The sequence below is a fragment of the Pavona decussata genome, unplaced genomic scaffold (genome assembly GCF_977016875.1).
Source record: "Pavona decussata unplaced genomic scaffold, jaPavDecu1.1 SCAFFOLD_202, whole genome shotgun sequence".
Lineage (NCBI taxonomy): Eukaryota > Metazoa > Cnidaria > Anthozoa > Scleractinia > Agariciidae > Pavona > Pavona decussata.
The window spans coordinates 626,862-907,500 of record NW_028145610.1 but is presented as its reverse complement, the minus strand read 5'-3'; the positions used below and the strand labels follow the sequence as shown (position 1 = coordinate 907,500).

General features: G+C 38.8%; 15 protein-coding genes, 1 long non-coding RNA gene and 2 pseudogenes across 20 annotated transcripts; 10 read left to right on the top strand and 8 right to left on the bottom strand.

Moving 5' to 3' along the window:
- Positions 1 to 3,229: 3,229 nt before the first annotated feature.
- On the bottom strand, positions 3,230 to 31,125 carry LOC146461007 (ubiquitin carboxyl-terminal hydrolase 22-like). The gene is made up of 16 exons (XM_085087461.1): positions 30,884 to 31,125; positions 30,649 to 30,784; positions 30,446 to 30,559; positions 26,933 to 27,037; positions 26,143 to 26,309; positions 14,926 to 15,073; positions 14,683 to 14,797; positions 13,471 to 13,601; positions 11,965 to 12,052; positions 10,850 to 10,916; positions 9,996 to 10,055; positions 8,931 to 9,019; positions 6,430 to 6,483; positions 5,658 to 5,739; positions 4,522 to 4,586; positions 3,230 to 3,731 (listed from the first exon to the last, which is right to left on the bottom strand). The coding sequence occupies exons 1-16, from the start codon at positions 31,034 to 31,036 to the stop codon at positions 3,689 to 3,691; spliced, it is 1,617 nt and encodes a 538-aa protein (XP_084943587.1). The 5' UTR covers positions 31,037 to 31,125; the 3' UTR covers positions 3,230 to 3,688.
- On the top strand, positions 17,044 to 18,894 carry LOC146461008 (uncharacterized; annotated as a pseudogene).
- A 6,599-nt stretch (positions 31,126 to 37,724) lies between the features above and the next one.
- LOC146461006 (target of Myb1 membrane trafficking protein-like) lies at positions 37,725 to 60,528 on the bottom strand. 2 transcript variants are annotated; one of them, XM_085087459.1, is made up of 18 exons: positions 60,430 to 60,528; positions 60,144 to 60,228; positions 59,881 to 59,959; positions 59,127 to 59,225; positions 57,979 to 58,102; positions 51,434 to 51,492; positions 50,256 to 50,306; positions 49,635 to 49,835; positions 49,107 to 49,185; positions 48,743 to 48,939; positions 46,727 to 46,818; positions 45,811 to 45,905; positions 44,393 to 44,486; positions 44,040 to 44,121; positions 43,241 to 43,257; positions 42,593 to 42,644; positions 41,437 to 41,494; positions 37,725 to 40,166 (listed from the first exon to the last, which is right to left on the bottom strand). In XM_085087459.1, exons 1-18 carry the CDS (start codon positions 60,482 to 60,484, stop codon positions 40,030 to 40,032), a joined length of 1,656 nt encoding a protein of 551 aa, XP_084943585.1. In that variant the 5' UTR covers positions 60,485 to 60,528; the 3' UTR covers positions 37,725 to 40,029. The 2 variants fall into 2 exon arrangements, with proteins under 2 accessions (XP_084943585.1, XP_084943586.1); XM_085087460.1 differs by having other exon boundaries at positions 42,593 to 42,641.
- Positions 60,487 to 63,838, top strand: LOC146461005 (transmembrane protein 11, mitochondrial-like). The gene is made up of 2 exons (XM_085087482.1): positions 60,487 to 60,616; positions 62,351 to 63,838. Exons 1-2 carry the CDS (start codon positions 60,504 to 60,506, stop codon positions 62,865 to 62,867), a joined length of 630 nt encoding a protein of 209 aa, XP_084943608.1. The 5' UTR covers positions 60,487 to 60,503; the 3' UTR covers positions 62,868 to 63,838.
- Positions 63,839 to 66,964: 3,126 nt separating this feature from the next.
- On the bottom strand, positions 66,965 to 72,989 carry LOC146461004 (uncharacterized). The gene is made up of 3 exons (XM_085087393.1): positions 71,111 to 72,989; positions 68,596 to 70,133; positions 66,965 to 67,523 (listed from the first exon to the last, which is right to left on the bottom strand). Exons 1-3 carry the CDS (start codon positions 72,343 to 72,345, stop codon positions 67,231 to 67,233), a joined length of 3,066 nt encoding a protein of 1,021 aa, XP_084943519.1. The 5' UTR covers positions 72,346 to 72,989; the 3' UTR covers positions 66,965 to 67,230.
- Positions 72,990 to 80,517: 7,528 nt separating this feature from the next.
- On the bottom strand, positions 80,518 to 99,754 carry LOC146461003 (3-phosphoinositide-dependent protein kinase 1-like). The gene is made up of 17 exons (XM_085087462.1): positions 99,610 to 99,754; positions 97,294 to 97,431; positions 96,973 to 97,015; positions 95,606 to 95,743; positions 94,776 to 94,828; positions 93,955 to 94,046; positions 93,261 to 93,364; positions 93,087 to 93,159; positions 91,416 to 91,484; positions 90,109 to 90,205; positions 89,506 to 89,584; positions 87,782 to 87,882; positions 84,770 to 84,939; positions 82,978 to 83,035; positions 82,787 to 82,884; positions 81,662 to 81,716; positions 80,518 to 80,957 (listed from the first exon to the last, which is right to left on the bottom strand). Exons 1-17 carry the CDS (start codon positions 99,634 to 99,636, stop codon positions 80,850 to 80,852), a joined length of 1,503 nt encoding a protein of 500 aa, XP_084943588.1. The 5' UTR covers positions 99,637 to 99,754; the 3' UTR covers positions 80,518 to 80,849.
- A 55-nt stretch (positions 99,755 to 99,809) lies between these two features.
- LOC146461002 (SUMO-conjugating enzyme UBC9) lies at positions 99,810 to 113,178 on the top strand. Its single transcript, XM_085087483.1, has 7 exons — positions 99,810 to 100,013; positions 100,113 to 100,176; positions 100,340 to 100,359; positions 100,699 to 100,771; positions 107,225 to 107,334; positions 108,199 to 108,278; positions 108,376 to 113,178. Exons 1-7 carry the CDS (start codon positions 99,948 to 99,950, stop codon positions 108,440 to 108,442), a joined length of 480 nt encoding a protein of 159 aa, XP_084943609.1. The 5' UTR covers positions 99,810 to 99,947; the 3' UTR covers positions 108,443 to 113,178.
- A 2,148-nt stretch (positions 113,179 to 115,326) lies between these two features.
- Positions 115,327 to 122,065, top strand: LOC146461001 (uncharacterized). 2 transcript variants are annotated; one of them, XR_014857508.1, is made up of 4 exons: positions 115,327 to 115,583; positions 116,623 to 117,578; positions 119,470 to 120,761; positions 122,021 to 122,065. XR_014857508.1 is itself a non-coding variant. In XM_085087447.1 (3 exons), the coding sequence occupies exons 1-3, from the start codon at positions 115,436 to 115,438 to the stop codon at positions 120,676 to 120,678; spliced, it is 2,313 nt and encodes a 770-aa protein (XP_084943573.1). In that variant the 5' UTR covers positions 115,327 to 115,435; the 3' UTR covers positions 120,679 to 122,065. The 2 variants fall into 2 exon arrangements, 1 of the variants encoding a protein (XP_084943573.1); XM_085087447.1 differs by having other exon boundaries at positions 119,470 to 122,065.
- A 373-nt stretch (positions 122,066 to 122,438) lies between these two features.
- On the top strand, positions 122,439 to 128,663 carry LOC146461000 (galanin receptor type 1-like). The gene has a single exon (XM_085087435.1). It carries the CDS (start codon positions 125,790 to 125,792, stop codon positions 127,188 to 127,190), a length of 1,401 nt encoding a protein of 466 aa, XP_084943561.1. The 5' UTR covers positions 122,439 to 125,789; the 3' UTR covers positions 127,191 to 128,663.
- Positions 128,664 to 133,523: 4,860 nt separating this feature from the next.
- On the bottom strand, positions 133,524 to 143,408 carry LOC146460999 (zinc metalloproteinase nas-13-like). Its single transcript, XM_085087467.1, has 8 exons — positions 142,826 to 143,408; positions 141,632 to 141,721; positions 140,551 to 140,742; positions 139,137 to 139,251; positions 136,867 to 137,051; positions 135,874 to 136,092; positions 135,152 to 135,322; positions 133,524 to 133,855 (listed from the first exon to the last, which is right to left on the bottom strand). Exons 1-8 carry the CDS (start codon positions 142,920 to 142,922, stop codon positions 133,677 to 133,679), a joined length of 1,248 nt encoding a protein of 415 aa, XP_084943593.1. The 5' UTR covers positions 142,923 to 143,408; the 3' UTR covers positions 133,524 to 133,676.
- A 752-nt stretch (positions 143,409 to 144,160) lies between these two features.
- On the bottom strand, positions 144,161 to 158,461 carry LOC146460998 (blastula protease 10-like). Of its 3 annotated transcripts, none has more exons than XM_085087463.1 (11): positions 158,085 to 158,461; positions 157,232 to 157,457; positions 153,908 to 154,069; positions 153,619 to 153,714; positions 152,389 to 152,598; positions 151,394 to 151,511; positions 150,271 to 150,455; positions 148,424 to 148,639; positions 146,199 to 146,366; positions 145,312 to 145,519; positions 144,161 to 144,298 (listed from the first exon to the last, which is right to left on the bottom strand). In XM_085087463.1, exons 2-11 carry the CDS (start codon positions 157,239 to 157,241, stop codon positions 144,238 to 144,240), a joined length of 1,434 nt encoding a protein of 477 aa, XP_084943589.1. In that variant the 5' UTR covers positions 157,242 to 157,457; positions 158,085 to 158,461; the 3' UTR covers positions 144,161 to 144,237. The 3 variants fall into 3 exon arrangements, with proteins under 3 accessions (XP_084943589.1, XP_084943591.1, XP_084943590.1); XM_085087465.1 differs by having other exon boundaries at positions 153,908 to 153,977; positions 158,085 to 158,460; XM_085087464.1 differs by lacking the exon at positions 158,085 to 158,461 and having other exon boundaries at positions 157,232 to 157,689.
- Positions 158,462 to 161,414: 2,953 nt separating this feature from the next.
- On the bottom strand, positions 161,415 to 183,696 carry LOC146460997 (uncharacterized). Its single transcript, XM_085087450.1, has 20 exons — positions 183,420 to 183,696; positions 182,801 to 182,955; positions 181,889 to 181,957; positions 181,035 to 181,195; positions 180,370 to 180,510; positions 179,471 to 179,548; positions 177,639 to 177,743; positions 176,351 to 176,504; positions 175,641 to 175,729; positions 175,471 to 175,512; positions 172,777 to 172,831; positions 171,614 to 171,680; positions 170,323 to 170,406; positions 168,392 to 168,513; positions 167,342 to 167,422; positions 165,788 to 165,911; positions 165,124 to 165,199; positions 163,118 to 163,265; positions 162,509 to 162,588; positions 161,415 to 161,833 (listed from the first exon to the last, which is right to left on the bottom strand). The coding sequence occupies exons 1-20, from the start codon at positions 183,679 to 183,681 to the stop codon at positions 161,716 to 161,718; spliced, it is 2,211 nt and encodes a 736-aa protein (XP_084943576.1). The 5' UTR covers positions 183,682 to 183,696; the 3' UTR covers positions 161,415 to 161,715.
- Positions 183,697 to 197,476: 13,780 nt separating this feature from the next.
- On the top strand, positions 197,477 to 198,430 carry LOC146460996 (glucose-dependent insulinotropic receptor-like). Its single transcript, XM_085087285.1, has one exon. The coding sequence runs from the start codon at positions 197,477 to 197,479 to the stop codon at positions 198,428 to 198,430; it is 954 nt and encodes a 317-aa protein (XP_084943411.1).
- Positions 198,431 to 207,835: 9,405 nt separating this feature from the next.
- On the top strand, positions 207,836 to 208,783 carry LOC146460995 (histamine H2 receptor-like). The gene has a single exon (XM_085087284.1). It carries the CDS (start codon positions 207,836 to 207,838, stop codon positions 208,781 to 208,783), a length of 948 nt encoding a protein of 315 aa, XP_084943410.1.
- Positions 208,784 to 237,602: 28,819 nt separating this feature from the next.
- LOC146460994 (uncharacterized) lies at positions 237,603 to 238,886 on the top strand. Its single transcript, XM_085087283.1, has 2 exons — positions 237,603 to 238,289; positions 238,440 to 238,886. The coding sequence occupies exons 1-2, from the start codon at positions 237,603 to 237,605 to the stop codon at positions 238,884 to 238,886; spliced, it is 1,134 nt and encodes a 377-aa protein (XP_084943409.1).
- Positions 238,887 to 243,105: 4,219 nt separating this feature from the next.
- Positions 243,106 to 246,068, top strand: LOC146460993 (uncharacterized; annotated as a pseudogene).
- A 16,370-nt stretch (positions 246,069 to 262,438) lies between these two features.
- Positions 262,439 to 263,392, top strand: LOC146460992 (alpha-1B adrenergic receptor-like). Its single transcript, XM_085087282.1, has one exon. The coding sequence runs from the start codon at positions 262,439 to 262,441 to the stop codon at positions 263,390 to 263,392; it is 954 nt and encodes a 317-aa protein (XP_084943408.1).
- Positions 263,393 to 275,901: 12,509 nt separating this feature from the next.
- Positions 275,902 to 279,170, bottom strand: LOC146460991 (uncharacterized). Its single transcript, XR_014857493.1, has 2 exons — positions 278,707 to 279,170; positions 275,902 to 276,097 (listed from the first exon to the last, which is right to left on the bottom strand). It is a non-coding gene; the product is annotated as an uncharacterized LOC146460991 (long non-coding RNA).
- Between the last annotated feature and the right edge of the window lie 1,469 nt (positions 279,171 to 280,639).

Genomic DNA, 280,639 nt, shown 5'->3' with positions numbered 1-280,639 from the left:
CAACATACAAACCACTCAACTGTCTCCGTTTAAAGCCTTCCTCCCTTTGATGTACCATTCTTGTAACAACAACAAATAGCTTTTATTGTCTTTATTCTGTTTATTTGACCGTATAAACTCACACCAGAGGCACCCAACCTGCCCAACGAGAGTACCGCAAAGCAAAATAGTTAAAAACGTTGTCAAAGTTCCTGGCTGATTACATATGCGATTTCGAAAAGGCAAATTTGTTTAAGCTAACACAGTTTGATCTGTGGAAAATTTAAATTGTTGAAGACGTTAGGGAAAGAAATCTTATTTCTGGAATTTACGAGCTATTGGTGGTATTCCGAAAATGCTAGCTAGGCCTTGTCAGTTCGCGCTGCGAAAGTTTGAGGTGACCTTTCGGTACTTTTTCTTCACAATTTCATCCGAATTTCCGAGGTGAGTAATGCCTTTGCGAACAGATATTCCACCCAAACGAACCATTGGCTCTTAACCTATGAAGCTAAATTAAATTCCATCAATGACGATTAATATTGGATTATTCTAATCAAAACATGATGCCGGAAATACGAACTTGATCACCTGCATATTTGCCGGTATATAATAGTAGCCTGCGAACAGGCTCCCAAGTGCTCGCTCTGCTCCCCGTTCTCTCCCCATATGTCCCACTTGGAGAGCCTGTTAACAGGCCAATAATAGTTGCTAGATCTTTAGAAGTTTTCGTGATTGATATAATTCTTTAATATTCGGTAAGAGCACCTGTATTTCATTATAAAACTTACCCTTAAGATGGAGTAACCTCTTACAGTTGAAAAGAATTCAATTTATTTGCATCTCATGACATCTGCAAGTTGGGCAGAGACGGCCCTTGATCTTGAGAGTTGGTTGTATCAGTACTGAGTTCAATTTCCAAGTCTAATTTTCACTAATAATGCTCTTTGCCCATTTGCTTTTCTTGCAAGATCCAGGTAGCTAGAAAGGGTATATTCTTCCTTGAAGGTTTTCATCAAAATTTTAGCTTTTTGGAATTGTCGAGAATATGTTTCCAGTAAGATACATACCTTTGCTTGATGAATTAAAATAATGTATTTAATGTTATCTAAGAGACTAAGATCAAAACCTGTCAAACTAAAGTGTTCTCGATAAGAATAGAATTAAAACTTTGTATACCATTGTAATAGCGGTCCATAGACAAGTAACCTAACTGACAAAGAAAATAAAGAACGTTTTGAATTTGGCCCGACGCGTTCTGACTGCACGGACTCCCTTGAAAATGGGAGCTGGTGTTTAAGTGGATTTGAGCCGAGAGCAAGGTTATATATTTTTTTGGCATCACTTCTTGAAGAGACGTTTAGACGGTGTCCGTAACCGCCCTGTCCGCCAAGATTCGCCTGTAATGATACACGACTCTATTTAAACCAGCCTATGCTGAATTGGATACTCCCTGTATAAATATTTGCTTAAATAACTAAAATTAAATCCAAAGTGAAAGCAAAACGAAATGGTGGGGGCGGAGGTTAAATTCTCGTCTACTGGAGATAAAATTACCGTTGTATTTTCCTCTCCCAAGCCTAATTTAACTAGCAGAGCTCTTCAACCAGTATTATAAATTCTACTTCCTCCTATTTTATTTAACTGCACTGAAGTAGTGGCCAACACGAAAACCGTGCTCCTTTGGCCACTACGCACTTCTTCCGTAGAATGTAAAATCACTAAATAAATTGCTCTGCACGTTTAATTTTTTTTCTTCCTATAAAATATATTGTATTTCGTTGTAATAAGTGTGAATAAAATTGAATTGAATTGAATTGAAATGTACATATTTTTCGATGCTGGAAGCCTTTATTCTGGGCGCTGTAGCAGCTCTCTTATGCTCTCACGTAATTGGTTTGCAAGGCTTCAAGAAAACAATAAAACAAACAACAGAACAATACCCCCCCCCCCCCCCACCAACCCTAAAAACAATAACAGCTGCTACAGTACACACAGTCTTACGAGAGCTGCTACACTACTGTTTTTTTCTTCCTTCAAGTTCCTTTCAAATTCAAGGAACAAACGGTCGCACAAATGGTTTGCAACCCCGTTCACAAGGCCATTTCCGAGTAGCTTCGAACCTCATTATGACAGCGAGGCTAAGTGCAAAGTTTTTCATACGAAAATTAGTTTTGTTTGCATGAGTGAAAATTAATTTTCAAATGAAAAGCTTTTCACTTAGCCTCGCTTTTTATAATGAGGTTCAATGCAACTCGTAAATGGCCTATTTACAAGGGAAAAGCCCTGGGGACGAGGTTGGCAAGCTCGTGTTGTGGCTTACATTTGTTTTGGTTAAAAATTTTCAAACCATGATGATGAATCTAAAGCAAACGAAATTGAAGATTAAACTAAAATCAAATTTACACAACACAAACAACAAACCAAACACAACAGCATTTTGGAAATGAGTAGTTTATTGTTATTATTTAACAACAGGGTGTAACTAAGATTAGCTCTACAGCGAAAGAATTATAAATAAATACTGTTGCACATATTTATAGCAAATAGCATTATAAATCTTTGATTCAATAACAGCTTTGTATTGTGTACGAAATTAAATTACAAAACTAACACTCTTGAAAACATGCTTCGAGAGAAACAAAATAACTAGTCAGTCAAAAATACCCCTTACCTCTCCCAAATTATTTTTCTCCCCTCCCTACTTCCCTTCTGCCGTCCTTCCCTCCCCCCTTCCCCCAAAATTGTCAGAATTGTGGAGTGTTTGGGAGTATTCAATCAATCACCAGAAGCTAGTGTGTGTTTGTTGCTTTGGATGTTTTTGTTGTTGAATTCTACTGATGACCTATTTGTAAAAAAAATTAGAAAAATGTGTTCTACCTACCAGAGAAAACATTTGTTTGTCTGTTCACCCAATGGTGAACTTGGTCCATGCACGTTTGAGCTTTGCATTGGCTACATTATTTAGCTTATTTTGCGTCGAGTTCTGATGGGTTGAATAAGATAATTGCATGTTGTTGTAATAATTGCGTTTGAAACGGAGGTGTCCTTTTCGAGTCTCGAGCTAAATTTCGGATCAATGAAAAAGAAAAAACATCTATAAATAATTAATCGAGTGACTGAACACCAATTTTCGTTCACTTTTTCAAAAGTGATGATGCTTATGCTAGGAACAGAAAGCTCATTTGTCGCGCCATTTTTGCGCGCACTTTCTCAACACAAATGTCTGCTGCACTGAGAATGTTATACTTTCTCAACACAAATGTCTGCTGCACTGAGAATGTTATCTCGCCGGCGTGTATTAAAGTTTCATTAAAAAAAACGGGAAAATAAATACAAAACGGACTCACTAAATTAGGGTGAACGTTTCTTTTTTTCATTTAATTGCATATAAATTATTGTCATAGGGCGATTCTTGATTGACTGTCGAGGTCATTATATATTTTCTTTAGTTTTGCGCTCAGCTATTGGTCAAAAGCAGTAACCAATCAGAGAAATCACAGTGGGTTTCTTCAAACAATCAGAGCAAAACCCAACTTAAAGTGTTCTGGCATACGCGCGATTTTCCCGCGCTTTGATAGATTTTGCGACAGTCGCTACAAAGCCGCTCTATTAACTTTATTCCATTTTTTGCCCTATATACCTTAACTTAATGTTATTTTCATTAGAACATCTAATTTATTTTGTTGTATCACAAACAGTATTCTTCACATTACTCATACTCGAGGACTTTCTTGTGATAAAAAAGTAGATATCTGAAACGAGAGTAAAAAATAATGTTACTAACTATAGGATAGGGATGCCCTGTAGTTCAGGCGTTTCTAAATTTTTCTTTCTCGTTGAAAAGCATGTACGACAAGAATGTGTCCTAAGATAGATACCACTGTCCCGGTTATTTACTTGTTTTTTAGCGTACAAGAAATATCCTCGAAAGAAGCCAATTTTGCCTTTCTAACTCCCACAAGTCTCCTATAGCTCAGTGGTAGAGCATCCAAACTAGTTATCGGAAGGTCTTTGGTTCGACTCCTGATAGGAGCACTCGGATTTCTTCTTTCCGAGTATGCCTATGTTACTCACAGAATAATACATCATTCTCGTGAATTCTCTTGATATTTAAATTTCTCTTTACTGCTGTTATACAAAATGTATGGGGACAAGAAAGACGAATTTGTATATTAATATCAGGGATTAAAGGGTTCATCCAAATTCTTTTGTGAAGATCGATCATCTGATTGGAGTTTGAGATCAGCCGCCGCAAAACCTAGACAAGATGAGACAAGATCACGTGCGATGTTCATTTGGTTTCCTGTTCCCAGTAGTTCAAAGAGCGGATATCTCTATCCAGTGGATAAATCGCTATCCGGCGGATTAAATGTACTCCAAGCAATACAATTTAACCGCTGGATAGCGACGTATCCGCTGGATAAAATTATCCGCTCTTTGGACCACTGGGCCCTGAGCTGGTCTGGGTGTTGAAGCTCTTCAGAGGAAATACACTAAAAGAAACGACTTCCGGATAAAATTTAAGAAAAAAGCCAAGCTCACCCTTCACTTTGAAGTACATCATCCAAAGTAGCTTTAGTTATCCACGCATCATCACATTTGAACCACTGTGGAACAACATGAAAAACAAACTTCAAGGACCTGTTTCCAAGGAGCTGGGGTAACCTTAGGCCCCGTTCAGACTAGGTGCCCGTTCCCGGTTTTCGGGCACGGGCACTAGTCTGAACAGAGCTTTTTGTCGGTGCCCGAGCAAAAATCTGGGCACCGTGCCCGGGCACGGGCACTGGTGTGAACAGGAGTTTGTCAGTTCCCACGTTTTTTCCTCATGCCTCCTTACGATACAGCAAACATTATGGCGGGCGCTAAATTGACGAAGGAGAACACAATTGCTCCTTGGGCACCAAGGAGTCTGAACAACGTCCTTTTTAGTGCCCGGGGAAAAGAGCTCTGGCACGGGCACCTAGTCTGAACAGGGCCTAAGAGTTTGGGTTACCGTTACGGCTGGTACTCTCATGTATGTTCTCTTTTTTCCTTTTCCTTGTTTCTTCATCTTCTCAATTTCTTTTTGCGCTGTCGTGTTTTTAACAGCAGGGACATTCAGATCAGAGTACGAGAACGACTTTAAAATTTCAAATCAGTCACATCCCCAGAACTCTGGCTCCTCAGAAACAAGACTGATGTAACAAGCGGTTATCTAAACCACGCAAACTACATTTGAAAAGTCGTACTCGTACTCAATGTCGTATTTGTAGTCAAATCTAAAGGTCCCTAGCTAGGGGTAGACTCCCTAGCCGGCATGTGGGACAAACTTTCCCTTGTAAAAACTTTAAGCCGGGGATAGCTCGCCAAGATCGGATAACTTCCATGCCGACAAAATGGGTAAATCTTGACGTTTAATACTTAAATAAATCGAAATTAAATTTACTTCTTCCACAGGAAAGGATTTGTTAAAAAAAAAAGAAAAAAACAGCTAGCGAGGGAGACGATGACGACAAGCTCAAATATAAACGTTTTGAGGCTGTATTTGGTGGATTTCGCTCAAACAATTTGTTTTAATTTTTCAATGGAAGGTGTGCCGACCGAAAAGGGTCAGTATTCGTTCCTAGTCTGTGATAGGGAAGGAATAGCTCATCAAACGACAGAACACAGAAATACAGATGAGACGATAAGTCACAAACCTGCTGTTGCTGACGAATGAAACACGTGTAATGACCAACTTCTAACGTACCACTGTGATTCACAACGGCAAATAACGTATACCTGAAACAACAGTCAGCCATTTGATTGGTGCACGATGTCTTGTAAGTTTCTTTGCAAGAACTGATGGTTTGTTTCTCACCATACAGGGCTTTTTTTTCTTTCGCTCTTAAAGGAGAAGTGTTACGGGGCTTTTAAGTTCTTTTGTGAAAAATGGTGAGATAAGATCTTCACTTAGCTACAAAATACTTCTAGAACAAGAGGAAAGAAATCAACTCAATTCTTAAAAGGAACAACTCGTGATCTGTTCTAGCGCATTTTGGAAACAAAAATGCGAAAACTTGAAAACCCGAGCCTATCATTTTTCAAGCTCCAATCCATACTGACCTACTCTGTCGCTGGCCGGCGGCACTATCGACAGTTTTACATAATGCACTGGAGAGATAAATTAAAACAAAACTAGACAATAACTTTTGTTTGTTTCTGTTGACAGACAAACATTTTTGGGTTTTGAAATGACATCAAATTCGCGTGATACTTCCCCTTTAATTATAACTCTTGATTTAACTTGATTTATTTTGTAATTGTAATTATTGTAATTTAACAGGGAAGAGCCACTCAGTGGATCTGTTAATAAACCATTATTATTATTATTATTATTATTATTATTATTATTATTATTATTATTATTATTATTATTATTATTATTATTATTATTATTATTGACTCTTGAAAACCTGAGAGAAAACTTACTTTGAGTCACAAGAGAGGCTGGATTGATTGTGTTCACCATTGTTACCGTTCAATCTAAAAAACAAGAAAAAAAGGTCACACTCCAATGCCAATAGTTAACAATAGCGAACTGGTCATAAGAAGTTTGTTTGAAGAGGACCCACCTTGTCTGGGGTGGGGTTTTTTTTTTGGGGGGGGGGGGGTATCCACGACAGCACCTATCTCATGAACATTACCGACAAAATTTTATTAGCTTTAAAATTTGAATTGACACAGAAATATTCAGCTATCAAGAGTCAGCATTGCTACATAAACAAGAAAAGTGAGGTTTGAATCTCACTGTCATTTTTTTACTACTGGGTAGAGGGGTGGTTATGCAATAAAGACACCATTTTTGAGGTTGAGGGAGGGGATGCAGGCAGAGACCACCATCTATTTTGTGGTTTGGTGGGCCTTGTTCGAGTACAGTTTTGACCACTTCCGTTATTTTTAACTATTGGAATAATATTCCAAAAAATCGATTCGTATACTGATGAACTGAGAGCTGCCTAGTAGGATAAATATGATCGAAACAAACACAAGAAAAGTGCAGTTTTCCTGTTTATCGTGAAAACCTGGGCTTTCCAAATAAGGTAGTGGTGGTATATATATAACCCACCGATTACTTTCCGCGCGCTCTCATTGGACAAAACACGTCACGTGGTACAAAATCGGACGGCGAATATCAGGGCCGGGTTGTTCGAAAGCGGATTAACGCTAATCCACAATTAAAAGTTAATCGAGGCTTTCATCGTCAAAATGGGTTTAAAGGCTAATTTCAAGCTAAAGGTAAAGAAAAGTCTAAGTCAAAACTGAGGGCCGAAAATCGTTTGGAAGAATCTTTGTTGATTAGCAATTAAACTCGAGTCAAAGTTTGCGTTAATCCTGGATTAGCTTAATCGGGCTTTGAACAACTGGGCCCAGACGATAACAGTCGCCCGATTTGATAACAGCCGCTTTTTTTTTTTTTTTGACGAGAAAAACAAAGAAACGTCACAGTTTTAGGTCTTGGCTGCTGTAATTCAATCACAGTTTAATAAAATCTAGTAAACTAGTTAGCTTGTATTTATTTGGCATGTATCCGGCATGCTGCGGCCATCATTGACTGTTTTGACTTTTCCACAGTAAAGCACGCGCGTTTCAGACAGTAGACCTGCACTTTTCAAAAGATCTTTTTTCTCTGGACCCTTATAACCTGCACCTACACTGTTTTTTTAGGGTTGGGAGCATTGTTCTATTAATTTTGTCTGTTCGTTTTTTGCCCTCTCGACCAACGCTGTAAGACGTTGCAAACGGGGCAGGTCCCCCCAAGTTGACAGTAATTGGCGAGTTATAAAATTACTAAACAAACCTCTTTCTGGCTTGCTGGTTTATCGGATGATAATGCCCTCGGCTAAAAGATTGTTCCCTTGAAATTTCGCAGTTGCCCTTGAAGGGAAACTGTTCCCTTTAGGGATAGCCTTTCAGCCTTGGGCATTATCCTACGACAAACCAGCCGCCTGAAGGGGTTTATTCACTAATTATAATGCCTGATACGCCTTGAGGAGGGATTTGAACCACTCAGATTACCTAAGACCCCCATCGAAAACCTTAGCTTTGTGGAGTTTTAGTTTTTGAGGCGTTTTAGGTCTTAACCCTCTCACTCCCAAGAGTGCCATATGGCACAAGAAGTCATTATGTGCTCAATATTGGGTCAATTTGTATACAATTTGGACACCAAACAGATCTTGGAGAGATCTGCACAATGGAAGCATACAATCGTACCTCCCTCCTACATAAGACATGATTAACCACCCCTCCATTTTTTGTAACTTTTTCCTCTTACACCTTTAAGACCAAATCACCATTTGACAAGAAACTATGTGCTGAGATCTGTAAATTAAGCTATAGTTTAGGGATATACCCATTGTATACGTGAAGTGAGATGTATTTTAAGGTTTGTATTTTCCCGTTTTTTAAAAACACTTTTCATTCTTTTCTGTTACTTCCTTTGTCTCAGCTGGAATGATTTATACAATGCCCCTGATAAAACCTTTTAACTGGTGTATTACAGTTGGTGTAGGGGTTCACGGTTGCCATTTTACAAAAATACGACATTTCCCATGGGAGTGAAAGGGTTAAGGTCTTAGATCTAAGAGGTCTTAGCTTTCCTGACAAGTTTTCGAGGGATCTAAGGTCTCCGGGGTCTTAGCTTTCGAGATACCCCCTAACACTGCAATATCCTTTGGTGGGAATGTAATGATATTAACAATTTCCAATATGAGAACTATGCCTGACCATATACAAGGTAACAACAAAGGGTCAAAATCTGCGATGTTTTAAGCAACTGACGAGGGTGGACTTTTCAAAACCTTCCTACTCAAAACAGGACAATTTCCAGTCTTACGGATAATGTTTTTTCTCGTAAGGACAAAATCTTCTGATGAATGACAATTGTATTTACTTAACATGATACTATGACTATTTTTGGAATTCTTCCGTACCTTGACGCCGTAAAAGGGGCCATGTCCAGGTTCTGAGGAAAAGGAATATACGTTGATATTTTCTTCGATTTCTTTGAATGCTCAAAACGCTGAAAGAAAACCAAGGAAAATTAGAAACCAAATACTTAAAGCAATTTTTAGGAACTGAAATGCGAGGCGCTAAAACATGCCACGTTACCAGGGATTAACTGAAGGACATAAAGAAGCTTCGTGTAGTACGATACTGAAAAATTTATCAAACAACGTAATAACTTTTGTAACATCGAATAGGGTGACTAAAATTCGTGACAGAAGTTACCCCGAATTCTGCAAAAACTATTATTTAAAAAAATCCCAAATCTTTCAGTTAGCAGTAACACAATCACTGATCCAATGATATCTTAAGCAGTTGTTGTTGTTTAAAAATCTTCAGACACTTTGACACGAGAATTTTCCTAGGTGATTGCGCTAGATAATATGGCTGTTTTGTGAATCGTCCAAAACGGTGTTTTTTCTTAGCTTTTTTCTTTATCAAAGAGTCATTTGGAAAACCGAATAATCCAGTGGTGTATATCAATATACTTCCGCATTTATGTATCCAAAATCTTGTGTACAAGGGAAGAACTTCTTGGAGCAAGGCCGGTAGGGGTTAAGGTAGGGGTTGGGAGGGCAGGAAAAGAAAAAGGAAGACAGAGAATAGGGAGCTTTAGCAAGAACGACGGCAACGAGAACGTCAAAAAACAATAGTTTTAATAACCAAAACAACAACTCTTCTTGTGCATTACACTTTTTGGTACATTTTTTGCCGTCACTGCACGACTAGGACGTGAAATTTCCTGATCGGACGTTTTATGGAGGACTTAAACACACGACGACGAATTTTTCTTTCTCTTTTTAAACGTGGGTGTACTCTCCAAGAATTCAACTCCAGGAAATTTCACCTGCATTTGACATTTAAAGTGAGTTGGAATAATCGCGACGACGTTTGAAAAAATGCGAATTCATTTTAATAGTGACGTTTGCGCTACCGTCGCCGTCGTCGTTACTAAAGCTCTATAATTATTCGAGGTAAGTAACGTGATTTACCTTGAAATGGAAACATACTACTATCGGTAACTTCTTCATCGTTAATTGCTTGGTAGATTCCTGTGTTAAAATAAAGAGACTGAGTACACAACACAAGGACATGCGAAGTCAAGAGCCACAAGCCAAAGATTACGAACGAAATTTAATATGCAAATGCTTCGCACGTATCAAAAGGAAATTTTCCGGAACAAATGGACGACCTTCGGAGTACCCCACTTTTTCCGTTCCAAGGCGGAAATTACCGTTCCATGTACACAAAGTTTCCATTTCCAATATGTTATCTTCTTGCGGCATAATGGACCCTTATCACTTGGCGGCCACGTTGAGTCTCGAGGGAATAAAAAGCTTTGTTTTTCGCATGACAAGCCTCGGCCAGACGCGAATTCAGTGCGAGGCTTGCCGTGCAAAAACAAAGCTTTTTATTCTTCTGAGACTCAACGTGGCCGCCGAGTGATAAGGGTCCATTGTTCCATCACGTACTTTTTATGATCTACCAATGAAATTGCAAGTTTGGATCGAATGGAATAAAGCCTTACCATTTGACAAGGAAATTTTCCCAAAAGTTTCCCTTTTAAGAACAGTTTCTTGCCGGCCACGTTATTTAGATTTGATATTTAGAGTTTTTATGCCCAGCTGTAAACACACTATTGTAACTCAGTCCCCAGTAAGTGACATGTACTTTTGAGCATTTGTAAATTTACCGCAATTCACTTTTTAGTGCAATGGTATTTCTCGCTGATAAACCATTATTATAAGGAAATTTACAACCGAACATTTTGGCTAAATGAAGAGCGCCGCAGTTCTTGTCGGATTATTAAACTCAGGTTTATTATTATGAAAACCATTATGTTTACCTGATATGTCTGACACTGGCTACATTTTATTTTTGCTTCGCTTCCTAGTCGCTCGGGTCTTGTAAATCTACAGAACATGCAAAATGACGAAATTGTCTGAAAATACATGGCATTGTTAAGTAACTCTGATATCACCATCACCTCATAATTGAAGAGCTCAGTGCTTAAAGGGGAAGTGTCATGGTGTTTTTGACCTCTTGAAAAAAGACCTTAACTTAGCTACAAAATAATTCTAGAACAACGAGAGGAAAGAAATCAATTCAATTCTTGAAAGGAACATCTCTTGATCTATTCTAGCGCATTTTGGAGACAAAAATGCGAGAACTTGAAAAAAATTAGCCTAATTTCTGTCTCTGAATAGAGGGACTAATCGACAGTTTTGTTTCACTGGGGTGATAATTTATAACAAAACTAGACAATTATTTTCTTGTTTCTGTTTACAGGCAAACGTTTGGGTTTTCAAATGACATCAAATTCTCGTGATACTTCCCCTTTAACCGACTTAGATCGCATTTCAAATCGCTTTTTGTTGTTTACCTCAGATTCACCGGAGTTTTTGCATGTGGCCTTGAATTCCTTCAAGAAACGTTTGTTCCAATGTTTTATCCGCTGCTTTGCGCTTCGTTTTGTGATACAAACGGAAATCTTACCCACAATCATGGGTTTTTATTCCAAACGACACGTAAAGCAACGTTTCCTGAAGGAATCCATGGCTGAGCTAAAACAACAAAAACCGATTTGAAATGCATTAAGGTCGGTTATGCACTGAGCTCTCCAATCAATTAAATCCTTTGAAGTAATGACATCTTTTCACAAAATTTTCGCTGCCTGTGAAAAAGATGATGCGTATCCAACAACAAGACAAGTTGCATGAAAAATTGCCTAGTATAATAATGTAACATAAGCTGTAAATTTGCTTTGATGACAGAGCGGACAAGAGGAATTAAAACAGTCGAAATGATATTGTGAATTTGGAATTTGGTGTTCCATGTCTTCGACCTTTGTCGGAGCAAATCAAAGCAATTACGTTGAAAACTGTAAACTTTTTACAGCATAACTCAAACGACGTGGACTTTTTTTTAAAAAACAATAATAAATATGACTTAAAGTTGTACCTTCTTAAGCAGTCTACAAGTGATTTGGGAACAAAACTTTCATCATGATGGCTGCTGTCTTCTCCAGGTTGAGATTGGCCATTTTCGTCTGCACAATAAAAGAAACAACCAACTTGGGGACGGTGCCTACTTTTGTTACTGCGCATACGTTCTGCGTATCTCGAGATACTCGGGTTTCCTATGGGTGGTGCTTACTAATACAGGGATATTTTTGCGCGGTTTAAAACCATACTGAGAAAGCAGAACTTGTTAGTGCTCTTCGTATACAAAAAGAAAATTTGGGGTACCCATGAATTTTGCATAGATAATAAAGCTGCAATTTGAAAAAAATTTCGAATATTGTCCCCCAATTTTGTTTTTTGATTCCGGTAACCCATACTAAGATCTTCTTTTCCCACATAGTCATAAACTGTGCAAAAATACTTCAGTACTAGGATATAGTCCGTGCTGGGTTTTGGACATAAAATTCAAGGAGTATTCAAGCAGTAAAAACTGAGTTTTCAAGGAGTACTCAAACCAAGGTTACTTTGTCTTGCACTGTTTCAAAATGTTTTCATTGGTCATGAGTATCAACTTTAAAATAGCTTCCCCGGATTTTGAAATCTGCGCCCAATCCCTGAATTACTTTGTTACCATCTCACATTATTTCCCATCCGAACAAAAATTCAAGGAGTTTTCATTATTTTGAAGCAGTTTCAGCAAAATATTCTTCTTTCAAGGGCTTTTCAAGCGCCCTTGAAATCTAAAATTAAATTCCAGAGCTTTTCAAGGACTTCAAGGAGTAGCACGAACCCTGTAGGAGGCACCGTCTTTTAGCAAGCTCACGTTACGAGCATTGGCCCTTCGTCAGAGCAAAGGGCTAACTCTCAAAACGCCAGCTTTCGAATTTCTTTACGGTGGCCAAATTACGTTATCAACTCTGTTGATAAACCAAACATTCTTTTCCACTCCCCACCCATGCACCGACGCAACACCACAGTTTCTTTAGGAACTAACCATCTTGGGGATTGCAAACCCACCTCCCACCCCTCTCCAATGGGAAGTTGAAAAGACAAAGAAATTCCCAAATTTGCAACCTTCACATTAAAGGACAGCAGAGGTGAGGGGACTGCCGACACGTCTCCCAAACAGATAGAAAAAGATGGTCCAAACAATGTCTCTTTCGAATTTAGGGTCTCTAAGATATGACAATTAGGAACTTTCCATGGTCACAACATGGTAGTTACGTTAGGCCCCCTCTTAAGTGTCATAAAAAAGTCAATCACAATGCAAAAAATGAGCCAAGGGAAGATACACCTAACAGAGACACAGTTTTGGTTTCACTGTTAATCATTTCAAGAAGTGACACTTTATGGGCTGATCACTGTGAGTGCGTAGTTGGGGTGGAGGGACGGGGAGGGGGAGGGGGGGGGGGCTGGCATTTGCCTAGTAAAGCAAAACCAAAGAAGAAAGGAATAAATTATTTAATATTACTCTTATCTTTCATCTTGGAATAACCATGATTACCTGGAGGTATTGGGTCAGGAGTTGATGCAGCTGAAGCCCCAGAACTGCTTCTACCATTACCATTACTATGATCAATGTTTCCGAGATCCAAAGAGATGTCCCAGAAAGGATCAATGGTTGTAGAAACACATCTAAAAAATAGATGGAAAATTAGTGGAAAATTTCCAGGGTCTGTTACAAATCTAATTGGCTCTATAATTTTTGACAAAATGTTTAAATTAAGGGCTCAATTGAAGACTTTTGATTGACTCAAAGAACCGTGAGTGAAGTACAGACAAGATGGGCAATAGCAAGAACAACAATGTCTTCACTGTGGGTGAGTTTATAGCCAGCAGCAGCAGCAGCATGTGGTGTGTGGCACCCTGTGGGTGAGATATTGGCTGGCAGCAAATTTTGAACTGGTTATTTTGTAGAGATTGACAAATGGCTAGCATGGTTTACATGGACTGTTTATTTTGTCTTAAGGGCAATTTACATGGTACGACTTTGACGCATGTGACAAGCTTACGGCAGGCCTACCACACGAATTATTTTGTGTAAATCAAACCTACAATTCGCTTACGACTGTCATGTACATCACAAAAAATGTTGTAGGATTTTGAAACATAAAATCCTACGACAATCGTAGGTAAAGGCAATGTTGAATGACGAGAGTTGTGTGCGATTTTTTGCATGACACGAGCAGCGTGCGCTCAAAAAATCACATGCGACCGTCATAAGCAAAGGGTCTAAATTGGACTTTTGGGTGCATTCTTTTGGGGCTATTCCAGAATAGGAATATATGGAACAGATGGCATTCAAGTTCTTTTGCAACCTATTCTGCTTTCATAGTGAACACAATAGTATTTTCAGCTTAATGGGAATAGACTGTACAAAAATGATATTTGCATAAAAACAACATTATCATGATTTTCCTTTGGGAAATAAATTTTATTTCCCAAAGGAAAATCATTCTATTGTTTCACTCCTCCAATGTGGCTGCCATGAACACACTCTATAGGCAGAATTTCGTTCTTTTGGAAACTCACATTCTATGTATTCTGTTATTCCTGAACTGGCATAAGAACTGCAAGAATTGTCCAAAAAGAATGCACCCTTAGATCACTTGAGAAAACCATTAGACTGCTGAGGGTGAGAAGGATGGTGGTATTGGGGAGACAAGAATTAACCTGCATTGTTTATCTTTAGCATATCAATAAAGCACCAGCTTACTTGCAAGCCTGACAGGTAACGTCGGACTGGAGGCCACCGGTAAATATCCTATCAATTATACAATTACACCTGTTGGGATTATTAGGAACTAAAATTTCCTTGTTTGGTGCATCCTCTGAAAATAAGAAAAAGAAAAAAAATTTTGTCACAAGCCATTCCATCAAAGAATGATACAACTTTGTATGGGCATTAGCGTGTTGAATTTTTCAAAGTCATCATAATTATTATTCTGGTTTTACTCACCTTTGCAGTACTGATGTAGGACATCAAGAGCAGCTATAAAGAACTCATGGGCATCTTGCTGTTCGTACCCTGCTAAATGGCGAGCATGCGTCCACACAAGATGCAGCAGTTTGAAAGGCGTATGTGGAACCTTTTGCCCTGAGTAGAACTGGAAAAGGATAAGAGGTTAATTTTGAACTCCATTAAACACAACTTAGTGCACATTTTGTGGGGGGGGGGGGGGGGGGATTCTAGAATGAGAATTAATACTTGAAATAGAATTTTAGTACATTTTAACAGATTTCTTATTCAGGAATCATTAGACTAGTACTCTATCACATTCCAGACATTCCACAATTTGGGGCAGAAAAAACGGAATGAACAAGTTTTCATTTTGCTTATCTAATAGGCATTTTTGTCTTGTTGTTCATCTCTCTAATCATTCCTACTTTGTTCAGTCTCATTCCAGAAGATACCAAAAAATTATGTAACCTAACTTTCGCATCCTCCAAAGGTGACAAACAGAGGGAGACTGACAGCTCTCCAAGAAAGACTAATTATTTTCCTAGTTGAAAGAAAGATTCTGGAAAACAGAGGAAAGACAACCTGAAGGCAAACCTACAAAAGGGCCACATTAATGGCACCAACAAGAACCCTAACTGAAAACCACTCCAGAAGAAGTATGTATCTTGAAGGTGAAATTCACTTTGGGCCTTCAAAATTACAAGATATGAAGCAGAAAAGAGGGAAAAGGGAGAATCAATAGAAAACCAGCACTTCAATGAGGAAACATCAGCACTGATTGTACAAAAGGCATGGACCAGAGACTGGGTTTTTCAACAACAATTTAAGCACAAAATGTATCCAAATAAATCAATACCTTTTGATTTACATTGTCTTGTACTTTCTTGTGAGTGATCAGTGATAAAAAAGATCATGATTATGATGATGATGACAATGGTGACGATGATGATGGTGCAGATTACTGGAGGTGGTGCAGATGATAATGGTGACGATAATGATGGCAATTACAATGGTGATGATGAGATGTTGATGTTGTTGATAATGGTGACAATGACTATGATGATGGTGATGATGATGGTCAAGATAATGGTGATGATGATATACATTCCCCAAAAGTGATGATCCCTTTATTTTGTACCTAAATTAACTTAGATTTTAGTCATTTGTTGTATTAACCTCGAAAGTGGACCGCTTTTGTGATTCAGAGTCGAAAAAAATAATTTTGGTTGATGCGACACGAGAGCCAACCTTGTTTTTATAGCGCGAGTGTTCCGCGCATTTTTGTTTTTAGTCCCTTTAGCTGCAAAGAGACCTCAAACACTTTGCATGGAATGGAACTGTTTAGGTGTTAAAGTGAACAAATTGGTCAACAATAGGAACGCGATGTTCCTGTCGTTGTAATTAGGAACTATTTGTTCCTATTCGATGTGTTCCTTTCTACTTGATTTGTTCCCTTAAGAAGTGAAAGGGAACTCAAGTTCCGAATTAATTTCTGCGATCAGGAAATTAGGACCAAGTGTTCCTAGTTCCCTTTACTAAAAGAGAACGGGAGTTCCGATAACTTTATTTTTTGGTCCTTTTTTGCAAAAATAAGTTCCGATCTATCCTGCAAAGGAACTTATCACTCCATCATTATTCCTATTAATTGAAAGTTCCTTTCTTACTAAATAGGAACTTTTGTTCCAGATTTGAAAAGTAATTAGGTATAGCATAACTGAGGGTCAGTGAATGCAGAAATTAGTTTTTATAGATAAAGTCACAGGATGAATAAGTTAGGGGAGGGGTCGGGATGATTGGTGTCGGATAATTGATGGTGCAAACGCGCAATGTATTATTAACGTGCCAACCATTTTTTTTTATTTATAAACAAAAATCAGGTTCAGCCTGCTTGTCTGTTTATTGGGACATGCACAAGCTTGTCGTGTGCAAGCATGAACTTGCCAGGACTTGTCCAATTGTCTCGAGTCTAACCAAAAGAACACGTTCGGGCAAATATCTTGCATAGACGATTGTGATTGGCTAGTCAAATTGATTGGTCTCGAGAGAGCAAAGCTGTATACTGAAGGTAAACCCGTTGGAGTTTACGCGCATTTGCAGTCTTAGCTTTGACGAAAAATGAGCAAGAGCCAAGAGTTAGTCAACTGGTCAAAATTGCCAAATGCTTTGCCCAAGCCGAAGAGACTTCACTTGGAAGAAGATGAAACAGACGGCCTTTTCTACTGCCCAGTTCAAAATTGTAGTCACGATGGATTCGCAACCCAGCGAGGATGCAGAAAACATGTAAAGAAAAAGCATGCATGGTTCTATTTTTTCGATGAAAAGCCCGACACCAAAGATGCCAAGGAGATCGAGTCGACTGTCTCTGTTAAACAAGAGCCCCGTGAAAACATTTTGCGCACATCAAAAGACATTCCATCTTTTGATAATTCTAGCGTAATTGCCAAGCAACTCTACACCTGGCTAAGTGGTACTGGAGGAGGATGCAAAAGCGAGCGTCAATCCAAGCAAATAGTCAGCAGGTGTTTAAAGTTTTTGAAGTTTTGCTGCGAAGACGACAAAGAGCTCACATTTGACATAATCGACTTTGGTTTGTGCTCACCGAATCTCCTTTTCAAATTTGTTGACATGCTGCAGGACGAATGGAAGCTTGGTCACGCAGGACGACTGGGTTACATCGACGCAATTGGGGAAATGGTGGACTTCAGAAAAGTAAACGGCGCGTCGAAATCGGTGATAAGCAGTCTTTGTACCACAGAGATCTACTTGAAAAAGGTGCGTCGAACAGTTTCAAAAACTCGACATAGACACGTTAGAGGCTAAGGGGCATTGGGCATCGTTAGAACAACTCTTGGAAGCGGTCGGGCGTTACTTGCCGCGCTACGAAAACGTGCTTAAAACGTGTAAAGAAAAACCGCGCGCGGTGTCGCCTTTGGATTTATCGTTTGCCACTAAATTTCTTGCCCTGTATTTGTTTATCAAGGTGAAAGGCTCCCGGCCAATGACCTATCAGTATTTGACTGTGGAGATGGTAAACAATGCCAAGACCAACGGTGGATATATCGACCAGAAAATGTTCAAAACCGTGGGAAAATACGGCTTCGACTCGCTGTTTCTTATGGACACGAGCATGCAAGTGCTTGAAGGTTTCATCAACCACGTTCGTCCTCTTCTAAAGCCCACATGCGATTATGTTTTTGTAACAAGAAATGGAAGGCAGCACAGCAAACTCGGAGAATCAATGAGCAAATTGGTTTTTGACGCAACAGGCAAGTACGTTCACCCCACGCGCTATCGGCAAATAGTAGAGACCGCCAGCTCGTTAAAACTGGGCAGTTCTGCGCAAAATGCAATCTCCGAAGATCAGAAACACACTTCTGTAGTTGCTAGGGTACACTACCAAAAGCAAAGATCTCGCGACGTCGCAACGAAGGCGCACGCGTTTCTCGAGGAACTGCAAGGCGACAAGGGCACGGAACTTGACAAAGATGTTCGCGCCCGTCTCTCTGACAAATCTACATCTTTGCAAGAACATGACAAAATATCAGACGGCTCTAATTCTACCGACGAAGTGGAAACAGTTCAAAAAGCCCCACCCCCTGATCGCCAAGCCGACAAACCACTAGAGAAAACCTGTGAGAGTGCTGTAAAAGTTAAAGGAAAGAGCTCCTCGAGGAGAACAAGTTTACTGTTCACGGAGGAGAAGGACAAGTATCTTAAAGCCGGGATCAAAAGGTATGGTTTTGGACAATGGAAAGCTATCCTTAGAGATGTCGATTTTCATTTTCAAGAACAGCCAACTCGTTGCTATGTCGAGCGACGCGGCGATTCTATAAATATTCAAAAAAGTAAATGGTCCAATCAAAGCAATTTGCTGCTTTAAATAACGAGCAACTCTAGCATTCGATCTCTTTTGCTCCTGGACGCCGACGCGCTAGCATGGACAGCCTTGTCGATAAGCACCCCGAACTAACTTTACAAGATATCAAGTTGGCAGGCGAGTTTTTGCAAGGGATGTGTGCCGCCAATTTCCCCGAAAGTACTGCTTTGTTGGCGGAAAGTCTTCTATGGCGTCACCTGAACAGTTCCAAGGACAGGAAAAAGTCATCTCTAAGACGACTTATATTGGCGTGTCTGTTTCTTGCGATCAAATTGGAGGACAGCGACTTTGCCAGAAATGATTTGTTTATGGACATGGTATGCACGCCAGTGAAAAGGGAGGACATTATAGAAGAAGAGCTCAAGGTGCTAGAATCCGTCAATTGGAGACCCTTGTTAAATCTCGACATGGTTTGACTTTGACTCTTCCATTGTTGGCGCTTCAAACATATGACACACAAGTGAAAAAACGATAAATAGATAATTTCATTTATTATCATTAGGAAAATTATTACGGTGTACGCTTAATTATTATCAATTACAATTTGGGAGTGACACGTCAATTGACATTATTCGGTTGCCATGGTAACAATCAACAACAGAATATTATTATATTATTGTACAGAATATTTGTAATCTATTTATTGTACACACATTCGAAGTCTTGAACGCTACTTATGCCTTTAGTCAACACTTTGCTCGCCGTTTTGGAAAGGAAGAGAAATGTTGAAATTGATGTAAGGAATTGAAATAGCTTACTTTATTTCTTGTGTTTTTCTTCCTTCCTTAGCCTCGAGCTTTTAGGCACACAGTAAATATTTCCAATGCTCATTTTATTTCGCTCAAACAGCTATCATAACAGAACTGTATTTATATCCATGGTGACGGGTTAAGCCCTACTTTACACAGATAGCATATTTCATTTTATATAGTAACAAAAGGTGTCCACACACACACTTGTGATTTCCAATAATATTCTATTTATTCTTGTAATGCAACGTGAACTCAATACTCTTAATGAACGTTTAATCACTAGTTACGCACTTAAATGGATTCTACTGACTAGAAAAAAAAATCTGTTATTGTTTTCTGACCCGACAGACATTTTCCACGCTTGCCAGCCCTCTGCATTCCCGGTGACTTTCTTTTCGTTGGTCGTTTGGGGCTGTTCACCGGGATTCCTCCCCATGTGCTGGGAAGGCTGTAATCTTCAATTGGTCTTACAACCCAGCTAGGAGTTGGGGGTACAAAGTCGGGGTCGAAAGGTGGGCTCCTTCTAGGTGTCGCTGCTCCGCTGGGTGAGAGAGGATTTAACTCTTCCACAGTTTCTCTGTAGCCACTGTCTTGGGAAGGCGCCTGCGTTATAAACATGTCCTCTTCGTCTGTCTCTTCGTCACGTCGCGGCAACGCCTCGCACAGGTAAGGGAGTGACTGCCAGATGGTGCATATCCATTGCATCTGCTGAGTGGACGTCCATCCCATTTCTACGCACTTGCGTCTCCGTTCCTTCAGCACAAGCTTTGCCAGACCTGGGACCTCTACTTTCTTGAAATTTAACTTAAGGGCCTCCTCGGCGACACCGATCATATATTGTAGGGCTTTTTTTACGTCTTGGTCAGTGGCAGAGTCTTCTTGCTTCTGGAGATCTATCAGCTCTTGTTCTTTCTGAAGAACCCACTCGTCTTCGTAGAATTTTCTCGCTTTTTCTTCGGGCTCTTGCATCTCTTCTTCCCGTTTCCTCAGAAAATACTCCTCACATGTTCTCTCTATGTTAGGATGGTATGGTCCGCCGACCTTGTCTAGAAGATGGGCATCTTCCTCCCTTATCATTCCCAAACTCACCCATCGACGCCTTGTTTCCTCTAGGAATCTGCTCTCTCTATCGTGTAGATCTCTCTCTGCTTCCTCCATTACGTTTCGAACTTCCGCTCCGATAAGGGCCAGTTGTCTTTCCTTTAGGCTCTGCTTGGGCACTTTTCCTCTCTCCTTCGATATTCGTGATAGGTTTCTATCCCAGAACTCAGATGCTCGTAGTGGCACATCCTCTGCATCTGAATCTCCGTCAGATTCTTCTTCTCCTTCTCCTTCTTCTTCTTCTTGGGAGCCATCGACATTATCTTCGTTTTCCCCAGTCTCGCTATCGTCAAGCAAGGCAGAACGAATGCGCTCCTTTTCGTCCTCGTCTAGTGGTCCGTCGTGCGCTCTTGAGGTGTTAAGAGGCACTTCGTCTTCTGGAGTCACTGCTTTGGTAGAGGCCCACACGATGCAGTCCATTGCATGGCTTTTCAAGTACTCCTGGACACCAGCAGCGTTGGTCGAGTTTAACCTTCAAAATAAGTAGGGACAAAACTTTAAAAAATACCAATAAGTCTTCCGAGCCATGCATCTCCTTTCCGTTTTTGTCAACGTTCGACACCATGTGAAGGTGTTTCTTGATGGCTGTATCGAGCAATAACTAGTTTGGGACGAGACCGAGAGTGCTTTTTAAGCTTTCTTACCTTTTGAAATGAAATTTCTGCAGGCGAACCTCCATAGCATCGTTGTGGTCGGCGCCGAAGTCCATCTCAGTCTGACATGTAATGAAAATGGGACACCGTATCTCAAGGGGGACCGCAGATTTGTATTTCTTGTCGTATGCTGAAATGCCGCCTTGCGTCAGCATCTGTATGAAAAGAGAGATGCAATTATCTCAGTTAACAAAAACGATAGTTTAACAATATCGTAAATTTTTAACTTAGCTTTATAATAATATTGTAATGCGCTTTTGATTATTTTTATAGAAAAAAGCGCAATATAAATAATAAATATTATTATTAATTATTATTATTATTTACTTTCCAATCATCTGGATCGAGCATCTTTGCATAGGCCTCGTCAAGGAATATGATCTGCGTGTCTGTGTCGATCATGCTCTTGTTGAATGCACGCTGTTTAGAAATCATCGCGATGTACCTGAAACGACACAAATAAACAAACACAAAACAAGTTTTATGAATAAATGAGCTCTTACTAGTTGCTGTATTTCATAAAAAGCTGACACTGTACATGCTACTTGCTTTTCAGTGTTGGGGTATTACCTCCCCGGAATGATTGCCGTAAGTGGAGTAAAAAGAGACGTCTTGCCACTGTTCGGCTCCCCAATAAGACAGAGGACCCTCTCTTTGTGCTGCTTTCCTCCGTGGTTTAGAAGCCGTAGGAAGTACTCGCAAAAATGCGAAATTTCTACTTCGTCAACGCTGTTCTCGAGGATGGCCTGGAAATAGCCGGGTTCAGAATTCTTTGTGTGATCATAATCGACAAACGCCCTTGGTGTTATTTTGCCTATGCTTGGGTCTTGAATGGCGTCTTTGATAAACTTTCGATTTGGGATTGAGTAACACCAGCCGTCCCGCACTTCTACAAGGTCATAATTTATCGTTAACTGGTCACACATCTCGCTTTCGCGGTCTCCCATGATTTGAACGAGTTGGCTGGTATGGTGTAAAACAGTCTCTCGTAGTTTGGGGTTGCGGCCAAGGATGCTCAGGAATTTCTTCACTGAGCTACAGTGCTCGTATGTGTATTTGGCCGCTGTTAGCTTTTTATACACCTCGCCGTGAAAAAGGGCGTAGCCAAGTTTTCTCATCGCCCTTTCTACGTCGTTCAGGGCGATGCCAATTGGTGAAGCAAGATCTTGACTTGGTTCTGGAGTGATTTCGGCGTTTTGAGACTCTTCTATCCCGAAGACATCGAAAACCATTCCGGCTTGGGCCAACGCCGGTATGGCCTTCTTCGTCAATATTGCCCTGAATTCCAGCGAGATCACTTGAAGGCGCACAACGCGTTCACTGCCCGTGGGCGACCCAATAGGTTCTTCGCACAGCTGGCTTTGAAGTAGTTCTATTCCATATCGAAAGGAGGCGTCTACCTTTCTTTGTGTGAAGGAGTTGTTGTGATCTTTCACTATTTGGCATAAAGGCGAAGCACAGCTTTCCTCTTTCCCTGGAACGCACGACGGTAAAGATTTGGGGTCAGCTTCCACTCCGATTTCCAGCAAACCCTTGTGTATGGGGACTGTAGAAACTTGCATGCCGTTCACTGATTTGAGTGCGAGCCAATAACTAATGGCGGGGTGGTAGGTTTTTTCTTCAACGGGACCTTGTTGTGAATTATTCCCTTGATCTTTTTGTCGGGGTCTCACTCCTTTCGAACCGATGGCCGAGAAAAAAAATGCCATCCCCTGTACTTTCTTCAGTGCCTGGTCACACTCGTCTCGCTTCTTTGTAATTTCTTTCCAAGTCTTCTCAAGCGATTCGCGTTCTCCGGTACTGAATGAAATTTTCGTGCTGATCAAGGAGCATCCTTTCACGGTTGTCAAAATGGTACTGATTAAAGCACTTCTTATTTTCTGTGGAAATAATATATCTTGGTTAGAATTTAGCTGCAAGGGAAAAAACTAAGCTGCAAGAAGCGGCAAAGAAGTCCAACGTACCTTACTGTTGAGCTGCTTCGCAGGTCCGCTCGCCATGGCTGCTAGTGTTGAACTGATGACAGCGTCGTTTTGCAACCGGTATTTATGCCCAAATACTTGGGAAATTTTTGTTTCAGCAAAGGCTTGTTGTTCCTTTAAAGTTTTTTCTTTTGGACCGAATATCTTGTACACTGACAATGCATGGTTATGTAATACATGAAAAGAGGTGTAGCATTCCTTTGACCACAAAAGGAGAACAGACTCTTTCATACTTTCAAGAAACGTGATAGTACATACCGGGTTTGCCAAAAATTGCGCTGATAGAAATCTTTTTGTTGACTTAAAGGAGAGTCAACATGGTTATGTAAATTATACATGAAAAGATGTGCAGCATTCCTTTGACAAGAATGTGTTTGTCAAGAAGCCGAAGCCCTCGCATAGTTTTCCATAGGCATGTTGTTAATTCTACATTCAGGATTTCAAAAATAGCACTCATATGCAGAAAGGAATCTGTTAGTTGATTTCAATAGTGTCATCAACAACATGCAATAAGTGCCCTGGAGAATTGTGTAGCATTCCAATACCAAACATGATATTAAGATTAAATTGAAATGGCATACCACTGAACTGGAAGTTGTTCCCCGCTTTCCCGTCAAATCCGTCATCCCCGTCATATCCAGACACTTTTAACCACGGAGAATGGATTCCCGTGAAAAAAAAAGCTCAGATTGAGCGGGTATACTGGGTTTACCGGGAACGACGGGGACAAACTTACAGTTACTCAGAATATAAATTCACTATTATTGATATACTTTTAATCTATTTAATATAACATATTTTATAACCGTAAGTATCTAACAGTATATTATAAATAATAATTAAATTATATTAAGATAACATGCAGTTAAACTGGAAGTTGTTCCCCGCTTTCCCGTCAAATCCGCCATCCCCGTCATGTCCAGACACTTTTAACCACGGTGAATGGATTCCCGTGAAAAGAAATGCTCAGATTGAGCGGGTATACTGGGTTTAACGGGAACAATGGGGACAAACTTACAGTTACTCAGAATATCAAGTCACTATTTTCGATATATTTTATGTAACACATTTTATAACTAGAAATTGTTCATCGCTTTTCCGTCGAGCCCATCCTCCCAACAACATCCAAGTATTGACAACAACGGGAATGGTAAAAAAGGCTGTACTTGCAGTAGCAATATTGGAACTGATGGTCTAAAGTGTTCCTAATGACTTCGGGGGCACGGTTGTTTTAATTAACAGGACAAGCTGTGCCAAATGACCAAAACAGGAACACAGTTCCCTTTAAGACTGTTCCTCCGGTTTAGCGCCATTGCTTAGAAATAAGACCATTGGCGAAAAACAGAGCGCTTGTTTCGAGCAACGTAATGTTCTGAGTGTCAGATAAGAGTGTAAAGAATTTACTTCAGCTGTGGTTTCGAATTCTGTCGACTTTGAAAACCGATCACAACCGTTTTAAGAAAAAGGAACAAAATTTTTGGGGAATGGTGAGAATCATGATGGTGATGATGATGATGATGATGGTGATTTTAGTGGTGATGATGAGAATCATGATGGTGATGATTATGCTGGTGATAATGATGGTGATGATGATAACTGTGACAATGATGACGGTGATTATAATGGTGATGATGAGGATAATGGTGACGATTGCATTACACCATGAGGGTCTGGACACTAGTAAAGACCACATGCTCTGCTCTTTGGACCAAATAATGATAATAGCGATGGTGACGGTAACGATGATGACAATGATGATGGTGGTGAGGATGGTGATGATAATGATGATGATGGTGGTAATGATGGCGATAATGATGGTGGTGCAGTCGTGGTGGGGAGGAGGAGTTGGAGAAGGAGGAGCAGGAGTAGAACAGAAATTCAATCTGGGAGGGGTCACCTTTTCATTGGTGGAGAAGTGAGTTACAATTGACTGGCTCCGTAGAAAAAGGGCGTAAGTGACGATTTTCCCTTTAGAATTCAAGTTTATCCAAAAAACGGTCTACTTTGGCATACAGTTCTGTTATCTTGTTAGAAGGTTTTGTATTCAAATATGGAACTCTGTTTCTGACACAATAAAAAGTCTGTACGCCAAATAACTGTGAGTTTAGAGAAACTGGGATTGGTAAGGCCACATTGTTTACACCTTAGTGCACATGATGCTCCTGAGGGATTTCATATTATTGAAATGAAAAATTCGCAAATGCACAGTCATCACTACCAAGGAGGCATTCTTCAGACAACGTTTCGACCGGTTCTTCTGCACTGCATTCGTCACTTTCATAACTGTTCAAAAGACCAATAGATGTTGTGTGCTTACACACTTCACTGAACAAAAGCGAAACCAATTGGCCAGTATGATACGCAAGTTGTTTATCACCGATGCCTTGATCTGTTTTGGGCTTGTTACAACCCGCGAAATAAAACCATGATGTCATCACAAACATTACTTATGAAACAACGACAGGTGCGACAAAACACATCTCGTGGAAAGTGGAAACTTCTGTGGTAGAATTAAGAAGGGAGAAACAGGAAGTGAGTGGCTTTTTTGGCTGTCCGTGTTCGGTTGTCATTGCATATGGGGAGGGGGTGGGAGGGAGAAGTAACTGGGGTGGAACTAAGAAGGGAGAAATAGTAAGCAAATGGTGTCTGTACTGTTCGTGTTTGATTTTCTCAAGGAGAAATCAGAGTGATTTAAATTGTAAAGGTGAAATCGTCACTTATGCCCTTTTTCCACCGAGCCCTTCAATTATTAAGAAATGCCTACAGACTGTATCTAATAAACCCCAAGACAAACAATTATTGCTCTTGAAAATAACTTATTTTTAAATTGTTTCTGTTAAATTATTTACCTCCTGGAACACTGAACCAACTTCACAAACAATACATTGGTCCTTTTCTCCAGTACAGACATGTTGATCAGATAAGAAATAGTCCCTGAGTAATGGTGTGTGAGTCAAAGCCTGAACAATGCAGTTCATAAAACATGTATTCCCCAGGTTGGTGAGACCTCTAAGACCTGCAATCAATAGATTATACATTCAGTTACAGCCAATGCCCTATAATTTATTTAATAATAAACCCTTTCAGGTGGCAGGTTTCAGAGGATAATGCCCAAGGCTGAACAATTGTCTGAAAAATGAACAGATGGTCAAAAAGTGAAACTTTGAAGGCAACTACGAAATTTTGAGAATAATCGTTCCGCTTAGGGAATTATCATCTTTTATACCAGCAAGCTGGATAGGGGTTTGTTAATTTTATAAACTACTGATTAATTTCTGAAATTCACGCATTTTATTGTGGAAAAGACAAAATGGCCAGTGATAGGGTGATGGTCATGGCATCATCGACAGTAAAAAACTCCAAGCTGACCAGTTTGCTTTATTTTGTTACACTATAATATTTATTAGATTAAAACAGTTTAGACCTAAAGACCTGACGTTCTTTCATTGTTTTCTCTGTCAGAAAATTGGCAATGGATATCACATCAGATGACTGTTATCGTTAATTGACCACCGTCCAATTTTGTACCATGTGATGTGTTCAGTCCAATAAGAGCACATGGAAATTATTAATCAGTGAGTTATTGTCCTTTCTTAATGCCAGATTAAAACAAACAACAGGCACACTCAGTTAACTTACCTATAAAAGAATTCTTTTCTAACTTGACGCTCTTTTTATTTTCTTTAAGAAGTTGGAGTTCAGCTCTACTTGGCTCCCAAGGAATGAACCTAACTCGTCCGTTACCTGCATAAATGAATGTACAATATAATACAAACAAATAAATGCATCATTCAAAATGTTATAAAGATAAATTATACTCTAGTGAAACACATAATCTAGCATTGAAGGCCATTTATCCAAAAGGGGTAACAACAATGCAGTACAATAAATTAATGCCTATAAAGATCTTCCTATGATTGTTAACAAAACATTTCAGGCAAGACTAATATCCACTAAGGCCACGTAAATGAATGCATAATTTTAAAAAATCTATTACAAAAATTTTCCATGGGAAAGAACTTGGCAAGCAAGGCTAATTAACAAGAAGGGTAAGTGACAAGCAAATGAATTCATAATTTTTTTAATGATCTTCCAATTAAAAAACCTTGGAAAATTTTATAGAAAATCTTTGAACATTTTTAGGAAAATAACGATGATGATCACAATGATAATGATGATCTATCTATTATTATAAGGATTAAATAGATAAATAATTGGACACTATGTTAAAAAATCAATTAACTACTGAAAAAAAATCCATAATGACAGCCTTGTACTTGTTGCAATTGAGTACCGTCGATTGCATCTACCTGTGAACGCACATGCACAAAACTTGTTTTCACATGACATCAAACGTCTGCATTTCAGGTGTCAAACTTTGAAGTTTTCCTGCCCAAATGTGAAGTTTTACTACTCGAAGAGATATGTTTTCAGTCAACAAGAAAGGAAGAAATTATTAGAAAGGCGTTCTACTTTCAAGTGATTTACAGAATCAAGTGATAGAACTTGCACAGGATTATTCTTTTGCAGAAGTTGGGCCAAGATTACGCATAGCAAGAGTGCAGTTTCAAATATTGTTAAGCACTACAACTTGACTGGAAGCACGGCTCCCAAAAAGTTAAATTAAACATAATTCACTCCAGGGCACATATTAATAAATCTTCATCCACTTCTCTGTGGAAGTCCTCTATGCTTTTTCCGCTCTCCAAGTAAGTGAAAGGATTTTCGCAGATTTTCCTCACATCTCTTGACTGCGCAGACAGTGAACTGAATGAACCACAAAAACACGGATTGTCAAGAGAACTTCACATTTGGGCGAGAAAATTTCAATGTTTGACAACTGAAATGCAGACGTTGGACGTCAACAAAAACATGTTTTGCGTGTGTGCATTCACATGTAGATGCAATCGATGGTATTTCTCTGGAAGATTGTTCCATTCCTTGATGGTTCTTGGGAAGAAGCTATTTTTTGTAGCAGTCAGTGCTAGTCATGTCTTCCTAGAGATTCACATTAAGTCAGCTGGGAGGGGACCAGTATTGCAACTACTCCGTAAATGGTTTTGGGCAGAACTATGCACCTGTTGATTTTCCCGCGCATATCTGGGCTTACCCATCCAAGCTCCTTTATTAATTTTATGACACTAGTAATAATGACAGAAACCATAGTTGTTATGGATAAAGCATGCTGCTTGACGTTGAACATTCTCAAGTTTCTTTGTGTTTTGAGCTGTGTAAGGCTCCCGAACAGTGCAGCTATATTCCAGTTGAGGTCTCACCAAGGTCTTAATAAATGCCTTGGACTTTGACTCCTTTGAGCACATTGACAGGTTTCTTTGTAAAAATGTAAGCATGCTGTTTGCTTTGCAGGTGATCTTATTAATGTGAAATGATTCCACCATAGGTCACTTGAGAAGTGGGCCTCTAGATATAGGAGGCTAGTTAGGGACTTCCAGTGCGACTACTGTTACCTGGGTCACTTAAACAAAACTGGCCAATCAGATTGCAGGACAAGAACAATAAATTTCAACCAAAGCCGATAATTGAACCAATCACGAGTAGACAAAAAGCAACAGTTAAAACCCAAAATTTTGGAATTATTCAATGTTCGTATCCTACTGTGATCTGATTGGCCAGTTTTAAGTGATCCCGGTAATAATACACTGTAGTTGCATTGTAAGGGATACTTCATCTATGTTTTAATAATGTTCTGAATTTAGCCTTAATATTGTTCTGAATTTAGCCTCTGTTTTTCCATGATACTCTAAGCATAATGATGTTCAAAGTGTATATGACAGAATTTTTTACTTGCTTGATCAAATGTTAATCTTGTTCTCAATGAAAATAAAAAAAAAAATCCCTTATCAATTTTTCTTCTCAGTATTTGAGGCATATAAAAGGGTCAAATTCCACGTCCAGTTGGATACAATACCATGCAAGATGGGAGACTGGGTATAGTAGTGCTGTGATGCCAATACAGGAACGCTCAGTCTCGCGATTTCTCTATTCCTCACTTGTTTCATTCTGAGTATTCAACAATCCCATTCATATTTTGGTCCACACAGTTTTCTCCCTCTGCACATGAAAAACAACTGAAGAATTGAGAAATCTTGCAACTAGCACTCTTGTATTGACATCACAGCCCTACTATTCCTTTTGATATGATAGAACTGCAGTAGATTCAAAGCGGTATCAGAGCCTCTTCACCATGCTAATACAACGAGGTTTATTTTATGCGAGGTATACAGACTACTGTCAATTCTGACACAACACTTGGTCAAGCAAATGTGCGATTACAATACAGGGGTTTCATTAAGATTATGAACAGTTGGGCAAGGGGGTAGTGCACCTTGGCAGAATAGGTAACTTGAGTGTGGTCATTGATTTAAAAACTTGCTTGAGGTGTCAAAAGCAGCCGGTAGAATTTGTGGCTACAGACAGTTAATTTGCCTGGTGCCCGGCCGGCCCTTAATGAAACCCCTGACAACAATATGCAATAGTTGAATGATTGTAGCAAAGCGGCCCAGTTAAAAAGCGTTCACGGCTATTTATACAATTTTCAGCGTTAGTGGTATTTCAGAAGAATTCATAAATATGCTATCTTCAGTCTGTTTGGATTTGAGTCTAGGCAAGTTTAAAACCGATGGAGAGGCTTATCAACACTGCACAATTCTGGCCCTGTTTCAGCTGAAACCCGATTAAAGCGATTCGGTTGTTTATAAATTAAAATGAATAGAAATGGAAACCGTAAGCTTGTAATCAATAATCCAGACGTCTATAAACATTCAAAGCTGATTATCTCACATCAAAGAGACGGATATTTAAAGCGCAAAAATGGACTCCCTTTATCTGCGCGAAACATTACAAGCAGGCTATTAGAGGAATTAAAATAAAACAATGAGTCATCATGATTATTCCCTCCGTATATCTTGACGATGTTAAGTAGCGGCATGCAAATTACAATGTCAAAGTAAGAAGTGCACCTTACTGATGTGTCAAAATGTACAAATCAACTCTCAATTCTGTACAGCCGTACAAACCTTCTTAAGGAAAATTTACGATTAATAACGCTTTACCAAACACTTATACGCTTCACTATACACGTATGAAAAACACCTTTAACGTTGAAGCGACATGCACGAAGCTTGAGCTTACCGAGGGTCTTCCAAGCCTTTAAGCTCTGCTCCACACCAATTTTCTCCAAATCCAGATCGTATACATTGTCTCTGCACACGAAGCAATAAACGACTCCATGCGTCAAATCCAAAGCTAAAATATCAGAGGGAAACAACATTTATTACGAACGGCACAGGTGACCACAGGAACCTACGAGAAATGAAAGGAGTTGGTTTCCGTACCTAGAGAATGACCAGTTGATTCCGCGTGATGATGAATGTGCCGGTTTCCGGTGTAGCAACCAAAATAGACGCAAAAAAGACATGAGTGAAGACGACTTGAGTACGTTCCACATTCGTGACAATAACATGAGTTAGCCTTGAATCAAGAAAAATAAATAACATGAACAAAAAATCGCAGTGGAGCACTTAAACGCCGGCGGACCTTCATCAAGGAAATTTACAACCGATGTTGTACCTTTCGTTTCCTTGCTTCACGCGAACCGCAACAGACGAAGTGCGCGTGAACTTTGCGAAAGACTTTCAAGCCATCGGCCTTTTTAAAGTCCTTCAGGTGAGGGCAGGAACACATCCTGCGTCTTCTCGTCGAATAAATTCGCAGATCAATCATAGACACGAGGAAAAATGGCCAAATCTCAAATCAAAAACATCCCAGATACAAAGAAACATGTGCGAGATATGCGCAGAAAACAAACCAACAGCGCATATGTAAGAAGCAGGACTAAAATCCGAAAACATGATTGGAGAAATTAGACAATGGCCCACCATATTTGGAGAACATATTGACCGCGAATTTTGAACTGACAGGCGCGAAATTTTTCTTGTTTTCAACAAATATTTATTTCAATTTTTAGATACTTTGAGAAATAATTTAAAACGGGTGAACCACTGATTAATTAACAACCAAGAATTTTAGTATTCGCTTGCAAGTCTCCGTCCTGAACGAGCCGGTAACCGCCGGTAACTTGTTTAGGGGGCAATGTCGTCAATATGTGGCAGGTTGCCTAGAAACACTAGACCAAACTATTTGTGGTTGAAAAAAGGTGTATCAAGTAATCAAAAGACGGCAAAAGACTTGAGGATTCGTTTTCCTTGTGTCTGCCAAAATGAAGAGCCTGCAGGCAAAAAATGGTTTGTAGCCTGGCGTTCTCTGTTGCTCTGCAATCGAACTAATCTTCTTTCGATCTTCTTAGCTGGATTTGTTTACCGCGACTACTGAATAAGTCTAAAGTCTTCATCTTTTTTTCCGGATTTCAGGAGCTAATACAATATTCCTGCCCTGGTCTATAGATATTTTGATTTTCTATGGTTCAGAAAACTTTTAAGGTTTAACTAAACATGACACATCTTGTGTGCACTGATATTTTGCGTCATCAAAATTTGACGGTAACTGAAAGACTTGGCAAAGGATCGAAAACTGAAACACTATGTCCGGCTAACTCACATCTTTATTAATAACATATTTAAAATGAGTTAGCCGGCTACGTAGACTGTTCGAGTGGCAGGGTATTCTGCAGTTTAAGCCAAAGCGGCGGTTTTTCATTCGGCAATGTTTTTTTTTCTTTAACCAGGCCCATAGCAAGGCTAAAACAACTGAGGGGGCTCAGCAAAATGGTTAAACAAAACTACTCTCCCCCATCACCACAAAAAAACAAGACTGATTAAGGAGTTTAAGATGCAACGAGAACATAAAAAAAAGTAGATTTGGTAAGTAAAACAATTAACTTTGCACCTGCATCACACTTTTTGGTACATTTTTTGCCGTTTCTTTTACGTGGACTACCATGTGAAGTTTCCTAATTTCACGTTTGAAGGAGGACGTAAACAAACGACGACAAATTTTCGTTTCTCTTTTAAAATTTGACTTTAACCGGGCAGTAAGAATCCGACCTGGGGAGAATTTTTTTCTCTGGCTCTTGAGAGGACATATTTGTGTGTCTTTCGACAACGCGCGAACACTAAATTGTTATACACTAAGGAGGTCTAAGGACGTTTGTATGCTATAAATGAGCAGATGCATTAGAAAACAAGTAGTTTATTTTCACAGCTTTTAGGGCTTAAGATTTGTTGATTTCGATCCATTTTGGTTCTTATTTATTTTCGATTTACAAGGTAGGAGTACCTTTGTTAAAGTTGTATATGAAAACAAACTGTTCGCGAAGGAAACTGAAAGGTAGTAAACACATTTTTAAACGGCTGTGAAAAGGCATTTGCAGCGTCAGAGTTTAAGACTGATTGCTACACATTAATTTGGTTTAATTATTTATTTTTTGGCAAACTGTTTTGTAACTTCCAAAAATTCTGGGGGGGCTCAAGCCCCCCCTGCCCCTCCCCCTGCTACGGGCCTGTTAACTGTTCACTGCTGTTTTATGGCTATCCTAAAAACCTCTGCAGACACAAATGCGGGAGAAAGGCGCAGCTTATCTCATTGCATAAAAAACTACATCGTTTAAAGAACTAGAAATACATATTAATTAGTTAGCCGGCTACGTAGAATGTTGCTCGAGTGGCAGGATATTCTGCAATTTAAGCCAAAGCGGTTTTTCATTCGACAGTGTTTATTTCTTTCACTATTCACTGCGGGACAAAGCCGCAGCTTGACTCATTGTATAAAAAATCTACATCGTTTATATACAATCTATAAAAATAATTAATATTTAAGCACTCTCACTTTTGATGACCTTTTTTTGTAAGCTTTTTTTGTAATGCTGTATCTCTTCCTTCAAACTCTTCCATCTCGTCCAAACACGTGTTTATAGCTGTTAGCGACTTCGGCGCCCCCCAAAAAAGCGATTTGAAACCTGACACTTCCGGTTCAATTTTCCCCACCCCACCCAGGCAAGGTCAAATTCCCCACCCCCGGGAAGGCCGTACCCGTCAAATTCCCCACTCCCGGGCACAGAAAATAGTCAAATGCCCGGGGTTTGCCCGGGGGGGGGGGGGGATGTTGAAGTTTCGATTTGATCGGCGCATTACACAAGGAACAAAGGTTGCGTGAGATGAGGAGAAAAATGGAAAATTACATTTTTTTTTTTTCAGTTGTTAAAGCCCATTTAAACGGTTTTGACTAATATTCGTTCAACAAAAGTTGAACAAATGTTGGGAAATGTTGGGCAAATATTGAGCGGCCCAAACGGCTTCAACGCCATTCAGAACATTTTCAGAACAATTAAGTGCAGTTTTGAATCGATGTTGAATGAAAGTTTAAACCAATTTAAATTTGATTCAACTCGCTTTCAACAAGCTTTCAATATTGTTTACACTTTCAACAAAGTTGAACGACTACAGTGTTGAAGTGTTCAAACGCCGCCGATCCGCATGACATTTAGTTCAACCCCCTCTCTTGGTCCAACAAAGTGTTGAACGCATGTTCATCATCACCATCATCATCATCATCATCATCATCATTTTATTTGCCTTGCTAAAAAAAATCACTCAATTAACAACACAATGTAATGGCAAGGAGACCTCAAGAAACCACCAAGCTTATAAGAGAGCCCACCTTGGCTGTCATTAATAAATAGACTGAAATATTGTGCTGCGTAAGTGCGGCTTGGTCAATTCATGATTTTACAGTTAAAAACTGTAACATTTTTTCCTCAAAGGTGAAAAAAACTAGATGAAGAAGTAATTGATATTGGGAGAGAGTTCCAGATTTTGGGACCTTGGTAAAGGACTGTAAATTGCTTAACAAGTTGTGCGACAAGAATGCGATCGATAGTGGTTGGCTGTTCTGGTGCAAATGTTGAAACCGTTTAAATGGGCCTTAATATTGCATGCATATGATTTCCCAACAAAATGGAAGCCAGAGAACTGGAAAAATCGGATATTTAAAGTGTTGCCCAGTTCTAACGATAACCAGGAAATGTCACAGTATTTTGTTCGATCGGTGGACATTGAGATTCGCATGACACTACACTAATTTACTATACGAGTTGAACTTTTCACCAGTCTTACAGGAGAATTTATAATCAACAGAGAAGGAGAATCTTGACTTGCTTAGTTGATTTAAGGGGCAAATAATAACAGGCCTACGAAGATATCGATGACAAAGACCACGAGTCAGACTGGAAACATAGAGTCAAGAAACTAGAATGGGAGTGCTCCTCTCAACGCTCTGGAAGTTAAACTAACATCACTTGCCTAACGACTCAGTCTCAATCTCATGAGAATGATGTATTATTCAGTAAATGACACAGGCCTGCATACTCGGAAAAAGAAATCCGAGTGCTCCTATCAGGAGTCGAACTCAAGACCTTCCGATTGCTAGTTCGGATGCTCTACCACTGAGCTACAGCAGACTCGTGGGAGCTAAGGCGGCCCATAAATAATCAGCACTCCCTAAAATAAGTCCATGGGACAAACTGATCCTGCATACTGCTAGGATTAGAATGTCAATGTGTGGCATATGCGCAATGGGATAAACTTGATGGAATACTTCTCAATAATATGCACGGTGACTTATATGGTAAGAATCCGGACTCGACTTACACTGACGCAGTCACACAAATAAGAAAGCAGGAGACTCCACCATACCCCCGATGGAAACGCCCAGTCTGATCGATACTGAATCGGTTCCAGAGGCCAAATTCACGAAGTCCTCCTAAGTTAAGATAATAATAATAATAATAATAATAATAATAATAATAATAATAATAATAATAATAATAATAATAATAATAATAATAATAATGTTTATTTCTTATATTGCGCAGTCTAACATGCTATAAAGATATGATCGAATGTGCATTACAAAATCTTAATATAAAGTAATGAATGGGTAATCTAAATAATAACAACAATAATAATTTACAATCTCCGGAAAAACAATAAAATTGAAATATGAGTTAATAAGAGAACTAATAAAAAGCTAATTTAAAAAGATGTGTCTTTAGTAAAACTTTAAAAGTATTCAATGATTGGCATTGTCTGATTTCCAAAGGGAGTCGGTTCCATACTTTGGGCGCGACATTTTCAAACGCCCTATCCCCTAGTGTCTTTTTTGTTCTATAGGTAGGGGGTATTATCCATTAGAAGTATGCCCCGGTGTGATCTCAACTGGTACCCCGAGCTGTCATTGATTTTTATCAAGTCTAAAAGATACCATAGATACATTTTTGAACTAACATTGCTGTCTTGAATTCTATTCTATGGGTAACCGGAAGCCAGTGCAGGTTGTGTGATATGATGATACCTGGATACAGTACATACCAGCCGAGCTGCCGGGTTCTGTAGGCGTTGCAACTTACCAAGATGAACAGCGGGCGTACCATATAATAGACCGTTACAATAGTCTAATCATGACAATATAATAGCCTGTACAATGGACTTCCTATTGTCATATGATAAGTACTTTCGAATGCGCCGGATGTTGTGTAGATGCAAGAGAGGATCAAGGGGTTGCCCCTTGATCCTCTCTTGGTAGATGGTAATAAATAGACTGACATATGCTGTTAATATGTGTGGTCATATTCATGTTTGCATCAAACCAAGCACCACAAGATTTCTAACAGAGTGGACAGCAGAAACCTTTACCTCACCAGTTGCAAGTAGATGCATCTTAAGTATCGTTTGTTGACAAAAATCTATCCTTAAGGTTTGACTTAGACTTTTCTTTGCAATTAGCTTTTGAAAACGCTTTGAAGAACGACATGAAAACCTTGGCTAACTTTTAATCGTGGATTAGCGTTAATCGGCTTTCGAACAACTGGGCCCCCGAGCTATAAGAAGTTACTGGTTGGGACTCTTCTCGATTTCCATCGTTCCTCCTTCTTCCAGGAAACCGTGAGTAACGCTTGCTTTTCCAAGGAAACAAGATCTTTCAAAGCAAAATGGTTTTGTTTCCCTTGCCGTGAAACGAGGCGTTATTGAAAACAGTAATAACTTGCGATCGGAAAACATAGATCGAAGAACCCGATTACATGGCTAATTTCAGCCCGCTTAGGGGGGCCGAGATTTCAGCCCAGCTCAGTGTTAAGAAATCCTCTAAGGGCCCAATTACATGGCAATTTTCAGCCGGAGGTGAAATTTCATCCCGGATTTGTTAACAAACTTCCAGCCCGGGGTTAAAGTTCCAGCGCCGTTAGCTCAAACCGGGCTGGAACTTTCAGCCCGCGGACAAACGGTTGAAAAGGTCATGTCACGTTAAATGTAATCATATTTCAGCCTCGGGCTAAAAAGTGAACTTGGCAGGCGAAGTCATAGTAATTTCACTTTATGTTATTTTGCCCAACATAATTCCAATTGCGCGTGGAAGAAATCTTAACCGACCAGGCTAAAATTTCAGCCCGGGATGAAATTCGCCAATGCAAGTAATCGGGCGGCTAAATAACAGGACATTAGAGCACTGCTAAAATCGGACTTGATCGCGCAGGTTAAAACAGTAGTTTTATCCAAAACAACTTGCTGTAAGACATTCCATTAATTTTATTTGATTACAAAATCAAACAGTCAAATGCTTTTCAAGCCTACTACTAAAACTACGTAGTTCATAAACAATTTGTGTGTTACTAAAAAGCAGAACTCACTGCATTTAGCGTCAATTCTCTACACTTTCTTAACCCTTTAACCCCTAATATCAAACAACAGTCTCCTGTCTTGTCTCCATACTTTTCTTATAAAAGTACTGGGGAGGAGTTGTTAAAATATCATGAAACTTCACCTTAGGTGATCATATCCATAATGCTTGGGGTTGAATAAGATTGATATTACAAGGAGAAAATTGATGCTGATCACTGTTAGGTCTTAAATTGAACACTTCCAATGCTCGGTTCAATGCTAACAGAAGACTTCTCTACGTATTAACGTTTTATATTACACGTATTCTGGTATCTTTAATCTGAACTTTTAAATCACAACTGATAAAGATCGAAAGCTTACGGTATATGACATCACCCATCTGTGATGCATCCCTCAGGTCTTTGCTTCATTAAATTATAACAAGTTCATAGTTCAATGGCTGGCAACAGAGCCTAGTCCTTTATTTTGAGCCGGATGATTAAGAAACAAATTTGTTAAATTATTTCCTCCTTTCTTTCTCGCCACGAGAACTCCTCGTTACCAGGAGCACAACTCGGCGCTCTTCTCTTAATAGGCCATTTCCGAGTTGCTTCGAACCTCATTGTGAGAGCGAGGCTAAGTGCAAAGGTTTTGTTATGAAGATTAGTTTTCATTCAAATGCAAACAAAACTAATTTTAATATGAAAAGTTTTGCACTTAGCCTCGCTTTCATAGTGAGGCTCACAGCAACTCGGAAATGGCCTATTAATTTCTCCCAAACGAGGCAGAAACGATTAACATTTTGAAATAAAACTGCTATTTTATTGCCTTCAGTTTCCTCTCAATAGTACAATTCTCAACCACGCCCATTAATAGGCTACTTCCAAGTTGCTGTAAACCTCACTGTGAAAGCGAGGCTACATGCAAAGCTTTTCATATGAAACTTGATCTGTTTGCATATGAATGAAAACTAACGTTTGCAATTAGCCTCGCTTTCATAATGAGGTTCAAAGCAACTTGGAAATGGCCCATTCCTTACTGAAGTGCTATGAATGTTAAGCCCAAGTCAGTTGTACCTCTTTTTTTATCAACCCATTTTTCGGTGTTTGGAAATCGGATAAAATACTCTTCTTCGCGTTAATACATTACATAAATCGCACAAAAGAGGAAATTTTATACCCTTGGGCTTACCATCAACACTACAGATAGTTTAACTTTTTTTTTGTACAATCTCATACCACCCGTGTCATCGATGTTTACCTGAGTTTTGGTGGAGGGTTACAGTACTATACTGCTTATAAATTGAGCAATAAATATATTGCGGCAACAAGTAGACGACTTTCGTCAGGGCAATTTCAGATTTACCGTGCTACTATGGTGATATGTTTGAGTACCTAGCCGTGAAAAACTCCTGCAAGTGAGTGAGTTTTTAACATTAACAAACACGCGCACAAAAAACCCGGTCAGAAGTAGGATATTGAAGGAACAACAAGAGAGTTTAAAGAGGCACTGTCACCGGCGGAGATTTTGCCGTATTTTGATCAAAGTTGATCAAATATTTAACATAGAACCTTTTCTGTAATACGAAATTGTTCGTAGACACCGGGAGGAAAATATTTAATAATTTCTCCAATGAAGAATAAACTATAAATCATTTTTTAGAAGAAGAACTTTGTAACCATCAACATCCAAGCCATCCGCAACAAAAGATAAAAAATAATAGCTCATCTATACTCGTAGGTTAATTGTTAACAATACTAAACCATTGTTTTAACTGATTTTTCCATCGATACAAATGTTTTTTCGCCATTCAAAGGCACACTGAAAATAGACCCGTCTCCAAAATGGCGGGCGCAAATTCAAATAAGTTAAAATTAAAAACGTATACAAGCATTAGAAAGAGCACTTTTACTTTAGTAACCCTGCAAAGTTTCAGCATATCAGGTGTGATATCAGCTGTTATATCAGCTTGGGAAATGTAAGTTGAAAAATGGAAAATTTACAGACGTTTGTATGACTGGGGGTATGACGTGTACCCCCAGTCATACAAACGTCTGTAAATTTGTCAAATTTCATCTTACATTTCCCAAGCTGATATAACACCTAATATGCTGAAACTTTGCAAGGTTACTAAAGTAAAGGTGCTCTTTCTAGTGCTGGTACCAGTTTTTCATTCAGTTCAATTTTAACTCATTCAAATCTGTTGCCGCCATTTTGGAGAAGGGTCTATTGGTGACACTGCCCCTTAAATCATCGTGTTCTTCGGCAGTTTACGGAAAACGTCAACCTGCAGCTTCCCGTTTAAAACGTAAAAATTTACTTGTAAGCTGTACGTTGACTCAAGAAAAGCTAATATGCAAAAGAAAGCAGTTTGAAACTACTTCAAAATTTTAGGACAATTTTCAGTTTATGACAGAAGGTTGGAGACAAACGACACTCCACTTTCTCGTATATTTTCTCCTATATTTGTGTAAAAGTTGTTTAGTAATCTGTTGTTTCACGAAAGCATGAAGTAACACAGAAATCACCATAAACTTAGGCTGGTAACTATGGCAGAACGATCCAAACTCTCCAAATATTAAAATACTCACGATCTTAACGAATGCGAGAACAGTCTTTCTCGCGTTAAAACGGGCGAACAACAGACGGCAAACGTAAAAAAATGACGGCCAAATCATGACCATGTGGTTGCTCGTGCCGTTCGCGTTTTCCGTAAACCTGACGTTTAATCTGTCTATTATAACACGAGGAAACACCATTTCACCTGACCCGTGGGACACCATCGAACTTGAACCCGATTTTCAGTCTTCTTCTTGGCGATATTTTCCACGGCAGATAACACGTTCTGCTTTTTTCCACAGCCGTTGTGAGGTCACGCAACTCTCATAGCAAAAGCATTGCGTGACGACGCTCGTGTGGTCACGCAATGCTTCTTCATATAGAGCGTTTCGCGACAATCTAGGTGGCGACTCTCATCTTAATCAGTAACTAAATTATTTTGGGTTTTTTTTTACAAAACGGGCTTCAGTAATCTGATTCCAGGACCTGTTTTATGACAGTGATAACCAAGGAGGTTAAAAATGTCACGCTGTTTTGACGGAAACATTACAAGCCGAACATTTCGTCATCCGCTTGGTTCTCCATCTGCATCTGTCTCTGTCTTGGTCGGTTGGCGCCTGGCTTCGCACTGCCAGACCGCTGACCTCCTGCTGCTGCACGCTCGGCGAGGAACTTGTCGAATTCTGAAATAATTATAACAACAAAAATAACAATCAAATTGTATCATGAAGACTTTTGTTCTCGGGCCATCGTGGCTTAATCAGAAATAAAACACAAACAGCGGTGATAAACATAATAAACTTGCACATTTTACATTTGATGATTTTACATAAACCTCGTGACGTTTCGTATCCTAGTCAACATACATTTTCAAAAGTGAATCAAATCATCATCATGCAGCCAAAATCGCCGTCATTATCTTATCACTTTCATCATCATCACCGTTATCATCGGCAACATGAACTTAAAGGGACTATGTCACCCCAGGCGCATGCACGCGTTGATGAGAAGCAATTTGAAATCGTTGACCGTCCAGCAACCTGTTTTCGTCTGTTTGAATCGCGTTCATCTTAGGAAAGTTAGCTGAATTTTTTATTTACAAACACTCTTTAGTAATTACAGAAGCTCTGTGTTGTGATATTTTTGAAAGCTTTTGCAATGGCGAAAAAACAAAAATCCTGCGACGAGTTGTATGCAAATTAGTCTCAACCAGACTCTATTGCGCATGTGCCCCAGCTGGCATAGTTAATAAATCTACCGTTTTGTCTTCTTAGATCATCATCATCATCATCATCACCACTATCATCATTGACATAGTCAAAGTCCTCGTTATCATTGTCATAGTGATCAATCATTATCAAGATCATCTGGGATTTGGTGTTGAAAGTTAATGCAAATCAGAAAATAGAAAATCTTTTTTTAAAATGAAGAAAAATCACTTTCCTTCCAGTAACTGTTATGTTTTTAGCGCATATTAGCGTTCCTTTATTGGTTTTGATTACTTTTCGTTCAATTTCGGCGCTTTTCTAAAGTTTTAGGAAAATCCGGAAATCCAAGATGGTGGATAAAGTACGTATGTATGTGTGTATGATCCAAGATGGCCGCCTTTTGACAATCGTGACGAAATTACCATGTCATATGTCGCCATCGCTACGCGTTGCGGCCCTCAAAGGAGACATCTTTGGACGTACTATCTATCCTGCAAGTCTCACTGTCATAGCTTTTAAACTTGCGAAGTTATGGGGGGGGGGGGGGGCGGAATTCCCCTCCCAATTCCCCGGCCCCAGAAGACTGGATAGGGTTAGTACTCATTTATACAAGAGCTAGGAAAGGAGGGAGAAGTCTCACAAAACACGAGTCTAGCTATACTCATCAGGACCATGACTGGCAAATCACTGGCCAGTACAGTAACACATTTTGAACCGCCACAAGTGACAACATTATCAGACAAACCTGAAGTGCTTAAGGTTTCTCCCTCTTGGGAAGTTGCAGCGGCGGCTTCGGCTTTGGCCTGTTGAATAAACCGCAACGTTTGTTGTGTATTGATATCGTAGAAGCAGTAAGCAAAGGTTTTTCTGTAATGCTTGGGTATGAGTGGTATGAGCCAGAGTTCCATGTTGGCGAAACAAACGAAATTTGTAGGTCATAAAGTTTTGACAAACGCCTAGCTAACCGACCACCATTGAACAATTGATTGAAAACCAGCAGAGTACTATGTTTTGTTCTCCTGATAATTAACTTAAAAATTTTTGCGTTTCACGCGTATATTTGCGTTGATCAAACCTCTACAACGTTTAAATGCACTTGCTTTGTATTTAAACTTCGTGAAGTCTGATGATGGCATAGATTTTGCTGAACTGTAACATGTTTCTCGTTTCTTGTTTCTTCGGTTTTTTGCATTTTGTCTACATTGGAGACAATGCAAATACTCGGTATCACCTTTATCTTTGACATGAATAAGCTACAACTGAATGTGTTTGAAAAGGCATTTGCGCAAAGGAACACGACAGAGTGCTCGTTAAAACGACAGGCTAGGTACGTCTGCGTTCGCAGGCTAGGCCAATGACGACTATTGTAGACCGGGCTGGCAGGACTCACGGCTATTGCTCAAAAGTTTCCTAGAGCACTAACAAGTAGACAGTCAACGAACAAACGTAACGCTAATAGACCCTTCTCCAAAATGGCGGCAACAGATTTGAATGAGTTAAAATTGGACCGAAAGAAAAACTGATACCAGCAATGAAAAGAGCACCTTTACTTTAGTAACCTTGCAAAGTTTCAGCATATTAGGTGTTATATCAGCTTAGGAAATGTAAGATGAAATTTGACAAATTTACAGACGTTTGTATGACTGCGGGTATACGTCATACCCCCAGTCATACAAACGCCTGTAAATTTTTCATTTTTCAACTTACATTTTCTCAGCTGATATTACACCTGATATGCTGAAACTTTGCAGGGTCACTAAAGTAAAAGTGCTCTTTCTAGTGCTGGTATACATTTTTAATTTTTAACTTATTTGAATTTTCGGCCGCCTTTTGGAGAAGGGTCTATTACAGTAACAGACTACTGAGCTTAAAGTGGAAAATCAAAAGTAAACTGTACTTACTACGTCACTTTCTGTCACGTGAAGCCACGATTCTACATCGTCCATCGGACTACTGAACAAGAACCAAAAAAGACACTAACTTCAATTTTGAAGTAATCAACTCTTTGGCCATAGAGAACGATGCTATGATGTGGAGTTTGCTCATAAATAAGTGGTCAGTATTCAGTTTCTTAGTTTATGATTAACAAAGGGCCATAAAGAGAAAATCTGAGTACCCAAAGGGAGTCAATGTGTTGTTACGTCATCACGGCCTGTGTGGCAGTAACAGGGAGGGGAGGTAGGGGAGATTTGCTCTTTCGCTTTGATGTCCCTGCATCTACCTTTTGGGGTATCCGGCCCCGTCACTACTCCGTCCCTTTACAAGACATTGGAGCGTTCTTTCAACCTAGTTGTAAATTATTTACAACTGATTTGACGTACCTTGGGCCCTTTTGGTGGGAAAAATGGACAAAAACATGACAGAGTTCAGTCTTACTTAGCCCCAGTTACACAATTCAACTTGTGACCCCCTGGCTACTCCAATAATTTATTGGACAATTTGCATTGCACTCCCCCCCCCCCCCCCCCACACACACACACACACACACACGCAGATATATATACACATTTGTAATCTGATATTGTTGTATAAACAGTTTTACTTCTTACCTCGTCGACTCTTCTGTCTGAAAATAACAAAACAAATCAGCCCTTAGTAACGTAACATGACATAAGTATCAAAATTACCTAAACGCAGCTTATTCTCACCCTTTCCCTCCTAAGTTTTTTGGCCCAATTTTCCAAAACGGTAAATAAAAACCAGCTTGCTTATGTGTAATATACCGCTTAAAAGGTCTTGTTGAGTGTAGTTCATTTCCGATATCCAGATAACTGAAGGAAGTCAGGTCTTTGACGGTAATGGTTTTAAAACATCAAAATTAAAAACTACAAAATTTCACTGATCGGTTGATGTGATAATCATTCCGACTGTACATGTAGCTTATTTTGCAGCTTTTAATGCACAGAACACCCTGAGATATGTCAGAGTCCGTAAATGCATCAAATAAAAAAAACAATTCCAAAAATCATAGGGTGGTAAACACATCATTGATACCAGAGTGTACCATTTTTCCATTTTAATGAAAATATCTTTCCAAGACTCATTTCCTGACAAGATTTCACTGTAATTGAGCAAATACTGATCAAGTTATGAGTTGAGGACCCACTATGGTGGGTCTCAGGAAGGAAAGGATTAACCTTAGTAAGAACATTCTAGAAAATGCATTGAATGTGTGTTACCCTTTAAGGTTACCACAGAAACCATTTTTATTTATGTATTATTCTTCTTTTTCATTTGACATAAAGTGTGGGAATAATAAGCAAAAGTGACAAAGTGTATTAACAATGAAGGAAAATTTAAATCTGCCTGTAGGTGATTGTCACCGTCACTGATGCACGTAATACAGACCTTTGGTTCTGTCTTATTAATAGCCATAGAAGTGGGAATGGAGCGATCAAGCGGTTGAAGATTATCAGCATAAGATGATCCACTGGAAAAGAGGAGATGAAAGAGCCTACATTAAAAATCATGTGAATAGTGATGAAAGATGAGGGCAAATCAGTGAGAAGCTCAGTTAATCTAGTAGTCAGACAAGTGCTTCTTTCTGGGCCCGGTTCTTCGAAAGCCGTTTGACACTAATTCACAACTAAAACTTAACTGAGGTTTTCATATTGCTCGTCCAAAATGTTTCTAAAAGCTAAAAGCAAATCAGAACTACCGGTCCATTTGACAGCAATAGTAACTTGTAGCTTTTAACTCACCCTTGTCTGCTTTCATCAAATGTACTTTTTCTTGACTGAGCAAACATGTCAAATTCATCATCTTGATCTGCAGCTGGAGGAGTGGGCCCAATATCTGGTTACAATGAATAAAATATGCTGATTCAAACCTTTATTCTGTATGCAGCAACCATTGGGGAATAAGCAAGTGAAAAATGATGACGTTGCAGAAGCAAATTGGCAGGGAATGGTGGACATCGACAGATTTGTGCTTCTGCAAGAGTACAGTCATTGTAGGAAGTTGGTATGTAGATGACATCCAAACTAGAGCAAGATGAGCATTCATGAGATTAAAAATGGTCTGGGCCAAGATGAAAATCACCAGGAAAACCAGCATCAGGCTGTACAAGGTAATGAGGTGGCAGCCTTGATGTACCTGGATGTGACACTTGGAAGATCAACAGAAGAGACAACCGCGTGACTGATGCTATTCAAAGCAGATGCCTCAGTGAAAACCTCCAAAGAGGTTTGTAGAAGGCCAAGATGGAAAACCTCACCAACACTGGAAGGAGATGACGGTTCATCTGTCGCATCAAGAACCAGACTATAACTGTACAGGATGGCATCAATGTAGAAACCAGAGTGGTGAAGAAAGTGTAGCCTTTTATTTTCAGTTATCAAACTCTTTCACATTGCACAGACTAGATATTACAATAAGATGCCGAAGTCAATGGCTTATATGACACAGGTGGACACGCGAAGACGTTACATTAAATAGAGCCTTAAGTAGAGCCTGTGTGGCAGGTTCTGAAGGGGGAGAAAAGAAGGGATTTGTGAGTGCAGAGGGTGAGACAACAGTTGACAAGGAGAGGGATGAATTTTCTGAAAAAAAAAATGTTCACCACAGCAGCTGATAGAATGGGTTGGTGAGGAGTACTGACACTCTATGCACCATTGGTACAAAGACGTTAGGTACAGCTGTAACATGGAAGAGGTTTATAGAGGTCAGCCAGAAATTAAATGTAGCACTAGGAGTGGTGGACATACTTTTATTCATGTATACATAAGAGCAAACACATACACTTTACTAGCATTGTAGACCATAATAACTACAGAAACTACAATTTACAAATATCTGCCTTTAAACAAAGAAATATAGAAACATTTATTGCTTTCTTTGGTTTAAAGAAGTGCAGGCAAAGAAAAGACCAGAAATTAAATGATGTTATTGTCTTACAAGTTGTCTCTCAAAACAGGTAATTCGCTATAACTTTATCATGATAAAGCACAAGAGGACAAGGAAAGGAAGACAGCAAGTTTGTGAGAAAAGGAACTAAGAATTAGTTTATTAACATTTTTTTCATTAGCAACAGCTCTTCTTTCACATAACTATTCTCAGTGCGCATTATAACACAACAAAAGAACGAAAGATGAGATTAAAAAAACCTCTCATTTCTTACTCAAAGCTTGCATCTTAGAAGTCATATCGTTGACTGAGGGGGCCTGGGAAGAAGCTGGCAGTTCATCATCAAAACTAATCAATGAATCTGATGCCCTGTGAAATAAAAATCAGAAAACTTAGACAAATCATGGAACAACAAGCTATGGTTTGGCCCTTTTCACGGAAAAATTGATGACCCCTGAAATGAATGCCTCCAAACACAACCTTTTTCATCACCCTTGAAAATTCTGTTTTCATGTAATTTTCATGGGCCAATAAGTACACTTTGATAAGTTTCATGGACTATTCATGGCCCATGAAATCAGTAACCTCGAAACCAACAATTTCATGGCCCATGAAAGTCTCTTATGACGGAATTCATGGGCCATGAAAGACAATGTAGCAATTCCTGTGGCCAATTCATGGACCATGAAATTTGATGCTACATTCTTCTGGGAAAATTCATGCCTTCAAACAAAGCTATGAAACTTCATTTTGCAGGGCTCATGGGCCATAAAAAGATTTTCACGGGGTTTTTTTAAGAGAAATTCATGGCATTTTCAGAAACTGTGGTTCATAGTGATTTTGTTCTTGTTGTTGTAAGTTGTTGTCAGTTATAATTATGTGCGTATTTGGTCAAATTATACATTCTGTTCAAGAGAGGGGTATGTTATTACCAGGAAGAAGTGGAATGGACTTATTTCGTCCTACAGAGTTTTACATTTGATCATGCAAGCAATTATGAAGTCAGGTCTAAGAATTTTATACAAGTAGATGAGAAATATTCAAACTGAAGTTTTGCCTGAGAAAAATATTGAGAACCCATAAGTTTCCTTCATTTTTGGAAATCTTTAGATAACGTTAGGATAGAAACCTCATGGATTTGACTCAAAATGAAGTTGGTGCTATAGGTATACAAATGGAACAAGCTTTACCCAGCTTCTGCTGTTGCGGGTGCAGCTGCCGGTGCTGCTGCTGCTGCAGGAGGGGTTGGTGCTGGTTGAGATGCTGGTACTGGGGGTGGAGGCTAAATTAACAGACAGCAAAAAGAAAACGATGATTATTATTGCGAAAATGCAATAAATGTGATGGTATATTTTAAGCCTGGTTAATAAGTGAGAGTGATGCATTATTCATTCAGTGACAAAGGAATACCTGGAAAAAGAAATCTGAGTTCTTCCAACAGGAGTCAAACCGAATCATGTGTACTATGGGTGGTCTCGGTCGATATGTCGACCGATATATTGACCGACTATTGGTCGACTATCGACCGATATATCGACCGATAGTCGACCGATAGTCCACCAATATATTGGTCGACAGTCGACTGATGTATCGGTCAACAAATCGATGGGTATTTAGCGATCGAATGTCAGTGAAGTATCGGTAGATTGTCGGTCAAATATCAGTCAAATATCGGTCCAGTATCGGTCAAGCATCAGCCGAGTATCGGTCAAGTATCGTTTAGCCAACGTACCTGAAACAGTTATTTAATCTTGTAGCCGGCCGCTATAAGATTCATTTTCAGTGCATTTTTGGATTACATGTAGCATGTAATCATGGAAAACAAGGAATCCTAAATTATCTTAAGGCTCTAACTTTATAATGGCTTAGAACCTACCTGAGAACGGCAAAGCCGCGATCGATCGGAAAATTGCGCGGGCGCCAGCACGAGCTGGCGCCTGTGCTAAAGGTCGATCGCGGTATCTAGTAATGGCAAAATTATTTTTGTTCTCTCGCCGGTAAATTTTGTGCGAAAGAGAGACAAGCAGTCTAGCTCATTGCAGGAGCTAGTGAAAAGTCTTGCGAGACAAGGTTCAAAGAGAAGAAATGACTTCTTTTTTATCCAACGCATTTTGGAAGATTTCAACTAGGCGTAATATATTTTGAGCGACATAATTTTGGGCCTCAAAATTATTAGCTGAGTATCAGTCAAGTATCGGTCGATGATCGGTCAAGTATCGGTCAAGCATCGGTCAAGTGTCTGTCAAGTGTCGGTCAAATGTCGGTGAAGTGTCGGTCCGTTGTCGGTCGAGTATCGATGATCTTAGTTTATATCGGTCGACGTATTTATTCGTCAACTATCGACCGATATATCGGTCGATAGTCGACCGATAGTCGGTCGATATATCGGTCGACATATCGACCGAGACCACCTATAGTACACATCATCCAATACGACCTTCCGCTCCCATGAGCCTCCTGTAGCTCAGTGGTAGAGCATTCGAACTAGTAATCGGAAGATCTGAGGTTCGACTCCTGTTGGGAGAACTTAGGTAGTGAAAAAACTGTCAAAATAAATATTGGGAAACAGTCGCAGGTCTAGGGGAAGGCCTGCTTTTAGCAAAGAAAATAAGACCTAGAGGACCAAAATATTTCAATAAATAATTGTGAAAATGTTTCTATCCACTCCCTTTTATTTGTTCTCTGGGTCCCCAGCGAACAAAAAGCTCTGGATGGAAATTTTCCTACACTTAGTCCTACTCCAAATCATTTTTGAAGACTGGTATAAATCCATCCTTATTGTTTGGGGACTACAAACTAAGGGTGCATTCAATTCCAGAATAGAAATACATACAATGATTACTATAAATAAAAATTTAAGATAGAAAGTGTACCACAGTTACTCGAGTTTCACGCACTAAGCGGTCCCTCATGAGAGGTTTTAGGAGTTACTGAAATGCAAAAATGTCTCTTAAATAAATTATTGTGTTTCACTGAAAGTTTGTATATGCATCTCCCCAAATTTACCTAAAAAGATAAATCTAGTAATTTAGTCTCTTAAAGAATAAGTGGGATAGCTGTTAGATTTCTCTTTTTAGGTAAATTTGGGAGAATGTATCTACAAATGTTTGGTGAAACACGGTAAGTTGAGAGACACGGAACATTGTCATTTGAACACAACCTAGACTGTTAGGAACTATTTAAAGGAAAAAAAAATCATTTCTTACTCTATTTGCCTCTTCTGGCCAGGCTGTTGAAACTCTTCCAGCATGCACTGGTAATGGTGCCACAGCAGCAGGGCGAGGTGGTTCTGGAGGAGCCTCTGACGGTGAAGCTTGCTGTGTTGTATTTTGTCTAAACCTCTCATATCGATCGTATCGAATAAACACGTTATTGAGATCATCATTAACACTTAGAAGCAAACCTGAGGAGAAAAGATAAATAAATGTGAAATATGTTAGATAATAAAAGAAAAGGACCTGCGATCACTTAACAATAAGAAAGCTTTAAGAGTTTTGAGGGTATCATGTCTAATGTGACAACTAATATTTAAATGAATGAAACTTCATATACAGGAACAACAGTACTAACCAATGACTTCCTCATTGGCTACTCTTTGAATCAGCTCTAACACTCTCTGCTGCATGGCGCGACATGTTCTATTTAATTCCTAGAGAACAAACACAAATTAATGAATAGTGACCAATAACAGCACAAATCTAAGGGAAGCCTACAATGTATAAGGCTCTGAGCTTTCCTCCCACTTCATGCACTCTTACTTCATTCTGGATCTTTCTGGTCTCAGGTTATTAGCCAAAAGGTTAGTTAGTTCTGTGCTGTTTTCTGTCATTTGGAAAGTGCTGCATTGTAGTTTTTGCTTTCCCATCTTGACCCACCTTATAATGTGGATGCCTTCCTTATGCCTATCTGCCTACATTGATTGATTGATTGATTGATTGATTGACTGATTGATTGATTGATTGATTGATTGATTGATTGATTGATTGATTGATTGGTTGGTTGGCTGACTGATTGATTGATTGAGGCATTCAGCAACACAAAAGACCATAAGATTTTCCCAAAAATGTTATCACACTTTTACACAACAATAAATTTTACCTGTAATAACTGCAAATCTCCTGGTTCCTCCTGTCCAGGCGTCATTTCTGTTAACATTTCTGACATGACATTAATGTTTCCATGAACAATATCAAGCTCTGAGCGTATCTTTCCCAGCTGTTCAGGGGTAGGTAATACAGGACCACTAGGTGCTTGCATCTGAGGAGCAGGTTGGGCTGGCTGTGGACGAACAACTGCGGTCTGGAAGAAAAAGGCAAACAGTGGTTACAAAAGCAAAGTGAACTTATCTGGGATCTAGAGCTATGCTGTGTTACATAACTTTCACAAATTTGCATTTTAACTAGACTTTAAAGAGAACTTGTATTGAGAAAGTAGGTATAAACAGGAGTTACAATATCACACTTCAAATGCAGAAAATCTCACATATTCCTTCCTTACAAATGTCTCCCCAACTGAATGGCAACTTTCATTCTGAATCACTCTTACTATTAAAGTACCAGCCTGAGTGAGAAGAACATGGCTCTATCAAGCCATTAGATTGGAGTACAGACTTGCACTTAAAAATTTTCCAATCTAGAAAAAAATTGTACAAAATTACTAGGGGGGGCCCCCTGTGGGTAAGGGGGAGGAAATGGCTGACATTTCAAACTACAAAACTACCTGGGTGGGAGGTGGCCTTGAAGGAGCAGGTGCAGGTCTCTCTGGCTGCGTCTAATATCAAATGCAAATACATTGTAAATCTTGACTAATAAAGTCCGCTCAGCTATTGGTAAATATTTATTGCACCTTCCATTACAATGCAGTCAGTTGACACTAACAATCATTGATTTTAACAAAATTAATGCAAAGACATGTCAGTATCTTTTAGTTGAAGGATTCAGTGCATGACCAACCTACAGCTGTGTAGTACAAATTGTAAGATGGTTATGCTCACAGCTGCCTTCAATTTTGGTAATGCTTGTTTTCTATTACATTTTCTGAGGTGAGTAGCTCTGAAATGGGAATTTAGTTCCCCCCACTGCTGTCTATCAAATGTAATGGGGTGATGCAGCAGCTGTGATAATGTCTCACATAATTGGCTTGCAACCCTTCTAGAAAACAACAGAACAATACCCAAAACCCTGAAAATAACAGCTGCAGCTGTTAGACAATTAAAACAATAACAAGCTTACAAGCTTACGAGGGTCACTACACTACTGACTTAAAGGCATTTGAACAAGAAATTGTAAAGAAAAAACAGGCAACTAATGATATCCTGTGTTAAAATTAATTTCATGCTTTCCCATCCTCAGAGACCCAGGGGCAGATAGTGGGGGGACGGGCAGGAAAAAATCGATGAGAAAAAGTTTTTCTCGTTGATTTTTTCCCGCTCGTTTTGACTTTGTCTTTGGCCCCTATATCTGCCCCTGGTTAGCCGAGGATGATGCTTTCCAAACAAATTTGAAATTACAGGATATTTCTGACAAATTATCATAAATGTCAATTCATTTCAAGCATGGAGGTTATAAGCCTCAACAGTGACAGACCTCTAATGTCTCCTCACAAGTTAGAAATCATCACGACTTGATCAAACATAATTATTATAAAGGTCAGGTGAATGACGGAAATGATCTCAAAGATCAATGTCATGATGTTTAAACAAATTCTCCCAATGAATTCGATATTGAGAAATATGGGGGGAAAGTGAGGAAAATACTTAATTTAATTATGTTGTTACTGAGGCTTAAAGGTTAACAGCCAAGAGTGGTTGTAAGGTGGGACACCTCCGCATACTTAAAAGAAATGCGAAATAAGAGCGCACAATAAAATTGATGAATTTACTAAATACCATTTCTTACCCTTTGTGGTGTGTAGATTGGAGACAAAGTATCTAAGTTCTTGGCGGGAAATTCTATACCTAAAAATTCGACAAGGACAACAGTTATTTACTACGTTACTGGATGGGATACCACATCATCACATGGTTACCCCCAACAGTATGTTGTCAGTACTCAATTATACACCTGGGCGAAAAGGGACAATGTGAAGCAATGTAAATAATTTCTAAGAAAATAATAGGTCGGATGGCAGAGGTTAGGCATTGAGCCACCAAAATTCAGATCTAAGACCAATGCATTAACAACTAGAGCAAGCAGGAATGGCGCAGTAGTGAGAGCACTCGCCTTCCACCTATGTAGCCAGGGTTTGATTCCCAGTTACAATTCAACCTGGAAACAGTGGATGAAAGAGCCACTCTGTGGAAGCCACTGAGATTACTTACTTACTTATCCTCTTTGGGCCCACGTGGACTCTTAAGGCCGGCGAGAAGATTGCGCCACCCATCCCGGTCTGCCGCCGAGGCGACAGCAGCCTCCCATGACTGCCAACCCAGCTGATTCCTTTCTTTCTCCACAGTTCGTCTCCACGTTTCCCTTGGCCGGCCTCGCTTCCTCTTACCTTCGGGTGCCCACGTTAGTGCAGTCCTTGAGATGTCGTTAGGACTTTTCCTCAAGATGTGGCCTATCCAACGCCACCTTCTCACTTGTATGAGGGTGGACACTGGCATGCTCCCTGATGCTTCATATAGCTCTTCGTTGCTCAGATGGTAGGGCCAAAATCTCCTTAATACTCTTCTTAGGCATGTGCGGTGGAATACATCAAGTTTGTTGAGATCAACTGTCGTTATTCTCCACATAGCGGCCCCATACAGTAACACAGACAGCACATTGGAGTTCAGGATACGCAGCTTGGTCTTGTTGCTGAATCTCTGTGACCTCCAGATGCTCTGTAGTCTGGTAAATGCATTTCTGGCTACTGCTAGTCGCCTCTTGATGTCTGCCTGTGTGCCACCATGTTTGTCTAGCACCGATCCTAGGTATACAAAGGATTTCACGTCGTCTACACCCTCTCCTTCTACCTTGATGTTGTCTGTGCATTTGTGGTTCATTCTAAGCGTCTTTGTTTTGTGTGGGTTGATCTTGAGTCCCACAATACCAGCAATGTCTACTAGCCTGTCAGTCTTATCCTGTAGATCACCAAATCTGCTTGAGAGAAGAGCAACATCATCAGCATAGTCCAGGTCTTCTAGAACCGATGTAAACTTCCATCTCAAGCCGCGTCTTCTATCGTTTGTGTGCCGCATGACCCAGTCCATGATCAGGACAAAGATGAAGCCAGACATCACACACCCTTGTCGCACGCCACTCTTCACTTCAAACCAGCTGGAGTACCTTCCGCCTTCTATAACACAGCTTGAGCTCTGATGGTAAAGTGCCTTGAAAGTCCTGATAAAGATGTCAGGTATGCCATACTGTCCCATAATGTCCCAAAGTCGCTCTCTGACGATGCAATCAAATGCCTTTGAAAAGTCAACAAAGTTAATGTACAGGGGTGCTTGCCATTCCTGGCACTGCTCTAGGATGTTCCGCAAAGCAAAGATCTGCTCAGAGGTTCCCCTTCCAGATCGAAATCCTGCCTGTTCCTGTCTAATCATTTCGTCCACACCACTCTTTACCCTGTCAATGAGGATCCTGCACAAGATTTTACTTGGTACGGAGAGTAAGGATATGCCGCGATAGTTATCACACTGAGTGAGATCCCCTTTCTTCGGCACTTTCACTATGAGTGACTTCTTCCAGTCTTCTGGTACACGTTGTTCTGTTGTTCTTTCCAGATGGAGTTGAAAAGTAAGTGGAGTTGTTTCACAGCATCATTCTCAGAGCACTTGAGCATCTCAGCACTGATGGCATCCATTCCCGGACTCTTGCCATTCTTCAAACGATGGATAGCTCTCCTGATCTCAGCAACTGATATGTCTCCAGTGTCTATGCTTGTGATGACTTCAGGTGCTTGGCCCATTTCTGGCAGTGGTATATCGGGCCGTGGTACATTCAGAACTCCCTCAAAGTGCTCCCTCCACCGCTCTAAGACTTCATCTTCATTTACAAGTCGCTTACCCTCCCTATCTTTGATGGTAGTCATGTTCCTTCCTTGTCCAGCTATCTTTCTAGTAAGCTGGTACAGGTCACCGCTGCAGTTGTTTCTGGCTGCTATTTCAGCTTCTTCTGCTAAGTTGTTAAGCCTTCTCCGCTTGTCTGCACGGGCGCTGGCCTTCACCTCTTTATCCTTCACTGCATAAGCAGTAGTAGCTCTTTCCTTTAGGCGGGCAGACCATGTACTTCCTATCTTTTCCTTTAATCGTCGTCGCTCTTCAATTTTCCTGTAGGTCTCTCCACTTATCCAGTCATTCTTCACTCTCCTCTTCTCACCCACCACCTTCCTGGCACTTTCGTTGTAGACCTTCTTGAATTGCCCCCACCTCTCCTCAATATCTTCTATGTCATCTGCTGCCAACACCTGGAATCGGTTGCTTATTTCCAGGCGAAATACCTCTTTAACACAGGGATCTCGAAGCTTTGTGGTGTCGAAGATGATCCTTTCCTTGCTCTTCTTCTTTGTGCTGCATAGCTTTAGCCTAACCTTTCCCACCACCATGTGATGGTCCGAGTTGGCATCAGCCCCTCTCATTGCTCGGGTATCCATCAGCGAACCTCTGTACCTACCATTGATGATGATATGGTCGATTTGATTCTGATCTCTTGCATTTGGGGAGGTCCATGTGATCTTATGAATGTCTCTATGCTTGAATAGAGAGCCTCCAATCACCAAGTCATTGTTGCCACAGAAAGTTGCCAACCTCTCTCCATTCTCGTTCATTGTTCCAAGTCCATGTTGACCCATCACCTTCTCCCATCCTTCATTGTCCCCTCCAATTTTGGCGTTCAGGTCTCCCATTATAATCAGTACATCATGTCTGGGTGTTGCTTCTACCTCCCGCTGCAGCAGGTCATAGAATTCTTCCTTAGATTCTTCTTCGGCATCATTGGTAGGCGCGTAAACTTGGATGACAGTGAGTTTTGCAAAGCGCGAGTTGAAGCGTGCGCTCATGATTCTCTCGTTGACAGGGTTCCACTTCAGCAGCGTTCTTCTTACATCCTTCTTCAGAATGAGTCCTACTCCTCTATGATGCACCTCTTCTGCTCCCGAGTACAAGATGCTCTCACCCGTTGCTGTTTTCAGTTCTCCAAAGCCAGTCCAACGAACTTCGCTTAGACCAAGTATGTCCAGATTGTAGGTCCTGAATTCCTTTGTGACATTGGCAGTTTTTCCTATTTGGTACAGTGTTCGTACATTCCAACACCCAAGTCTCAGGGTAGTTTTGGGTGTCAGAAGGGATGTCCCAGGCGACTTAATCATGTTGCGGGGGTCCTTGCGGCTTTGCCCCACATCTGTCATACATGCGATACCAGAATTCCAGCTCAGGAAGCCATCATCGGGTAGCTCACACGTCGCCCGACGACACCCCCGGATGAGTTCGTCAATCTTCTTTTCGGTTTCCGTAATCGGACATTTTTTATAAGGTGCGGGGATTAGCCGCACGCCCAACCCCCAACCTGGAGGACCAGTGACTACCCTTTAGTCTGGCCTCTACCCTTCGACCTGCCCGCCAAGGTTGAACCTGCTGGAGGAAGATCTCCGACGGTATAGCTCTCAGGGTCATCGAGGCACGCAAGCTCCCCCACCACAACAAGGCGGTAGTCAACGGGGGAGCCACTGAGATTGCCATTTATTTATTTTTATTTCATTTTTAACCATTTCACGGTGTAACTCCACACAGGTCTGGAGATCAATACCAAATGGGAACCAAAACTCAATCCCAATTTATAAATTTGTAATTACTGCTATTAATAATGACAGATATATTTTTATTTGCTTGATCAAATGTTAATGTTGGTCTTGTATGAAAATGAAGAAAAAATAATTTGCAATAATCAATTTTTCTTCCCCACGTTTGAGATGTTTAACGCCTATGTAGCAAATGGAGGTTGGGTGCCCAGGATCCACGGGGCTTTACCGCCAACCCAAACCCAGGTAGGTGGAACACCCCATAAGCCTGTCCTACCTGCAAACCAGCCCAAGCTCAAGCACCTGTCACACTGAGACTAGACGTTCAGTGGAAAAAAAATACTAATAATTAAAGTAAAAAAAAACATAGAACTTACCCTAACCCTATAAAAAGATAAAAGCTAAAGCAACAGGAAGGAAAACAAGGGAAAGAAAACCCCCTACAAATCGCGATATAACAAAGACGCCATAAACGCTGAGCACAGTAAAATTCTGAACACATGCAACAGGTGGAAAACATGACAACAGGTCTAAAAACAGTAATGCACCACGGCAAGTTTCAAAACACTAACGAACCGCCAGCACACCAAACTGCACACCAACTAATGCTAATTGCTACACCACGCCAACCACAGAACAATAAACTTTAAGTTGTCTGCTTCAGTTGCTTGTCGTATTTACTAGACACAAAGTCGACTGACTTTCGTAAAGCATTAAAAATTTCTCTTCAATGGGAAGCAAGTAGTTAACTAAGTTAAATTACATTTACCCTATATAAAAGCGTCAAATTTGACTTCTGGTTAGATACAATACTGCGCAAGATGGGAGACTGGAGATAGTATGGCTGTGACATCGATACAGGAATGCTTAGTCTCACACTAATAGGAAAAGAGAAATTGAAGGGTGCCTGAAAAAAAACCCTAAGTGACTACTGATAAATATTTAGATTCTCCTTCCAAATTTCGTTATATTTGCTTGTGAAACAAAAGGAGAATTTGACCTACATCAAAAGCCACGCAACCCTTCAATTGCGAGACTATGACTGTATTGACGTCACAGCACTACTATACCCAGTCTCCCATCTTGCATGGTATTGTACCAAACGGAATTGAAACTTAACACTTTTATACACCTCAAATGCGGGAAAGAAAGATTGATAAGGGATTTTTTTCATTTTTAATTTATTTTCATAAGAGAACAACATAAAGATTTGATCAAGCAAATAAAAAAAATTCTGTCATATACAGTTTAATATTAATTAGCCCATTGCAGCCCACATGTTTTCGACATTTTCACAAATTAGCATATTGTTAATAATTTACCTAATGTGCAGTAAAAATTGACAACTTACTGGGTCAAAGAAACAGCACTCCTTTGGTCTAGAATAGCTAGAATTTCTAATTGTCGAATAAAAAAACCCTAGCTGCGAATTAAAGATTACCCAAAAAACAAACCTGAAGGTAAAAATTCGAAAATTTGATGAAATTTGATCCTCGCGTCACATGGCAGTAATTTGATCCGCTCTCGAGAAGACGTGTTTGTTTACGCAAGATTAGGCAGTCATCACGTTTCATCAATGAAAATAGAAAGAAAAACAGGCAATAAAGCTTTCCTAAATAAAACATTTATTCAAATAAGTCTTTGTAAAGGTCTTAGAAGAAAACGTGTATAATTTTTGCCGCGAGGCGACCGACTCACAAGCGATTTGAAGCAATTGCGAGTCAATTTTGAAGCGAATTTATCGACCCATGCGGAGCACGTTTTTCAAAACTTTTGCGAAAACTGTTCGGAATACGAAGAATCGATCAATTAGAATGGTATTTCAGTACAAATCCACAATCAAACCTGTAATTCTTTGTGAGTTGTATTGCGAGAAACACTCTAACATCACCAAGAAAGTCCATGGCGAAGATAATGATTTGAGATGTCCGCCAGCTCGTCGCCTCGGTAAAACTACAAATTTTCCTCGAAGCATAATTTCTTCGCTGTTAATGCTTGGATTTCCGCTGTTGAAACTGTCGAGTATTCCCTAGAAGTTCCTCTTTCGATTTACCGTTTCGAAAAGGTGTCTTTTCCTTCGGAAAATGCGAAATTGGCGTCTTGAATATTTAAGCATAAAGCGCGTGGCCCGCCATTATCGATGAAATCTGATATTTTCGGAAGACAAAAACCTTTTTGTGTCAAGACCCCCCTAAGACCTAAAAATATATGCGCAGACGATAGATTCTGATTGGTCAGTCTTTTCTAAAGACAATTAGTATAAATCTACTAGTGTTCTACCACGAATGCCGTTCTCTGATTGGCTACGCTACTCGCTATCTATTCTGTGATAGATAGTGAGTAGAGGTTTTCAACAAAATGGCGGCCGCTTCGTCCCGTTTTCGAAGTGTCTGCGATGAGGATATAGATAATTTACTTGTTTAGTTTTGAACGACTACTAGATTTATACGAAAACAATTAGATTATTCGCTCTCACTTTCTATGCGTGATAGCTGATTCGGGCTGCGCCTTTATCAGCTATCACGTCATCAGCTATCACGCGATAGAAATCTCGAGCTCATAATCTAATTGTTAATTAGAACAATAGAGGACAAAATTATCCCTTCTAGGGGAGGCAGGAACCTAGCGCGGGCGTGCGGAATTTATCGGCCGGTTTTGGGCGCCTCGGCCGTTAATGGGTTTAACTATTTCATAGCATCTAGCTAAACAAACTTCCAACCTTGTGCTTTGAGAGATTCATATGTTTCCACCACATACAACAGGTCAGGTGAGCCACGGAAGGCATCTGCCCAGTCTTGGATAAGAGCAAGAATTTTATCCTGGACAACTTGCGGAGGATTATTCTGAAAATAATGATGAACTTGCCTATTTAATGATTTTCTTTGGAACAGTGGGAGGCAATAAACAGTCAAAAAAATCTGGAACAGTTACGCAGAAAGTCTGTGACCTGAATAATGATTGAGATGTCTGCTATCTGGTCGGCTGGATAAAACAACAAATTGTCCTCAAAGCACAATTTCTTCGCTGTTATTTCTCGGATTTCCGCTGTTGAAACTGTTGAGTATTCCTTAGCAGTTCTTCTTTCAATTTACCATTTCAAAAAAGTGTGTGTTTTCTTTGGAAAATGTGAAAATTGGTGAATAAACATTTAACGTGCTACCCGCGTGCACAACAAAAACTGAAATTTTAGATGGTCTTGCATAGACAAAAAGCTCTTTTGTCTAGTCCCCGCTAAGACCTATAACTATATGCGCAGAAAGTGGATTCTGATTGGTCAGTCCTTTCTGAAGACAATGAGAATAGGGGACAAAAAAATCCCTTCTGGGGGAGGAAGGAACTGAACATGAACCGAACATGATCGTGCGGATTTGGCAGGCTTGGTGATTAATGGGTTATTAAATATGTCATCCAGTTAGACCAACTCCCATCCACCACTGATCATGCCTTACTCTGTTTGTTCTCATTTCATTGGGCTTTATAACTTGGTTACCAAGATTAATGACATCTTTAAAACAATCCAGACAAGAACTTTACCTACACTTCCTATTCATGTTAACTTTATATACAACTGGTAAAAGCTTGACAAAATGTTGAGGGTTAAATTACTGTGATAAAACAATAAGCCATTTCCGAGTTGCTGTGAACCTCATTATGAAATTGAGGCTAAATGCAAAACTTTTCTAATGAAAATTAGTTTTGTTTGCAGATGAATGAAAACTCATTTTCATAATAAAAACTTTGCATTTTAGCCTCGCTTCCATAACAAGGATCAAAGCAACTTGGAAATGGCCTACTAAGCAGTGGAGAATACATACATATGAAGTTATTCTACTATATACACAATGAATGGTCTTGTGCCACACCTACCTTTGGATTTAAAATTTTTACAAGTTCATCGAGGAATTCTTTCTTGGCAAGAAGAACATGGAATCTATGACCACAATTCTTGACACAAGTCTCAAGCACCTGAAAAACAAGATTTGAATTTCAGACCAAAATAGGTTATTTTCTATATCAGTTTTCAGACCTGGTGTCTGAAACACATTTTCAGACCTGACCCGCATACTTTAAGCAGGTAACCAAACTTACTGTGGAAAAATTGGTTACTTCCGTTTTTTGTTTTCCTTTGGAATAATATTATGTACAGCGGTTACCAATAACACGGGTTGTACTATCTTCAAAAGAGTCAGATAAAGCTGTGTTCTGGTGGATGTGAATCAAAGTTAAGCCATTGAAATTAGCTACATATAGTTACAATCTTTGACTGCAAACTGATCCAAACAGAATTTTGCACGCATGGTCACTTACCAGAGTGGTCTCTTTGGCAGATTTTCAGTTTTAAGTTTCATTTTTGATAATTTTGCTAAATTAAAGCAACAGGTAAGGAGAAAATGAATATGAAGCTGAGGCAATTAAAGTCAGTGATAGAATGGAACTCTTGAGAGCAGACAAACACAACAATGACACATCCAAAATCTGAAAAAACCATTTGATTATCTACTTGTAGTCTGTCAATGTTTATAAAATATTTGTACATGGTATGAAAAGTGAAACTGAAAAGTAACTGCTAAGGATACACTCTATTTTTTAACATCGTGTGTTCCTTAGCGTAAGTACATACCGTCAAAGTCAAAAGCACACTTTTGAAATTCTTATTTCCTGTAAGTCTCTTCCTGATGGCTTTGGCTGCATCTTTTGGTCTGCATTTAAATCACATACCAAGATTTAAAACAGTGATACTTGTTATAAATTATTCATGATTCAGTCTGTAGAAAATCTAGTTCTGGAACGTACGGAACTAATAAATTATTAAACCAACAACACACAGATCATGATCAATTGCAATGTCAAATTTTGTGTGATGACAGCAGAATCGAAACTCACCCTTCGTCAGTTTCGTTGATGATATCACAAATTTCAATGTTCGCGGCCCAATCTTCCGACGGCAAGTTCCCATCAGTGGCTTTCTCTAAAAGAATAATTAATGACAAATTTGCAAATTGGTCGCCCAAAGCGTGCGCTTGCAAGTGAACTCGAGTCGTTCCAAGTCGATGCAAATCTCGATGCGGGCCAGAGGGAACAATTTTCAATGTTCAAACACAAGAGTCTTTCCAAGGATATAAACATGATGAAAACGGCCGTAAAAATGTAAATTATCATTACAAAGTACCTATCCTTTGTCCTACTTGTGTTGAGAAGGGGTTCGCTCCAAACAGGGAAGCCATCTTAGAATTGCTTGCAAGAATGACGTCATATACTATTTATAGTGAGCCTCGAACTGGATATTTCTTTCCCAGGATCTCCCATCCAAATTTGGCTCTTGTCCCAGTAGCATGCAAGATGGCGGACGAAATGAGGTAATATTTAGTCGTTGTTTTAACCTGTCTTCATTCTCCTATTACGCTGGTATTGCGGATCTTTCGCAATACTACACTCTTTATAAATTGAATGTTATTTCTTCTCTGTGTTTCGATTTCAAGTGCAATTGCCACGTGTACTTTTTGATTGACATCAATTTTCTTCGTCGTTGATATTCATTTGATGAAATCTGCTGTCAACTTCGTAATATCTTCCAATTTAAATTTCATCCTCGATTAGACTGAATAGACTGTGATTCTATATTTGGGTATTAAAATCTTACGAATTAACAAATTATTTATATCTATCCAGCCTTGATTTTTCAAAAATAACTTTATTGTAACGTAAAATGCTTTGGAGATCCTAACGGCTTTGATCTCCAAGGCAATTAGCAGTATTGTACTTAATATACATATATTATCTGAGTAAAAAGTACCTGATTGGTTCAGTGAAACGTTACCAGGACCCCCGAAAAAGTAATTAAATTAGCCAAATTACTCTCAACTGGTCAAAATTACACAATTGATTAAATAAATCTATCTATTATGTTCACTTACTAAAATTGTGGCTATACTGAATGCAGTGAAGAGTTCAAGTTTGGATGGATTATTTCTCCTCATTTGTTTCAACGTGATTTCAGAATTGTCACTTCAGTTACAGCAGTCACAGAGAGCAATTAGCATAATTTTGGGAATTCACTCACCAACTTGAATCAGGGGGTCATTTTAAGCCAAGAATATGATTATGCTATGGCTTAACCTTCTGCAAATGGTTAAACCATGTATTTCACTATTTGGTTTATATTGCACTTACAACATTTCTCTTCCAAAAGTGGTTTATAGACTGGACCATTGAGGACATAACAAGGCCTGTCAGTAGTGGCCACCCTTGTCACAAAGTGCCTTTCCAAAATAATGTTTTGCAAGAAAAAATTATTGTACAAGGTTGTTGCCAAATGTGATCCAGGTGTCATTTGACTGAGTCAGCAAGGGGCTTGTTGAAGTTGGGTGCCTAATTTCATCAACTTGTTGCCAATTTACATGCATCAGAGTATTGTTTTGTTTATGAAACTCACTTTTTCCTGAATACTTTCTGTCACAAAGTCAAACCTAGAATAAATTCAATGCTTTGTTAAACCCCAACAGATTAACTTCTAACATGTTCTTACAGTGTACAAGTATTACTGAGTACAGGTCATAAGAATATAGGAAATAATCACCAAAGATGAAATGTCTTCAGTTGATTTTCAAAAAGATTCTCCCAACTTGTATCATAAGAAATGTGAAAAGGACAGTGAAGAGAATATGCAGCGAGCAGGGATGATGCGGTGGTGAGAGCACTCGCCTCCCACCAATGTGGCTTAGGTTCGATTCCTGGACTTGGCGTCATATGTGGGTTGAGTTTTGTTGTTGGTTCTCGTCTTTGCTCCGAGAGGTTTTTCTTCAGGTACTCCGGTTTTCCCCTCTTCTCAAAAACCAACACTTCCAAATTCCAATTCGATTTGGAAAGTGTCCCCAATTAGTGCTCTGCGCTAAAAACATTGACACTGAAATAAAGTGATGCATGTTGATATTGGGATTTCAAGGGTTAATTAATGTTTGAGTCTGTCGATGGAAACCTAACCTGTGACCATTGAAATAAAAGCCCTTCAACAACTCAATGTTCGAAATTCGGACAATTCAAATAAAAGAAAATGGTGTGCAAATTAAGTCATATTTTTTATTTCCTTTTAGTGAGGATGTCTGCGAGGGAGGCTGTGTCATCATCCATGAAATTTATGATTCTGAGGATGCGCATGAACAGTTTGAAGCAGATTTGGAGCGAGCATTAGAATCACAATGTGGCATGATTGTTATTGAACCAACTGCGATCGGAGAGGAGACTGCCCGCTGGATTCAAGTAGGAAATTGTTTACACAAGACTGCGGTTATTGCAGGATTTGGTTGTTTTGTGAGCCCCTGGGTACTACCCAGATCTTTTAAGGAGCCCACCAGCTTGTTTTGCGGTGGAGTAAGCTTTTTGTGCGCAGCGTTGTATGGAGTATCATGGCAGTTTGATCCATGCTGTCAGTATCAAGTAGAATATGACACTAAAAAGTTGGCAAAGTTACCTCTTGGAAGCTTAACGTCATCATCACCGATTGTCCTTGTCAGAAAGGATGACAAGTATCGCAAAAGACTTCATAACCTGGTGGCGGGATCGGCTTTCATTTACTGCAGTTGGAAGGTTTATAAGTGGTATTTTGGTTGAGATGTCTTGGACATTATGGCGTGATTCTTCATGGCATGATACAACATGCAGCAAGTCTGACGTGTTGGTTGATATATGGTGTTTATTTGGACCATTATTTTGGGAGAAATGGTACAACAAAATGTTACAGGAAGCAATTGAGTTTGTCAACAGCTATAACATGGTGAATGGTGTGATTGTACGCACAGGACAAACTGGAATTTATTTAATCCTTATTGTGGTGTTGAGTTTGGGGGTATTAATATTATTCTGTCAGTACGAATTAACAATCCATTCAGTTGAAATATTCAACAATTACTTACATTAAGCAGACTTTGTCTTTAGGATCTGCCCTCTTCCAGACACTATAATAATTATTATTTTTATGTGGTACTCTTCTCGTTATACATGTATGTTGAAACCCTTAAGCCCCAAGTGATCACCATCTCTTTTCTCCTTACAATAACAATAATAAAGACAAACAGGTGATGACAATAAAGAAAGTAATCACCAAAGGAAAAAAGTCTTGATACTTAAATTCTCCCATTTGATGCCGTAATAAATATGTGGAACACAGTGAGAAGAAAATGGATGTCGATATAGGGGTTTAAAGGATAAAACCCCTATAAATCCACAATTATCCTAAAACAAAGGACTTTTTGTGATCTTGCTGTCCATTCTTATTCAGATCGCTTTGATGTAAAACGGAACCTATTAAAAAGTTTTTTAAGTGTCGGAGAAGTGCCAAAAAATTGAAGAAATTCCTGGTGTTTCGGGCTAAGCCCTTCATCAATGGAAGTCAAGTGTGGTTTTTGTTGGAAACGCACCATAAGACCCATGTTTGAAATTTGAAGATGTGAGCATGTGGAATTCAAATAAAACATAAGACAGTTAAAAAATTAGGCGCATTTCACGACACTTGCATTGTAGGTTCCCACTGCAGAGCATCATTCCACGGACTTGTCCATCATGGAGAGAGTGTCCACTTGAATTACAGTCAATCCAGGTCACGCGTAAACAGTAATTCCAAGAATGAAATGAACATACGAATTTCTCTTTGTAATGTCCGACGTGTGAATGAAATGTTGGACATCTCTCTGGAAATCGTTCAGAAAAAGACGCATTAACTGAAAAAAAGATTCAAAATACTTGGGAAACAATTGTTATTCTTGAAATATTCAATTTTGCAATGTAAAGAAAAATTCATAGCTTTATACTGTCAATAAGCTAGGGAAATTTATACGGGAACTCTGAAATCTCGTTGGCGATTTTGAAAACTGACATGTAAATTTCAAAACTCCGTTCAAATTTCAAAAATATCGTTCACGCGTGACCTGGGTTGACTGTAAAATGCTCTGGAAATTAAAATGGAAAGCTGGGAATGTATAATTGCTATTATACCAAAAAGGAGCATCTGAACAAACAATGAAGAACGACCAAAATTTTAAATAAGGTCTTGCGGCAGTTCAATTTCACATTCATTCAAATTACTACTAAGAGAATTCTTCAGTTAGGTTTCTTTCACCCTTCCATTTCATTAGAGTACATGTAAAACGTTCAAGTAATATATCAAACACGAGACACAGTGTTTCATCACATATCAAACACCGAGAAGAGAGTTGAAAATATGACACGTAGCGAAGTATTTTTGTCGAACTTCAAGGTTTTTTGATGTTGTGATGAAACACTGTGACGAGTGTTTGATATAACTTCTCAAACAAACTGATTTTGAAGGAGAAATTAAGGATGCAAAAACGAGGAGTTTTTCATCAGATATCCAAACACGTCACCGTGCATGATTTCCTTTCTCTTTGGCTTTTGAATTATTAATGAGTTTAAGAAGGTTGGTATCAAGATGAAGTTCTATAGCCAGCTCTTAGCAACATCTCTGTCCTTTAAAACACTGACATCTACTTACATATTCTCCATGCAATGTTGCATTTCATACAATCATTGGAAAAATTTCTTCAAAATAAAGAATTTTACCTCTGGTGATCTTTTTATATATTTTCATCACCTGTATGTTTGATCAAGATGATATATTGTAAGGAGAAATTGGATGCAGATCAGTATTGGGGCTTAAAGAGTTTTTGCACCACATAATATTCTTGGGAGTGAAGGGGTTGAAAAAGAAATTTTGTAAAACAATATCATGACTAGTCCACAAACTGTGTTACAGTCCCTTCATCGACTTTCTTAAATGTTTGTGGGCTGTAAGCTCAAGACTGTGTGCAGAAGTTGAATGCAATTGTGTTACACTGATTTCATTTTGTCACTTGCCTAAGAGTTTCCTAATGACAATATTTTATTAAGTGTAAATAAAATGCGAATTTGAGATGTCTGTCTAGTTTCTTTTTTAACAAAATGGCTAATAACTGGGTCAAGTGTAGATTACAAATTGACATCAGGGGCGTAGCGTGGGACTTTTGAAGATGTACGCACGAGAATAAATTTTGCGAAAGGCGCTTACAACTAGAGGGGTCTGGGGGCATGCTCCCCCAGAAAATTTTGAAATTTAGGGTCTCAGAAATGCCATCTCCAAGTTTTTCTTCAGGGCATTTTCAATAAGTAATGCGGCAAAAGTGCAGTAGAAAGTTGTTTATTTTTACCCTTTCCCAGGTGATTTCTGTAAGCTAGTGTCCCGAAAAGAAAAAAATACAAAAACAATGAAGACAGGTCACAACAAAGGGCGAGGCGTCGACCCTTACGATGGGCAAACTCCGTTACCAACCTGACAATATCCACTTTCTTATGTTTATGTATATGAAGGATTGCTAGGGAGCTCAGTCTTTCGTCCGTCATCGTACTTTGCAGAGGAGATTTTAGTCTCTTCATGCTACTGAAGCTACGTGCGCAGGGGTGCATGTAGACACAGAATAAGTTAAAAATGTTACGAGAGCAGCATATACACCGGGATAAAATTGGGAGTTTGTGTGGTCAAGAGTCTCAACCAAAGTCTGCGGCGTCGCATTCAGATCCACGCCACTCCATTTGTGCTTCCATCTTGTAAGGCGTTTTTCCTATTTTTGCTTACCACTCGAATACATTTTGCCATTATTAGTGGCCAGCACTGAATTATTAATGCTTGGATAATGGGAATAATTCTAATAAAAAACGCCAGTATAATGTGCAAATATGAAATTATTACCCAGCAAATTGAATGAGAATTTTTTTTTTTATCTCAGATCTCAACTGTACGCACGGGCGTACATGCGTATATGGACGCTACGCCCCTGGACATAAAGGGCAATTTTCATGTGCACTCCCTTACACTCCTCATTCAATTCAATTCAGGGATGATGCAGTATTGAGAACACTCGGCTCCTACAAATGTGGCCCAGGTGAGATTCCCAAACCAGGGATTTTATAAGCAGCTGAGCCCCAGGTACTGGAACCCATTTACTCTGAACATGGTACCTTTCTCTGGAGAGATTTAAAGTTAAGCCAGTTAAACAAGACAAGTTAATGAGTGGCACCTGTCTTTTCACCACTAACAGCCCTCCTACCACAAACATTAATGAAAACACTGGTCATATGTGAGTTGAGTTTGTTGTTGGTTCTTGTCCTTGCTCCGAAAGGCTTTTGTCTGCCATTAGTTTTCCAATTTTCTTAACTCTCCTCAAACACCATTTTACAAATAATAAGGGTGCATTCATCACAAGGAGAACGGCCCTGTAAAAAGTGAAATAAACAGAAATAATCTGCTGACTGTTCCCAATAGGCCATTATCATGATGGCGTCATTTTACTACAACTACCAGAATTCATTACGTTTTCCTTTTCAAATGCAAATTTTGTAATCCCAGTGGAGAGCAAAGAACAATAGTATGAGAAAAGAAAAACCAGGATTCTGGTAGTTGTAGTAAAATGACGCCATAGTGAAAATGTCCTATTAGTGCTCTCCACTAAAGACATCGACATCAAATTCTTGAGTCAGGACCAACTTGAAGAAAACTGTCCATAATTTATAAAAAAAGTTTTCACATTACAATGCAAGTGGGTGACTGTAAAGTAGGGTTCCACTGATGATCAATCCAGCAATGCAGGATGGAATGAGAAAAAATGGTAGAAAGTGGGGTTGGACCTTCCGTAACATATTTAAAAACAACTGGCAAAACATCTTTTAGACTCATTTATTGATCATTCGTTCAAGTTGATTTCACATGATATAATCATCGTTACACTGCATATGCCTGGGTAAAAATAAAATTTCCTTTCAATTAATACACATGACTTGTACAATTATTATTAATAAGTATTAATTTGTAATTTTAAAAAATTCAATAAATAGCCACAATCTTCTTTGTGATAAAATTCAAATTGATAAAAAATAATTGAAATTCAGCATTGCTAAGAAACAGGCACAGCCCGTCAATACTAATAAATTATTTCAGAATTCTTGGAAAACTAAAGGAATAATCATTTTCCCTTTTTGACTGATGTTTCACAGTGGTAAAGGAAGTTTTAAGGCCCTTCAGGCTTTCAAATACTTGGGACATGGTCATTTTTCTGACTTTTCCAACATGATGGGAATGATCGTCAGAAGCAAAGCTGACTGTATATATTAGATCCACTCCCTCCTCAGTATCTCTTAACACAGGCTCGGATATGAGACTGGGCACCAATCGCAGACAGGAAGTGGATTTGACATTGAACAAACTTTCATATTCGTCAGCATCTGAAACACAAAAACCACAATTTGCAGTTATCAAAAGCTTTCTATGGCTCTTGTACATATCACTCTCAGATCGCAGAATCATTATATTATTTTAAGTACAGTTATATTGTTTGATTTCCAGTCATGCTGAGGCAAGGTTTGTACTCTCTCTCAGGAACTGTAGTATTACATTTTTCAGGACTTAAGGACCACTATAGTTTTTTCAGGGCTCCAATTAACCCAAATTGGAATTTGCATGCAAATTTAAGCCATGCCACAGTATTGCCATTCCCAAAGAATTTTTTCTTTCTTTCTTTTTTTTTTTTTTTTTCTTTTCCTTTTTTTATGGGGGGGGGGGGGGGGTGCATTGGTTGATCACCTCCACTCTCCTGGAAATTACAATTCAACTTCATACTTTCCTTTAAAAACTATGACTTTTAAGACACCCCTCCCCTCAGAATTATTTCCTCCTGCAAATGACCTTCCATCAACTGGGGGGGGGGGGGGGGGGAAGGTAGGAGAGAGTATGGATATTTTCTGAAACCTCAAATACGGCCCACATAGAAGGAACTGGACTGCGGGACATTTTAAAAGGAGATTTCCAGGCCATGTCAGGACCTGCAACATTATTAAGTGAACTAAAGCTAGTTCAGTAAAATGCCATAACAAAATACCAGGACTTTCAGAGATCTCCAGGATGCACAATTATGAACCAGATCAACTGAAAGATATTCTTCAAGACCACACATTCAAAACCTAAAAGCTGGGCTGATACAGTCTGTTCCCACCCCCTCAAGAAAAAAATTGACAGTGCATAACTTTTTGTATTTTATACACGCATGTTTTTACAGATTTCTAGGATCTTTCAAGACCTACAATGTCTCAACTTGTTATGATTATCTAAGATACCAATGACAGCAAATTTCCAGGAATTTTTGCAGAATTACCAGGAACCTTCATACAATATATTTTTATTGGTATTAACCCAAATAATAATCCATAGTATGAAAATACTGCCTTCTAATAAACAAATCTTGTACTCATAATTTTGGAGGGCCAGAAGTTAACAGAAAGCTTTTCTTTAAGTCCTTACCTAAGTAAAGTGGTCTCTCCTCTGTTATCTCAGCAATGTGCTGTCTTCCATCAGCATCTTTCATCAATAGCACAGCTACATAAGAATCTGCATCATCATTTGAACTTCTGACGCACTGGGATCCCGATTGTGAGCTCTCCACAGATCTCTTATGGTAGGAAGGCTTCTTAGCTTCAGGTGCCAGATTTGAATTATCTTGTTTGCTGTTCTCTGTTAGAAACTGCTTGACCTGGGACATGTCACTCTTTGATGCTATTTGGAGGTTGCTCATGGCATCTCTTCTAGCTGGCTCTGGGAGGTACTGTTTCAAACCCTTTGGCTTAGGAAGAGGATGGTCACCAGGAACATCTGTAAGTCTTGCTGCCTTTTGACTGGTTATCAAGGTCTCATCTTTCTGATGCCTGGAAGCTAAAGCAGCCTGCTTGTGATGGGAAAGGAAGACTTCATCTTTCTGTGGACTTCTAAGTGAGTCTCCCTCCTCCTTTTGGCTGGTTATAGAGGTTGCTTCTTTCTTTTGACTGTTCACTAAGGTATCACCTTCCTCCTGTCTTCTCATTGATGCCTCAACTTTATTTTGAATCCTTATTGCAGTTTCATCTTTCTTCTGACTGCTAACAGAAGCTTTATCTTTCTTTTGACTGCTGATTGAGGCCTCATCCTTTCTGTGGTCTGTCAGATCTCTGAGTTCCTGCTCCAGATCATGCTTGTGTACAACCAAATTTGCTCTTTTATCAAACCTTTTTTTTTTTTGCTGTCTGATACCTTCATCAGAGTAAGGGAACTTCTGTATGGAGTTCTTTGCATGTGGGAACAAGTCCTTGTTAGAATGCCTCTTTTCCATAAACTGCATGTTTTCATCCTGCCATGCAGACAGCAAGCCACTGTCAGCTTCAATATTTTCATTAGGTGAGTCAAAGACCTGCTCCAGGGTGCGAGGAAAACCACTGACATCCTTTTTTTCAATTTCTTGTTCTGGGCCAAGTTCAAATTTATTTGACGCCATATCAGCATCCTCAACATCACTATCAATAAAACCATCATCATCATCATCATTACCATAGCTGTCACCATAATGATCATCAAAAGAAAGAATGTTGTAATCATCCAGCCATTCTGAAGGAGTGAAAGAATCAGAATCCAAATTCATACCAACCCCTTCATGGCGCCTATATCCTGGTACCTTTCTACCAGTAGAACGTGAATTAGTGGACAAAAGCTTTCTAGTTTTTTTATTTGCATATCCACTGACAATTCTGTCTTCAAAACTGCCTTGTTGGATTTGCCTGGATTGTCTGGGCCTAGGAATCAGTGTCAGGGCCTCTGATTTTGAAAGCCACATTACAAAAGCCTCCTTCATGCCGGATACTCCAAGTAAAGGTATTGGTGCCACAGGTAAACCTGTCTTGCTGTGAAATGACCAGATGATCTTTCCTGTTGGACCATCAATGACCAAAAGCGTGGAGGAATGGTTGGCATGTTCAGCAAACAAAACAACATCTGTAGAGTTTCCTTCAACAGAGCGTTGAGCTTGGAATAACCTGGAAATATAACAAGAAACTCAGTCTATGAGTTTGTTTAAGTTTTTTGTAAAATTTTAAGTACATAATGCGTTAGTATGGAGGTGTGGTGCTCTAGTGGTTAGTGTGTCAGACTTTTGATTGACAGTACGTCAGAACGAGCGGTCATTCGGCAAGAAACTAAATTGTTCACACTGTCTCTCTCCACCCATGCCCAGGTGTATTATGGGTACCGGCAACATACTGCTTGGGGTAACCATGTAATATAGATTAGCATCCCATCCAGTGGAGAGTAGCAGTTATAATAGTTGCTTCATGCTTAAGCTCCAGTCATATGTGCCAGTTAGGCTCTCTGATCTGATGATGGTGCAACAGTACCTTTTAATGCATTATTGCCTTCTTATTAGGTACACATAAGAAAACGTTCTGAGGTTTTTCTTCCAATTTCGCAGAGTTTCAAGTCTGTGCAAACTGTACAAATCCCGGCCATACAAATAATTATTATCAGTGTCTGATACAGGCTTATTGCCCCTTGAGTGGATGCTTTGCGATTTGATATTGATTTCAAGATCAATTTAAGAAAGTGGGATATTAATTATATAAAGACCCCTCTGGCTAACATCAGATGTCAGTATTCACACGGTACCAGTATCACTAGCAGTAATCAGAGAATATAGCTGTGCATTTCAAAGCCATAAGCTATCTAATGGTAATTAGGCATCTTGCCCTATTTTTCTTGTTCATTTCAAATTTGAATTTTTTCTAAAATAAATTTTAGTCAGTCATGTCATTATAACTGTTCATTATAGGAAGCGATCTAACAGGTCTCATCTGAAATTAAACACCATGGGTCTAAGTTTAGTTGTAGCTCTGTGTTTCAGTTAACGAAGTTACAGTGTTTAATGAGTAACCAGCTAGCTTTTTGGCTGACCAGTAATGACCTGACAGATACAACATAATAAATTTCACAAGCATTTAAAAACAGTCACTAAACTTACTTGTGAATAGAAACAGTTGATGGCACAACCCTCTTCCACATAACTGTTAAATCATTTCCATTCATGGCCATTAGGGAAATTCCATTTTCTTTGATTAAAAAGACAACATCTTTCACACCATCAGAATCAAGATCTGCCAGCAGAGGTTGTACCAGGATCACAGAATCTTTTAAAACTGATATGAAACCAGTAGCTGCATCTGGCTGATGTTTTCCCCAAGGTATGCCTGGAATCTCTTTTGTTGGATTTTTAATTTTCTCTAACAGATCATGCACTGATATAGCCCACAACGAGGTACTGTTCTCCTTGACTGATAGTGAACCAACAATTACAAATTGTTCTGTGTTCGACAGAGCATGAATAGCAAGGATACTATTACCTCTGTGACTTCCTGGTAACAGCAGGGATCCACCAATGGTTTTTCCACTTTTTCCAGATAACATGTTGATATTGCCTTCTTTGTCTGTATCCTTCTGCGTACCAACAAATACAATGTCTCTAACCCCATCTCCATCAACATCATTGATATATTTAAATGACAAAATTTTTTGGTTGGTTGGTGACTCAGTCTGCCATTTTGTCGTTCCGTTATCCACGTCCAAAAGAACAAGTTTCACCCTCTCCTCCAACAATAAACAGTGTTCATCATTTAGATCAGTCTTTCCAGCAATCCCTTCACAAGCCAATACACCAAAGGAGGAATTCCGACTAAAAACCCAGAGCCTGTTCCCACAGGAGCCATCAATGGCCAAAACACCACCCCCATGGCAATTTTTAGCCTTACAAATCTGCCTCAAGAAGGATGAATTCTTCACCTCTTTTTCCTCTATGTCAAATTCAACTAAAATGTCAGGTCTACCATACCCTGTCATGTCAACCAGAGAGATCATACCTGGAATGATACCACTAAAATTGGCAGTCCAGTTAACCGATGTCAAGTCCCCTTTGCCGGGACAAACAGGAATTTTTTCGCATCTTGGTTTGTGACAGGGTAGCAAGAACGCAAATGCAAAAACCGTAAACACACAGAGAAGCAGGGCGCCAACCAAAGCGATTCGTCGTTTCATCGACAGCGGCTCTTTTTCCTGTGATCCTGAATGCTCGCCGTCCAGTGCTGAATTTTCGTTAATGTTGTCAGCCGATCCGCTCCCCTCTGTATCTGCGTCGCTTTCGGGATCGTCGAAGGTTGGTCCGTCCTGTCCCATAAGAGGTCTTGAGCTGGTCGAAGCAGCCATTTGATTGAATAGTTTTAGAAAGCCAGCTCTCGATCCGATCAAGTGTTTGCAAATTAACCTGTCAAATAGAGATTGTCAAATCTACGGGAAAGCATTAACTCGATCAGTTCCTTGAACAGTGTTCTCGCCAATTAAATTCAAGTCAAATAGCTTTCTCGATAATTTTTACGTTTTTCAAGATCGCTGAATCGATGAAAATTGATATCGCTAGGATCTGATGAAATTTTTAGTCACAATAAATTTATCGGCCTCCCGCGAAGATCAGAACCACTGTTTGATGTATAACTGTTGCGATTAATACATTAAACAAATACTTGGAACACCTGTCTAGTTCCCCAGCACTCTGTTAATTGCTTCGCTGAACAGTGTACAAAACAATTGTGTTCGCTCAAGTCAATTTTCAATATGCCTTCAGAATGAGAAATTCTTTTCGTTACGAACTCGCTTTGTGATTGCTTCTTAGCATCAAAGAGGTCCGCCTCCATTGACGTCAGTTGGTGAGAATTCGCCTTTAGAACCACCAAGTTCTCATAATGTGTGGGAAGTTGAATTGTTATCGCCTTTATCAGCCTTTTGTGGCCCTTTCAAAATCAGCTGTTCGACCATCTGCTGTCATGCACTTGCAAATCCGCCATGGAAACAAAATTATTCCTGACTAGGGTATGGTAAGGGGGCTTGCCACCCACCCCTATTTGGAGTGACAAGAGCCTGGGCGGGGAGGGCCGGGGAGGTACTTGAATTTTTTTTTTTTTGGTGCAAGTTTATTTTGCAACTCTGTATTAGACTATCACCCTAGGCTGAAGACCAAAAATACTAACCCAATCCCAAACTCGCTATTTTCTAGAATCACAGTCAGTCCTCTAAGTGTAAAAAAAAACCCTTGTCTACACTAAATTAAATTCTTCAAACAATTGATCAGTTTCCTAGAAAATAAGACCTTATTCTAGACCAAAACTTCCTGATTTCTATACCCTATCCCAGACTAAACTGCTTGAAAAGCATATCCTTTATTGCGGTGCTATAGCTTATGTATTGGCGTACCCCTCCCCACCACCCTTCCCCCTCCTGGGCAAAAGCCCTCAACAAATCTTCAGTTTCAACGTTTATCCCGCATGCCCATGAGTTTCGACTATGTACCTTTATTTTCATCGTGACACACCATACCCCACCAGGGGATGCTATGATAAGCATTAACTTGCATCTTGAAATAAATCTTGCCCTTGCCTGCCCTTTGCCGTGGAATCTACCCTGCCCGGTTTAGGTTCATTTTTTTTACTTGGCACTCTCATAGAGAGGGTCTTGGAAATATTTTTCATAGAAATTTGCCCGACATTTTCTTCCTTCATTTGAACACGATTGTGAAGCCGGGTTCAGTATGCATGACTTTTGTGAGTTTAACTCCTGGTGCGGTGGTAAAGTTCGAAAATTTCGCCAGAGATAGGCTCCAGCCTGTTCTATGAGAGTTATCACGGACCGTGACCTTTGCATGAGTATTGTAATTTGAGCGTCACATATACATCACCATTGCGTAACGGCGAAATTATAACGATTTGTAAGGAAAAAACGATTCAAAGAGTTTTCAATAAAAATATCCCTACCTGCACTCCATCGTCTGTTGTTCTTTCTCCTATGTGGTTTTGGAGCTTTTTAGCGCGATTTCAGTGAGCTTTAACTAGTTCCATTACTTTTCTCTCTAAAGATACATCCCATGTAACCGAACTAACCTATATAATAAAGTCAACTTTATTTCAACTTTATTACGTGTTTTTTAAAAATTTCATTTACAATTTCTTGGCGTTCTTAGCAAAGCTAATCTAGGCGGGCCAGATTACAAAAAGATTACAAAAAGATAGCAAAAAGAAAGAATGACTTTAACTTCTAAGTAAGAAGGCAGACTGTCGTGAGCTATAATATCAAAAATATAAGAACAAGGAAAGGTGTTTGGGAGAACTAAAATAACGGAGAACGTTATTGAGCTTCTTTAAAGGCAGCACAGGAGAAATGACAAGGAAAACATGAAATAGGGCCGTAGGACGGAAAGGAATGACAAAACGGTAGTATACATAACATAACATAACATAGCTTATGGGGCCGTGCCAGTGTCATGCCATAAAACTATGTATAGCTATATGCCATACAAACTATGTATAGCTTATGGGGCCGTGCCAGTGCCATGCCATACAATTATGTATAGCTTATGGGGCCGTGCCAGTGCCATGCCATACAACTATGTATAGCTTATGGGGCCGTGTCAGTGCCATGCCATACAACTATGTATAGCTTATGGAGCCGTGCCAGTGCCATGCCATACAACTATGTATAGCTTATGGGGCCGTGCCAGTGCCATGCCATACAACTATGTATAGCTTATGGGGCCGTGTCAGTGCCATGCCATACAACTATGTATAGCTTATGGGGCCGTGCCAGTGCCATGCCATACAACTATGTATAGCTTATGGGGCCGTGCCAGTGCCATGCCATACAACTATGTATAGCTTATGGAGCCGTGCCAGTGCCATGCCATACAACTATGTATAGCTTATGGGGCCGTGCCAGTGCCATGCCATACAATTATGTATAGCTTATGGGGCCGTGCCAGTGCCATGCCATACAACTATGTATAGCTTATGGGGCCGTGCCAGTGCCATGCCATACAACTATGTATAGCTTATGGGGCCGTGCCAGTGCCATGCCATACAACTATGTATAGCTATATGCCATACAAACTATGTATAGCTTATGGGGCCGTGCCAGTGCCATGCCATACAACTATGTATAGCTTATGGGGCCGTGTCAGTGCCATGCCATACAACTATGTATAGCTATATGCCATACAAACTATGTATAGCTTATGGGGCCGTGCCATACAACTATGACTTTTGTTACTAGAGACTAGTTCAAAATCGTCATAAAAGTCTTCAGATTCTAGGATGTTAAATAGTACAATTTTGATTTTCTTTTTGAATAGCGATTTGTGTAATAAACTGTTCTGAAAACGAGTCAGGGGGTTTCATTGCCAGATCTCGGCTTATAGTAGAAATGCACGTTCCAGAAGTGCCGGCTTTACGTATAAAGGGCTAACTGCAGGGCTGATACTATAGGGGCAAAGGGCAATTTATTTGGGCCAATATTTCAGACATTTCTATTAGGCACTAGTCTTCTTCGGGGCCAGAGTTACCATGAGAGAAAATAACGGCTCTTAGAAAATTTAAATTTGAACGTAAACATTGCATGCATGTAAACTAAATGCTTTTCTCCGAAACCTCCTGAACTATCCATAACAGATAATTGTTTGAATTCGGATTATGGACGTGCCCGTAAGCCAACAGTGAAACTTGATATCAGGGTCGTAACGAGGTATATGGGATCAGGGAGCAAAGGGAAAAAATTGGGTGGGATCAGGGATCACAGGCGCGGGATCTGGGATCACAAGCCGTGGGATCGGGATCAGTAGTACTGCGAGGGGATCAGGGATCAAGTTTTCCGACAGAAAATCAAATATCATAAAATGACAAAATTCAGTTTAATTGGATGAAAAGAGCTGCCACCGTTTATAAATTCAAATGTATTTTTGCGGTCACATTTTGTTCCGGTTCTAAACTGTATGCAATACGATCTGCTGGCCTAGCTTGACAACAAAACGTGGATATTTTCCAGAATTCTTAAAAATATTTATACCATGTTGCTCTGCTATGATTGACTCAGTTTGTTGGAGCTATACATAACTGCAGTGACTGATCCGACCGAATTGGTCTGGGTCTATGACTGCTGAATAAGGACGTAGGAAAAAAAATCATACAATGGACATTGCCTTTCGCCCAACGTTTTCCCTCTGTCTAAATTTATCACACGAGGATGGCGCTTGGCACTCCCAACGATAAATTTAACAAAGACGTCTTCATTTTATAGAGACATATACATACCCTTTCGACAGTGAAAGACGAAGTCTTTTTTGAGACAAAATCCTGTTATCAAAGAACTCGTTATTGCCCTTGGTACTTTACACTACTGTTGTATTTTTTTTCTGACCTTGCTAGCCTTAAGGATAATTCCCTCCTTTAACAGCTTCTGATAATATCATACAAAGTTTCATTTCCAAACTCTCAACACAAATTACTGGCCGCAAAATTTCAGGTGGCAAGTGTTAAGAGGAGATAGAGCAAATAACGAAGCTTGCTCTGATTATGCTAGGGAGAAGGTACCTGAGACGTCCGAGTAACCAAACTTAATGCACAAAGCATACAAGGCGGCAAGGGAATCGTCCAAAATTTTGATAACAAATTTGCTCCTCACTAAATTTAAATTGATGCAAATCGAGAAAGATATAAAGTTCTTTTTCAAGTTTCCTTTCTCTAACCAAATTAAATTAGTATTTTCTCAGTCTGGTGCGGCAAGGACCATCCAATCATCTGGTTCTGTGAAATACTGTGATCGTTGGTCAAGCCTCGCGGTAGCCCGGCATTATCTTTTTCAAAAAGACCTCATTGTGATCTCGTTTTCCTACTTACAAGTGCGGACGGATAGTTCATGGCAAGATAATATCAGAAGACTTCGTTTTGAGAAACGTCTAGTCTTTCTGATAAAGAACCTAACGGGAAGCCGGATTCATAGTTCGATCGTGCGTTATGCGCACTAAAGACTTTTGCAGGCGCCTTTTTTTAGATTCAAGCTTATTCGATCTCACTGGAGCTGGTAACATCTTAAAATTATGTCACAGTCATTAAAATAAGGGGGCGTTTTTTGGGACATATTCCGAATATTCCAAAATCCGAATACCACGAAAAATTAAATATGTTATTCTTACTAAAACATTTATAATATTTCGATTCTTTTACTTTGGCCATTTGGTTATTTTTCGTTCCCGGGCATGCAACAGATACAACATAGATTTTTCATTGTATTCCTGTTCAGAATCAGAGATGCACACAATATGTTAAAAAAAAAACTGCGCCCAAAAACTGAACAAGCGAAAATGATTTAGATGATTCCGTTTTCCATGTTGTCTTGGTATGTTGGGTGCTTTGGTTCACAAGCCAGCAGGACCAACACTTGACTCCAACTCAAGAGATTTCAAGTTAAGGCTCTGGATTTATATACACTCTGTTTTTTTTATAAAAACCTTTCTTATAAGAACGTCGATGCTGAGATTAACCAAAATTTTAAGAACGTATTAAGAACATTCCTCAGGCTGAGTCGATTAAAAACGTTTTTATTTTACTAATCTGTATATAAAATCAAGGTAACAAATGTAAATTAACCAAAATGCTCAAGGGCATGTTTTGTATAACATTAACAGTGGTGACACACATCTTGGTTTGTCATAATCAGCAGTTCTTGATACCATATCTCAGCAGGCAATGTACTTTGATAGGTTTCCTGGTCAGGTCCGCATTGATTTACTGAAATACATATAGTGTATACCATGTAACTAAGAACATCTTAAGAACGTTTTCAGCCTCAAATCGCACAAAAAATATAAGAACGTCAGCCTCAGCTCCAAAATTAGACGTTCTTACAAAAAAAAAAAAAACAAAACAGAGTGTATCTTCGTTCGCTTTTGATTTACTACCAAGAGAGTTTTTAACAATGATACAACTTTGAATTACGGCCTTTCTGCCAAAAAAGGAATCGATGATACAAGAACAAGATGTGATCCACATCTTGGTAAACAGCGGAGCTCAGTACATTTAACGCTGTTTTAAAAAACACCAGATATTTATTATTGAATACACTGCAACACTTCCCAAATTTGGTCATGGTTCACTCGATATTTGTCGTCCGTCAACAACAGATATCCTACGATATACGTTACTTCGTGCGTTGGGAAGAAAAATAGAAAATAAAGATCCTCTACATTCTTCAAACAACTGACCCATAGCTTCGAACGCATAATAATCCCTAGGACTTTGCACTGGAGAAATGTCTTATTATTCATGATCATGTCGTTTGTTGATCTCGTTTTAGGTGATCTGATAATTTATTCAGTGCGAATGTATTTTGAATTCGGATAATATGAAATTAATTTGCACGTGTTAAGAGCCTATCAGCTCAGAAAGGCTCTCAGATAGGTAGATCAGATAGCAGATAGGCTGCTAAGTACTATGGTGTTATCTGTTGTTCAGATAAAAGGAAAGAGTTGTGTGGTATTGCACCATTCAACCCTCCTACCTTTGATTTCATCGCTTTTTTTTAAATCTAAAAATCATTTAGTCTCCGAATACTGGCGAATAAACTACTGAGTCTGTTGAGTCTATTTTCGTTTCGCTTGTTAAACCATGGCGTTAAATGCTCAAGTTGACAGAGAGAAAAATCACGACCGTCGTTTTGCAGAGGACGTCAAAGGAATGTACTCAAGCTTTTAACGCACTGGAAGAGCCATTGTTTTACCTTTTAAATCGTTTTTTCACGCTCTCGTTTTCGTCGCCGTCATGTTTGCGTAAGATCGCGACCGGTAAGCTTATCATTGTTATATTCGAACTAGGAAAATTTTTTTCGTCAATAGTATCGTTGAACTGATTCGAAATCAAGGAAATTATTCCCTTAGCCTCGTAAACAAACAACTGAGTCATGCGGAGTTGAAGGCTTTACAAGTTGATTGAACCTCATTATGAAAGCGAGGCTAAGTGCGAAGTTTTTATTTCATTTATATGCAAACAAAATTAATTTTCATATGAAGAGCGTCGCACTTAGCCTCGCTTTTATAATAAAGTTCACAGCAACTCGGAAATGGCCTATTTGCAGACCGAGAGGGGTCAACCTTATTCCCAGGGTTTCTCCTCTTCACGTCCCAAGGAGCGAGGTAAGGGTGGAGTGTAGCCCGAGTATCGGGCTTTTCGGCCCCTCCCCTCTCGCCTTAGGAAGGCCTAATACTCAGGTTAGGCGGAGTGAAGTGGTTTCGCGCTGGTTTGGCGGTGGAGAGGAGCAAATCAATTAATGTATTCAACAACCACAATGGATTCAGAAAATTTATTACTTAGTCGTTCCCTACCTTATCTACTTACATACCTGCATGTTTTATCATCAATTCCTCCTTAGTCGCCAGCCACAAAAAGCAACTTGAAACAATTGGAATGAACATCAAAGTATCTGGTTTTTCAAACACCACTTACATCAAATGAATAAAATCGTCCTTTAGTTACATCTTAACTATCATAAAGGGCTTTTCTGGAGAGGTTAACTCAAAACGATGCCGGCAAACAACCGGGATTAAATTAAATAAGATTTTATACATCATCTATTTGCCCTGGACTACTTAAAAATGAATGTACGAGGATTCCTTGACAAGCGTTTACGTAATTAAGAATGGTATGAAAGTACTCAAGAAACTATGTTTAAGTTGTCCACGATTGAGACGATCCATAAGATTTACGCGAAGAAGAATTGTTTGAAATTTTTTTCATATCATAAATGCTGGTTTACAGAGCGGATTTCCAATGACAAATGCACACACCTGACCAATCACAGCAAAGGAAAATAGTGCGATAAGCCAATCAGAACTTAAGGCAAAAAGAAAGCACTCACACACGAAGGAAAGCGCGGGAAAATTCGGGTAAGCGGTACCAAATGCAGGGAAAGTTGCGTAACACGCAACAATTGACTTGGTGCTTGCTGCTGATCTGAAGGAAAGTATATTCACTTTGTTCGCAAGAGGGCGACAGCATTACCTCTGACGCGTCTGTGACCCTCGTTTAAAGCAAAATGAAACGTTGGTGTTTGTGGCGGGAATTAAAGCGAAGTATCCTGGGTACAACAGATGACGAGCACCAACAACAAACTCAACCTCAGGCCACATGAGTGGGGGCGAATGCTCTCCACCTCATCCTTGTTACCTTGAAGCGCACATCATGATTTCTTGTGAGCCCGTAAGACAGCTTACTTGGACCTAGTTCACACAGTTGTTGAAAGCGCGATTCTGTTAACAGAGGGTAAGAGTATGTTTTCTGTTTTGTTCAGTTTCAAATTCTCCAACTAATACCGGTGTTAAACAAGTTGCACGAAACACTGCAGTGCCATAGAGCGGTTTTCGATTGACTGGCGAAAGTAATTTTGCGTTTGCGTTGGTTTTGCATTACTACGCTCTGTGATTGGTTAACAAAACTCGCGCCACTTTCTCAACCAATGGGAATCCAAACCAAAAGCAATCGTGTTTTGTCTGCACGCGTTAATTCCGTTTGTCTAAACTCCCGAAAAGTGTTCTGGCTTTCGAGCCCGAGCAATATTTCTCATTTATCTGTATAATTTTTTCGTACAAATTAACCCCTTGTGTTTCTTCATCTTGTAAAGTTGTTAACGCTTTAACTTTCAAAATTGTTAAAAATCGAATTTCTGACAACGTACCCGTAAAATAGTTTTTCGGGCCCGAAATACTTTAGGGATTTTTGAGAAACGCACGCCAGATCCGGGAGATTAGCAAAAGTTGCAACCAAAACAAACACGGCTAAAGATTCAGTCAGCATTCAGTCATTTGAAAAGCGCTCTGTGTGAAGGATAAAGTTGTTACTAAGTTACAAATGTGTCGAGTCTCCAAAGTAAGCTCGGTGAACTTCCTCGATCTTCTTCACCCACTCCATGGCATATCCTGTGTGATCCTCCAAGTAATAAATACGTTTTGGCTGAAAATGAAGATAAAAAAACTGAAGTGAAATGACAGATCAAAGTAGAGAGGGACGTAACAATTTAGACCAAGCCCGAGAAAAAGGACTCTCTCATTAGAGTCAAGGGGACGATCATCGGAACTTTTAAAGTACTCCCCGGAAGGAGCTATAAGGCTGTTTGTACACGAGGAAGCTTCCTTGAAAGTCTCCATTCAGTTGACTTTTTCTCCTATGTACGAAAAAAAATTGTCACGTTTTTCGTTACCTGTTCCAGGCTCTCAGAGTAGGGCCGCCAAAAGACTAAAATCAGAAAGCGTATGCTACTATCGAACTGCCGCCATCTTAGTTTGTAACGGCGAACGCAACCTGAGGAAAGTGTCTGAACTACCGAGGGGGGCCCTAGTAAGGGTACATTGTGTTGGGAAGGGGGGGGGGGGGGGGTATTTTTCCCACCTCTCTCTCCCCGGCACTCTAGACTCCCTCGCTATTTTAGACACTCTCCCAAGGTTGCACTCGCCAAACACAGAACCTCCTCTAGGTATGATGATCAGTTTTATTTAAACCAACAACGGTTCTTTAACAATATTTCCTTTAATTTCCTAATAAGCACCTGCTTCAATTTTTAGGCTACAGTGGGTTCTCGTTTGGAGGTTTTTAAAACTACAAATTTTTCCGTGCGCTGAGACACAAAATCAGCAAAGTTTAAAAGTTCCCTCACTCACCGTGTGAATGAAGAAAACTTCAAAGTTCTTGGCTTCCGGTCTGAGGTCTTTCGTCCTATAACAGAAGGAAGAGAAGTTTGAAGTCAGACTACGAAAGGTAAACATCCGCTTAGAAATGAATTTTTCCTCTACTTAGCACTACAGCGCAAGGTCTTATGTTTTTGTATGTTAACAGACCTTCAGCGTGTAATAAAATGGAATATTAAAAACTGGATCATTTCATAATGCAATTCCAGAAATTTGATTGGTTTAGTGGCCATCGTATATGAGCCATTATACCATGCCCGAGAAATAGTGACAATTAAATTGTCTTCTGGCTGTTCTTGCAACGCGAAATCAGCAAGATCTAGCAATATTTCCTGGTTGTCTATAATGAAACTTACGCGCCTCTGGCTATCTATCATCTCATCCAACAAGCGCAAGTGGAATAATTGTAAAGTATTCGTCTCTGTGGCAAATGTTGCATGTGATATTTCTTGATTTTCGAGGAAAGCACAATCACTGGGACTGTACAGAAAGCGAGCTTACATTGCTTACGCCTAAAACGCGAGGTAGAGTTCGTATTACTTCACCACGAATGAGTAAATCTTCGAAGTTAAGACAGTTGTCCGCTTAGAAAAAAAGAAGCTTGACTGCATCTGTCTATTTACGACCTCATTTGACTATACTTTCTCTTAGTCTTCTACGACGCTCGGAAACATGTCATAACACGTAGAGCGGTTTTCAAATAACTTTAAATCCAAAACCAACGTTTTACTGTTGGCTAATAAAAACGCACAAACGACAAAACACAATGAGCCAATCAAAACTCGATGCTAAAACAAGGAACCGGTGCCAAGCGCGGGAAAACGTGCAGCCGGCTCCAAGCGCGGGAAATCGTGTAATCGGTGCCAAGCGCGAGATAAGGTCGAAACCAAGCCTTCTCATTGGTCAAAAAAGCAGCATGTTTGCTCTGATTGGTCGGAGACATTGCAGGACAAATTACAAAGCTCAGTAACATTAGCTGCAAACAAAAATAACAAAGAAACAACAACAGCAAAATAACAAAAAAACAAAACAATACAAACAAACAAAAAAAGAAACCCGCTCTAATGTTTCCTAACATTAATTAGTAATAAACTTTACCAAGGAATCTCTCCCTTTAGAACCATCGCCGCTGCATCAACGTAATACAGGTGCGGGCCTTCCGTAAGAATCAGTTGTCTTCTGCGGGGAAACAGTCCCTGCATAAGGAAATATAAGGTAGTCAACTCAATAAAGAGCCGTATGTAACAAGATGGATAGGAACTAAGGTAAAAAATACGCAAAGTACTGACCTTTCTCTTATCGACTACACCAGTCTTGAGAATGAGATTATGTTCAACGAACTGATGCCTAAAGAAAAAAAAAAACGTGAAATCGTTAACTATGGAATCACTTTATGATTATGTCAAATGAAAACGATTCTAGTTTAAAGGGACTCATTTTTGCGGTACTGGGTAAGTGCAAAGATAGAAGAACATTTTGTTGTATCAACTCAGTTGATAACGGTAATTAAATCTGACGTTTCAAGCGCTACATAGGCCAATTTACCTGACCGACACAGCTGATGCAACCAAATTTTCGTGTGAAAGATTGGGACACCTTCCAAGTTTCCTTAAAAATATCTGATGGGTATCCCATCAATGTTTTGTGTTAATTTCCCAAACCAGTCTCTAACCCCATTGTCAAGCATCCAATAACCTGTGTGGCCCCCAGTTGTATTGTTTACCGCGAAAAGCAAAGTTTAAGTAGCGTAAATGATTCAGCTCTAGCGAGCTAACGTGCTATTTGGTTTTAAGGGCAATGCCTACTTTTGTTACTGCGCATACGTTCTGTGCATCTCAAGATACTCGGGTTTCCTATGGGTGATGCCTTCTAATACAGGGATATTTTTGCGCGGTTTAAAACTAAGCGGTGAAAGCAGAACTTAGCAAGTGCTCTGGGTATCCAAAAAGAAAATTGGGGGTAACCATGCATTTTTCAGAGATAATAAAGCTTTAATTTGATAAAAGTGCCATCCATTGCTTTGTATTTTAGCACTTTTTAGAATTATTGTTTCTTAATTATCTCTAAAAAATGCGTTGTTACCCCCAATTTTCTTTTTGGATTCCAACAGCCCTTGCTAAGATCTGCTTTACCCGCATAGTAATAAACTGAGCAAAAATACTTCGGTGTTAGTAGGCACCGTCCTTAATATAGGAATTATGTAAATTATCTCAATGCAGTGAAAACGAGCATCAACGTGGCAAAAGGCAGGCTTTCATTGGCTTATGAGGGTTTAGTGGCCCCTCCTCTCCCTGTGAGACTTAGAGGGTCAGTTTACCCGGAAGGAGGCCGGCCAAAATATTCGACTTTTTATACGTAACATTAGGTTTTACGGTAAACAGGCTTCGCTAAAAAAATAAAAGCAAAAAACACTTCTTTTAATATATCATATCGAAATTGCTATAACGATAGACTAAATTTGTCGTGGAACCACTTCGGATTGTAGCGAAACAACTTTACTGAAAATGATTTCAAATGATCATGTCTAAAAAAATACATTTAAGGACGGTGCCTACTAATACAAAAGTATTTTTGCGCGGTTTATGACTATACTGGAAAAGCAGATTTTAGCAAAGGCTATTAGAATCCAAAAGGAAAATTTAGGTCAACCACGCATTTTTCAGAGATAATTAAGCACCAATATTATCTCTGAAAAATGCATGGTTACCCCCCATTTTCTTTATGGATACCAAGAGCACTTGCTAAGTTATTCTTTCTCCGCATAGTTTTAAAACACGCAAAAATATCCCCGTATTAGTAGGCACCACCCATAGGAATCCCGACTATCTCGAGATGCGCAGAACATATGCGCATTAACAAAAGTAGGCACCGGCCTTAAATCACAAAATATCTTTGCAACACAACATGGACTTCTTAGACGAAATTTTTGTGCAACCACGTTTGACACAGTAAAACAAATTTTGTGCATCATATACTCTTTCAATCACTCTATAATAAACCGGTCTGAGTGGGATAGGAGAACACAAAAGAGAAAGATAACAGCAAGCTTAAAAGGTCTGCAAGAAAAGGACAAACTCTTACCACGGTGATTCTCTCTCCTGCTTCGCTAGTCTCTCTTCTCGCTCGCTATCCGTGAGTTGAAGAATAGTCTTCCTTCCAGTTGGCCTCGTGTCTTCATCGGACAAGCCGACTCTTTTTAAGAGTTGTTCATCAAACTCGTCAAAATCCTCGTCACTGTCGTGAAGACTGACCTAAAATTTGACAGGATTGCAGCTGATTTAGGATAATTCTGAAGTCCAAAATGGAGAGTGTACTCCAACCAATGCATTTTATCCGCTCTCTCCTGCGAAATCGCGCAGAATATCATCTGATGCTTAGCCGGCGAGCCGTTGGCCGAGTTGGCTAAAATCGCAAGATATTCTGCAAGATTGAGCAGTTTTATTGCAGAAAAGCTGGAGATGATCTTTATTTTTCCATTGTCTACCCGACACACGAAATTACGTATATCGCAAAATATCTGTTGACTACAGACGACGAATATTCAGTGCACCATGACCATATTTGGGCAGTGTTACAATGAGTTGAATGATAACTCTCATTATTAAAAACTTGATCATTCTATAATCCAATTCCAGGGACTTGATTGGCTTAGCGGCCATGGTATATGAGCCATTATAACATGCCCGAGAAATAGAAATTGTCTTCTAATTGTTGTTCTTGTAAAGCGAAATCAGCAAAATCTAGCAATATTTCTTGATTATGTTTAATAAAACAATTATTCCACTCACGCTTGTTGTATATGAGATTATTATAGCCAACTCTGCGCTTCGCGCCTCGTTGGCTATCTACCATCTCATATCCAACGCGCGCTCGTGGAATAATTGTTAACTATATGTAACAACTAACTCTGACCTCAACCTTAATTAGGCCCTATCTAATTTCCCGGCCTCATTTGTTCAAAAATGAATTCATGTCTTTCGTCATAGAGCGGTTTTTAATTGAGTGTCGAAAATAACTTCGCATTTGTTTTAGTTTTACTTAACTACGCTGTGACTGGTTAGAAAATCTCGCGCCACTTTTTCAACCAATGAGAAATAACACCAAAACCAATCGTGCCTCACTCGCACGCGTTTTCCCGCGCTTGGCGCCGGTTACATTCATTTGCTTCGAATTCTGATTGGTTCATTGCGCTGTCTACGTCTGTTGCGATTGGCCAGAATAATAAAACGCTTTTACTGCTACAATGAATACGCACTCGACAATTGAAATTCATTGATGGTTTGCATGTCACGTCGTGGCGGCCATGTTGGTGTACAGAAACAATAAGATATTTCTCCTTTGGGAGTTAACTTCCATTTTTAACTCGTGAATGCGCGCATGCGCAATGAACGAGTTATAGCGATAGCTGACTCTCGACTTGGTCGGTCGATCAGTCGATCAGTCGATCAGTCGGTTTTGTCGTTAACTTTCGGGCGTGCGCAGTGAATGAGTTTTAAATTCAATTAGTGGAAAAAAACACGCGAACATTTGTTGTTCATGGCGCATCAGGAAATTCTTATTCAATATGTAGAGAATAATTTGACGATCATTTAGTGCAAGAATGGCGATTTTTCGTTCAATCTGAGCAAAGTTTCAAGTTTTTTCAGTTTTTCAGAAAGTCCGGGGTCGTAAACTCAATTAGTGAAAAAAAAAAAAACGTGAAAATTTGTTTCACGACGCGTCAGAATTCTCTCATTCATTCTGTAGAGAATAATTTGACAATCATTTTAGTGTAAGAATGGGGATTTTTCGTTGAATCTGAGCAAAGTTATAGGATTTTTTCGTTTTTTTCTACGAAGTGCGGTTTCTTTCAAGAATTAAAAATAATTTAATTTAAAAATAATTTAATTAAAAAATAATTTAATTTGTCAGTTTTCACGCGAAAGCGGAACGTGCCATGTCACGCATCATTGACGTCGTAAACAAAATTATGCAAATTTCTGGTGAAATGAACACTTTTAAGATCTTGTCAGCTTTCATAGAGGTTTCAAAGGGAAAAAATGTTTCATTTTCGAAATTTACAACTGGTAATTTATGGGAAAGCAAAAGGACGCGGTCGATGAATAATTCTTATTTAGCAAGAGCTTGTCATAGTTCATTATTTTTACTTGAGGATTGCGTGGACTGAACTCCAAAGGAAAAATTTCACGCATTTATGTCGGGCATGAATCGTAATGCGATACTTTGTTGAACATATTTCCCTTTGTGAGATCGGCTTGCCCTACAGTAATTTTGTAATTTTAATTCCCAAAAAAACTTCACTTGCCCATCGGGCAAGTGATGGTTAGAATCCACTAGCCCGATCGCGAAATCCAGTAGCCGCGGACTATCACACGAATTTGCATGACGTGGCTGCACATGGCGTGCTCCTATAAACTTTGAATAAAAAAAACACGTGATATTTTTTAATCGGCGCATCAGAATAATCGGCTTATTCAATCTGTACAGAATAATTTGACAATCATTTTAATAGTACAAGAATGGTCATTTTTCGTTACATAATCGGGCAAAGATATAATTTCTTTTAGCTTTTGAGGAAGTTTCCGTAGCCGTCTAAATTGCAATTACTATGTGTCATCTGCATTCACGAGTTGGCTCACAGGAGCCTTTGATTATGCTTAGCTATGTGAACAAATTTTCTTTCGTTTTGTATACCCAGCAAGGCGGCAATGCAAACCACTTATTGGAGCACGTAAAATAGGGGAGTGTAGAAAGTCTATTAGAGCGGTTTCCAATTGAGTGTAGAAAAACTAAAAAAAAAAAAATATATCAAATGAGCCAATCAGAATTCGAAGCAAATACATGAAACTGGCGCCGAGCGCGGGAAAACGCGTGCGGCGAAAACACGATTGGTTTTGGTTTGGATTCCCATTGGTTGGGAAAGTGGCGCAAATTTTGGTAACCAATCACAGACCGCAGTAATGCAAAACCAAAGCAAACGCGAAATTTCTTTCGACACTCAATCGAAAACCGCTCTATCAGGGGCTGTTTCCGTTTTTGCCGTGATTAACCACGTTTAACTACGTTTTGCTTCTGTTTACTGTTTGTTTTTACCCTGTATTTGCTGCGCAGTCCTTCCTGGTCAGTGCATGTTGAAGGGAGATAAGGAAGCAGATCAGGTGGTTTTGTATTTGGAAGATTTTCCCACTCAGTTCCTATTAAACAAAACAAAATGTCGATTATATTGAGTGTACCACGACTCCATGAGAGCATTCGATGATTTTTACGTTATATTTCAAAACTGAATCTTGCAACACAATATTGTTTTATCACATTTAAAAATACTTGACTTAGAGACCGCAAAACAGTCGTCTCCTCTCTTTAAGGGGTACTGTCTTGGAGATTTTGCTGTATATTGGTTAAAACTGCTCAAATATCTGACAAAGAACCTCTTCTCCAACATGAAATTGCTTTTCGAGCACCACGGGGAAAATATGATATGATAGTCTTCAAACAAGAATGAACTATAATCACTTTTTAGCCATTTTTCCAAGATCGGCATAAGAGGAACTTGAAAAATTGGCCAATTTTTTCAAGTTGCAATCCATTTCCATCCTGGTCATCCGAAGCCAAAGATGAATGAAACCAGTTTCTGTGCACTAGTTGAGTTATTGTTAACAAAACTGAACCATTATTTTGATGTTTACATCCATACAAATGTTTTGTTTTGGCCTTTCAAAGTGACACTAAAAATAGGTGACACTGCCCCTTTAGAATTCGTGGAAGCAGACGCGAATTGCCGAAAGCGACGCGACGCCAGTGCAAAAAGCGTGGACGCTCGCTCGCCCGTAAGGCGTGTTACCATTTCCTCGCTCGCTCCAGAATCTTCGTTCGAAGAGTGCAAGGATTCGAACCACTGACCGACGTAAAAAATACGGGCTGTTTTGCGACTTTGTTCAGAGAATTGGAGAGTTTAAAAAGGAAAGCGTGGAGTCGCGGGAAACATGGAGAAGGACAGTAGAAAGGAAACTTAACAACAGAGGACTAAGAACGTGGGCGGAGGTAGCATCAACAGCAGACGATGGAAGAGCCTGGAAGGGAAGAGCGCACGGCCCTACTCTCTACTAGGAGAACATCAGTGGATGATGATGATGATGACAAATGATGATGATGATGATGATGATGATGATGATGATGATGACAAAAGAATTCTGGGCCCAGTTGTTCAAAACCCGATTAAGCTAATCCCGGATTAACGTGAACTTTGATTCAAGTTTAATTACTAATCGGTAAAGATTATTCCAAACGATTTTTGCCCCTCAGTTTTGAGTGAGACTTTTCTTTACCTTTAGCTTGAAATTAGGCTTTAAAACCACTTTTAAAAAGCGAGATGAAAACCTCGGTTAACTTTTAATTGAAGATTAGCGTTAATCGGCTTTCGAACAACCCGGCCCTGGTGCATCCGAGATTTCTTTACGGATTTCCTTTCACCGTTTTCTTTTTCTTTGAGGGGTTCATCCCAAAAAATATAACTTCCCGTGCACAAAGGAAATACTTGTAAATTCCATCTGCACTCCTCCCCTACAACCCTTCCTATCTCTTTCACTAGTCTAAACCAAAGAGTCTTTGGACTGCGGTTAAACACACCGATACAACAGGCGCTTTCCACCGAAACAAAAGTGCTTCCAGTTCTGGCTCTGGTTGTTCAAAGATTGGACAACTTTACCCAGTGGATACTTATTAGTTGGAGTACATTTTATCCGCTGCCAGATAGCGGTTTTATGCGCTGGATAACGTTATCCACTCTTTGAACAACCGGGGCCTCGCTAACAGAATACCTTCATAGAACTCATGGCTCTTCAGCGATGCAAATCCTCCGCATTCATCACAACCAAGTCTCTTTGTTGGGTCCAGCACCTAGAAGATTGGAAATAATTTTGACAGACAATGAAAATTACAACCAGGATGATAATGGTAGCCTGCATAGCAAGCATTTCCAAAGCACCCAAGGTTTTTTCAACCTTTTTGGAACAACATGTATTATAATACATATTGCGTTGATTGGCAAAAAGCAACAGAGATGGGTGTTCCAATATTATTCATTGTGCTTCACTTGTATTTAGTAATACAATCACCGTAGTGATATCTAAAAACTTGAACACGCAGCCATTGCTAATGACACATCAGTTTCTTCACTGTCCATTAACGCTTTAAGCCCTAACAGTGATCAGCATCAAATTTCTCCTTGTAATATCATGCTAATTTAACCACTGAGGTCACGAGAATTAAGGATATGATCACCCAAGGTGAATTTTCTTGATAGTATAATAACTTCTTCCCAGTACTTTTATAAGATAGTATGAGGACAAGACAGGAGAATTTGTTCTTTCATATTACGGGTTAAAAGGTTCATTACTGTAGTTGTAAAAAGAAATACTTACCAGTAATCCCTCGACAAGACCCTTTGGTACTTCTGGGAAACCACTGGGGAATTCATACTCTAAAGCGATTATCTTTTTAAATATTTGATATTCGTTACTGTTGACGAAAAACAAGAACATTTAGCCATAAAGTGAGACACTTGTTTTACAGGTAAAATAAGCTTAAATTAAGTGGAACGTTCCAAAACAGCCTTTTATTAGAAAAACAATGGCCCTGCACGTGTGTTATTACAGTGTTATTAGTTTGGTACATTTCTTCGCCGTCCTCGGCCAGGCAACAACGTGAAATTACTAAATTTAAGGATTTGTGGAAAAATCGTGAGCACATGACGGTATTTTTTTCATTCTCTGTCTGAACTTGAACTATGTTCCCACCTGTTCTGTTACTGGACAGTTGGAACATTGTACAAGTTGACCGTAATGGAATAATCTCGAGGGAGTGCAAGCGACGTGACCTTATGTTTCAAGTAAGGTTTTCGTTGGCTCTGCCGTCGTGGTTGCTTAAAGTCCCTAATGCTTAGAGAGTGCCAGCCCAGTTATATCAGCCAACGTGTACATAACACACACATCAGAACCTTGAGAAGGAGAAAACTTTTTCATCTCTTGGCCTGATAGAGTCACAAAGACAGGAGAATGAAAGGAGTAATATCCCTCCTTCTGGAGGCTCCAGGTGACGTCCCCCGAGACAACTTGGGTCGTGGGAAAAATATGCTGGTAATCTTTTGCCGGTTTAAGGAGATGTTGCCTCATGACAACAGCAAGTCCATTTCTTTAGCATTCGTTATGTTTCATTTGGCCCTTATGATAACGACTTTGTAGTTTTCAAACATTTTTTACCTAAAGGGGAAGTATCGCGCAAATTTCGTGTTACATCAAAAGCTCCAAAACGTTTTTTATCAACATCAACCTAGAAATATTGCTCAAATTCTTTGTTAATTATCACCCTGGCAGTGTACTAAGACTATCGATAAGTGTCTCTGGCCACAGATGGACTGGGTTAAAATGGACTGCAACTTGGAAAAAGTTAAGCTAACTGTTTTCAAGGTCTCGTATTTTCGTTTCCAAAATACACTAGAGCAGGTCATGAGTTGTTCCTTTCAAGAGTTCAGTTGATTTCTTTTTCTTGATGTTCTAGAATTATTTTGCAACCACGTGAAGGTGTTGTCGCACAAAAGGTCAAAATCCCTTTAATATTTCCTCTTTAACTTTGATTCATCTTAGAGAATCTTACATGTAACTAGTGACTTCAAGTATGCATGAAATTTTAAGATTTTGATACAGAGGGAAAACTGTACTTCAATAATTACCTGGCTCGAAATGGTGGAAGGCCAGAGAGCAGTTGATAAATAATACATCCTAAGGCCCAAAGGTCTGAGCTGCAAGAAAGAAAAGACAAATAGGGTTCATCAATGTATGCTCTTCTGTATGTGAAGTCAGAGGGATAACTGCTTCAAGACAGATCCTTACCAGATCCAGTTATGTCCTTTTTAGTTGCAACTTTCAATAGGCCATTTCCAAGTTGCTGAGCCTCACTATGAAAGCGAGGCTACGTTAAAAACTTTTCACAGGAAAGTTAATTTTGTTTTGCATATAAATGAAAACTAATTTTCATAACAAAAACTTTGCACTTAGAATCACTTTCATAACGAGGTTCAAAGCAACTCAGAAATGACCTATTCTAAAGATTTCCAAATGGCTGTCAATAAAAGATTCCATCTCACACTGTCAATATCTTTAGTGGATGTCCCAGTGTAACATATCTTATTTTACAGCTGTGTGCTTAGTGACCTGGCCTTTGAGTGGAAGTGAGGCTGGAGTTACTCCGTTTTGATACAAACTTCACTGCTTTTCATGTGTTTAAATGAAAACTCTTTACCGCATAAGAAAAACACGATTTCTATAATTATGAAAACTCAAAAGTAGAGGGATTTTCTTTATCAAAACACAGTCAACTCCAGGTTCGCTTCCATTCAAAGTCCAGGTTGCTAATGGTAACCTGGATGCATATATGGCATTCTCACATGAAGTATATACCCAACAGTAAAAATAGTTATGGAGGGCTCTGGGCATAGCCAACCTGTGGCGCTTTTTTAGATTGTTTTTTGTTGTAATCGTTTTAGCTCAGATTCGCTGGATTCTTCGCATGTGGTCTTCACTCCCTTCCGAAAACTTTAACCCAAAGTTTTACCTGCTGCTCTGTGCTTCGGTTTTGTGATCAAAATGGAAATCTTAGACATAACCATAGGTATTTACTGCAAATGTAGTGCAAAGCAACAGTTAATACACTGGGGCACTGAAGGAATTGAAGGCAACACGTAAAATATCCAGTGAATCTGAGCTGAACAACAAAAAGCACTAAGGTGGGTATGTGCTAAGCCCTTCATTTACATTTCTCAAACTCATTTAATTTATTAATTCAAAAGCCAAAGACAGAGGAAATCATGCAATGTGACGTGTTTGGATATCTGATGAAAAACTCCTTGCTTTTGCATCCTTAATTTCCCCTTCACAATCAGTTTGTTTGAGAAGTTATATCAAACACTTGTCACCGTGTTTCATCACAATATCAAAAACCTCGAAGTCCGTTAAAAATACTGCGCTACGCGTCGTATTTTCAACTCTCTTCTCGGTGTTTGATATGTGATAAAACACTGTGTCTTGTGTTTGATGTATTACTTGAAGGTCTCAGTGTATATAGAGCTCATGTCAAATTTTAGTTTTTTCTCTGTTTTCATCAGATTTCCTTCAATTTTGGTATATAACATACAACAGTTTGCCCAAGAAACACTGCCCAGAGTTTGGTTTTGCTAATTTTTACAAAAAAAAAACAAAACAAAACAGAAAAACCTTAAATATTTCAACATGGGTGCTTTACTCACTGAGCTTTTCAATTTTAGAGTTCTTGCATTTATTGAACTAAATACAGCTATTAAAAAAACCTATGCAATGGTAATAACAATAAATATTCATTATTATACCTCTTGGTTGCTCTTTTGTCTGTTAAAAGCTCTGGTGAAACATACTGAGCTGTTCCTACAAATGAATTTCTCCCTACAAAGATAAGTGTTGTCAAACAAACTGTTATAAATCATTATTTTCTTCAGTTGCATGAATATTGATTGACGTACAAAGCAATGTACTCGTGTACTTACCTTTTTGGTTAACATCAGTACTACTAAGGATCTTTGCTGTACCAAAGTCGGTTATCTTGATATGCATGTCTGCATCCAACAGAATATTTTCAGGTTTTAAGTCCCTACAACAAACAGTCAAGAATTACAATAAATTACAAATTTAGGAAACGTCAAAAGTCCCTTTAAACTCATCACCAATAGATGAGTGTGGAGAAGGTGCCTATAAGGTCCGTGGGGGAGCCGCAAGCATGCACGAAGGGTAACCATGACAACCCTGTGAGCGGCAACCACCCAGGCCCTGTCACACTGAATACTCAGTGGAATGTTGAATACTTACCAATTCTTACCCAGAGGGAGGGGAGGGACGGGAGTAAAGCTTTTTTCTGCAACTGTACACGTGGCACAACAGGAGCAAAATGGTTGACATCAACAGGGGAGCTGTAAATTTACTGAGGCCCTGCAAAACCCTTGGACCGCCCTGCCTAAATTAAGGGAGTAGACCCCTGGCCAGCATTGTCTTGAGTTTAACCTCGCCTAAATAACATTTAGCCCCAAAAAATGCCTCTTTAGAAGGGCTCATTTGATAACTGATGCTAGTGAAGTGAGTGAAACTGAAGAATGATGTTAATTAATATGAAGTTTTACATTTTACTTTTGTTCTATGTTGATCCTGATATTTTGCTAACTCGAAGACTGTTTAGAGTTTAATTACCTGTGAATTATTCCTAATCCATGAAGATGCTCTAACGCTGACACAACTTCAGCTGAATAAAATCTTGTACAATTGAGATCAAAGGAACCAAGCTGAAAAATAAAAAAAATCATGTATTAGATGAAATGACTTTTTTGTGGTATATATTGCTTAAATACATGCTAAAAAATAAATTGTCTGTGACCAACAAGACAGCAGTTCTAACAAAGAAGATGGAAAAAAAAAAGAATCTTGTAGGCTACTTTTGTCTAATAAAAAAAGAACATTCCAGAAACTGCACTTTCTGTTACTGACAATAAAAGCCCTTAAGATGACAAAGGATTAACATTAGACAGTGTATTTAATTTCATTAATAGCTTTCAGGCTGAAGGGTATTTTAGTCTGAGATCTTTCAATTTGGATGCCTAAAAAAGGATGCTAAAAAAAGGATGTTAAAACACCTCTGACAATTGTTTAGAGTTTGCAATATTATTGGTGGTTTCTTCAGCTGTTTTTAATTTTTCAAAGCTTTCAAAAGATGTTGTTTCCTTTCTAAGCTAGCGTGACAAGTACAAACGAGAGTTTCTGGAGAAAAGGAAAAAAACTGGGGCAGTGAGAAGGGAGAAAAAGGAAAGAAAACTCCTCCCCACTCCAATTTTATTTTGCTCCTTTTTTTGACTTCGCATGCCCCCAAATGAAATGCTCTCAGAAAGGAAACGACTGCTATGCAGTTTAAACCAGATGGGGTCAATATTTTGGAGTTATTTACCAGTTGACAGTATTCACCACAGTGTCAGAATGGAAAGGTTCTTGTAAAGAAAACAACTAATAAAAGCAGTTACCTTAATAATGTATGGAAGAAGTTCTCCTTTCTTGGCATAGCTTAATCCAAAGTCTGTATAAACCCAAGCTAAGGAAAACAGTCAATCTTTCATCCTTTTCACTGACTAAATTGCGGATAAGTCTATCCAGAAGTTTGTTTACTGTACTTAGTTCTTTGAAAATTTGAGTTAAACTAATAACTGCATCAGAGAGCATTTTGACCTTCCAATAATATCCGTGTGTACAGTATAGTAAAGATAGCCTTAGAACATGAATTAACTTCAAGGTGACTTCAACACTTCCCCAACCTAGGTAACATATTGGTTATATTGTGACAAGATGTAATGGTACACGAAACAAACACCTGGCTGAAGTTCAAAACAATTAATTACCAACAGACTCAAGAATCCCAACTAGTAAGGAAGCTGGCCAGCTGCCTATTGTTACAAAAATTGGACTACTGAAGACTGTCGCAGCTCATGGAAGAGAGAGGAGACTTGAACTTAAGGCCACCCAACTAAGCCAATAGACAACTCTGTCATGCGGAGCAGGGATGGCACAGTGGCGAGAGCACTCAACTCCCACCAATGTCAACTTGGCATCATATGCGTTGAGTTTGTTGTTGGTTTGCATCCTAATGCTCCCAGAGGTTTCTCACTGGGTACTCCAGTTTTCCCCTCTTCTCAAAGAAGCACTTTCCAAATCCAATTTGATCTCCAGAGTGTCCACAATTAGTGCTCTACGCTGCCTTATAACAAGCACATGTAAGAGTGAATTTTTACTCAGTGAAGGGGCAATATTTACCTATTTAATTTTGTATTTAATATTACTGAACTTGTGACAAGGATACAGAGCTTTTCTTTATCTTGGAATGTAAAATACAATCTAACAAAGAATGGATGGTTAAGTTTGCTCAGCACTTCCTTCTCTCGTGAAACATACTGGACTTTTTTCTCTCGTATCATGTGCCTCTTTTCCAACACTTTCACTGTGAAGATAAAATGGATGGATGGTAGTATAATTTATTAGTATTTATTCAATTAACCGCCCACCTTTGAATAAGCGCCTACCTCGAATAAGCGCCCACCCTGAAAGCCTAAAAAGTAAATAAGCGCCCACCCCCACTCCCACCCTCCTCCCAATAATAAACATTTTGATCTGTACTAGCTGGAAGTAAGAGGAGCATCAGTTGTGTTCCAAAATCGGTTTTGGATACGGTAGTTAGTGAACTTTTATATTGTTTATGGCTTGTTCATGTTAGCTTTTGCACTTTGTTTTGACTTGTTGAGGCGAAATAAACTTGTTATCCTTTGCTTTTTATTCTCTTAAAATGACCTTGCTTGCTGAAAGTTTTGGGAAAATAATAAGCATCCACCCTCGAATAAGCGCCCATCCTCATGGGCCCAAAAATTATAAATAAGCACCCAGGGCGGTTTATCAAATAAATACGGTACTAGTATTCTCAGTAGGTCTATTCACTCACAAAATTTGTGAGTGAATTTAATGCTCAAAAGTAAGTAAGGGGAGAAGCCTGAAGGTGTTGGAAGGTCATGAGCTAACTACAAGTTCACACAGAGACATTCATTGTGGCAGGGAGAATGAAGGGGTGCCAGATTGAACATCTGCCAACAAATAACGGAACAAATAGACAAAAACAACAAAAGAACCTATTTGTACCCAGATCATGCAAGGCCAAAAGAATGAACTTCCCCATGGGTATACAGGTCCATGGAAATATTATTTTACAATCCTGAAATTAAAGAAATCTATAAAGAAAATCTATAAAGAAAGCGAACATATTGTCTAACCAGTTTCCCAAAAATCCAACTCATGAATGTGAACAACAAGTATAAAACCAATTGAGTCATTCATTGCGAATCTCAAAACGTTTACACTACGAAAAGAAATTAGATAACTATAAATCTAATGCTAAAGGTACATGGAGAATACTCAATGAGGTACTTAATCAGAGGAAAAAAACTTCAGACCTTCCTTCTTCGTTTATTATCGGAAAGGCTGTGTGTGACGCTCCGATTGAAATTGTAGGTAACTTCTGTGAATATTTCTCTAATATTAGTCCTAAACTTGCTGAAAAAATACCTAATTCGAATGACACTTCTTCACCCTTTTTACCACCAAATAATAAAAAAAAAACGTTATTAGGGGATTGTGGCCTTCAGAAGACAACATAATTTTAAAACACTGACTACAACTTACTTGCATATTCTTTTCCTGTACTTATTTCACGAACAACATACACCTAACAGAAAAGAAAGGAACATCAGTAAACTTAACAATAATTATCATTTGAACAGATGACTTAAATAGACCTTAGCCTAGTTTCCATTTGAAAATCAACCTAATAGAAATATAGGAAGCAACAAAAATTTTGGTCTAAAAAGTCTGACAAAAATATTCCATGATGTTTCTAGCTGAACCAAACGAATCCCAGTATTAATGATCAACATTATTTTTACAAATTTTACACATAATTTCAAGGTTAGACAAAGTATAAAAGTGAAAACAATACAAACTTACAGTTGAAAATGAGCCTTCTCCCAGAATTTTCCCAAACTTAAAATCTTCTGGTCTCTTTTTCTTGATTGGTTGCGATGATGATGGTGATGGGGTTGTGGGTGACTCAGGGAGAGAGGAAGTAGAGTTTAAAGTTGACTGCTGTAAACGCAAAGCAAAGCACCTTAAAATTTTAGTTTGATGTTAGATGACTTTCACATAAAACTTGCTAGCTTTTGCATTCTAAGAGTAAAAACCTTATTTTTAATGGTCTTTCTTATTTTTTTATGTTTGACTGTGGTTAACCATGGCATAGCCCCATTAATGCTCTTTTGTCTGGCTTGTAATAGTGAGTTTTCCAACATGCCGTGATCCTTTAGAAACTATGTACCAACCACAGACCTACTGGCTGACTTAAAACATTTAGAACAGTTTTGTAATACATGGTATTTCATCTGGGCCAAGCGACTCTTCAGAGACCTTCAGAATTTATAGGCAAACTTGTTGAGCATTACCCCCAAAGTCCTGTTCACAAATTCAAGATGTTAGCAGTCTGGCCCTTTATCGCAGAAGGATTCCCACATTTATACAATAAAGAAATTGGAGCCGCACGTACACAAGTTAGAATTTATACAGTAAAGAAATTGAAAAATTGTCAAATACTTGTGAAATGTTCATGGCTAGTCTGAAGCAGGAATCCTTCTGCGATAGAGGGCCAGACTGCTAACATCTTGAATTTGTGAATGGGACTTTGGGTGTGATGCTCAACAAGTTGGCTACAAATTCTGAGGTCTCTGAAGAGTCTCTTGGCAGAGATGGAACACCACGTTAAACTAGCCACAAACATGTCACAAGTATTTGACAATTTTTCAATTTCTTTATTGCATAAATAATTTTGTAATAATAGTTCGCAAATTTGAAAACAGTATATATGGCATAAAAATGACCCTTTGTATTTTGCTGGCTGCACAAAGACTTCAATGGAAAAGTTGTCATTCATGTGATGCATATATGTTGTGGTTTTAAATTGATCTTTGTTTTGAAATTTACCACAAAAACAGTTTGATTTTTATGCTCTCCTGTTAGAGATTATGCTAATGAATCTGACACAAAGGAAAATAAAGATTTAACAAAATATGCCCATGTCACTGATCATTGAAGAATTAGTCATCTACCAATTGAAGGGGTGCCTGGAAAAAAGCCCGAAAAGACTTCTGATAAATTGCTAGATTCTTCTTCCAAATTTCCTTGTATTCGCTTGTGAAACAAAAGGAGAATTTGACCTTACATCAAAAGTCACTTACTAGGGCCTTAATTTCACACACCTCTTCATTTATTCACTAGGCTTAAAACGTAACACTACTTGAGAATTTTCAAACCAGAAAAAAATGAAACCACAAAAATAAAATAAAATAAAATAAATGCTGTACATAGTTTAATTAATATGAAAATTAGCTGGACGTTTCAGAAATTTATTTGGACTACACTGTATGTCTAATGAGTAAATTTCATTTTCAGCTTTGAACTGTAAAAACTATATCTTATTCTAGACAATTTTACAGGCCCATAATATTACCAGTCCCTGTTTAGGCTCTTTGAATGGATGGAGCCTGTAAGATCCCAACAGCAAAGGTTACGGAAGTATTTACTTGTTCTTCAAAGGCTAAAAAAAAAGCAGTCTACAAAATTTTTACAACAAAAAATTATTTGATGTCAACTTAACAGTGCCTACAGGACTGTCTTTTAGCATTATTTAGTAATTTATATCAGATTTTTCTTCGAGTTACTAGAAAAAAAGAGGAAAGGAGTACAGTTCAACCATCAGGAGATAATCTTATATTAAGCACTTTTAAATTAAACTCACTTACGATTAATCACTGTTAATCTGCTGATAAAAGTCATTTATGATTAAAATTTTCAGGATCAGGAAAATAAAAGTTTAAAAAAGGAGAGGAACAGAAAGAGAAAATCAAGATCAAGAACACGCAGGAAAAAATCTTGGTACATTCAAGTGGTTGTCAAAAATACACGAGATGGTATTTATGCCCAAACCAAATATATATATACTGGTCACAGATAATTAAAGCTGAACGAATGAAAAAGATAACGATGAAACAGAAATGAAACAGAAAGGTTCAGATATATTTACGAAACTGCGTTATTCCGTGCATCATAGGAACATGCATAAATGGAAAGAAATTACTTATATTAAGCTTATACAAATATAGGCTTAATTTACACAGAACGCCTGTCTTGACCGGCAAACAAACAAAGCATTTCCCAGAAATTATACCAAAGACTTCAGTTTACACCACGTCTTTACTAAAAGAATAAACTTACCTTTGTTTTCTCCCCGTTTTCCGCCATCGCAACGTTTTCTGGACTGATAAAACTAAAGAACAAACATTCTCAAAGGACAGAAACTATTTTACGGAAGGCTTTCTATTCTAAGACAGTAATCCGCTGACCGCACTGCTCTCTGAAAGAGGAAGCCTGGGCTCTAACTTGTGCTGCGCGTGCGCCTGCTAACGCGGGAAGTTAGTCACGTGATACATTGGAAAGAGAAAAAGTCGAAATTGACAGAGATTGCATGACTGAGTGAAAAGGATTCGAAGTGTTTGGCGATTTTCTCCTATTTTGCCAGAAATTAGATTCTGAAGAGTTGAATTGGTTTTGTTATGTCTGGTATTGCTCTTGGCCGATTAACGGAGGAGAGAAAAGCATGGCGGAAAGATCATCCATTCGTTAGTTTGCGCTACATTACTCGTTGTCGTCATTTCCCGTCGTTTTAGTAAATGATTCCAACTAGTCTCTTTCTAATTGAAAACTATTACTCCTTGCAGGGATTTGTGGCTAAACCAGTAAAAAATCCCGATGGTACGTTAAATCTGATGAACTGGGAGTGTGGTAAGTCAAAGCAAATTCAAGTTGATTGCTTTGTTGTTTAACATTTTATTCATTGCAAGGTTTATTTGGCCATGCCTGCATGTAAATGCATGTCTGTTGAGCTTGAATGGCATGAAATAGACCTTCGGTAAAATCATTTTCTTATATTTTTTCTTGCCTTTAGCGATCCCTGGAAAGAAAGCGGTATGTACAGAGGATGTTTTCCACGTTTTAACATGTAGATTTGTATTGTGGGCAATAAATTATAATTAAGTTTACTATAAATAAAATAAATTGCAGTCATGTTGTTCTTCCATTCATACTAGTACTTTTATTTTGTCGTAAGAATTAAGGTTAAGTGGCCGAAAATTAATGAAATATCCATGAACGTAAACCCAAAATGTTCCATTTTATTTTACCATTTTGCATATAAGCCAGCTTACGCCAGTATAGCACATATCTAAAAATGTAATGAAGATTGTGGAAACTGTTATGTTTTGACAGAACCATTTTCCTCAATCACATTTATTTGCTGTTTCTTAGACACCATGGGAAGGAGGATCTTTTAAGCTGCGGATGATTTTCAAGGATGATTATCCCTCATCTCCACCAAAATGTAAGAACTTTGATGAATGTGTTTGTTATTGTAACAAGATGTGATGGGGATAGTTGAAAATTCTTGTCATGAATGCATGGTCCCAGCCATAACAAAATTCTTGAATCTTATTGGCTGCTGTCACACCTTACGTGACAGCTTGTTAAAGCATGGGCAGATTGGGCGCCTAATTAAACTTGCTTTGTAATTATAACTGCAGTAGTCTCCTGCTAATCCATAAAATCTGGGGAAACCAAAGCTTGTTAAAAAATGGGAGTCCAAGATAACCAGGTCTAAATTACCATACAAAATAATTGTCAAAGGGAAACTTTCTCCCTTCTTATCCCCATACATTATTATAGCAGTATAGTACCATACTGGAAAACATATATCTTGCGCTGAAGATCTTCGGCATGGAACTAAGCAATTTACGCCAACTTCAGGTGTTTTTGGTGCGGTTCTTTTGGCGTTAATTTGAAACAGTCTTAACTTAAGGTTGGCGTAGCGATTTTTATGCTAAAATTGTGGCGTATTACTTTGACATATGAAATACAAACTTTCCAGTGTGGGTATAGTGGGGAGATGTTTAAAAGAACAAGAGAACTCATGTTGGATGGTCATATCCTTAATTCTCACAACATTCTCTGATTGGTTAAGCATTGGTATTATAAGGAGAAATTTGTTACTGATCACTATTGGGGCTTAAGAGGATCAAGGGCTTGGTCACTGGTGAAATTGCCCATCTGTGAACACAGGTTTGCCTGGCTGCTCTTAACATATTGTCCAACTTTTTCTACAAAAGAACTTATTAAAAACTGTATCATTATATACTGCAATTCCAGGGATTTGATTGGCTTAGCAGCAATGGTATATGAACCATTATACCATGCCCGAGAAATAACGATCATTAAATTGTCTTCTGGTTGTTCTTGCAAAGCAAAATCAGCAAGATCTAGCAATATTTCGTGATTTGTTTTTAATAAAGCAATGATTCCATGTACGCTTGTTGGATAGGAGATGATTATAGCCAACTCGGCGCTACGTGCCTCGTTGACTATCTATCAACTCATATCCAATGGGCACTCGTGGAATAATGTTGTTAAATATCCAAGTTTGCTATGCGGCTCAGGCACCCTTAACCTTTCACCGGACTATGTAAATTCTTAAAGGGAATTCCTCTGTTGGTCTACTGTATTGTTTGTTTATTTATTTAATTTTATTTATTTATTATTTTTATTACCGGTAGTGCTCTGTTATGCAATCTAAACATTAAACAATAAAATTAGCAAGAATTTACAACATTTCTGATCTGTATCATCCTAACACCATTTTTAAGTACTACTGCGAGTGGCAAATGAAGTAAACATAGTGACGTGGTCATCTCTGCCACCAAAACAAATGGATTAAATTTATTCCCCTTACAGTTTCAAGTCGCAAATCATTGCTTACTACATAACTGTTTTATCAACACATTGCCGCATTTAACGTGTCGCCCAACCAGACAACACCGTAGATTTTCAACTTCATCCACTAATAACTTGGTTGAATCACACCCAGCACCCGGCAGGAGCTCCTGTTGGACCACATTTAGCAATGACTGAAATTATTCTTTACTTTCCATAAAATTAACATGGCCACTCTGAAACACTTTCTTACATATCTGAAATATTACCTGCAGCGTTTATGAATATTACTACGCACCCATGCCATTTAACAGAACGACAACTTAAACTTTGTCACATTCGCGATCCATCGACAGATACAATAACAGCCCAGACTTGCCCAAGACTTAGCGCACGCGCATTAGAGCCCTATTGCACTTTTGAAGCCTACAAAGAAAGCCGAATTTATAACTTAGGCTCCACAGGATACCCAAGTAATAATGTAACAACATTGAAATGTAGTATACTTATGCTGATTTTTGTCTCAAATGTATTTCTACATGTACATGCAAAACCACACTTGAAAGACAGAATCAAACAGCTCTTTAACATTATTGTTTGACTGCATCCATTGTTGGATTCCATCTTTATAGACTTGTTTTTCCCCAACTAGGCAGTATTTATTAATAATAATAATAATAATAATAGTAATAATAATAATAATAATAATAGTAAGTTATATTGCACCTTTTAACATAGAATGATTAAAGGATTGCAGCATGAAAACTATATTTTTGACTGATTTTGAAATAAATTACCAATATTACCCTCTTAGTTGTATTTTACTACAGACAAAAATGACTCTTTAATTTAATTAAGCAATACATGTACCTTGAGCCGGACGTTGACATAATATCAGACTAGTGCTTTTATGTTGATCACAGAATGTAAGCAAGTGATTGAAAAGCTTTTCAAGTATTGTTCCTTTAAAGACAGCTGCCTAATACGAACATTAGCAACACTTTCTTTCAATGACACATCAAGCTTTTGAACACGGCTTTCCTTGTGCCAATATCCTGCCATATTAAAACCTAATGTCAAGTCATTTGTTTTATTTTCTGCCATGTATTCCATTTATATGTGTACATCTCTTTGAAGTGCCAGTTCTTGGCTTTGCCATTGTAACTGATTAATTTTGGATTTTCAACATGGCCTCTTTCCTCAATTAGCTCATCATTATTATCCAGGAAGAAGTCTCAAAAAATGTCACCCCAAATTTTGAGTCTGTTCGCAAAATCCTAAACAGTGAGAATTCAAATAATAGTTATAAAGTGGAATTTTCCTATCGAGCTGTTTATTTTTCTGCACAAGGTGGTTCCAACTTTGAGTCTGGGGATAAAAGCCAAAAGTCTGACCGTTCAAATTAAAGTTTCTAAACAAGTTTAAACATTCACAACTAAAAGCGTTTGAGCAGTAGTTTCACCTGCATAGTTCTGTTTGTTTTCTAAGTGCCGTACTAGACAAAACTTATGCTTTGTTATTTTATTTTGAGTGCTCTTATTTGGTCTTCCTGGCAACAGAGACTTGATTAATTTAAACTTCCTTGTTACCCTTAAACTTCCTGTGTTGCCAAAAATTCAATTTAACTAAATTTAGACTCATTGATTCAGTCAACATTTAACTTTGAAAAGCATGGAATAAAAAAAAAAACAGTACTGTTTTTATTGAGAGTATGAAGAGTAAGGTGCTTTAAAATTGTCTGATTTTGCAGTATGTAAAAGGAAAATCATTGAAGAAATATTATTCTCTTAATTTATATTCATGACTAAAACTTATTTGTTTTGGAAGTCATTTTTACTTTTGACTAAGCATGAAAATTGTGTAAAATAATGATATGCATATCTTATTTTCTGGTGTGTAAGTCAGCTCTACCTTTTGAGCCAATTGGTGTATAAATATTGAGTTCAAACATCTTAGCATTCTGTTGTAAAACAGTCATAAATGATAGGTGTATGCCTGTGTCACTTGGTGAAAAATACATCTATCATATATTCACCAGGCTTAATTTAAAACATAACATCACATTTCTTTCACATATACCACTCATCGACATTCAAATCCGAGCAGTATGCATGATGTTTGTCACAAATCTCCTGTAGCTTAGTGGTAGAACATCTGAACTAGTGATGGGAAGGTCATGGCTTCAACTCCTGCTGGGAGAACTCAGACTTTGTTTTTCTAAGTATGCCTGTGTCGCTGACTGAATAAATCTTTCTCAGCATCACATTTCTTTTACAACAGTCACAGAGTTAGTTTGTGCATGGCTTCCTAACATCAAACTGAATAAAGAGGGTAAAAAATGTTGCCAGACTTTGAAACTCTGTAAAAACTTTTGCGAGGAAAAACATTCCCATTTATTACTTTCCAGTGGATTTTTTCAGGAACCAACGGGAATTTCTGATAAGCCTCACACAAATTATCCAATTACATTTTATCTCCTGAGTGAAATATACAGCAGTACGATTTGTTTGGGTGTATGCAGTAAGAGAAAGGCTGTTAATTCAGTTGAGCAAACATTTTTGGCTTTACATTTGAAGGCTTGCTTGTGTCTACCAAAGAAAAAACATTTAAAAGTAGAAGTGTTGTTTTCAAATTTAACATTATTTTTATTAACTTTACAGCCCTGATACATAGTTTGTAAGGTTTCTTTTAAGGTTACTTCCATGTTTTGCGAGTGCCTTCAGGGAAATCTAGCGTACGCGCGCTGATTTGGATAAAACCGTGGAAAACTATATATCACTGTGAAGCTGATAAATTGAAGTTTGCGAAAATATCAATGTTTTTTTATTTTGTTGGATACATAAGCGCTCAGAGGCCTGCAAACTCAATACTAGCGACGTGTACTTAACTGAATTTCCCACTCTCACGTAAAGGCGCACAACCAAACAGACTGCACAATATCAATCAGGAGATAATAGGCTAACAAAGTGTGTCAGGCTTTTTCTTTATTCCTATTGGTTTGTGAGAAAACCCATCCTGAAGATGGACAATGGAAAATTTTTGTAGTTGCATCACATGTTAACACGTCACGGGAAAAATATTTTGAATTTCGTAAAAGCCTGACACACTTTGATGCATTAATATCTGATGATCATTTTGGCCAAATTTCGTTGAAATCTGGCAAATCTACATACCCTATTAATTCATTTGAAGATGGGGAATTCGCGCAAAAACAAAAGCCGTGTTTTCGGCCTTGAAACATTTTCAGTGTTTTCGCACCTCATACTTGTCAACGCGCTTAACCCGTGGGCCAATCAAACGCAAAGAAGCATTCCCTGGGGAGTTCTGTAGATATAAAAAAAACAATTGAAATTCCCCTCGGAAGCATTTAGTGTTACTGTAATATTGTAAAGTGATTTCTTTATGGGAAAAGTCTGGCGCAAGAAAGCCACCGGCGAAACCAAAACAAAGAAGAAAATGGCAGATAGACGCAGAACATGAAACTGGCAGCCCCAGCGGAGTTGACACGAGACATGCACTTTTCGCCGCTATCAGTACACGAGGCTGCGCGCTTTATTTTCAGCCAGTCAACAATGGCAAAAGTGGCTGGATTGTTGCCGGCATCTTCGATTTCGGACTCCGAACTGATGTCTGACTCTCTAGTATCCGATTTCTCCTCCTTGAATTTCTCTGCTGCCGAGGCAGTTATTTTATCCGGCTTGCCCCGATATATTTCGACGAGGATGGTTTTGAAAGAAAATCTGACTGGTTGTACTAAGAACCCTTGTGGCTCTCCGCCAGCTGAAGTTTTTTGGCTTCGTCAAATGATTTTTTGACCTTCTTTCCGATTTTTACTTAACTTTCACCCAAGGCGACTTTTCTAGTTTCGCTTTCTACACAACAACCGTTTATGCAATGTTTGAATCCAAAATGGAACGCTGTTTCACAGTATAAAAATTTTACATACAACGCCGTGACATGCGATGAACACGATGTAGACAAAATTATACAAATTTGCCAGTAATTAGAGATCGCGGGTAAATTCTGCCGCGTAATATGTCAACACAGTCCCGCATAAATTGGATTATGACACCTTCACTCGCTCACCGCTTTTCCTACAAAACTTTGTTTTTCAGATGACTCGCGTTCTTTGTAAGATTTCTAACTGCTGTTTTCACAAAACTTTGCATCCCTTTCTTGTTTCAACAATTATCTAAAAAAAATTATCTGAGAAAAATTCGACCTTTCTTCCCTATATTAACCTTAAGCTTATTTGCATGGGAATAATTTTTTTTGAAGGTTGAGTCAAAGGTTGAGAGTGTCTCTGATGAAATCATCATCAATACTTTCTGCCTCCCTTTTACAACTGTATTTAATTTTTCCCACGCACATGCTGTATTTCATACGCTGTTTGCCACCGTGAAATAGTTTAGGGTACGGCAATGTGCAGAACGTATGGGTGCACATTCTGTTGAAGCAGCCACAAAAATTTTCCAAGACGTGTTACAGACGGTGCCTCCTTCTGCTGCACTGCACATACTCCCTGTACCTGTATGTTCTGTGCATCTTGGGATGGTACGAGAACCCCTCATTTCTTACGGATGGTGCCCTACTGAACTGAACTGAACTTGATGACTTTATTTTAAGAGGGTAGCACATGACAGTAAGGAAACTAATAACCCAGTGGCCCTCTATAGCGCAAAGACCAGACCAGCACACCAGGAACTCCATGCCCTAGTCTTTGCGATTAGTGTCTGGGTTCTTTAACGTCTCACGGGGTTATGAACACTGAAGTGGTGTGAGACGGGGCCTACTAATTCAAAGGGCTATTGAAATCCAAAAAGAAAATTGGGGGTAACTCTCCTCCAGGTTATTTACTGGCCTAGGTGGGTCCGATACACTACACAAGAAAAACTGTGCCCTCTGTCCTATTCAGACCTCCCAGCTAGTAAATACCTACATATACATGCAGGTGGAAAAATTGCCGTGTGCCAGTAAATTTTGAGAGACCTGGCTACATTAATGGCATTTATCACAGTGGGCAACATTTTAGAAAGGTCATTTTGGAGGTAATGATTTATTTTGTCTTCAGGTAAATTTGAACCTCCAATCTTTCACCCAAATGTGTACCCATCAGGCACAGTTTGTTTGTCACTACTAGACGAAGATAAGGACTGGAGACCGGCTGTAACTATAAAACAGGTATGACAAGTTTGTAGCTGTGTGAAATCATATTCACCCTCATCATTTGACAGTGTGTCATCTCCTAACCTTGTTTTGAACAAGGATTTTTGATAGGAGCAGAAGTGAACAAGGAATGGGTGGGCACGAGCTTCTTGCATTACAAGAACATGCATGCTCTTTTAAGCATAATATTATGCTCTTGTGAAGGGACTGTAAAGGCTGCTGCTACTGTTAGGCTGCTGCCTAAAAGTAGCCTGCTCTGGGTACCTAATTTTTTTTGCAGAAGCACCTAACACTTCGCATGTTGGGTTCCTAACTTCTTGGCTTGTGGCCTTGTGGGCTCCTTTAAATTTCTCTCAGGCAACAGCCTTGGCTATGGTCATTTTTTCCAATTCCCTGTTGCATTCTCTCTAGCATTTCCACACCGACCCATCCCCTAGTTACCATGACTGGCAAAGTTCCAAGCAGTTTTTACTTCTCTCAATTGTGTGTTAAATATCACTATAAGATTTAACTCCAGGCAAAATTCTTGCTCTTGTTTAATCATCCCTGATTGCAGACTCATACTTGCCTCTGGTGGAACTCTGAGCAAGCAACTTTCAGGATAGTGTGCTACATTTATACATGTATACTGATTTAAGCGAGGCAATTTGTCACATACACGTAGTTTCTTTTAAAATGGTATATTGTGATGAATGCTGACAATCGATGTGATTTTGGAAAATCTTTTGCAGATTATTCCAAGTCAGCAATTTTAATGTTAACATATTGACGGTAAATCACAGTCAAAGTACACATATGATTCATATTCTGATAGTAACTTGCTGGGAAATCATAGTGTTTAATTAAATTTACCATTTTTCTCTTTAATGTGCTTGTTAGATTTTATTGGGAATCCAAGACTTACTGAATGATCCAAACATAAAAGATCCTGCTCAAGCAGAAGCCTATACTATCTACTGGTAAGTGCTATCGTAATTATTTACATTACCTACTGTTTTGAAAGAAATTGTTTTAAAATAACAATTTAATATAATAATTTTCTTGATTTTTTCCCAGCCAAAATAGGGCAGAATATGAAAAAAGAGTCAAAAGTCAAGCAATGAAAAACGCACCAACAGGATAAACATGTTTGCTTATGGACAACAAATCAAACAGTAGGACTAATATTTTATTCTGACTCTGTTTTCCACGAGACAATCCAAACGAAAAGGAAGATGCAACAAGAATTTGTTCCTCCTGGTTGTTAGCTTTGTTATGGAAGCTGGAAACATTTGTTGAAAATCATACGGTCTCTTTTGTGGAGGGTGTGGGTCATTTGCATGATGTACATGTACAGAGGAATTAATTTATACTGCCAGACAGGCAACAGCTGAAAACTCTGTGGCTTAATCTATGGTGAGACACAGTATGGCTCTAGAGCTTATTTTAATCCAATTTTCCCATGGCAAGAATGTCCAGGAGTGAGTTGTTCTCTGGATTCTTTCTAATGACATCTTTCTTTTTGAATTTTAAGATTATAGTGAATGGAAAATTAAGGATAACAATGAACAATGTTTCATGGTCATCATGATACCATTTTCAAGTTCAAAATGATTGAAAAAAACTAAAGTGTCAGAAATAGTTCACTGAAGACCAACATATTCAGAAATAATTATGTAATGTCACACAAATAGCTTGGCTCGAATTGAGTCTGATTGGACGTTAAGAGATGGTGTCAATCAATTCTCTAATTAGCAATATTTCATGCATCAAACAATCAAACTTGTTGTTGCACTTCTTAAGGATGGAAGTCTGTTTGTCAAGGTCTTTGTCAACTTGAAAATGGTGTCTTGATGAAATCCAAAACGACGTTCATTTTTATCACTAATTTTCACTTGCTTATGTATTACGTAACATTTACTTATAGTGAATGGCTTGGCATTAATGCTGTAATCCCCAATACTGATCAGCATCCAGTTTCTCCTCACAACATCACTACTTCATCAAAGATAAAGGTGATGAGAATGATCACCAAAAGTAACATGTTGTGGTGTGTATGCCAGGTCAACCAGTTAGCACCAGAACAAATATGGTATATGGAGATCAGTGGAGAGAATCTGTTTGTTGGTATTGGAACTTATAGGGTTAAGCATTACTGGTAAAATCAGTTCTTTTGTTCAAAATACCGAGGGCTGGTTGTTTACTCAAATTGGAGACTTTTTGTTAACCCTTTAACCCCTAACATCAAACAACAAATTCTCCTATCTTGTCCGCATACTTTTCTTATAAAAGTACTGGGGAGAAGTTATTATAATATTAAGAAAATTCACCTTTGGTGATCATATCCTTAATGTCTCATGATCTCATGGGTTGAATGAGCATTGGTATCACAAGGAGAAATTTGATGCTGATCACTGTTAGGCCTTGTTAGGCCCTGTTCAGGCTAGGTGCCCATGCTAGGTGTCTTGTGTCCAGGCACTGAAAAGGATGTTGTTCAGACTCGTTGTTGCACAAGGAGCAATCTTTTGTCAATTTCATGCTCGCCATCTTGTTTATTGTATCACAGGGGGACATCGGGAAAATTAAGTGCGGGAACTGTCAAAATCCTGTTCACACCAGTGCCTGTGCCAAGGAATGGTGTCCAAGTACTACCCTTTAAGGTAGTTCCTATGCCCGTGCACAGTACTGAGATTTTTGCTTGGACACCAACAAATGTTAATTTTAGGCTAGTGCCTAAGTCCAAAAACTGGATCCCAGGTGCTAAGTCTGAATGGGGCCTTAGTCTGTGTTACTGTTTATGTTTTCTGAATAGGCTTTGCAATATACAATGCTAGCCTGTGTTCCACTGCACATGGTTTTGTTAAAGTTCTCAGTTTTTCAAAAGCACTGTTTGAGCAGTCGGCCTCAACTGTTCTCTAAAAAATGGTCTGGGTCCCTACCTGGGCAAAGTAGGATATAATTATTTACACAAGGAACATGACTGTACTAATAATTTGTGCAGGAGGCCAGTTAGAAGAAGAAATGCTAGGTATACTAAAACATTCGTGGGTAATTTTTGTTCTGTTTTCCTCCTCTTTGTGTTGGCTTCTTTGGTTTCTGTGGCCAACTTCAAGCAAAATATTAATAGGAAACCTTACTTGAGTTGTTCCAGAATATTAATATGAGTAGTCCCTTGTTTTGCCCAGAGATAATCACCATTTTCGACAGATGACTTTTCATACTCAGGTCATACAAGTGTTATCCTCTGATAAAAAGTGTGAAAAACTAATCATGCAAAAAAGGTCTTTGTTTTCTTGTCTCGGAACTTGATGTGCTCAGCTTGATACTTGATGCACTCAACTCAAACCTTGATACTCAAAGCTTTTGAGTTTTGACTGAGGATCAAGGTTCGATTCTTGAAGGAATGTCAACTTACTTTTGCCATGATAACTGTATTTTGCTGTTGTGGTTCAGCTGTTCCCAAGCATGTGGGAGCTGCACTTTAAGTCAGCCAGGAATTCAACTATTTTTGCTTCATTTAATTTCTTTTTCACTGTATACATGTACATTTAGTATTGTTTTTAATTCTGTATCATGACAGTTTGCCTTGCAACTTTTGGATTCCCTTGTTTGTTTGAAACGTAGTTTTGGTTAGTGGAATCAATTGTCTTTCATGTGCAAAGATTTCTCTTTATTGAACCATGGCTGAAATTTTTACAAAGATTGTGATATTTTTGAGTGCATGCATGTGTTTTCATTATTGTTTTCTCGGTTGTGCTTCATAACAGAGTAATTTCACAAACCTATTCTTATTATGCTAAACTAGTAATAATCAAAGATTAGGGAGTGTGTTTGATGATCTCAGTCCCAGGCTCTCTCTCCTTTGCCAAGTTGGTGATGATGTCATCCGCCCCTGCAAAATCTGCAGGGGATGCCAGATACGCGTCCCAAGATCCAATAATTTGTTGATTGGTTGATTGCCGGTCCCATACAATGTCGACTCCAAACACAATTGGGAGTGTATTCTTTCTACATGGAACACAATAATTATGAATCATTGCATGCTTATCAAATGGATTGGTTGATGCCTTTTGCCAAAACCTGGACCACCTGAAGTGGAGCAAGGACGAGTTCTTTTTTTTTCTGTTAAAACAAAACAGAAGGAGTCAACTAGGCCTCATCTCTGTTTGTTTCAATTTCTTGAGTTTTTTAGCAGAAAGGGTTTGCTAGTTGTTGAAATCAAACCTTAAGGCAAAATGTTAATAAAAAAAATAATCTGTCTGTTTGCTAGTAAAACTTTTGCTGAAGAAATCTTGATCTTAAGACTGAAGAAGCACTTTCATCTCTTTTCCACCAAGCTTTTCATTTCTACACTCTGTGCTTGGTGTGTAATAAAACTATGCAATTTGCATACATGCTCTCTGTTATTCTTAACACTTCCATTTAGTTGTTTAATTGGCTTATAAGATCTAGAAATTATTGAGGTTTGTGAAATTACTTTAATTTAATATTTGTTCATATAAATGCAAGCAAATAGCAGAGGGAAGACAGTTCAATTTAACAAGATGTTAAGCAACAAGTTAAAAATCCTCTCTTTCCAGCAACAACTTGATCAGCCCTTATTTTCCCAGAGCTTCTTGTTGCAAAATGTGCTTCCAACGCCTTATTTTTTGAAGGAGATCTTGATGTGTGACTACCCAAATGAAAGCCGTTAAACAGTCCTCTTCTGTGTACTGTTCATTATGCGAACAAAATGGCCGCCTACACAGTTGTTTTTAGGGGATTTGCATTAGGAGGAGGGAAATACAACTTCCCTAACAACGACTGGTTGGGAGGCTACATGCAAGATAGTTCTAACTGACGAGTTTGTGGCTGAAATCCTGAAGTGTGACTATTCAAATGAAAGCTTCTGGGCGGTATCTTGCGAAATGAATCTGGTGAACATCTTACCTTGTTGCCAGGGTCTCTCCTCTTCCTGTCCCCTGGAGCTATAGGTCTGAGTCTTCCCAAGATTCAAAGGGTCAATAATATTATTAGTGTTGGTTAATAATAATATTGTTATTATAAGGACATCGCAAAGCATAATAATTAAAATTTGAAAAATTTATTGATATCATTAATATTCTTAGTTATTTTTTGAAACTTTAGCGTTTTGGTTCATAGGATTATGCTTGAAGTTCTTGCTTAACTGCCAAACAGTCTGTTGCCTGCAGGGAGTGCATGTGTCCTTAGCCTGCATAACAGGTGTAATCGGGAAGGGGGAGGGGAGTGAGAAAACCCCTTCCTTCCCTTGCTTTTTCTCGCTCCCTCGGCTCGTTCCCCTAATGTGTCGTATGTGTACATATCCACAATCCCTTCGAGGTTTGAAATGTGCTGAAATGTGTTGCTGACTTCTTTAAAAACTGGGAACTGTTTGGCAGTTGAGTAATTCTGCACGAAAACATTGGAACTGCTATTCTGATATCTGATTTCTAAAACAGCTTTTGGAGGTCACTTTTTCTGCTGGGTTTTCATCTTGTCCTCCTAGAGTAGTTGCCTTAAGTTTGTTTGTAATCTTTTGCCAGCTTTTTCCGATCTGGTGACATATAGTCTTAGATAATAATTATTAATAATGATAAATAAAGAGAATCCCTCTGTCGAGGCTAAGGCTTAGCAACTAAGCAGTGTTTGTTGTAGAGTATTGTTACTCAAACACCTTGTTGTTAAAAATAAACGATTATTTATATGCTGGAGATTTTAAACCGCGGGAAAACGTTCATGCAATAGTATCAAGGTTATCTTTCTGATCTTTTGGAGTATTTTGTAAGTACCCCTTAATGGGGTCATGTACTTTATTATTTTTTTTTTTCAGTTTTTTTATCAGGTGTGATTTAAGAAAGAAATAAAGAATTTTTTTCTTTACTCACCACCAGTTGGTCAACCACCCAGACGAGAGCAATGGAGCTTATCATGGTATTAAGAGCATCATGGGTAATCAGTGCAACATGGTAAAAAATATATATTTTTTTATCAAAACTGAAAGCCAAACAAATCTATATTCAAATGCATATTTTAAAAACATCCTCCATTCCAAACCTAAGATATCAGCTCAAAGAAATCATAGATTGAATTTCGACACCAAGAGCAATTGTATTTTTTTTCCCCAAACGTGTTTCTTCTCCCGTATTTTCCGTGTAAGTCTCATTAGAGAGAATGTATGGGGAAAACGTTTGAGAATAAAATTCAAAAACACGGCTACAGTCTTATTATTCGGCTGTTTTACCTGATGCTCTTAAGACCGTGATGAGGTGTTTTCATTGATGTTGATACTAAATTGTTTTGGTGTCCATCTATTTGGACGGTGCCTAATCCAGAAGTATTTTTGCGCAGGTTATGGCGATGTGGGAAAAGCAGATCTTAGCAAGGGCTCTTGGCATCGAAAAAGAAAATTGGCGGTAACCACGTATTTTTTTTTAGAGATAATAAAACAACAATAATTCTAAAAAGTTTTAAAATATATAAAATAATGTATGACATTTTTTTCTAAATGACGCTTAACTATCTCTGAAAATGCGTGGTACCCCAAGTTTTCTTTTTGAATTCCAGTAACCGTTTCTATAGTCTTCTTTCCCGCAAAGTGATCGACCGCACAAAATGCGTTTGTTTTAGTGGGCACCGTCCTCAAGAAAACAGTAGGGAGTTTAAGAAACGAGGACGGCAATGGTAACGAGAACGCCACAAAACAATGGGCTTAATGAGCAAAAACAATCGCTTTGCACGTGTGTTTTACATTTTGGTACATTTCTTTACCGTCCTCTGCAAAACAACAGCGCGAAATGACCAAATTTTAGGTCTTCTCGAGAACGGGAGCGTTTGACGCAAAATCATCTTTACTTTTCCTTACTTTGACGTCGTTCATACTAATTTAGTTCCTGGAGAGTTCGCCATCATTTTCCAAGTTAAACAAATTTTAATGATTGCGAAAGAGTTACAAAAACGAAAAGTTTTATTTTTAAATGACGTTCTCCGTACCGTTGCCGTTTCTCGAATCATCACGGGATGCGCGGAACGTATGCGCAGTAAGCAAAAGGAGGCAGCGTCCTTAATTTGTGATCATCTAAATCTATGTCACTGTTTCCTAACCTCGTCCCCCAGCCCTTATTTTTCATAAGCACTCTGACGAAAATCTTTCATTTATGAGTCTGCGCACTGAATTCGGTGAAACCTCCAGGATATGAAATCAGTGACATGAGTGAGATAAGGGTAAAAAGCACGAAAAACATAGGGCCAGGTATTTAAACAGAGTCTAACTTAGGCCGCGGCTTAAGACAATCAGTGGGCCTCCAAATCTGTTTATAAGTGTTTTATTTTAAGTAGATAAATAGTTTTCTAGTCTGGGATGCAAACCTTCTAGTTACCGTCAGCAGCAGGCAATGTTTTAATAGATATGACTGTTGGCAAAATTGAAAATGGCTTTATTAGAACATGGTTTTGTTAAACACCGTCTAGACTGACCCATACTTTTCAGGCACACTGTCTTCACTGCCAGATTCTCGTTTTGTGTCCCCTTCCCGATTACGTGTGCTACACAGGCTACAAAACGGGTATGAGACATAGCATTCCATTCGGCCTTCGTACGCCCCACGACCATTATGCATTCCATTAGGTTCAGTACCTGTCCTAGTATTTTCCTGAGGATCATGGTTCATGGTACTTCGGTTTTCAGTCGAAACCTTGCCATTCCCCTCTAAGGATGTTGCCTACACCCCTCTTGATCCTCTGTATCAGCCCTACCAAATAACTTTACTTGTGACTGACATATCTGAGAGGTCTCCAAAATTGGTATTAAAAATGAAAGGGACAAACACAGAAAGCAAGAAAAAAGTCTAAAAAATATCGGGGAAGAAAAGGGGGCTGTTTGGACTCAATTTTTCTCCCAAGGATCGCAGAACGACTTCCGGGATCATCCTCTCTGCATGCACAACGCACCTACTTTGGAAAGGCCGCGTGCGTAGTTGTATACAGGGACCTGGGAATAAAATTGGTTCCAATTTTCGCGCGGCCGTAGAAAATTGCACCATCGAGTGAAAGACTTTTTTGTTTCTTTCGCTATATACTTCACAATCTGTGCCCCTCTCGGCATTCCGATATTCCACAGCAGCAGATTTCATTTAAGAACATGGAGTGTTCTTCAGAAGAACGAGAAATGGAAGTTGAAGCCCTGCAGTCAATCTACGGAAAACAGTTTTCAACGGGCCGAGATGAGAACATCTTCTATGAAGTTAACCTCGAACAAAGCGGGACCAAAATAATTTTCACTATCCCAGGTGACACTTTAAATAATGTTGGAACTTGGAAGTTTGTCCTTTATCACCGTGTTTGATCCACAAGTGAAAAATATATATAGTCAAAAATATATATTTAGCACAGTGTCTTATGATAAGACTCTTGGAACAGTGTTAGTGGGCAAAATCTTAGCAGTATAATTTCTATTATTTTTTTTCTCAGAAAACATAATAAGTTTTGAATGTGGGTATGGATACCAAGTATATATGTCTTATTTTGTTAGGGGTGGGGTGGGTGGCATGTGGACCTACAATCTTGGACAGAGTGAAAAGAGAAATGAACCTCCCCCTCCCCCCTACCACATTTCCCCCCAAACCAATGATGAATTCACACTAAAGCCCAGGTCAAACGGCGCATGATAGTTGATGATAGTCGATGGTAGTCAAAACTGTCATCCATTATTATTAACTACCAAACGGCTCAAAGAAACTTGTGATAGCTGACGATAGTTTACCTTGAGCCTTTAGTGTCAGCCACTGCCAAGTGTCAACATCGCAAACAAAATTTCGCAGGGATGAAGTTTTCGTGGCGAAAGAAAGCAGCTGTCTGTTTCGTTTTCCTTCAGTTGTTGGAAGAAGTAACTGAAAATTAATCTTGAGAGCGCTGGTGGAGAAAACAGCTGACTGACCTATCATGTGCGTGGTCAAACGGGAAAAACTATCATCAACTATCATGAAGAATTTGAACACGCTCAAAGTGAATGATAGTTGATGATAGTCGATGATAGCGCATGATAGTTGGTGGTCAAACGAGCGGGCGCGCTTTAACTATCATCGACTATCATTGACTGTCATGCGCCGTTTCACCAGGGCTAAAAACCAAACATACCATTTGTTCCATCAATGATATTGGAGGAAGTTGGTCTTAATTTTCATGTAAAGTTTCCAAGGTTGTATCCACCTGTTAGATGTTCTGGACAGATTTCTAGAAGTTCTTGACTACAGAACAATCCTGAAACTAGACACAATGTTCTAAGACCTTCTAACACTTCATTAATAATGATTGCTACTTTTTATTTAGAGAAATACCCAGATGTTCCTCCTTCCCTCAGTGTAGTGACACAAGAAAACCAACCTGTATATACAGAACTTGAATCACTGCTGTACAGTAAAGCACATGAAAGCTGTGGGGAGGTGATGATTTACAATCTCATTGAAGAAGCAAAATCCTGGTTAGATAAACTCAACCTTGCTGAGCAAGTCTCTTTACCGAGGGAGGAAAAAGCATCAGAAGACGTAACCTCTGTCTGTAAATTCTTTCGGGAAGGAAAATGCAGATTTGGAAACAAGTGCCGCAATAAACATGAGGACATTGCAAGCTCTAAAAGTGGCAATAGTGATGAATCGTTGCACTCTAAACGTGCATGTAATGGCACTGAAAATGTCACAGCACCTGAGCACAAAGAAATGGCGGATGAGGCATCAAAGGTCAATAAAAACACAGCAGGGTACAAAAATAATAATGAAAAGGAGTCTGATGGTTCGAAAAAGAAACCTCCGATGAAAACAGCAAGTGATGTCATATCAAGAATTAAATGGGATGACGAGCTGTCACCAAAGGATTTCGCTGTTGGTTACTTAGATCGCTTCCTTGGAATAATGGAAAAATGTTTTGCAGATTTTTCATGGGAGGACCTTGCTTCAGTGGATCATTTTGTTGATCTTGCCATACCTCGGCACAGAATACAGTACTTCAAGTACCTGGGGGAGATAGTGTGGGACAAAAGGGAGAGGATTGATAAAGTCTTCGGTTCTACAGGAAGCAAAGAGACTATATTAGATGTGAAAAAGAGGATTGGAGAAGCGCATGGAAACAAAGATGCTGATCTCAATGATTCGAAAGACCAGTCAGGTATGGATGACACAAGCTGTGTTGCAGCAAGTGAGCTCCCCAAACAACTCAAAGAAAAGAGTGAACCAAATTACTTCATTGCTGTGCAGATTTCAGATGTAGAAATCATTGACAAGATCAGTAAGGTGAGTATCAGTAAGGTGAGTATAGAATCAGAAACAGAACTGATGTAAGTGTGAGAAATATGATGTTATTTTTGAACCCTGGTGAATAAATGATACTTTAGATGAATTTTTTAGTCACTCACTGACACTGAGGCAATTACCAGGAAAAAGAAAATCTGAGTTGTCCCGACAGGAAACATTGTTTGTCATCTAAAATCCGAGTTCTTCAACCCAGCAGGAGTCAAACCTACAACCTTCTGCTTATTAGTTTGGATGCTCTACCACTGAGCTACAGGAGACTGTTTGTCACATGAACCCTAGTTTAATGGCCTAGTTCCTATGAGTCTCCTGTATCTCAGTGGTAGAGCATTTGAACTCACCCTCTGGAGAACTCAGATTTTCTTTTCCGAATATGCCTGTGTCACTAACTGAAAAATTCATCTTGCGTTATTCCCACCCCCACACCACCCCACCTGGCCCACTGGATGTGGATGGAAGTCTGCTGCAATGCAGCTTGTTGATTTGTGCTGTTTCACAAGATGCAACAAGTAAGTATAAATCATATGAAAGGTTGATCAGTGTGTGTGTGGATGTGTGCATAATTGAGGGTGGGGGTGGGGGGTGTCATTACTTTCGGAATTCCACTTCCTGTATTGTTTTGCTATTTCCCTTGCCTTTCCCTTTTGCCCACCCTTATTAAAGATAGCCAGTCCATACCCCCAATCCTCTGCAACTTCTAATAACTATTTAGCTTTATAGTTTCCTTTAAAACTTGGCTTTTGAGGACTCCCCTCCCACCCCACAAAATACATGTATTATTTGTTTTTATTTATTTATTTCGCCATTAATAAATTGGAAGGAAAAAAAACAGAGCAAATACACATCAAATTAGAAAATATATGTAGTGGAACCCCAATTTTATGATCGTCGATCTAATGATATTCCCGATTTAACGATCAACATTCTGTGTCCTATAGGTGGTTTTCACCTCACTCATCGTCACGCAAGTGAAAAAATAAAATCTTCAACCAGTCAATAGATAAAGTCAAGAAATTGATATGTTGTAGAAGAGTGATATATAAACAACGTGTGAAAGCCACAGGGCTGTGCGATATCTCCTAATCGAGTTATTCGAGAAAATGTACCACGGAAAATTACAGAGTTTAGTATGGGACGCCATGTTGGTGCCCCGTCTGATGGGCACCAACATGGCGGCCGAAAACCAGCAAAAACATCTGGAGTTTACCTTGGCTATTTCAAAGCCTTTCTTCTCTCTGCTGAACTTTCACACATTGACATTAACGCTTCTATAACATGTTAGCTGATCAGACCTAAAAAAAACACAAGGCGAATCGATGTTTTCATCTACGTGACATGTTTAGAGCAGCAATCCTTCTGTCACCCACTGCGCAAAAATCTAAAATTCAAACTGCTCTATTTTTAAAACAAAGAATGCTTTCCTGCTGAAAACAAGCAAGCCGATGGAAATTTGGATTTTCTTACATGTGATGAAGATAAAAACCCAAAATTGTGTTTAGTTATGAATTTCAGTTTTTTATGACGTCATGTGAAAACCAAGAATCAAGTTATTTATAAATCGGGAGTTTGTTGACAACGATATCCCGATTAAACGACATGATTTTGTTTTTCCCTTGCCATGTCATATACAGAGGTTCCACTGTATGCACATAAAGTAGTTAAATGTAAATAGATGCTTTGTATTGCTGCCATGTTAGTGTACAAATCAAGAGAAAATTTGCTCACATAGTTTGCATAAAAGTGGAAGTTAACTCCCAGAGGAGAAAAATGTTATTGTTCCTGTACACCAACATGGCCAGCATGACATCACATGCACACCATCCATGTTTTTTCAATGGCTCGCAATGAAAATGAAATTGGGGATTTTTTGTAGATACAAAATGCTATCGAAGATGAGCTGGGTCCAGAAACAGAACACAAACTGATACAAAGCCAGAGACTTCACATCACCCTGCTCATGCTAACTCTACGCAATGAAGATGAGGTCACCACAGCCAAGAACATCCTCAAGTCAGTTCAGCCCGTGTTGATATCCATTTTTCCACTGAGCCACAAACTACGATTAAGTGGGCTTGGGCTGTTTCATAACAGAGTCATCTATGCCAGCATTGAATCTGATGCAAGACTGTCCAAACTTGTTCAGGTTTTAAAATACAAGTTTGGCAAAGCTGGAATATGTTTGGAAGCAAACAGAAATGTCTTTGTTCCACACGTGACCCTCATGAAAGGAAGCTATGAAAGGGTACAGAAAAAGGTTTCAAACTTGGTGAAAGCTGACCATGAAATCGGAGAACAAAGTGTCCAGTCCCTTGTGCTTTTCTCCAGGTTTCTTCCAAAAGATGTTGATGGCACTCACCACAAGATTTCAACAGTAGAAAACTCCCTGAAATCGTTGTCCTCTACCCTGCCTAAAAAACTTCTCCAACGTGTGGATTATCTTTTTGAGAGAGGGATACTTTCTGAAGGTGACAGAAATGAAGTCCAAGCCCTGTTACAATCTGGAGATGCTGTTGATCTTGAAAGCGGGATGACAAGATTAGCTGAGCTCAGCTGTTGCTTTGAGGATAAGACTGTGCTGATAATGAGAGGTATACCAGGCAGTGGCAAAACTCATCTTGTTGAGAACTCAGTGGAGGCACTTGAACAGAAAGGATACGCTTATTGCAGCGCAAAACAGTTGTTCCACAAGGCGGGTGGTTCTGCCCCAGACGTCGCCGAGTTGAACATTGCGGAAGCTTACTGTCGCTCTTGTTTCATGGATGCCTTGGCAACCGAGCAGTGCTTTATTGTTGTGGATGGTGTGCACGCCAAGTGCTGGGAGTATGAGGTGTACAAGTTTCTCTGTCGTGCATTTGGTTACACATGTCATGTGCTTGAGATCAGAGTAACAAAGCCTGAGGATATCAAGGTATGTCTACAAAGCAGCAAGTCAGGGGGACAATTGGAAGAACTTCTTGAAGCTGTAGAAGGTTGGGAGGATGATCCTGTGGCCAGTGTTATTGAGCCATGGTTCAAAAAGCCAGATGCATTGAAACACAAGTCAGTATCCCTAAAACAGTTATTGTTAAAAAGTCAATTTTGACGTTAGAGGCTGGTAGATGCACAATAATTGGCATCCTCAACACAATAAGTAGCATTTTAGCTTCAAATATTTAAGCCTCTTAGGCCCGGTTCATACGTCGAACTTTACATGAGCGGAACCTAATACCTATTAAAGTCGACCCAAATAATTAAGTTCGGCAGTTGATTCAGACGTCGAACCTAACTGTAGTCAGGCTTAAAGCTAAAGTGAGAAAGTAGATTTTCGTGGTCAGCGGCTGTTGTTTTTACTCAACAAGATTCAAAATGGCGGGAAAGATGAATTCTGACATGGAAGAGCTTGTTTGGTAAAATGGCATTGGGGGTGGTCAATTGTTTATTTTAGTATTAGTTTTTACTGATATTTCTTAGAATTCTTTATAGTTATTATATTTTTATATAAAATTTTTAAATTCATGTTATGCGCTTTTAATCATTTTAACGCTATATTAAGTGAATTAATTATTATTATCATTATTATTATTAAAATAATGAAGACAGGCCAAACATGGCTCCTATTGGTCAAGATAGGAAGAATATGACCTTCAATGCTAATTTGCTCTTACGAGTACGCCTTTCAAAGATCTCCCTTTTCTGTACGAAATTAGGGAAGGGTCTTTGTAGATCTCTCTTAGCAGAGGCTGATTTTCTATCAAATACCATTTACTCATCTGAGTGGTTTTAGGTTAGGCACAGAAGGGCGATATTCCGTAACAAACGGCAAAATGTTTTTGCGCTTGTTTTGTAGTGCCAACATTCTTTCGCTGAAATTGACTTCTGAAAAAGTTTTATCTTTAAGGTTATCGAGGTAACCTCTGTAGCGTAATCTCTGTTTGAATAGAGTAATCTTTTCTTCAAATGTTGTTTTTGAAGATTTTGTTCTGAGAAGACTTGAGGCTTCGCCTTTGATATAGCCTGTGTTGGAAAGTTTCTGTCGGTTTGAAGTGCGTGTGCACATCAAGAATATATTCTTTTTTTTTAAAATCTTTCACATCTCAGACAAGTATGTTTAGTTGTTTCGAAACAAGAAGAACAAGCACATTCCTCTTTTCCCGCCATCTTGTTCAGAATGAAGTCCTTTGCGCATGCCAAGTCGAAGGAACGCGCAGACCTCAGGGATAGATATAATTTATATAATGTATACGTAACGTATGCATTTGGTTCGGCACATGTTAAGTTCGACTTATGAATCTAAGTCGAACTTTTGCCGCTCTATTATAGAACGGCGGGTCGACCCAAATACAAATCTGTCGATCCTAACTGATTCATACGTCGATCTTTACATGCGCCGAACCAAATGATTAGGTTCGGCTCATGTAAAGTTCGACGTATGAACCGGGCCTTAGATCAGTACTAACATTGCCAAAACCCCCTATCTTTTTTTGTTATTTGTTAAGAAATTGCTAAATAAAAATACTTGAATTGCAGCTACTCACTGAACATTCATTATGAGATGGGGATCATTATCGCAAAATAGTTGATAAGGGGACAGCATCGACGTTTTTGAGCCGCGGACGGCAACCGGAAATTGAATTTTTCCCTTTTGGAGCATTTTTACACCATTGCGTTTGTAACGTCTAGCCACAGTCATCAACAAGAGCTTTTCCTGTCCGTGGTAAGGAGCAAAACCAAACCAAAAGAGGAAACATTCGACTTCCGGTTGCCGTCCATGGCTCACGAACGTCTGTGCTTAAGCTCTCTATAATCATGGCAAGAAATCGACGGCAATTATTATTAAACCAATTGCTTTCAGTAGTATAAATCTTAATCAATGTTTCTTTAAAATGAAAAGTTTGCTTCATCACTTTTTTGTTTGCTATCCACTATTACAGAATGGATAGTGAATAGCGTGGCCATTATAGAACGCTAAAAGACTTATACTAAAACTCTAAAGAAACACATTTTGCATTCACAAAACACTCCTATCTAAGCCGTTAAGAGAATTCAGAATAACAGCGGAAACGCTTCACCGTCCTCCACTCGAAGGTCGCGCGGTTCTCGATTCCCTTACTCGCGAACACTGATCGTTGAAGAAAAATAGCAACTGTTCACGAGGTCAGCTCGTAGTGTACGCGTAACTAACCGATCTCGTGCAACACATTTGCAGCGTAACTGCCGGATCCATCATTCTACTGAGCGCGCAATGTTACAACGTGATCCCACGTTGTAATTTAGAATTCTGCGTTATGATGCGTGCAATACGACGACCCGATGAAAGGCCTGTGCATTGCCCAACGCTGAAAACAGTTGCAGCGACCTTTTAGTAGAAGGTAGAACTCGATTCTAGTTTCCGGCTGCTTGTGGGGTATTGATTTGGTCCGTTACATGTAAACGATACGTTGCCCTAAGTACCGCTTTACAAGGTACTATATATGAGCATCTTCGTAACCCATAGGACCCATAATGAACACGTTTTTCAAGTACCGGTAACCCCTTGGTTATACCTTTGTTGAAAACTGTACCTGGCTTATGAAACTTGTTTAATGTTGCCCAGTCAAATGCGACTTATCAGGTGCAAAAGAAAAAAGAAAAAAATCGTGATTTGCTGCATGTGAGCTTTCCCGCGCTAAAACTACATGCACGTGGCACAGAAAACCTGTTTCTGCCTTGTGTATCTTGGAACCCTTAGAGCTACTCTGGCTGGGGCTTTAAGCTCTTAGTAGGCACATCCAAGCCAGGCAGGTCTAGAGGAGAGATGGTCCTTGTCCCCCACCCTGTAACAACTTGATAATGTGAGAGAAAATACAACAACTGCTGCTGAACAAACCACTTTAGCTGATCAACGAGCAAGATGACCTGCCTGGTGCGCAGGCTGTTGTGGGTTCACTTTAGCACTTTAACATACCCCTGGGCAGAGTTAATTCTCTGATCTATCATTTGTATCCTCAGTGCTAGCGGCACAACATTCATTTGCATCCTTCACATTCACATTACCGCAATTACCACTATAATCGCCCACGACTTGCTCCCGCCTGGCGTCGTGGCTCAGTCGATATATAGAGCAACGGGGATCGATCCGGAGGTCCTGGCTTCAATTTGCTCCGACAACAATGTTAGTTTTTCTTCTCAATTTAATCCTAATTTCCGAGGCAGGTGATGTCTTAACGAACAGATACTCCAGCAAAACGAACCACAGGGTGCTTGTTCCTTTTTTATCACTACAGTTAATTGTGGTTGTTCTGCAGTTTTATGGTCTCCAATCATAATTTACCAAGCAAGTAGCCTGCTGAGGTTATATTTTGAAGGTTTCGCGTGGTAACTAGAAAGCGAAATCTTGGTTACTCGCACAAGGTAAATTTCCGCAGTATAACTTTCTCCGAATTAAAAGATTGTCACGGTTATTTGCAGACAATCAGAGCTTTTCAAATAATAGATTTTGTTTTGCAGCGATATTGTCAGTACGCTTGCACCTGTTCAAAGCTCTATTTTCACTGGAGCCTGATAACCTTCAGCTCCATTGTTTTTATGTCGTGGAGCACTGTTTTGTGGTTCGTCCTTTTGATCTCTCAACCAATTACTGTGAGACGTTGCAAACGGTACAGGTCGGCCCCGGTATCTTGCCTAAATCCAAGACCATACGACCATAAGCGATGTAAATCCCGGAGACGACAGCGCTCGGTTTGATAGTATATACTTGGCCGTGGATTACCTGTAAACTAGCTGATTAAGCTAAGCGTAAAACCAACGTTACAGTAAAGTTTCGTATCGTAAAGTATATCGTATCGCATGTACGTATTTAGAGTAGAAAATAAACGTATCTGACAACGATCGGGTGAAATCCTGAAGGCGACCCCCCTCCCCTTTCCCCTTAGGAAGTGCTGATACTCAGGTTAGGGGGGGAAGTAAGATTCCGTTTGCTAAGACTTGTAGCTAAAGCAACGTAGCAGATCAAACTGATATGCCTTTAAAAGACCACGACGAATGAATGATCTTGGAACACAGGAGAACATTTGAAGCGTTTTGATTAAATGTTCTCTAATCAAAATACTTATTTCTCTCATAACGTAGTATTTTCCTTTTTAGTCCAATTTCCGATGCTTGAAAATGAAAGGTAATTTTAAAATGGCACCCAAATTAAACGAAGAATATTTTTAATGGTACTCGGCCGTCAGTTTCACGCAGTATTCGACTAAAGTGATTCGCCGGCTCAAGAAGATAACTGAATAAAACATTAAACCTAGAAAGAAAAATGATTTTTTGATTTTTCATCTGCATAATTTATCCTGTTGTGAATAGAACAGACAATTGCGATGACAGATACAAAATTGAAACGTCAGTTTATCTTTTTTTCAATTTGGTGTATTATTTCACAATTTTGTCAAGGAGTTTACACGAAAAACTGCTCTTTATCACGTAAAATATCATCTTTATTTTAAGCGGGGATACCAAAATACAACCGACACTTTAAAGCCGCCTGTTAACGCAAATTAACTTCTATAAGCTGTGAACACGGAGGATCTACAAATATACATAGCCTGATTTTTGTTTTTGTAAATATAATTTTATATGAGAATTTCAAATAAGAATAAAAAAATAAATAAAGATCGTGTATGTTTTCATTGTGTACAGTTAACGTTAATAACGCTTTTTTAATTTCAGTTTGTGTATATGCGTTTTCTGTTATCTACAAAACCACTGTAGCAAATATATCGTTTTCCTCAAGTTGCGCGAGGTGGAACATGTATTGCGGTCAAGAAAATGGATGGGTTTTAGGGCGTTGATGTGAGTTTAGTGTTCAGCAAACACTACATTTGTTCGTTATTCTTGCTATTTGACTCCATGAATATTATAACAACACATTAGCTTTTGTGATATCTTATTCGACCGGTCGTGAAGCCGACGTTAATAAGTGCAGCGATTGTGAGGCATTCAATCCGCGGACAGATGTCTGATAGGCATTTATTTTCACGTCGACATAAAGGCAATTTAAATATGAGTAAGTGCCTCTCCCGTTTCAATCACTGGCAGACCATAGATTAACCCAACACATGAGCTGTGAAAGCGAGAGGGAGTTTAGTTCGCGCGCGCTCTGCGAATCCAGTTTTCAAACGTTGACCACGATAGTCGAACCCCGATCCGATCACGGTTATTTTCAGTTCAACAAACGCTTCGCTGATGACTAATTCAAGCCAAAACATAACGGCATCGTCTTCCATAACAAACAGCAGCATTTCTACAGAGGGATTCGATAAGTTCGACATCGTCCAACTTATGTGTTTCCCCATCATCTCTGCAGCGGGCTTGATCGGAAACGTGTTGATCTGCTTAGCCGTTTTTAAAAGGCGGCACCTTCGGATCACAGATGTGTTCATTCTGAACTTAGCTGCGACCGACTTGGGGACGTGTGTAATCAGTATTCCCTTTGACTTTACGGAGATTCTTACGAAGCAATGGCCATTTGGCAACGTGCTTTGTAAAACTGTGTACCCGCTGCAAACTATTTTGATGGCCGTGTCAGTTTATACACTGCTTTTCATGAGCTGGGAGAGACACCGTTCTGTTATGCCTCCGTTTAAGCCCAAACTGAAGGCTAAGCGAGCGCTGGCAATTCTCCTGTTTCTGTGGATTGCATGCATCAGCCTCGTGGGACCATATATCGCGATTCTCCGCGTTGAAACTGGTGAAAACGGAAAAACGGAATGCAACGAGAAATGGCCGAAGCACTACCACCCTAAAGTTTTCACCCTTGCGGTCTTCATCGTGTTGTATGTACTGCCCTTGTTCGTAATCACCGCAAACTACATTAGAATAAGTCAAAAGCTTTGGAGAGACATACAAAGGATGCGAAAAGCGATTGAGGGCGAGAATAAAGCCAACGTTAAAAAGCCACTCACTCAAGCAAGGGCGCAGAGGAACATGAGAATTGTAAAGATTTTCGTCATTGTTGTTATCGCGTTTTCGTTGTGCATGCTTCCAAACCACATTATGTGGATCTGGTACGATTTCGGATCGGGCGCAAATTACCAGCGATTATTCGATACCATCATAGTCTTTTGTTATATTTTGGTGTACGCAAACTCTGCGATCAACCCTTTTATTTTTGTGTTTCTTCACCGGCGATACTGCAAAGACATTTTCAGTTCTTGCAACCCGTTAAAAGCATTGGCATCGTGCTTCAAAACCGACGAAACAAACGAAAAAATGAAAAACGGACCTAAGTTGCACCGTGATTCAACTGGAAAAGCACATCGCAAAAAGAAACGAGCGCCTCGCGCGATACAACCCGATCTTACACCGCGTGACCTTCATGCGGCAAGAAAAGAGTTTTGGAACATCTACTATCGGAAAGAACTCATTGCAAAATACGACGCGAGGCGTTTTGATCGCCTGTTTCAGCTTTCTAAAAACGGGCGCACAAATTCGCGCCTTTGCAAAGTGGTTGAGGAAGATAACAACAATAGCGATGACGATAATTTCGCGCCGCAAGCTACACGTAAAGTGCGCGTTAACTTTGGCGAAGTTGTTCACATCGATGAACAAAGAATTCTACAGCCTGAGGGAAAACCGGTAATGTGAGAAATAAAAAATAAGTATGTAAAATGAAACACATAATAGTAAACGAATGCAAATAAATGAAACATATATTTTGAACAGCGGATGAAAGATCAAATTGTAAAAGATCCGAGTCGGTAGCGCAGTTTTTGTTATGGGAGTGTTTTTTAAATGCTTGATTGCAGGGGGGAAAGATGTTTATTTAATTTTGGGATGTAAACTAAACCCACTTTCAACCATTTTTTTTGTCTCTTTTTCTGAATAAATTTTAAAAGGATCAGTTGAAGCGGGAGCGCATTAAGTTGCGGCCACAATATAGTATTGCCAGCCGTGTGATTGAATAAAAAACACTGAATTAATTACAGCGAAAGAAAAAAACACATGCGATTGGTTTTGTGGACTTGTATGCAAACTTTTGTTTTATCCTATTTAGCTATGTTCGGCTTTTTTGAACTTAATCTCATCTGAAATATATTGTTTTTCCATTGTTTTCTTTTCTGCTCCCAAGCAAGGCAGTGTTGGTTTATCTCTTGGTTATAGCTATTAAACGGCTGAGGCGCCCACAAATTTAAATGTTTTAAGATTTGTTTGAAAAAAGAAAAAGGAAAAAAGAGCACTGAGCCACGCGCGACAATGTGGCACCTCAAAATGATTAATGCTTTGTTGCCTATTGCGATGAAAGTCGATTTGAGACACGCGAAAAGAACATAGAATAATTTTTAAAATGCTATCTTTCATTTTGCACAAATATATCGAGATTCAAGCACGATTTCAAGGACCAGGAAGTGATTGTCAGCAGCCTTAGCTTAAATGATCACACACCGGGGGTTTTATTATTCACAGACGCACAAGTTAGAATTATCTTGTACAGCATAACAAACAGCACGACAGGAAAGCCATTGCCGATTCAAGAATTCTAAATGTCGACTGTCTCCAAAAGAGATTCGTTCACCGATTCATAACAAGGAAGCAAGAAGGGCAAATTTGCTATCAGACGATCAGTTTTCATGCAGTCAGAAATATGAAGTTATTATATGTAGTCTGATGATCTCTATTCTCCAGAATTCCGGCCATGCAATAAATTTGTAATTTGCTTTCTTTATCGCGGAAGTACAGTTAAGAAATCTATGAGGAGGCGTTTGTGTATATCCCACAGTCAAGAATTGAACTTATGAAATCATCGTGTGAACATTGCGGATAAAACATTTTAAATTGCGTTTCTTGTTGTTTTTAGTCATATAAAGAGACAAATATTTGTGATAATTTCTATGTATTGCTAATAAATAAAATAAAATGTAACTGCGAAACGTTTTATCACTCAGGACGGTTTAGATGTTAAGTTCAGGAACTTATACAATATTAATCGTAATTTGTTGGTCTTTCTCCTTTTTCAACTGTCAGAAAGTCATTTAAAGGCTTGTAGAGTTAGAAAAAACACACTCCTGTTTAAACCCTACTAAATGAATAAAAGAAAATTAAAATTTAAAATCTTAAAACAAGTGATTATGCGCAGATGTTCCCGATTTCTTTTTTCTTCCGATTATAACTGGTTCTTTCCTTTCAGTCCTTATCATATACTTCCGCAAATCTATTTCGTATATTCTTAGACTTGATGAAGTTCAGCTAACGGTCTACCGTCCTGCATCTGATCAGTGTGTGGTGTGTGGTAATAAATTTTCAGTGTGATTTTCTATATTAATTTGCCATTTTTACGATCCGCCAAGAACAGATCCCAGACAAAAAAAAATTGATCTCGCTAAAATTTGTTAGCATAAGGTCCAGTTTAGATCGGTTCCACATCCCACATTTCAGCTGTGTAGGATGTTATTCAAGCTCCCCTAAACTGACAAAAAATTTCATCTAATCAACCCCCTTTCCCCTTTCCCCCACCTTCCCGGTGACTGGTCAAAGCTTTGAACCGAATGCAGATTTCGATCCTTCTTCGAAATTTGATTTTTATGTGTCGAATAAATTAGGCCTGTATAAGAAACATTGTCTTCCACTAATGATGCTTTCCATACGAGTTTCTCCAATTCTAGATTTTTGCGATGAGTGAGTAGTTCAAAACAATGTCTTGATGTTAGCCGAGTTAGCAAAGCATTTATATCGGTATTGAAGTTTTGTAGTTCGTGAAATGAACCCAGTAAGTAGGAATCGCAGAAATTAAATCCCCCAGAAAATACCAAACTTTCCAAATCCGGGCGAGCATTTGATCTTAGAAACTCCGAAAAATTCAACGCTCTGTAAAATCAACTGATGCAAAAAACCACGCCAAAAGAACTTTGGCTAGACGGTATTCTGTTACATAACAAAACGCTTAAAGATCCTCTAAGAGTCTCTCATCTACCAGACGGTCGCAATGAACGTGTAGTAAACTCTTTCAACTCACTTGAACTTAAACCCATAGTACCTGTAACTTACGTACTAAATATAAATTGATCTTTCCATGAGTGTCGATGGGTTTTCGTTACTTGGGTCTATACCAAAACGCCAAATTACCATAGTAAAGGAAAATGTGCGCAATTATGAATGTTTGGAGGCAACGGAACCGCACCCCTTCCCATTTTTTAGAGTTTATACGCGGGATGTCCTCGAAGCGAAACCGGGCTTATTGCAATCACGAAGTCGAGAAATTTATAATATACATGCACTTGCGATCTCGGCTTTCCCCTGACGAGTTTTAACTTAAAAGAACTGTATTTCCCTCTTAAACGAGTGATTAGTTCGTTTTCTTTTCAAAATGTGGAGCATGTCTTTCAAGGAAAAGCAAGAAAGGACAGTATTAAATGAAAAGGAATAAAACATCTGTAAGAGTGCATGTGATGACTTGGTTCTGTTATGTTGCTAAATTACTTACGGTCTGTGCAAATTGAGTTTGTTTTCGGAATATTAAACATCGTACAAGTACAGCCGCCTGATTGTCCGATCCCTTGCTGCCTAGGTGAAATTTGAATAATGTAACACGCAAGTCGGACAGCCAGATCTTCACAAGAGAACGAATAAACTGTGCAAGCAACATAAACAAGCTTGTAAAATAGGTATCAGTGATTCCAGACCAAGAGAAAAAATAACTTTCGGATGAAAGTTCGGGTGTCGTGGTATGATACAACAGCAGTCCACGAGAAAGGTGGCGCCAGCAAATGAACTTCTTGACATGTAAAAACGATTCTACATAATTTATAGCAGTGCTCAACAGCACCTAAATGTCTTACCCTGATCCTGTTTCAGACCAAACTATGTAAACTTTTCCGATATCCTTTTTCAGACCTAGCCTAGGTTAATCTGAAAAACATCCTGCATACTGCTCGGCTGTGAATGTCTATGACTGGTATATCCTCAATGAAATCGAAGGGATGAGCAGCTATGCTAGAAAAAGTGTGTGTATTCGGATTTCTTTTTTCACACACAAATAGTGTGAGTCGTGCCATGTCGTGTCTACAGCAGGTGTCATCGGCACGAAGGTCCAGTTGGTAATAGAGAAACAATTAGAGATCTTAAAGTGGCCGGTCGGTTGATTCAACTTTCCGCCGATTGTTATTGATAATAATGTTGTTAAAATATACCTTATTTATCCCACTTTTATCCTGACCGGCCCTCTCAGCGTGACAATTGGGAAATTGCCTGCATTTGGCCAGCAGATGGCGTATAATTGGAAAACATTAGGCTTATCCACTCTCTCCTTAGAAGACGATTATTTCAGTCTCCGATGCATTAAAGCATGTCTCCTCTTCCAAAAAACACAGGTCAAGTGCAAATCGGCTTTTTAAACTTGGTCGATCAGTTCATTTAGATGTTAATGGAAGTTATGGAACAAGCTTCACTTTGAAATGGAGAAATAGAAACGCTACTGAATTTCCAGCGACTGGGCCATGAATTTTGGTCATTTCTTCGCCCGTAAATTCAAAGATTGGTTTTCGCAAACTTCGAGTCAAGTTTTATAGCCGGTCTGTTGGCGAATATTTAATTCTAAAGTTTGATATTTTGAACGGCTTTTTGAATCCGGTTAAAAAAAAATAGAGAGCAGTACCTTATCTGCAGTATCTATTACAAAACTCAGTGCTGTACAAACCGCGGTTCCGTAAACTTTTGAGTCTGTCATGAGTGAAATACAAAAGTTTAACAGTTTAAAGAATATCTCTACTGTGGTGGTGTTTATTTTGCTGTACGAATTGCTGGAAATTTTCGAATCTTTAGTGCTCAGTATAGTGTTACGTTACACAAGGTGATGAACTATTCAAATTAAAGCTACTGGGCAATAGAACTCATCGATCTGTGGCGTTGTTTATTCTGTTACAAGCTAACAGGCTAAGGAGCTTCTGAGTAACTTTCAAGCCCAGCTCTGTAAGAAATCCTTACATCCATTCAAACGAAAGCCGTTTCCGCAGTACTTTCTTTTTTGCGATATTTGTAAAGAGTAAATTTGGAATTTTTGTTCGGTTTGTGCGTACTGTTTCGCGCCATATAAGCGAAAGGCTCCTTGTAACTGAAGTCCGTATCCTATAAAAAGAAACGCGTCTTAAACCGTATGGGATCAAACGTGGCTTGGCTCCGATGTTTTAAAGCAGGAAGCGTCGATAAGTATCACTACACGCCGTAGATGGCATACTGGTCCAACGCAGGGTTTCATCCCAAACCACCCACCCCTCCCTTTCAATATTTTGTCAAGTTTCTTTTACTCGTCACGGTAGCCATTTGCACGCGAGCGTGGAAATGGAGAAGTAGGGTAATCTCTTTTATGTCAGGAGAAAAAAAAAGTTAAGATTCAGATACCGGAACAGAAATTGTGTACCCCTGGCTTGTTCGAAAGTGTAATGCGTATATTAGAGTAAGGTTGAAAATACTTTAAATCCTCCGTCACGTCTTTGTTGTTTAGTTTTACGCACTAAATATTTCCTTTCCTTTCGAGATTGCGATAGAAACGCACATCATATTTTCCCGTATGATATCAAAGAAATACCAAAGTTTATGTACTAAATAAACTGCACCTGTCGTTTATACTACCTCATTAACTTTTGCACTTTTATTTGTTCCTTCAAGTTCTAAATTGAAGAAATTAAAAAAAATTCTAATTTCACGCAAAATTCAGAAAAAAAAAGGTTGCAAACGTTTATTGAATGATATAGAATTGGGAAAATTTCAAATTATTACTAGCTTGATGCCAATTTTCGAAGTCCCTAGTAGAAAACACAAGGAACTTCTGAGTTTACTGTAAAGGTTTGTTGAAAACTGGCAGATGTAGATCTTTCGAGGTTATATAAATTATTTCATGAAACATTATACGTTTGAACTGTGCACACGCATTAGTACCAATGTATTGTTTTTACTTATTGTTTTTTTTAGCTTCTTGATGTTTTAGATTAATAAATATTGTAATTTGTTTTGTTACTAATAAGACCTAGTGACTGAGGTAATAGTAAACGGTTTGGTTTCATCCATAATTCACATCATTGATAATTCCGTATATCTCCTTTTATTAAAAACTGGATCATTATATAATGCAAATTCCAGAAATTTGATTGGCCTAGAGGCCATGTTATATGAGCCACTACACCATGCCCGAGAAATAGCGACCAATAAATTGTCTTGATTGTTCTTGCCAAGCGAAACCAGCAGAATAGCAGTATTTCTTTTCAGTAAGATAGCAATATTTCTCGATCGTTTTTAATAAAACGTACAGTTATTCCACTCACGCTTGTTGGATATGAGATGATTACAGACAACTCGGCGCTTCGCGCTTCCTTGGCTATCTATCATGTCATATTCAAAACAGTTGACCAGCCTGAAAAAAAAAAAAAAATGACCAACCGGTCTCAGTTACTAGCTCAGTTTCCTTAATTTACAACTAAATCCGAATTTCTGAGGCGAATCAGTGGGAGCACCTGATTAGGTGTACGGCAGGGTCTGCAGCAATAAAACAGTTTGATAGCATATTTAATATTTAAATTAATTCTAATGAGTATTAAACAAAGTGACATGTAACACTATATAAACGATCAACATGCAGACTGGACCAAATTGAAGAAAAATACAAAAAGAATCATTTTGGTTTTGCTTAAACCTAGGTAGCTTCCTATTGAGAATATACTTTAAAAGTGGAAGGCTTGGCGATTGACGTGAAATTCTGAAAAACAAAGGAGCTATTTTATTGCCGGTAGGGAGAAATTTTTTTTACAAAACGCCTTAGGAAAGGCGCCAGTCAATACATGGGCTATGGGAAACATGGATTTGATAACGCTCGCGCGCTCTGCGGCCGCGCCTTGGATTTGAGGAGGACGCTCGGTTACCAAGACTAACAAATGCTTGCGATGTAGTCCTGAATAATAATGGCGCGTTGTAAGGGCTATTTTAAAAGAAATAAATGAGGAGAAGCGACCAGAAAAGACAAAAAACTACTTCATTGTGAGTAATTCAACTTTATTTGAAATAAATGTAATCTTTATCTAGTCGAAATCCATGTTTCCTATAGCCCATGCTCAATACCACTTTTTCAACGCTTTATGAAGGGTAAAACTAACTGTTACGATTTATGCACTGTCTAGTCTGCACACTCCTTCCTCGGCAACTCTTCCCGCCATATTTTGGGGGTGGATCGTCACACAGTCTCGATCTGGTTTGCGGGACAGTTAAGCCACTAATTACACCACAGGAAGACCAGGATGACCAGCGACCCCAGTGACCATGTACTGGAACTAAAAAACATAAGGCTCCGTTGTTATTGTGGGCGTCCTCACCTGTAGAAGCTTTGGGTCGTAACTTTATCGGATTAAATTCGACGGCTATAAAACGTGGGGAAAGCTTGCAGTTATCATTCAGTAGTGATATCTTATAATTATCTTAAAACTGGAGGAAAATAGAGCGTTTTTCAATTGAGTGCCGTAAAACCAAAAACAAAGCAATAACTCTGACCAATCACAGCAGACGCAAACAGTGCAATGAACCAATCAGAATTCGAAGCAAATGTATGTAACTGCCGGTGTCAAGCGAGGGAAAACGCGCGTGCGAGCGAGGCACGATTGGTTTTCGTCTTGCTTTTCATTGGTTGAAAAAGTGGCGCGAATTTTTCTAACCAGTTAAAGAACGAAGCGTGAAAGCAAAACCAAAGCAAATACGAAATTATATTCGTCACTCAATTAAAAACCGTTCTATTGTTACTAATAATAGAGCTTAAGTAGACCCCACTTTCTGAACAAATTAGCTCCCAGTGAAAAATTGTGCTGTTATATTTTTGGAAGTGAAATGTATGGAATTCATACATTTGAAAGGCGGATAAAAGAATGAATAAATCGGTGCAACAGAAGTGCAGAGATACTACCCTCTAAATTCAACCTTGAAATGCTCTTGAAATTTTATATACCTGATGCTTTTTGACAAAACAAGTCACGGGCTTAAATACCTGATTAAAGCTCTAATGCAACGTTGCTTCTTGCTTCTTGAACGTTCCCGCTCACTACTCAGCCCAGCCGGTACATGCTCTCCGCAAAATGATAGTTTAGTAAGACGAATCGTTGAGCGCGCTTAAGGACGGTATACTAATACAGAGGTATTTTTGGGCAATTTATGACTATGTGGGAAAAGCAGATCTTAGCAATTGCTAGTGCAATCCAAAAAGGAAATCGGGGGTGACCATATATTTTAGAGGTAATTAAGCAACAATAATTTTAAAAAGTGCTGAAATACAAAGCAGTGTATGACATTTTTTCCCCAAATTAAAGCTTTATTATCTCTGAACAATGCATGGTTACCCCAGTTTTCTCTTTTGAAACCAATAGCGCTTGCTAAGTTCTGCTTTCTCCGCATAGTCTTAAACCGCGTAAAAGTATCCCTGTATTAGTAGGCACCAGTCATGGGAAACCCGAGTATCTTGAGATGCGCAGAACGTATGCGCAGTAACGAAAGTAGACAAAATGGTATTTAAGATGAGTTTAAGTTAGCATTTCTCTTATACTGACTGAATACTAAACAAGAAAGAAAGAAAAACGGCCTACCGTAACATTCTAGAAGCGTACACGTTTTTCCCTGTTTTTGAATTCCGTATAGACCCGCCCCTGGACACTGCGTTCGATCACGTGACATGCAGAATCTCTGACGTATTTTCTGACATTTATCGTCGCATGGACCAAACTTTGTCCACGAACTCCAGCCTTTATACCTGTCAGCTGTTTGTATTTGCAATGATAAAAAATTTGCAATTTAGTGAGCAGCGCAATGCATTCTGTTCCAAACTTTGCAGATGCAAGAGCAAAACAATTGCTCATGCGCAAGGATCATATGAGAAACTAATGAAAATTCAAATGCATACAAGGAAAGGGAACGCGAACTTTTGCTTTTTCGTGCGGCTACGAATGCTTTTGCGTTGTATTTGCGTATCTAGTTGCGCTTTTGCCTGAGCGAACGTCTGCATGGGCATGCGCTCACATTTGCGCTTTCGTTGCGTTTGTGCATCCGTTTGCGTTTTCACCTTCGTTTGGACTTGCTTTGCGTGTGGGTTACGTTTGGGCTTGTGCGTGCGTTGCGTTCGCGCTCTCATTTACGTTAATTTTTGTGCTTGTGTTTGCACCTTCGTTTGGACTAACTTTGGGCTTGCTTTTGCGTTTTCGTTTACGTTTGCACTTTGCGTCTGTCGTTGCGCTTTTGCTTGCACTTTCATTGCCTTTTGACTTTCGTCGCACATGTGAACTATGATTAACAAAACCCCAGTTTTACTTACTTTTACAGTCGTACAGCGCGTTCAGTTGCTGTATGTCTGTGTCACTAAAGCCCCTCCGCTGGCCAAACTGCACGTTAGGTTGTTTGATGGCTTTTATCGTTCGCTTGCCATTCTTGGAAAACGCATGGCTTCCATAATGCATCAAGCTCCGAAAGTCGTAAATGGCGCCAAGATAGTCGAGCTTGCCATGTGAGTACTTGTTGAAATTGTGTGCTTGACCTGGGAAAAGAACATACAGGGCAAAACGTTACCCACATGGATAAGACACTCGTTTTCTGTGCAAGAGAAGGAAGTTCAGCCACTGTCAAACGCTTTGCCAACACTCGTTTGTTTTAGATTAAGGAGCAAGAAGCATGTTAGAAACGAATGCTATGGAGATTCCCTCAGCCAATGTCAGCGTGGAAAGTCAAATGAAAACTTTTTTTTAAATGTTGCCCTGAGATGATTGACGGACGGACGGACGGACAGATGGACAGGCAGACGAGTCTGATTGATTGACCGTAAGGACCTATATCGCAAGCACTAGCAATCTCCTGGCCTTCGATACTTACTGTAGTACATACTACCATATACTACGTACATGGTCCCACGAGTCTCCTGTAGCTCAGTGGTAGAGCATCCGTACTAGTAATCGGAAGGTCTTAGGTTCGACTTCTGATAGGAGCACTCGGAATTCCTTTATCCGAGTATGCCTGTGTCACTCACTGATTAACACATCATTCTCAATAACAAGCGCGTTATCATACTGATTTAAAAAGATTTAAAATAAGGGAGGGAAAAGTAGTTCCGTCGCATTACGGTTTCAGGTTTTTTCACTTCTTTCCCACTTATCACACTCACTGAAAGACTATTAATCAAGTGCTTCATAGTGGTAGCCGCGAAGAATCTTCGAGATAATTCATACGCTGTTTTTTTTTTTTTCATTTTATTTCGAATTCCGCGGGCAGTTTGATCAGGATACCAGATCATAGGTTAGCCCTGGAAAGTACTCACCCTTGCCAACATTTTCCCATAGAACCTCTATGTATTTGTTACGATCCGTGCGTGATTGTTCGTGCCAAAATCCAACTGCGTGCATGAGCTCGTGCATTATGATGCCTTTCCTGTCACATCCGGGACCTACTGACAGGAGCTGTGGGCCTCGGGAGGAGTATTGCTGGCCCACAGACGACCAACAGCTAAGAAAAATTTATATCCAAAAAAAGTTAGTGAATTTTAGGAGATGGAACTGATAACACAAAGAAAAAAAAAAGAACTTTCCATGGCTTCTTTGAAATCTTAGTTTGGTAGACCGTGGGCAGGAAAAAAAACCGTGCCAGCAAACGTACGAGATTGATTACTTCGGTCACAGATTCCACTAACGTTAAACCTTTGCACCGTAGTCAAAATGATACATATGTAACTGCAGTTCATACGGTGCTAGTCACCAATTTTCAAATAGAGTCAGGACCTAAAACTGTGATTCCAATCTCTTTCGAGGCTTTTCAGTCGAACACTGCTTATCACCTTCTGACGACCGCACGACCTAAGAAACAACCTGTGAGGAGCTTCGAGTCATTTTCGTTGGCAGTTTATTCTCCAGGCATTAGCTACACAGTATATTAGTATACTGTGTAAATATTAGTTTATATTTATTAGTATTAAGTAGTTATTAGTATTTATTCATTAAATATTAGTATTAGAGATTTTGATATTAGTATTCATCAAGGGTTGTACGTTTAATTGGTATTATCAGTACTACCATTTTCCATTTTAGTACTTTTACAAATCCTAGAGACTTTGATTGTAAAGCACCGTTGATCTGTCTTTGCAAATAGCGCTCTAGAAGTAATACAATTATTATTATTATTATTATTATTATTATTATTATTATTATTATTATTACAGTAGAACCCCGCTAACTCGAACTCTGAAGGGAAAAGAAAATCTGTTCGAGTTAGCGGGGTTTCGAGTTATCGGGGTCGATTAAAATATTCAATTTTTTAGGTTAATAATTAAAAGTTTATTGATTTTCAGCACTTCTGGTGGGAGATAGCAAGGGGTGACAGGCCTGCACGACTTCTAACAATGGAAACATTTCTTATGTGTAACCTCTTTATATTTTTGCTCTGACAAGCATGTCATTTAGAGATTTTCCTTTTTTAAAGGAAATTAGTGCATGGTGGCTCTTTGAAGATTTCTCGTAAGAAAGGCTGGTTCTAGTGTTAGAGTTCGATCACACAATAAGAAAAGCTAATGGGATATGTCAATTGGCCTTCTTGTCGAGTTATAAGAACCAGAAATTCGAGTTATCGGGGTAAACTTTGGTCATGGGAAGCGAAAATCTGTTCGAGTTAGCGGGGTTTTCGAGTTATCGGGGTTCGAGTTATCCGGGTAAAAATGACTGAAAAGTCAGTTCAAATCCAAGGGAATTGAGACTCTGTTCGAGTTAGCGGGGTTGTTCGAGTTATAGGGGTTCGAGTTAGCGGGGTTCTACTATTATTATTATTATTATTGTTCAGTTAGCAAGTTATTTACAAATTATCACTATACTCAGACGAAAGTTTAGCTTTCTTAACTAACAGTTTTCTTAACTTTTCCCAGCTATCAGTTAAAAAACCCATTTCTCAGCAGATAGTTAAAATTTTGGCCACTTCTCAGCTATCAGTTCACCCCGGCATGGAGACCCTCAAAACTTATTGGAGGAACGCAAAAGTCACGTTTTCGTTCCCGCATGCAATTCCAGCGCATCTGATCGGAGGGCTTAAATAAAAGTGTGTCCGTTGTCCCATTTATTGCCTGAAATCTCTCAATCTGAAAACTGCGAACAGCTTTATGCAATACCACGTGTGAAGACTTTTTTGTCAGGACCTTGTTCGTTTGGATTTAACAATTATTCCACGATTATTCCACGAGCGCACATTGAATATAGATTATAGATAGCCAACGAAGCGTGTAACGCCGAGTTGGCTATAATCATATCACATCCAACAAGCGCGAGTGGAATAATTGTTTTATTAAAAACAATCCGGCAAGAAATATTGTTAGATTTTGTTGATTTAATTCCATTTGCAAGAACGTACAGGAGACCATTTAATGGTCGCTATTTCTCGGGCAGGGTATAATGGCTTATATACCAAGGCCGCTAAGCCAATCAAATCCCTTGAATTTCATTATACAATTATCCACTTTTTAATAATTGATTTTATTCACCCACGAGGCTTAGGAAAATAGACATGGCTTAATAAAGACATTCCTTGGTAGATCCTTGCACAATCTCTTACCCAAATCTCTTCACAAATTGAATCCAGTGTCGTTGTTTGTTGCGAGGTTTGAAGCGTAAACATGTGTGCTTATGAAACTCCTTGATGGCCGCCATGATGACACTCCTGGTGCGATCTGTAAAGTTCATTAATAAAACTACAGTTACTTACGTCCAAAGCGTGTAACGACAGTAAAGAATGCGTGTTCCTGTAGTCCATTTCCTTCTCCATTTCCCACTAATGTCCAGAAATGCGCCTAACCCTGAATTTGGGTACTTCATATAAAACAGGCCTTTTTCATATGACTTCGTGTTTGACAGAATTATGTGTGTTTTAGTGAGAATTAAGGTTAGGGGACACCTTGTGATGTCTATCATACCGAACAGCATTCAGAAACTGGGTAGACCTCTTATTATGTAAAAAGTCTAACAAAATCCTACAAATTCATGCCTAAAATACATTTTTGAAGATGTGGCGCTGAATTGCAGCTAAATCCCTAAAACGTTGTTTGTAGCTCGAATACTAACTTTTCCTGTATCTTTGAGCTCCCGCAGTCAGCAAAATTTCCTGGAAATATCTTTATCACAGAGAAGCAATTGGTGAGGAAGATATATTTTCCTCCGATTTAAGGAGAAAAATCATTGGGTTTTTGGGCATGACTTTAACATGTTAGATTCGATTTTAATTGTGTAGGTCTTTATTCCAAACTGTTGATTCAAGTGTGGGACTGTGCCAGTGCAATATGGGACTGAGCAGTACAGCTCGCTCATATATTCTGCCTCTCTGCAGTTTCATGACTGTTGTATTCAGGCTGTGTTCGTTGATCTTGCAGTTGAGCTTCACACGCCAACATCAGGTCGGACTGTGCTACATAAAGATGTTGTCGATACTTTGTTAAGGACCTTAAGTAGAGACGACGACGACGCCAACGAAAACGGGACAAAAATTGCATTCGCGTTTTCTGAATTAGACTGCGAGCAGTCCCTTTCTGGTTGGTCGAGAGGGTGTGCTCACCCCTCCGCTCGTTCGCTCCAGTTTTTTCGCGCTCGGCTATTTCGCGCGACCTCCCGACTATCCAGAAAGGGACTGCTTGCAGTCTATTTCTGAATAAGTTCGCGATGATTTCTACTCATTTAGTTTGTGTAATGTGACCGAACTATCCAGGAGTTAACGTCATAGGGAAGGCCTTAAAGTTCAGAAAGAGAAAGGAAAATTAAAGATCATGCGTTCCGGCATTCTCCATAAAACCTTGAATGTGGTCATTTCACATCGTTGTTCTGCAGAAGATGGCAAAAAGATGTACCAAAGTTTATAACGCACGTGCAGAGCCAGTGTTTTGCTGATTAAAACTATTGTTTTCTGACGTTCTCGTTGCCATTGACGTCGTCGTCGTCGTCGTCGCTGCTTAAAGTCCCTATTATTCGTTAATACTTACACAGAGCTGGAGATATTCTGTAGGGTATCACTCGTGTTTTCCACAACATCTGTCTGTTTCTAATTGCGTTTCTTTTGATCATATATCCCTGCATCCCCGGCCCGTCTGCGTCACCTTCCTCTCGCTGATCTACCTTCTCCTTGTCTTCATCGGACAACACGATGTCTCCCTCGTATAGTTGGTCTTTCACAGCTGCAACATTTGAATTAAACGAGATTGCTTATGATAGCTCAGATCTCACACACTTTTTTTAATCAAACTCTATCTGGGAGTAAAAGCTTTTGAGAGTTCCATAACCACCTTGCTCAGATTTCTAAACTCAAGTGGTCATTCTTGGTATGGATGAAAACTTAAGTTTAATCCGCCTTGGTCAGTGTTCATGGCTTTTAAACTACTTAGCATGTAGGATTAACGTGAAGCAGCTTCGAATAATAAAGCCCATAATTCCGTTCGGCTTTTCCATCTTCTCGGTTACTGTTACAGCCACCTTATCTTAAATATTAATAAAGCGGAGACCCACTTCAGCTGCCAATTGTGTGCATGCCCATACCACAGATATGCAACTTGACGAGAAACCTTTTGGCAGTTAAACGACCAGGGGGAGTGCTCGTTATTCTGTTCTGTTCTATTCTATGCTATGATATGCTATCCTATTCTATTCTAGGCTATGCTATCCTATTCTATGCTATGTTATTCTATTCTATTCTATGTTGTACTATTCTATTCCATGCTATGCTATTCTATTCTATTCTATTATATGCTATCCTATTCTATGCTATGTTATTCTGTTCTAGGCTATGCTATCCTATTCTATCTTATTCTATGCTATTCTATTCTAGGCTATGCTATTCTATTCTATTCTATTCTATGTCATTCTATGCTATGCTATCCTATTCTATTCTATGCTATTTTATGCTATGCTATGTTATCCTATTCTGTGCTATGCTATCCTATTCTATTCTATGCTATTTTATGCTATGCTATGTTATGCTATTCTGTGCTATCCTATCCTATTCTATGCTCAGTCTATGCTGTGCTATGCTATGCTATACAAAAGATTCAGCGCAAGACTGAAGCAAACCAGTGCTCAATCCTTCGATGCTGTTTAAGACTGCGTCGTCTTGCTCCTCTGCTGGAATCAATTGTCTCTTTCCAGTTGTATTTTGCTCGCCTGTGAACAGGTAAATCTGAGGTGAAAACTAAATAGTGTTCTACTTTTGTAATCAACTTTTGTATTCAAGGGTCTTGTGGAAACAACCATCCAGTACTCTCTGTGCAAAAGCCATTACTGTCTACAGTTCTGTATAGATTGATGGTATTTAACACTGTTGTTCTCAATCTTAAGGTCTCTATTGTATAAAAGCAACAAACGTCTCATTTCCTAAGTAGTAGTAGTAGTGGGCATCCTTCAGTCTCGGGAGACAATGGTGTGCGCCCTGTTGGGTCACTCTTTTTGTTGAGAGCACCCCCTAAATAAACTATTACAAACCCTGAAAAACTGGAATACTCCGATTCAGAAACGTAGTAAATTACTCACTTTGTGCTTCGTTATTTACACGTTTTTTTTTTCATTATTGCAACGCCACGCAAGATTTGTTGTTTTCACGATAACCCAAAGGAATGCGTGGTGTTGCGGAATGCGTGTTGTGCGTTAATTTTATTTAGTTTATCTTAAAGCTGGGGTAAAATATGTCGTAAACGATCAAACGGAGTTGGTAGAAACGCTAGCCAGCTACTCCACCAACCACGGTGTCAAGTATTGGCGGTGATCACTCGACCGCCGAAAAAGAGGATGTTAGGGATTTTGCCAATCTCAATTTGATGAACCGCACAAGCCCTCGAGCAATCCGAAATATCATTTCATTCACCTGCTCAATTCACGAGTTCGCTCACAGAGCGCTTTGATTAGAAACAAAATGAGAAAATTGCATCTCTTTTACTATCAGCAACTGCCGTACCCTGTACAGCCAATAGCGCAAATCTAAATATAACATTATTTTGTACATGAGCTTGCGTATGTTTAACTTGTCTTATTACTTTATTGTAACATATTCATTTTTAAAGTATAGCAGGTAAATTAGAATTTACAATTCAACTAAAACAGTTTTCTTTGGGACTCTATCACTGTATTGTTAAATTAGACTTACTGATTTATTTAATGTCGCTAATTAGTCCATATGAGCTAAATACATTGACATTTAAATGAAGATTCTATCTATCTATCTATCGAGCTAGCTGTTGGCACCGAGGATATAAATTTTTACAAATTACAAACCTGAAATGGCACTCGGCCACTTGACACTCAACAAAACAAGGCAAAAAATTACAACTCGTACAGCGGCCGAGAGTCGAGAGTCTCTAAAGAGGATCATTTTGTTTCGGCCATCCGCGTCTTGTAATATCCACGTGGATACCGGTTTTAACTCCAACCTGCTGTTTCGCTTTATAAACACCTGTTTACCGCCCGTTCATTTAAATTGCCCCGTTGTCATGGCAAAAAGCCGTTACAATGTTAAACCAGTCAGTTAACAGGGTCCTCAAGCAAAACTGGATTTTTAAAGAAGTTCCGAATTTCATTTAAGAGCCATATTGAAAAACAAACAGTAGCAAAGGAAAATACTGCTCAGTTGCTTAAATTTAAATGCTCCCATGTAAATGGTCATACAAATATTATCCACAGACAGTCCAACAATATGTACAGTAAGGTTCGAAGGTTCCAAAATTGAATTTTTATTGTAAAAATGATTCGATTCTGGAGGTGAAATAACTCCAATTCTCAATGGTTTTAGCTGAACTCCACTGCAGGAGTAAGCAACTTCTTTTATATAAACTAAATTCGATTTTGAGACGACATTACGGCTTTATAATGACGGCTAGTTGGGAGAAAATATGTTCCGTATTGGGCCGAGTCGTAAAGACTAACCAATAATTAAAAGTGTTAGGGCGGTTCCGACTAGGTTTATAGAGATTCCTCTAGTTATTTATATAATTAGCCTTTGCAAGGCGGGCGGATTGACCATAACAGCTTGGTTCATCGTGCGACCGTAGTAAAAGCCCTAATGACCTTTGGCAGTCCGTTGCACCTTCAATCCCCCACTCTCGCCTATTACCAGGAGGTTAAGAGAAGACGAGAGATAGTCCATAATGTCAACTCTTGGGTTCAAAACAAGAAGATAAGATCTGCTTTATCTTCAATTATATTCTGGCATCAGTAATATTTCTATGTGGAGGCCCGCTGGTGTTGTGGGTATAGCGTGTATATAATCGGGAGGTGGAGGGGGAGCGAGAAAAAGTGAGGAGGGGGGGAGACTAATCGTGTCGGACTTTCGATCTGAAGGTCGGAAGATTGGAGAGACGGTGGTTCGAGGTTAGCTTGCTCTCTGCATGACTCTGATGTTTCCTTATACAAGGGCTTTGCTCGGCACATTCTCTCTCCGCCCAGGTGTATAAATGAGTACAGGAACATAATGTTGGGGGTTCCTGGACCACGTGATCGACTGGCATTCCATCGGGGAGTGGGGGGGGGGGGGGGGGGAGGCTAGCAATACTTCTATTTGCTTCACGCTACAGAAACCGGGTTAAGATACGATTGTGTGGGACAGTTAGGCTCGAGGGCGAGTTATATTTGCTTATTTTATTTATATCATTAAAAGTGTATCATTTTATCTAAAAAAAGTATAATAATTCCTATAGTAATGAACGTTCCTCTTCCTTGTTTTTCACGTTCTTGTTTTTTGGGACTATTTTCCTGGTCAAAAAAACAAAACAAAAACAGTTTAAAAATCAACCGGATAATTACTGACAGCACAATTAAGGAAATCAGATCAACAAATCTCTCTAAATGGCAGATGTTGGCGATACAACAAAAAGAACATTTTGATGGTGATAATCTAGGTACCTTAGGGTATTCTTCGGTGGAAGGAAAAATGTGATAAGAGCCTAACAAGAGAGTCTGCATGGGGTTAACCGATTTCTCTGAACTGGCCAAAATTTTAATTTTCAGCTGAGAAATGGTGGGCCACTGTTAACTGATAGCTGAAAAACGCTGGGAAGACTGTTAGCCAAGATGTGTACATTTTACCTGAGTGAAGTTTGAATCAGTTTACTTGCAAATAAACTTTCCAATAACTGTTTAGTTAATGCTAGTGGAGAATAATAGGTTGTCAGAAGATGATGAGCACTGTTCGTAAAGTCTCGAAAGAGATTGGAATCACTCGGGGGTTCTAGATGACTCTCGACACTGTTCGGCTACTGAGAAGACAGTGCTGATGCGATACAAAAAAACTACAAAAACATGTGAGCAGTAAAAATCAGGTTGAGATCCGTTATAATAAACTGATAGCTGAAACATAGCTTAAATTTTAGCTGATAGCTGAGACTGAATGGTTTACCTTCAACTGAAAGCTGAGGATCATTCATTCCCATGCAGACCCTGAAAAATACCTTACTAGTCTCTTTCAATCTTTGAAGGGTACAAATGAATGTTGCGCCCCTAACACTAAGAACACAAATGATGGATGAGAGAAATAACTCAGCAGTGTATGTTAAAGTACTAAAATGAACCCATGAATTTCGAATTTCGATTCCCGACGAATCGGAGGTCAAATTTTTCTTTGCCTTGTGCGATTTCCCATTTCCTTACCAGGGCTAACGCTCAATGAGATATTCATGGGTTCACTTTGCACTTCAACAAACACTGCAGAGTTAATTCTCTGATCCATCATTTGTTTCAATCTTTACCTCAGAATGCGCATAACTCACTTAATTCGTGATCTTGTACGAGCTTTCTTGCATTTGGGCCTTTTGCCTTTACACATCTGAACTTCGACAAGCAACCCTTCACATATATCACCACCAAACTGAGGGGGAGGGTCATTGCACATCCGGGACCTTGTCTGATAGCCTTTACCGCAGGACGTACTGCAGGCGTTCCACGCAGCCCACCTACCCCAGTGACCATTCAATGGAACTGGAACCAAACCACAAACGTTAACCTCTCAATTCAAATGAATGCATCGTTTGAGTCTTTTTGAGGTGTTTCACATGGCAAACAGAAGCTCGTATAACCTGTTTGTTAAACTCGTGCTCTCACACAACAAACCTATAAACAGTAAAAGTATGGTTTTAAGGACGGTGCCTACTTATAGAGAAGTGGCAATGGTTCATAACTATGTGAGAAAAGCAGACCTTAGCAAGGGCTATTGGAATCCAAAAAGACAATTGGGGGTAACCAAGCATTTTCTTACAGATAATGAAGCAATAATTATAAGAAATACTGAACAGTAAAATAAAAAGCAATGTATGGCGTTTTTTTTTCCAAATTGAAGCTTTATTATCTCTGAAAAATGCATGGTTACTCCAAATTTTCTTTATGGATACCAAGAGCGAAAAAGAAAAAAAAATGAATATTTTTCGTATGGCGTCTCCTCACTATCACTAACGAAAATAAGGGACTACTTGTAGTTAAACGTGAGCCTTAAACATGTAGCTGATTTGAAATTCAAAGTTCTCCTTGTGTTCAATCTCGATCATAATTTCAGTCCGACTTAAACAACCCTAAAAACGATGGAGAACAAACCAAACGTTTTATGGGATATTTCCTAAGCTCAGAAATGGTACAAATGGTACATGCTCAATGGAGGACGTACCGTTACACTCCTCAGTATCGCAGCGTTTCTTCTGAGTCTGTATTCCGTCAGCGTCTACCCCTGGACATTTTGATCTGTTCTTAGCTGTACAGAATCGTTCGCGAATCACAGTACACCTCCGGTCACAGGGACCCCAATCCGTCCAACTACTCCACTCTCCTTCGGGACCTGTTTGAGAGATAGAAGCGAGCTAGTAAACATACAATCATTCATGAACGGCAAAGAGAAACTAAGCGTACGGTAAAATCGCACGGTTGGTTGAAAACAATTGTTCATAATCAAAGGCTCCTGTGAGCCAACTCGTGAATGGAGAAGTGAATAGCGGTAACCGTAAAGCTGTACCCGCATCAAACTACACTACAAGACTTCGTGGATGCCATGCCGCATTGCGGGAATGCATTTATATGTATAAAGTTATTTGCTTAACGCGCAAAACAATTAACTTACACACGCTATCTGATTGTTTTCGATACACGAAGCAACGCAAAGGTGGACGTGTACGTTCTTTTGGTGGTTTTACGTGGTTGCCAATCGACAAAAAAAAAGAAAGCGTCCAGTTTTTCTTCCAAGAACCTCAATTTTTCCTCGCGTCGTAATGTTGCCGAATGAAACTTGATACATGTAAAGGATTTGGGTTGCCTAGCACGTGATCTAAATCTTCCTGTTTTCAGCATGGTAATATTCCTTTCTACGTTCAAACGACGGCTTCGGTCAACGTTTTATAACATCGGAAGAAGCTTTCATATCTTGCTATAGTTGCTGTTTCCTCCCCAACGACACGAGCCAAAAGAGCATCTGGACGCTAATCAAAGTCGAACTTTTGAACAATATCCGTCCTGAAAGGAAAGTTGCCCCTTAGTTTCCGTAAATGGAAGGATTTAGCAGACAATACACCTACTAGTGTTTCTCTTACGTTGATTTAACGTCCTTGTTTTTTGTCCCGTAATGGTGGCTAATGGTGAATACATGCGCTAAACGTAGACTAATCAATAATTTATTATTTTGATAAGTTCCGACTAAATCAATATAAAGTTTACGGCTGAGCGATCCAGCGAGTGACAATTTCCCCACACAACGATAACTCGTTCATTGCGCATGCGCGCATTCACGAATTAAAATCAGAGAAAGATTATTTGGGGAAGTAAATACAGTAGAGGTTTTCGTTGCTTTATAGAACAGTTCTGAGGATCTAGAACAGGTTCCTTCATGAGGAAAAGGAAGATGGCAATGATGATCACAATGCTTTTATTCGTTTGACATATCGAAAGTAAAAAAGAACGTTTAAAATTCGCCCACGAATTTAATTATTACGCTAATGAAATATGATCTGATAAAAGATACCTTTAAAACAGTTGTTAATTGGATAAAGAAACTAACCAAAAAGCGCTTACGAATGTATTTATATTGCTAATTTGAACATTGCAATTTACTTCTTGGCAGCATTTCGAGTGAAAAGTATGACAAATATCGGATAATTACATAATCAATGGCCTCTGCTACCAGGGGCTCGTTTAAATTTGCAATCAATAATCTGGTCCCTTGTTATTACACCTCCTTGCAGAAAACGAGTCCAATTGATACAATTTAGAAGTCTTTAATGACCACCATTGACTCGATTTTGAAATTTTCTTTTTGTGTTCGCAAACTTATTAATGGTTCATGAAAAGCAAATACCGCGATAGAGGTTTGGAAATTTGATCTTAATTATCAGACAATATTGTGAACTTGTTCTTCGAATGTGCATGACTCCAAGCACTTGGAAGAGTGTTTCTTTTATTAATTAGTTTTTTTATAATTACATTGCAGTACAGTTATTAAACCACTACTATTACACTACAGTTACAAAAACTGCATCAAATAATTACACTACAGTATCATTTTAGAGCGAAAAGGAAAGAAAAGATTAGAATACTTAAAAGATTACAAAAAACAAACAAACAAACAAACGAAAACACGAGAAAAGGAAAACATAGAAAACATGTTGAGTTTTTCGGAAAAAAAATTAGAGGAAAGAAAGAAGAGGGTTTTAGGCATCCGATTTCCAAACACCTAGCCTCGATTTTTCAACCGATATTGGATAAAACACTCCTCCTCATGTTTGAAATATTACTCCGTACATAAAACCAACGAACCAGCTCGTAAACCGCAAGTGAAAAAGTTTTGCTGAATTGACCCTACGAAAAAAAGCAAGAATTTATTGAAACATTTCCAAAGAAAATGCTTACTTTTGCAGTCGTAGATTTTGTTCAATTGAAGGATGTCCGTTTTACTGAGTTTCAAAGTGCCCAATTGCAGGCTGGGATCCTTGAGGGCCACCATGGTCTTTTTCCTGTTTTTGGAGAATGCAAAGTTCCCATAATGCATGATACTCTTAAAGTCGTACATTCCTCCCGCGTAGTCTACTTCAGATGCTGGGTACTTATTGAAGTTTTTCTCTTGACCTAAACAACGACAACACCAACAATATTATTGACATTTGTAAAAGTTAAATACAGCGGCGTCATATGTGGGTTGAGTTTTTTTTTTTGTTAATTCTCGTCTTTCCGCCGAGAGGTTTTTCTCCGGGTACTCAGGTTTTCCCATCTTCTCAAAAACCAGCATTTCCAAATCCCTATTCGATCTTGATAGTATCTCCAATTAGTGCTCGGTTAAGGCTGGTTTTCACTTGGACATAAACATAAGCATAAAGATAAGCAAGTAAGAACACTAGCTACATAAGCATAAGGACAGACGCATGGACAGAAAACCATTTCTTACTGGAATTCTCGATACCAGCTCCCCTAGATGTCAAACAAAATGGCGGATGAAGCGGTTGACTGCCGTGTGCTTTTGTCGCCCCAGTTCTCATTTGTGAAAACTGCGACATAAGTATAAGCATAAGAAAAATTAACGTGTCCGTTTTTCTTGTGCTTATGCTTCTGTTTATATCGCAGGTGTTCTCACTCCCTAAAGCGGAGTTTGTGCTAATGCTTATGTCTAGTGAAAACCAGGTATCTCTTATCGTAATAAAAGTACTAAAACCTGCAACACGTGTATACGACTCTCTCGTGTATGCCTAAGCACACCCTGTATACCCTTGGACACGAAATATGCACGATATGCCAGGGCATATAGGGAGTCGAGTGGGATTATAGACGCAACTTATAAAGTAGTTATTAGGCTATTTGGCGTTAGCGTAACATGAAAAGCTAACCCAAAGGTAGCCAGTCAGCAGCAACGCCTCTACACTGATTTACGAACTGACCTTGGACATTCACTTAAAATTACGTAACGTTTTAAAAGCGAGCAGAAATGTTTTATCTGGTCTAAAACCCGTTAAAACACGTGCTGCGAGTTTTTTGAACGGCTTCAAAAACATTCCTGGAAAAGCGCGTGCCAATAGAGTTCATAACAATTATGGTTTTGTGAACGTTGGAAATTAGAATACGAGAAAAACACCGCATACTAATGAGGAGTGTTTTATCAGCTGCTAAAACACCGCATACTAATAAGGAGGAGGTTTATCGATATAAAGTCACTGCACGTGATGTATTATCAACCATTTGATAGGTCAATGGGCTTATGAATTATGAATGAGTTTTTGAACTGAAGTGAAACTTATTTCAAACTTAACAGGAAAAGAAGAAAAAAGCAGAATAATGTAATCCTCGAACCAGAGTCGTCTGCTTCTTTTCTGCTGCTGAGGATTTGTACTTTTTAACATATTTATATAGAGTTACCCAACACAATAGACGATAGCTAACCGTTTTCGAATCAGTGCTTTTAACTCTGAATACTGTAGATCGGTGCTTAGCCCCAAAATGATGTTCCTAGCCTAGCTGGGGTTCTATTCACTCAGTTCTCTGCTTAAAAAATTGACTTTCTCATCTCGTGTACATTAGGACAATGACGATAAGGAATACGACATTTTGTAAACCGCATAAGGTGTCCTATGTCAGTTTGAGATATGGAAATAAGTGTTAACGCACTGAGACTCAACGAGACGATGGCCAGTCATAATCGTATCATAGCCAGCATCTCAGATCATGAATCTCAAAACTACTGAGTTTCTAAAACACAAATCATCCTCTACCTGTTTTGATGTTCTCCCACAACACGGCCAGATAGTTGTCACGATCAGTGCGGGATTGCTCGTGCCAAAAACCGAGAGCATGCAGGATCTCGTGTAGAATAATCTCTTTAGAGTTGCATCCTGGGCCTATGGAGATCTCCTGCGCTCCGGGAACATAATACTCTCGTCCAACATGTGACGAGCATCTAAACACAGGAAAAAATAACTACGTAACACTTGGTTCATCTTTCAGACTTGGCTAAGTAGGAAACATAGTGGCAAGCGATGTTTAGGAGGTATTAGGGAGTTTAAGAAGCTACTACGGCGGCAGCAACAAGAACGTCACAAAACAATAGGATATAATGAGAAAAACAAAGGCCCTGCACGTGCGTTATGAATTTTGGTACATTTCTCCACCGTGCTCGGCCAAATCATAACGTGAAATGACTAAATTCAAGGCTTTGTGGAGAACGTGAGCACATGACGGTAAATTTTCCAATCTCTGTCTCAACTTGAACGCCGTTTCCACCTGTTCTCTTACCGGATAGTTCAGCCACATTGTACAAGTTGAACGAATTGGAATAATCGCGAAGCAGTACAAGTAACGCGAACTTATATTTTCAAGCGACGTTTTCGTTTGCGTTGCCGTTGTGGTTTCTTAAAGTCCCTATTAGCCCCTTTTAGGGAAATTCGTTAATTTTGTTTTAATAAATTTATTAGCTCGAACGCAAAAAATGGATAGAAATCAACCATTAAACTTAATTCACTTTTACTTCAACTGTTTTGAAAAACTGATATCACTGATATAAGAAAATGCTTTCTACTGTCTTAGAGGCCAATGCTTTAAAAATGGATTGGATTGGACACTTTGCTAGAAGTCTCAGCGAGTACGACTTTTTGATCGCAACGCGGTCAAACAACGTTCAGTCTAACCTTAATTGTATCGCTTTTGAAACGACAAGCTTAACTTAGCCACCGATTCCTACCGCCGGAAACAGTGCTACGAACACTGAATTCTGGCAGCAAATTAAAAAAAAAACAACAACAACAACAATTGTTTACTTGTTTCTTTGATTATTACAACATTGAAATTAAGAAAAAAAAGAAAAAGTGGCTTGAAATGCACCAAATGCGTTACTCTTACCCCTGTTTCTTGACAAACCTAATCCAATGTTTGTCCCCATCGTCTTTGTCTTTGAACCGAACGCATGAAACCTCTTGTAACTCCTTTATTGCTGCCAGAATATTTGGACGAGCATCACCTGAAAGAGGAAGAAGAAAAATCAACATACAATGAAATTCTTGTCAATGAATGCGACGATGCGACCAGTTGTTTGTCTAAAGCTGATCTCGTACCCAGATCCGCGCCGTTCAATCGCTGTCCATAAAGATATCTCGAGTACTGGGAACAAATATGGGTATTCCCTAAAGCACGCATAGTGCTGATGAGTTTTTGGGCTTTGGTTATTTAACCGGCTATGAAAAAAATTGAGCACCCCTGAAAAATCAATAAGCACAAGAAGTAAAGGATACTTGTTCCCTCACAGTTTTCTTATGCTTGTACCTGAGCTTTTTTCAGTCGTATTTGTGCTCAGATTTCACAAATAAACAAGCGCAAGTCAAACATGACACTGACCGTGACATAAGCAGCATTTTGTGTGTGCTTCTCATACAAGGGATTGCGATTTTTGCGGTGAATCTAAGACCGAGGTCAAAATGCTGGTGAAAACTTATGGCTAACTCCACCGCGGTTTCACCGCGAGTTCATCACGATTTTGTTACGATGAGAGCAAACCCGCATGCGCTGTGTGCGTTAAGGCGGCCGTGAAGGATCCCGAAGTGAACTTAGAGGTGTTCTTTGTTTGCATTGCATGCGCTATCAGACTCTAATCGTAACAAATGACACTTAAATCGCCGAATCGCTTTGAAAATTAACATTGTGTTTACACGAGTGATTTGAAATCACATTTAACTTAACTGCATATTAAAATTTCTGCCAAATTCGCATCAAAACATTGCTATAGAGATCTCAGCTCTGAGCGCAGTGCACACCGCAAATTCCAAATTTCCGCGTAATCCACCGTGGGGAAGGATAATATCTCAGATATCAATTATATAAATCCCTTGTCACATGCCTACCCATATTTGCTGTTGCCGTCACAGGGATGATTCTGGATGGCCAGATATTTCTGCGCGTGCGTATTCCTTTTCTTTTATCTGCAATACTCTCGACTATAACTTCAGCGCCCCTCGCATCTCCCGTTTGACTGGTGTCAACTCCTCTCTCTTGAGTGTCTTGAGGAGTGAGTACGATGTCCGTTTCAAAGAGTTTGCCTCTTTTTTCCCATACTGAAACAAATAACATAAATTTGACACCACCTGGCTAATGTTATCTATTACACAAAATGCACTTCATGCAAAAAGGTATGGATTGGTGAGCCAGGCTGGAGACTAGGCGACCACTTTCGCGAACATCTTCGAGACCTTGAAGGAATGACAAAGCTGCAATCAAACCAGTCGCTCGACACTTTAACTGACTCACTCGTAATCATTCTCACAAACGCATGGCAATCTGCGGCATTTCTCTCATCAAGATAAAACAGAAAGCCGCAAAAATGTACAGAAAAAATCATCTTCCAAACCGGCAGTCAATCACATATTATCAACGAACGCTTTTTGTTCGATTCTCTTTTTGTTTTTCAATGACGTTCCCATGTTTCCACCAATAGCGCAGCTCCACTGCTCACTATATAAACCAAACACAGCCCATAATTTCTTGATGTGCTCTGGCGAAGGGCCAGCACTAGAAACGTTAGCTTTCGAGTATCTCTACAGTGGCAAAATTGCCTTATCAACTCAATTGTTAAATAAAAAATCGACGGCAGTTTTCTATTGGTCTATGCTCTTAAAGACCATAAAATGACTTTAAAAAATGTTCAAAACTCGATCTCAAGTGGAACCACGAGCGCAGAGCTGCAGGCAAGTGCGGCTCGTGGACATTTCATGGTGTCATTTTATGGTCTATAAGAGTATAGACCATAGAAAAGTGTCTTCGATTTGTTTTTTACGATAAAATGGAAAATGTGCGAGCGGAATTGGCTTTGCTTTCAGGGCGCGCGTTACATTTGACGTCATTTTTATTGTCTGTACTCTTATATACAATAGCTATGAGCCAATCAACGCGCGAGAATTTGGACAGTTATAATTGTAAAAAAAAACAAACAAAAAACAACAGCAACAACAAAGCAAATTAAGATTCGTTTTCACTCTCTCACCGACACAGCACCACAGTTTCTTTACAAACTAACCCGTTAATCTATTTTAATGAGGACAGACAGAAAAAGCCTTTTTTTTTTAACCGTTACTTACCTTCGTTAGCTTCTTCAATTTCATCCATCACTGTGTCGTTTTTCAAGGTATCTGGTATTGTTTTTACCGTTCCATCAAACACTGGTGGGTGTTTGTCTGAGAAATATAACAGTTGGATTAGTTTAACACCCCTCACGCTTCCAAGAGAGGAAGAAGTGCAAAAATAACTGGTCAAAGAAGACAGTAATAATTTTGTCAAAATCATAAAGGGAGCTCAAACGATACAAGGCGAGCGAAAATCATTTAAAAAGATTCTTTAGGGGGAGGAAATTAGATGCAAATAACTTACGGTGACCTTTCTTCACTGGATGCGAGACACAGATTGAAATCCATAAGAGAGACACCACCACCAGAAACATCTGTGGAATTACGAAAAGTGTGGATAGTCTAGCACACTTATTGTTATCATATAATTGCTTCAGAGGAATTGCTAAGACGTGAACATTTTTTTCTGAAGCAAAAGGCAAGAAAATCGAAAAAATAGCACATTTAAACACTATCATGCGCGTAGGTAAGGTCTCGATAGGGGTGTGCGTTGAGCCCCCCTGAAATCTTGCTGAGCGCCAGAGGCGCTGTTACTAGGGGGGGTCCGGGGGCATGCTCCCCCGGAAATTTTTGAAAATCTAGGTTCCCAGAAACCTCATTTCCTGCATTTTGAGACCCATTTTAGGCAAATCACAACTTGTTTTTACAACAGCATTTTTTTTAAAAGCTATATACATCATTTCGACGGCATAATCGTTTCAACTTAAACAAGAAAGTTCAATGTACATTCCGCGCCCTGTCAAGTTCTGATAGCTATTCGATCTGCTGATAGTCATACACCAAACTGGTAAACTGCATCATTCTCGGGTGTAAGCCTTCGAACAAATTGACTATCTCGTCAAGATTGACAGGCATATCAAAAACGTGTATCGTTGACTTACCGCTTTTGTGGTGGGAATTCTCAGGCGAACCTGTACGTAATTGCGCGTGAAACTCAACAAGGCTTGAACTGTTAAGTTTGAAGTGAATCTCCTTTTAGAACAATGCCGCATTCAGAGAACAAAACGTATCGCAAAGCATGCTTTTCTATGGCTTTTTCGGGCGGACGCGGTTTTACCGCAAAAATGAAACGTCATTAAAATTTTGAAACTCCAAGGGTTCTTGACAATTTTTATTTTTACTGAGGATAAGACATAAGGCCTAAAGAACGGGTTTATATCTCTATTTTCCTTTGGTTGATGTATTTCGACCCCAGGAACTTTATTTAAAAGTTTTTCTTCCGCCATTACTAATCTTCAAAGGGGGTTCGTTCGAACCCCTCGAACCCCCCCTCCTACGCGCCTGACTATGGGCCAGTTATTTAAACAGAGTCTAACTTAGGCCGCGGCTTAAGACAATCAGTGGGCCTCCAAATCTGTTGAAAAGTAGTTTATTCTAAGAAGCAGCAGACAATGTTTAGATATGACTGTGTGCAAAATTGAAAATGGTTTAGAACGTGGTTTTGTTAAACACCGTATTAAACTGTCTTAATAACCGACCCTATATACTCCTCACCCAATTCGAAATAAGCTATTTGTATGCTATAATAATAATAATAATAATAATAATAATAATAATAATAATAATAATAATAATAATAATAATAATAATAATAATAATAATAATAATAAGCTATTGAAACGTTATTGTAAACAATTTTTGAAAACATTCAGCACACTGAAAACGCATGCGTAATAAGGGTGCCTTGAACCAAGCCCGCGACTAAAAGTCTCGGAACAGGCTTTCACTGAAGAGCTGCTCGAAGACTCGCGGCGAGCTAGGTTATAGTTACTCATTTTACTCGTGACAACCAAACATGTCCTTTGTACATACTACTGAAATCAGCGCTGGCGGGAGCGTTCATGGATGTGTGGTCATAATAAGCGAAAGAGGAGTTTGTCGAACACCCTCAAAAACACTCAAAATTTCACGGTTCATAATTTTTCCAATTTTTTTTGTCTTTACCTTATCATGTATTAATGAGTTTAAAAAGCATCACGTGGAATAATAAGGCAGCCGCGCGAGATGTAATTTTTTGTTGTTGTCGTTCAAACCCGGGTTCAAAGTAGAACCAACAGCAGAGCGGTCTTCATTTGAGTGTCGTAAAACCAAACCAAAGTAATTTTTGTGGCCAATCATGAGAGATGTAAACAGTGCAATGAACTAATCAGAACTCGAAGCAAATACACACACAACCGGCGCCAAGCGCGGGAGAATGCGTGCGAACAGGCTGTCAAAATTGGTTTTGGTTTTGCCACGCATCGGTTGAGAAAAGTTATTTCAGATTTTACGTCTTTGACTTTTCAACATCCGCAATGAACGTGGAGCAAAGCAGCATTTCGAACTTCTTTTCATTGATCAGCGCTGGTTTTCGCTTGCTACATAAGCATAAACATCAGAGCGGAAGCATAAAGGCTAATTAACACGTACGGCCGATTAATAGGGCCGACTTGGGCCAATTTTACAAAGAAAATGAGTGAGAGGACCAAAATGGGCCTGATTTACCACACCCTGTGGCAGTGCTGACAGATATTTTCAGTCACGCTGGTTTTTACTCCACGCTACACCAACAGAAAAAGGAATCGGCCGACAAATTGTAACCGTGTAATTTGGCCAACTGACTGCGATTAAACCTGTTAATCAGGTCAATAAATCGGTAGGTGGAAATTTTACCACTGTTGTCTCACCGAATGCCTTCTCATTAGATATTTTTATCGCTGGCAAGACGTAAGACACAGCGACGTGCCTGCGAAGCTGAACTCAGTCTAGCCAACTTCGCAGGCACTTCGACGGTTGAGACCTCGGACATCTTCGGATTTCAGCGGCTCATGTTCTCATATACAATGTCGGCCATTGATTGACGGAGCGCACCTAAATTAAGATTTATCCAAAGTATAACTGCAAGATCAAAACTCTTCCTTTTCCTACACTTACACTTGTGTTTGTCCGTTTTCACTGGACGTTAAATCGTCTGCCTTTTCTTACACCTATGTATATGTCACTAGTAAAAAAATCACTGGCTTTATGGGGAAGTATTTGATCAATAAATGAAGAGCTCGGTAATGTTATTTTCTTCGTGGGTAGAGCATCCGACTGACTTAACTGAAGGAAGGTAATGAGTTCTCTTCCCGTCGGAGATAATGTTTGGGCCAGTCAGTTTTAAGTCGCCAAGGAAACGCTAATTTAGTTCAAAGGAGATCGCTTAATCGAGAGGCGTTTAATCAAAGAAGAACGTCGATATTTGAGGTTGCAATCAGTGCTAGTGCAAAGAAATTAATTTCAACTTGAAATCAACTTGAAATAAAAAAACCCCCTGATTGTTCGGTCTTGACTGCGTCCAATGTTATTAGCTTTCTGCTCCGATTACGAAGATCATTACTTGTCATTTTGCCACTTTAAACACTACGTATTACACCCCTGTTTCAATCCAGTAAAAGAGCCATTCACATTATGTGAAAATATTATCACCTTCTCCTTTGTCGTATATACAGTACGGGTAGACAAACATTTACAAGGCAAATGCGAAAAAGGTATAAGCATAAGATTTTGAAAATCGTTCTCTCGATGGAAGAAACAAAAATTCGCTCACCTTTTGTCATTATCTTACTTATGTTAGCGATCTGCCGCCATCAGGCTTTAGTTTAGCCTTAGTTTAGCAAAACTAACAATGATCGCTAGAAGGTTGCCATCTACCGTCTTTAACAGGTTGCGCAGGTGGTTCGTCTCATCACATTGACTGTTTTGTCTCCAACGTTAACTGCCGTAGTGTTCGCAAATTCTTTGGTAGTCTTTTGTCGTCCATGATGATCAAGGAACTTAAACAAAAAAAATTCGAGCATTGTTAAATGATCACTCAGTGATATCACCAATTAGAGGCACGGCATTCATAGAAAACAGGTTTTAGTGTAATCAGTATAATGTGAATTATTTAGGGTTTAGGTTTTTGGTATTGTAATTAAACTTGGTATTTTAATCCTATGTTTTTGGAAACCTGGTCAAATTTTTACCGTGGATAAATTAAGATTACTTACCAACCAACCAACCAACCAACCAACCAACCAACCAACCAACCAACCAACCATATCAATGCATATTTCTAGTGTAAGCTCCGGTAATAGCCGATTTTATAGTTGTGTGCTAAGTGACCTGGCCTTGGATCGTAAGCGAGGCTGGGTGACCTTGTTTTGATACAACTTCACTGCTTTTCATATGTAGATCATGCCGTTCTTATGTTAACTAGTTTTTGCATTTGCATATGAAAAGCAGTGAGGTTTGTATCAAAACAAGGTCACCCCAGCCTCGTTTCCAATCCAAGGAAAGGTCACCAAGCACACCACCGTAAAATGGTCTATTGAAACATTTTTTTCCTTGAAGGAGGTCACTCAAAATCGTGTATTTTTTAAACCACCAATAAAAAGTAAACGCTAAGTTGAGTAACTTACTATTGTTTCAGCTTCTGAAATGCATCCGATCCGCACGAAATTCCTGTCCAAAATGCAAACGGAACGCCGCCATTTTCAATAGTACTTAGTAGCCTGGCCGCTTTTTCATGACGTCATACCGTCCAACAAAATGAGCACGAATCTCAAACGTAGTCATTAGTCACATATGGATGTATTTCTTTTTCCGCGGTGCCATCCTATTCGTTCCAGACTATAATAACAGATCCGAAAGAGACAAAGAAAGTGATGCAACATTTCATAATTTGCCTGTAGAAAAAGAAAGCTTTGCCGCGAAGAATGAAGAGAGATTCCGGCTGCCGAGGAAACTTCAAAATGTGTTTGTGTGCAGCGAACATTGTATCGCATCCTCGGAGACCCAGGGCCAGTCAGTCGGGGGCGGGCGAAATGGCGCGACGAATTTCGCCCGTCTTGGACTGACTGCCCCTGGGTCTCCGAGGATGATTGTACCGAAGACTGCCTTGAAATATCATAATAGTAGGCTCTTTTACAGTTGTGTGCTTAGTGACCTGGTCTTGTATTGGAAGCGAGGCTGAGAGTGACCCTGTTTTGATACAGACCTCACTGCTTTTGATGTGTAAATGCAAACTAGTTAGCATAAGAACAGCATGATCTACATATGGAAAACAGTGAGGTTTGTATCAAGACAAGGTCACCCCCAGCCTCGCTTACAATCCAAGGCTAGGTCACTTAGTACAGAACTGTAAAATGGCCTATTTAAGCTATGGAAACCATAGGGTAATAAAGCATTATTACTCTTAGCAATTCTGCATTGGAGAGAGATTGAAACAATGGAAGTTTGTAGCTCCTAATTAAGACAGCTCGACGAAAGACAACCATTTAAAACTCTTCATTTTCGAATTGGCTGATACATGAACTCCCTGCGTAATATACCGCCAAGCATTTAATGTAAAGTCGAGATCTAAAAATAATTTTTTCAGAATATGATTCCTTGAGACCAAAAACTAATTTCATTCGTTTGTTACTGTAGTATTAAGAGGAAAATTTAATTCTATGATAAGAATCTATCTAGAATCCATCAATATCAAATAAACGATGAGCCTCGAAAACTTTGTGTTGCGAGCTATTCTGAAGAATAAAGTTCTCTTGGGAAAAGATCTTTAACAATGTTGTGAAAATTTGAACCAAAGGTCCCAAAATTTACAAGGATTCCCCGCTCCGATGAATTGCAAGATTTCAAAAGGACAGAATCATTTTAAGGATCAATATTTTGTGAAACATTTTTGTCACATGGCATGGAAAAAGGTATATGCTTTCAATTCCAGGTACGCAGGCGCTAAAGCTGAAAACTGGGCAAAGTATGTTCATTTGAATTTTTTTGGCCTGGTACTTGCAAAATACTAATAAGATTAAATTTAGAGATACAGTTGACTATAAAAATAAGCGATAAAACGGAACGACGTTTCGGTGTCATCCTGGCACCATTATCAAGTGAAGAATGCAACAGAAAAATACTAATTTATACATAAAGTAAAGGTGTGAAATAGAATAAGTTAAATTAAGACTAAAGGCTGGTTTCCATATGGTCGCGGATCGCAGATCGCAATAAGGTCTGCGATCGTCTGCCTGATCGCAGACGATCGCAGAAGATAGAACCATCTGCTATCTAAAGGCTGGTTTCCATATGATCGCGGATCGCAGATCGCAATAAGGTCTGCGATTGTCTGCGATCATATGGAAACTACTTCTGCGATCGTCTGCGATTCTGCGATCGTGATCGCAGACGATCGCAGAAGATAGAACCATGTTCTATCTCCTGCGATCGTCTGCGATCAATTGCGATCTGCGATCATATGGAAACCAGCCTTTAGATAGAACATGGTTCTATCTTCTGCGATCGTCTGCGATCACGATCGCAGGATCGCAGAAGTAGTTTCCATATGATCGCAGACCTTATTGCGATCTGCGATCATATGGAAACCAGCCTTAAAAGTAACTGTCCGCTGTTCATTCAGAAGGTGTTATAAAATGAGAATTATGTCCGTTAGACAAAAAGTTTCGCGCGAATGGAGTCTGACTGGGTTTTTAGACTCGGTTTCTTCTTGCAGATCCAAAGCATTTCAAAGATTAAGCAATCAAGCTTTCCCTGACATTTCTTTAGGATGGTGAAGTTGCTTGCTTCTGAATGAACACCAGACAGTTACATTTAGTCTTAATTTAATTTATTCTATTTCACACCTTTACTTTATGTATAAATTATTATTTTTTCTGTTGCATTCTTCACTTGATAATGGTGCCAGGATGACACCGAAACGTCGTTCCGTTTTTTCGCTTATTTTTATAGTCAACTTGCAAAATAAAGAGAACAATAGCGAATTTCTTCTCTGCAACTTTTATTTGATTGGCAATTAACACTTTTATCAACAGACGTCTATTTAGATCAACGGTGAGCCATGTTCAGACAAAAAAATGGTTCTACGGGAAAAGAACTGCTTTTTTAATTTATCACACTTTCAAAGACAGTTCAAAAGGTCACCGACAACCAGTGTCCTTTGCACGCCTTTGGTGTTATTATCCGACAACTGAGGTCGTCCGGTCCGCTCACGTGTCAAAGTAGGGAGTTTAAGAAACGAGGACGGCAAGGGTAACGAGAACGCCACAAAACAATCGCTCTGCGCGTGCGTTTTACATTTTGGTACATTTCTTTACCGTCCTCTGCAAAACAACAACGTGAAATGACCAAATTTTAGGTTTTCTTGAGAACGGGAGCGTATGACGCAAAATCTTCTTTATTTTTCCTTACTTTGACGTCGTTCATACTAATTTAGTTCCTGGAGAGTTCGCTAGCATTTTCCAAGTTAAACAAATTTAAATGATTGCGAAAGAATTACAAAAACGAGAAGTTATATTTTTTAATGACGTTCTCGTTATCGCTGCCGTCCTCGTTTCTTAAACTCCCCAGTGTCTGAAACACGTGTGAGAGGAACGAGATGATGGCAAAACTTTTTTGTAGATTTCACAGCGGATAGTGTCGAAAGTGATTGTCAAGAACGGCCTGTGAACCGCCATAGCTTTCCATAGCTCGTAGAAGCAGCAGTGATGTCGGGGAAACTTCACAAGTTCATTCAAGCTGCAGTGGTGCGTTGCGATGAATTTATAATCATCGCAAAAAATTTGGTCAGTGTGATTGTTTTGGTCCGCTATTCGAAATAGAATAAGCATAGGTTTAGAAAGTTGTATCGTCCGCTGGTTTTTTGACCACTCGTAGCCAAAAAGTGGAAGACACCGCGGATGCGTTTGTATTCGCTTTAAACACGAACAGAACACTCAAATAACGACGACCATTAAATATTTAAATATTAAGGAAACTATTTACTAAGTTTGCAGCTACTGGGCCTTCAAAACATGACGATGTACAAGTATTTTTCTGTATTACAGAAAATGGCCCCAATGACTGGCTCGCCAGCAAAGACTTGTGGTTGTCGGTGGCCCTTTAAACGGTACTGCAGGTATGTCAAACCAGTGGTAAAAAAAAATTCGACTTAAAGAATTGTTGACTAAGTTGGCGATAGGTCCCATTCGGGTCATTAGAGTTTCTTGGGGGATTTTTTTTTCACTTCAACCAGCGGGACGGCGTGCGTGACTGCCTGCTTCACTGAAGCCCGTAACTTTTGAGCAATGCATCCGAGGACGGAGGTCGCCCGCGAAAGTCCTGGAAAACGTCACGTGGGTGACGCGCACCACCGCTGGCCAGCACAGTATCGCGGAACCTGTGGAGTTTGAGGGTACGTTAGATTGTTTTTATTAGCTAAATAAAAACAAAAAACTGTCGCAAGAAACTACTAGCACGACATATGGTTTGAATCTGTTTTCATTCAAGATTACTGTAAGTGACCACCTTTCACAAAACGACCTAAAAAGTATTCTATTCTATGATAGCTTCCACTAACTATGATTCTATTTTGTAACCTCTCTTTGAAGATCCACGTGACCAATCAATTCGCGGATATAATATTTGGAGCCTTGTAACAGGGATACCAACCTCATTCCCAGGCTCCCCGACCCCTCTTCCGAAGGAGGCTCGCAGCAGTTTTTCTGGACTTAGGGTGGAAGTTTTGAAATTACAATCTCGCATAGAAGATAAACTTCGATCTCCTTCATACTACGTCATCATTTTAACATATGATCAAAATTAATTTTCTCATCGGTTTCCAAGCAACAACTATTACCATAGCAATGGTAGGGCATGGCCTCTCATTTTAAACATTGTCGATTATGTCGAAATCTAGTCAGACACTTTATGACAATACTTTAGGAATTTAAACTACTCATTCTCGGCAACTTGCAGGCCAAATTAAATTCACATTTTTGCTAAATGTATCATGGCAAATATATTCATGAACTCGGCTGTTTAAAAATATTACGCTAATTTTACTGTCACCTACCTTCTTCCCACTTCACCTAATGCGCTTCTGTTGTTTAGACCGACTTCCTCAAAGGCACTGAAAGCATCAGCGGACATTAACTAAAGCCATGGAGAAAAACAAAATGCTATGAAGGGCGTTATAAAGGAGTGACGACTACAAGTTGCAACCTGTCTCCATTAGTTCTGTTTTTGCAATAGGAAAATATATGAAAAGATGTATGGTAGATAGCTGATGGATGGATTAATGGATGATCGACTTCAATGCATAACTGACTGACTGGCTGAATGAATGAATGAATGGATGGATGGATGGATGAGTGTGTGATCGAGTGAATTACTGACTAATTCCATGGGTGTTTGGGAAGTAATCTAACAAGCCAAAGGTCTTCAGAGTGAAGAGCGATAATTAGATCATGCTCCATAAATAAACCAACCATCCATTGCAACCAAACAACAAAGCCAACAAAAAACAAACAAAAAACAAAAAATCAAAACAAGATCCCCACCCCTACCCCCTCCAAAAAAAAAGGGTTCGTGTAGATACCTGTTTACATGCACTTCTAAATCGCGGGACATTTTAAAGTCCCGCATGTATCATGAGGCAAAGAAATTTTAGTGCAAAACTTACTTCAGCCCATTTGTAAGAGTAATACCCAGCAGCATATCCAGAAGAGAAGATGTGTAAAAACGAGCATGGGAACCTGTCCTCTTCAAGTGGTTTAAGTGCCGTGTATTCACTGGAAATTCTGCCTTGAACAACGCGCCAAGGTTCTGAGCTGTAGTTAAAATGGAACGGTAAGGCTAGAGCCCAAAATTAGGGAAGTCGAGTCCTCACCTAACATTTATTTTATTTATTTTTTTAATTTTCCCTCCATTTCTCCATCATATAATAATTACAACGATTACAAGACTACAAGACTAAGAACTACAGGATGAAATGGAGAAGGGCAAAAATATATAGGTAAACTAATTATGTGCCCTTTGGGTTAATAACAGTTTTTGAGATAAGAGAGAAAACTTACACGAGAGAGGAAACGAGAAAACCAAAAGATAAGAAAGTATTATAACATGTGTAAGGCAGATCTCAATATTGAGCAAGATAATGCTAAAAGATTGCTCTTTTGAATAAACTCTTAGTTGGAATTACCTACATAAGGCACTTTTTCAAAGATTGTTGGAAGCAAATAAAGTGAGTCAGTTCTTAAAAGACAGTTTAGACGGTGTTTAACAAAACCACGTTCTAAGCCATTTTCAATTTTGCCAACAGTCATATCTAAACATTGTCTGCTGCTGACGGTAACAAGAAGATTTGCATCCCAGACTAGAAAATTATTTATCTACTTAAAATAAACCACTTATTAACAGACTTGGAGGCACAATGATTGTCTTAAGCCGCAGCCTAAGTTAGACTCTGTTTAAATAACTGGCCCAGTGAGTTTATTTCTTCTGTTTTTTAGTGCTTTCAATACATACTGTCAGTACGTTGCACGTGCTTTCCCAACAACAGCAAAGCCAACAAACACTGTTGCCTGATGTGATGTGAAAATTCCATGCAGCGCTTGGTACCAGTTCCAAGGTTCACCCCTCTTGACATCGGTTCTATATTTTACGACGCTTTGCATCGGCACGTGTTTTCCCACGATCGGCACCGGTTCCATGTTTTCGTACGTTTTTCAACGAGTAGCATGCTTTTGTCCCGTGCTATGATTATTAGTTCATTGCGTTATTTGTCATGATTGTGGTGTGATACCTTCTCATACAGGAAGGCTCCTCCCCGAGGTTCCAACCCTTAGCCTTTTATATACCATTTTTGACAGGAAAGGTGACCCTTTCATATACCTTTCATACGAAATGGTACCCCTTTCACATACCCCCTGTAGAAACAATCTATCTTTTTTCGTTGGGTCTGTTCAAGATATTTTGAAAGGCCCTTTTAAATACCCAAATGACAGTTTTTCCTACCCTTTAAGACTGCAGCTTGTGAAATCCTACTATTTTTTATACCTCCATCCTGAAAAAGGTACCCCTTTCGACCTCGCGGTCTTGTCGCGGAGGTATTCCATTAATGGAAAGAGACAATACAATACAATACAATACAATACAATACAATACAATACAATACAATACAATAAAATACAATACAATACAATACAATACAATACAATACAATACAATACAATACTTTATTGAGACTCCCCATAGGGGTTTTTCAGTGACAATTACAATGTATAAATAAATATTAAAAATGATACTGAGTTTAAGTAATTAAAAAACTGGCTAAAAATTGGTGAGGGGGTTGCTCATCGCAAAAAGTCTTTCAGTTTAAGTAATTAAAAACGAAAGAGCTGTATGTAGTTCGCCTTACGGACTTTCCGTGACCACACACAGCTCAAACGTAGTGTGTGAGACAAGAAAAACAGTATCACATAAACGTTCTGCTCAACAGCTTTCAAATGAATCACTTTAGGGGCGGCATGGCCTGATGATTATATGATTATTACGACTCGATCAAAACTGCAAGTCATGAGAATACAGGAAACGATCACCGTAGATGAAATGTAATGAGAACAGTATGTACGGAGAATTTGCATGTAGATATCGGAGGTTAAAAGGTTAAACATTAAATGGCCTTACCTCGTATGTAGTTCCATGTCAAGAGCCCCAAAGTGCAACTGACGTAACATCTGTGAACCAGCCATAAACCTTCGCGCTACAAAAGAAACAGCACCGTCCATCGGTAACCAGTAGTACTACACGCTATAGTTAAAGGAACACTGTCACGGAGATTTTGCTGTTTTTTGACCAAAATTACTCAAATTTTTAACGTCTAACTTTTTCTCTAACATGAAATTGTTCGTAGAGCACCGGGAGGAACATATCAACTGATTTCTTCAAAGAAGAACAAACAATAAACCTGTTTTCAGCAATATCTCAAAAATACACAGGAAGAACTTGAACAAATTGGCCAATTTTTTCAAGTTGTAATCCATTACCATCCAAGCCATCCGCAGCAAAAGATAACAAATACTAGCTTATGTATACTTGTAGGGCATTTGTTAACAACACTGAACCATTATTTTAACATTTCCATCGACACAAATATGTTTTTACGCTATTCAAGGGCACGCTAAAAACTGGTACGTGACACTGCCCCTTTAAAGTCGCATTCAGACCACATGGGGCTCACAGGGCTGGAGTTTAACTGAGTTTCTGTAGCTTGAAGCAACTGTCCCCTGAAGCGCACAAAAAGGAGGAACTGCGCTTTTCCCATACAAACTTCTTCCAGTATCAAACCTACCTTTGCAAACTTGTTGAAAAAGTTCATCTGGAAGACTCTCGCCAGTGCGGTAATGGCCGCTAACCAAATTCATCGTGGTTTTATCGTACAGCCAGTTTTCCATGAATTGCGATGGAAATTCAACCTATAGTCATCAGCAGGTACATAAATAAAGAGAGAAGTTATGAACGTTCAATAAAGCTCACTATAGTGTTGTAATTCTAAAAAATAAGATCATGTTTTTTTTTGCGCAACCTATTACACCCAGAAGTACACTGCAAGAGCAAAGTTTCACACTGCTTTCCGTTGACTATAAAGTGAATTTTTTACAAACCTTCGCAAAGTTACTGACGCACTTTCTAACGAAACTTTCGCAAAGGACAACGAAATTTCGTAGCGATTGAAACTGCAGAATTTTCAAAATGCTTGGAAATTTTGTTTTAAGCAAAAGTCATCCCATCACCTCTTGAGCTCGCTAAAGACAACTGCTAAGAAAGTACAAACCAAAGAGAAGGGAAGCATTGGCTGACATTTGAACTTCAGAGTTCACCTGTTACTGAAGGACAGTTAGGTTCTGTACAAAGTACACAACCAGAAATGTCAAGACAATGACAAAATAAGAGAAATAAGCGAATTTTATGAAGGCTTTGAATTCTTTGAACTTAAAAAGAAGTGTTTGGGAAAAGTTGCTAAGGGCAAGCCGAGAGCACGACCTTGCATTTTTGCAAAGATTTTGAAACGAATCCTTCCAAGTATTCAAATTTCATAAAAAGACTGTAGCGTGGCCATTTGCTAATCGCCAAATTCCCTTCCTTTTTGCTGGTACTTTTTAATTAAGTTATATATCATAATTTAGTAAAACGTAAGTTACGTAACACCCTAGGAAAAGCCCAGGAAAAGCGGTTGAGGCCTTGATGGAGTGGTAAAGTAGGCTGTAAATTGTGACGTCTAAAACTTAAAATCGTGAAATTATGAGATTTAATGCAGTATTTAGAACGAGTGTCGAAAAAACCTTGTTGTTCCTTCGGGACTGACATATGTGAACTCAACTTAAGTAACCATTTCTACGTAAAAATCTCAAATCTGTCGTGCTGGTTTCATCACTAAGCTTAGATCAGGCTCAAAATTCAGTAGAGATCGCCGGAGAAATTTGTATGCAGAAAACAGGAAAGAAAAACGCCCATACCTCAGTAACAAGGAGTTCTTTCTCGCCGAGTGGACGTTGTTTTTTTCTTTTGCCATATTTTCCAAATACCTCATCAGATCCCATAATTTCACAAACTTAACTATTGTGATGTCATTACTTTTGTAGTCTACTTAACTGGGCCCGGTTGTTCGAAAGCCCATTAACGCTAATCCATGATTAAAAGTTAACCGAGGTTTTCATCTCGCTCATTAAAAGCGGTTTTTGAAAGCTTTTTTTTTAAGCTTAAAGACAAGTGTAAAGTCAAAACTTAGAGACAAAATCTTTGGAAGAATCTTCGATGATTAGTCATTAAATTCGAATCAAAGTTCACGTTAATCCAGGATTAGTTTAATCGGGCTTAGAATAACTGTGCCCTGGAGATCACTTACGGCATCCCATTCTACATTCCTAATTCCAGCGGCATCTGAGTAAGGTACAGTCGTTAGCATGTGTTGAAGGCCATGTCCAAACTGTAGGAAAATATAAAACAAAACAACACAAACAAAGCTTCGTAAGTTAAACTGAGTTACATTTCAGAGTGCCAAATACAATCAAATTTCCACGTTATTTTTGCATATGAACTCGTTGAAAACTTCGGTCACGTTCAGTTCTTAGGCAAAACATATACTGGCTGCATTCCTTTCACGTCGCAAAAAAGCAAACATGAACAATAAAATATATATACTTCAAGGTGATTTTACAGCAGGCAATTCTTATGCAACTCACAACGCAGTCTTCCGTTGCGAGACAAGTTGTGGTGAAAATTGCGAGCCAGTGTAATCACACCCCTTCGCAATTTGTCTCACGACGAAAAACTGCGTTACGGATTGCAGATAAAGTAGACCAGCCTTTTACTGTTTGTGGCGTCGCGGGATACGTTACTGCCTGTAACATGCTTTCTGCAATTGCAAGTTGCAGAATTGCACAAGTTGCGCCTTTGAGTGTTAATCAAATAGCATGGAAGTAAAACAATGAAAATTCAGTTCTTATCTGAAACATGAATTGTATTCTAGGCCCCATGAATACGAGGTATAAACTAAATCTTAGTTGAAAGAAATGTTGTATCGCGCGATGGATACTGTAAAACATAGTAGTATTGCCAAGTTGTCTCAATGCTTTGCCACGTTTTACACATTGGTGGAGCGGGGCTGGGTAAAGGATAGAAGAGAGGTACCCGTAGAGTACATGGTCTTGCCATACAACAACACAATAAACTTTTCCCCCTGGGGTCTCTCTCTTTTCCGCCTCTTAAAAATGCATTATAAAATGCCGTAGTTTCTCGCATATAGTCTTTCCTGTTGAAAAGTCAGGCTGTTTACCATTTAGCCAAGGGCCTGTAACTGCTGCGAAAGAAGCGAAACATGTAAATGGAACACAAACACAGTCTCAGAGATCAAGCAGTACAAGTAGATTATGCGTTCAATTCAACCACTGTTTACCTCATGAAAAAGTGTCTCCACTTCTCTGAAGGTCATAAGAGAAGGTGTCCCATCTGCGCTCGGAGGAGACTGGTTACAAACCAGATAAGCCACAGGACGTCTGTTTAGCACTTCGCTTTTGCCTGTGTGAGGCAAAGTCAAGAAAGTATGGGCCAGTTATTTAAACAGAGTCTAACTTAGGCTGCGGCTTAAGACAATCCGTGGGCCTCCAAATCTGTTTATAAGTGGTTTATTTTATGTAGATAAATAGTTTTCTAGTCTGGAATACAAACCTTCTTGTAACCGTCAGCAGCAGACAATGTTTAGATATGACTGTTGGCAAAATTGAAAATGACTTAGAACGTGGTTTTGTTAAATGCCGTCTAAACTGTCTATTAATAACGGACCCTATATGTCTACATCTTAACCGCGGTCAAACGTGAACTGTTTGTGTGATTATTGAACTCATTTGAAAAAAACAAGAAACTGTCACTGAACTGATGTGTGGTTTTTGAACTGTTTGTGTGGTTATTGAACTCATTTGAAAAAAACAAAAAACTTTTGTCAATCTATGCTGTTTGTTGATTCTCTTTTTGGTGAGCTCACTAAAATACGTGCGTAAGATTTTCAATATTTACTTAACATTAAAGTAATTAGAACTAAAGCTACATCGCTTCTCACTCGTTCCGAAAAGTTAAGCGCTTTTAAGTTTGCATTAGAATATCAGGAAATCAATCCTTATAAACGCTTATGACTGGAGGCAGGGGAACTGTCCACTCGGTCGTTCAGCTGTTCATCTGCTTTCGCTGGTTCGTTCGCTCGGTTTCTCGTTCGCTCGTTTTCGCCGGTGTGCGTTCGATGGACCGTTTGGTCGTTAACTCGGTCATTCGGCTATCCGTTCACTCGCTCTGTTCTTCGTTCGCTGGGGTTTCCGCTGGTTCGTTTGTTTGCACTTCGGGTTTTTTCAGTTTTTGCTCCATTGGTCTGATGCACAAGCAAGACAGAAGAGCAGGAAGAGCAGCCAAGTACAAGAAGTAGCTACATAATTAGACAGCTGGTGCTAAAAATGATTACAATGACAAGCAATGGATAAATGGTCAATGGATTTTTAAATGCGTCCGTGGAAGCCTGTCACCATTATATGTGAATATATAGATTCTATTTCGTTTATTCCTACTTTCTGCCTGCCCTAAATATGGACCTTGCCCCCGTAAGGCCCTCACCCCTCTCCTCCTACTTGTGGCAAGAACTAAAAAAAAACACCCCTTCTATAGTTGTTCTTACAACTGAAGTCTACTGTCACTGAACTGGTGTGTGTTTATTGAACTGATGGTGTGGTTATTGAACTTTTAATCTTTCATTGACCCAAACCCCCTTTCCCCCCCCCCCCCGTCCCCTTCTTCTCTTCCTATATGTCCAAATAAAATAAAAAAACACTTCACCTATAGTTATTCTTACAATTGAGGTCTACTGTCACTGAACTGATGTGTGGTTTTTGAACTGTTTGTGTGGTTATTGAACTCATTTGAAAAAAACAAAAAACTGTGAGTTTACTAAATTATTTTGTCTTTTACTAAAAAAGTTTCAAGTTTTTAAAGTGAAGCGTATGGAGACTGAATTGGCACTTTGTCTGTGTTTAATGTTTGAATACGTGTCATACTTAATTAATTAATTAGTTCGTTCGTCCGTCCGTCCGTCCGTCCGTCCGTCCTTCCGTCCGTCCGTCCTTCCGTCCGTTCGTTCGTTCGTTCGTTCGTTCGTTCGTTCGTTCGTTCGTTCATTCATTCATTCATTCATTCATTCAAAAAGACTCTTGAAACTTCTCGGTGTCTCGAGACTGGGAGCCTTAACAGGTCACTCGCCCTAATCCTACAGTCTGCACATTGCACGTCCGTTGAAAATACACTTTACTGGTTATTGTTATTGAACTATTCAGTAGAGTATAGGATTACCAAAACATTGATCCATCCACGCTCCACCACGCTTCTCTGCCGGCCGAGAGTACGGATCCAAGAAAAACGAGGCTATGTGATCTCCTAAACACACAAAAGAAACGGACAGTGAGGTAACTGATGTTCAATACATTTTTTGTTTCGGGGTTCACCTGGACGATAACAAAGATTGTTTCTGGCTCACTTGTGCCAACGCCAGTGGCCAAGAAGACAAGAGGAAAGTGAATGCATGAATCAGAGTGACTGAGGGTGGTATGTACACCTTACTAATCCTGAAGAAGGATAAAGATTGAGAGAGATCTTTCTTTTCCATGATACTAAAAGTCCCGAGAGATGGTGCACGAACAAGGCTGATGAAAGTAAGCTTAACACCTTCCAAACATAAACGCCTTCAAAGAATCTTCAAGATGTATTGACCGTCAAAAGTGACAACTAACAAGGAGAGTAACAAGAAAAGAAAATCGGAGCTCGTCTGAAAAAAGATGATGGGGTGGATTGGCCATGTGTTATGAAAGGAGAAGAAGGGCTCCCACGCATAGCCCTCACCTGAGCACCCGAAGTTAAGAGAAAGAGTGGGAGACTAAAAGAAACATAGGGGCGCACAGAGGAGAAAGAATTACAGGAATTGGGATTAAGATATTGGACTGAGGTCACCACTGTTGCGCAGGATAGAGATCGATGAAGAGAGTTGATCTTCCGCCCTACTCCCTACAAGGGGAGGAGGAGCCGGCTGAGGAGGATGGTAATAAAGCTCCGAAAGTCGAAAACCCCAAAAACGATACCTCAGGTTTAACAAACGTACCCTTGACCCCAAAGGTAGCTTGACTCTTTCTTCGTAAGTGAAGTGGTCTATTTTATATGAAGCAGCACTAACAGACCCTGATTAAGGAACTACCAAACAATCTGAATATTTATTAGCTTTTCACTGGAAATGCACCTTCTGTCTTTTTTGGTGTGTGCTTATCACACTTCGTCAGTCTGTCGTAAGACATACCTTATTCATTAGATGGTTGCAAATTTACCGTAATTTACCTTCGTAGTGTCATTTGTGGTATTAGAAAAACAAAAACAAAACAAAGCAAGCAAACAAACAACAACAACAACAACAACAACAACAACAACAAAAAAAACCCCACAGTTTATATCGGCCTACAGAGGGGATACGGTTTTGTAACGACCACTCGAAATAAGATCTAAAAAAATTGGTAAATGGAGATTAAATCTGAGAACAACTGGGGTAGTTTCTTAGTGAGCTTCGCGATTCTTGTATCAAAAAAATCCTTTCACTTGCCATTTTCATTCATGATATTGAAAAACCTGACATCTGGGTGCCAGACTTCCGCGTCTCCATCCGCCGACTAAAAACAAAAGAAGAAAGAGACAAACAAGTGAAAAGCCAGTAGTACTTGTTTTTCCAGTCCCCTCTCCAGAGACTATCGAAAGACTGGTACGAGCGAGGGATTATGAGATCGTTTGCGTAGACAATTGAAAATTACTCTGATCAATAAGTAGTGCATTTCTTGACAGTCAGTTGTATAGGAAATACACTTTAAGGTGAAACCTTTTAACAAGAACTACGCTACCCCGATAAAATGCCACAAAATACACTTATTCGTCGGCGCCAGGGTCGCCGCCATGTCCATCCATCTACCAAAACTATCCCACAATCCCTTACTCGCACCAGTCTTCTCACAGTTTCTGGGGGGGGGGGGGAATTCACTTCCACCGTACCATTTTTGGTTACGTACAGTACCTCTACTAATGCAAACAAAGAAAACAACAACAACAAAAATGATAAAGCAAATAAATTATTTTTGCAAATGAAAATAAAGAACAGGTACGTTACTATAGTTTTGTTTTCAGGAAAACACACGTCCTGTACAAAGCTGATCCTGGCAGTGATACCGCAGTAAGCAGGACGCGTATATAAACAGTAAAAGCCCCAGCTCGCCACGAGTACAGTCAAACCTCTTTATTACGGACACCAAGAGGACAGGAATGAGTGTCCGTATCATAGAGGTATCCGTTTTAGAGAAGTAGGCTTTATATGGATTTCAGTCTCTCAGGGACCAAGTGAACTGTCCGTAATAGGGAGGTGTCGATAAGGAGAGGTTCCACTGTATCTCTATAGCTCATTGACCTTTGGGTACTTAGATTTCCTCCTCTGTCACATGACACGTTAACGATCTACCGTACCGAAAAAGATGGCGACTCGTACATTTACCCATAATTCTTAGCGTACAAAATCCCTAAAAACACTCATAAAAACGCACAGAACAGTTCAAAAAACGTCAAACCCTGAATACACAATGTCGTTAGTACAGGGACGAATTTCGCTAAAAATATGGCTTTCCATGTGCCTATTGGCTGTGTTAGGTTCGCAAGGTATTGTGGTAAAATGTACAACCGCCATCTTTTTCCGCAAGGAGGATCAGAAGAAACATTTTTTCCTACCTTGATGGTTATTCCAAACAATTCGGAAGACAGTTTAAAAAGTCCATCAAGAACCCTACAAAACCCAAAAACAACGATCGGTGCGGTATTTTAACGACTGACTAACAGACTACGGATGTGAAAGAAATGTGATGTTATATTCTAAGCCTGGTGAATACATGATAGGTGTATTTTGTTCAGTCAGTGACAAAGGAATCCTCGGAAAAAGAAAATCCAAGTTCTCCAAAAAATACATCTTACGAATGATACGTAATAGACACCTTTAATTTGGAGCACGAGTACGACTTTCAAAATTCAAACCAGTTACGTCGCCTCCCCCCCCCCCCCCGCCCTCCCAACCATCTCCAGAACTCTTTCTCTTCCCTGTTGTTTACCAGCAGGTAAAGAAACCTTAGAAACAAGACCGATGCGACAATGCCGTTATTTGAACAACGAACACTGACTTGAAGATTTGAAATAATAATAATAATAATAATAATAATAATAATAATAATAATAATAATAATAATAATAATAATTTTATTAATTTATATTGCGCAAGTATCAATATAAATTTTCAATTGCGCATTACAATATGATCGTGAAACAAAAATAAAAATATATACATATAAAAATACAAATGCGGTGCGGTATTTTTACGAAATTTCGTACTCGCACTCAAGACTAAAGTTCCCTTCTGGGTTATTTGAAATCAGAAGCATTTATAGGTTGTCTACAGCGATCATCCCGGAGAGGACGTGAAATAATAGATTAGAATAAGACTCTGCAAGCTATTACTTTCTCCAATTCATTAATAACTCATAAAGTGACCAGCCAATAAATAACCTTTTTTTTAGGTCAGGTGGATGAATCTTGATACCCGATGATGAAACACCAGATCAAGATCTTAGAGGTTTTGATCTGCAATCAAATACTTGCATTTAATGAGCAACAATTTAATGCAACACAAGAATATATGATTATTTATTCCTGTGTTGAAATATAAGATGTTTAACGCAAAGAGGTGGGCGTGTCCGCTTCATTCTGACTGCTAGCATATTACGTGCATCCGTGAATGCAAGATGCTAAAAGTGTCATTTTCTTTCTTAACATGAACGCCATTCCTACCAATTCAGTTACCCTGGATAGTTCGAACACCTTGCACAGGATTTACGAGTTGTGATGGAAAACCGCGAATTAGTTCAAGTTAAGTCAATTCGTGTTCTCAAGAGGCGTTTCTTGTTACGGTTCGCTGGCATAAAACTGCACTTTCCTGGGAGGAGGTGTGCGGTTTGTCGCGACCCCAAAGTTTCACGTGGAATCCCCCTGTAGGGCAAATTTTACCACTCGTGCGTAGGTTTGACCGGCAAAAGTGGCGCCGGATTTGAATTCAACTTTGTTATCAACGAGGTCTTGTGTCTCAAACTTTTTCGAATTGCACGAGGAGGACGAATTGCACAAAGAGAATCCATGATTATTCTTCATGGAATGTAGTAAAGAAGGTAAGCGTGAGCTTGAGTTTCAAGCGAATCTTAGCCAGCGTTTCGAAGAGCTCTCCTCAAATGAAGGGTCGAATTTGGGGTTTACCTCGATGTAAGAACCTGAGAGGTCTTTCTTTGTGTTGCAGATTACATGCAGACCAGCCACTGAGAGATAAATCGTTCAAAACGGCTTTGAGAATTCCGAGAAGACATAAAAACACAGCAAAACACACCAGGTGAGCTTTTTCAGATTTTACTGTCATTATTGTGGGTTTTCGGGTTTCAAATGCTGAATAGGTGATTTGCATTGCCGCCATGTTGGTGTACAAAACAAAAGAATATTTGTTCACATAGTTTGCATAAAAGTGGACTTAACTCCCAGAGGAGAAAAATCTTATTGTTCCTGTACACCAACATGGCCAGCATGACGTCATATGCAAACCATCAATAGAGCGTTTTCATTCACGGGACTACTGGCCATATTGGTTTACTGAAACAAAAGATAGTATTTGCATAAAAAAGAGTTCAATTCCCAGAGGTTTAGTTTGGGACACCAACATGGCGGCCATTTCATTGTCTTGGGACACCAACATGGCCGTTGTGACGTCAAGTGAAAACACTCTAAAGGCGATTTTCATTATGACATTATTTTACTACAACTACCAGAATCAGCCTCTTCGTTTTTCCTTTCTTATTAAAATTTTGTAATACCAGTGAGGCTTGGATAACAATATTCCTAATTTGCAAGAGAAAACAACAAACTGAAGGATTCTGGTAGTGGTAGTAAATGACGCCATGGTGCAAATGGCCTCTTGTTTGGAATAGCTAATGAAGCACTCGCCTTTGTTTTTACATATCCCGGCAAACCTATGACACGATCGAGTTGCCAAGCTGCGGAAGTACCTTAAAGGGGAAGTGTCTTGAGGTTTTATACCTTTTTTTGTTAAAAATGGTGAAATAAGACGACCTTCCCTTAGTTACAAAATAATTCCAGAACAACGAGAGGAAAGAACTGAATTCTTGAAAGGAGGAACTCGAGATCTGTTCTAGCACATTTTAGAAACAAATATGCGAGAACTTGAAAAACGTTTGCCTTACATTTTTCAAGGCCTGTCTTTTCCAGTTCTTCTCTCCCCCCTTCCCCGCCCCGAAAACCTGATACTCAGGTTATAATTACATTTACCCCTTTGTCAGACAAAACAGGAAAAGGAAAGAAACAAAAAAGAAGTCAAACCTTGGTAATGGAAAATATGGTCTCAAATCCTCATCAGTAAAACTGAAATAAAATTAATATCAATCAAAATGTTAAACTTTAACTGTGCCGCATAAACATGCACAAGGAAAAACTGAGATAATCAGGCAGCCAAACAATGTAAAGAAAAAGGACTGAATTTCTTTCCCTACCTGAACAAATGCTTCCTTTGCTTTTGTGACCAGAATGGTATGTCCCAGTGTTTTAAGTCTCCAATAAAACCGTTTTCTTGAGCAAAGGCCTTGGGAAACAATAAGGAACGAAAATAAATTAACAATGATACTCTCTCAATGATCTCCAAACTCTCTCATTTATTCGCCAGGCTTAAAACATCACATCACATTTCTTTCAATGCACATAAGCCACCCATCGACATTCCAATCCTAGCAGTATGTAGAATGTTTGTTCCATGAACCTAATTTAATGGCCTTAGCTCCTACGGGTCTCCTGTAGCTCAGTGGTAGAGCATCCGAACTAGTAATCGAAGGTCTTAGGTTAGACTTTCGTTGGGAGAATTCTTCTACCGCGTATGCCTGTGTCATTGGCTGAAAAAAAATCTATCGCTGTTTACGGTAATTTAATACCGGTTGTTTCGAACGCTTGCTTTCTCGAACAAGTGTTATAGACAGGAACTCGTCTAAATTACAAGAATTCGCTTCACTTTAATTTGTAACTTTTTCCCCAGCATATTCCACGTTTTCTAATAATTACAATAACGTTAATTGTTTCTCTAGATGAGAAAAGCTAAGAAAGCAACGACCTTTGGTGCAAAACTACCTCTTTAATGTAACAGAAAGTGTACAATGTGGCTTTATTCAATTACTGCAAAATCCATGACTTGTTGTTTGTTTCTACTGTTTACCTGTAGAGCGTGTAATTCTGATTCCGCTGCGCCTTTACTTTTGCTTTGCAAGTCCGTGATCATTTTCCACACTTCTGAGGGGCTGTCAGCCATTTTAGAATCCAGAGACAAGAATGCATAGCTCTGAAACCCCAGGAGGCTGGCTTTTTCTTGCCTGTGATAACCACAGAATGATGATGAGCTAATACATGAAGTTCACAAAATAATTTACTGGCTTAAAATGCATGTGCCTCGGACATAAGGGACCTTTAAGCTTGGCGCACACTAGGGGACATGTTGCAGGGGCATGTTGCGGGGACATGCTCCCTCATACGGGAGACGATTGCTACTGAAGGCTCATGGATAATGAGTAACGCGTTTTGATTGGTTCATTTCTATTTTGTAGCGGGGACAGTTTGCAAGAGCACTGCACACGATGCAAGATTGAAAATGTGGGTCGTTTCCCGCTTAGTTATTTCAACACATCTTTTAAAAGCACCTGCAAACTAAGAAGGTTATTTATTGACCTTTGTGCATGTTGTATGTTTGTTTGTTGCATTCGCGTTTGTTTGCTTTCTGTCTTTCATGCAGAAAAAAATTTAAAAGTTTTTGGTGTCGGAACTGCCAATTAGCCCCCCTTCCCTCCCCACCCCACCCCCCCCCCCCCTTCCGAAAAATATTTTGTCTGTTTGCAAGGGCAGAGTCACGCATTGGCCAAGGCTTTGACTCGTGTCACACTTGTATAATTGTCGATAATACTTATTAGTAGGTGTCGTCGAACGAGTTCCCCTTATCTCCGATTATTATTAGTTTATATCGTCTTAAGGTTCTTCTGGGATAAGCGAAAGCTATTAAGAAATGCATTAAACTAAGAAGTAAAAACTATCAAGTGTTGTATAATAAGATGAATTCTACACGCGTTTTGATTGGTTCTCACTTATGATCTATTGGAGGACAGACGCATAGATGACGTCACCATTAACAACTTTTGCTTGTTTATTATATAAAACAAATAGATTCCATGTTGCCGAGCGTCTGTTCAGTTATTGGTCACAGATGACGTCAAAATGTGATAAGAACAGAAAAGTGACACACGACGCGTAGCCGAGTGTGTCACTGATGTTCTTACCACATTTTGTCGTCTTCTGTGATCTATTACTGAACAGACGCACGGCAACAAGGAATCTATTTGTTAAATAGAAAACTCAAACTGATAATCTCGTGGTTAAAAATTAACATAATTCTGTGCTTGACTTTTTGTCTTATTCTTGCCATTTTTTATATGCTATTTTCTTTTCAAAACGCATACCTTAATTGTCTTATTTCCTCTATGATTTCCGAGTTATCATTGGCTCCTTGTGATGCTCTTGTTATAAATGCCATGTGCATTTTCTCACGCAGACCTCTATTTTCGCTGTCAAGAAAGCAAATATTAAGAAAAAACCTAAAATATGTCTGTACAAATTAATCAGTGTTCAACTCGGACGAGTGAGTAATGGGATGTCCATTTTCACGCTAGGCCCGAATAGTTTAACTACTACTGTGCCTGAAAAATTCTCTATGAAAAAAACTTGACCTCGGTTCCTTTGATGCAGCATGATCCGAGTGATCTTGGATCATTGATCTTAAGGGTGCGTTTCTTTGGGAAAATCCGAATCCGGATTTTTGATCCAAGCTCACTCGGTCGGATCATGGTGTATCAAAGGAACCGACGAATCCTTACCCAGAGTGGATTCGTCTGTTCTTTTGATACACCATGATCCGAATGATCTTGGATCAAAAATCCAGATTCGGATTTTCCGAAAGAGATGCACCCAAAGATTTATGGCAGTTGACCCACTAATGGAGTGTTCGAGCTTCAGCGACACCAAACGACAGACATTAAAGCAACATAGTTAAAATATGGTTTTCTACACTCCTCCCACATCAGTTTATGGCCCTTTTGAAGGCAAATTTGTGTAAGCTGACACAGTTTGTTGATTTACAGGTTGCTGTTAGCTTTCCAAAAATGCTAGCTGGCAATTTTTTTTCGCACTCTTGATGACATAATCACTGTCCCACAGAAAACAGAAAGGATTAATTTTTCAGCGTTGCGAAAGTTTGCGGTGGCCTTTTGTTAGAGAAACGCTAGTTTTCCTTGACAATTTAATCCGAATTTCTGAGCTGGGAAATGTCTTTCCGAACAGATATTTCATCAAAAAGAACCGTTGGATACCCCTGGAGGTTCAATCTTGTTTTATACGGATAAACTTTCATGCTTGCCCTCACAATAACAATCCCACCAGCTACATGTATGATCCAGGCTGCCATTGACTATACTACAGATGACAGAAGACAACTAACTTTACAAGTTAACACGTTTATTTCAAGCTCTCACACAAGTATATACATTTAAGACTTACAGCTAACAGAATAATAACACATTTATAAAAAATACAAACAAAACAAAAAATTAACTCCACAAAAAGTTGATAGATGAATTTTTCAGTCAAATTTTTTTTTCAAACAAAACGTTGTCTGTATGCTGAGTTTGGGGCATTCAAATAGTATAAAACTAATCGAGTGGGTGATCCTTAATGACCAAACTTAGAGAAAACAACAGTAAACAATCAAAAAGTTAAGATAAAAATCATTCTTTCATGGACTAAGTACACGGGTTTAAACTTTAGCGGAAATTTTTTTGTTAAGTTTACATTAGAACCTCCAAGATCAAGGTCTTAATTATATAACAAATAGGCCTTTAATATCACGGTTTTTGACGCCATTTTGACGAGTAGGCATACACGTCTTGAAATAACATTTTATGGAAATCCGATGTCAAATAATTTTCATAAAACATCGCTTCTGAAAAATTCATGAACTGGAAACTTTTGGCACTAGGAAAAGGATTTTAAGAAGAAAAATTGGAGGATGTAGCTGTGCCACAAAGCGTCCTTTCAGAAGCGATGTTTTATGAAAATTACTTGACATCGGATTTCCATACAAACACCGTCATTTCAAGATGTGTTTGTCTGTGGCTCGTCAAAATGGCGTTGAAAACCGCGAGAAGGCCTATTTCTTCTTGTCGTACTTGCTTACGAGGGAAACTAAAAGCAAAAGTTGAAAGTAAAGAGTCTGGAGATGACACAATCAGTAACTTACCTGTATTTCATGAAAGGTTCATAACAAGGCAAATCTAAAGTAAGTTTCCAAGGTCCTACTTTGGGATCAGTAATTTGCCTGACAACAAATTTAGAGAAGAAGCAGAATAAGTTCTCTCTTCTGAAACAGCTGAAGGCAAAACATTGTACCCTGCATTTACCAACGTTAACGAATTCATGTAGTTAATGGCATGGATATCTGTGCCCAAACATGAAAGCAAACAGCACAAAATTGTTGACAAGTTATAGTCGGTCACGATAGCTTTATTTTGTTAGAGCAAACTCATTCTCTTAATTGAATAGTATGCTTACCTGTTCACTTCGCTTGGAGCAGCACAAAAACCCAATCCACCGTAAAACGTGTTGCACTTTCAGGACCAGAGGTGTGCAACCAATTTTACCCAGGCATTAAAAATGATGCCAATAAAAAAACTACGGAAGCAGAAGCTACATATACATGAAGATTTTGAGATAACCTTTTTATGCCTGCATAAAATATGGATACCATCTGGTGCGGTACATTGTCTTGTGTTTGTGCACTCCATTGTAATTTATCATAGTCTTCTAATTTTGTAATTTCTTCCATGTAAAATCTTATCCATTTCCTTATACATATGGATTTTCAGTTAGCGGTGCCTCCTAACTTCATAACATTATTAAGTCTTATTTAATTTTTATTGTTATTTAATTATAGATTTTATGAGGAAGCCCAATATTATAAGCCCTATAGTTTCTTTTTAGGCTTCCTCACCACTTTTCTTTTCAGTGTGTTTAGCATTAGTGACCAAATCTCTCTATGTTATTTGCAAGGTAAATCAACCCGACTTGACTTGAGTATGAGAAAATAAGAATTTTAATAATTTTGTGTATTGTAACAGTAAACAAGTAAGAAGAATTAACCTGGCTCCTTCCAGATTTGCCTTGTTATCAGCCGCTGCTGCCTCGGCAGTCAACTGAAGAAGAGAGTCTGGCAATCCTACAACATCCTTAGGATCAGTCAAGACCATTGAGAAGGATTTTGTAGCATCCAACACATTATTGCTAAGGAGGAGAGAGAAAAGTATGATTGAACTTTTTTAGCACAAGGAGACATGCTATGGAATGTCAGTATCCCACAATTTAAGACTTTTTAAAGGAATGCCAGTTATCCCATCATCATCATCATCATCATCATCATCATCATCATCATCATCATCACTATTGTTAACAAGTATTATTTGAAGGGTTGGGTTCAAAATTTCGTACATTGTACGTACATTTTTTGGGTTTAAATTCCAATTGCTTTGACTCAGCTCTGCGTCATTTGTAAACATGAACTTGCTTTGGGTTCTGATTGGTTCATTGGGTTGCTCACACCTGCTGTGATTGGTTAGGGTGATTACTTTGGTTGACGATAATATTTATTGAACACAGCTCTAGAGCAAGACAATGTACACAGCCTACAAATGTATCATAACAAGGTATTAAATAATACCAGCCTGATACAGTTAGAAATTGATATTTTCATAAATTACAAATTTTGTAATTTATGAAAATATTTCTAACTGCTTTTTATTAATGTTAACCTGAATTTGTTTCCTAGCTCTGAAAGCCTCAGTTGAAGAGCATTAAATCGTTCCTTTTCTTTTCCCTTCAATCCTACACCTCCATTTCTAGCTGTTCTTAAAAATGTTGTTACCACACGTTGCTGTCCTTCATCAAGGCTGGCCTGGTTCTTGTCAACTTTCTTTTTGAGTTGAAAGAAAAGAATAACAAAACATTACCAATTTATAAGATGTTATGATTAACCTAGATGGCATGACACATTAACAAGTATACAGTGTATGTACCCAATTTTACGCAGTGTAAAATAGGGAAACCCAAGATGATTGAACCCTGATACCCTTGATTAAAAATCCCAACTCAGGGCTTGTTTGCTATTTCAGACTAAAAGGTGATTAGGCCTCAGTGAAAACAAAAAAACAAAAAAACAAAAACAAAACCAAGATTTGGCTTAAGAATCAACAAATTTTCTCCAAACAAGTCTTACTTTCAGGCATATAGTCTGGTTCTCATATGTTTACAAATGTATATTGTGGCCTGAGGCCTCAACTCAAAAGAATGAGTCCATGAACTTTTAAACCAAACTGGTGCAACTCAATCTGAATAAAAACAATTTATTGAAAGACGCGCAACTTCTTTTTCATTTTAGTTTTTTGAGTTTCTTATTAAGGAAAAATTGAAAGGCAGAGCCAGAACTGTCCCAGTTTGTAGACTGATATATTATTAGTTACAAATAGTGTACCAAAAAATTGGCATTATGCAACAACTACAAATCATTCTTATATGTGGCTAATTTATACACAGTGGGACATATGTATGATCATATTGTAATGGTTACAAAGATTCGTTGAAACAGTACTTTACAGTTATTTCTTACCCTGATGGCATCATACAAAGGGACACTCTGTTTTGCTTTCATAGATGATTTAACAACCAGTGGTTGCACCTAATATTTAACAAATCAGAATAATTGGTCCAGTTAAACAGTCTAAGACCAATGAGCTAAGAAAGAAGTAATCCTAGGTATCAGAAAACATATGAGTCAGGTACATGATATGGCACAAACTGCCCTATTATCTACTACTGCACAGTTCATGCTCTCTTGAAGAAAACTGCCAAATTTTGAATGACCTTCTATGATCTTCCCAAATTAACACTTTTATAAGGTATGGATCTTTATGTGAATTCTTAATTTTTTTTGCACATTTTAAAGGTTCTTTTCAGAGGAGTTAATTAGGATTTCACAAAGATCTTAGGAGGATCCTTTGAAGATCATACAAGATATGTGCACGATTACTGTAAGGTACTTATCTGTTACTAAAGGATCTCAAAAATAATGGAAGAACTGTTTTGAATAAAAAATATATATATACATATGTATATATATGCAATATCAGATGTACAAAAACTGGTTACACTTCATTAAAAAGCTAAAAAAGAAAAATAAATCAAAATTAATAATAAATAGGAATTACATTAAAATGATGACCTAAACACATGTTGTGACAACACGCAGGTCAGCTGCCAGTCTGTTCCATAAAGCTGGTTGGGCGCATTGTCTCCCGTGGAACTTCTAATAATGGGCTATTATTCTAGCGTAACGAGTACAAGCTCTTTTGCAAGGCCATTGAACTAATATAAAAAAAAACATATCCTGCATACTACTAGGATTTGAATACCGAATTATGACTGGTAAACATGTATGTGAAAGAAATGTGATATGTGCAAAATTCTCCCTCCTAAATTCCCAGAGGAAGTGTCTAGAACTTTAATTTTACATGATCCTTACCTTTTCATAAGCAGTTCTTAACTCCTGACTGTTACGAACACCATTCAGATGCGAGGTCACTCCCCAAGAATAACTTAGTTTACTTCCTATCTTTTCTAGGGGTTCAAATATTGCTGTCCAAGGTTTATCCAGTAATGTTTTGTTATTATCAAAATCTGAAAAAAGTATATAGAAAAAATGCAATTATAAAATTTTAGTACATAATCAGATGTTAACACAATGAATGATAGCAGCCCTCACACTTGACAAGTTCCAGAAAAATCCATACCCACCCCATGGAAGAAATTCCCAGCGAGAGGGAGGTCTTAAAAGTCAAGAATTTAGAAGCAAAGTATGAAGCTAAACTGGAATTTCCTGGGGGACGTGGGGTGCAAAACAAAAAAAACCTTCCATGGGGGGAGTGTGGATATTTTCCAGAACTGCACAATCTTCAAAACTTCAAATCCCCCGACTTGAACCGGTAAAGGAGGGGGGTGGGGAGGGGGGTTGGGTTGAAGTTTTGAATTATTGATCATTTAACTAAATCAATTCTTGTGAGTGTTCTAGGAAACCGATTTAGGTCAAAACGAGACAACGCAAAATTAGATTAAATTGGCGTTTTTTCAAAAGTTTTACTTACCTTTTAATTTTTTCTCAAACTCCAAAAAGTCATTTTCAAACTGTTGAGTTACTTCCTCGATCGCTGGCGCCACGTGAGAAGGTTGAATTTCGTTAAAGCGTGGTAAGAATTCTTGGTTTAGGATAGGATTGTAATCATTAGCAATGCAAACAGGACGCTTAGGAATCCTTATATGCGAAAGAAGAGCGGACAGATGAAAGCATCGGATGTGATTCGTCCAAAAATTTGTCAACTTTGGCAAACTGCTGCTTACAGCCGCCATTTTGTAAATCCGCTGTTCAGGCCGGAACAGAGGCGCACGGCTCGTTTTCAGTCTCCCTCCTTTGAGTTTGCGGAATTTCCAGGGCTCCGATTTAGCTAATCCTGGGTTAACGTGAAGTTTGATTCGATTTTAATTTTTTTCCAAAATATTTTTTCCCCCTTCAGTTTTGACTCAGAATTTTCTTTGCCTTTAGCCAAAAAAAAAAAAAAAAAAAAAAAAAAAGCCTTTAAAAACATTTTTAACGAGCGAGATACAAACCTCGGTTAACTTTTAATCAGGGATTAGCGTTAATCGACTTTCCAACAACCGGGGCCAGGCCTAAAAGACCTTCCATAAAAAAAAAAAAATAAATAAAATAAATAAATAAATAAATAAATAAATAAATAAATAAATAAATAAATAAATAAATAAATACACTATATAAAAAAAAAGCTGTGCACAAAAGACAAAACATTTTTGATCAAAGTAACTTGTTTCCACGGCATTGTTTTGGACTCTTCAATTAGCTCTATACCGAAATACCTGTAACTGGTATATTTTTTATTTATCTACATTTTTATCAGATATACGAGCGTTATATCTCTCAATATTTCAAATTTCGGTCTTTTACGACAAGTTATCGGCTTCTGGTGAACAACTAGTTCAATAAAAGCATAGTTGATAAAAGGCAATGGTTATGAAGCCTGACAAATTTGTTTGTTATATGTTTTGTTAGCAATTTTGGCCTCGACCGCGGTATACAAACCACATAGATTTCAAACTGCGTTGAAGCAAGTGACCAATAGAAACATTCCTGTTAAGATATTCAACTGTAGTGTGAACATTAAAACCAATCAATGAATGTGCACGGTGGCGGGCCTTCCAACATCAAATTGCAGCACCATGTGTGGCAAGGATTCATAACCAGTCCCTTAATTAACTTAAGTTAATTAATTAAAGTTCTTTGAAAGCCTACGCGACAACACTGCAAACCAATAAGGGTAATTTTATGAACAAGTAATTTACTATTTCCTTTCTTTGTGTACAAATAAGCAACAGCCAACAACTTGAAAGCTCTGCTACCTTGCCTGCTGTACGCTGATTTCAATGTATATTATTTATTAGTTACATAACCTCTATCTATGTTTACTGTGTTTTTTGTCCTCTCTTGTGTTTCTAACCAAATAGTGTGAAATAAAATGATTTGATTTGATTTGATCAACTAGGCCAACTTATGAGAGCATTGTCGACAGTGTCGAAGTATTTGCAGGGAAGTGACTGAGGTAAAAAAAAAAAAAAAATTTGCACACTCGCTTTTCATAATTCATGTGAACTCGGCCCACTTTAATAATTATTGCCCAATACCATGGTTGAGCTCTAGCTCAAATCTGACAAGCGCAAAATTGATTTCCAAAGGTTCTGTGTTTATCGTCATGGCAATATAGATTTTAAAAATATACATCGTTAAACTGAAGAACTCGTGTGAATTTCACATCTTTTCATTGAGAAGACTACTCAATAGCCGGTTGAAGAAGTGAGGGTTTTGTCTCTCAAAACCGTGTATCAAAACACCGTAATCAGTATCTAAATAAAAAACACTACCATCACTACTTTATTGTATTGCAATTTCATTAAACACTTAGGGTAAATTTGACGCATTTAATTTAGCCAAAGCGAGGAATACATGCGCAAAATAACTTATTTAATATGATTAACTAAAATTAATAAATACTGAAATCATTATTCCCATGAATCAAAATGTTTATCTGCCTAAATTGTAAACAAATTATCAAAGTCAAGTTACGCGAAGAATTTTTTCGCGTTTTTTAATCCCATATTCATACCGGAAACTCAGTTCCGTCAACCAGGTGCTAACAGTTTCGTCTTCAGCAAGAGAAAATTTCCCTTGCCTGCAGCTGTGTCTTTTATGGTCAATCAACTACCACTAAGGAACTGTGTAAACAATACGAACCTTTAGCTACATTTATTGCGTTCATCGTCTTGCTCTGTAGCAAGGTAACATTTCCCTTCGAAAAAGAGTGATTTGGAATAACCAATGCAAAGCATTTTGAATCAACCAAATAAAATCACTATCCGATATTCGGTTATTGTGGAGGACAGTTGCAGGTAATTAAACATGTAATTAATCCAGACTGTTCTTTACTGATAGGCATTGTTTTGAAAATGAGTGTCAATTTCCAATGGAAACATGTCAAATGTGTTCCATTAGCTAAGTAAACCGGCTCTAAATATCAATATAAATGAAATTCATTTTGAGAACATTGTACACACATAACATGATAACCCTTCTTACGAAATTTATTGTTTTCATTTGGTTCCTCATGTTTTGTGAAGTGCTAAAATTTGTCAGTAAACTTTCATTTTTTTCAAAGCGGATGCAAATTTGGACTGCAAAGCCTAATGCTTATAATTGTTGGAAATTAGTCGGCAGCTTTGTCCTCTCGTACCTAATCAATTAATTAACTTATAACAGTGCTTATCACTTCGATGTTATCTCAGTATCGTCCGCTGAAGTGCGTTGGAAGGACGACACTGTACTTTCCCAGGTGAATACTGTCAACGTGAACGTAAGTCAAAAACACTTATTTCCAACTTAAAATATACACTCATACTTACTGACCAGGCTGGTCAGTTTTGAAGAATCAAAAATCTCCCAAATCGCGATTAAACAAAAGCACAAATTAGCTGGTAAAATTTTCAATTCTCATTTTGTAGGCTTGGAAATATATAGCAACAAAGAAAATCTAAACATTTCATGTAACCAGGACCGTGATACTAGATGTTTGCTTGATGAAGGCAATATCTGATAATTATTGTTTAATTTGCATAAATTTTTAATTTGCTAGTAGCGAAAACACCGGCTCAAGAATGATTTAGAAGAAGCCGTATTTTCTGAGATTCCATGAAAGCCGTATAACATATCTGGGATGAACTTTGGGGGCATTGGTAGTGCTAAGAGTTATAAGCAGTGTAAGACGAGCAAAGCCATTTTTTCGTACAGTCAACATCGACATTAATAACTGCTAAAGTGCTTTAAAAATGAAAATTGTAATTGCGCAGTAAAACGAAACGCTCAACAACCACTGCATTGTCTAGCTTTGCTGATGAAGTCCTACTTAAAATGGAGAAGGGGCACATTTGCGGTGCGGTTTTCCTGGATCTCACTAAGGCGTTCGACACGGTGGGTCATGGAATCTTGATGTCCAAGTTGTCATCAGTTGGAGTCTCTACCAGTGCTTTGGAGTGGTTTACATCGTACTTGAGTAATCGGAAACAGCGAACTTCTTGTGAGAATGAATTATCTGAAGCTCTACCCGTCGCTTTCGGTGTTCCACAAGGAAGCATCTTGGGTCCGCTGCTGTTCCTTGTATGTATTAACGAGCTCCCTGCTGTTATTGAACACTGCGAGGTTTCACTGTATGCTGACGACACTGTTCTCTACTGCTTTGCAAAAGAGCCACACCAGCTGGAGAACAAATTAAATGAGGATCTTTATAATGTAGCATTGTGGCTAAAGGCGAACAAACTTACACTAAACCTGTCAAAGACCAAATCTATGTTAATCGGAAGCAACAGAAAATTAGTTAATGTTTCCTCGCTGTCTCTATCTATATTTGATTGTGATCTTGATAGTGTAAATAAGTTTAAAGGCCCGTTTACACGTTAAAAGAGAACGAACGGCCCGGTTAGAAACAAGTACCGGTTCCAGACGAAAACTCCCGTTTACACGTACAAATTCTGTACTGTACCTAACAGAAAAAGGCACGGTACTTGAGAGCCCCTTGGAACGGGTACTAGACCGTTCACACGTTGTTTTCTTCGAGACCGGTAACGATAGAGCCCGCAATAATTAAACAAGACTGCTTCGATTAGTTGTTCAAATGAGCTTACACATACAGTACACTGTGCGTATCTCCGAATATCACAGATTTACAAGCACTTTTCTGGTTTCTTCTGAAGAAGAGAACACGAAATTCATGTTTGACAGCGCGAGTGAAAGAAATGCTTCTGAGAGAATGTACCGAATTAGGAGAAAAAAAAGGCTTACAGTTCTCCTATTAACAGCCCTTGTATCGCACTTCACAGTCGAATGGAGCTTGTGGCAAATTTCAAGAACAAGCGCTTGGTTTGATCTTGCATACAGCCCTTACTCTGACGATCAATGGTATGCTAAACAACTGACGTGGAGTACCACGGGCTCAGAAAAAACGTAACAGAACAGTACCGAAAAAAGGGCGAGCGTTTACACGTTGAAAAGAAGACAAAAATGTGGGTACGGAACCGTTTTTTATCGGTTCCGTTCCGAAAGGGTCCATAGCCGCCTATGGACCTTTTTAGGAACGGAACGGATGAGACTAGAACGGGTAAAGTACCGTTTACACGTCAAATTTTGTCGGAGCCGTTCGTATTTTTATCCGAGCCGTTCCAATTTTTTCGGTCGTGTAAACGGCCCTTAAGTATTTAGGGATTATGCTGGCCTTAGACTTCACATGGTCTGATCATGTAGAGTATGAAATTTCTAAAGTTAATCAGCGACTAGGTCTTTTACGTAGGATTAAACATTTGTTACCTTTCACCGCTCGCCTACTATTCTACAACAGTCTTGTTCTTCCAGCTTTTGATTATGGCGATCTTGTGTGGGGCGACAAGAACAACGTGACTCTTATGAACGACCCACAGGTTTTACAGAACAAGGCCGCTAAAATTATTCTAGACGGGCCACTTTATTCGTCAGCTACTGATGCCCTGGTAACTTTAAAGTGGCTGAATCTAGAACAACGTAGATCTTACCATCCTTGTATATATATATATATAAAGTGCACTCTGGATTTATGGACCACTCTATGAATTTACTGACAAATAGTGACATTCATAATTATAATAAAAGGAACAAAGACATGCTCAGACTATCCCGTGCTACCAAAAATTGGGGAAAGCAAATTGGGGAATGAATTAGAGAGAGAGACCAGAAATGCCCCGAATATTGCTACTTTTAAGCGAAACATGTTTGCCAGATTTTTTAATTAACCCTATTGGTAAGAAGTTTTGTAGTTTTAGCTTCTTTGCTTTTATCATTTTTTATCAATTTGAAGTTTTAAACCCCGTCGATGATATCTTTGTAGTTTCAGCTTCTAGTTTGAATTGCTGTTTTTATCAGTTTGTAATTTTGTCTCATATATTGTATTTTTTAACCTTTTGTATATTTAATCTTTATAGGACCTTTCTGAAAACCACGTTAAGTGGCCGGAAACTTCCTAACAGAAAAGAAAAAAAAAAGATTATTAAATATCTTTGGAATATAGATTTTGCGGATCTAAAGTATTCCCAAAAACCTACGGAATCATAAAAATGAGACCTGCAGAAGATTAAAGGCTCCTAGTCAGCCACGCCTCTGTTACTATTTTATGATCTAAAATTTGTGATCAAATTACTCATCGATTACGAAATGTTATAAATGACTTATAACCTAGAAGACAAAATTACTGAATGTTGATTGCTCGAGACAGAGGTTTTTCTTCTTCTTAATTTTCCTGTCAGGGTAGAACTACTCACTCTTGATTGGCTGAGCCGGCCATTTGGACATTTTAGTTGTTTTTTTCTCTATTTTGTGCAAAATAACAACGACTTCTTTCAGGTTCTTTGGAGTTTGGCTTTTTAAGCCGTGTTATTTGTGCCAAAAATGCATGGAAATCAAGTGCTATAGCTAGAAATGAAATTCTTAAACGTGAATTTTCGTATCTTACGAGAAACAGCAAAAGATTATTTTTGTCAAATGACAAAAACTTATATCGAATTCAGTGTTTGGTTAGAAAACTGAAATCATTCATAGCGAATAATTTGGTTCGCTTCGATGCGGCTTCTTCCAGAGAACGATACCCAAACATAACAGAGCCCTTTAGGTGGAAGGAAGGAGCAAGGTCAAAGTCAGTGGAAGAAATTACTCTTCAAGTTCCTACTTTGGGCCGACCGTTTGCTATTTTTATCGATCTGTGTTCGTGTGGTTTAGAAAGCTTCACAGCGCGGGTGAATCGATTAATTGATGCCTAACATTTGGTTTATCCGTTGTTGGTTTCCTCATGTATTGAACTTAAATTTTTCGTAATTACATCTATAAAACAATCATCTTTTCTCGTTTTGTCTGCTTACGGGTTGAATATGTAAGGTGTGGTCGCTCAAAGCTGTATCGAAATGTTACTTGAGACGAACAACAGTTTTTCGACAACTTGATTGTCTTTAATATTCTTTTTGGTTTGTACCGATCCGCGAAATTCGCTTTACATTTCTTTGAAATAAACAACATGGATGGTAGAAGGTCAACCACGTGATCAGTTACATCATCTCTACGTCATGCAATTTTCATCTCTCACACACTCCCAGACTCAAAGAAATGTCCTCCGAGACATTTGTTACAATGTTCAGTGGAGTACTCGCCTCCCTCCTAAGACTTGCTATTGTATTCTCACTTTTTGCTCCTGTATGTCTCTTGCATTTTGGGATTGATCAGGCCCAATTAAAGTCAACAATTTTATCAACAAAACTAAGAAAACACTTACAGCAGAGTCTTTGTTCCGTGACTAAAGCACTTGTTTCGCCTATCCCAAAGGCACAAAGGAAAAATGTTTGTAATTAATATATTGTCAACAAAACATCAACGAAATTAATGGACAGTCTATAAATCTGGATCAGGATGCACTACACGTACACCGTATACGGGTATGCCAAAGGACCATAACAAGGAGGTTCCGGGTACTGGTACATAGGTGTTGTATCCAAGGTGATTGCAAACGAGGATAGGGCCACCTATCCTCCTTCCACCTATCTACCTATCCACCTATCCACCTAGGTACGTACAGGGTATGGAGCTGTCTGGACACCACAGATGGTCGGCTTTCCCAATGTGTTATAGGTGCTACTTCTTCCTCCATTTCTGACTATTGCTCTTCTGATTCCAGCTCCTCTGGAACTGACACAGGTGGGGTATCTTGATCGTTCTCCTTAGACAAAGGATGTTCGACATCTGCTGGTTCACGATGATCTGCTTGCCTTTCATCAGACTTAGTTTGGACGTCACTGTCTAGCAACACAGGCTGATCAGGAGCAGCAACGGGTTCGGAGTTAGTACTGTACCGTTCGCCAAATTGCATTCATCGTCATCACTGTCACAATCGGTAGCATGGCAGTCCCGGACGCACTAGGAGTTTGATTTGAGGTCCTTCTTCCACGCTGAGCTTTATTACTCGTTTGATGTTTCTGCTCTTGTGTTAGTGGCAGAGAGTCACATGGTAGAAGTAGATTCCTGTGCAGAACTCTATTTTGTCGGCCTCCTCCTTCAGGGTCCACCTTGTAGACTGGGCTGTCTCCCTTTCGTTACACCACCACATGAATTTGATCTTCCCAGTACGCTCGAAATTTACCTGGTCCTCCACGCCCTGAAAGGTTACGGACAAGAACTCTGTTCCCAAGTTCCAGGTGTGAATAGTGGGATTTGCGATCTTGAAAATTCTTCCCCAAAGAGGCTGACATGCGGGACTTTTCAGCGGCTAACCAGTACGCCTCTGTCATAGCAGACTTCCACCTCTTGACATAAGCACTGTGAGTTAATTCCTGACGTTGAATCGGGTGATGTCCCAAGGATGATATCGATCAGCAAACGAGGAGAGCGCCCAAACAGGAGGTAAAATGGTGAATACCAAGTCGATTCTCTCTTGGTACAATTGTATGCATCAACAACTTTGGGAACAAACTCATTCCACCTGCTTTTCTTTTCTTTGGGTAGAGTTCTTAACATTGACAGCAATGTCTGGTAAAACCTCTCCGCTTTACCATTGCATTGTGAGTGGTAAGGTGTAGTCCTTGAGCGAATCATCCCACACAGCTGCTGTAACTGGTGAAACAGTTTGTTCTCAAACTCTCTCCCCTGGTCATGTGGAATGCGCGCGGGAAATCTAAAACGAAGCATGAAATCGCTGTAAAGCTTGTCGGCTGCCCTCCGGGCTGACTTATTTCTGGTGGGGTACGCTTGTGCGAACCGTGTGAAGTGGTCAATAATGACCAAAATGTACTCATGTCGACCAGTGCATCTTTCGAGATGAAAATAGTCGATGGATATTAACTCAAACAGTGCATTCGTGATGACAGGCTGGAGAGGGGCATGCGTTGAGATATTTGGTCGCCTTTGTTTGAGGCAGCTGCACACCCGCGTCACAAAATAAGTAATCCCACGTTGCATGTAAGGCCAATAGAATCTCTCGCGAGCTAACTGTAGTACTCTCTCTGCTCCCAGATGATCCATTTCCTGATGCAGCTCCTTGTAGAGTAATGGGTGGAATTCTCCAGGCAACACCAGTTGTAAATGTTCTCCACATCTTCTTCTCAACAACCCATCTTTTCCAACGTCCAACTTTGGCCACTCACGCAACAACTTTCTTGTGTACGGAAGTTCTCTACAAATTTCACGTGTAGGTGGTTTGAGTCCATCCAGTTTGTATGCCAGCACTCTACCAATACTTGGATCCCGTTTTTGACTTGCCAAGGTGACATGAGGCTCAATTTTGTCATATTTCCTAGAATCAAGAATATCAGATTCAAGGTCCAATGTCTCCGTCCTGTCACTCACCGCGGTGATCCAAACTGTTTCACCATGCTGAAGTGCATTACACCAGACAAAGTAGCACTAATCACCTCCTGTGATGTTTCTTGTGTACAGCTTGGTATGTACTGATCGATATCCATTGCAAGTTCTTGACAACGTGTCAGCATCCTTTTTCACTTTACCAGGCCTGTACTTGATATCAAAGTTGTAATCCACAAGTTCTGAAACCCAGCAATGTTCAGTTGAATTGAGCTTGGCCGTAGACAACACGTAGGTTAGAGGATTATTGTCAGTGTAGACCGTGAATGAAGGTGCATTGTACAAGTAGTCCCTGAACTGTTTACAGATGGCCCATTTCAAGGCTAGAAATTCAAGCTTTCCAGAGTGAAGGTGATAATTTCAATCAGCTGGGGAAAGAGTCCTGGATCCATAGCCTATCATGATTCCTGACTGACGCTGATAAAGTACTGCACCAAGACTGCTGTTTGAAGAATCAGTGTGTTAAACAAATGGAAGACTATAATCTGAATAACTGAGGATCGGTGGATTCACAAGACATTCCAGAAGTCCCTCTAGTACTCCCTGGTGTTCCTGTGTCTAACTGATAGCATAATCGGATTGGGCTTGCGTCCCATTTCTTTTCTGACCATGTCTTGTCGTTCGTGTTAAAGGTCTGTTGCCGTTAACCTCTGGTGTTTTCAGGAGTTTGAACAGCGGTTCTGCAATTCTGGAGATTGAAATCTTGGATGTATTTTCGGTAGTATCCAAGCAAGCCCAAAAGTTTCCGTACGTCTCCAACAGTTTTTGGTTTGGTTTCCTTCAGGACAAGCACTGCTTTGATGTTTGCTGGGTCAACTCGATATCCATCAGCAGAGACAATGTTTCCTTGATAATTGACTTCTTTCTTAAACAACATGCACTTCGTGGCTTTAAGCTTTATCCCGTGTGAACGCAGCCTCCGCAGAACAGTTCGTACATTTTCTACATGTTCATCAAAAGTCTGACTAAAGACAATTATGTCGTCAAGATAAGGCACACAAATGTTGTCTCTGAGTCCTTCCATACTGTTCTCCATGTATCTTTGAAATTCAGCTGGCGCGTTCCTCAATCCGAATAGGATCCGCACCCACTCGTAGAGACCCCAAGGTGTTAGAAATGCAGTCATGTGTTGGCACTGAGTACTGACAAATTCCTGATGATAAGCCTTGCCTTGGTCCAAGAGTGAGAACCATTTGTTTCCTCCCAAGTTTTTGATGGTTGTTTGTACACGTGGAAGGGGGTGTCGGTCAGGTTCTGTCCTCTTGATCAGCTCACGAAACTCCACACATAGTCTCAAAGACCCGTCTCTTTTCCGAACACATACCACTGGCGACGATTATGCTGAATGAGACTTCCGAATTCATCCACGATTGAGAAGATCCTCCACATATTGTTTAACTTCTGGGTACAAGGGCTTTGGAATGGCTGTGTCATTTTTCTGGACAGGACGACTGTATGACAGATTAATCTTGAGCTCTAGACCTTCCGCGCACCCTATGTCATCATCATTTTTTGAGAACGAGTCTGCTTCTTCTCTTAACATGTTAATCACTGCTATTTTCTGATTTTCTGACAGGTCTCCCAAGTCAACATCTGGCGGTGGAGCTGCAGTCTCACTTCGGCATTGCTGCAAGACATGTACAGGTTTCTTTAGCTGCTGTTTCCCCTCGACCGACAACTTGTTTGCATGAAGGGCAGGGTCCTCTGTAATTTTTACCTCCTCTCTCATTTTCACCTCGAGATTCAACTTGCTGAAGTCTTCCTAACACTGTCCTGTTTCTCAAGGTGATATCATGCTTTGTGTTGTTTGTCACCCGAATGGCAACACGTGATGAAGTACTACCCCTGAGTGTCACTAGTGTTTCTGGGACCTAAAGACCTGACGGCCAAGGTGATTCAATGTCCGGTTCGAACAACACTGGAAGTCTTGATTCAGTTAGGCCTACATTTGCTGAGCAAGTAACTACCACTGTATCATTCTTTGAAACTACCACGTCTCTCTTAGCTACTTTCACACTACGAAGTTCACTTGGGGTGGTTGTCTTAATGATTGTAATCAAAGCTTCAACATTCTCTTGTTTTGCATTCGGAAAACTCGAGCAAAGGGCACTAACTAATGTCTCTTCGTGGTTGTCAAGTGTGTGACTACCAGAGTCTTTTACTAATTCTTCAATGACGTTGTATCCAACAATAGGGTGGTCCAAACTATCCGTTGAGATCAGGAAGGGTACTGCCATGTTTGTCACCTGGGGTCGCGAGTTTGAAGGAAACTTCTATCCAGCCTTCGTATGGGATTTTACATCTCTTCCCCACCAATTTTGCAACATTGGCGTGTTGGTTCGGTGTCAGGTGACTAACATACATGCCACTGTTACTAACATTCCTTTTTTCCTGATTAGACAGGAACTTACACAGTTTCTTATGCCCGGTCCAGTGGGCTCTTTGGCATTTTTGAGAACAGTAATGTACAACTGACAACTAGAACACCGTTTCAAAGACAAGCCTTTCCTGCCACAATTAACACAAACATGGGACCATTTTACGTGGTCATCAGCTACTCCCTGTCCCGCAGTTGCAGCCTCCTCCCGTTTCCCTGATCTGGAGTTGTAGTTGCACCCCTACGACATCCTCGTGCAAAGTGGTCGCTTGAACCACAACGGAAGCAGTGGTCACAGAAATCTTGGTTTGCTTTTTGAGACCCTTTACAGATACGTCTCCTTTGGTTTTGAAATGGACGTCTGGGTGTACCCCTTTGTCTCTCAGGTGCATTCTGGAAATTTACACCTTCTTTAAGAACAGCAATATCCGATTGGACAGCTTCCAGGGTAGCCATGAGCCTATCAGATCTGTCGGGTTTTGGTTCCTTTTTGGCACCAGACTTCTTTGACTGAGTCTGACACGCTGATTGCACCATTTCACCCTCAGCTTCCAAGGAATTCACTCTTGCATTTTTTAACTCCAAGCTTACCCTTCCGCTCTGACTCTTCGGAAACCACTACGTTGTTGCCCCATTAGCTCCTCATCAGTGACATTTGTTTTTTGAAGGAATGGCCTTAGTTTGGTTCGGATAGAATCATCCTGTAAGCCTGTCTCAATAGCATGCAGAAACAGGGGGTGAACTAGGGAAGGCTCATACTTCACATCACCACCCTCAGCTTGCGATGCAAATAGAACTTGTTGTCATAAGTCAAGTGCCCTGGCTAAAAAGTCTTAGGGAATTTCCCTCGGTGACTGATACATGGTTGTAAGCTCTTGAAACAGTTCAGTACCTGACTTCTGTTTGTAGTGGGCCCTCAACATTTGCCTTAATTTTGACAAAGTCACTTCTTTCATAGTTTCTAAGTAGGACCTCAGCTTAAGGAGAGGGCTGATGGCACGAATAATAGCATCAATAACCTCGCGTTCCTTGTACCCCTTCTCCAGCTGTGCATCAATCTGACGCATTAAACTTACGAAGGACAATCGGTCCTTTTGTTCCTCCCCTCCAATGACACCCATAATCTTGAAATCTCTCCGAAGAGCAGTTTTTACATCTACAAGTGACACTATGTTATCTTCCTTTGTTTTTGTAGCTGAGGCGGACGTCGGTTTCGTGCCCTTGAGTTTCACTGAAGCCTTCGTACACGACTCCATAATTTCCTCAAACTATTTACGTAGAGCTTCGCATTCCACTTTCGCTGCACCGATTCTTTGGTTTCATCCACGCTCTACGATTCTTCCAGCGGTGGCGAAGTCCCAGAAATAAAATTCCAGAGTTCTTTAAGATATTCAATCTTGTTTTCGGTTTTGCCCATCTCAACCTCGAATTTATCACGAACGATCCGCGACATGGCAAATTTCGTTTTACCTTTGTATTCACTCGATTCTAAGCCAACGTGCTCCGCTAACTGCTCCATTTCCAAGATCGGGAGCTTGCAAATTCCTCCTTCAACCTGAAGTTGCAGTTCTTCGAGTTCCAAAACCGTCATAATACTTTCGGTAACCGTAAAGCCTTGTCATAGGATCAACAACATACAAATTCTGCCACAATCAGGAGAACAAACCACATTCCTTCGAGTTCGATGATCGTGCCGTCGATCGATCGCCACAAGAGCGGTTCGTCCTGGCAGGATCGCCAAAATGTTACCTGAGACGAACAACAGTTTTTCCACAACTTGATTGTCTTTAATTCTTTTCGGTTTGTACCGATCCGCGAAATGCGCTTTACATTTCTTTGAAATAAACAACATGGATGATAGAAGAAAACCTAATCGCACGCGGTCGCTAAACCACGTGATCGGTTTCATCATCTCTACGTCATGCAATTGTCATATCTCACAGAAACACCTTAGCTATCTAAAAATAAGCACTACCTTTACTACTCAAACTGTATTGCAATTTCTTAGGGTAAATTTAACGCGTTTAAACAATGTCTATTGGTAGACTCCTAATGTGGATAAATCAGCTGCAAATGTCCTCCACTGACACTTACAGCCTGATGTTACTCATTGCTGAGAACGTCACGCTCTGATTTTTCCAAGAAATGAAGGAATTAAATATTTTGACCAAAACATATTCAGAATTCAGAGGTAAAGCAACAAGTAAGGAAAATTTGATGATTCTGTAAATAAAAAAAAATCAGCATTTATTACCAAAAATATATTACGTCCTGTTGAAAGTAAATTCCCTATAATTTACGTCGTTTTCATTAAAAGATGCATATATTACCATTCTGTTTAACTTGTCTCTATATACCATTTTAGCTTTTCCAGGCCCCTTGTTGGGTTTTATAATTTTTGGTTCACTGTAAACAACTTTATGTGATTTGGAGAAATCAAACAAGATGGTGGATCCACATTCGGTTGTAAACAGTCAGTGACGTAATTCCATGTATATCATATGACGTTCTTGTCCCAGTTCTCGTCCCGGGAAACATTTTTGAACGTACTTAATTTTTATCAATCAGGTTTCATTCTTATGGTCTTATAAAGCAATGATCTTCAATTACGAAGGTAGACCCAGGAACTTCAAAAGAGATCAGGCATAATAGGGTTTAAGGAAAATAGATAAATAAGTAAATAAAAAAGGAAAAAAATTGAGGGGAAAAGATCAAAACATGATTTTTTTTATTTCTTCCAGGCGATATTACGAAATCACAGGTTCTGACTTACTGCTGAGTACGCGATGGAAGACAAAGGCGACGTAACGTGTTTTGTTCCAGGAATATCAGTGTCCTTCCAAAAGAGTTACTTTTATTACACCAACTACCTTTGTCCATTGACGATGCTGTTGAGCATTTGGTGCTTTGTGGCCAATGCAGCTGTCATCATAGGGTTATTCAGGAGTGGAATCAAAAACCTTCGTCCTGGGTTGTTGTTTTTATGCAGCTTGACCTTGACTGACCTTTTTTGGGGCGCGACTGTTGCACCAATCGATTCTTGGTTTAGAATTATAAATTCTATTGAAAAGCATAGTCCTTCCTGTGGAATTGACACGAAAACGACGGAGCTACCTTTGCTGTTATTCATTGTAACAACTAATCTCGGCTCAATCCTCAACCTTGTCGTAATCAGCATCGACCGCTACCTTGCTGTCAAACGCTTTGTCCAATACAAGTTTCTGGTGACCCGCTGCCGCGCCATTGCCACTTGTTCTGTTGTCTGGGTGATATCCATCACAATTGGCATTCTAGCACAAGTCGTTCTTCTGTACCCGCAGCTGCCAGTTCCACTAAAACAACTCGTTTACTGCTCTGGTGCAGTCATCCTCGTAGTATCGGTACCTTTGATTGCCATTTTCCAGATTTTAACCATTCGTGAACTTCGTCGCCATAACAACAATGTTGCCGAGATGATGGAGGAAGGAGGCCAAGGCAACCCTGTCCCCAGTGGCAATGTCGCCAATGAGCGTCGATTAACCAAAACATTGACATACGTGGTGGGTCTGCTGACCTTGATTTTCATCCCTACTGCTGCTGCCTTAGTAGCAACTATTATTACAAAGAAGCCTCTTACTCACCTTATCGATCCCATTGTATTTCCTTTGGTCACCCTGGGTTCCGGTATTAACCCAATATTATATTATCGGGGAAATGAAAAAGTGAAACAAGGAATTCTCAAACTTGTAAAGTGTCAGTAGTCGGCCTTTTGAACTTTTTGTCAATAAGCGCCTTTCGGTTAATTACTACACAGAATATTTTTATGTTAACCCTTTAAACACCAAGAGATAAACATTTAGATAAAATCTGTTAAAATTTTAGCCACCACATCGGACTGTTTTGTGAACAGGCCGCTCTAGTATTCGTTCTTTTAATGAAAATTATAAAATAAACCTATATGGCTAATCTTCTAAGACGCTTAATTTTTTTTTAACAAAACGACGCTTAACTTATTGGCAAAAAAGTACAAAGAGCAAAAGGCCGACTACTAACACTACTGTCACTGTCTTGGGGTCTTCCAAAAATTAGCAGGTTTTCCCAAAACTACATGTGTTCAGTAAATAAGTTCCAACCCACCAAAACTAAACAGAGGAAAAGAAGTTGTGAATCGATTTACATTCTGTAAATTACAATTTACACGTTTTGTAAACTACAATTTACGTCTTGTTGGCTTGTAAAACAAAATTTACATGAATTTTACAGTTTACTGAGTATGGCCATGTAAATCTCCAGTGTAAAAGGTAATTTACAGAGTAACTTTGAACGATGGCATTCTTAAGTACAGGGAAAAACGTGTAAATTATTGCAGCGACATTTACTCACAATATCCACAAGTGTAAATAACTTGTAAAGTTTTTCAATGGACCATGGAAATACTAGGTAAATTACGGTACCAAATAGTTAAAATGGGAGACTGCTCAGATCCTGTAAATATTTTGTAAATTGAAACAGAGAAACTGCTCAGATGCCGTAAATGTCTTGTAAATTAGGAAAGGGAGACTGCTGTAAATATATATAAATATAGTCCAACCTGTATTAAGCGGTAACCTCCTATAACTGAAGCGGCCAGTTGTGAAAGTCCCGAAAATTAGTTCCCTTAATTACTGTAATTCTGACCTCCATTAAATGGTCACCTCTATTATAAGCAATCACGGTCACCCTTACTAAGTCCCAACGAGCTTTTTCTATTGTATTGACTTGTTCTAAACGGTCACTTTGTAAAATTAAACCTCTCAAATATGGTAAAAAGAGAAAAAAAAAAGAAAAGAAAATAGCGCGTCAAGCAATTAATTTCTAAGACCTGCAATACTGACTGCAAATCATTTATGGCTTTAATGTTTTACTAGTCCGTTTCTATACCAAGTTCTCCTTTGTCATACCATTTTATCGCTGAACCAAGGAAGCGATTTTGAGAGCACTTTGGTGCATAAACTGTACACTAAGTTATCAAGTGTTATATAAACGGACTTTTATTGTTTGACATGTATTCTGTGCAACCTGCGCTCCTTAGCCATTCCCTGAGATAATGATGATGATGGTGATGATGATCATAATAATGATAATAATAATAATAATAATAATAATAATAATAATAATAATAATAATAATAATAAAAACAACAACAACAACAACAACAATAATAATAATAATAATAATAATAATAATCATAATCATAATCATAATCATAATAATAATAATAATAATAATAGTAATAATAACATCTTGTAGAGGTAACATATGGAATTTAATTAATTATTAGTGAAAATGACGTGCAAGCAAGGAAGCTAAATGAACCATTTGGTTATCTTGTTAGCTCCCTGGCTAATTTAGGTTCTAGACAGCAGGTAAAAAACACAAAAAGAAAAACTGAAAAAGCAAAAGGAAGGAAGAACGTATTTATATGTAACGTGTTAACGTATTTTACGTAGTCAACATAAAAGAAATGAGTTCATTTGTTGTTCTGACAGTAAATAACGTATAATTTGCTTCGAAAAAGCAGACACACTTTGTATGAGTTTTTTAACGGAGTTGGAAGGTCTTTCCAAATATCGGTTGCCATGAAGGAAATTAATTGTTTACCTATTTGGCGTTAGTTCGTATGTTCGGTTATAAAGATTACGCTTAGCTACATATCTTGTGTTGTAGCCATGTATATTACTAGCATATTGAAACATGTTGTCGAGCACTTCGGGCAGGAGGCCTTTCTGCCATGAATGCAAGAATTTCAAAACTTGTAGGCGATAAATATTGTTAACTGTTAGGAGGCCTAGTAGATTTAGCGAGGGTTTGGCTTTCTCTGTTTCACTACCAAATAATTTGGCAAAAAATATTAATCTTAGAATGACAGCTTAGCACAGGTTCGATTGTATCTTGTAAATATCGTAAAAGGAGACCTGCCCATATTTTGTTAATATATTATAACTCAAAAACGAGAAACTGATTAGAACCTGTAAATACCTTGTAAATTAAAAAAAACAGAGAGACTGGTTTGATCCTGTAAATAAAGGGAGACTGCACAGATGCTGTTAATATCTTGTAAATTGAAAAAGGTAGACTGTACAGGTTTCGTAAACATTCCATTGGAACTGGAACGGGAGACTAACCTGATCATGTCAACATCAATTGCAAGTAAATCGAAAAGGAAGACTACACTACTAATTCTCTGTGCAAAACAAAACAAAAGGGGGAGCGTAAAATCTTATTGTCGAACTGCATTCGCGTTCATCCACCTCGTTCAAACAAATTCAATGTAAAAAGTCCAAATCAGTTAAGGGAAGGACACTCGAGACCTGTGACGAGTTTGCTTGCCCTCGGAAAAATAATAAAAACATCGACGTTATCGCGCACTAAATACTAGCTATGAGTTCAATTATATAGCATAGTTAATAAAAGGAAAATGGTTATGAGCAAGTGACCAATACAAACGTTCGTGTTAAGATATTCAGCTATAGTGTGCACATTAAAACCAATCAAGGATTGTGCACGGTGGAGGCCCTTCCAACATCAAATTGCAGCATCATGTGTTTTCATGGCAAGGTGTCATAACCAGTCCCTCAATTAACTATGAATTAAAGTTCTTTGAAAGCTTACACGTCAAAACTGCAAACCAATAAGGGTAATTTTATGAACAAGTTATTTACAGACCGTTTTATTAGTTCAAGTCATGATTGCTCAATGTTTCCTTCCTTTATGTACAAATAACCAGCAACCAACTCGAAAGCCCTGCTACTTTGGTTGCTGTACGCTGATTTTAATTTATATATTTATTAGTTACAGCTATTTCAATTAACGTTGTCGGATCAAAGCTTAGACATTAACATATTCAAAGAGGCTGCCAGCTCATCCATTTCATATCCTAACATTTCTTTCATCCAAATGGCTCGCCATCGTATATCTTCACTGGACGGACGAGGTAGAGCTAGTTTTGATGAACTTATTCATTAAAAAATCCAAAAAAATGTTGTATTGAGGTCTTGTCTTATTGCTTTACACTTTGATCCGACGTTAATTGAAATAGCTGTATGCAACCTCTATCTATATTTACTGTGTTTTCCTTCTCTTGTGTTTCTAACCAAAAAGTGTGAAATAAAATGCATGAAATTGAATAACTCTGTTGTGCACTTGTACAGAAAAATCAAGGGAAGAGCAAGAAACGAATTAGATGAAAAGGTAAAAAAAAATTCACATCTATGAGGGTCAAACATCTATGAGAGGTGATTTCATTTGATTTGATCAACTAAGCCAACTTATGAAAGCATTGTCGAAGTATTTGCAGGAAAGTGACTAAGGTCAAAATTCAATGATTCATGCGAACTCAGTTCATTTTAATTGCCAAATACCATGGTCTATGGGAAGAATTCAAATCACGTGACCTGGACATTTGACACCTTCAAGAAATAGCAATTGCTAACCTTCACTCCAACCCAGGATTATTTTTGGGATTGTGGAATTAGTGTCATTGCTTTGGCCGTTGGGTCATTTCTTTGAGTAAGGGTTAGTTTTGGGTTAGAGGCGGGGTTTTGGGCGTCGACAAATCAAACCTTCTCATCACGCGGCAACACCCTAGAGTAACTAGGCATACGGTGGTGTGTTTGTTAAGCGAAAAAGAGCTCGCCCTGAAAGGTTAATTTTAAAACTGACCACCCCCCTGACTTGCACTTTGGGCTTTGGTTTGAAATGGAGCTCTTGAAGGCTTGTACCAACTACTTTCTCAAACTAAGTCCTTATTCCTTGTTTAGACTAACACAAAACTTTCTAGTGTTACTAATAGTAAAAGCTAACACCAGTTGTCGGAATCTGCGATATTGAAATGCGAACTACAATGGAAATAGAAAATTTCATTAACCCGTTGCATCCTGACAACGCATATTTGCGTGGAAAACACCGTTCATGCTTCTATGAATTGCTTTTTTTTTAACTTAACGGGGAAGTATCACGCAAATTTGTTGTCATTTCAAAACCCCAAAATGTTTGTCTGTCAGCAGAAACAACAATTAATAATTGTCAAGTTTGTTACAAATTATCACCCCAGTGCAATAAACCTGTTGATTAGTGCCTCTGGCCAGAGACAGAGTAGGCTGGTATGGATTGAAACTTGAAAAATGTTAGGCTAATGTTTTTCAAGTTCTCGCATTTTTGTTTCCAAAATGCGCTAGAACAGATCACGAAACGTTCCTTTCAAGAATTGAGTTGCTTTCTTTCTTCTCGTCATCTAGAATTATTTGGCAGCTGATTGAAGGCCTTATTTCATCATTTTTGACAAAAGATATAAAAACCCCATGATACTTCCCCCTTAAGCTACAACGTCATGATAATGTGTGAATGGCACCAGCTGATGTATATTGCCATCATCACACCCAGCAAACCGTCTACACCTCCCGATTTTTGCTGCATATCACCGTTCGTTTAGCAACAAAGCCCAAAACACCAATTTTTCGGCCAATTAACGACACCAAAAATTACACTTATTTATTGTCAATTTTTAATCCAAATAAATTGATCCAAATAATTTGTTCAAAAATGAAAAGTCTACATTTACAGCAAACCTCAAGGTCAGACGTTCGTATCTGACTGGAAGTTTTCCTCTCAACGCTTTCCGAGGGCTATACTTCAGCCATTTTATCAGACCCAGTCTTGCGTATCTCACGTTGCCTCGTTCACGCCCGAAAAGAATTATGGGTAATTCAGCCATATCACGAGCGTAGAATTCTGCGTAATTCAGCCATAGCGCGAGCGTAGAACGCCTACCCTTTCCATTTCATACTTTTTTTTGTAAGTGTCGAGCCACCCAGTACTAACAGCAAAATTTCGAATCCATTGAATATTTTACTTCTCCAAACTCGCCCAAATTGCCTTGGTAGGTCCTCGAATCCACCCACAAAACGGCCAGAGAGACAACTTCACTCGTAGGCCTCCATGTGTGCCACACAGCAAGTTTGGCGACTCAGCATGAAACCACCTCTCGCCTCTGTTTTCTTTCAGAGGCTTGCCTCTACTCACATTCCAGCTTAATGATGCCAGAATGGGGGCTTCTGCAGAAGAAAATGGCTCAAAAAACACTTATAAAGCGATGATTTTACCAGATTCGTGCTTGTGCACTCGCTCAAAACACTGACAACAACCGTCACTTGTATCACGTGACAATTTAGCCTGAGCCCACAGTTTCTTAAGACCGCAGATATTTTTATTTTATCTCCATTTATGGAGAAATTAAGTGGTTCAACCGATTTATTACCAAAAAGTCATTGAAAAAAATAGCATAAACCAAGGGTTCAAAGGGTTAAGAATTCATTGGTGGCTTTTCTAGCTCAAATCTGACTCGCACAAAATTGATTTGCGAAGGTTCTGTTTTTATCGTGGTCATGGCAATATGGATTTTAAAAATATCGTTACAAACTTGAAACTGAAGAACTCGTGTGAATTTCACATTTTTTCATAGTATTGGAGAAGACTACTTTAAAATAGCCGGTTGAAGAAGTGAGGTTTTAATCTCTCAAAACTGTATCAAAACACCGTAATCAGTATCTAAATAACAAACACTACCATCACTACTTAATTGTATTTACGGCAATTTCATTAAACTCTTAGGGTAAATTTAACACATTTAATTTAACCAAAGCGAGGAAAACATGCGAAAAATAACTTATAATATAATATGATTAACTAATTAATAAATACTGAAGATATTATTCCCAGGAATCAAAATGTTTATCGAGCTTGTTCCGCGTTGCTGCCTAAATTCTAAACAAGTCAAGTTACGCGAAGAATTTTTTCGCGATTTCATGTCATATTCATGCCGGAAACTCAGTTCCGTCAACCAGGTGCTAACAGTTTCGTCTTCAGCAAGAGAAAATTTCCCTTGCCTGCAGCTGTGTCTTTAGTGGTCAATCAACTACCACTAAGGAACTGAGTAAACAATACGAGCCATTTGATACATTTACCGCGGTCATCTTCTTATTCTGTTACAAGATTACAATCTCCTCGAAAAGGAGAGCGATTTGAAATAACTCGTGCAAAGCTTTGCGAATCAACCAAATAAAATCACTATCCGATATTCGGTTATTAGTATCATTAGAGGACACGTTGCAGGTAATTAAACATGTAATCAATCCAGACTGTTCTTTACTGATAGATATTGTTTTGAAAATGAGTGTTACTTTCCAATGGAAGCATGTCAAATGTGTTCCATTAGCTAAGTAAGCTTTTAATATCAATATAAATGAAATTCATTTTGAGAACATTGTACACACAGACATGATAATGTTTCTTACGAAATTAATTGTTTTCATTTTGTTCCTCATGCTTTGTGAAGTGCTAAAATTTGTCAGTAAACTTTCATTTTTTTTTAAAAGCGGATGTAAATTTGGACTGCAAAGCCTAATGCTTATAATTGTTGGAAATTAGTTGGCAGCTTTGTCCTCTCGTACCTAATCAATTAGTTAACTTATAACAGTTCTTATCACTTCGCCGTTATCTCAGTATCGTCCGCTGAAGCGCGTTGGAAGGAAGACACTGTACCTTCCCAGGTGAATACTGTCAACGTGAACGTAAGTCAAAAACACTTATTTCCAACACTTAAAATATTCAACCTAAAATATTCACTCAAACTGATTGAACAGGTTGGTCAGTTTTGAAAAATCAAAAGTCCCCCAAATCGCGATTAAACTAAAGCACAAATTGACCAGTAAAATTTTCAATTCTCTTCTTGTAGGCCGGGAAATATATAGCATTAGAAAAACTCTAAATATTTCGTGTAACCAGGACAGTGATACTAGATGTTTGCTTGATAGAGGCAATATACAGTTGTTGTTTAATTTGCATAAATGTTTAATTTGCTAGTAGGGAAAACACCGGCTCAAGAATGATTTAGAAGGAGCTGTATTTTCTGAGATTCCAGGAAACCCATACAACCTATCTGGGATGAACTTTAGGGGCGTTTGTAGTGCAAAGAGTTATAAGCACTGTAAAGACGAGCAAAGCCATTTTTTCGTACAGTCAACATCGACATTAATAACTGCTGAAGTGCTTTAAAAATGAAAATTGTAATTGCGGAGTAAATATCTTTGGAATATAGATTTTGCTGATCAAAAGTATTCCCAAAAACCTACGGAATACTGAAAATGAGACCTGCAGAAGATTAAAGGTTCCTAGTCAGCCACGCCTTTGTTATTATTTTATGATCTAAAATTTGGGATCAAATTAATCATCGATTACGAAAAGTGGTAAATGACTTATGACATAGAGGGCAAAATTACTGAAAGTTGATTGGTCAAGATACAGGTATTGTTCTTCTTAATTTTCCTTTCAGCAAAGGTAGAATTACTCAATCCTGATTGGTCGAGCGGCGAAAATATTCACTTCTGATTGGCTGAGCTGTCCATTTGGACATGTAAGTTGTTTTTTCTCTATTTAATGCAAAACAACAACGTTCTCTGAAGTTTGACTTTTTAAGCCTCGTTGTTTGTGCCAAAAAGACATGGAAACCAAGTGCTACAGCTATAAATGAAATTCTTTAAGGTGAATTTTCGTATCTTACGAGAAACAGCAAAAGATTATTCGTGTCAAATGACAAAAACTTATATCGAATTCAGTGTTTGGTTAGAAAACTGACTGAATCATTCATGGCGAATAAGTGCTTTCGCCTCGATACGGCTTCTTCCAAATAACGATACCCAAACATAACAGCGCCCTTAAGGTGGAAGGAAGAAGCAAGGTCAAAGTCAGTGGAAGAAATTACTCTTCAAGTTCCTTCTTTGGGCCGACCGTTTGCTATTTTTATCGATCTGTGTGATATTCAAAGCTTCACAGGGCGGGTGAATCAATTAATTGATGCCTAACATTTGGTTTATCCGTTGTTAGTTTGCTCATGTATTTCATTTAAATTTTTCTTAATTGCGTCTATATAACAATTGACTTTTCTCGTTTTGTCTGCATGTTTTGTACGGTAAGGAACAGGTAGATTGTTTGTTTTGCTTACGGGCTGAATATGTAAGGTGTGGTTGCTCAAAGCTGTATCGAAACACATTAGCTATCTAAAAATAAGCACTACCATTACCACTCAAACTGTATTGCAATTTCTTTAAAAACTTAAAGTAAATTTAACGCGTTTAAATGCCTATTGGTACACTCCCAATGTGGATAAATCAGCTGCAAATGTCCTCCACTGACACTTACAGCCTGATGTTACTCATTGCTGAGAACGTCACGATCTGATTTTGTAAGAAATAAAGGAAGTAAATGTTTTGACCAAAACATATCCAGAATTCAGAGATGAAGCAACAAGTGCGGAAAATGTGATGATTCAGTAAATAAAAAGTCAGCATTCGTTACCAAAAATTCCCCTTTCTTGCAAAGGATAAAATTGGAATTAAAACGTAAACAGCAGTGACGTGCATTCAAGACGAGAAACTTCTCCCTCGTGGTTTTATGAACATTTTTTAAGAATTTAGCTCGGTTGTAAGTAATTGATGAGTAATGAATTAGCCAATTCATTTTTTCTTATGTCAGTTAATGAGTGTTTTACACTTTTTTTGTATTTTTGTGTCAAATCCCTTAATGATGTAAGAGCTGGTAACTGTTTGAGAAAATATGTCCTAGCCTGTTGAAAGTAAATTCTCTATAATTTACGTCGTTTTCATTAAAAGATGCATATATTACCATTCTGTTCAACTTGTCTTTTAAACACCATTTTAGCTTTTCCTAGCCCCTTGTTGGGTTTTATAATTTTTGGTTCACTGTAAACAACTTTATGTGATTTGGAGAAATCAAACAAGATGGTGGATCCACATTCGGTTGTAAACAGTCAGTGACGTAATTTCCATATCATATGACGTTCTCGACCCAGTTCTCGTCCCGGGCAACAGTTTTGGACGTACTTTTTATCAATCAGGTTTCATTGTTATGGTCTTTTAATTAATGATCTTTAATTATGAAGGTAGGCCCAGGAACTCCAAAAGAGATCAGGCATAATAGGGTTTAAGGAAAATGGATAAACAAGTAAATAAAAAAGGAAAAAAACCGAGGAGAAAAGATCAAAACACGACTATTTTTATTTCTTCCAGGCGATATAACGAAATCACAGGTTCTGTTTTACTGCTGAGCACGCGATGGAAGACAAAGGCGATGTAACGTGTTTTGTTCCAGGAATATCAGTGTCCTTCCAAAAGAGTTACTTTTATTACACCAACTACCTTTTTCCATTGACAATGCTGTTGAGCGTTTGGTGTTTTGCGCCCAATGCAGCTGTCATCATTGGGTTATTCAGGAGTGGAATCAAAAACCTTCGTCCCGGGTTGTTGTTTTTATGCAGCTTAACCTTGACTGACCTTGTTTGGGGCGCGACTGTTGCACCAATGGATTCTGGTTTTAGAATAAAAAATACGATTGAGCAGAGTCCTTGTGGAATTGACACGAGAACTACGGAGCTGCCTGTTTCACTATTCATTGTAATAACTAATCTCGGCTCAATCCTCAACCTTGTCGTAATCAGCATCGACCGCTACCTTGCTGTCAAACGCTTTGTCCAATACAAGTTTATGGTGACCCACTGCCGCGCCATTGCCGCTTGTTGTGTTGTCTGGGTGATATCCATCACAATTGGCATTCTAGCACAAGTCGTTCTTCTGTACCCACAGCTCCCAGTTGCATTAAAACCACTCGTTTACTGGTCTTGTGCAGTCATCCTCGCAGTATCGATACCTTTGATTGGCATTCTCCAGATTTTCACCATTCGTGAACTTCGTCGCCATAACAACAATGTTGCCGTGATGATGGAGGAAGGAGGCCAAGGCAACCCTGTCCGCAGTGCCAACGCCAAATGTGAGCGTCGATTAACCAAAACATTAACATACGTGGTGGGTCTGCTAATATTAACTTTCATCCCTACTGCTGCTGCCTTAGTAGCTTCCCTTATTACAAGTAAGAATCTTAATCGCCTTACGAATCCCATTGTATTTCCTTTGGTCACCCTGGGTTCCGGTATTAACCCAATATTATATTATCGGGGAAATGAAAAAGTGAAACAAGGAATTCTCAAGCTTGTAAAGTGCCAGTAGTCGGCCTTTTGAACTTTTTGTCAATAAGCGCATTTAGGTTTATTAATGCACAGAATGCTTCATGATAACCCTTTCACCAAGAGATAAACATTTAGATAAAATCTCTTAAAATTTTAGCCACCACATCGGACCGTTCCGTGAACAGGCCGCTCTAGTATTCGTTCTTTTAATAAAAATGATCAAGAAAATAAACCCTATATGACTAATTTTCTAAGACCGCTTAATTTTTTTAACAAAACGATGCTTATTGACAAAAAAGTACAAAGTGCAAAAGGCCAACTACAAACACTTCTGACACTGTTATAGCTTGGCATAGGATCTCAGAAAATAAATTCCAACCCACCAAAACTAAACAGAGGAAAACTCGCTGGAAAAGAAGTTGTAAATCAATTTACATTCCGTTATTTGCAATTGACACGTTTTGGAAAGTACAATTTACGTCTTGTTGGCTTGTAAGACAAAATTTACATGAATTTTACAGTTTAGTATCTCCTGTAAAGGTAATTTACAGGGTAACTTTGAACGATGGCATTCTTAAGAACAGGGAAAAACGTGTAAATTGTTGCACCGACATTTACTCACAATATTCACAAGTGTAAATAACTTGTAAAGTTTTTCAATGGACCATGGAAATACTAGGTAAATTACGTTACCAAATAGTTAAAATGGGAGACTGCTCAGATCCTGCAAATATTTTGTAAAATTGAAACAGAGAAACTGCTCAGATGCTGTAAATGTCTTGTAAATTATAAAAGGGAGACTGATGTAAATATATATAAATATAGTCCAACCTGTATTAAGCGGTAACCGTCCTATAACTGAAGCTGTCAGTTGTAAAAGTCCCGAAAATTAGTTCCTTTAATTACTGTAATTCTGACCTCCATTAAACGGTCACCTCTATTATAAGCAATCACGGTCACCCTTACTAAGTCCCAACGAGCTTTTTCTATTGTGTCGACCTGTTCTAAACGGTCACTTTGTAAAATTAAACCTCTCAAATATGGTAAAAAGAGAAAAAAAAAAAGAAAAGAAAATAGCGCGTCAAGCAATTAATTTCTAAGACCTGCAATACTGACTGCAAATCATTTATGGCGTTAATGTTTTACCAGTCCGTTTCTATACCAAGATCTCCTTTGTCATACCATTTTATCGCTGAACCAAGGAAGCTTTTTTTTGAGCGCTTTGGTGCATAAACTGTACACTAAGTTATCAGGTGTTACATAACGCACTTTTATTGTGTTTGACATGTATTCTGTGCAACCTGCGCTCCTTAGCCATTCCCTGAGATGATGATGATGATGATGGTGATGATGATGATCATAATAATAATAATAATAATAATAATAATAATAATAATAATAATAATAATAATAATAATAATAATAATAATAATAATAATAATAATAACATCTTGTACAGGTTACATATAGAATTTAATTAATTATTAGTGAAAATGATGTGCAAGCAAGGAAGCTAAATGAACCATTTGGTTATATTGTTAGCTCCCTAGCTAATTTATGTTCTAGACAGCAGGTAAAAAAAAGAGAGAATAAAAAAGAAAAAATGAAAAAGCAAAAGGAAGGAAGAACGCATTTATATGTAACATGTTAACGTTTGTTACGTGGTGAACATATATAAAAAAAAAAATGAGTTCATTTGTTGTTCTGACAGTAAATAACGTATAATTTGCTTGGGAAAAGCAGACACACTTTGTATGAGTTTGTTTTTTAACGGAGTTGGAAGGTCTATATCGCGGTTGCCTTGAAGGAAATTAATTGTTTTCCTACATTAGTTCGTATGTTCGGCTTATAAAGATTATGCTTAGCTGCATATCTCGTGTTGTAGCCATGTATATTACTAGCATATTGAAACATGTTGTCGAGCACTTCGGGTAGGAGGCCTTTATGCCATGAATGCAGCAATTTCAAAACTTGTAGGCGATAAATATTATTAACTGTTAGGAGGCCTAGTAGATTTAGCAAAGGTTTGGCTTTCTCTGTTTCAGTACCAAATAATTTGGCAAAAAATATTAATCTTAGAGTGACAGCTTAGCACAGGTTCGACTGTATCTTGTAAATATCGTAAAAGGAGACCTGCCCATACTTCGTAAATATATTATATATAACTCCAAAACGAGAAACTGGTTAGAACCTGTAAATACCTTGTAAATTACTAGAAATACGTGACTCGTGACATAGCAACTATTTTTATGAGCATGGTCTTTTCGATGTTCCACAGGCTAGTTCGCGGTTGAAAATCTATTCCTGACGCGACGAAATGAACAACGTGCTGTCTTGTTCGATGAATTTATTTCCCACGGAAAATTATTTTACCGCGGCTTTAAAACGTATTATTTCTTCAATGTAATCTTTCACAAAAAAATATTTCTGGAAGAAAGGGAAAAGATTCTGGAGAGAGAGTTTTGTATCCAGTGAATATTGATGAACATTGCAGTTGAAATTTGACCCGGCACGCAAGCTTTCCCGATGTATGCAAATTTTGTTCCAGACGACGCCAGACAGTCTGACGTCATTCATACTTTGTTTTTCACTGTTGCTAGGCAACAGTGCGGACACCTTCAACGAAATATGTAAATATATTTTTCGCTCGAATTCGCGCGGCTTAGCTCCGCTCGGGCCGGCCCTGCCCGACAAATTTATTAACCTCGCTACGCTCGGGCCTTCGGCCCTCGCTTCGCGAGGAAAAAAAAAAGAGAGACTGGTTTGATCCTGTAAATAAAGGGAGACTGCACAGATGCTTTAAATATCTTGTAAATTGAAAAAGGGAGACTGCACAGGTTTCGTAAACATTCCACTGGAACTGGAACGGGAGACTAACCTGATCATGTCAACATCAATTGCAAGTAAATCGAAAAGGAAGACTACACGACTAATGCTCTGTGCAAAACAAATCAGTTTCCAAAGGGGGGAGCGTAAAATCTTATTGTCGAACTACATTCGCGTTCATCCACCTCGCTTAAACAAATTCAATGTAAAAAGTCCTAATCAGTTTAGGGAAGGACACTCAAGACCTGTGGCGAGTTTGCTTGCCCTCGGAAAAATAATGGAATCGAAGTTATCGCGCACTAATGCCTTTCTTCTACCTATGAGTTCAATTATATAGCATAGTTAATAAAAGGAAAATGGTTATGAGCAAGTGACCAATAAAAACATTCGTGTTAAGATATTCAACTATAGTGTGCACATTAAAACCAATCAAAGATTGTGCACGGTAGAGGCCGGTAGAGTCTTCCAACATCAAATTGCAGCATCATGTGTTTTCATGGCAAGGTTTCATAACCAGTCCCTCAATTAACTATGAATTAAAGTTCTTTGAAAGCTTACACGTCAACACTGCAAACCAATAAGGGTAATTTTATGAAAAAGTTATTTACAGACTGTTTTATTAGCTCAAGTCATGATTGCTCAATGTTTCCTTCCTTTATGTACAAATAACCAGCAACCAACTCGAAAGCTCTGCTACTTTGGTTGCTGTACGCTGATTTTAATTTATATATTTATTAGTTACAGCTATTTCAATTAACGTTGTCGGATCAAAGCTTAGAGCTTAACATATTCAAAGAGGCTGCCACCTCATCCATTTCATATCCTAACGTTTCTTTCATCCAAATGGCTCGCCATCGTATATCTTCACTGGACGGACGAGGTATAGCTAGTTCTGATGAACTTATTCATTGACAAATCCAAAAAATTTTGTATTGAGGTCTTATTTTATAGCTTTACACTTTGATCCGACAACGTTAATTAAAATAGCTGTATGCAACCTCTATCTATATTTACTGTGTTTTTCTTCTCTTGTGTTTCTAACCAAAAAGTGTGAAATAAAATGCATGAAATAGACTAACTCTGTTGTGCACTTGTACAGAAAACTCAAGGGAAGAGCAAGAAAGGAATTAGATGAAAAAGTAAAAAAAATTTCACATCTATGAGGGTCAAACATCTATGAATGGTGATTTGATTTGATTTGATCAACTAAGCCAACTTATGAAAGCATTGTCGAAGTATTTGCAGGAAAGTCACTGAGGTCGAGATTCGCCCACTCGATGTTAATGATTCATGCGAACTCAACTCATTTTAATTGCCAAATACCATGGTCTCTGGGAAGAATTCAAATCACGTGACCTGGACATTTGACACCTTCAAGAAACAGCAATTGCTAACCTTCACTCCAACCCAGGGTTATTTTTGGGATTGTAGAATTAGTGTCATTGCTTTGGCTATTGGGTCATTTCTTTGAGTTAGGGTTAGTTTTGGCTTAGAGTCGGTGTTTGGGCGTCGACAAGTCACCTGACAAACCTTCTCATCACGCGGCAACACCCTAGAGTAACTAGGCATACGGTGGTGTGTTTGTTAAGCGAAAAAGAGCTCCTCCTGAAAGGTTAATTTTAAAACTGACCACCCCCCTTACTCGTACTTTGGGCTTTAATTTGAAATGGAGCTCTTGAAGGCTTGTACCAACTACTTTCTCAAACCAAGTCCTTATTCCTTGTTTAGACTAACACAAACCTTTCTAGTGTTACTAATACTAAAAGCTAACACCAGTTTTTTTTACTTTGCTTCTTTATTTTCACCACACACGTTACAAAAAAGCAAAACAAGAGTGCGAAAGATATATATTACAATACATTTGAAAATACTAATGACTAAATGTTACAGTTTTTGCAGTTTACAACGAGAAAAGAAAAAAAATGACCTAGTAAATACATTTCTAATAATATAATGTACGCGGAGTAGGACATGTTTAATAGGTAAGAGCATCCTTTAAACCGAGTTTTTAGGATATAAGTTATGGAAAGCTTTCTATTTGATATTTGAGAGTGATATCATCTTTGAAACCTGCAAGAGTTATTGCTTGAGGATGTAGCTTACGAGAATAAATATAATATCGCATGAATAAAAGGGTATAATTAAATTTTCTGGTAACTTTTTTCCCATGTTGGCTAGAAAGCATCCCTAAAAGCGTTTCTTCTGTCGAGGGGGAGAAATGTGAATTATTTGAGTTATTTAACCATTGAATTACATTCGTTATAAACACCTTTGTGAAGTGACAATGGAAAAACGAATGATCAATAGAGTCAGGGTCACCACAATAGAGGCACTCATCGTCATCTTTTATCCCAAATTTGTGTAATTCTTTCTTAGTCACAATGATTCTGTGTATGAATTTGAAATGGAACTCCTTGAGTTTATTCTCCTTACAAATTGTCTTCAATGATTTAAAAATTGTTTGCCAATCGTTGTCACTTACTGACAGAGACCTGCTCCATTTCAATGGGCCAGTATGATAGCGGGGACTGCCATTGATGACCAACTAGTAAAAATCTTTTGCCTTTATTTTTTTTTAGGGTTAATTGAATATTATCATTAAGCAGGAATTGAAAGGTGTTGTCCATACGCAATTTGTCCGTGATTGCCTGTTCACAGCCTGTAGCTTTGATCAATAAGTGCCTGGGTATAACGCTAGTAACTTGGTAGAGTTGAAGAAAGTTTGAACGGCAAGAATATTTTTGACTGAACTCTTGAAATGAAAGAAAAGCGCCATTTTCATTCAGCAAATCCTTAATCGTAAGAATGCCTGCTATTAGCCATTCATCATAATAAAAAGATTTTCCATCAATTAAAATGTCTTTGTTATTGAATAGAATCAGTTCTTGAAATCCGTCACCACTATACAAGCTTTTCAGATCATTGAAAAAGGTAAGGATATCTTTATAAAAAGTTGGCATTTGGGGTAAACGTTTTGGGTCATAATTACATCTTAAGAGAAGATTTAGGCCATTACACTTTTTGAAGAAATGATCCGGAATTGTTTTCCAGTTTCGGGTTTCTGTTGACAGTAGTCTCGGAATCCAGGCTAGCCTTAGAGCCTTAATCAGCACATCAAAATTGATCATGCGAATTCCCCCTGCTGTTATATCCTGGTAAAGACTTTCCCTTTTTATTTTGTCTCTCTTATTTCTCCAAATGAAGTTAAATAATCTCTTCTTGACATTGGGAATGATTTCATCAGGTACATTGAGCTTGGAGATTGAATAAATTAATTTGACTAATCCTAAAGATTTGATGATCATAACTCTACCAAATAAAGTTAAGTCTCGAGCTTTCCACATATCCAAGTTTGTTTGCAATTTCCTTAATTTTAACATGAAATTATGTTCGTCTCTTTCTTTTCATCGTATGAAATATAAACGCCTAAAACTTTAACGGGGCAACGTAACCACTTCACGTTTAACGGCGTCGACTTATTTGCTGACCATTTTCCTAGCCATCAGTTGCCTTTTTTTGGTGTTGAGACGCAGCCCTGAGATGTCTGTAAAGTCGTTTACAGTTTTCAGAGATTTCTCTGCAGAGGTTACATTATCGCAAAAAAAGTTAGTGTCCTCCGCGAATTGGCTTATTTTAATCTCATTTCCAAAGATCGTTATTCCCTTGATATCTCTACTCTGGCGAATTTTGTTGGACAAGATTCCACAGACAATACAAATAGATACGGGTAAAGAGGACAGCCCTGCCTCACCCCCTTGGACAATTTAAACCAATTTGTTGCAAATCCATTGTTAATCACTGCACTCTCGATGTCGGAGTAGAATACTGTTACCCATTTTCTGAGGAAGGTATTTAACATTTTTATTATCAACGGCCATTCTAAAGAGTCGAACGCTTTGTTGAAGTCAAGCGAAATTAGAATTCCTCCTTTTTTTCGATTTTAGTGTGTTCCATTACGTCATTTGTAAGTCTAATATTTTCGCCATTGTATCGTCCTCTTATAAAACCAGTTTGGTCAGTGTGTACAAGGATGGAGGGAACTGTTTCTAATCTTTTAGCGATTGCTTTGGATGCTATTTTGTAATCAGTATTTAGTAGAGTAATGGGCCTCCAGTTAGGGAGCACTGACAAAGGAACGTCCTCTTTCGGAAGGAGAGTAATTACTCCTCTCCGTTGCGAGATGGAGAGCTCACCCAATTCGTAAGCGGCATTTAAACTTGCGACAAGATCAGTACCCAATAGTTCAAAGAAAAATTTGTAAAATTCAACAGGTTTCAAGCGATATTTTACATTCTTCGTAAGTTAAAAAGCCTTCGCACTTCTCACGAGAGACGAGGCATATTTAAATTTTTAATAAATTTGTTGTATTTTGTTTCAGAAAAGGATATATAGGACGTGTAGAGGTAAGTAAAGAAGGACTCAATTTTGTCTAGAAGTAGATTTTCATCCTTTATTGCGCTGTCATTCTCGGTTATAAGTTCAGTAGCGATTTTTTATTATAATTCCTTTTCTCTAAGTTAAAAAAGTATTTAGTTGGGCGTTCAGAGTCCCGCGTTCTCCAGCCAACGGCATTTCGATCGAAACATCGCTGCTTTTCCTTTTTGTTAGTAAATTAACTCAAAATTCTTTTTAAGTTTGGAATACTTCTCCAATATGTTATTTATATCCGGGTGTTGGAAGTTGTTACAAATTAAATTGTCTAGTTCATCGACCTGGTGCTTGATTTCATTTTCCTTATTATGATTCATTTGAGCCTTTCTTTTAGCAAATGTGATCGTCGCCGCTCTTATTTCCATTTTTAATAACTCCCCAAAAAGACGCCTGTCTTCGATTTGAGATCTAAGTTCACAAGTTTGGGCATAAAAGGAGCGAACTGTATTCACATAACTCTCATCGGTCAACAAGGTATTGTTAAATTTCCAAAAGCCTGGTACTTGACTAGTTTCCTTAGGCCACGAGAGTGATATCTGTACTGCTTTATGATCTGGTGCAATTGCTCAAATTTTTGGCGATCAAGAAGAAGTCTATTCTTGATTTCACACTAAGTGACTTGGACTTATACCAGTACTTTCGCAATTTGGGTATTTAGCTCCTTGGATATCAACTAAATCAAGCATTTCCATGGTTGTTAGTATAAGATTTCTATAATTGGTTGCCTACCACGGTGCACCACCCGTTTTCTCTTTCTTTGACAAAGAACAATTCCAGTCACCGTCAACTATAAGGGTGGTAAGCTCCGATTTGTCAATTAGACACCTAATTAGTTCTTAAATAAATTCTAGTTGCTCAGACTGGCCATTAGGAGCATAGATATTGCAGAGTGTTAACTTTAACGAGTTGAGAGTAGTGTTAATGAGCACTATTCTTCCTGAATTGTTCTTATATGTGTAATCTATCTTGAGCGGTAATGACGGCGCGACACACCAGTTGTCGGAGTCTGCGATATCGAAATGTGAACTACCACTGGAAAAAGATAATTTCATTAACCCGTTGGATCCTAACAACGCATGTTTGCGTGGAAAACACTGTTCTTGCTTTTATGAATTGCTTTTTGTTTAACTTAAGCAACAACGTCATGATAATGTGTGAATGGCACCAGCTGATGTATATTTCCATCATCACACCCAGCAAACCGACTACACCTCCCGATTTTTGCTGCATTTCACTTTTCGTTCAGCAACAAAGCCCAAAATGCCAATTTTTCGGCCAAATAACAACACCAAAAATTACACTTATTTATCGCCAATTTTTAATCCAAATAATATGTTCAAAAATGAAAAGTCTACATTTACAGCAAACCTAGGATTCAAAGGGTTAAGAATTTATTGGTGGCTTTTCTAGCTCAAATCTGACTGACTCGCGCAAAATTGATTTCCGAAGGTTCTGTGTTTATCGTGGTCATGGCAATATGGATTTTAAAAATATAAATCGTTACAAACTTGAAACTGAAGAACTCGTGTGAATTTCACATCTTTTCATAGTATTGGAGAAGACTACTTAATAGCCGGTTGAAGAAGTGAGGTTTTAATCTCTCAAAACTGTATCAAGACACCGTTATCAGTATCTAAATATCAAATAACACTACCGTCACTACTTAATTGTATTCATGGCAATTTCATTAAACACTTAGGGTAAACTTAACACATTTTATTTAACCAAAGCGAGGAAAACATGCGCAAAATAACTTATAATATAATATGATTCAGTAACTAATTAATAAATACTGAAGATATTATTGCCATGAATCAAAATGTTTATCGAACTTGTTCCGCGTTGCTGCCTAAATTCTAAACAAGTCAAGTTGCCCGAAGAATGTTTTTGCGATTTTTTGTCATATTCATGCCGGAAACTCAGTTCCGTCAACCAGGTGCTAACAGTTTCGTCTTCAGCTAGAGAAAATTTCCCTTGCCTGCAGCTGTGTCTTTAGTGGTCAATCAACTACCACTAAGGAACTGAGTAAACAATACGAACCATTTGATACATTTACCGCGGTCATCTTCTTATTCTGTTACAAGATTATAATCTCCTCGAAAAGGAGACGGTGATTTAGAATAACTCGTGCAAAGCTTTGCGAATTAACCAAATAAAATCACTGTCCGATATTCGGTTATTGGTATCACTGGAGGACAGTTGCAGTTAATTAAACATGTAATTAATCCAGACTGTTCTTTACTGATAGGCATTGTTTTGAAAATGAGTGTCAATTTCCAATGGAAACATGTCAAATGTGTTCCATTAGCTAAGTTAGCTTTAAATATCAATATAAATGAAATTCATTTTGAGAACATTGTACACACAGACATGATAATCTTTCTTACGAAATTAATTGTTTTCATTTTGTTCCTCTTGCATTGTGAAGTGCTAAAATTTGTCAGTAAACTTTCATTTTTTTTAAAAGCGGATGTAAATTTGGACTGCAAAGCCTAATGCTTATAATTGTTGGAAATTAGTCGGCAGCTTTGTCCTCTCGTACCGAATCAATTAATTAACTTATAACAGCGCTTATCACTTCGCTGTAATCTCAGTATCGTCCGCTTAAGCACGTTGGAAGGAAGACACTGTACTTTCCCAGGTGAATACTGTCAACGTGAACGTAAGTCAAAAACAATTATTTCCAACACTTATTTCCAACTTAACATATTCACTCAAACTTACTGGCCAAGCTGGTTAGTTTTGAAAAATCAAAAGTCCCCAATTCGCAATTAAACTAAAGCACAAATTAGCCGGTCAAATTTTCAATTCTCTTCTTGTAGGCTGGGAAATATATAGCATTAGAAAAAATCTGAATATTTCGTGTAACCCGGACAGAGATACTAGATGTTTGCTTAATGAAGGCAATATCTGATAGTTTATGTTTAATTAATTTGCATAAATTTTTAATTTGCTAGAAGCGAAAACACCGGCTCAAGAATGATATGATTTAGAAGGGGCTGTATTTCTGAGATTCCAGGAAAGCCATACAACGTATCTGGGATGAACGTTGAAGGCTTTTGTTGAGCTAAGAGTTATAAGCACTGTAAAGACGAGCAAAGCCATTTTTTCGTATACTCAACATCGACATTAACAACTGCTAAAGAGCTTTAAAAATGAAAATTGTAATTGCGGAGTAAATGTCTTTGGAATATAGATTTTGCAGATCAAAAGTATTCCCAAAAACCTACGGAATAATAAAAATGAGACCTGCAGAAGATTAAAGAATCCTAGTCAGTCACACCTTTGTTATTGTTTTATGATCTTAAATTTGTTTAATTATTACTCATCGATTACGAAAAGTAATAAATGACTTATAACATATAGGGTAAAATTACTGAATGTTGATTGGTCGAGACAGAGGTTTTTCTCTTCTTAATTTTCCTTTCAGCAAAGGTAGAATTACTCACTCCTGATTGGTCGAGCGGCAAAAATACTCACTCCTGATTGGCTACGCTGGCCCTTTAGACATTTTAGTAGTTTTTTTTTTTCTCTTTTTTGTACAAAACAACGAGTTCTTTCAGCTAAGTTCTTTGGAGTTTGACTTTTTAAGCCGCGTTGTTTGTGCCAGAAATACATGGAATTCAATTGCTACAGCTATAAATGAAATTCTTAAAGTTGAATTTCGCATCTTACGAGAAACAGCAAAAGATTATTTGTGTCAAATGACAAAAACTTATATCGGATTCAGTGTTTGGTTAGAAAACTGAAATCATTCACGACGAATAAGTGCTTTCGCCTCGATACGGCTTCTTCCAGAGAACGACAGCCAAACATAACAGAGCCCTTTAGGTGGAAGGAAAAAGCAAGGTCAAAGTCAGTGGAAGAAATTACTCTTCAAGTTCCTTCTTTGGGCCGACCGTTTGCTTTTTTATTGATCTGTGTTCGTGTGATTTAGAAAGCTTCACAACGCGGGTGATCAATTAATTGATGCCTAACATTTGGTTTATTCGTTGTTAGTTTGCTCATGAATTAAACTCGAAATTTTCTTAATTACATCTATATAACAATCATCTTTTCTCGTTTTGTCTGCATGTTTTGTACGGTAAGGAACAGGTAGATTGTTTGTTTTGCTTACGGGTTGAATATGTAAGGTGTGGTCGCTCAAAGCTGTATCGAAACACATTAGCTATCTAAAAATAAGCACTACCATTACTACTCAAACTGTATTGCAATTTCTTTAAACACTTAGAGTAAATTTGACGCGTTTAAACAATGCCTATTGGTAGACTCCCAATGTGGATAAATTAGCTGCAAATGTCCTCCACTGACACTTACAGACTGATGTTAATTACTCATTGCTGAGAACGTCACGATCTGATTTTGTAAGAAATGAAAAAAGTAAATATTTTGACCAAAACATATCCAGAATTCAGAGCTAAAGCAACCAGTACAGAAAATTTGATGATTCTGTAAATAAAAAAAAAATCAGCATTAATTACCAAAAATTCCCCTTTATTGCGAACGATAAAATCGGAATTAAAACGTAAACAGCAGTGACGTGCATTCAAGAAGAGAAACTTTTTGCTCGTGGTTTTATGAACATTTTTTTAAGAATTTAGCTCGGTTGTAACTAAGGTTGTAAATGTTGTAAATTGTTGTTAGTCTTCTCATTCCTGGAACGACCCTATAGCCTATTCATTCTTTCTCATGTCAGTTAATGTGTGTTTTACACTTTTTTTGTATTTTTGTGTCAAATCCCTTTATGATGTAACGAGCTGGTAACTGTCAGTGAGAAAAATATCTCCTGTTGAAAGTAAATTCTCTATAATTTACGTCGTTTTCATTAAAAGGTGGACATAATATATATATTTAGCCAAGCCTAAAAGCGGAGGTCCATTATTCTTTTTTAATTCTCGGTTTTCACTGTCACGCCATTGAAAAAAAAAAAAATCGAAACCATTCCATGAATGAAGTCAAGAAATTGACATGGTATAGAGGATAAATAAATAAGGCATCTGTCCAAGTGTCAGGTCTGTGCGGCATTCCGTACTCGAGTTATTTGACAAAATGTTCCACATAAATTTATAGAGCTTAGCATGGAGACGCCATGTTTGTGTCCCTCTGAGGGGCACAAACATGGTGGCCGGAAATACGAAGAAACATCTGGAGTTCACTTTTGCCAGAAAAGAGGTTTGTTTGCCCTTGTGAATTTTCGAATGCTTAGATTAATATTTCTCCTCAAACTTAAATTGTTTAGAATGCTGAAAATCACCCGAAGAATCATTTTTAGGATACGGAAAAGCTCTGTCACGGCCGTCCTCCTTATGTCACGCACGATGGAAACTCGGAAATTGAAACTGTTCTATTTTCAAAAGGAAGCACGACATCGAGCTAAGAAATTGTGAACAGACCTATTTTTAGGTAATCTTTCCTTGAATGAAGGTAAAAATTTGGTAGGCCTCCCAGTTTTGAATTCTAGAATTTGGTGACGTCATGTGAAAACCGAGAATAGCATTCATATACATGCTACTCTGCTTATTGTATGAACGTAATAACGTTACAAATTCTTCATCCTGTCTTGAGTTATATATACAGCTATTTCAATTAACGTTGTCGGTTCAAAGCATGAAGCTAAAAGACAAGACTGAAAGTTTACGTGGGATTTTTTATGAATAAATTTATCAAAATCAGTCATGCCTGAAAAAAAAAAAAAGGTTGTAATTAGCAGTACAATGACCTGCACGTGCAGGGATGATTTTGATGAAATTATTCATAAAAAATAATCCCACAAAACATTGCGGTCTTGTCTTTAAGCTTGATTTTAATCCGACAACGTTAATTGAAATAGCTGTATCTTCAGCAGAAAATGTTTTGAACCATAAGCTGTTCTTGTTGATCGTGTGAGATCTCATTGCTGAATTCCGATGACGTTCGAGAGCATAAAACACTTCTGGATGAAAAAATTACGCTCTCTCTCAAATATTTCTCCTGTGGAAACTATTAACGCATTTGTGTTAAGTTTGAAATTCGTACAATGAAGAAAATTTGGCGACCACGTAATGTTTCCACGCGTGCAATTTGGCCGCTCGGATAAAAATAAAATTTTTGTTTCAAAATTTATTATTTTGTAAATACTCCTCGTACAGAAATATTTATAGCCTCATAATAAACGTTAAAAGAAAAGAAATAAAGGAAAAATAATGTTTGGTTATGGTTCGAAATATTTGAACGTTTACTTTAAAATTAGGGCGTACTGTTGGCTGGTGCACCATATACCAAGTCACCAGTGACGTCACTCCTTAACGAGAGACTGATGATTGGTGGTCTAACGGATCGGCGGCTCGTTAGTTCAATGGATCGTTGCTTCGGTGGATCGTTGGTTCGATAGATCGTTGGTCCGATAGATCGTTGGTTCGATAGATCGTTGGTCCGGTAGATCGTTGGTTCGGTGGATCGTTGGTTCGATAGATCGTTGGTTCGGTGGATCTTTGGTTCGGTGGTTCGTTGGTTCGATAGATCGTTGGTTCGGTGGATCGTTGGTTCGTTGGTTCGATAGATCGTTGGTTCGGTGGATCTTTGGTTCGGTGGTTCGTTGGTTCGATAGATCGTTGGTTCGATGGATCGTTGGTTCGTTGGTTCGATAGATCGTTGGTTCGGTGGATCGTTTGATCGTTGGACCGTTGGTTCGATGGTTCGATGGCTCGATGTCACACAAAAGAGCACATACTTGACGTATTGAATACTTCCGCTGGTCAAATGTACGGTGGATCTGTCCTCTTCTCGTCGATTCCCGCCAAATTCAAGCGCTTTTGTCGCAGGTAGGTTGTGTTTGCTCGTTTAAGACATATTTCTTGTCGATCTTTTGTTTGTTGTGCCTTTTAGTTAACTTTTTTCACCATTATAACTTTACGAGGCAACTAAGCAGTATCAGTGTATTTTTGTGCCCTTTTTAACGTATCGTATATCGAAACGTGACTTATCGTAGCGGAATGCGAATATCGTCCATCTGCCTCTGGTTGTAAAAGCCAAAGGAGTGAAAATTATACAACCATAATAGTAATCAAAATGAGCAAATAATGATTTCTACTTAGTTGAATTTATTTGACTGCGCCTAAAAAATATTGTATTAGTACGAATCCGAGCACATCCACAGGGCACTAAGTTCAGTCTGCCAGGGAGGGGGGTCGGGGATGGTACTCTGAATATTTTTGGGTAGGGGTCTCAAATACCCAGAGTTTAAAAGTGTTGACGGGCCTGCACGACTCCTGCAGTTCGCTAAAAGATTGGTCTTAAAGCCTTTATAGCGTATCTCTGCTTCACGAGATGTTAATCTTGATCATGAAGGAAAAAACTCAAATATACTGAATGGAGATTTTCTATATGATCATTCTGAGCCGTTAGGAGAAGTTCTTCATATGCCATTGGATATGCTAGCTCTGTGGCATTTGTTTAGGTTCACCGGCTCGGATTAAATGCAAGATATCAGACAGCGCTAAATAAATGCTATTTATGAAGACATAGGATCCGGGGATTTCTTAACTGACTCGTGATTTCATGCTTATCTGCAGTGAGATTGCAGGCTGTTCGTTTATCACGTATATGAGAGTCTAATGGATCCGTGTCTTTAGGAGACAGCGTTAAATATATGTCATCTATAAAGACATAGGATCCGTGGAATGCGTTACTCGTGATTTCATGTTCATGCTATTAACCTGCGGTGAGATTGCAGGGTGTTCGTTTATCACGTATATGAGAGTCTATCGATCCACGTCTTTACAAAGTTGATCACTGCTGTCTCTCGCTTTCGAGAGCTTTGGCCTCTTGCAGTTGTTTTCAGCTCTGTTGCTCAGTTCGTGACTGAAAGACAAGTATGATGTTCTTAGAGCTGACATGTATCTCCATTGTTTTGTGCGTTAGCTCGCATCCGGCAGATATTCAAAGCTAAGACAGTCAGTAACTGTCATGGGAATCTCTAGGATGCTTCAGCGATTTCTTCTGACAAGTGTTTAGTGTTGTTTCTCAGGCAAGACTGCAGTTTCAATTCTCTATGAATCTCATCAGTTGCCACTGAAAGTTCTGTCAGCGTCAGAGCAAATGATGCTGTTTTGAGTTTATATATCCCCTTTTGACCGTTAGGCGGATCGAAATTTCGCGCCAGCTTTTCTATTGGTTCTTGAGTTTGAACCAATGGTGTAATATTCTCGTTGCGGTTTGTTCCAACTCCTGGTGGAATACCTGATAAGCAGCCCAATCTAACATGCTTCATAACTTTGTTTATTTCAGCTACAGCTTTATCTGGTAGCACCCTTAAGTCATTTACGAGCTCAGTTGACCATTTTCTCAAGAAGTCCTGCAAGTTTTTTTCCATCTTGTCTGGTGGGGGTGTTGATCTTTTCCTAGAATTTCCAAAATCATTGTCATCCCGAAAACATAATCTCAAATTTTTAATCATAGCTTGTCTGACTCCTCTCAAGTCAGCTGTAACACCTTTTCTTGGTATTTGATCCAAAATACGTTTGAGGGCGTGGAATAAATCTAGTTTGATGGGGACATTAGATCCAAATATGGCATTGATCTTTTTCTTAACAGAACAGCAATTGTCAATTATAATACCTTCCAACTCTTTTTGGGCAATTTGATGCCGTTCCTTCAGCCCAGTTAGAAGGGACTCCACTGTGTCAATAGATGTACCTCTCGCAAGCTGCCATGCAAGTACCTTATTCTCCTCATTCATGACAATAAACACGGAATTATACAGCTTGACCCACCGCTTGTTTTGCCAATAGCCAATGTTAGCAGATATTTTGAACGTGTGGTCTGCTGATAGCCACTTACCATACTGACTAGCCATATGCTGAGTGTACATATTCTCACAGTCACTAAAAGCTCGCAAGAATGCCCTTGTGATTAACATTCTTTCAATGAAATCCTTCTTTGGATTGAAAAGGGGAAAATTAGCTGCTGCATTTTGGCGTTGTGAATAGTACAAGAAAGCTCTGCTGCAGTGGTAAGAATTGTGCAAATTCAAAAGCATGTTCTCAATGTCCTGTATACAAAGCCCAGCCTGAGTACTGCTTGAAATAAAATCAAAAAGTTCCTTTGTCATCCCAGACTTGTGAAACAGAATAAACGGAATTCTAATACCTGCCTCACGGATTGCCTTCAACAGCTCAGGGTCATGTGCAACAACCTGGTGATGTTTACCACTGCAGAGATACACACATGAGACAAGAAGGACTTGCTGCTGAATCGAGAATATGGTGCGAGGCGATGTATGGGAGCTTGTTCCATCATTCCATCTCCACACGCGAAGAGACGACTGACAATATGGACAGGCTAGATCGCATTCTGTTTGGACCAGGGGATTCCATAGAATAACCGGTGGAATCATATAAGCCTCCGTGTCGTCACTGGGCGCGTGTTGCCCGCCAGATGGATAAAACACATTGCTGAAGCATCGTTTCGCAGCCGATGACTTTGAGGAAGCAATACAATTTTGTATGAACTCTCGCCACGTTTGCGGAATATTAATTGGAACTACCACCGGCAAAGAAATACTTAGAAAAAGCACGCAAAAAATGACAAAACTAAGGTTGGTGGACGCCATTTTTTGAGACCGCAAGTTAGCAAAACAGCGGATTAAAACCATACGTCAAGTATGTGCTCTTTTGTGTGACATCGAGCCATCGAACCATCGAACCAACGATCCAACAATTCACCGAACCAACGATCCACCGAACCAACGATCTATCGAACCAACGAACCACCGAACCAAAGATCCACCGAACCAACGATCTATCGAACCAACGAACCAACGATCCACCGAACCAACGATCTATCGAACCAACGAACCACCGAACCAAAGATCCACCGAACCAACGATCTATCGAACCAACGAACCAACGATCCACCGAACCAACGATCTATCGAACCAACGAACCACCGAACCAACGATCTATCGAACCAACGATCCACCGAACCAACGATCTACCGGACCAACGATCTATCGAACCAACGATCTATCGGACCAACGATCTATCGAACCAACGATCCACCGAAGCAACGATCCATTGAACTAACGAGCCGCCGATCCGTTAGACCACCAATCATCAGTCTCTCGTTAAGGAGTGACGTCACTGGTGACTTGGTATATGGTGCACCAGCCGTACTGTTTACAAATATGCGCTGCGAATGAATTACACAAGTCGAGTACAAAATGTTCAAAACAATTAATGACTCGAGGAATATTTCTCCTAAAGAAATAATTCTAGTCTCTAACTAAAATTTAAGAAAAGAATACAGGAAAAATAATGTTTGGTTGTGGCCCAAAAAATATTCCAGTGAGCGCTTAAAATGCGCTGTGAATTGCGAACGAATTACACAAGTCCGGCACAAAATGTTCAAAACCATTCATAACTCTGTGAATATTTCTCCTACAGAAATAATTCCAGTCTCTAAGTAAACGTCAACAAACGGAGAATACAGGAAAAATAATGTTTGGTTGTGGCCCGAAATATTTCAGTGAGCGCTTTAATTTAAAATTAGAGCGTGTTTACAAAACTTATGCGCTGCGAATAGCGAATAAATTAGAGAAGCCCAACACAAAATGTTCAAAACAATAGGCCTTATCACGGTTTTCGACGCCATTTTGACGGGTAGGCAAACAGGCTTGAAATAACAGTGTTTGTATGGAAATCCGATGTCAAATAATTTTCGTAAAACATCGCTTCTGAAAAATTCATGAATTGGAAACTTTCGGCACTAGGAAGAAGATTTTAAGGAAAAAATTGCAGGGATATAGCTGTGACAGAAAGCGTCCAGTCGTGTTTTGAACTTTCCATACATTTCCCTGTATTTTTTCCCGCGAACTATTTTTACTAGCAGTTCACGGCTGGTTCGCTATACAGACAAATGTATGGAAAGTTCAAAACACGACTGGACGCTTTCTGTCACAGCTACATCCCTCCAATTTTGTTCTTAAAATCCTTTTCCTAGTGCCAAAAGTTTCTAATTCATGAATTTTTCAGAAGCGATGTTTTATAAAAATTATTTGACATTGGATTTCCATACAAACACTGTTATTTGAAGCCTGTTTGCCTACCCGTCAAAATGGCGTTGAAAACCGTGATAAGGCCTATTCATAACTCTGTGAATATTTCCGCCTACAGAAATAATTATAGTCTCTAAGTAAAACGGTTAGCAAACGGAGGATACAGGAAAAATAATGTTTGCTTTTGGTCCGAAATATTTCAGTGAGCGCTTAAAATTAGAGCGTGTTTACAAAACCTAATATGCGCTGAGAATGGTATTCTATTCTACAACACTCCTATTTCATGCTCAGCTAATATAAGATATGGAGGAAATTATTGATCCAGCGGGCTAGGTGAAGAACTGTAACACTATAATGGCGACCGAAACGCACGACTTGTCAGGGCCGAGTGGGTGGGCCGTCCTTTACTCTGGTTGTCCGCTGGAAGGAAACTGAGCAAGAAACGAGTGTTTTCCATCCTATTTATGCCATCCTGGTTACGTAATCAGCGTGCATATGCAGGTCTGCTGCTAATCAAGCATTATAATAACTTATCTTATTATTGCATTTCATTGGGAGCATTGTAAATAGCGAATGAATTAGAGAAGTCCAACACAGAATGTTCGAAACAATTCATAACTCTGTGAATATTTCTCTTACAGAAATAATTCTAGTTTCTTAGTAAACGTTAACAAACGGAGAATAGACGAAAAATAATGTTTGGTTGTGGTCCAAAATATTTCAGTGAGCACTTAAAAATTAGAGAGCGTTTACAAAAGTTATGCGCTGCGAATGGCGAATGAATTAGAGAGGTCCGACACAAAATGTTCAAAACAACGCATAACTCTGTGAATATTTCTCCTACAGAAACAATTTAAGTCTATAAGTAAACGTTAACAAAAGGAGAATACAGTTAAAATAATGTTTGGTTGTGGTACGAAATATTTAAACGCTTACTGCGTGTTTACAAATGTGCCCTGCGAATGAAGTACACAAGTCCAGCACAAAAAAAAAAAAAAACTCTGTGAATAGCTCTGAGAATGTTCAAAATTAATTTATCCACTAATATTTGTCGTATGGCAACGATTTAAGTATTTGTGTATAATTTGAACTATCTTAAATATGGAGAATTACCGACAGTTGCCTGCAAAAATAGGTCTAATTTCTATGCGACTTGCGAGTTGCTTACTCACCAAGAGACTATGAGGTAAGAGAGCGAATCCCCCATACATGCCCCTCTTCCTATGAAATTTTTTTTCAATATATTTTTGTTTGCGTTGCTATTTTAATGTCCACATCTTATTGGTCAGTTAGAGTGACGTCATTTCTTTTTAGACTCAATGGCGGATTATAATTTCCCAAATTATTGAAAAAGATTGAAAATAATTATCATGGGGCACAGGGATTCGCTCTCTTACCTCATAGTCTCTTGTTACTCACCCAGCTCACCAAATGTTTGTTTTCAACTGACATTTCGCCTGTTTGTTAGTCGCTCTCGGGTTTCAAATTTGCTTATATATTAGTCGCCTGCTTTCTCGACATATGTAGTTTGACAACATATTTAACGAATACAAGAAATTAGTGTTCTTCAAAATTCTCGTTTGTTTTTCTAAAAGAAGTAAGCCATCCCACTTCCCGCCGAAAAAACGCGTGGTTCCACACAGGTTGGGTGTGACATTTCAAAATGGCTTACATAGAGGGGCGGAAGGACGTACGGACGGAGGTATGTACGCCGGACGGACAGTGACGTCATAACCAAAATTTTGGGCATACATGGGTTTACCAAAAATCTCTTATCAATGGGGCTCCGCGCGCACGTCTTCGGCGCGCGAAGCTCCGCTATTACCATTCTGTTCAACTTGTCTTTTACACACCATTTTAGTTTTTCCTAGCCCCTTGTAGGGTTTTATAATTTTTGGTTCACTGTTAACAACTTTATGTCATTTGAAGAAATCAAACAAGATGGTGGATCCACATTCGGTTGTAAACAGTCAGTGACGTAATTTCCATATCATATGACGTTCTCGACCCAGTTCTCGTCCCGGGGAACAGTTTTGGACGTACTTTTTATCAATCAGGTTTCATTCTTATGTTCTTATAATTAATGTTCTCTAATTATGAAGGTAGGCCCAGGAACTCCAAAAGAGATCAGGCATAATAGGGTTTAAGGAAAATAGATAAAAAAGTAAATAAAAAAGGAAAAAATTGAGAAAAAAAGATCAAAACACGACTATTTTTATTTCTTCCAGGCGATATTAGGAAATCACAGGTTCTGACTTACTGCTGAGCACGTGATGGAAGACAAAGGCGATGTAACGTGTTTTGTTCCAGGAATATCAGTGTCCTTCCAAAAAAGTTACTTTTACTACACCAACTACATTTTTCCATTGACAATGCTGTTGAGCGTTTGGTGCTTTGTGGCCAATGCAGCTGTCATCGTAGGGTTATTCAGGAGTGGAATCAAAAACCTTCGTCCTGGGTTGTTGTTTTTATGCAGCTTGACCTTGACTGACCTTGTTTGGGGTGCAACTGTAGCACCAATCGATTCTTGGTTTAGAATCATAAGTTCTATTGAAAAACAGAGTCCTTATTGTGTAATTAATATGAAAACGACCGAGATACCTTTGCTACTATTCATTGTAACAACTAATATCGGCTCAATCCTCAACCTTGCCGCAATCAGCATCGACCGCTACCTTGCTGTCAAACGCTTTGTCCAATACAAGTTTCTGGTGACCCGCTGCCGCGCCATTGCCGCTTGTTGTGTGATCTGGGTAATATCCATCACGATTGGCATCCTAGCAGAAGTCTATATTCTGTACCCACAGCTCCCAGTTCCATTAAAACCACTCGTTCTCTGGTCTGGTTCAGTCATCCTCACAGTATCGGTACCTTTGATTACCGTTCTCCAGATTTTAACCATTCGTGAACTTCGTCGCCATAACAACAATGTTGCCGAGATGATGGAGGAAGGAGGCCAAGGCAACCCTGTCCCCAGTGCCAACGCCGCCAATGAGCGTCAATTAACCAAAACATTAACATACGTGGTGGGTCTGCTTATTTTGGTTTTCATCCCTACTGCTGCAGCCTTGATAGCTTCGATTATTACAAATAAGCCTCTTACTAACCTTATGGATCCCATTGTGTTTCCTTTGGTCACCCTGGGTGCCGGTATTAACCCAATATTATATTATCGGGGAAATGACAAAGTGAAACAAGGAATTCTCAAGCTTGTAAAGTGTCAGTAGTTGGCCTTTTGAACTTTGTATTTTTTTCTTTGAATAATCACCTTTCGGTTAATTACTGCACAGAATGTTTTAAGTTAACCCTTTCACCAAGAGATAAACATTTAGATAAAATCTGTTAAAGTTTTAGCCACCTCATGGGACCGTTTCGTGCGCAAGCCGCTCTAGTCTTCATTCTATTAGTAAAAAAGGGTAAAAAAATAAACCCTATATGACTAATTTTCTAAGACCGCTTAATTTTATTAACAAAAAGGCGCTTATTGACACTGTTTTAACTTGGCATGGTATCTTCCAAAAATTAGGAGGTTTTCCCGAAACTACATGTGTTCAGAAAATAAGTTTCAACCCAACAAAACTAAACAGAGGAAAGCTCACTGGAAAAAATTAAAAATTAAAAAAATTGTAAATCAATTTACATTCTGTAAATTACAATTTACATGTTTTGTAAACTACAATTTACGTCTTGTGGGCTGGTTTAAACAAAATTTACATGAATTTTACAGTTTAGAATGGCCATGTAAATCTCCTGTAAAAGATAATTTACAGATAAATTTTAATATCTGAAACATTTATTTGAACTGCGGGTGAAAGATCAAATAGAAGAAAGATCCTCGCCGTTACTACGCAAAAATCAAGCAACTGCTTAAGTTGCGTAGTAACTGCGAGGATCTTTCTTCTATTTGATTTTTCACCCACAATTCAAATATATGTTTCATATATTGACATTTATTTATTCATCCTTCACTGGTATATTGCGAACTCACAATATCACCAGCTCCCAGTTGGCTTTTTCTTCTGGAGGAAATCCTCTCCTCTTTTATGTTTTGAACTTAATTACTTATTTACTTTCAGCTTCGACAGGTTATTCTGGTCCAGCCATTCGCTAACGTCCTCAATGGACTTGCCAGCGAAAAACGTGGCCTTTTCCGTGTGATTAGCCACCATTGTGTCACCCCATAAGTCCTTGCTCGAGTAGTTATTTTGATTTATCCCACCCCCCTACCCCCGGGCAAGACTGCTTGAGGAAATTCACGATTCCAGGGCCAGACAGGCCGGGCTTTCCCGGGGGTGTGCTCGGAGGGGGGAGGGGGAGGGGGATGGTAACAGGTAGAATTGAACCACGCATAAACTGTACACTAAGTTATCAAGTGTTATATAAAACGCACTTTTATTGTGTTTGACATGTATTCTGTGCAAACATGTGGTCGCTTAGCCATTCCCTAAGAGTGTCGGCTTAGTACAAGTTCGACTGTATCTTGTAAATATCGCCAAAGGAGACCTGTTCAGATGCTGTAAATATCTTGTAACTAAAAAACGAGAGGCTGCTTAGAACCTGAAAATATCTTGTAAATATCTTGTAAATTAAAAAAGAGAGACTGTCTAGATTGTGTAAATAAAGAGAGACTGCGCAGATGCTGTTAATATCTTATTAATTGAAAAAGGTAGATTGTGCAGATTTCATAAACATTCCATTGCAATTTGAAAGGGAGACTGCCCTGCTAATGCGTTCTATTGTTTTTTCTTTTTAACCATGCGCGTCGACGAGAATTAGGCTCCGCGAATCAGGTAACTATCAGCTGTAAATTAAACTAAATTATGTCAGAGTATAGCCAATCACGAGTAAAGAGAACTGAGCGGGGTTCTTAATCAGTTTGCCGCTCAGGAATCCACGGATTTCCTCGGAGTCTTCGGTCTGCGGCCAGCAGCTTTGTGCCACATGTTATGCGCCCTTGAGTCACGACCGTTGTGAGCTTCACTGGTAAAGTTTTATATTGTACCCGTTGCGAAATCCCTATCACGTAGTCTTTTGTACGGAGCTGATTGAAGTCGTGCAAGCATTGAAGAAAGCGGACGAACATAAAACGTTTATCGCAAGAACGGCGAGATGTCTTGTTTATACTCCGTAGAGCTGATTGCAAGCTATACCTGGGGACAAATGCTCATCCTGAAGAGCGAATCTTCTGGTTTAGAAAGAAAACCAGGGCTGGCGAAGAGTGCTATGTTCCCTCAAAGGAATTTAATGAGGCAGCGACTCGATTCTCGGAAAAAACCTAATTTTGACCTTGGGTTTGTCTTCTTCCTTTGTTTAGAGCCTCTCAAGAAGCAAATGAATATAATACTCGAAATATTCATGTCCACTATCCCATCCAACATTGGAGTGAGCTTTTCATTTGATAGGATAGGGAAAAAAGGCATTAATTAGCGGCCCGCGGACGCCGTTTCAAACGAATCTGATTACATTCCTACTGCAAAGGTACTTGCAATCTTTCCTCGTTTCCTTTTTCATATTTTATTTAAATAATAAAAATAGACATAAACACGTTTTTGTGGCTACTGCCTTCTGGGAAGGCGTAGCCACTATGCTACCGTGTTGTACGTAAGTCCATAAATAGGAAGCTTTCGGAATTGCAGAGTTTACCTGAAGTTGGGTCGAGTTCACCAGGACAGGTTGACAAGATCTCAGTCGGCTTTATTCGGACGAAAGATCCTTGTATTTCAATCAGAATGGCTGCCGCGTTTTTCATGCGTGAATTTTCATGGTGGCAGTTTGTGGTTCTTGGAAGGAAAACACAGGTTTTCAATACTGTAAATCAAAAGAACAACTTCAAAGGAACACTCAGCAGCTTAAAAAGAGGAAATCAGTGAGTTCAGAGCGAAAAAATTCCAGTTCGAGATTGTGTCAAGGCGAAACATGTGCGATCGCAAACAAGATCTGCAAATCATCACATGAGCTGTAGACGTTCTCGGAAATTTTGTGTGCTCCTGGGAATCCACTTGACAAAATACTACAGGTTTGAATGTGAATTGTACCGTGCTTTATGTTAAATTGATCGATTTGTCATATTTCAAATAGCTTTAGCAAAACTTTCGAAAAACGTGCTTTAGTGACTCGCAGTTCGCTTGGATCGGTCGCCTTCACGTAGCTTCACTCAAGGAGAAAATTGAACGAATTTGCTCTTCAGGCTTGAACACAGGTCTTCTGAATAAAGTTTTCAATTAAGAAAGCTTATTGTCTGTTTATTTTTGTGTCTTGATTCACGGAATTTCTTCACCATGCGATCTTTTCAGCTTATGTAAACCATGGGAGAGCCAAACCATATCTCTTACTGTCCCCACTGTCGATGCACAATTTTGGCACTGACTAGAGCTGTTTATTTACCACTCTGAATTTTATACAACATTGCTTTTTTACTGAAATATTCTACAAAAATATTTAGGAGTAGCCACATGCAGTCATAGACTGCCTTTTATTAGAAAGTGTAGGACAACTGAAAAAGTTACAAAAAGAATGCATCATTTCGTCTTTAACGAGGCTCGCAACTTTCTGGTCTTGGAGTGGATCTTTTCAAGTCAATATTTCGAACAGAAGAGTTTCTTTTTTATGGCTGCAATTTTACGGTCTTTGTGTTTTAAAACGGCTAAAATAAAAATAAGTCGAAAAGCTCATAATTTGCATAAATCGAAATATTTCAAACGTTATCAGGTTATAAGGTATTGGAACTTTAAATACGATATGTATCATATGTAACATACCATCGGATACGTTTAAAAGTGGACGAGCAACCGGGGTAAGACAATTTTTAAGCGTTTTCCGGTTAAAAGTTTAAAACGATTTAACGAGCTTCCGATTGCCAGTCTGCATCTTTGACAAGTGATGGATAAAAGCGCAAACATGAAATATATACAGCAAAAAGTGTGAAAAAGAAAAATAACAATAAAAAAACATAAAAATTCTTAGTAGGAATAAAATGCTAAACTGAAGTTCATAATAAAATAGAGTATTGTCTGGGCAATTGTTTCGTATAACCAGAGAACGCTTAAAAATTTTATCATACCAGCGGATGTTACCTTTCGGTATCAATAAGTAGCGCAAATTCTCAACAACAAATTTCGCTCTTACGAGGGGTTAAAGTTCGAAACTCCAGCTCTCGGATCTCTTTATGGTGAAAAATTACCCTATCAACTGAGCTGATAAAACAAAATGTTCGCTTCCATTACCCCTTCGATTCGAGTCAGCACCACAGTTTCTTTAAAAAAATATACTATTGTATATTTATCGTCCACAAATCTTTATTACAAAACAGCTCGCTCTCAGTTAACGACAACAAGGCACAGGAGCCAACTGTTCGTCAAATACAAGACCAGAATTGATAATTTCTCTATTTCACTTTACTTTTGCGAGAGGCAGTTGCATTCAGAGATAGTAATCAGCAGATACAACTTCTCAAAAAATATTTCCAGAAGTACCCACCCAGCTCCCTCCTCAGCGCCCCCCCCCCCCCCTCCAAAAGGTTACAAGAATCAAATCACTGCCGGCTTGAAATAAGTAGAAATGACCTCTCAACTAAAGATTCCAAAGAGTACTCACCCACCCCCTTCATTGATCTTCCCTGGATAAACAAAAAACTATCAGAAAGTAAAAAGACTTCTGTCGCTTAAGAATGTCGAAGATGAACGAAAACACACGAAGCCGACGGAGAGAACCAAGGCAATTTGCTGACGTCGCACCGCAAAAGTCTGTATCGAAATGTTAGGGTATTCCTTTGACAACGCCGAGCAAAAAAATAAAAACAAAGTGTGAGAATTGGTAAGTTTCTTGCCTTCTGGTATTCGAGATGGCGTCGGTCAATTCAGTTCAACTTCTAGACGCGGTTCTGTTTCAAAAAATTGTCAGTGGGACACTCACAATCTGATCTGCAGCTAACGGGACACGTTCAGGATGACTTTTAAAATTCGGTTCGGTGATCATATTTCTAGAAAACGAATCAAGACATTTAGTAAGTATTCTAATATTAGACAGTACAGTTGTACACAAGTATTCCGTAACTGCCTTGTAATTGTATCTAATATCCACAGGTACAACAACAGCTATTCATCTATGGTCAATTTCTAAAAACCAGCTGTACGAGCTATTAGCAATTCAGACTATAGGGCGCATTCTGCTCCTTTATTCTCCAAATTAAAAATTTTAGACATTTATCAAATCAGCACGTTTCAAATTGCGAAATTTATGTACTATTATCATAACAACCTCTTGCCTCGATTGTTTTTCAACTTGTTTTTTACAAACAGTCCAATTCATGGCTATAGCACCAGAACAGCCAAAAACTATCGCCTGCATCATTGCCGAACTAATCTGAAAAAAATCACAATTCTTTACCCAGGTCCAAAGATCTGGAATTCCCTTCCTGTTACAATTACTTCTCTGTCAAGTTTCCCAAATGTAAGAAAAAACTGCTACAGTTTTTAGTAAAATAATTACTGAATTGGCAAATTATATGGATGCCTTGTTGGAACTGCCATCTGTCAATTCAGTACATGAAACAAAGAAATTACGTAAATTGTTTGACAAGATTGAAATCAACATTCGAGGTTTGAATGCGTTAGGCGTTGAATCACAGTCCTTTGGGAATTTACTAGTCCCTATCGTAATGGAGAAAATCCCCTCAGAGTTGAGATTGATTGTAAGCCACAAGTTTGGCAGTGAGGGAACATGGAATCTCGATGCCTTTTTGAATGCATTGAAGACTGAGTCGGAAGCTAGGGAAAGATGTACTGCAATGAAAACAAGTGGACCAAATACTAATACTTCAAAGTTCGAACAGTATAAGACAAGAAGCAAACAGCCATATTCTGCCTCTGTAGTTTACACAGGCAGCGAAAAAAGTATTCCTCGCTGTGCCTTTCGTAAGAAGAATCATAAGTCCATTAACTGCATGACTGTCACTGAACCGGAGACTAGAAGAACAATGCTGAGACGAGATGGCAGGTGCTTTGCGGGCTGGAAGAGTGGTCATATCTCTGCAAATTGCTCATCAAGGGCAAAATGCTTTAACTGTGAAGGTAGACACCATGTGACCATTTGTGAAAGAACAAATAACACTGTAACATCCAGGAACTTGGGTTCTGAGGGAGCAACACCACATAGATCTGAACCACCTCAAGATACGAGCGGAGATACAGGAGCTTCAGCAATGCACATTAGCAATAATGTCAACTCTGTGCTGTTGCAGACAGCTCAAGCCTTTGTTTGTAGACCAGATAACCAGGAAATTGGAGTGAATGCCCATATGATATTTGACTCCTGTAGCCAGAGATCTTACATAACCAGCACGATAAGAGAGCAGTTGAACCTGCCAACTGTGGGTATAAGGAAACCCTTTTAATCAAAACATTTGAAGATGACTCAGCTTCTATCAAGGAATGTGATGTTGTGCAGTTGTGTGTCAGAACATTAGATGGATTGAATGTCTATGTTACATCATATGTTGTACCAGTGATTTGCAGCCCAGTGTCCAATCAACAAACTCAAGACACATTGGAATGCTACCCTTACCTACAAGGTCTACAATTTGCATGTGGAACAAATGATTCTGTTAGTGTTGACGTGCTGATAGGAGCAGATTACTACTGGTCCTTCTTTACTGGAAACATTATTAAGAGAGATCCCTCCGGACCGGTATCCCTCGAAACCAAGTTGGGTTGGGTGTTATCAGGCCCAGCTGTGTGCCCAACATCGACAAAGTCGTGCACAGTGAATTTGAGTTCAACACATGTATTAAAGATAGAGTCCACAGAGATAAGTGACATGAAAGATGATCTTCAGAAATTCTGGGACTTAGAAACTTGGGGATAAGGGAAAGAGAAGCGTCTGTCTATGACAAGTTCTCAAGTGACATCAGGTTCACTGGGGAGAGATACCAGGTCAAGTTACCCTTCAAGGATAACCATCCGATGATACAAGACAATTACTCAGCTGCATCACGTAGACTGACAACAACAATCAAAAAGCTAAAGGACCAGCCAGAAATTCTGAAGCAATATGATCAAGTAGTCAGGGAGCAATTGCAGAGTGGCGTAGTTGCATTGGTGCCACAGGATCAAATCCCACAGCCTGAAAGTGTTCATTATCTCCCACATAGAGCAGTTGTGAGACTTGACGGAGCTACAACTAAGGTCAGAGTTGTTTATGATGCCTCATCCAAGGTGTTTGGACCAAGTTTAAGTGACTGTCTGCACATTGGACCCTCTCTGAACATTGAGATTGATCCTGAAGACTGAGACTTTCTCAGATTTTTGTGGATTGATGATCTGGACAAGGAAAGTTCAGAGGTCATGGTGATGCGTTTTGCACGAGTGGTTTTTGGAGTGAGCTCGAGCCCTTTCATTCTGAATGCCACAATCAGACACCATTTGAACACTTGTTTGCCAGTTGACAGTGCACTTGCAAGCGAACTGTTGACGTCTTTGTATGTTGATGATTGTGTTTCTGGGGATGGTGATGTGGACAGTGCATTCTTTCTGTCTAAGAAGACAAAGCTTTGTCTCAAATCAGGAGGTTCAATATGAGAAAGTGGAACAGCAATTCAGAGGGACTCCTGAGAGCATTGCAAGAGGATGAAGCTTTCCGTGAAGACTTTGACAAGAGTGATGAATATGGTGTTAAAGAAGAAGATGAAAGCTTCTCCAAGTCAGTTTTTAAGCAAAGTACAGAGAAAGAACAAAAGGTTCTGGGAGTGCTTTGGAATCCTACCCAAGATGAACTGATTTATGATCTAAACAAGACATTGGGGGATGTAGATGCTCAACCAGCAACAAGACGATTGATTCTCAGTACAGCTACAAAATTTTTTGACCCCTTGGGATTGATAGCTCCTATCATCCTTCAATTTAAGATCATGTTTCAGAAACTTTGCAAAGATGGGAGAGACTGGGACGAGCTGCTCGACACTGACCTCCACCACCAATGGCAGACAATTTTGTTGGATCTGAGACAGGCTGGAAGAGTCAGCTTCAAGAGATGTTATGCTGAAGGTTTGAATGGGGATAAGGTCAAGTCAGTCCAACTTCACTGTTTTGCTGATGCATCGGAAAGGGCTTATGGAGCTGCAGTCTACATGAGAGTGGAATATGAGTCGAAAGTGGAATGCCAGATAATATCTTCGAAGACTAGAGTTGCTCCATTGGCTAAGCAAACTATCCCTCGTCTAGAGTTGTTGTCGAACCTAGCTACGTCCAGACTGTTAAAGAGTGTGAGTCAGGCTTTATAAGCTGTGAGAATTGACAATGTGTTTAACTGGACAGATTCTATGATTTCGTTGTGGTGGATCACAAATACCAACAAGGAGTAGTTTGTTGAAAATCGAGTGGCTGAGATTAGAAGAAATTCACCACGTCAGCAGTGGAGGTACTGTCCCACAGCAGAAAATCCAGCTGATATAGCGTCTCGAGGAATAGAGGCTACTGACCTGAAGGGAAACAGCCGGTGGCTACCCGGACCCGAATTCCTGTTGAAGAGTATTGAACACTGGCCAAAGCAGCCAGAAATTGTACAAGTCAGAGAAGAATTATGCAAACTGAAATCCTTCATCCTAGTGACAACGTGTGTGGAAGACAAAGGAGAAGAAGCTAGTCTAGCCAACGTTATCAAGTCTGAGAACTTTAGTTCCGTTACCAAGCTGATCAGGGTTACTGCACTGGTATTGTTGTTTGTTGAGAAACTAAAGAAAGCAAAGTCCAGAGAAGGAATGGAAGAAAATCCTTTAAGATTGTGCCGACAAGCCGAGAAACTATGGATTGAACACGTCCAGAAAGAGATTTTAAAGAGTGACAAGTATCCACAGATGTAGTCATCACTAGGCCTTTATCAAGACGACGAAAGGATGCTACGATGTCGAGGAAGAATAGGCCTGTTATCCCTACCACACGATACACGATTTCCGATGCTTTTACCGAGAGGTCATCATTTCACTAAACTGGTGATCCTCAATTGTCATGATCAAGTGATGCACAATGGAGTGGCGGAAACATTGGTTCAAGTTCGTTCAAAGTATTGGGTTGTGAAGGGCAGACAAACGGTGAAGAACATAATCAGCAAGTGTGTAGTATGCAAGAAACTTGAAGGTCGCCCATATGGAATGCCTCCTACCTCACAACTACCTGGTTTTTGATTATCGGACGAGTTCGCCTTTACAAGTATCGGAGTAGACTTTGCTGGCCCCGTTTACGTCAAGGACATTTATTACGCAAGGCATATATCGTGCTATACACGTGTGCGTCCAGTCGTGCTGTTCATCGCGACCTCGTCCCAAGGTTGACAACCGAAGCGTTCGTGAGAAGTTTTAAGAGGTCCATCGCCAGAAGAGGTATTCCAAGTCTCGTAGTGTCAGAAAATGGATCCACTTTCAAGAGTGAAGAGCTAAAGAAACTGCTAGCAGAACACAACATCGACTGGAAATTTAATGTCGCATTAGCTCCTTGGTGGGGAGGATTTTTTGAACGGCTCGTTAGATCAACAAAACGCTGCTTGAAGAAAACCTTGGGAACCGCAAGAATCAGCTGTGAAGAACTACACTCTGTTGTTGTTGTTGTTGTTGTTGAAATAGAGGGAATACTAAATTCACGACCCTTGACGTAAGCAATTGATTATTGGTTGTCAACTGTTGAGTTCAGAACGGAAAAGTGGCGGGCCTCTGACAGGAAGTGAATTGTCAAAACGTTTTGGAGACGTTGGCAAAAGGAGTACTTAACTGAGCTACGTGTTCATCACAATTGCCAATCGAAGAACAGACAGCCAACCGTCCAAATTGGAGACGTCGTTTGCATTCACAAGGACAAGACGCCCAGACAAATTTGGAACATGGGAGTTGTTAAATCCCTGATTACAGAACGAGATGGATTTCATAGAGGAGCTGTGGTGAGAACGCGTGGTGGCGATTAAGTCATCGAGGTAACAAGACTCTTGAAGAAGTTGTATCCTGTAGAGGATGGACTGCGAGAGCCTGAACGTCAGAACGGAAACACTGATTTTCCTATAACTTTTGTAGGAAACGCTAAACAAGAACATGTTACTGAACATTAATTAAGGATAACGAGAAAGAAACAATGAACTCTCCCCTTCTGTTAATTTTGTAACGATCTTGAGCAGTTATATCGTTGATTGACTCGTGTCAGTCAAGGTGGGGAGTGTGTTAGAAATTAAACTATGAGCATAAATTGGCATAATTACGAGTGTGTGGAGGGAAGAGGCCACGTGAGAAGAACATGCCTTCGAGTTGAGATGTTATCGTCGGATCGATGAAGTTTTGAGTGTGGAGTCTAGAAGTCGTTGTTAAATCAACGTTACAGAACTGAAACAGCCTGAGTGAAGCGTAATTACGAGGAAAATTGTGAAGAAGTCATTATTTAATACTTAAAAAACCTTTATTTCACCGTGTAAAATGGTCGGTTTCGTGAAACATTTTCGAACTTCCGTTGCGAGTCAACTTTCACGAAAAAGTAGAACCGCTTTCTACTTTTGCAACGGTTCGCAACGGTCTCAGTGGTGAAAAAACAAGAGTTACACCGTGTAACACCATTCGTGAGACTGGTCCCGTTCGCCGTTGCACCCAAGTTTCAGCTAAAAGTTTCAACGTGCAACGGCAGCTTTATGTTGAAATAAGCAGTAGCCAACTCGAAAGCTCTGCTACTTTGGCTGCTACACAAAGCTGAGTTCAATGTATATTTATTAGTTACACAACCTGTATCTATGTTTATTTTGTCTTTTCTTCTCTCTTGATTTGATCAACAAAGGCTAAGCCAAGTTATGAAAACGTTGCCGAAGTATTTACAGGAAAGTGACTGAAGTCAACTGAATTCGCACACTCGATTTTCATAATCGATACCCATACCATAGTTTCAGAATTTATTGGTGGCTTTTCTAATCCAAATCTGAATCGCGCAAAATTTACAATTTACTGATTTCCAGAGCTTCTTTGTTTATCGTCGTCATGGCAATATGGATTTTAACAAAATATCAATCATTAGAAACATTCAATCCAAACCGAATAACTGGTGTGAATTTCACATTTTTCAGTATCGGAGAAGACTACTTAATAGTCGGTTGAAGAAGTGACACAGAGTCTCTCAAAACGGTATCGAAATACCTTAATTATCTAAAAAGGCAGCACATAACCATCACTATACTTGATTATATTAGAATTACTTGAGACTCGTAGGGTAAATTAACCACATCTAATTTAAAGGAGAACGGAAGCCGAAAATGAAACTTTCTTTACCTTTCTTGACATGAAGTACAACATGCATGTTCATCAAATATCCCAATATTTTAGGGTTTACCTACCTTTTAACCTCAAAATGATGACGAAAAGTTCCACGCTGTTTACTCATTGAACGTCCGCCATTTAGACCGCCATCTTCAAAGCTTGGATACTTAGCATTACGTCACTGCGCTCACTTGCAGACGCGCCAAATTTCAAAAACATTAGGGGGAAAACATGGTTTTTTGCGTTGTCGTGAATTCTTCAAACAGAACTCCCAGAGATTCTAAAAGAGGGATTACTTTTGATCGCTTCCCTTTGAAAAGTGAAAGCCTTCTCAATGAGTGGCTCATTCAGATTAAGAGGGAAAATTTACCGAAACTACATCACCGCCACGTCTGCTCTGATCACTTTGAAAACTCGTGTTTCGAAGTTAAATTGAAGAGAAAACTATTGCCTAAAGAAGGACGCTGTCCCTACTTTGTTTCCATACAAAAAAGGTAAAGGAGACCGGCTAGTGAGGGTCGAAGAAACAAAACCCTTCATGATGAGGTAAGTCTTGATTTATGAATGGAACTACAAATGAACTCCAAATGAAGTTTTTACTCAATCAGCTTTCCATCAAGAAGGGCATTTTAGTTTTATTTCAGTCTGGGTTTCATTTTCAAAATATGTATATGCATCCCGAATTTACCTAATTTCCATTCGTTTAACACAGGAAGAAAATAGCATATTGGATTCCGGTGATGCGAATTTCCCAGAGTAAGCGTCGCTAGAAGATACCGTCAACTCTTCGAAATCTTCAGTGTCCGAGGGTCAGAATGCGCGAAGTCTACATACAACGACAACAACAACAATTTATTTACAAATTCTGATCATCTAAGTTGCTTGTCCCGCAAATAGCCACAAAGTTATACTGGAATTACTTTAAACACGTAGGGTAAATTAAACACATTTAATTTAAAGGAGAACGGACGCTGAAAGTGAGACTTTCTTTACCTTTCTTGACATGAAGTACAACATGCATATTAATCAAATATTCCAATATTTTAGGAACTCATACGACAAGAGAAGCACCGAAAAGAAAAAAGAGAAAATTACCTGTTTCTACAACACCAACCACAGACATGGCAATACAGTGTGAACCGGTGATGACGGACAATTCCTGCCAAACTGACGAAACATTGGCAACATCGCTTCCGAGATTTATATCAATGACATTACGCGATGTTTGTCTTGCAGTCCAACATGATTACTGCTACGCTTCTGCCGACAACCCACTCCCTAACGAGAAAAGGACGAGTCTACCTGAGGATCCAAAGCGAGCTCTTGAATTCCGCGAAAATAAATCTGTGAATCGTGATTTCAATGAAGAAACTGAAATCGAATGTCAACTCAGTGATTTATCAGATGAGGAATCCGAAATTACTGACTTGATTTTGACATTGACGACGCAGATTCTGTTAGCGATGAAATTCAACGATGACTTTGAAATGGAAACTGAAGATCCCCAGGAAGTGAAAGCAGAGAATAGTAACTGGCTCGATTAAAACTGTGGCGATATCCAGGAAAAGCGCAAATTTATGGATTTTGAAAGTAAACTGAAAGAACTGTTTAAACGTCATGTGCACCGCGCAAATTGCAGAAAGCGTGTAAAGGCGGCACAAATTACAACCAAGGGGTCCACAGCAGCAATTGATGGTCTTGGTTGTTGTGAAAAACCCATGCATTGGCAGACAGCCACTTGTGCACTCAATGGTAGTTGGGAATTTACTTCTAAGTGCCGGCATACTTTTCACTGGTAATGATTATGGTAATTTTGCCAACTTTGCAAAAGCAACAAATCTTCAAATCCTTAGCGAGAGAAATTTCACTTCAACCCGGAAAAAAAAACCTTTTCCCAGTCGTAAACAAGAAGTTTCAGGAACATCAGGAGGAGGTTCACAACGAAATGAAAAATACAGAAGTTGTCGCAGGAGGGACGGTCGTTGCGACAGTCCGGGACACTCCGCCAAATATGGCACTTGCAGCATATTTTTATACCAATACATATAAAGTGATCGACCTTTCTGTGGTGCAAGTGACCGAGGTGAAGAACTCTAATGACATGGAGCTTGAAGGCTTAAAACGTTGTCTTGACCATCTTCATGAGGAGCGAGTTGTTATCTCAAAATTAGCCACCGACAGGCACGTTCACGTTCGCGCGCACATGAAAAAGGAAAGGCCGCAAATCAAACATAATTTTGATGTTTGGCATCTTGCAAAGTATGTTCAAAAGAAATTAACTAGCAAAGCCCAAACAAAACAATGCGTAGAGCTCAAGCCATGGATTCAGGCATCATTACTCATCTCTGGTGGTGCGCAAAAACTTCTCAAGGAAATGGTGAGGAGTGTATGGAGAAGTGGAAGTCAATCGTTTACCATTGCACTAACATCCATCATTGGGCTGGCCGCCAGCACTTCCACAAATGTGCCCACCTTCCCATCCTAAGGGCTACGTCTTGGAAGTCCAGCCATGATGCTCTTAAGGAAGTTGTCTGGAGTAAATCCCTTTTAAAGGACATTTTCATGCTGGCTGAATTCATCCACACTGGTGTACTTAAAATGTACCATGGGCTTATGGTAAAAACGGACTGCCATAAGTTGCAGCATTACTCGTACCATGGCATGGGGGCCCGTACCCAGGTGGCTATCCTTGACCATAAACACAATGTTCGACGAGCACAAGCCAAAACCACAGACGATGCAGCCAACACAAATCTGTCTCACAAAATGGCGGACGTTCAATTTCGCAGAATGGGTAAGAATTGTCCCGGTTTTTGGTGTTTTCGCTAAAAACATTACTTTTTATTGCTGTTTATTCTAATTTACGGTGATAAAAAAATTGGACTTATAGCCTTCTGTTCTCCTATAACCAAAACGAGGGATTGATGCGCAAAAACTTTACTAATTAACATATACTGAAGAAATTGTTCGCATCAATCAAAATTATTATCGAGCTTGTTTCTCCTTGCTGTCAGCTCCGTTCTAAACAAATTATTAAAGTCACGTTAAACGAAGAACTTTTACTCGACTTCATTGGGTATTCATGGAAATTCAGTTTTGTTAACCAGGTGTTGACAGTTTTGTCTTCAAGAGAAAATTTTTCTTGCCTGCAGCTGTCTCTTTAGCGATCAACTGCCACAAAGAAAGCGTAAATCACACGGAACCTTTAGCTGGGTTTACTGCGTTCATCATCTTGCCCTGTAGCAAGGTAACATGTCCCTTCAAAAAGAGAGTGATTTGGAATAACTCGTGCAAAGCTTTTTGAACCAACCAAATAAATCACTGTCCGATATTCAGTTATTGGTATCATTGGAGGACAGTTGCAGTTAATTAAACATGTAATTAATCCAGACTGTTATTTACTGATAAGCATTATTTTGAAAATAAGTGTTCATTTCCAATGGAAGCATGTCAAATGTGTTCCATAAGCTAAGTAAGCTTTAAATATCAATATAAATGAAATTCATTTTGAGAACATTGTACACATAACATGATAATCCTTCTTACGAAATTTATTGTTTTCGTTTGGTTCCTCATGCTTAGTGAAGTGCTAAAATTTGTCAGTAAACTTTCAGTTTTTTATAAAGCGGATGTAAATTTGGACTGCAACGCCTAATGCTTATAATTGTTGGAAATTAGTCGGCAGCTTTGTCTTCTCGTACCTAATCAATTAGTTAACTTATAACAGTGCTTATCACTTCGCCGTTATCGCAGTATCATCCGGTGAAGCGCGTTGGAAGGAAGACACTGTACTTTCCAAGTGAATACTGTCAACGTGAACGTAAGTCAAAAACACTTATTTCCAACCTAAAAATTCACTAAAACTTACTGACCAGGCTGGTCAGTTTTAAAATATCAAAAGTTCCCCAAATCGCGATTAAACTAAAGCACAAATAAGCCGGTAAAATTTTCAATTCTCTTCTTGTAGACTGGGAAATATATAGCAATAAAGAAAATCTAAACATTTCGTGTAACCAGGACAGTGATACCAGATGTTTGCTTGAGGGAGGCAATATCTGATAGTTATTGTTTAATTTGCATAAACTTTTAATTTGCTAGTAGCGAAAACACCGGCTCAAGAATGATTTAGAAGTAGCTGTATTTCCTGAGATTCCAAGAAAGCCATATAACGTATCTGGGATGAACTTTGGGGGCATTTGTAGTGCTAAGAGTTATACGCACTGTAAAGACGAGCAAAGCCATTTTTTTGTACAGTCAACATCGACATTAATAATTGCTAAAGTGCTTAAAAAATAAAAATTAAATTTGCGGAGTAAATATCTTTGGAATACAGATTTTGCAGATCTAAAGTATTCCCAAAAACCTACGGAATAAAAAAAAAACGCCTTTGTTACTATTTTATGATCTAAAATTTGTGATCAAATTAATAATCGATTACGAAAAGTGATAAATGACTTATAACATACAGGGCAAAATTACTGAATGTTGAATGGTCGAGACATTTTCCTTTCAGCAAAGGTAGAATTACTCACTCCTGATTGGTCGAGCGGCGAAAATACTCACTCCTGATTGGTTGAGCTGGCTATTTGGACGTTTTAGCAGCTTTTTTTTTTCTTTTTTTTTTGTGCAAAACAACAAAGAGTTCTTTCAGGTTCTTTGGAGTTTGACTTTTTAAGCCGTGCTGTTTGTGCCAAAAATACATGGAAATCAAGTGCTACAGCTATAAATGAAATTCTTAAAGGTGAATTTCGCATTTGTGTCAAATGACAAAAACTTATATCGGATTCAGTGTTTGGTTAGAAACCTGAAATCATTCATAGCGAATAAGTGCTTTCGCCTCGATACGGCTTCTTCCAAAGAACGATACCCAAACATCACAGAGCCCTTTAGGTGGAAGGAAGAAGCAAGGTCAAAGTCAGTGGAAGAAATTACTCTTCAAGTTCTTTCTTTGAGCCGACCGTTTGCTATTTTTATCGATATGTGTTCGTGTGATTTACAAAGCTTCACAGGGTGGGTTAATCAATTAATTTATGCCTAACATTTGGTTTATCCGTTGTTAGTTTGCTCATGTATTAAACTTGAATTTTTCCTAATTACATCTATATAACAATCGACTTTTCTCGTTTTGTCCGCATGTTTTGTACGGTCAGGTAAGGAACAAGTAAATTGTTTGTTTTGCTTACGGGTGAGTGTTTTTACTCCGGGGCTGACTGCATGTTTTACGAAGAAAAGATTACTGTATTACAATTTCTTTAAACACTTAAGGTAAATTTAACACGTTTAAACAATGAATATTCAGTGGTAGACTCCCAATTTGGATAAATTACCTGCAAATGTCCTCGATTGACACTTACAGCCTGATGTTACTCATTGCTGACAACGTCACGATCCAATTTAGCAAGAAATGAAGGAATTAATCATTTTGAACAAAACACATTTTAGAATTCAGTGCTAAAGCAACAAGTACGGAAAATTTGATGATTCTGTAAATAAAAAAAATCAGCATTTATTATCAAAAATTCCCCTTTATTGCGAACGATAAAATCGGAATTAAAACGTAAACAGCAGTGACGTGCATTCAAGATGAAAAACTTCTTCCTCGTGGTTTTATTCATTCTTTCCAAGACAGTTAATGTGTGTTTTATACTTTTTTTGTATTTTTGTGTCAAATCCGTTAATGATGTGACGAGCTGGTAACTGTTTAAGAAAAATATGCCCTATTGAAAGTAAATTCTCTATAATTTACGTCGTTTTCATAAAAAATGCATATATTATCAATCTGTTCAACTTGTCTTTTTCAGACCATTTTAGCTTTAACTAGCTAGTCCCTCGTTGGGTTGGTTTTTTTTGGTTCACTGTACACAATTTTAGCTGAGTTCCGGGCGCCTGAGGCGCGTGCGCGGAGCCCCATAGCTAAGAGAATTTGGGAAACCCATGAAAGCGAAAAATTTTGGTTTGGTTATGACGTCACTCCTGTCCATCCGACCGTCCGACCGTCCGTACGCAATTCCACAATGCTAATGCGCCCTTGTTTGTTTGGTGGGAAGTTGCATGGCGAGATGCGTTTATAACAGAAATGCTAAAGAACACAAAATATTTATACGTATTCGTTTGATATGTTGACAAACGTGGAAAGAAGAGTAGGAGAGAGAGAAAAAGAAAACAGAAAAGCGGGGACGATTAAGCAAAGTTCAACGTGAAAGAGAGTGATAAATAGCAAGTTAGTAATACTCGAGGAGAAGTTAATTTTTGAAAAATATGTTTCGTGGCCGTGTTTTTTCATTCGTACCGCACGGCTCTCATATGATTGTAAACACACACAAGTTCCCACAAGTTTCAATGCTCTGAAATACTTCTACCAAACACCAAAGAGTATTTTTCTGTATTCTCCTTCTCTTAACGTTTATTTAGAGACTAGAATTATTAATAATTAGGAGTAGAACTGACACAGTTTTGAATTTCCAAACATTTTTCCCCGGGAGCTATTAACTAAACTTGCTCTCGCAAAAAATACCATGTTTACGTGATTCCGACGGCCGTTTAAACAGATCATTTGTAAACGAAAATATTTTCTTTAAGGCAAAAATCGATAATTTCTTATGCTACGTGTTTCAAGCTTTACACAGATACTTTAATCGTTTATTAAATTCTCGATACTATCGATATTCGAGTAGAAATTAATTTTTGAACATTTTGTTTTGTGGCGTTTTTTTTCATTCGCTCCGGACGGCTCTCATACTGTTCTTATGTGTTTGTAAACACACACAAGCTTTCAAAAAAGCTCTGAAATGATTGTACCAAAAGCCAAAGACTATTTCTCGTATGCTCCATTTGTTAACGTTTATTTAGAGACTAGAACTGTTACTATAGGAGCAGAACTGACACAGTTTTGAATTTCCAAACATTTTTCCCCGGGAGCTATCTTGCTCTCGCAGGAAATATTATGTTTACGTGATTCGACGCCCGTTTAAAGGTCATTTGTAAACGAAAATGCTTTCTTCCAGGCAACAATCGATAATTTTTCTTTATGTTACGTGTTTAAATTTTTACCGACAGACGCTTGAAAGTTTATTAACTTCTCGATACCATCGATATTGGTGTAGAAATTAATTTTTGGAAATTTTTTTTCGTGGCCGTGCTTTTTTCATCCGCACCACGCGGCTCTCATGTGTTTGTAAACACACACAAGTTTAAAAGCTCTGAAATAATTCTCCCAAACACCAAAGACTATTTTCCAATATTCTCCATTTGTTAACGTTTATTTAGGGACTAGAACTATTACTGTAGGATCAGCGGAATTGACACTGTTTTAAATTTCCAAACATTTTCCCCGGGAGCTATCTTGCTCTCGCAGAAAATATCATGCAGTACTTGATTCGACAGCCGTTTACAAATCATTTGTAAATGAAAATGCTTTCTTCCAGGAAACAATCGATAATTTTCTTTATGTTACGTGTTTAAGAGCAATTCTCCAGGAAAGTAAAGCAAAGTTGGAAATGAAAAATTTTAACCCCTCTTCAATTTTTGTGTGTAGGTAGGTTACCTTGGGGGATATACAAAAACAACCATATTTGGATCGGCAGATGTATCGTTGCCATGGTAACTGCACTATATGACGACGGCCTTGGGACCATGTTTTGAGCAAAAGTTCCACTCTCAAAAAGTAAAAGTAAACGAGTCTGGTTCTCAGGTGCATGTGAACCAATTCAAATGAAATTCATACAGATGTTAGAACCACTCTCCCAGTTTATAAAATTCGCCGTTACAATAATTTGGGTTTTATAAACAAGAAGAAAATGCTCGTCCTACTATGTTCCCTGTCAGCCATTTAGACAAGCAGGAAAAACAAGCACAACGATATTCGTTATTTCTCCGAAAGTACTCTTTCCACATAAACCAAATTAGCAGCAGAGATTACATAGATATTGACGTTTCTAAATATCATAAAATCAATTTGGGGAAAACTATACTCTGGCCATGGGTGCTGAAGACACCTGGGACAAATTGCAAAAAATTGCAAAATTCGTAATTTTGAGAGCTCAAGTATTTAGCTCCAACAGGCTTTAGAGAGAGAAAATCAGCTTCAAAAGTATCTTTTATCATCTTGTCTGCTACCTACATTTAGTAAATAAGGTTTTGGCCAACAAATTTGATGAAATATAAATTGATACAAAACCGTACCTTGAGGGTTTTTGGAATTTCTTCAGGATGCTTAATTTCTTCAGGATGCTTTCGTCGCGTGGTTCTCTCCACGCACGTTCCGTCTTTTTGACCAAATCTAGCGCAGACTAACAGTTACTCCCATCGAATATCCAGTTTGCTGTGTTTCAGACCAGGGATGATGATACAAGTAGCCCGCATACACTTGACAAAGAATAGTTGACAAAGTCCAAAACATGGTCGTAATGCTTGCGATTTCTGCCGTCGAGCACCTAAATTCATCAATATTATTCGGCCAGGAAGTAAAGTAAATGTGTCGAGATCGATGTACAAAGCAAATGCATGCCTTTGAACAATCCAAGGTAATGTCTGTGGCTAAAATCGAGTCAGATATTGCGATAGTCGACAAGCCAAGAATGGTAAATAAACTGAACGCATAGGCCGGAAGTCCGAGAAGCACGACTGCTGACCGGATGTAACACAATGTATTGGGATGCAACACCGGATGTATGTGTAATGATATCCTCTTGTAATGGGGTTGTTTCACAATAGCAATGGTGAAGAAAGCCAAAAAAAAAAAAAAGGAAAAAAAAAAAAACAGAATAACCGAATGAAAACAAAAACAAAGGAAATGAAGCTGAACTGAAGCTTGGGTGAAAATTGAACGCATGATCATAACAGCCGCAACCCCCCCCCCCCCCCCCAAAAAAAAAGATTGCTCTTTAGACTGTGAAAATGCAATTACAAATTCAGTTATGATAAACTATTCGTTACAAGAGAATGAAAAATTCGCGCGTGAAATGTTACATTTATTTACCTGCACGGCAAAAAATAAGATCCATTTCGTCGCTGATTTCATCACGGTTTATACTAAGTCCGTAGGCTTGCACGTGCCTGGAAATATCCCTTTGACATTGACTGAATTTTATATTGTTTCCGCTGCACTCACAAACCGAAAAGTCCCTTTTGGGATTTGAAAGAGACCAACTTTCCATTGTCCCGACCAGGATATTTTCCTTCGCACGACGATATGCAAATTTCCCTTACAGTGTTTTTTATCGACGGCACAAATTTACGTCCGGTCACCCCTCCCCCAAACAAAAAAAAAAACGACAGCAATAAATAAATAAATAAATAAATAAATAAATAGATAGATAAACAGAAAGAATGCCAAATTTGGGCAGGTATTAGGTACTGAATGTGAAAATATATCGGCTTGGAGAGGACTTATTTATTTCTGGAGGAGAGGTGGGTCAAAAATTCCAACTTCGTAACTTCTAATGTGCACGCTAATGCCCCAGATCAGCGACGTATCTTACATGCAGGCCATCCTTAACATCCAATAAGCAATGAATTAAAAACAAAAAACAAACAAACCCAGGAAACATGAGCGGCTTATGTGGTTGCGTAAAACGATCAGTGAAGCGCTTTTATTTTCTCCTCTTTATTCACCACTGTAAAACAGTCATAAAAGCGGATCAAAAGTCGTCCTTTTATCCCCTATCAATGATATATTGTACCAAAAATATCTAAAGAAGAGATAATGCCATTGCGACAATTAGCCGAAGCTACAAAAACAAACAAACAAACAAACAAAAAGCGCGTATATCGCATTTAAAACTACATCCGGTCAGCAGTTTTGCTACTCGCATTTCCGGTCTACATACGTTTGGTCGTAAACAGGTCGTAAACAACGATTTCTTCGCTTCTCAACCATGCACCACGGAATGTACGGCTCGATTTAGCTAAAGACTTTATTCAGAATCGTCGCAGGCATGCATTTGCTCAGCTGTGATCTTGACGCATCTATTTAACTTCCTGGATGGATTGTATTGATGAATTATTTCGATACTCGACACACGACTGTTTGACCTGTTCGACTGTTCTTTATTCGGGTTAATGCATCATCATCTTTGGTCTAAAAGTAGATGTTCGGCGAGGCTAAGCAGTTAGATTTGTCCTTTCCGCTAGAGTCTGTGCAAGATTTGGTCAAGAAAATGGAGCGAGCGAACTGAGGAGAGACCCATCCTATACGACAAAAGCATCCTGAAGAAATTCCCAAAAGTTGCAAGGTGGGCTTTGATTTAATTTATATTTCATCAAATTCGTTGGCCAAAACCTAATCAATCAAATGTGGATAACAGATAAGATGAATGAGAAAACCTCTGAAGCTGATATTCTCTATCTAAAGCCTGTTTGAACCAAATACTGGAGACCTCAACATTTCCAATTTTGCAATTTTTTGCAACTTGCCTCGGATGTCTTCAACACCCATGGTCAGAATATAATTTTCCCCAAATAGATTTTATAATATTTATAAACTTCAATATCTATGTAAGCCCTGCTGCTAATTTGGTTTATGTAGAAGGAGCACTTTCGGAGAAATAACGAATATGGTTGTGCTTGTTTTTCCTTCTTGTCAAAATGGCTGACAGGCAACATAGTAATAGGAACATTGTCTTCTTGATTATAGAACCCAAAATACTCTAACAGCAAATTTTATAAACTGGGAGAGTGGTTCTACCATCTGTATGAATTTCATTTGAATTGGTTCACATGTACTCGAGAGCCAGACTCGTTTATTTTTACTATTTGAGAGTAAATTTTTAGGTCAAAACATAGACCTCAGGCCGACGTGATCAAGTGCGGTTTCCATGGCAACGACGTACCTGCCGATCCAAATATGCCTGTTATTGTTCATCCCTCCAGGTAACCTACCTCCACACAATTAATGAAGGGGGGTTAAAAATTTTCATTTCCAACTTTGCTTCACTTTCCTGGAGAATTGCTCTTAAAGCCTTACCGACAGATGCTTCAATTGTTTATTAAATTCTCGATACCATCGATATTGGTGTAAAAATTAATAACTTTTTGAAAGATATTTTTTCGTGGTGGTGCTTTTTTCATTCGCACCACACGGCTCTCATGTGTTTGTAAACACACACAAGTTTAAAAGCTCTAAAATAATTCTACCAAACACCAAAGACTATTTTCCAATATTCTCCATTTGTTAACGTTTATATAGAGACTGGAACTATTACTATAGGAGCAGAATTGACACAATTTTGAGTTTCCAAACATTTTCCCCGGGTCGCTAAGTTGCTCTTACGCCAACAATATTATCATGATGTGTAATTCGACGGCCGTTTACAAATCATTTGTAAACAAAAATGCTTTCTTCCAGGTAACAATCGATATTTTGTCTTTATCTTACGTCATTCAAGCTTTACACAGATACTTAAACGTTTGTTTTGGAGCCGTGTACATGCAATGCATTTGCGCAGCTCTGCTTCCATGCGCTTGGACCGTATAAACATGCACAAGTTTTAAACGCTCTGATATTTCGGGCCACAACCAAGCGTTTAGGTGTTTTATATTTGTAAGGGCCAGAATTATTTTAGTGGAAGGAATATTGACTGTGTTATGATTTTTCAAACATTTTTATCCGAGCGCCAAATAAGTCTGGGAAGCCTGTTAAGCAACGACGACGGCAGCAACAACATTTGAACACAAACAATCGCTCCGCAATTAAATTTTGGTACATTTCTTTCCCGTCCTCCGCAAAACAACAACGTGAAATGACCTAAGTTAAGAGATTTGTGGAGAACATGAGCAAACAACGGTGAATTTTTCTTTCTCTGTTAACTTAAACGCAACTTCTACCAATTTAGGCGACTTGCTAGCCGTTTACTAGTCTAATACGTTTCTGAGCAACAATCAATATTTTTTCCTTATTTTACGTGTTTCAAGCTTTACAAATATACTTCAATCGTTTCGATAGGGCAAATATTCGTGGAGAAACTAATTTTTGAACATTTTGTTTCGGGGCATGCAGTTTCGTTCGCACCGCACGGTTCTCCTTCAGTTGTAAACACACTTAAAGATCTGTGCCAAGCAACCAAGAAGAGTGATTTCCCCCTGTTCTCTTTTTCTTGACGTTTATTTAGATTTCGGTAGGAACAATATTGACAGAGTTGTAAATTTTACACATGCAATGAAGGGAGAATATAAGTTTAATTCATGAGTAAACTAACAACGATAAAATTTAATGTCAGGCATCAATTTATTGCTCACCTGCGCTGACTGAAGCCTCCTACCGCTTGAAAATCGGCCAAAATAGATCGATAAAAATAGCAAACGGTGGATCTAAACAAGGAACTTACGGAATAATTTCTTCCACTGAATTTGACCTGCTCCTTCCTCCCATCAAAAGGACACTGCTATGCTCAGTTATCATTCGTTGTAAGAAGAAGTAGCGAGGTGAAAGGACTTGGTCGCCATGACTGATTTCAGTTTCTCAGCTAAACAAATGTCACTCCGATCCAAGTTTTTAGCTTTAACACGAACAATCTTTTGCTGTTTCTTGGCACGAAAACTTAACGTTTAGGAATTTTCTTTCTAGCTGCAGCACTTGATTTCCATGTTCTTGTGGTACAAACAACCCGGCTTAAACAGTCGAACACCAAAAAACTTGAAAGAACTCGTTTTTTTTGGACACAAAATGAAGAAATCAACGAAATGTAGAAATGGCGTGCTCAGCCAATCTGGAGCGAGTATTTTCGCCGCTCGAACTATCAGGAGTAAGTAATTTTGCCCTCGGGGAAAGGGAAATTAAGAAAAACTGCCATCTGTTACAACAAATCGGCATTCAAAAAAATTTTGCCCACTGTATTACAATGTTGTTGTTATTGTTGTTGGGCGGTTTGCTGCATACAGCTATTTCAATTAACGTTGTCGGATTAAAATCAAGCTTAAAGACAAGACTGCAATGTTTTGTGGGATTATTTTTTATGAATAATTTCATCAAAATCATTCCTGCACGTGCACGTCATTGTACTGCTAATTACAACCTATTGTTTTCTCCAGGCATGACTGATTTTGATGAATTTATTAATAAAAATCCCACGTAAACTTTCGGTCTTGTCTTTTAGCTTCATGCTTTGAACCGACAACGTTAATTGAAATAGCTGTATGCACTAAGAATATATATAACTGCAGAAAGGTTATTACGTTCATACGCTATACAATAAGCAGATTTCTATAAATGCTATGAGAAAAATTGGAGCTCCGCTTTAGGCTTGGCTAAGTATATACAGCTATTTTAATAAACGTTGTCGGATCAAAGACAAGACTGCAATGTTTTGTGGGATTATTTTTTATGAATAATTTCATCAAAATCATCCCTGCACGTGCAGGTCATTGTACTGCTAATTACAACCTATTGTTTTCTCCAGGCATGACTGATTTTGATAAAATTATTCATAAAAATCCCACGTAAACTTTCGGTCTTGTCTTTTAGCTTCATGCTTTGAACCGACAACGTTTAACTTAGTTGAAATGACTGTATATTATGAGTTTTGGAGAAATCAAATCATGATGGTGGATACACATTCGGCGACAGAAGCGAAAATTCGAATTTTTTTTATTTGCCCCAAAAGACCCTTTTGGTGAACTATTTTCAAAAATAATATTCAAAAGTTCCAGCGAATATTTTTTTCGGCAAAAATTAGGAAAGTTCGAAATCGGCCTCAACGTGCCCGATGGCCCGATTGAAATTATGCAAATTACTACATTTTCAAAACTCTCGTTCAAGACAAGGCAACGTTTTCTCGAGTTGACACTTTCACAATCGTTTTTACATCCCTTTTGCTTGCTTCCAAACTATATTTTATCTCGACCTGAACATTCTTTCTTTTGAAGTTAACAACGTAAAGAATACAATGTTTGCTATTTCTTAGATAGAGTGATTTTAGCCATATTTCAGATGACCATAACATCGGGGGTATACAAATATACTGGTAATGACATAACTTTTTTGAACGGGTAATTTTTCTTATTTATCATGTTAAAATATTTAGTTTGGCCCGTGAAAAGCGAGCGCGCTAGGTCGAGATGTGTGGAATGCACTTAGACACAATTCGCCATTTCAGCACTTCATGTTCCCCCTGTTACTTTGCACGTGTCAATACAGTTCACGGAAGCTTTTAGATAAAAGCCAAGGCCTCTGGTTTCATTTCATGCTTTAATACACGTAAATAACTAGCTTTAAACTTGAGAGCTCCCCATATTAGCATTAAGTCATCAAATGATTCGTTTCAGGTGAAATTTTCGAGTTTATATTGAGCCGTTCAAGTGAGATGAAAGAGCCGTTCCCAGGGAAACAACTTGAAATCAGTGAAATTAATACCCTGTCTCTCATATCATGCTACACTTCCAAACTACCGTTATTTTTAAGCTAGAAAGTGTAAATACTCCCTTTTTATGTGACCTAAAACAGAATTTGCCTTAAATATTACGAATAAAGTCCACTGCAATAAAAAACTGAAAAAATCGAGCACCGTCGTAAATGTAAACATCAGCCGTTTCTCAACTCGCCACATGGGTGAAACGCGTATACATTTATGACCAGAAAGTAAAAACAAAAATTTTTCTCTATGCCGATCTGTATAAAAACACTTGCCAACCAAGCTTTTGTTTTTCTGTGTGTTTGTCGAAAATACTGAAGAATAGTGCAACATTGTTACTGACTACTTGACTCATTCAACCACAACCGGATAACACGACTGAATACAAGATATAAAAAAATGCTCTTAATTCTCTGCAATAGTTACTCACATTATATCCGGCGATATCGCATCCCAGAGGCAAGGCTGAAAGTTGTCTCAAGTTCTGCATATTAGAAATTTAAAGTTTTGAACAACGCGAATAACTTTCATTGCGTGACAAGTGAAATGTGATTAACGCAAGCGCGCGAAAAGCACAGGAATAAGCTATCTCAACATTTGCGCTTGTGATGACAGTGCGAAAATAATTTTTGAAATTACAAGAAGAAATTAAGACAGGTCAAGGTCTGCAAGGTATATTTGATTGCCGGATTGAAACGAAAATCATGTATCCCCCAGGGGGGATTTTACCGAATTCTCATCAACAACAACAAGAACAACCTTTATTTTCCTCAAAATAAAGCCGAAATTAACCAAAATGAAAAGTAAACAAATCAAGAGCTTTCGAGGTCTCGATGCGGTATTTCAATACTATCCTCAAACAAAAAGCTAATATATTTAGGAGAGTAAAGTTTTTCTTTCGCCATGGCACCTCTCCGTGCGGATCAAGCTCAAAAAATGCGCAATATTTGCAATCTGTTACGCTTAATCAATGCAAAAAGGGCGTTCGCTCGCACCTATACAGGCACAAAAGATCCGGCCTATGAAGAAATTCAGGACGAAATAGTGTTGTTGCTAGAAAGGGCAGGTAAAGTGTTTTCATTTGAGTGAAACTAAGACCATGAAAAAACATTTCTTTTCTTTTCTTTTCTGATTTTCCCCTATTTTTTTAGAATCGTTGCTCATCATGATCAATGTATGCACTGTGGGTTAACCTAATCCAAATGGAACTCGTAATTATGTTATATCTTCAACCAATTCCATATAAAGACCACTATAAATTGAATGATCACTAGACTCTGGTACACAGGTTCAAAAGATACTCTCACTGGCCTTTTCAAAGGCTGTTTGTGTGGTGGATACTCTGGAGCACGCTAGGAGGATAAACAAAGACAACGTCAGACTTGAACATTGACGGCCCGTAGGAGACAACACCGTCTTTTAGACCGAACACGAACATCTGAGAAATACCAGTCGTGTCCCTTGTCCTTTGACACTAGTGCGCGCGCTAGAAAATAAATTAAGGACGGTGCCTACTAATATCGAAGTATTTCTGTGCGGTTTATGACTATGCGGAAAAGTAAATCTTCTGTGCGGTTTATGACTATGCGGGAAAAGTAAATCTTAGGAAGGCCTATTGGAATCCAAAACGAAAAAGCGCCAAAAAATGAAGCAATGTATGTGATTTTTTCCTAACTTGAAGCTTAATTATCTCTGAAAAATGCATGGTTACCCCCAATTTTCTTTCAAGATACCAATAAACGTTTGCTAAGTTCTACTTTCTCCGCATAGTCTTAAACTGCGCAAAAATATTCCTGTATTAGCAGGCACCACACATAGGAAACCCGAGTTTCTCGAGATGCGCAGAACGTATGCGCAGTAACAATAGTAGGCACCGTCCTTAAGGTTAAACCTTATCTTAAAATTCGATCAGCTCTATCGTCAGCAATAATGCAGAATAATGTTGTGTATTTCCAGGTAACATTTTATCACCATCATTGACTCATCTCAAACTGACATTAAAGCTACGTTAAATATTTGACTGCAATAGGCCTTATCACGGTTTTCGACGCCGTTTTGAAGAGTAGGCAAACAGGCTTGAAATAACAGTGTTTGCATGGAAATTCGATGTCAAATAATTTTTCATAAAATGATAAAACATTGCATTGAAAAATTCATGAATTGGAAACTTTTGCCATTAGGAAAAGAATTGTAAGAAAAAAAATTAGAGGGATGTAACTGTACAAGAAAGCGTCCAGTCGTGTTTTGAACTTTTCATACATTTTCCTGTATTTTTTTTCCTGCGAACTATATATTTTTAGTACTACAGTTCACGGCTGGTTCGCTTTAGAGACAAATGTATGGAAAGTTCAAAACACGACTGGACGCTTTCTGGCACAGTTACGTCCCTTCAATTTTTTTTCTTAAAATCCTTTTCCTAATGCCAAAAGTTTCCAATTCATGAATTTTTCAGCAGCAATGTGTTATGAAAATTATTTGACGTCGAATTTCCTTACAAACACTGTTATTTTAAGCCTGTTTGCCTACTCGTCAAAATGGCGTCAAAAACTGTGATAAGGCCTATTGTATTTTAACAAGTTAACCTGAAAAGAATTCTTTTTTTTTTTTCGTTCCATTCATGGTAAACGTCCTTATTGCATTGATTAACCGTATAACACATTGCAAATCTTGCGCACCTTTTGAGCTTGATCCACAACTTTTGAACATTTATCCATGGCGAAAGACAAACTTCACTCTCCTAAGTGTATTAGCTTTTTGTTTGAGGATAGTATTGATATACCGCATTGAGGTTTCAAAAGGTCTTAATTTGTTGACTTGATTTGTAAATTAATTTCGGTTTTACTTTTTCTGTAATGTTATTGATGAGAATCCGGCACAGACAATACAGAGTGAATCTCGGAGGAGGAAAACTACATGATTATCGTTTCAGTCCATTAAATATACCTTGCAAACCTTGACTTATCTCAATTTCATCTTGTAATTTCAAAACTTGTTTTCGCACTGTCATCACTGACAAACGCAAATATTGACAAAGCTTATTCCTGTGCTTTTCGCGCGCTTGCGTTAATCACATTTCACTTGTCACGCAATGAAAGTTATTCGCGTTGTTCAAAACTTTAAATTTCTAATATGCGGAATTTGAGACAACTTTCAGCCTTGCCTCGGGGATGTGACATCGCCGGATATAATGTGAGTAACGATTACAGAGAAGTAAGACCATTTCTTTACATCTAGTATTCAGTCGTGTTATCCGGTTGTGATTGAATGAGTCAAGTAGTCAGTAACAATGTTGCACTATTCTTCAGTATTTTCGACAAACACACAGAAAAACAAAAGCTTGGTTGGCAAGTGTTTTTTTATATACAGATGGGCATAGAGAAGAATTTTTGTTTCTACTTTCTGGTCATAAATGCATACAGAGGTAAAACAACGGACGCGTCTCACCCATGTGGCGAGTTGAGAAACGGCTGATGTTTACATTTACGTCGGTGCTCGATTTTTTCAGTTTTTTATTGCAGTGGACTTTATTCGTAATATTTAAGGCAAATTCTGTTTTAGGTCACATAAAAAGGGAGTATTTACACTTTCTAGCTTAAAAATAACGGTAGTTTGGAAGTGTAGCATGATATGAGAGACAGGGTATTAATTTCACTGATTTCAAGTTGTTTCCCTGGGAACGGCTCTTTCATCTCACTTGAACGGCTCAATATAAACTCGAAAATTTCACCTGAAACGAATCATTTGATGACTTAATGCTAATATGGGGAGCTCTCAAGTTTAAAGCTAGTTATTTACGTGTATTAAAGCATGAAATGAAACCAGAGGCCTTGGCTTTTATCTAAAAGCTTCCGTGAACTGTATTGACACGTGCAAAGTAACAGGAGGAACATGAAGTGCTGAAATGGCGAATTGTGTCTAAGTGCATTCCACACATCTCGACCTAGCGCGCTCGCTTTTCACGGGCCAAACTAAATATTTTAACATGATAAATAAGAAAAATTACCCGTTCAAAAAAGTTATGTCATTACCAGTATATTTGTATACCTCCGATGTTATGGTCATCTGAAATATGGCTAAAATCACTCTATCTAAGAAATAGCAAACATTGTATTCTTTACGTTGTCAACTTCAAATGAAAGAATGTTCAGGTCGAGATAAAATATAGTTTGGAAGCAAGCAAAAGGGATGTAAAAACGATTGTGAAAGTGTCAACTCGAGAAAACGTTGCCTTGTCTTGAACGAGAGTTTTGAAAATGTAGTAATTTGCATAATTTCAATCGGGCCATCGGGCACTTCGAACTTTCTTAATTTTTGCCGAAAAAAAAATTCGCTGGAACTTTTGAATATTATTTTTGAAAATAGTTCACCAAAAGGGTCTTTTGGGGCGAATAAAAAAAATTCGAATTTTCGCTTCTGTCGCCGGATTCTCGAAAGTTACTGACAACGGCTCTTTAACAGTCATGGACGTAATTTCCATATCATACACAGGCAGCCTAAGCTCACTATTAGAGAATCGTTGAGTTATAAGGATTTGTATGGGAATACAACGGATTTGTGTAAAATGGTAGAAAATAACAGTGTTTTGTCAATAAAGTCAACTTACCCTGTTTCTTCTTGTATTCTTTGTCATTTACCAGCTTTTCAAGCCGATTCGGAGCGATTTCGGCGAGTTAGCGTCATTCGGGTTTCTACTGTTAAGTGTAACTAAAGGCCAAACAGTATTTCAGCCATGTCCGAAACACGAAACGGAATAAATCCGTTGAAATCATCCCTGGTGTCCCAATTCTTTCATAGGATCAAAGAAGAGGTAAATAGCTTTCCTTCCATCGCATTTCCGACTCGATTGAAACCGTATCACGTTTGCTAGACAGATTTTCTTTCAAGTCGGCTCGCTTCTGAAAGTTCGAAAGACCCACGGCCAGAACGCCATGGACACATTGAACGCTCGGACAGCACGCTGGGTAACAAAAGTTCCTTGGTACGGGGGAAACAGCGGCCAGTTGTCCACAGGGAAACAGATTTGTTTCCGGGGTCCCCCTCGTGGGGTGTATATATAAGTAAAAAATTTGCAATAAATGCATTCTACAAATTTAAAAAAAATTTAGCCGAAGTCTTATCCAGTATAGATGGAACAAATTTAGCCGTTAATTTACGGCTAAATCGAGGGTGTGATGTATTATATGGAACAAATTTAGCCGTTAATTAACGGCTAAATCGAGGTTTGTATATGTTATAGTAACTGACTAAGTTTATGGCTAATTTTTTTTTATATTCGTAGAATGCATTTGTTGCAAAATTCGCCGTTGTCTAAACTCCGATCCAGGAGCTAACGTCGTAGGGGCGACTTTAAAGTTCAGAAAGAGAAAGGAAAATAAAACATCATCCTTCTCCATAAAACGTTGAAAGTGGTGATTGCACGTCCGTAATTGTTTGCAGAGGACGACAAACAAATGTACCGAAGTTTATAACGCACGTGCTGAGCCAGTGTTCTACTAATTAAAACTATTATTTTCTGAATTTCTTTGTTGCGGTCGTCGCCGTCTTTGCAGGTCTTACCGACAACGAGTACCAGCAAACCTGAGGGTATTAGTCTATTTCATTTGTGCTAGCTCACGGTTATTTTAGCTTGCAAGTTAACTTCTACAGAAACGGCGGACTCAATAATCCATTTAACAAATTTATTTTTTTTCAACTCGCGATAGTTACGATAGCTCGCACGTGTTGTTCGTTTAAGGAGGTTCAGAGCACGGAATTTCTTGGGCTGCTGGATCATTGAGTCCGCCGTTTCTGTAGAAGTTAACTTGCAAGCTAAAATAACCGTGAGCTAGCACAAATGAAATAAACTAATACTTTCAGGTCATGCCGGTTCTCGTTGTCGGTAAGACCTGCAAAGACGACGACGACCGCAACAAAGAAATTCAGAAAATAATAGTCTTAATTAGTAGAACACTGGCTCAGCACGTGCGTTATAAACTTGGGTACATTTGTTTGTCGTCCTCTGCAAAACAATTAAGGACGTGCAATCACCACTGTTACCCAGCGTGCTGTCCGAGCGTTCAATGTGTCCATGGCGTTCTGGCCGCGGGTCTTTCGAAATTTCAGAAGCGAGCCGATTTGAAAGAAAATCTTTCTAGCAAACGTGATACGGCTTCAATCGAGTCGGAAATGCGATGGAAGGAAAGCTATTTACCTCTTCTTTGATCCTATGAAAGAATTGGGACACCAGGGATGATTTCAACGGATTTATTCCGTTTCGTGTTTCGGACATGGCTGAAATACTGTTTGGCCTTTCGTTACACTTAACAGTAGAAACCCGAATGACGCTAACTCGCCGAAATCGCTCCGAATCGGCTTGAAAAGCTGGTAAATGACAAAGAATACAAGAAGAAACAGGGTAAGTTGACTTTATTGACAAAACACTGTTATTTTCTACCATTTTACACAAATCCGTTGTATTCCCATACAAATCCTTATAATTCAACGATTCTCTAATAGTGAGCTTGGGCTGCCTGTGTATCATATGACGTTTTCGTCCTAGGGAACAGTTTTGGATGTACTTTTTATCAATCAGGTTTCATTCTTATAGTCTTATCCCGATCTTCAATTATGAAGGTAGGCCAAAGGAACTCCAAAAGAGGTCAGGCATAATAGGGTTTAAGGAAAATGGATAAATAAGTAAATAAAGACAGAGTAAAAACAAACAAATTGAGGGGAAAAGAACAAAACACGACTATCTTCATTTCTTCCAGGCGAAATTACAAAAACAGGTTCTTAGTTACTGCTGAGCACGCGATGGACGACAAAGGCGATGTAACGTGTTTTGTTCCAGGAATATCAGTGTCCTTCCAAAAGAGTTACTTTTACTACACCAACTACCTTTGTCCATTGACGATGCTGTTGAGCATTTGGTGCTTTGTGGCCAATGCAGCTGTCATCATAGGGTTATTCAGAAGTGGAATCAAGAACCTTCGTCCTGGGTTGTTGTTTTTATGCAGCTTGACCTTGACTGACCTTTTTTGGGGTGCGACTGTTGCACCAATCGATTCTTGGTTTAGAATCACAAATTATATTGAAAAGCAGAGACCTTCTTGTGGAATTGACACGAGAACGACGGAGCTGCCTATGCTACTATTCATTGTGATAACTAATCTTGGCTCAATCCTCAACCTTGCCGTAATCAGCATCGACCGCTACCTTGCTGTCAAACGCTTTGTCCAATACAAGTTCCTGGTGACCCGCTGTCGCGCCATTGCCGCTTGTTGTGTTGTCTGGGTGCTATCCATCACAATTGGCATTCTAGCACAAGTCGACCTCCTGTACCCACAGCTCCCAGTTCCACTAAAACCACTGGTTTGCTGGTCTGGTTCAGTCATCCTCGCAGTTTCGGTACCTTTGATTGCCACTGTCCAGATTTTAACCATTCGTGAACTTCGTCGCCATAACAACAATGTTGCCGAGATTACGGCGGAACGGGGCCAAGGCAACCCTGTCCCCAGTGCCAATGTCGCCAATGAGCGTCGATTAACCAAAACATTAACATACGTGGTGGGTCTGCTAATCTTGATTTTCATCCCTACTGCTGCTGCCTTAATAGCTTCTATTATTACAAATAAGCCTCTTACTCACCTTATGGATCCCATTGTATTTCCTTTGGTCACCCTGGGTTCCGGTATCAACCCAATATTATATTATCGGGGAAATGAAAAAGTGAAACAAGGAATTCTCAAACTTGTAAAGTGTCAGTAGTCGGCCTTTTGAACTTTGTATTTTTTTGTCAATAAGCGCCTTTCAGTTAATTACCGCACAGAATGTTTCATGTTAACCCTTTCACCAAGAGGTAAACATTTAGGTAAAATCTCTTAGAGTTTTAGCCACCACATCGGACCTAATCTCGTACCCAGATCTCCCACGGTCAGGACATTCCCGAACGGACTGAGGTCTGGGTACGATATTACATCGGACCGTTTCGTGCGCAGGCCTCTCTAGTGTTCATTTCTTTTAATAAAAATGACAAAAAAAATAAACCCTATATGACTAATTTTCTAAGACCGCTTAATTTTATTAACAAAAAAGGCGCATATTGACAAAAAAGTACAAAGGCCGGCTACAAACACTTCTGACACTGTTTTAACTTGGCGTGGGGTATTCCAGAAATTAGGAGGTTTTCCCAAAACTACATGTGTTCAGAAAATAAGTTCCAACCCATCAAAACTAAACAGAGGAAAACTCACTGGAAAAAGTTAAAAAAATGTAAATCAATTTGGATGTTTTGTAAACTACAATTTACGTCTTGTGGGCCTGTAAAACAAAATTTACATGAATTTTGCAGTTTAGTATGGCCATGTAAATCTCCTGTAAAAGGTAATTTGCAGAGTAACTTTCAACGATAGCATTTTATAATTTAAACGTGTAAACTATTGCAGCGACATTTACTCACAATATCCACAAGTGTAAATAACTTGTAAAGATTATCGATGGACCATTGAAATACTACAAAAATTGCGTTACCAAATAGTAAAAATGGGAGACTGCTCAGATCCTGTAAATGTCTTTTAAATTATAAAAGGGAGGCTGCTCAGATACTGTAAAAACAGTCGAACCTGTATTAAGAGGTCACTCCCTATTAAGTGGTCAGTCGTGAAAGTCCCGAAAATTAGTACCCTTAATTACTGTAATTCTGACCTTCATTAACGGTCACCTCTATTATAAGCGGTCACGGTCACTCTTACTAAGTCCCAACGACCTTCTTCTATTGTATTGAACTGTTCTAAACGGTCACTTTGTAAAATTAAACCACTCAAATATGGTGAAAAAAAAAAAAAAATAGCGCGCCAGGCAATTGAATTTCTAAAGACCTGCAATACTGACTGCAAAACATTTATGGCGTTAATGTTTTAATAGCCCGTTTCTATAACAAGTTCTCCTTTGTCGTACTATTTTATCGCTGAACGTTCGGCTTAACAAAGGAAGTGTTTTTGTGTGCGCTTTGGTACATAATGTGTGGTTCAATTCTACCTGTTACCATCCCCCTGGGGCACACCCCAGGGCATTTGTGTACTTGGTGTCCTATTCCCCACCCCCGGGCACACCGAAAGAGACAATTCTCCATCCCCGGGACTCATGACATGGACTAAAAATAAACTGCTTCGTTTTGATGATTAATTTCTTTATTTAAACAAAACCAGGAAGTAAAGTAAAGCGAATATTAGAAAACTCGACACACACTAATACACCAGGAGGGCGTTTCAACCAAACTGCCTCTAAAATTGAAATGTATCTCTACAAAACAACTCTTAAATTCCTAGAAACAATGCGGAATAACGTCTTTTGTATTTTCTACAAGAAAATCAAAATGTTTAACTCAGTATATTTACAACATTAAAACTGCACCTGAAACAAGCTGAGACGAGTGAATTCCATTAAAACAAAACCATTATTAATTTTTCTTCTGGAGAAAATCCTTTCCTCTTTTCGGTTTTGAACTTAATTACTTCATTATTTTCAGCTTCGACAGATTATTCTAGTCCAGCCATTCGCTAACGTACTCAATGGACTTGCCAGCGAAAAACGTGGCCTTGACCGCCACCCCATAAGTCCTTGCGCGAGTCGTTATTTCGATTTGCCCCGCCCCCCTACCCCCGGGCAAGACCGCTTCAGGAAATTCCCTACCCCTGGGCCAGACGGGCCGGGCCTTCCCGGGGGTGTGCCGGGGGGTGGGAACAGGTAGAATTGAATCACGCATTAACTGTACACTAAGTTATCAAGTGACCTGGGCTCAGTTAGCCATTCCCAAAGCGTGACAGCTTTGTCCAGGTTCGACTGTTTCTTGTAAATATCGTAAAGGGAGACCTGCTCAGATGCTGTAAATATCTCGTAACTCAAAACGAGAGGCTAGCTTAGAACCTGGAAATATCTTGTAAATTAAAAAAAGAGACTGCCTAGATCCTGTAAAAAAAGAGAGACTGCGCAGCTGCTGTTTATATCTTGGAATTTGAAAAAGGGAGTCTGTACAGATTCCATTAGAATTGGAAAAGGAGACTGAACCCTGATCGTGTCAATATCATGTAAATCGAAAAGGGGAGACTACTAATGTTCTGTGCAAAGCTAATCAGTAAAGGAGGAGCTTAAAGTCTTATTGTCGAGCCGCATTCGCGTTTATCATCCTCGTTCAACCAAATTCAATGTAAAAAATCCTAATCAGCTTAGGGAAGGACACTCGAGACCTGTGGCGAGGTTTCTTGCCCTCGGAAAAATAGTGGAATCGAAGTTATCGCGCACTAAAGCCTTTCTTCTAGCTTTGAGTTCATCGTGCGTTCTATCTTGACTTTTTTAATCCGTCATTAAATCCCAACTGTAAAATTCTAGAAAGTCAGAACATTTTTACTGCCGTCGATGAGCACGGATAGAATTGAATGCTAATGCATTTGCGAATTAGTTAACTATCAGCTGTAAATTATGCAAGTGTTTCAGCATATAGCGAATCATTTTCTATCGCTACATCTTCCAGTGGTGGACTCAGTCCTACTGTTGGATATTTTAGATTTCAGAATAGTTTCACATCTTAAACAACTTGTTTTTTATGAGAATAAAGAGAACTGCGCGAAGTTTATTATCTGTGAGCCACTCAGGAATCCACAGATTTCCTCGGAGTCTTTGGTCCGCAGCCTGCAGCTTTGTGCCATATGTTATGCGCCCTTGAGTCACGACCGTTGTGAGCTTCACTGGCAAAAAATGTCTGATTGGTTGAAACGAGACGTGACTTAGATCAGCGCGACCATGAGAAAAACAGACGCCGTTATAAAATCCGGTTATTTGTAAAATAAGAGTTTGCCTGAAAACAATAGCGTAAAATTTTAAATTGTACCTGCTGCGAAATTTCTACGGAGTCGGTCCAAGTTGTGCAAGCATTGAAAAAAGCGGACGGACATAAAACGTTTATCGCGAGAACGGCGAGATGTCTTGTTTATACTCCGTAGTGCTGATTGCAAGCTACATGTGGGAACAAATTCTCATCCTGAAAGAGCGAATCTGCTGGTTTAGAAAGAAAACCGGAGCAGGCTAAGAGTGCTATGTTCCCTGGAAAGAATTTAATGAGGCTGCCACTCGATTCTCGGGAAGAAAACCTAAATTCGATCTAATGGGTTTGTCTTCGTCCTTCGTTGAGAGCCTCTCAAGAAGCAAATGAATATAATACTCGTAATATTCATGTCCATTATCCCATCCAACATTTGAGTGAGCTTTTTATTTGATAGGATAGGGAAAAGTGTCTTTAATTACTGGCCCGCGGACGCCGTTTTCTCAAACGAATCTGATTACATTCCTACTGCAAAGGTACTTGCAATCTTTCCTCGTTTCCTTTTTCATATTTTATTTAAATAATAAAAATAGACATGAGCACGTCTTTATAAAGTGTATCTAGGACAACTGAAAAAGTTACAAAACAAACGCATCATTTCGTCCTTAACGAGGCTCACAACTTTCTGGTCTTGACGTGGATCTTTTGAAATTAATATTTCGTACAGAAGACCTTCTTTTATTTCCCTCAAACTACAACACCTTTTTAGGCTATGATTAAATGGTATGGTTTTTGGTTTCCAAGAAACCGCTGCTACCATAGGAACGGTGATGGAAAACACTTCCTTTTAAATAAGGTCGATTATCTCCAAATCTAGTCAGGCATTTTACAATGAAACGTTCGGGATTTAAACTACTCAACCTAGACAACTTGTGGACGACATTAGAAAAAAGAATCTGTAAGAGCGTTATCAGTAAATAAAAAATCATATTTACGGGGTGATTTTAGTCATTGCCCGTTTTTGTTAAATTCCACCCAAAAATAAATAAATCAATAAAACTTTCTCATTTTTGTCCAAAGGTCATTTATCATAGCAAGACATTCTTCAAGTATCTCGAGCTTTCTTGGTGGCTGCAATTTTAAGGTCTTTGTGTTTTAAAACGGCTAAAATAAGTCGAAAAGCTCATAATTTGCATAAATCGAAATATTTCAAACGTTATCAAGTTATAAGGTATCGAAACTTTAAATATGAAAGATGTATCATACATAACATACCATCGCATACGTTTAAAAATGGACGAGTAACCGGGGTAAGACAATTTTTAAGCGTTCTCTGGTTAAAAGTTTAAAACGATTTAACGAGCTTTCGATTGCTAGTCTGCAATCTTTGACAAGTGATCAGGGGCGGGGGAGAAGACTCCTCAAATTTTCATATCAGAATCATCCAACAAAACTTGACGTCACATCCGGTCAAATTGGCGCCCAGCAGCCTGTCTCGGCGAAGTCGAATGATGGCGTCCTGGTTAGGCATGATTTTTTCGGATTTTTGAGCCATCAGTATCAGGAATTGTGAACTGTGGATATGAAAGATGTTGTAAAGATATTGCTTCGACTTCATGAGCAAGGGTTTTCCAAAGGAGTCATTTTTTCTATTGTTTTGACGGAAAATACGAGACAGCTAAGCGTCGTGTCATGGCGAAAATTTCACACTCTCAAAACGGGTGGCGTTCAGACTTTTGGCTCTTGCGGCTTCTGATCGTTCGAAAGCTGAAATTTTAATAGCCTATCCCGTGTGCAACATAATGGACGAGACATTGCCAGTCATAGTTTGCAGTGTTAACATCGGGAACCTAATTATCTCTCGACGTGAAGTGTTGGAAGCCTGTATCATTGAAGCTGTTCCAATTGTCTTCGTTGCAAGAGACTCGTAATCTTCCAGGTGAGTAAATGTAGCTATCTTCATTTCCAATTCTTTCCTGTCGACGTGAGTACCTTTACATGTGGGCTTTAGAGTAATAAGTCGGTTTTGTGCTTCGTAGTTCTTTAATAAAGACGCAAGTGACGTTCAATTAATAAATAGCTATAGTAATTCTGGTAATTCTCTTATCTGAAATACATTTCATATCATGTTGTCCTGCCAGTGCAGGCTTGAGGAGGGGCTTGAGTCAGAAAATGTATCTGCGTGGCCTGGTTCATATTCCTAGTGTGAGACAGTTGTTAAAGTTACTGATGTCAAGCCATCTTAAACAATAAATTAAATAGCATTATTGCGAATGACATTATTTCTCAAGCATTGAAAGAAACAACCCCTTCACCCTTTACCTCATCTGCACTTTCACCACTTGGGTGCTCATGGGTTAAGGCTTTTGATACATTTGCACTATAATTATGCACCAGTGACATCAAATTGTGGTAAGAACAAACAGTGTGCCACAGGCCACAGACAAGTGGCATGACTGATGTTCTTACCTTGTTTTGAAGTCCTTTGGGTTATCAAAGGACACATGGAAGGCCAAATGGACTTTGAAAACTCTTTATGGCTGACAGTGTCATTTGTACATCATATAATTATGTACCAGTTATTTCAGTTATGTTAGTTGGTGCCAAATATTTAAGAGCCGTCCTCTGTAAATATCGACTATCGTCGTTTGGACGAGAAAAAATGAAATCCCTCAAACTTTCTCAGAAGAATGGTCTATATAAGTGATTCACATAAATATAACTTTCAGCTCAGTTCGATTCGTATTTTAGCTGTAGTGCGACCATCTTGGTTTTACCGCTCTGAGAGGGCTTTCGGCGGCCATTTTAGGCCACACTTTTAAAAAATTGCCTTTCAAAGAAAGCGTTACAAATCCGAACAAAATCTCATTATTCGAGACAAGCAAATGTTTGTTGTTGTGTTGAGAAGCTTTTTTGGGAATTTGATCGAAATCTGATTTTTTTACAAAATTTTTAATTTCTTCCCTATTGAACTACTCTTCAAGTGCCAAAAAAATGGCCGACTTTAAAGGAAAATATCGCTAAAGATACATCAGTTGGCATCCTAAAACAGCATCCTGGTTAAAGAGCAATGTCTCGTCTGTAAGAATATGCATTAAAATTTTTGGGCAGTTAAAAAGAGAAAATTATAGAAGAAGAAGTTTTAACTGTACTTTTGTCAACAAACACCGCCTTCGTAATTAGCATAACAACATGAATCAAAATAACGATTTCCTAAGAAACTAATGATAAATTCCACTTACCTCGTGAAATATCGAGAACTGGATATTTCAAAATATATCAAATTATAGTTTCAGTCGGATACAGATGCATTTTCGATGATTTGTTGTGCGAAATCACTGTAATACACCGCAGGTGTTAAACTGAGTTCAATTCTTCAAAGTCCGTCACAACCATCGGCCGAAAAATTGCCATCCGCCCCATAAGCTGCCGTGTGCAAGGTGTCAAATATTTCTTTGTTATCCTTAATGACCAAAAATTCTTTCAGCAACCATTTTTAAAGCCTGCTTTGAACTGGAGATTCTCGTCAAGAAATCGTTTATGCTCTGTCGACCTAATCCGCCGTGATTAAACAATGAGATTGCGTTACAGAAACGCGCGCACATCCAGACGGGCTGGGGTGGGGGCGGGGAGGAAACAAAAATGGAACAGCTCCTTGATTAAAAAAAAAGGGCCATTCAAGATTACTATTAAAGGTATGTTATGCATTTCGGGTACTAAGTAGGAAATTGCTGTCCCAGAACAATGTGGAATATGATAAGCCCTTGTGCTCTGTTTCTTTGGTTGGAGCGTGGGGGGGGGGGGGGGGGGGGAGGGGGACAAGTCAAACACTAATTTACAACATCAGTTAATCGTTGGTCTTCTGTTTATGGTTCATACATGTTCACAACTATCCCAAGCTTACTGACAGCTATATATTTGTAACTGATTAGGTAACAGTGAGAAAGTTATATTCACCGGCACGTAAAATTAATATGAGGGTTTGTATGGGAATACATGCAAATAAACGGCTTACATAGAATTCCAATAAAAAGCGACTTACCTACTTGTTTTTTGTGTGTGTGCATTACACTTGCCTGTATGTGTTTTGGAACGTTGTCATAGCGTTTATCATTACGAGGACTTGGAGCCAGAAAAACTACTAAATCTGAACATCGTTGGAAATGCTATATCAAATGTTACGAAGCGCAACCGACTGACAAATAGGGCATAACAGCTAATAGTTAGTGGCATTTATTGAGAGTAGCAAAGGGTTTTTTTGCGACGCATGATGGCTAATAAATAAGCAGCGTGACGGGTGATGGAACCCGTGCGTGATGCGTGACTGGCATCACAACGAGATGCGTGATTTTCTTTTTTACAAGCGCGTGACGCGTGATTTACCAATTAGATTTCCATGATAAATGAACTTTCTTTGACCTAAAAGTCACGATAGACAAGAAGGGAATAAGACAGTATAACGTAGGATTCACCTTTCAGGGTACATTCAGCATTTTTTCCTACAAGTAAGTCGTCTTTATACATGTATCTCTCAAAATCAATTAACACACAATCAATCTAAGAAGATGTTGCATGCAATACAATTTTCAATAATGCGTCCTCGAATAGTTTGGAATCTTACATTATTATCTTAGTGCACTTACTTACGTGATGCGTTATTGCTTTAAAACGGTTTTCGGTGATGCGTGATTCAATTTAACATTAAACGTGATGCGCGATTGATACTCCCCCTTCCCCCTCTGCCATCCTCTTTATTGAAAACCCATATGCCTTAAATATTTGTTGCTGCCCTTTTGTTTTTACATTAGATAACTGCATGATCCTGAGGCTGGCTCATGCAGTTAATGTCCTGTTGAAACGGAGCTGCATGTTTGCACAAGATTGCTAAACAGCTGCATGTATGGTGCTTTCCACGATCTTGGGATATTTGTATTATACTATGAACTGTGTAAAACTCGCGTTGTGATTGGTCTAGAGGAGTGAGTGATTAGAGTATAGACGCACGATTGACGTCATCGAGTGGTGTGACCGGCGCACGTGATCAGAGTCTAGAGTCCAGCCAGAGCGACTGGTCAACAAAGTTTTGCAAACTGTTTTTGCGAGTAGCGGACAAACACAGGCAAATTTTCTCAGGAAAGGAAAACTGTTCAATAAAAAATTGGACAAAGACCGTTGAGAGTGACCTCAACCAGGATAGGAAAGCTAGAACTTTGTTGTGACGTGAAAAGGAAGCAAATATTTGTCGAAATATGTCGCCGATAGAAATCCGGTAATGGCGGGTAATTGATTACAAATCGCAGTGAAGCGACTTACATGAAGCAGTGATGCCAACTCTCCCGCTTTTGGCGGGAGACTTACGCTTTTTTGCCTCATCTCCCGCTCTCCCGCTTTGGTACATAAATTTCCCGCTTTTTACGTGCACTATAAATATTGAATACTTAGTGAAAGATTGAACGCTGATTACGGCTTTTTTGTTTTCGTTGAACCATAAAGAAATGTTGAAATTACGGTAGAACGGTGAAGTTCCCCCACCCCCAAAATGTAGCCCTAATTCCACAGCCCTCGGAGGCTCTTCGCTGTTGCTGACACGGTTCTGCTGGCTGTCCCTGAAGATTTTTGGACGTCTCCCGATTTTTGAACAACGTGGGTTGGCATGTATGATGAAGTAATATTTTGAGGTCAGGATTTCCCTCTGGAATAAAGGTTAGTTTTGAAAATATTGTTAGTGAAATTTTTTCGGATTATACTCTAATTTAGAAGATCAAAATTGCATGTGTGTAGTAGTCCAAAACTGAGTTTGCTGGAAAGTTTTTGACTCAGCTCAGGCAACGCGATGCTCGCTCACGAAATGTGTCGAAATGTCTTGGTTATTGTATAAAACAAATAGATTCCATTTTGCCGTGGGTCTGTACTCTGATAACGCACAGAGGACGTCAAAACGTGCTGAGAATATCAGTCACGCTACTCGCCTGCGGCTCGTAGCGTACTTCTTTGTTCTCACCACGTTTTGACGTCATCTGTGCGTTATCAGAGTACAGACGCACGGCAAAATGGAATCTATTTGTTAACCCTAAATCAAAATATTCGCACATCATGCGAAGCATATTTACACTTAGCTTTTGAAAGCCGTTTGACGCATTAAAGGAACAAAGGTTGAATGAGACATAAACAATTGGGTGTATTAGCTGCCAGTTTCGAGAATATTTGTTCGGGTTGAAGAGTAGGCAGCTTGATCCTCAGCGGCAGTCGTGTCGATATGACAACGTTCCAAAACACAAACAGGCAAGTGTAATACACACACACAAAAAAAAAAAAAAACAAGCAAGTAAGTCGCTTTTTATTGGAATTCTATGTAAGCCGTTTATTTGCATGTATTCCCATACAAACCCTCATATTAATTTTACGTGCCGGTGAATATAACTTTCTCACTGTTACCTAATCAGTTACAAATATATAGCTGTCAGTAAGCTTGGGATAGTTGTGAACAGGTATGAACGATAAACAGAAGAGCAACGATCGACTGATGCTGTAAATTAGTGTTTTACTTGCCACCCCCCCCCCCCCCTTCCCACGCCCCAACCAAAGAAATAGAGCATAAGGGCTTATCATATTTCACATTATTCTGGGACAGCAGTTTCCTATTTAATACCCGAAATGCACAACATAGCTTTGACAGTGATCTTGAATGGCCCTTTTTTTTTGCTAATTAAGAAGCTGTTCCATTTTTGTTTCCTCCCCGCCCCCACCCCAGCCCGTCTGGATGTGCGCGCGTTTCTGCAACGCAATCTCATTGTTTAATCACGGCGGATTAGTCAACGGAACATAAACGATTTCTTGACGAGAATCTCCAGTTCAAAGCAGGATTGAAATGGTTGTTGAAGGAATTTTTGGTCATTAAGGATAACAAAGAAATATTTGACACCTTGCACACGGCAGCTTATGGGGCGGATGGCAATTTTTTCGGCCGATGGTTGTCCTGACGGTCGTGACGGATCGACTTCGGAGAATTGAACTCAGTTTAACACCTGCGGTGTATTACAGTGATTTCGCACAACAAATCATCGAAAATGCGGCTGCATCCGACTGAAACTACAATTCGATATATTTTGAAATATCCAGTTCTCGATATTTCACGAGGTAAGTGGAATTTATCATTAGTTTCTTAGGAAATCGTTATTTTCATGTTGTTATGCTAATTACGAAGGCGGTGTTTGTTGACAAAAGTACAGTTAAAACTTCTTCTTCTATAATTTTCTCTTTTTAACTGCCCAAAAATTTTATTGCATATTATTACAGACGAGACATTGCTCTTTAACCAGGATGCTGTTTTAGGATGCCAACTGATGTATCTTTAGCGATATTTTCCTTTAAAGTCGGCCATTTTTTTGGCACTTGAAGAGTAGTTCAATAGGGAAGAAATTAAAAATTTTGTAAAAAAATCAGATTTCGATCAAATTCCCAAAAAAGCTTCTCAACACAACAACAAACATTTGCTTGTCTCGAATAATGAGATTTTGTTCGGATTTGTAACGCTTTCTTTGAAAGGCAATTTTTTAAAAGTGTGGCCTAAAATGGTCGCCGAAAGCCCTCTCAGAGCGGTAAAACCAAGATGGTCGCACTACAGCTAAAATACGAATCGAACTGAGCCGAAAGTTGTATTTATGTGAATCACTTATATAGACCATTCTTCTGAGAAAGTTTGAGGGATTTCATTTTTTCTCGTCCAAACGACGATAGTCGATATTTACAGAGGACGGCTCTTAAGGGTGGGGAATTGTCTTTTTCTCTGTGTCCAAGGTTGGGGAGGAGAACATAAAGTAAAAAAATATATATATATTTGCAAATTCCTGGAGGTTATCTATCAGCAGTAATTGACCCATACATTAAGTTCAAATAACATTGTTTCTTTTGAACCAATGAAATTCAAAGTTCATTTTGACAAGGAATATTGAGTTCTGTTCAATTCAATGAAAAATCAAAAGTTCAATAACCACACAGTCAGTTCAAAAACCACACATCAGTTCAGTGACAGTTGACCTCAATTGTAAGAATAACTATAGGTGAAAGGTTTTTTATTCCAATGGGACATATAAGAGGAGAGGGAAGGGGAGAGGGTTTTACGGGAGCGTGGTCCATATTTAGAGTAGGCAGAAAGTACAAGTGAAACTAATAAGAATCCATGTATTACAAATAATATTTGGCAACAGCTGCCCAATAATGTAGCTTTTTCTTGGACATAGTTCCACTTCCTTCTTGTCAATGATGCAGATTAGTGGTCCTTTGGTAAATTTGTAAAAATCTAGAAGTCCTATGGTTCATTGAAAATCAAGAAGTCAAATAACCATAGCAATAGTTCAAAAAACACACATCAGTTCAGTGACAGTAGACCTATGTAAGAAAAACTATAGGTGATGTGTTTTCAACTTTCTCTTCTTTAAGCTTGTCAAGGATGCAAATGAGAGGCCTGCTTGTAAATTTCATATTAGTTCAATTCAAAGAAGGCTTAAAAATTCAATCACCACACCAAAACAACAAACCTTCCACCCCTCCCCCCCCCCACCCCGCCAAAAAAGGGAGAATTGTATAAATGTATATGTTTGTTAACCACTTGGGTGATAGCAGACCTCAAAATTAAGAAAATTTACTGGTGTGGGTGTTATTAGTTCAATGGGTCTTGCAGGTAGGGAAAGGGAAGGAAGTGGACAAATATGATTGTTTGCATTATATAATAGGGTTTATAAGTTACATTACCATAGTTAAGAATTTTCCTTACCTACATGAAATTTTTAGGGATTTAATGCTTTTAATTTTTCTTTTTAATTATTTTATCTTTAGAGATTTAAACAAAAACTCAAAAGGAAAGAGCCAGGCAAATCCCCCTGAGATGGCAAGAAAGGAAACAGACAGCAAACGGAAGAAAGCAACAAGACTGGAAGAAACTGCGATGGCCATACAGTTAGCAGAAGACAAGGAGGAGCTTGTAAAAAGGGAAACAGGGATTGTGGCACTTGAGAGAAGAGTCAAGAGACAAGAAGAGTCAGTTAAAAAGTAAAGCGAACAAATTAAAAAAAAAAAAAAAAAAAAAAAAAATAATAATAATAATAATAATAATGATAATAATAATAATAATAATAATAATAATAATAATAATAATAATAAAACAGTAATGGAGGCCCAGTGGGTGGCTGCTCATAGGAATACGTCAATGTAATCAAACATGATGCTGTACACCAATCAATCTCGTACCCAGAGTCTTCAGGCTTTTTGGTCAGCGGGGCAACGCCGGGAAGACTCTGGGGACATCGAATTTTATTACCGCAGGATTTCTGCAGTAAAACAATGGAAACCGTTACGGAACAGCCAATCAAAAAAATTGAATTTTTTCGATGTCCCCAGAGTCTTCCCGGCGTTGCCCCGCTGACCAAAAAGCCTGAAGACTCTGGGTACGAGATTGTACACCAATGTGAAAATTATTGTCAGCAGACATTTATTAGACTTTGACACAGTAAATTATAATAAATCATATACACTGTAGCTAAGTGGCCATTGCAGTTACTCCCGGTCTTGTCGTATTCTTCCTTTTGCTGTCTGTTTCCTTTCTTGCCGTCTCAGGGGGATTTGCTGGTCTCTTTCCTTTTGAGTTTTTGTTTAAATCTCTAAAATAAAATAATTAAAACGAATAATTAAAAACATTAAATCCCTAGAAATTTCATGTAGGTAAGGAAAATTGTAAACTATGGTAATGTAACTTATAAACCCTATTAATATAATGCAAACATATTTGTTTGGAATTGGAATTTTAGATAAACTTAGATACCATGTCTCTATGAGTACGCTTAAACAACTATACCATACGCTCATATATCTGTATCGAAATTACGGGTCAACGAGCTGGGGTACTGCATGCCAAACAAAATTTAAAAAGATAAAAATAAGCCATATTACTGCCTTCACTGCATCTTCTTTGCACACAAAAGAGATAATGCAACATTTTACTCTATTCGAAATCCTTAAGCTAGAGAACATTTTTAAATTGAAAATTGGTTCCCTTGTGCATAAATTACAATACAATAAAAAAACACCCCCTGCACTCCATGATCTTGTTTCCCTAGCTTCTGATATCCATAAATATAATACCAGATTTCCCACTAGTCAAAACCTGTACAGACCATTTTCTTCAAACTAATTATGGTTCAGCACGGTTTAGAGTAGTGGCATTACAAACCTGGGAAACAATTCCAATGGAAGTTAAGTGTCTGTGCCACAATGTTTTTAAGAAGAAATACAAACTTTTTCTACTTGATAGCCAAACATTAATAATATTAAAAAAAATTTAACGTATACTATATACTTATAATTTGCTGTAAACACTTTTTTCCTTACTGTTGTATTTTCATCTCCCAAGCCTAATTTAATTAGCAGAGCTCTTCAACCAGTCTTATAAATTCTACTTTCCCCTATTTTATTTAATTGCACGGAGGTATTTTACAATAACAGTCCAAATTTCGGCGCGCTGATTGGCCCATAGCTATTATCTATAAAAGTACAGACAATAAAAATGACGTCAGATGTAATGCGCGTGCTTTTTCAACGAAAAAAAATTGCCAATTCCGCTCATACTTTTTCCATGTTATTGTAAAAAACAAATTGGCAGCAGTTTTCTATGGTCTATACTCTTATAGACCATAAAATGACGCCATAAAATGTTCAAAACTTGGCAGTGAAACCACTCGCCTGTGGCTCGTGGTTCCACTTGGGTTTTGAACATTGTTTGACGTCACTTCATTGTCTATAAGAGTATAGACCATAGAAAACTGCTGTCGATTTGTTAATTGGCCAACACGAAAGCCTTGCTCCTTTGACCACTACGCACTTCTTCCGTAGAAGGTAAAATCATTAAATTAAGTGCTCTGCACGTTTCATTATTTCTTACTATAAAATGTATTGTATTTTGTTGTAATAAGTGTGAGTAAAATTGAATTGAATTCAATTGAATTGTCCACTTCCTTCCCTTTCCCTACCTGCAGGACCCATTGAAGCAAAAACACCCACACCAGTAACTGTTCTTTATTTTGAGGTCTGCTATTACCCAGGTGGTTAATAAATATATATACATTTAAATAATCCCCCCTTTTTTTGGCAGGGCAGGGGAGGGGTGGGAGGTTTGTTGTTTTGGTGTGGTGATTGAATTTTTTAGCCTTCTTTGAATTGAACTAATATGAAATTTACAAGCAGGCCTCTCATTTGCATCCTTGACAAGCATGAACGAGAGAAAATTGAAAACAAATCAACTATAGTTTTTGTTACTAACATTGGTCGACTGTCACTGAATTGATGTGAGGTTTTTGAACTGACCGTGTGGTTATTGAACTTTTGATTTTTCATTGAATTGAACAGAACTCAATATTCCTTGTCAAAATGAACTTTGAATTTCATTGGTTCAAAGGAGACAATGTTATTTGAACTTAATGTATGGGTCAATTACTGCTGATAGATAACCTCCAGGGAAATGCAAATATATATATATTTTTTTACTTTATGTTCTCCTCCCCAACCTTGGACACAGGGAAAAAGACAATTCCCCACCCTTAAATATTTGGCACCAACTAACATAACTGAAATAACTGGTACATAATTATATGATGTACAAATGACACTGTCAGCCATAAAGAGTTTTCAAAGTCATTTGGCCTTCCATGTGTCCTTTGATAACCCAAAGAGGACTTCAAAACAAGGTAAGAACACCAGTCATGCCACTTGTCTGTGGCCTGTGGCACACTGTTTGTTCTTACCACAATTTGATGTTACAGGTGCATAATTATAGTGCAAATGTATAAAAAGCCTTAAACCATGAGCACCCAAGTGGTGAGAGTGCAGATGAGGTAAAGGGTGAAGGGGTTGTTTCTTTCAATACTTGAGAAATAATGTCATTCGCAATAATGCTATTTAATTTATTGTTTAAGATGGCTTGACATCAATAACTTTAACAACTGTCTCACACTAGGAATATGAACCAGGCCACGCAGATACATTTTCTGACTCAAGCCCCTCCTCAAGCCTGCACTGGCAGGACAACATGATATGAAATGCATTTCAGATAAGAGAATTACCAGAATTACTATAGCTATTTATTAATTGAACGTCACTTGCGTCTTTATTAAAGAACTACGAAGCACAAAACCGACTTATTACTCTAAAGCCCACATGTAAAGGTACTCACGTCGACAGAAAAGAATTGGAAATGAAGATAGCTACATTTACTCACCTGGAAGATTACGAGTCTCTTACAACGAAGACAATTGGAACAGCTTCAATGATACAGGCTTCCAACACTTCACGTCGAGAGATAATTAGGTTCCCGATGTTAACACTGCAAACTATGACTGGCAATGTCTCGTCCATTATGTTGCACACGGGATAGGCTATTAAAATTTCAGCTTTCGAACGATCAGAAGCCACAAGAGCCAAAAGTCTGAACGCCACCCGTTTTGAGAGTATGAAATTTTCGCCATGACACGACGCTTAGCTGTCTCGTATTTTCCGTCAAAACAATAGAAAAAATGACTCCTTTGGAAAACCCTTGCTCATGAAGTCGAAGCAATATCTTTACAGCATCTTTCATATCCACAGTTCACAATTCCTGATACTGATGGCTCAAAAATCCGAAGAAATCATGCCCGACCCAGACGCCATCATTCGACTTCGCCGAGACAGGCTGCTGGGCGCCAATTTGACCGGATGTGACGTCAGCTTTTGTTGGATGATTCAGATACAAAAAAAGTGGCAGGCTCTATGGAGTGTCCCCCCCCGCCCCTGACAAGTGATGGATAAAAACAGCGAACATGAAATATATACACAGCAAAAAGTGTGAAAAAGAATAAAAATTCTTAGTAGGAATAAATTCTAAACTCAAGTTCATAATTAAATACAGTATTGTCTGGGTAATTGTTTCGCATAACCAGAGAACGCGTAAAAAATTTTATTATACCATCGGATGTCACCTTTCAATATCAATAAGTAGCGCAAATTCTCAACAACAAATGTCGCTCTTACGAAGGGTTAAAATTAAAAATAAGTTTGAAAATTGCCTCAGATTTAACGAAAAATCTCCATTCTCGCACTAAAATGATTGTCAAATTATGCTCTACAGACTGAATGAGATTATTCTGATGCGTATAGAAAAAATTTTCTCGTGTTTTTTTTTTTTTTTTTTCACTAATTGAATTTACGACCCCGGACTTTCTGAAAAACTGAAAAAAAACTCATAACCTTGCTTAAAAAAAAAATCTCCATTCTTGCACTAAATGATCGTGAAATTATTCTCTACAGATTCAGTAAGATTATTCTGATGCGCCGTGAAAAAATTCTCGTGTTTTTTCCATTTATTTTATTTAAAACACTGCAGTTCTTTCAAAAACTAAAACCAAAAATCGAACAAAAATTTCTTTGCAGTTAATGTTTGATTTCTGCTGTTGAAACTATCGAGCATCCCTTAAAAGTTCCTTTTTCGATTCACCGTTTCCAAGAGGTGTGTTTCCCTTTAGAGAGCGCAAAATTTGCTAATTTCGACCAGCGCCAGAGTGAAATTCTGCTACATTACTATGACTCATTCACTGTGCATGCCTGAAAGTTAACAACCGAAGCAACCAACCAAGTGAAAACCCTACCGTCGCTATAAGTCGTTCATTGCGTATGCGCGCATGCACGAGTTCAAAAAGCAGCACATTACCATCACTATACTTGATTATATTGGAATTACTTTAAACTCGTAGGATAAATTAAACACATCTAATTTAACCAAAACGAGGGATCGATGCGCAAAAACTTTAGTAATTAATATATTATACTGGAGAAATTTTTCGCATGAATCAAAATTATTATCGAGCTTGTTTCGCCTTGCTGCCAGCTTCATTTTAAACAAATTATGAAAGTCAAGTTAAACGAACAATGTTTAACGCGATTTCATTGGGTAATCATGGAAATTCAGTTCCGTTAATCAGGTGTTGACAGTTTTGTCCTTCAAGAGAAAATTTTTCTTGCCTGCAGCTGTGTCTTTGGCGATCAACTGCCACTACGGAAGCGTAAAACACACGGAACCTTTAGCTACGTTTACTGCGTTCATCGTCTTGCTCTGTAGCAAGGAAACATTTAACTTCGAAAAAGAGTCAGAGTGATTTGGAATAACTCGTGCAAAGCTT

Bases quoted from the DNA above. Each gene is read 5' to 3' on its own strand.
- LOC146461007 (XM_085087461.1), bottom strand. From the start codon at position 31,036: ATGATTGATCTGCGAATTTATTCGACGAGAAGACGCAGGATGTGTTCC. The intron at 30,560-30,648 runs GTACGGAAACCA...CTGATATTTTAG, and splicing joins ATCAACTGGTCATTCTCTAG to CTTTGGATTTGACGCATGGA. The intron at 12,053-13,470 runs GTAATCATGGTT...TTTATTGTGCAG, and splicing joins TCCTGACCCAATACCTCCAG to ACGAAAATGGCCAATCTCAA.
- LOC146461006 (XM_085087459.1), bottom strand. From the start codon at position 60,484: ATGGCTTCCCTGTTTGGAGCGAACCCCTTCTCAACACAAGTAGGACAA. The intron at 49,186-49,634 runs GTAAAATTTATT...TTTGTTCTCTAG, and splicing joins GAGATTTGCAGTTATTACAG to GAATTAAATAGAACATGTCG. The intron at 48,940-49,106 runs GTTAGTACTGTT...TTTTCTCCTCAG, and splicing joins AGCCAATGAGGAAGTCATTG to GTTTGCTTCTAAGTGTTAAT.
- LOC146461005 (XM_085087482.1), top strand. From the start codon at position 60,504: ATGACGTCATATACTATTTATAGTGAGCCTCGAACTGGATATTTCTTT. The intron at 60,617-62,350 runs GTAATATTTAGT...ATTTCCTTTTAG, and splicing joins AAGATGGCGGACGAAATGAG to TGAGGATGTCTGCGAGGGAG.
- LOC146461004 (XM_085087393.1), bottom strand. From the start codon at position 72,345: ATGGCTGCTTCGACCAGCTCAAGACCTCTTATGGGACAGGACGGACCA. The intron at 70,134-71,110 runs GTAAGTTTAGTG...TTATATTTCCAG, and splicing joins TCAACTGTTTCTATTCACAA to GTTATTCCAAGCTCAACGCT. The intron at 67,524-68,595 runs GTAAGGACTTAA...TTTGTGTTTCAG, and splicing joins GGAGAGACCACTTTACTTAG to ATGCTGACGAATATGAAAGT.
- LOC146461003 (XM_085087462.1), bottom strand. From the start codon at position 99,636: ATGGCGGAAAACGGGGAGAAAACAAAG. The intron at 90,206-91,415 runs GTAATTATTGAA...TTTCGTCAACAG, and splicing joins CTTCCACCATTTCGAGCCAG to TAACGAATATCAAATATTTA. The intron at 80,958-81,661 runs GTGAGTGAGGGA...CTTCATTTTCAG, and splicing joins AAGTTTTCTTCATTCACACG to CCAAAACGTATTTATTACTT.
- LOC146461002 (XM_085087483.1), top strand. From the start codon at position 99,948: ATGTCTGGTATTGCTCTTGGCCGATTAACGGAGGAGAGAAAAGCATGG. The intron at 100,014-100,112 runs GTTAGTTTGCGC...TACTCCTTGCAG, and splicing joins GGCGGAAAGATCATCCATTC to GGATTTGTGGCTAAACCAGT. The intron at 108,279-108,375 runs GTAAGTGCTATC...ATTTTTTCCCAG, and splicing joins GAAGCCTATACTATCTACTG to CCAAAATAGGGCAGAATATG.
- LOC146461001 (XM_085087447.1), top strand. From the start codon at position 115,436: ATGGAGTGTTCTTCAGAAGAACGAGAAATGGAAGTTGAAGCCCTGCAG. The intron at 115,584-116,622 runs GTGACACTTTAA...CTTTTTATTTAG, and splicing joins AATAATTTTCACTATCCCAG to AGAAATACCCAGATGTTCCT. The intron at 117,579-119,469 runs GTGAGTATCAGT...GATTTTTTGTAG, and splicing joins TCATTGACAAGATCAGTAAG to ATACAAAATGCTATCGAAGA.
- LOC146461000 (XM_085087435.1), top strand. From the start codon at position 125,790: ATGACTAATTCAAGCCAAAACATAACGGCATCGTCTTCCATAACAAAC.
- LOC146460999 (XM_085087467.1), bottom strand. From the start codon at position 142,922: ATGATCCTCTTTAGAGACTCTCGACTCTCGGCCGCTGTACGAGTTGTA. The intron at 137,052-139,136 runs GTAAGAGATTGT...AATTTTTCTTAG, and splicing joins CAATTTGTGAAGAGATTTGG to CTGTTGGTCGTCTGTGGGCC. The intron at 136,093-136,866 runs GTGAGTACTTTC...TTCTTTTCCCAG, and splicing joins ATGGGAAAATGTTGGCAAGG to GTCAAGCACACAATTTCAAC.
- LOC146460998 (XM_085087463.1), bottom strand. The intron at 152,599-153,618 runs GTAAGTAACGGT...TATTTGTTTCAG, and splicing joins AATTGAAGAAGCTAACGAAG to TATGGGAAAAAAGAGGCAAA. The intron at 146,367-148,423 runs GTAAGCATTTTC...TCTCTCAAACAG, and splicing joins CAAAATCTACGACTGCAAAA to GTCCCGAAGGAGAGTGGAGT.
- LOC146460997 (XM_085087450.1), bottom strand. From the start codon at position 183,681: ATGGCGGCTGTAAGCAGCAGTTTGCCAAAGTTGACAAATTTTTGGACG. The intron at 181,958-182,800 runs GTAAGGATCATG...GTTAAATATTAG, and splicing joins TAAGAACTGCTTATGAAAAG to GTGCAACCACTGGTTGTTAA. The intron at 165,200-165,787 runs GTAGGTTTGATA...TTTCTTTTGTAG, and splicing joins TTTTCAACAAGTTTGCAAAG to CGCGAAGGTTTATGGCTGGT.
- LOC146460996 (XM_085087285.1), top strand. From the start codon at position 197,477: ATGGAAGACAAAGGCGACGTAACGTGTTTTGTTCCAGGAATATCAGTG.
- LOC146460995 (XM_085087284.1), top strand. From the start codon at position 207,836: ATGGAAGACAAAGGCGATGTAACGTGTTTTGTTCCAGGAATATCAGTG.
- LOC146460994 (XM_085087283.1), top strand. From the start codon at position 237,603: ATGAGAAAGTGGAACAGCAATTCAGAGGGACTCCTGAGAGCATTGCAA. The intron at 238,290-238,439 runs GTGAGTCAGGCT...CCACGTCAGCAG, and splicing joins CGTCCAGACTGTTAAAGAGT to TGGAGGTACTGTCCCACAGC.
- LOC146460992 (XM_085087282.1), top strand. From the start codon at position 262,439: ATGGACGACAAAGGCGATGTAACGTGTTTTGTTCCAGGAATATCAGTG.